Here is a 288,358-nt window from a genome sequence, read left to right on the forward strand (position 1 = left end):
GTCTCATTTGCTTTGTTAGGCAGCAATTTGCACCCAGATTGGCATAATTGTTGCTCGGTACGAGAATGGACTGTAAATTGTTTCGCATAGAATATTCCTTGAAGAAAAATAATTATGAGCTTTTCGAATGCTAAATCATTTGCAGTAACCTTTTGGAAATTGACCATGGCTATTTGTAAGAAGATTTTTTAACTATGTCATGGTATTAAAATAAGTATTTCTCATATGTATATTTGGGAAAGGAGATTGTATTTCTTCTTATTACTTCTGTTAGTCAAGTTCATAGACTGAGTAGATAATTCCTTTGTGTGGCTTTACGGTTTTAAAAAGGTAGACAGAAAAATTCCGACCTTTTTCTATTGCCGCATTGAAAATACAAAGGATCATTTGTATTTAAAAGATTTTATAAAAATAGTGACTAAATAAATTGTAACATACCTTTTTGAATTTAACGTTTGCTTCAGGCTACTATATTCTTTCTTATGTAAGTTTTTAAAATTAATATTAAATTAAAAAAAAAACCCTGAATGTCTTTCGCCGTTTCCCTTATTTGTTTCCTAAATAGTGGTAATTTATACAAGACTGTTAGATAGAAAGTGTAACGTTTCTACATATTGTATTTAACAAGGAATTTATAATCTTATTTTGATATATTTCTTAAATATGCCAAGAAATCTATACGAAAACAAATTAATTCTAATTAAAATTAAAAAAAAAAACACTAATAAAGAACCATTAAATTAAGGTAATTCAAATAAATGTTATTATTACCTATTAAGTGGCAATTCGCCGCTTACTTGAGGCTCTAGCAGACCACTTTTGGTAATGAGATTAGAAACAATGAACAGATGTGGGTGGTTTTATAACATGAAACATGCCTTTTTACGTAATATCGTTGATATAATGCTACGCTTATACCAATTTAGCACAAATAAATATAATAGTTTTAAATGATCTGGCAAACCGCAAAAAGTGATTTAAATATTGTTGAAAGGTATACTTTAGCCCATGTAAATATATTTTACTATGCCTATATATGTACATATTTTATTGTTATTACTAAAAGAAGAACCGTAAGAATTACCTATGACTGACTTTAAAAGATTAATATTTAAAATGTTGTTATTTAAAAGCAATATCCGTTTGCCCGACGGTTATGTAGTTTACTTAATATATATACGTATGTTTGAAATGACTTTATTTGTGAACATTTAATCTTCCTATACTTAATTAGTGAAACAAGTAATGCTTTAAGGAAATAAATGTGCAAAACGGAAACAATTTTATTATATTAATAAAAAAATATATATAATTATTTTATTATATGCGCAATATTTGCAATATAAGATCTTTTAAAATCGATTTCAACGATCATTTTTTTTTAATCAAAAAGGTTATATAAATTATTTATTATGTATTTGTTATTTTTCAACACTACTCATTATTTTTTGACGAGCATATTTGAGTATAATTAATATTGAAATACTTTTAAAATTTATTTTTTGAATAGTTTTGCAATCCAAAATGTTTAAAAATGGTGTAAAAATATGAGAACGTTTATTTTTTAATTTATTGATATTTATTATGAATACAAAAACTGAATATATAATGTCCTTGAAAAGGAAAAGGGAAGTCCTTAAAATAATTATTATGAACACGAGTACCTACAATTTTATCAACTTTTATTTAAACGGGATAGGTTATAATATAATATATTAGAGTTTATCTTTGTTATAGTTTTAATTGCTTTGTTGTAATAAGTACGCATATAATTAATTAAACGTATATTATATGTAATAGAATGTTATGTTACAGATAAAAATGCCTGCAGGAAATGCCTCTATCACTTACTATTGAGCCATTATAAATGTATCTTTAAAACAATTGTAATAAGGTTTACATTTGATTGATGTTGCTGCCAATATGTATCGACAGTAATACGAGGTGATAGTTGAAAAGGTTTAACAGGTGACGCAAAGGCCGTTCGCAAGGTCGTATTATATCCGCCACGTGACACGGGGCGTGAAATAATATTAGAGTTCCGTAAGTTTTTTAAATGTTTATCCTGAATAAATTATTTATTAATTTCCGTTTTATGTAACGTCATTGGAATAAGATTATGATTTTTAATAACTGTGCTTTTAAATATATATTTTTTAATGAATATATATTTTTTATGTTTAAAAGTGGAAGATTGGTGAACAAATGATGATGTGAACATACGGTGACCACTTGAAACCGACATATTCCTTCGACGACCTACCGTGCATATACATTGACGCAATAAATAAGAAATATCAACTATTCCATGGGACCACCAGAGATTAGAACTATCCCGTGATTGGTGTCGGATAGACAATGTATTACGTTAGTAGGTGTTATGACTCCTTCAAATTATAGAAATAAATATAAAGATTTTAAGAAATAGACTTGTTTTCAAGTTTGAATATTGTTTTAAATATTATTTTTTTTACTCGTGTTATTTTCAATTAGACTACATAATTCACATCAAGCTTGGTTACACTGCTTTAAAGAATATAACTTTTATATATATTTATTACATTTAAAGTACAATTGCGAGGAACGTTAACAACATCTAAACCTTAAATAAAATAAAAAAAGAAGTTTTAGACTGATTTTATCTAAGGGGACGTGGCACGAAGCCTTACTATTTCCTACACTCGTCTTCACGATACATGTATCTATGTGCAGAAATTGTAAGAGTTATTCAGCTTTAAAGTGTGATCCAGTGTTCCAATCCAGATAAAATCTCGCGTCACGAGCGTGCGATTCGTGTTTTGTCGTAAATTCTGTTTAGCCTGCGTTTCCGCGTTCCGAGCCGCAGGGTGCCTGAACGAGAATCGCTGCCCAACTTGTTTCAACATACGACTGATGCTTTGCGCATGCGTGACGGATACGATACTATTTAAATGTTATACTTATATTGGTAACTCAAAATATAAATATTATAATGACTTAAGTTTATTATGTTAATATAAAAATAGAGAATAAAATTTTAGATTAGGTACTCATAACTATTTTGTGAAAAAGGTGTATTATTATAGGTATATGCATACCAAACAGCGAGTACAGTCAAGTATTGGAGTATAACCCAGCTAAATTTAAATATAATCCATACCGTACCGTAGCTTAAAATAAGCATTTTGGTAGCTTATTTTAAATGGTCTATTAAATCTCCTAATAAGATTTAATCTTTAATTCTGTAATAGTAATTACGCTTACAGATTATTTTTGTAATATATTTTTTTGTTTTTTTTGCATTGTGTTTCGAAACAAACTGTGCTATGAAGTAAGAAAGATGTAATAATAAAATTAATTTACAGTACGCAAGGTTTAAATAACCTTTACAAGTTTAAAAGTAAGTAACGTTAAACTTTTTTATAAATTTCAATGCTTCATTAATCGTATAATAAAATAAATAAATAAAATATTTTGATGATTATTATAAGAGTTCAGTCATAGCGCTTTTCCGCAGCATCTTCTTACAACAGATTGATTGACCAATTTATTTTCTGAGATTCATTTGGTTGTTTTTGATTTCAAAACTCATGACAAGATATTTATGTCCATTTTAATGGTCAGTAAGTACTTTAAGCCTTTGAAATAAAAATCAGTCGCGGTTCTTTGTTTACGTGCAGGGCGTTAATCTCAAGGCTTATCTTGGATTTTGACCTTCTACTGTTTTTCCCACAGTCCTTCTTATTAATTCTTACTATGGGTTCGACTAATGACAATGCATAATAATTCTAACTGACAACTTACAGTGGTCGTGTATCACTCTAATTACGATATTGTTATTCTAACATAGCTATTTGCGAATTATACTTCATAGGAAAGGAAAACATTATCCCTGTTACGCCTATAATTACACTGACTCACACTTCAAACTGGAACTCAAAAATACTAAGTATTGCTGTTTGGCGGTAGAATATCCGACGAGTAGCTTCCTAATTTACCACCAAGTATTTATGACCTCATTTTTATAATGAAGTTATTTAGTGTCGTATTGTTAGATACGGTGTATTGTAATAAAGAAACAATTCATTAAAAAATCTTTCGTGCTTAAAAAATAATGCTGAACATAGCCTCAAAATAATTCTATCATAATTATCAATTTGTTGAGTTTGTTTGAATTCTAGTGGTTTCCGATGTTCTTTGATGAGAGTAAATAAAAATAAGCAACCAATACCTTTCAAAATGGGATTGAAATATAACGAACCAAAAGATTGCTTGAAAAGCAACAGCCTCTAAATGTTACGCTGCTGGGTTAAGACCTCTTTTCTCATGCTGTTAGTGATTTCCTTCACCGTCATGCACGAAGTGAATTATAAACACCAAATTAAGCACATGAAAATTGAGTGATGCTTGCCTGGGTTTAAACTCGCAATCACTAGATTTACGATTAACCTCTGCGTTCATAACAAAACAAAACTCAAAAAAATGGTGCCTCTGAAATCATTATTGACTTTGTGCAAGCTTATAAGTAGGTAAGTTTTAGCATTATATGTATTTTTTGGACAGGTCCGGCTTATAATACTTTATATTGCTGGGTTTCGGTTTAAAGTATATTCAATTTGTGTATCTAAAAACAAGAGATACGTACTTGTCAGGTCTTATGTTTAATGCTACGAAATATTCAGTGTTTGATGGAATTATACATCTTATAGGTTCAATATCTATTGAGTTTGAGTATTTACCCGCTCTCAGATCTAATCTCATTTATTCTCCTTCTATAAAATTTAATTGCTGATCAATTTATCTTATTAAACATTATTGTAATGTTTAATTTTATCCCAACTAATATTATAAATGTGGAAGTGTGTAAATTTGTTACGCTTTCAGGTCTTAATTATTCAACCGATCATCTTGAAAATTTCCATACACTGAATACAGCGGTACTCCAAAAACTAAAGAGTATTTAAGACCTGGCTCCGTCTCACGTGCGATTGCCGCTGTGATTTGGAACTGTGATATAGATTATATTATAGTCTACAACGAACACTTTTAATGTAGCTCAATATGTTATAGACGGATAAAATGAAACTGTTTGGTGTAGATTAGCCAAGGCAGTATCGATATACGTGTTTATTATAATATATTGTGAGCAGAACGAATTTCGATTAAGTCAATAAATGTAAAGGATCTTTTTTATATTTATATCCGTGTCTTTGTTTAGATATTTGCTTTTATTTGTATTATTAATTTTTACTTTTGATAACCTCGATTGTCTTGTGGCTATTAGGCTGCAGACCCCGGATTTTGGATACAAATCTGGGGCTGGCTAATAAATTTATTGGTTTTGTCAAGATTTGTTTATTGTTTATATGAATTGAATTCAAAATTAATTAAATTCGTCATTAATTCATCAAGTAAATTAAGTGCTTGAAATGTTAGTGGTACTTGTTTAAATTTAAAATTTCAGTCACGTCAATTTACTTGTAGTCATACGTTTTCTTACCATTGAGTAAACTTATCTTTTTTTTAAATATTTATTATTGATATTCATGATTAACATGCGTTTATTGTTTTAAACATATACGTGTTATTATATTGGGGGAAGCATAGTCGCGAGCAATTTACGTGAATACGTTCTCAAACCAAGGTCGTTGCTGCTTGTGGGGATAAGTGAGTGAACAATTTAGTGGAACAGAACAATAAGCTGGTTTAAATTACAGCGAAATCATCGCCAATGTTATACACAATCTCTCGCGTGTAGGGTAAAAAATTATAGGACGTTTTGTAATATTTTCATATGTCAACACTGCTTAAATTCAATAATTTACGTCACTTGATATTAAGATTAATTGGCTATGACACTATGAGATTTTTTAATTCAGGCTACAGAAGAAGACTAAATGAGCAGCCAAATTGTATTAAAGTCAAAGTAAAAGACAGCCCGTAAATTTCCTGCAACGCTTGTCCAATCCGTTCAGTAGTTATATATGTGGCAGAATTTCATCCGATCCATATAGGTTTCTTCACAATGTCTTGTTATGTTATGTTAATATACTTTATTGTACACCACAAACAACAATACAGAAATCTTAGGATTACACACAAAAAAAAAGTATAACCAATTATTTTATGTGTTGTACAATGGGCAGACTTATGGCTAATTAGCCATCTCTTGCAGACAACCCAATCTGAGAGAGATTTTTTTTAAACCATCGGGGTAGGCGGTGCAATCATAAACTTACATACAAATATTTACACACTAATACTTATACTTGATACATATATAAATATATATAATATTTTCCCTCGCCTCGGTTAAAATTTGTTCTAACGAATAGCCAACTCGTCACTATTTAGTATTTAAATAAGTTAAAATGTACTAAGAATTGAATTAAGATACTGTATTACAAAATATTGCAGCAAATGACATTTCATATTGATATCGAGCTATCGATTTGAACGGACAAATCTGATAGTTCAATGTGATTGGTAAAGGATTTATATATATTATAGTTCAAAGAAAATGGTTTCTTTGTAAAAGTGTAAGGTGTTCTGAAGTCCATTCGAAGGCAACGTTTGAATTTATTGACGTCGTAGATCTTGGCTTACAACAGAGCCTATTTATAAAGAGAAAAAAATATATATCGATTGCATTCCTCGCGCTGGGAGATGCAAGTGGGCGTACGTTTACCCTTGTAACTTACTTATCCTTAGAAAGTATACGTGTTTCCTGAACTACTGATTTATATTATAATTAGTTGCAAAATAATTAACAAAATGATTTTAGGTCGCAATTAGATTTCCAAATATCAGCTTTATAATTATTTTATAATACTATGGCTTTAGTTTTAAGGATTGCATATTAAAACAATAGAGCACCATCATCTATTGTTAACACGATATACGTATAATAAAAAAAATATATTGTCATTGAGTAAGTGGCAACTTACTAATTCATTCCTGAATAAATTACGTATTTATCGGCTAGTGTTGTATTGGCAACTTTTAAATGATACAACTATGTGACGTAATTTTTATCGACCGATTAAATAAATAAACGAGTTGATGTATAATATCACTAGAGGTGTAATAGCTGTCTTACTATCTTTTATTGCAATATTGTACCGGCTTTTAGTAGTATTTTTTCGTCACATTGCAATCGTACTAAGACAAAGCACTCGTTACAAAAGCACATACTGGTATGTGTAACGCGAATTGTATTATAAATGATTCTTAAATGACCGCATTTATATTATAACATACCTCATTTTTTAATATTGTCGATGATTATTTTGTTTTAAAACTATCACACAATTTACGTCTTTATTAAGTATTATTAAAGTTTGTTTTTGCATGACGTGAAATTACCGTTTGTATCAACGAGTGTATAAATTAAAATAAAATGCCAGTATAATTTGATCTCTTTTATACATTTAGAATCTAACAAGTTGTTTAAAGATGTGAGATGATGGAGGATCTTAGTTAATGGTAAAGCGCCTAGACGAGATGGGGCCGGTTGATAACAAATTGCTTAATTATTATTTCAACAATAGCTCTCGCTAATGTATTACAGACGTGTAATTTGACCCTGTATTCTTTACGATGGTTGCATTTAGCAAGTACAGAAGGTTGGTTAATTACAATGTTAAACTAAATATTCACTTAATGGCATTTTTTTTACAGAGAAATGTCTATATAGTATAATATAATTTAACTACATATAATATTTATTGCGGCAAAAATGTCGTAATTTATTTATATTATTATTTCAATTTTAAATTTAAATTACGAGAATACGTCAAAATTACCAACTTTTACAAAGCGTTGCGTATTAATAATCGTAAAATGAATTCCTTTATTTACACCAGATTGAAATTTCGTAATGTTACTTAAAAAGTTGTAACCAATAATGTAATTTATCTCCTCTTATACGTTATTTTGAAATATGTGTTGGTCTGATGGATTTCACTTCGAAATCAGAATTTTAAGCCTAACGTCATGATGTAATAGAAATTGGTAAATATGAACAGTCTTCGAAATGTTTATAAGAAATTAATTATAATTTACGTTCTGTAACCATTTAAATATATTAAATCTTTTCATTAATTGCCTTGATCTTTAATTTTTTTTATTACAACATCAGTTGTTTACCTATTGCAACCGTTTTATTAAATACAATTTTAAAATTCAAAACGATCATTCCCATTTGAACTGGCACTTGGACATCTTATTTCTGTAAGAAATATAAGCCATTTCACAAATTAGTTTGGTGGTGGGGCTTTGTGCAAGCACGTCAAGCACAGCAAGTAGGTACCACCAATTCATGACGTATTCTACTGCCAAATAGCAATACTTAGCATTGTTGTGATCTGGTTTTTAAGGATGAGAGAGCCAGTGTAACTACAGGCACAAGGGACGTAACATCTTAGTTTCTAAGGTTGGCAGCGCATTGATGATGTAAGGAACGGTTAATATTTCTTACAGCGCCAATGTTAATGGGTGGCGGTGACCACATAAAATCAGGCGGCTCATATGCCCGTTTGCCTAGGTATATTATATACATATAAGTGTGGTAACGGGGTCTAAGTTGTTTTATGCTTTTTTAAACTAGCTTAAAAAGGCTCACATCTTTATTATTAAATATAATTAGGCAGACTGGTAAATAAGCTCTGTTTATATATTTTATTTATAGAATAATGTTAGACTACGAGAAGTGTATGAGCTATAAATAAGGACTACTTATTAAAATGAAAAAATAAGTAAATACAAAATCAGTGTAAGTATTTATACTTTAGTAATATTATATACTTAATTTAATTTTTAGTTATTAAGGAGCGATTGTTTCCGGTGTGTTTTCATACTTAGAAGCGGTTCTCAAACTTTGTTATTTTTCAAATGTTATTTCTTCTTATTATTATATAAATAAACGCCCGCATTCATGTATACATAAAGAAAACATAGTTGCACATTAAGTGTCATTGTTGATGTCCATGTGGATTTAATGTAATAATAACATTATATAACAATAAGCCAATTATTATCACACAAGTGGGTTGATTATCGAATATAATGTGTCAGTAATGCGGGCAGTCGGTCGTTACCTTCGCGAAATGGAAAGTGTTACACAGATCGCTTTTGGCTTTATATAATATTGCACCGATGCATTGCTCTTATCGGACATCGATTAATAATTTTATCGATTACATTAACAATTAAATTAGTTGTTTATATAGAGTTTTTCAAACTATACCAACTTTATTATTGCAATAATAACGAATACTATACACTGTAGATAGTTTTTGCAGTATTACTCCAAGTCATATTTTAAATGTCAAATATATCAAATTTAATTTGGAATTAGATATGAATATTTGCACCAGTAATTTTTTCACTTTCATTTTGTGATAACTTAAATTATTTTTACCTATATATTTATGTTAATATATACGTACAGTATGAAGATTAAATTCCATCGGATGTATAAAAATAATTAATAACGTAAAAAAATATCCTGATTATGCGATATTTTTAAGTTTTTATTTGATTTTATTTAATAATTGAATAACTGAACTAATAAATAACTAGCGAATTAACTTATCTGGCTGTTAAAAGGACTAATATAATTGTCGCATTTTTCAATGACCATTAATTAAGCTAATACTTATGACTGAATTTTAGTTGAAAACTTCACTGTACTTTTTTATGAGCGAGAAACACGCATATGCAATGTGTGTTAGAAGAGGACAGCAAAAGTTTAGCCTTTTCCTTTATCGTCAAGTCTTTTTTGTGGAGATTTGCAGTTTTGTTTTTCATATTTTTTTAGTGATTCGGACGTTTTGATACTAATAGAATCAAAGAAAAGAATGCTCTGATTATTTCAATACTGCTGAAGTTGCAATAGTAATTTAATTAATTATGTCGACAAGACAATAAATTAAAGACAGATGTGGTCACTAATAAAGACAAAGATGTCGCTTGGAAGAATATTGAGTATTGTTTTAACTCGTGTCGTTTATCGGATAATAAACACATGGATGACATTAGAGTATGAAGGTATCAAAAAATATACCAAAAATAAATCTTCTCTGCAACGGAAGGAGATTATCTGTTCGTCAATAGTGACGTTAGTGTCCATAATTTCTAATATAAACGTTATACCATCGAATAGACTTTTAAATGGCCGTTAAAGAGGCAGATTGATTTATACATACCTCAGATTGATTTGCACATATCGAAAAATGCAATATTTTGTTATCTGTCAAATAAGTACTACGTAAGTTTTACTACGTATCTGACAATTGGAAAGCGGCTTTTAATGTAATACGTTTTTTATACGAGCTGTTAGATTGAACGGCGCCGCTTTATAAAAAGGCTACTGTTAATTGAATGCTAATTAAGCTAGATGCCTGTATCATATATATGTATGAAATATTTTAATAAACATTTATCAAAAGAGTGTAACCACCCGAAACGCGGTCAATATATTAATCAAGTTACAAAACTAATTAATTTTCTTAACTTAATACCAAAAAGTTATTAAAAGTAAATTTTTGTAACTTTCCTGATATCGAGCACAAGGCCGACTAAAAGATACGTTTTTAGTATGGAGGTATTACCAAAATCAAGATATACCCGTCTTGGGATAAAATTATGATGAACTATATGAGATAAGTTATGTTCATATTATGACAATACGCTACGATACGAATAAAGATAATGAACAGGACCTTTTATTTATCACCCTTATGAACTATGTCTTGCTTAAATGTTGAATAGTAAAAAAAATCCTTCATGTCTACCGTTTGTGTCAACATTGTTGATTCGTATATTATTTAAATAAATGTATATGTGCAGTAATAATGATGTGAATACTATATAATACTATTTTGTTTTAATAAAATTTTAAAGGTCATATTTAAATCAATAATCAATTGACATTAATTATAACACAATTACCAAGTAACATACATACCTTTGTGTTTCAAAAAAATAGCTTATTTGCTTAACGCATATCACCAGATTTTCCAGAGAGAAAGAGATTCTGATGCAAAAAAAAGTAACGACACACGAATATAAAATGATCTAGAGCCTCAATTAGCTGGTAGTTATTTTCAATATTTCTCAATGACATGTACAATTAATTAAAGAAATATCGTTGGCGGTGTGAAAGAGAATACAGTGCTATGCAAATCTTCTTGCAATAACGTTTATTATGAGTTTCATCATTCAAGAAAACGTAAACGATTTTTTTTGTTTGATCCTGTACGATGAGACTACGAATACTTCTTTCAAGTGAGATGTAAAAATAAATTTCAAAGATTACTATCAAAAATATCTACTTTCGTAATCATTATATCCGGTATTATATACAGTTATTATTGTATTAAATACAATGCGAAAAATTTCCCGCGATTGGAAATAAAAAAGTAATGTCATTAAAAATCATTATTATAAATATATGTTTAAGTTGATACAAATACATTAAATACATGATTATTTTAAAAGAAAAATTGTAAAAAAAACGGAAGAAATAGCTCTATGCATTTATGCTTTAAGGAAAAGACATCAACGGGATCCTATACATATGATACAGAGTTGTAAAAAGTTAATGCTATTATGTTGAGATTTTGTTAACGTGGTCATTGTTATGTTGACATCTGCATTATAATGTTATGTAATAATGTAAATTAATTTGAGACCATCAACGAATATTTTTAATGTTTTAATTATAACACTATAGTTTTAATTTAATCTTCTTTTTATATTACATTAATGGCCTGTAAATTTTCCACTGCTGGGCTAAGGCCTCCTCTCCCTCTGAGGAGAAGGTTTGGAGCATATTCTACCACGCTGCTCCAATGCGGTTTGGTGGAATACACATGTGGCAGAATTTCGTTGAAATTAGACACATGCAGGTTTCCTCACGATGTTTTCCTTCACCGCCGAGCACGAGATGAATTATAAACACAAATTAAGCACATGAAAATTCAGTGGTGCTTGTTTGGGTTTGAACCCGATATCATCGGTTAAGATGCACGCGTTCTATCCAGTGGGCCATCTCGGATTTTTTTAATTTAATCTTATACAAGTCGTAAATACTTCAAGTAATCATTGAAGTTTAATGGCAGAGTAATTTGATTTCCAGTCTTTTCATTCATCTCTACACAATTGAAGGAAGTTACGATTTAACGGAACCTTGACCAATTAAAAAAACTAAATTTTATAAAATTATAGAATTCTTGTGAAGATTTTCGTACAGATACAGGATTAATTTATCAAGTGTACGTGAATGGAAAAATCCGATACCTCTTTTGATGAAAATAGAAGCTGCACTTAGTTTGTGTTCGGTTTTTGTTCGCGTTAAATTTAAATCTGAGATCTGACTCTCGATGGTGAGTCTGGGTGAATTTGAAAAAAAACATTATCAATACCAAAGAAACAAAAAAAAACTTTGTGGTACATGCTTTTATATAAACATCAATCAAATTATATATACGTTGTAAGTTCTCAGGCAATGGTCACATCCGAACGTAATGTGTTTCTCAAGGAAATGTAATAGACATCCTAAATCCATTGCGAATCAAAACAACTCCTTCCCAAACACATTAAAAGCAATGTAATAATTTAAAATAGATTCTAAAACAATAGCCGCTTAATGTTAATCTACGTTAAAACAGCTAACGAATGATATTCAGATTTTAACCTTATCTAAAATAACTAGATTTCAGATCGAAAATTAAATCGAAATATCTATTGACGGATTGATATAACAATTATTTTATCAAGATATATTTATAATATCGTGTCGAAGATAAGAGATTAGTTTATGTATGAAATATTTAATTTATTTTGTCTTCGAAAAGAGACAGTCGTACAAATTTTGTTTTAAATATATTATTTATTATTATTAATTGCATGAAATTGTCATTATATTATATGCATGTAATTATTTTTAGGAATTTAGGAGTATATTGCTGATGTTAAGTTTTTATAAAAATAAACTTGTTTTCAATATTATATAATCACGGGACATTGAGTGAAAAAGGGATTAAATCGTTTTAGTGATATACCTATATCGAGATCGATTCAAATCTCGCTGTGCAGATATAATGTTAATTTCAGTCGTATCACGTAACATAAATCTAGAACCACAATCTCCCCATCCAGCTTAAATCCCTGACATTTCGCTTCCGAGCCCTAACGTCCCCACTACATACCACGGCACTTGGTATCGCAATCACTAACGCGCTGAACTCCCGCGCGTCGAGTCGCGCTATGCGTCGGTGGTGAATTTGAATTAGTGTAGTGCAGTGTTCGTGTTCAGTGATTTAAGATGAAGTCTCTCAGCGCTACCGCGCTACTCACGCTAGCTGTTATTGCAGGTGAGGATATGCTAAACATTTCAGGACGATTTTATGACTTGACTTGCAATCAATATAAAGATTTTCGAAGGAATATACATCATAATTTTCTTGAATTTTACAATTAAAAAATATTCAAAATAAAAACTCATTATTTAATCAAACGTTGAATAATTTATTATATTTTTACAAAAAGATTAACAGAAGCTAAAATTGTGTTTTTAAACGCAGTAAACGAATGCTTCAAATAACTTACTGATTTATCGAATGATATTTTGCTGCGGTTGGAATTTTCGCGGTGTGTTTGCTTCGAGCAATTAAATAACACAGGAAAATGAAGTGGGCATACGACACGGTGATTTATATACATTTGTTATTATAAACTGCGTGCAATCGTGTGATTTATGAGTACAAGAAATATTATCAATTTTATTTTTAGTTTGACTAAAAACTGCATTCATATCTTATGATCGGATTGTATAAATATTAAAAATTTACAAGTATTCGAGATAATTACCGTAGAATATACACTAAAAACCCGCGAAACGTTATATTCTATAAAAGTTTTAAGGATAGCGACAGTTCAATGTAATTTATTTTTCACAAAATTATCAAAGAAACGAACTTAATAATGTTTTATTATTAAAACGTAATGTACAAGTCGAAAACTTAAAAATGACTTTAATATAATCAAAAGAACTTTCTTCTCGACTCTTGCGTCATTTCGCAATTTAAATAAACTCTCTTCTGAATATTTAAGAGTATATTAAAAAAATACAATCCAAATAATTTACTAGTTGCAAAATACATTATTGAAATTATATAATTGTTACAATTCGGTGGAATATTTTACATATATTATAATAAAATTGAATACAAAATAGATGCATTGTTTTTAAAATGTAAGTGTAATATAAAATAGAATTCACAGAAAAAGTCGATCTCTGAAATTATGTAATAGTTTAGAAATTGCATTTTAGATTGATATAATTCCATACTATATTATGCAGATCACACTCATCGATTGTGAATTGAACTTTCGTTTTCTATTAACGGTAATGTAGTATTTAACTAAAGCCCTGAAGTTTTTTAAAATATTTTCGAAATGAATACGTATTGAATAAAATTTTTGAACTATATATAGATCGGAAAAAATAACGATAATATGTTTTTATTCATTCTAAAATATCTACGAAACAAAATATTAACATCAAGATAGATTTTGAAGGGAATCTCGTCCACACAATTAATTTACGGTTACCAGTTTTATTTAATTTTAAATTAAAGTTTTTTTCTGCAATAAATATTTAATGGAAGAGTTTTTATTTATTTTGTTTAACTTTAAATTGATTGTTATATAATATAAACAGGAATATATGACTTTTTAATTCTTTGTCGGCCTTATTCTATTTAGAAATAAAAATTAATTGTGCTATCGCAAGTTGTTTGTAATTGTCAGTAGTTGCGTAATATCGGTCTACGCGTGTACCGCCACTGCAACCATAAATTGTGCGTGGAGTCGAATATATATCGCTTTTCCTTTTATGGACGTTTCGTTTAATACGTAGTTTGTCATTTGTATTCTGCATTATTTTTTGGATATGTTAGAATATAAATAGCATTATAAATACAAAGATTTTTATCAGTAAGTCACAAGTTATTTAAATAAAATTTACAGATGAAGAAAAGAAACAGATCCCTAATTATGACTATCTTTTCCAACTGGGATAAACTTTAATCAAGATATTTGCTTTTATTTAAATAGAAAAAGTTTATTTAATAACGTTAAGATTAATACGAAAGCCAGTTTAAAATGTAAAACATACTTTAAAATTTCAATATACGTTAAAAAAAACAAACAAGTGTTTGATTGGATACCGTTGAAAAATAAATAATATACTATAGGGTATATTTTATACATAAGGATTATTTTATATTAGTTACTTAATAAGGTACCTATATATACTTTCCTTTTTTAAATATTTGCTAAGCACCTAGTTTTACGTAAGACTCAACTAGAGTAACATTATATATTATAAAATATTTTTCGCAATAATTAAAAAAAAAAAAGTTAATGACCGTTTGTTATTTTTCATGTAATATATTATTATGTAAGCCTAGTTTGACCAATTTGCTTACTGACATATTAAGGCAATGACAAAAAAAATCGCACACTTAGATTCTTGTAATAGATTAAAAATACGACAACAATTCTTTTTTTTAATAATTTTATTAATGATTTATGATTTATTCAATAACTTTTGCTTTAAATTAGTTATTTTCGATTTTGTATAAATTTGGTGACGTTGCGAAAGTCAAAATTGTATTACAATTGTCAATGCCAACCTTCGAAGCACTGATAATTTCATTACATAGTTACATAATAAAACAAATAAACTAAGAAACGTATATATAAATACTTGTAGATATAAGTTAATCAAAGTTTAAATAAATTTTAGAATCGCAGGTTCAATTTGTAACTAAACTTATCGGGTTTTTTCAATTGAATTTCCTGTTTTTCTCGTTCGTGTGCTTATAAATTTCCTTTAAGATTTTAAGTTAATTTTTATTGGAATATAAATTTTATTCTGAATCAATTGATACCTTAACTAAATTACTATTTACTAATTAGGGAATTTCGAATTAACGCAAACTCTGGTAATACGAACTGTTTAATCAATGCAGTGCTTCTATTTTTAAGGCGATTTTTAGATTGTCTGTCTTTTTCAGTGACTAGTAGGCACGGCTTTTCATTTAAAGATGATATAATATTTATGTTTCATAAATACTTCGGTTAAGACTAAGCAGATTCCTTATTCCGCTAGATACTATCAATTACATGTTTATTGACCTTTTAAAATAAAATACATGAGTCATTTTGAATAAATATTGTTTTGCTGGAGGTCGTTAGGTTCAGTATTCTTATCATCATAGTATTAATTAAATTAAGGATCGTATTTCTGATGAACCCAGTCGTTTTTGTTGTGTACCAACACTTGTTTTAAATATTAAAATTAAGTAATTTCTATTTTATATATATAAATTAACTTATTTTTTATATTATAAATCTTTTTCTCTTGTACTCATATTTAAAAAAAGAATACAATATACTCATTCAAGTTTGTTTCATGGCTAATAAAATAGTAAGACATATATTTTTATGCATAAACTAGACCACGAATATTGTAAATGAATATTCTAACTTACATTTTTAATATTGCATACACAATAGTTACTAGAGATATATTTGCTGTCAAATGTCTTTTATACGAAGTTGTTCATCCTTTCTGTAACTGTTCTCATTCTGCAATACTTCATGCCTCTACTTACGTCCGAAACACAATTGATACGCTTGTTTTTCGACGGAAACTACAAAGCATCGACAGTTGCTCCACAACCGAATTATCCACGCTTCGGTATTGTTATGCAAACACTTTTCGAGTTCGATATCAGAATCGAGATTTAGAGTCGTAGTAGTGGTTTTATAACTAATAAAAATTTCTTTGTTATTTTTTTTTTATTTTCCGCTGATAGCTAATACTTGCAAAGACATTTATTTGTATAAATACTTACCTTTTTGGGAAATAAAAAAAAAAAACATTTTTCAGTTTTTTAAAAGAAACATTATTCATTCTATTTTATATGTACAATTTTTTTTGACTGTATTTGAAAGGCAAATACATTATAAAGCGTATTAGTTTAAACGATTGTATGGAACCACAATAGATTATGTCGGCCAAGGCTTGTTTCACAAACGCATTAACGATTCCGTTCGCATCCACAAGTTTTGTTAGGTCTAGTCTAGGAACCAAACATCGAGGTTTTTGTTACACAACTAATCGGGAATGCACTTGACATGAATAAAAAAAAAATGAAGAATTTTAAAACCAGTTTAAAATTAAAAATATTTATATTGTAATAACATGTAAATGAAATAGTTTGTTCGATAAAATGTTTCGATGCCTTAGTGCCCGTTGAATATGACGATAAAAATACAAATAGTATTTTTTTAGGATCTACAATAGAATTTAGAAATAATATTGCAGGAATCGCGGTTAATGCTGGTGTTTATTGAAATCCGTTGTTTGCTTTTGTTTGTTTGAAAGTAAACATCAGATCTTAAGGAAGTCTAAATGGTTTAAACCTTTGACAAACGAAAAAATTTTTTTCTAAAACTAGACGTGAAGGAGTTACGCACGAAGCAATTTAAACATCGAAATTTAGAACCTCCTCATTTTTTGAAGTTGGTTAAAAATTAAAACAGACGCATACAGGAAAGCATAAGAAAAAGCAAATAATGCGATGGTAATTAATTATATTGTATGTGAACAATAGCACTCATTATGTTGACGTAGTCGGGTAGAATATTTATGATTTGAACGCTTTCCACGGTATTGTTACCAAAACTATATTAGAAACAACAGACAGGAATCTCATAAAGAATAAACCTACATACAAAAAACAAATCACATTACATTAACAGCCTGTAAATTTCCTGCTGGGCTAAGGCCTCCTCTGCCTTTGAGGAGAAGGTTTGAAGCATATTCCACCACGCTGCTCCAATGCGGGTTGGTGGAATACACATGTGGCAGAATTTCGTTGAAATTAGACACATGCAGGTTTCCTCACGATGTTTTCCTTCACTGCCGAGCACGAGATGAATTATAAACACAAATTAAGCACATGAAGATTCAAACCCAGGTTCAAATCCAGGCAAGCACCACGCTTGCCTGGGTTTGAACCCGAAATCATCAGTTAAGATGCACGCGTTCTAACCATTAGGCCATCTCGGCTCAAATCACAAATCACAAATAAGAAATAAATATTCATACAGAAAAATATAAAAAATATATTAATTGAAATGTTATACTATATGAAATCAATTTTATGCGATACACAATATCTAATTTAATAATATATGTTTATAAGAACACGCCTTAATGACTAATTTCAGTGTAGGTTAGGACTTAAAAACGATAATTATTGATTTTAATTTATCGAAAACACATTAAAGACGTGCGAGTTTTTGTTAAGCTAATTAAAAAAATATCTTAAGAACGAAGTCACTGGTTTGCGTCGATATTACAATTAATATTTTTACCAGTTACTTTTTTGAATACATCTCAAGTCAAGATCAAGTAATAAAAACTCTTAAATTACCTTTAGTTATACATTCAAATTCTTTATCATTGACAATAATACGTTATAATAATTACATGTTATATATAATTATTCATACATAATTATTGTAAAATGGGTTCTTTCAAAATATTTCCAATATCATGAATATATTATATGAATATGCATGTCATTCAAGTTTTCAAAAACGAATTAATTTAAGTATTTCGTCTGTGCAACATCGGGAGTGACTGTTAGAAATAAACACGTCATTAATACGATCGACAGGTCATCGTCACCGTTTTGTTTAATTTATACCTTATATAATAGGTCAAAGTTTACACAATTGTTCGAATCAGTATCGTATTAGCTAATCCTTCGCAAGGTTATTAATAAAATGTGGGCGAGTCAGTTATTTCTAGTACAGATCAAAATTTATGGTCTTTTGACGACATCATTTGGTAAGGGTTTCTTAACACCGTGACTGAGACGCAATCGTTTTTGAACGCTGTGACAAAATTGTATTTGGAAAATGTTAATCTTGACTATGGAAATAGTAATACATTATCGCCCTTTGCAAAATCACTGTGTTAATTTTAAACCACTTTGTTTTTTTTTTTTTTAAAATAAAATTAAAACAAAATCAAAAACTTGCCTCTCACCAATTAATTCACAATTTTCAGAGTCATCGTTATTAATGACAGGCGAACGTTTTTTTATGAAATGGCTTCCATATTGATTCTTTTATTAAATTTATTTATATTTCTCCTAACGTTAATGAATGCTTAGTAATAATAAATATGTCATTTTTGTCGAAGAATATGTGAATGATACTACAAATGCTTCGCTAACCCTTCAGTCTTAGATATTATGTTCTTTGTGTGTATTATTAAATTGCTTCATTTGCAATTCAAACTATTGCGTGGTACCACCCAGGCGGGCCCGCACAGAGCTCTATCATTATCATTAGAATTATAAGGTATTCATCCATCTTTCGATTATACAGACATAGTAAAATTAGTGTATCAAGAGGTTTTCTGATTTCGTATAACATTCTTTAAGTCTCAAGATAAGTGATGACATCAGGAGCGGGGTATCGATTATCGCACAATTGTTTACCTAATATTAAACAGAACGTATCCAAATGATCGTAACGCACTAATTACTCGCCATGCGTTACGATGTAAAGAAATGGTATTACGCAAGAATGGCGGAATAAGATATTTTTTATTGTTTAGTAACTGCACTTTCACGGTCATGAATGCTTGACTTTCCTTACATTGTACACAAGGTTCGCTCATTAAACAATTACATCATTACTATTTAATCCGATAGAGTAATTTGGTCGCTTTCAAACATGTGTGAAATTTTGATAGACTTTAATGTTTGTTACTTGGATATTTTTTAAGAAGTATTTGGAGTTTTGAAACAATTAGTGTTTAGTCTCAGCGAAATCAATGGTTCACTTCTCTTAACTGCTTTGGTGCAATGAATATGTCCAACATCATATTACGCCTCAAAAGAACACTTTTAAATCGGTCCATTATTAATATAAAGATAAAGCAGTTGTTTTATATGAGAAGCATTGAAATAATATATGTAAACAATTCTTAACTGATAGTGTATGTTCGTTTCTCATTTGCAAAGATTTTAAATAGAAAAAATATTAATCTAACTGATTAACGAACAAATAAAATGAATGCACAAAAAATAAGTATCACAGCAGTGCAGCCAAAATATATTTAAGTATAAAATAGTTTTAAAAATCTTATAGTCATCTTTTAACGTTACATTAAAAAAGTATTTTTGAACGAATTATTAAAACACGGAAGTCAATATAATAAGCAAGATATAATAAAGATAAAAAGGAAAGTGCATTCGTGAATAAAACAAGTCATTTATAAAAAAAAGAATAGGAGTTTCCCTCTCAAGAAATCGTTACTTTTATTGCTAACTCCGTAACGTAAAATAACGCTAACACTTCCAGTTTGTTCGTAAGTGAAAACGCGCAGGCTCATCTACACACACATGCTCGGTCGTAACTAACATGCAATTAGTTCAAATGTGTGGGTGAGCTCTCATTTGTGCATAGCTATACAGGTTGATTGGTGAGGTACAATTACATTGTTTTTTCGTGATATGATGTCGCAAGTAATTATGTTTCGGATTAAGCCAAAAGTTATAATTCTTGTGAGAGATTAATATTTATTTAAATATTAATAGTACTTCTAACTCTTCAGTAAAAGATGTTTCTAAGTCTTCTTGCATTTTCCAAAATAAAAACCTGTATCATGTTTTATTTCATAAACGTTTTCAGTGTAAAATTATGTCGATTGTGATTGAATAGAAAAATCTTCAAACACCCAGAGGATACGAATACAAAGTTCAAGATATACAAATATATCCACCGTAAAGTTAAAATGAATGTATAGTCATTCTATTAGTTGACCGTTAGGACAAAACAACCACAAAGAATTATAAGATTAATAGAAAACACGATTTGAAAGCTAATGGCTGATTTAATAACCTTCAGTTGTTTTTGTATTTTTAAGCAAACAAGAAGAAAAACTAAACGAAAACATTTGGTGACTATTACAATGGTGCGAAGTAACCGAATATATTGTAGATTCTAATTCATACGATAAGTAAATAATATTGTTTGCTATTTGAACAAACTGCCCAGTGATAGGAATTCAAATATGTATTAATTTTATGGTTATCCTTGTAAGTTTGCGCATATTACTGAACATATATGGTTTAATGGTAAACATTGTGGTTTAATAATAAGAAGTCAATTGATCAATTCGAGTAATCGACATTGACGTCACAATTTGACATATTTATCTTGGATTAAATAAATACTGATATTTAATTTGATTTAAATAAAAATTCAATTTTGTAATGTGTTCGAATTGTATTGTAAGTTGCGTAGGTGCTTTTAATAGTCCATTCGTATTATATATTTCATCCAAGTTGACGGTATCACCAACCATCAACATTACCCATACGAATACCCGGAGCGAGATATACATCAGTAGATTTTATTTTGAATTATTTTATTTATATTAACAGATCGATTCTCGCTTGAGATTTGTTTAACGAAACACTGTACGAGTAGTAACAATACATAAAATTCGTCAACGTTTTTAATAGATATCTTGTTACATATTAATTTTAAGTTCTAGTAGATACAGGTAATGGGTAGGTACCACCTATTTACTATACATTCTACCGCCACACGGTACTCATACTTAGTATTGTTGTATTCCAGTTTGAAGGCTGAGTGAGCCAGTGACAGGGTCATCGTAGTTCGGAAACTAGAAAAATGTGTGATATGAGAAATTATGTGGAAAATTCTGACATAGAACTTTTTTTATATAATTAATCTTATATAAATATACGAATAAGTCTTTTAAATCCTCGATTTTGATATTCTCATCAAAATTTTATCAACCGCATCTAATAAAACATAAATTTACATTCGTAAATAAAAGCAGCATTCATTACTAACAGTGTTATGTATAATTATGTTCATCATTTATATTACACACGATTCTATAAATATTATTTAAATGAAAGAAAGTTTTACTCAATTCATTGATAATAAATTGTTTGCGAACTATGGGTGTAAACAACTATTAAAACGAGATCCACCGTTTGTAAGACATCTGGTTTTGCATGAAGGCCATGTTAAACCAGCTGATGTTACGAAGTAATCAGATGACAGCGATTGCATAATTACTGTTCGAAAGTACATTTCTCCAATATCTACGAAATGTTAGCGAAACTCGATTTCTCACTGACTTTGCATATAAGTGGCAAAGTTACTTGGTATGACCGAAGATTCAATTCAAAAATCGAATAGTCATGATTTTTCATAGATTTTTATTAAATTTATTTTAGGAAGGTGACTGAACAAATAGTCTTTTGATTCAGTTGTCATTTTTACTGATTTATTTATGTATTGAGTTAGTTATACCACGAACAATTTTATTTAACAACTAATATAGGTAATCATATACAGTATAAAATACCTTAGACTTTTATAACTATAAATACTAGATACCCTTTCGACGGTAGAGTAATTGGTAAGAGCTTTATATGTAGAGTTACTTAACGTGATAATAAAAGAAGTTATGTTATCGTAAATTTATTTATTCAATTACTCTAGTAATATAATATAATAAACTAGTTTAATCGTATGTAGGGCGGATTAAATTTTCCGGAAAATATCATAAACGCCTCGCGTCAACCTTGCGATAGCTCTACATGTCTCTAAGGCATCAAACTAAAACGTAGAAGATCACCTCCAATTGTCGAAGGCTTTCCATAAATTCTTTAAAACTTGTTCTCCTACAAACTCACTATGGTTTATGCTCATTTAAATAAAAGTTATTTTTTTATGTTTAAAAATTTGTTTTAATATTAGAACCGGTCGGATGGAAACTATTATTGTGGAGTAACGGTAAATATCAAATATCACATATCTATAAATGTATTTGTGTATCTTTAGTCTATGACTAATCTTTTAACAACTAGCCGATTCTTGGCTTTGCTTGTATGAGATCAATGACTTTCTTTTAATCAGCAGTAATTATTATTGACGTTTATTAAACGAAGATTCATAAAATAATATATATACGTATTCAACTATAAAATCGATGTATTTGCGTCAGGTTTCAATAAGCTTATCCTGTTATAGGTTATAATTATTTATGCACAAACTTTTAAGTATTTTGTTTTTTTTTTGTATCAATATATTTATTATGAAATAAAGTACTAAATACGTAAATCACGCTTAAACAAACAAAAATATGTATGTATTCAAAATCACAATAAATAAAACATAAGATTACGTTAAGATAGACAATTGTTTGTGTATTTTATAATTACGTAAGTAACAAATAAGAATGCAGTTCAGATATGCGATAGTTTTCCGAAATAAAGCACGTCTTTAACAGACATTGCATAAAAGTGGGTTACAGAAAGTGAGTAATCAATTAGATGTTGCGATACTAGCTCCTTTGTTTTGTGATCCCACGTTATTGCGAATATAATCAGCTCTCAACGAACATTTAAGAATTGACTGATACATTTAAGATAATTAATTTATTAAATGTTTGTGTTAATAATTGATCAATGATAACGATTTATTTATGTTAAATTCACATTTAGCATTCGAATGCAAATTCTATAAGAATTTATAAAATAAATAAATTCTATTAGTATATAAAATAAAAACAAAATTGATGCTTGTTTTTTTTTTTGCTCAAATCACGAAAAAGTATATGAGATTAAATTAATAAAGAATAAAATAAACGTCTAAAGTAATCCATAAAAAAATCAATGCAACTTTAAATAGAATTTGATTTACAATTTACAATAGGATTAAAATATTAATACTTTCCAACTGTAGTCGTGAATTACATTCTAAAATATATTTCAAAAATATTTTCTACTGTAAAATAAGACACATCCACTTATATAACAACCACTAAGAAATTTCTAGAATTAGCAGTGTTGCTGTTCAGGATGATGACTCAATTAGTAGTAGCGAAATTAAATTGTAACAAAATTTTGTTTGTGGTTAGAAAATTATTATAATTAAATAAAACAAAAAATAATAATTTAAATGTTTGCTGATTTACTCTATACATATGCTTTATTGTATTGAAATATTTATATACCTACTCTCAAGTACATAATCTTGAACGTTTAGAACACAAGTATTACCTAACGTATTCATGGTAATAATACGTGCTTATATTACTCATTGTTCCCAGCCCTTGCTCGAAATACGAACATCGTACGGCAATCATATATAATAAAAAAAAAAAAAAAATCATAATGTTTTATTTCATAGCACATTGTTATTATTTAAATTTTCTCTTTTCAGGTAATACAATACATCCAGGAAGTATTAGTCGGATGTATGTTTTTCTCACGTACGAGTGGAGTATGTATGAAGTTTTATTGTAATAATTGTAGTGAACCGTTTGTTTTGAAACTTCTTCAATGAGTTAAGACATTTTCCCAAGCAAAGGTTAATAGTTAAATTCATCTCGTGATTACTTCGCGACGTTATTAAGTTGCGCTTACGTAAATACATTATCGTCTTTACTATGGGAAATGTGTCAATTTTGTATGTAGATGCGAAAAGTTATGAACGTACTGATTAAAATTACAAGTGGTCATTCTGAATACGTCGTTTTAAATGTATTATGCGTCATTAAAATTTACTTTCTCATTTTTATTATATCAATGAAAGTAATCTTTAAGCGAGTAATAAATCTTTCTTTTTTCGTAAAGCCGCATCCCCACTTTAGGAAAATGGTAACATTTAAATAGTCAACACACATTGGTAACAAAATTATATATCTGTTCCTAAGTTAGATATCGGCTGTTTGCAGAATTGTAAATAGTTGCAAAAACACGGATCAAAGGTTCTATTAACATCCTGTTAACAAAACATTAATACGAGAAATATATGAAAACTTTGTAAAGTAAATTATAAAATAGGTTTTACGTCGTAGTTTGCATAGGAAAATCAATTTCGCAAGTAAATCTAAATCTATGATAACTAAAAGAGGTACCAGTTTTAAATGGAAAGATAATCACTGAGGCTATTAAAGCATATTCGCGAATAAGGAAAAGTTTAATCTTCACTTTTTTTTTAAAATATGTCATACGAAACGTTAAAAGTCCATTTGTAACTGTAAACAAGAGTCAGCGTCCTTTGATGTCCAAAAAATAGTCACAATTTTATTTTATTGCTTAATTTATTGCACAGTTCATTAAACTTTATATATAAATTTATTAACATTTTTTATGAAATATTAATAATTTGTAGTCGTAATAAAATATATTATATTGCGTCAATAGTAATAGTTTAAAAAAATATTGACTAAATAATAATCGCGTCTGTAATTCTCATGCTTTCTGATAAGATTATTTTTAGTTAATTTCTACTACTAAACGCCATAATCGGTTTTAATTTTTAACCACCAAGAATAATTTTGCGTGAGTTGTCGTTCCATCTAATCTGAGGTCATCCTTTTTCGCTGTTTCCTATTAATAATCTTCATCCTTGATTATTTGCCTCCAATTTACGAAACTGCAAGAAATCATGGAGTAATTAGTTGAATATATTATCTGTGGACACTCATTAAATGTATAAGAAATAACCTATTCAGCGATATTTCAAGTATTTAACAATAATTAATTTGCATTTCAATAATTAGCGTTTCACGCATATTACGCTGACTGTTTCTAGTTTTTATACCAGCAAACTAGTCAGGGTTATTGATTCTTGGAACCAGGGGCCAAGGTTGTTCGTAGGTGTTAGCCGTATGTGACATCATTGATGTCTACAATGGTCAGTTTTCACATGTACCGTCAACAGAATAAGTAAATGTAGATTTTTATTATGTTTAATTATATTTGAGTATTGACACTGTTAATCATTTTAGTTTACGTAGAAACCTTTTTTGAAATATTTTTTTTTATTTTACAAATTATTAACATACATGGATTACAGTACATAATCCATGTATTTTAAAATATAAGTATTACTCTTAACTCATTTTTGTTGAGTTCATAGATATAAAGCCATATTAGTATTACGTTAAACAAATGAAAATCGATTACACGAAATTATTCAATATGTGACTGATTGTACATCCAAAATAATATTAAAATTCATTTAACGTAACTAACTGTAACTAGTTGGTATGAATACAAGCGGTGGTTTAGAATAAAAATGCTTAGGAGACTTTAAATGATAAGCTGTTTTTTTAAAAGATAACCATTACACTGCTTGTCATGTTTTAATTTTGATATTTTTAAATAGTTTTGTATATATTTATTAATTTTGTATATCTTGTTAATATAGTGACCATATTGAGAATTCAAGAGTCCAATTGGAAATAGTTTTTAAATAAGAAAAATAAAGTAAAAAAGTAACAGCCGTAAATGTATTGCAACTTAACTTTTGAGGAGAAAGAACGTTTTGTGGTTGGAAATATAATTAAAGTAAAAGTTTATTTACAAAGTCATCGAAAGAGTCTAACAGTATCATAAAAAGAAACCTTCTTATAGTCAAAATTGATATCCTGTTAATCTCTAGCTGACATATTCCATTATAGTTCTTATATGGTTATAATAGGAGTCACAATTTTCATTTGAACTTTCGGTACGAACGTCATGATGTAAAGAGTTAAAACACACTTAGCGGTTTCGTAACGTTTTAGGAAGTTTGAATTGAAGCGTCACTTGTAACGATGATGCTTATTAACATTATTATATTTATATTAAGTGTTTAAATGTTATTTTCAAGCTTGTATTAAATATATTTTAAAGTTGACATGATGTACACACTTTATATAAAGCTAACAACTTCGAGTGTACTAAAACATCGACCCGTAGGTTCGTAGGTTTTAATATTTCGATTATTATCAATGACAAGCACAGCACTCATGATGGCAAAGTGACAAAAAATGGCATTAAAACAAAGAGTTTCGGATTTATATTGCAACGGAAATCATATAATAATATTATTATTTTAATATAAAGTTATGAATCGTAAGTTTAAGTAAATTTTAACAATAGTAATCTTCAAATGGGATTGAGAATCTTTTCCAAATGTATTTACTACAGATATACATAAGCAGTGACTCATACACAGACTATTCTATTTAGTATTTTAGTTTTTATTTTGTTTTTAAAAACAAATTGTATGACTTGTATAGAAATGAAGATTGTAAAATTATTTTTTAATTCTTATTTGTATCTTACCTATATGGTAAGCGTTTTAATTAATACTTAAACGGGATATATCGAAGTTATTCTAAATAGAGCTCAAGGTATTTGTGTGAAGATGGTTTTAAATTGTTAATGCCATAGCATTCGAGGAGTTAGACCTTCAGATTTATCACATTTTTCCATAAGGAATATCTTACATTTTGAACATATACTTAGCCTTAATAGATAGTTTCGTCTTCCATTTAATACGGCATTATGTCCATTCTAATGTAATATATTATAACATAGCCATCAGTGCTTTTAGTTTTTATTCAAACGAGTTGTAGAGATAAATGTAATTATTATCTGTATATAAATATATAATATGTATATTGTATACATTTTGGAAATTATTTTGTATTGTAATATAAGCTGATTAGTTTATAAGGATTACTATAATTGGATACTCTTCTAGTCACAGGTTTAATCCTCACTAATAATATTCTCGAGAACAAATTAAACGGGTGATTTAAGTTCTGAGTTTTTATAGGATGAATGATTGACGAGTATATTACTATACATGCGGATAAATTCCGGACTGGAGTTATGTATTAGAGTAAGTTATTTGTGATAGGATATCATCATCATAATATAATCATTTACGGGTAGTAAAAATATGAGAATATAATATTAAATCACATAATATATATGATGTATATAAGCGGACTAGAGGGAAGTCATAAATAACAATAATAATGAAGATAATGAAGTTTCAGCTTCACACAATCTTTTGTATGCATAAATACCGTAAAATGTTTCCGCGGTAACTTCATTATACGTAACTTAAATTTCACAGGAGGCGAGAAAATATGGCATTGTTTTCCTTCCGTCAGACTCCATTGGCAAAATAGAGCGGAGATTATGCCACTAAATTGTATTTCCTTGGCGCGGGAAAGTGCTTATTACAATGCAAACATAAGCAGTGATCTGAAAGTTATGACATATTGAATGAAATTATGTTAACCTGATTGGTATTTTCATGGTGGTAGGGCTTTGTGCAAGCCCGTCTGGGTAGGTACCACCCACTCATCAGATATTCTACCGCCAAACAGCAGTACTCAGTATTGTTGTGTTCCGGTTTGAAGGGTGAGTGAGTCAGTGTAACTACAGGCACAAGGGACGTAACATCTTAGTTACCAAGGTTGGTGGCGCATTGGTGATGTAAGGAATGGTTAATATTTCTTACAACGCCATTGTCTACGGGCGGTAGTGACCACTTACCATCAGGTGACCCATTTGCTCGTCCGCCTACCGATATCATAAAAAAAATATATCCGTGACTATTGATAGCTCACTGATAATATCCAAATGCCAATATTGTCGAAGCGTGACAATGAACATTGGCATTCATATTAAATAACATCTGCAAAAACTATCACGTTTTATATACACTTGCTTGACGTCTATGTTAATATTTGTCCGTGTCTTCGAAATTATTGTTAAAGTACGTTTCCTAATTTTATGCTCATTAAAGATTGGATGATTGTTAATAACATTCATTTATTATTACTCAGTCAATCTATGCTCCGAGCAATCATTATCATAACGAATGAGTGAATATATTTTTTTGATAATATTCCAACGACTAGGTTCGAAAAAGTTGGAATATTTGCTTACTGGAGATTTTAAATGAAAACCCAATTTTTGCTGTGTATATGATAATATTATATTTTTTATTGTAATATCATATCTGGGCAATATACTCGCGATATTATCTATTTCAATTTCGAACATATTTTGCTCCACATTTCGGTACGTGAAAAACATGATTGCGGCAAAGCTAGAAAAAAAAATTGGGTATAAAGATGAGAAACGAAATTATGACAAAAAAAAATAGCTTTAATAAAATACTTTCATCTGTAGATACTTTCGTTTCGAAATGTTAGTTACATGTATAATGTTAATAGATCATCTAACTTTAGGAGCATAATTTTTATTATCTCTTACTATTAATGTAACTTTATAGGTAATTTATTAATACTATCTTGCAGGTGGGCGATATTTACGGAAGCAATCAGTGTGCGTGCATATCGCATACTTCTATAAGCACGCAACTCTTAAGTGAATGTACTGTACAAAGGCCCAGATTACATTTAATATGCGAATGATAATCTACAAATATAATTGTTATAGTTATAACAATAAGAATGAAATTAGTCTACCAATATTTCTATTAGTATAATTGGTTGTGCCTCACTGCTGATAGTTATTTTGCAATCAAATTTAGCTCTTAATTTTCGTAGACAAATACTAATTTCGCTTGTTAAATTAATCGCAGATATAGATAATAGTAATTGTTTCAGTTCGGAATAGCTGCTATAATCATTATGTTACAAGGCGTTGAAATAAATAATAAGAGTGATTAAAGAGAAACTTAAATAAACGAATTACGTATCGAATTGTGGTTATAATTTAACCTTTTAATGATTTCTTCAAAAGATTCGACAGTCCTTTTATAAAAATATGGGTGGATTTTTAAACAAACAATGGCTTATGTAGTTGATTTTTTAGACGTCGTATATAAGTGACACTTTAACATTTAGTATGAAAAAAATAAATCTTTTAAATTTCGAACATGTTGTCTGAGTACGACTATTTATAACTAAACAATGCTTATATATTTGTCCTATTGCTTAACATCTGTTTTAAAATATTGATTGAGTGTTTTTTTTGCTTAATTCATTTGGAATATATATATGGGAAAGATATTTTTTATACTAAAATACTTTATCGATTGAAAATTACATAAAAAAACATCTATACTTATTTTTAATTTTACTAAATTTTTTTTTGAGCGAATAAGTCAATGTTGTAATTCAGCGATATTTATAGAATCGTTACACTGCAAAATGCTTGCGTTAAAGTTACATGTAATCTTGACCCGATCTCTCGTTACCTCACCTGTCATCCCACTAAATCATAACCTATAGGCTGTCATATAATTATCTTTGGCATAGATATTTTGTATTACTATATAATATATACATACAGAAGGTAATTTCTTACTATTGATTAAGTTACGCGAAAATGAACAATGTATATCATCATAAAAATGTTGTATCATTATCGGTATTAAAAAGGAAGGAAAAAAATTTTTAACATTCGAAAGTTACAATCACCACATGTAAAAAGAAATGGTTGAGTCTCATATAGAAAATTGGCGAACTTCGACCGCAGATACCATATATAATGCGTAATATTTTCGGTTCATTTATACGGTATAAATGGACCGAAAGTATTACGGTCCGTGACAGTAATTTACATTCAGTTGTATAACTCGAGAGGTTTTGACAACAGCCGTCTATAGATATATGTAACAATTAATAAAAAATCCTTACATCGCCAATGCACCACCAATGCGCCACAAACCTTGGGAACAAAGATGTTCTATAGCTTGTGTCTATAGTTACACTGGCTCACTCACCCTTCAAACCGAGTCACAACAGTACTAAGTATTGTTGTTTGGCAGTATAATATCTGATGAGTGGGTGGTACATATCCTGACACGAACACCAAGTAGGTAACATATATTATGCATATAACATTTTCATTTGCCAAGATGAAAGGCAATATCGAGTATTTATCACTTGTATTGCTTCTGATGACGCGGGAAGTTAAAAAAATATATATGTACCTATATAATAGCTTGGTAAAGTATTTTAAAACTGCTCAGCCTAAAGCGCAATTATAGTACCATGTTTTGACTTGTTTAATTTGTAATTATAATTTTTGCAACAAAGTAACACGAACAAAACAAGTATATTATTTGTATACCTATAATAACTATGGACTTTAAGGTGAGTCTTAGCATGAAATATGTGTTAATTTATTTTATTACTATAAAACTCATAAGATGTGTTTGCGTGTTATTTCTTTAAATTTATTTCAAGTTAAATTCATTCGCTTTTGACAGTTATTTAATAATTTGAAAAATATTAACCATTTTAATTTAAGCCTGTGTAAATATCAATAAGATTTTCCATTATTAAACGCATTTGATTAATGGATTCCAATTAACATGTCAAAAAGGGTCATGTTAACTTTTTTATTACTGTATGTCCAGCTTTTGGGTATCTAATTTCGAAAATCATTCAAGTCTCTTCGTAAGGGATAGGGTTAATAACCTTCAGATTAAATCACTACATACCTGCATCTTAAATGATCCCTTTTGAGTTCATAGGACCCTGACATCATGGTCTTATTTAGTTATTTCTTTCTTAAAACATACATATTTATACATGTTATTTTAACGTAATTTTATGACACTATTTTCTTTGCAGGTTCGATTTTTTTAACAACTAACATTATAATTTGTTGGACCTAAGTGGGGATGATTGGGAAGGGAGGGGGGGGGCTTCGGTCGTTTATATATACGTTTAAATATACAATAATATCGTCATTCATGTAGTAATCATGTTTTTATGTGACCGATTTTATGAATGTACGAAAGGAACTGTTGTTCCAAATAAAGCGCAATATCATAGATAATTTTTTATACATACAAATTGTATTCTATTTTTTAAAATTTATTTATAGAAATAAATGATTAAGTGTTTCCTTTTAATGTATTATGTATCTATGCGTGTTACATACATGATTAAATAGATAATATTAAGAAAGTGTGTATATAGTGTTCGTAGTTGTTATACATATTTAACTACAGTTCTCCGTAGTTTCTCCTTATGGATATATGATATATGTACATATATAAGTCTTGATTTATCTTAGGCAAGCCGTAACACCTTTTGTTTTAATTACTAAAAATATAAGGAAATTTCGCCTCTGAAAATTAGAAATTTTCAGAAAATTTAAGAGCGTATATTCCATATTAGCTCTTAACGTGAGTTTTCTAATGGGGTCCATAAGCCTCATATGTTTATTAAAATACATTACAATAAAGACTACGTTTTTGAAATATATATATTTTTAGTTATTTATTCCAATTCGAATTGAATATTCACAGCTAAGACTGGACAAAGTCTGTCGAGTCAGCTAGTACAATTTATAATATTGTTTTACATTTACAGTTCCTGCTTTACCGAAAGTTGTATCACCCATAACCTTCTTCAATAAAAGTCTAACGCAAAAATAATAATTAGTCATAGTCATGTCACTGTTATTTTTAACCGTACGTCTCTTTACTTTAAAATGTCAATGGTATTTAAAGATGATTCGAAACTGTAAGATTTTTTTATTTGATTTCAAACAAAATATTAAATAGGTTCCACATATTATGTACTATATGTATTAAAAATAATTTACAATTTCAGTGACATTTCAGTGACATCAATTATGTATAAATTATGAGAGCTAATGACATTTAAGGGTTGAGAGCAAACTTTTATATATTTAAATAATGTATGTAGGTAATATTTAAAGCTGTCGAACCCACTTCAGATAACACTAATGTTAAGAGATGGTTCATTCACCGTGAAAAATAAAGTGAGGCTAAATTTAGTGTATAATTTAAAATGCCTGTTTTGATGAGTTGTTAAATCCAGTATGATATTCATCTATTGGGCAGGTCAAAGCAAAAACATTTAAAATAGGGTATACTTTTTTCATTCATTTTCAATATCCTTTCACTTCATAAATAATTTATCTTATAATAATAATGGCTATTTAGACGTGTAAACAGCAAGATTGACTGTTATAATCTAAAAAAATATACAGAGCATCTTAGCAAAATTAAATCCATCACAAATGCCGACCAAAGAACTGTAGACTTCTTACCTTTCAGTGTATTTTAGCTACAACAATCTAACACAACATAATTGCATAATTCTATATTATTCGAATCGAATCGAGTAAATATATGAAAGCCTAGTGTTTCATATTCTTGGAATACTTTCTATAAATTTTTAAATGAAATAACTCAAAATCGACTCAATTTACTTTATTTCCAAATATTTATTTAAAAAGTCTTAAGTTAATTGTGCCGATGAACTCAAAAATCAAGTTTTACACCAAACTCGCTTAACAGATTGCTAAGTTTGTTTTGTATGGAATAAATGCGATCCATCGAAAGTGGTTTTAGACGCCGTCATTACTTTCGATTTTATTTGAACCTTGAATATAATGTTGTATTTATGTAGGTTTACCATATTTGGCTCTTAAAGTGCTCTTACAGCTTTTTTTATCAAGATTTTTGTACTGCGATTGACTTTATTTAAGTTGAATGATAATTATGGTTTAATAACCAAAAGTGCAGACTTAGTATTCTATTAAAATGATCATTTATGAACTTAGACAGTTACAAGATATGTAGGATATATATTATATAAGGGCGTTAAAATTAATAAGAGAAATCAATGAACACGTTTTCAGAAAATGAGGATGTAAGCAAGGTTGGAATAATATTTTTCTAATCGGGTCCTTCCTTCCGACCTTCATGGATGTGTACTTCACTATATTAAATAATATTATGCAGTTAATAGCAATTATAACGTAATTTGACGGGTTTGATTTACGTTTGACGGGAGTATTATTATGTCGAAATTATTTATTTTGTAATCGGTATTACATATTATTACATTCGACGCTATATTTTTTGTATATGTTATATATTGGAACAAAGATTATATATAATTCTTTATGAATAGTTTTAGCACTTTTACTCTGATTTCGTAATGTATTTAATACTTCTTGTTACCGAGAAATGTGAAAAGTGTAAACACAATGTTATGCATTGTTACGAACCCCAAAATTTCACATCCGCTCATGTAATCAAACAAGAGCTTGATTAATTATGGTATTAATTTCTCGTTCTTCCCGTCAGCTGCCATTGTTGTCGGCCATCTTGAAATGACTTGACAGATCAGACATGTGGGTGAATATAGATTACATAATTCTAAAGCTTCTCAGGTTAAAAGAAAAAGGTAATTGAATAAGAATTAAATCACTTTACTCAAAAATTTACTATTTATAGGAGAAATACTCAAACTATCTGTTGTTTTGTCTGTTTACCAATAGGTACACAAACTCATCGCTTTATAAAATTGATCCACAAAAGCTACTTTCGCTTATTTGTTATGAACGTGTCATATCTTTTGTTCTCAGACAAAAAGGTGAAAATCAGCGCCATTGTTTTCGTTTGAATTAATACAAGTTTGTTATATTATTATGAATATTTATGTTTAATAGAAGCTTTAAGCGATGTGAGTACAGTTGTTGTGTATTAGTTTTTTTCCTCTGAAATGATAATTCAATGACTAAAATATTTTTAAATTGTGCTATATCAAGTTTTATATTTTGGACATTGTGAAGATTAAGCCTAACAAAACTGGAATTTATATTGTTAAGCCCCAAATGACTTTACAAAGAAATATTTTAAATCAACTTAAGTTAGCCAACGAGTAAAGCGTGAATATATGCATGATGAGATCAACCATGACCCTAACTCCTTTATTGCTTTGTCCACTTTTAAATATCGTAGAAGAAGACATCTTAGCTCTTATTACTTCGATATAAGGTGTATTTTTTATGACAGAAGTACACATGTTATTGGCATTCATTGTTGCCGTTTTAAGAAATGTATCGCCAGATGGGATTAAAGGCTGGGTTAGATATTCGATTCAAAAATTTTCATTCAAAAATTCAAGATTGTCCTTTTGATGTCTAATACAGTTTTAGGTTGGTTACACAACTTCAAAAAAATCAATCAATCAAAAAGGTTAAAATCATTAAAACGTGATGAATATTTTGAATAGAAATAAAAAACACTAAATCTTTGTCTAGTCTAGTGGTCTAGGTTAATATAAATATAAATAATACCTCTAAATATTCTACACGCTCTAAAAAATATATTAAATTTTTAAAAGAAATCGTGAATCCCTTTTAAGCTCCGGCTTTCATAAAATATATATTGTTATCAATACTTGCTCTTTAACAGTACTTCCTCGTTGGCTTCGAATGACCATTCGATTTGTTACAACAGAGTAATTATTTTTAATATCACAATAGATCGCATTCATGAATGAACTTTCACTTGCGTAACTCTGAAATTGGATTAAGTAGAGTACAATGAGCTGTTAATTGTTTATTTAAGACATTTCTTATACTAAAATTGTAAAGAAAGTTTTCGTAATTTTTTAATGTAGATTTAAAAAACTACTAATCTTATTGTCTAAGGAATCTTGATAGTCTATAATTTAATAAAAAAATCGCGATAGAATAAAACCATTACATTTATACATCATATTCGTATTATTGAGAAGTGATGAGTTGCTTGTGAGGTATACCCGAGTTGAACAAACGCTGTTTCTATTTATATGAAATTTTGGTATATTTATATACCGAATACAACATACTTAAATTAACATAATATTAAGAAATTATTTACAATATTTTAAACAATCTTGATCTTCATAAATATTTTGAAGTTTTATCTAACTCGTAATTATGTTGTGCTATTAGAACATCATACTTAGTTTTTATATGAGAATCTACAAATTCGTATCGTAATGATATTAATATCAATTAACACGTTTAAGAAATTGCTAACGAAATACGAATAATAAATAGATAAAATCGATTAACGAAATCGATGTCAAATTGTACTTGGCGCCAATTGGCATGTGGTTCATTTCGCGTTATATAACGCTGGGTCACTTACAGTTACAACACTTATTACATCTTAATCGATAAAATAATAGGGAGGAACGAATTTGCCGCGATCATTTAATCGATTCTTTTAGTTTTGTGTGGCCAAGCTACCTCAGCTTTAATTGCTATAATGGATGGCTGATGAGGACGTTGTTATATCATAAGTGTAATTAAACGTATGATGGGAAATTATGTTTTAAAACGGAGAAGTATAATGAGATATAGATGAAACGACAGTAGCGTGATATTCGTTAGAATATATTATTCGATTACCTACTTGAAAAAGATTTTATTTTTTATTTTGATATATTGTTTGTGGCTTTTGAAGTATATGTTTGTGGCTGTACGAGTAAATGTAATGGAGATTCCATTTTTATTTCAGATTAATGTTATAAATTTACATTTTTTTAATATATACTGCTATAAATGCTTTATGGCAGTTTAATTCGTTAATAGTGCTCTTGACCTAAAATATAGAGTTGAAAGCAAAACTTGTTTTTTTAAGTATTCTAATTCAGTGTTTCTATATACCTACTTTCACTTTGTACTAAGGCTTTATACATTTTATTATTTTTACAGGTAATTATCTGATCGTCGCTACAATACAAGGGACCCTTGGTGAAGTACCTTTTTAATTATTGGCATTATTCCAAGAATGTGTATTATCGTAAATATTTATTTTCAATATTAGAAGCATAAGATTAAGAATTTGTTATTGCTTAATAATACGTAATAAATAAAATATTTTTTTATCACGTATTCGTTTAAATGAAAATAAACAAACACTTGTACTCATTGAATAAGAATATTTTACGTATTTTAAAGATTGCGAATAACGATATAAACTAGTTTTTAATTAAATAAAATAATCCCGATATATTATTAAAAGTTAATCGCGGAACTTTTCGAAATTTTAATTTTGTGTAGAAACCATATCAACATCATTTCATATAATCGGAAATTTTTACGCAAATATAAAAAACTAGCAATTAAAAAGTTTAAAATCAACAACATAATTTTAATGTTGCGACTGCGTCAAACCACAAGACATTAGAGGACAGTAATGTTTTCAGACACCCAATTAACATTAATAAGCTCTCAATTAAGATAATAATTATCTTATATAACTCGATTAGTATGAATAATAATATTAAATCAGCTAATAAAATTTAAAGTCATGCAAACCACGGCGTTTAGTACATTAAAAACATTGTATAGCCGTTGTATACATAAACACTGATTTCTCTCTTTCTGACATTAGTAACACAACAGTAAAGAGCCGAGATGATCTAGTGGTAAGAACGTGTACATCTTTAAAAAATGATTTGGGGGTTCAAACCCAGGCAAGCACCACTGACGTTTCTTGTGCTGAATTAGTGTTTATAATTCATCTCGTGCTCGGCCGTGAAAAAAAACTTCGTGAGGAAACCTGCGTGCCTGCTTGTGTCTAATTTCAACGAAATTGTGCCACATTTGAACCACCAACCCGCATTGGAGCAGTGGTGAAATACTCTCCATACCTTCTCCTGTAAGGGAGAGAAGGCCTTAGCCCAGCAGTGGGAAATTTACACACTGTTACTTTAACATTATTATTAATTTGACGTTAGAAAAAAAGAGACAAGAGTTTGGACTATACAATATATAACCCATCCACCGCGACGTTTATTATTACGGGGGTATAAAACGTGTATTAAATGTACGTTAAATATGAAATTAGTAAATAATTTGTTAGTAATTCATTTTATGACTGAATTAACTATGCGTATATTTTCAAATACGTATTCAATTAAATTCTTGCAATTTTGATATTCATTAGATATGTTACGTTACGTTACAAAGACTACCTATCTATATCCTATATGTTGACATTCATAGAGAGGAAATATCTAATTATTAATAAGGAATTATTACATATTTTTAATATTCGATTAACCTATTATATATAAAGTACATAAGTATTGCATCAGAAGAAAACGTTTCCCTACTTCGATTTTCAGAGTAAAATTAGTTTTAATGTAGATTTTTGAAATTACAGAATACAAATTACCGTGCTATAGCTGCTTAATTTATTACAAGAATTTTATATCAAAGGATGTAGTCATTATAATGGATTAAAAATATTTCATTATAAAACAACCTCTAATTTTGTTCTTTATATATTTTTGTGAAGGCTCGTTTTAAAATTTGTTTTTTTATTTTTTTATTCTATTAATGAGAATTTAAAAAAGTTGCCTATGTCCTTCCCCGGGACTAAAACTATCACCAAACCGAATTTCATCTAAATCGGTAAAGAGGTTTAAGCGTGAAGTGGTAACAGGCAGAGTTAGATAGACCATTTAGTTTTAAATATATGTGAAGGGTCAAAGAAGAAGCACTCTTTGCTTCGAAGAGAGTTTAATAATAATGTTTTTATATGATATAAAAATAAGTAAGGGTTTCTAAACTGAATTGACTGTTCGGGTATTAATTTAAATTATTAGAAGTGTGCGAGACAATTTTCGATATTCTCACATTTAGATCCTAAGTTGACATATCTAAATATAAACTAGATCATTATATCAAACCTATAAACTTAATATTCGTATTAATGTAGAGTTATACAGGATACTCTATTTGAATAAATAATGATATCAAGACTTTTTAATTTTCTAGTCGTTATTTTAAATTTTAATTTGAAATATTTTTTTATTATTCATGTATATACTTTCCTTTTTTTTTATCGAGCGCTGATAAAATTTTATATATTCAGGGTCAATCATCACCCATGACATTTATATATCACTATAGTTGGATTGTTCTAGTAATAAACAAGGGAAACTGGTATGTAATTATTATTAAAAGCCTATAATTTATATTAATGGGGACACATTGCACTGATTCTTTATTTTATAACCTTTGGATGATTCCATAAATGCTTCGAAGTTTATTTCTATAAAATATTATAGATAACCGTTTTTTTAATATTTTTTAAGAGTGTAACCACTAATATTTTAAAACAATAGGTGCTTATTAAATACTTTTTGATAGTTATTTTTCTTTAATTACAAAATACATGTTGTTGGGGTAGTCTCGATACAGATATATTACATCAAATAAGATATATGTATTTTCCTATTAATATTTATATTATAATTTAACTATTTTCGTACCAAAAAATTCTTCGTACGTATACTACCACGTGAAGCACGTTAAGTCGATGGTCCTGCGCCTGAACTCCTTCGGTCGTGTCGGATTTGCCGTCCCTTTGAATTATGAGAGTGAGGGAGGGAGCTTGCACACAAACATGTCCTCTGTGATATGTCCTGCGTAGTTGACTAATCTCCCTTGAAATGAGCCGCCCAGAAAAAAATCGTCAATAGTTTTACTTTATTTTTCGGCTTTACGCTACAACACTAGAACATATTTTTTTGTTTAAAGTATCTATTGTTTTACCACTTAGTAATTGTTTGATTAAAGGATTGGTCTTAGGACGTGGTCTGCCTAAAAACCGCAAAATGAATAGCATAAGGGCAAGTCATTAAAACACACCACCAATTGTGACAAACTAAACCAGACCGAGCGTCAACCAATCTAACCTACATTTTCTTCACCTGTATAATGATACCTCTAAATTAATGTAATGAACCAGTTACTTGTGTTTCAAGTCTCGCAATTGCATTGGTTTGGAACAAGTTATTACACGCTCTTGCCCTGGTTCGGAGTATCGGTGACACTTGTGAAAATACCTGTTCTGCTTGAAAAGGAACGTTTGCGAAATAATGCCGGGCTAATAATCATTTAGCGTGTAATTCGGTTATCGTATTCTTAACGGTGAGATCAGAGATGAAGTAACGAAACGCTTCATAAATAAAAAAAGGATTGTTATATAAATCTTTCGTTGTTAAAATTAGGCTAAAGTTAAGCACAGTGATAAAATAAATATTAATTTAATATGTTTACAACGAATATTATCGATTTTTTTGTATTTGGCATAAATTGAGGACAATGTAATTTATATAATTTAAAAGATATTGTGCCAAATAAATAATTTAATATGAACTTCGAATAAGACGTTACGTATGTCTATTTTTATGTTTACTATTTATTTAGTATCATATATATATAATATAATTTTTATTAAAATTATATATTTTAATAATAAACCAAATATGTAATCTTCTTATTTACGTGTTTATATTTAAATAGATGCAATATAATATTGAAAACTACAACTTGTAATAACTTTCTTTCTATTTTATAACCCAATGAAATCTTAAAACTTTCTATTTTAATATCGTTGACCTTCGAATGCTAGTCGTATTATTTTACTTCTAAGAATAAGACTAAAATACCATCAATATTCAATAACAATGATACAACACAACACAGTTAATATAAATTCATATATTTTGTAGACTGTAAAAAAATAGCTAGCAACGCAGGAAGAAAGACTTCGATATATTTGTTACCATTATTGAATGTTTTTTATAAAAATCAATCCGTCGCGACTTCGCTCGCGGCTAAAAAAAATATATTATGCATTTATAGCACGAAATATTTAGCAACGACTTTTTATATCATTTTCTAAGTCAACCAACCCTCAAGCTACCGCCGGTACCTAACCAGCAGTATTTTTAATTGTAATTGGAGCAAATAGACAACAGTGATCTGGCGAAAACCCTATGTGCCAGTGGCACGCTAACCCCGGGGTCTAAGATGTTACGTCCCTTGTGCATATTATTACATTTGCTTTTATCCTTGAAACAGAAACACTAAGTATGAATTTATTATAAGTATGATCTGTATGTGTGGTCATTATTATGACGAGTATATAGTGACCGTGATGGTCAAGAGTAGTTGTAGATTGGAAACGATCTCATCTCATTATCATTCCAATTTTCAAAAATTCTCAATTTATATTTTTTTATAAATATTAAAATAATTACTGAATCTGCTTATATATTTTTTTTTTCGATAATATAAACTACATCTTGTATATTTACATTTATCGACAATGGAATTATACCTTAATTAAAATTCCTTGCAACTATGAAAACTTAAATTGAGTCAGCGTATCTGAGATTTAAAATTAATATAAAATAATGGAATATCGCTTTGATTTTCGGATTACGTGGTAAGGAAATTTGCTTCGATAAGATTATTTAATTATTTGACTAAAGGCAGTCGATATTATCAATTGTAATTTACAGAAACATACATCATATTTAAAACAAATGAAAAATATTTTTTATTGGTTTCAGAGTTACAAAATAAATCTATAAATATTTACCAAAAACTTATCCAATAAATATCCAACTTATTATAATTGTTGTATCTTTTAATGCTGGGTGAGCATAGCAAATTAATTATTGTTTGATGTGATGAAAATATTTCTTTTTCTTATATTTTGCACAACATTTTGACTGATTTGAGAAAGATGTAATTGATTTGATTGGTTGGTTTATGTTTTATTTTAAATAAGAGTGTGTCTTTAACCCGATTAAAATACGTCACTGAAAAGAAAAAAAAATGTGGAAACATGTCATAATTAGTGTTTCATTTTACGCTTAATAATCGGCGTTCTTTAACAGATATATGTATATATAATCAAACTTTTGTTGTCTTAACTCTCAATATGTTAATCGTCAGTCACTTATCTCATGCACGCCGATAATTTTATTTATTATATTACTTAAAGCGAAATTATCTGAATTATTTTTAAACATAAAATAAATTTAAAATACAAATATACATCAAATAATTCTGAAGTATTTATTATTACATATGTTAGTACATAACTTTATTTAGGTAAAGTATAGGTTTCAAAACTTAAATGTCTTTGACAAAATTGGAGCCACATCGTAAATATATACTGTTTAAAATAGCACGAAATATAATGTATTCGTTAAAAATTTACTGTTTGAAATAGCATGAAATAGAATGTACTCGTTAAAAATTTACTTAACAAATAAATAAGAATTTAGGTCATAAATAATATCGCCATAGTTTCGGCCCAGTTTTAGGCCTTCGGCAGTTGTATCGAATAGCCCTAGCTTATGTAACTTGAAACTGGAGCGATTGCGGAATATTATACTTGTCGTCGGCACTTGAGAAAGGAGAAAAATAATGTAGGCTGTCTGCCTAACTACGTAAGAATTGCTTTAAGAAATTTGTTATGTATGTATATTAAATTTTAAATGTTTTTAATTAGTGTAACACATCACTCACGTCCATAAATAACGCCAAAGACATCGCTCGTTTTTTCAATACATTCGTTAAACAAGATCCTTGTTCTCTGGAAACATAAATCATTATTGAATGATAGTTATCGAAAACGTTTGATTTTTTTTTGTGATCAAGATTACTTGTGCTTTAATTAATTTGATGTCAACTCTAGGAAGCACATTTTTAAATTAAGGCGATTTCATTGTAAATAATATTTTCATAACTGGTATCACCACCTACTAAAGTTCCAATTATAAATATCAATAATTATGGTTACTATCTTTGGCGGCAATATTAAAGTATTCAAGTAAAGTTATTGGGATTAATATACCTATTTAAATGAATTATAAATTATTATTGTTAGAAATAGAACCAAAATAATTAATAAAACTGATATATATTCGCACATATTCAAATCTAAATATTTATTAGCCTATTCATTATTTATGAAAAAAATCATTATAATATAATTGATATTCAATACGTCGTTATAATTTATTGCGCCTGATTAATATCTATTATCAACTTAATGATTGCTAAAATCAAATATCAATAATGAAACAATGATCGATGAACCTGAATTAATGATTAATGATGCATTTTTTGTTGTTATTTATGACTTAATATATTGGGATGTTAAATCATTATTTAATAGCTGCAAACAAATGATTTGTCTAATAATATTTGTTCTTTTGTTTGACATTTTGACATTGTAGTTAACAAAATTAATTGAAGGTCATATGAACATTCTTACGTGGATAATAATAAAATTAAAGTAAAGTCTAGACTATGAGTCATTTCGCCTAATCCTAAGACGACGTTTATGGTGATGACGGAAACATTTCATTTTAAAATCTTCTCTTGAAATTAATTTAAAAATTAACTATTCGATTTTCAAATATTTTCACAATAAATATCACCATCGAAAAAGTTACAGATATTGCGATATTTTCAATACTTTTTTATATAATTGAATAAATTATTGCGTATTTTCTTAATGTTTTAAATTTAATAAGTATTCTTAAGTATACAATCATTACGAAATTAATTAATAGTTCGTAAAATTATACGCCATTCTATTATATTGTAATTATAATGTAAAAGTAATTATAAACGCCAGAATCTAGTTGTTTGTTCAGTATAATAACTATTACATTATTAAAGAAATTACTACGTTTTATATATGTTACTCGAAATAAAAATAAACTCTAAACAAATTAGTTCTTACGAGCAATTTTACATGTAATTAAACCGAGAATAATAAAATATTTTCGTACTAATTATTGTTGTGGTATCAAAAATGTATTATTAAATATTATATCCTGCATAAAAATTATCAGATAATAATTCAGCTCTTTTCAACATAAATAACATCATAACAATTAATGTGACTCAAGTTTGGATAATTTTATAAATATCCTAATAGGATATTTATAAAAGATTTTTTTTAATCTCGTTCTGTTATTCTATTGTTATTATACTATATACTGTTATATACTATATACTACTATATACTGTTATTATATTGTTGTTGTCAAGTTAATCGAAATCAAAAATTATATTAAGCTTTGGAGTAACAGTGCAAACACCTTATTAGATAATAAGAAACTAGCGACCCGCTCTGGTTTTGCATGGGCGAGTTTATTAATAAAGAAAATAATATGACATAAATATATATGTTTATACTTTGTAGCGCTCAGGAATAATGTTGCTTTCTAACAGTGAAAAAACATTTAGAATTGGATCATTATTTCTAGAAACAACTATACTTAATCTCGTCATAATATTAGTATTAATACAAAATAAAATTATAATTATACAAGTTTAATTAATTTAAAATACAATTTACATTTTACCGATATTCTTATTGAATAAAATACACTTGATTGTCACTGAATTCTGCTTAAGACATTAAAAGAAAGTAAAGGAAATAATTATCGATCTATTGTAGCGTCAACAAAAAATGTTTTGTCTTGAAATAGTTATCTGTATTAAAATTCTTTGTTTTTATTACAAATAAGCATGACGTAAAGTTTTCCCTCATTTTCTTTTTCATTCCGGTCGTTCTTCCGCAACGGTAAGTTTGTACATCTCAGTGTTTAATAACAGCTATTTATACGTTACACGGATATAAAGTTATACGAAGTATTAAGCGGACTAACAAATAGACCACTTGATGGTAAGTGGTCACCATCGCTCATAAACATTGACACTGTATGAAATATTAAACATCTCTTACCACCAATCTTAGCATCTAAGATGTTATGTTTCATCGTGTTGTAGTTATACTGGCTCACTCAATACTTTCAACACGTTCAAACCGGAACGCGAAATTAATATTATGAATATTAAGTATTGTTACTCGGTGGTAGATATTGATGAGTCTTCGTAAATACTACCAATTTATGATGTGTATAGGTATGTGTTGGTAATGATGTAAATATTTAGATTAAATGTTATGTATTGAAATGTATAATCAAACTATTTCAACCTTAATTACACCCATACTATAAAGTGCAAATATCTATATATTATAATTACATCGAACAAAAACGCTATCCTTGTACAATGCGACCTGTGTCATTAGGTGTGCTTAATGACTACATATTTTTATGTATGCCAACAACATGGTTCCTTATTTAAAAATTAATTTGATTTTTTTTTTATTAAACATTATTTAATAATTTTCTATGCGCTTCAGTTATTGGCAATATTCTATTTTAGATTTTATTGAACGGAGTAATCAAGTATTAAAATTATATATTTTTATAGTGTCTTTGTATCACTTCCATAGTCTCTATGTCCAGACGGCTACGTTTTGCTCAAGCGAATCGATCCGCTTTCCGCATCCCTCCTTCGGAATGTATTTTCACTCTTGTATCTCGACACCACTCTTCCGTGGTTTGTATGTAACGGATATACTTCCGTTCATTGAAATTAGCGAAATATTATATTTACAAGTCACTGTTCACAGAGTAAGATTATCTCATATTATGTAATTATAGAACAGGCCGTTCCTCACGACACCGTCTGAGGCTATATTGTTTTTCCCGTGGTGTCTGTATTTTCTAGTAGAGCTAATTTTATTTAAATTTTGTCGAAGTGGTGATAAGAGCTTAGAAACGGTCAGACTGATTAATTTTCGCTTTAATTATATCCGTCCGATTATATTTAAAATTTGATAATAATTAAAGATGCATTACAAATGCACGAGTATAAATACTATTTGATAAATTTATCACAAAATCTCTGTATATTAGTATGTTAGCTTAACATTTAGGTTATATAAATGATAGCTATTTTATATTAAATTAAGCATCCTTTAGGAATTATGACTATAATTATTATTATAACTTATCCGGCGAAGGAAGGTGTAGATTAGATATCGTTGCAAAATCATGTTTTTACTAGTTCAATAAATTTTATTATGTAAATGAACACACCTTAATTAGATAATTTGAAAATATACTTTAAATGTAATATCTTAAGAATTAAATTTGTGTGCACTATGTTAAAACTTTTGATTAGCAAAAGAGATCCACCATCATTATGTTCTCATTTAATTTGATTTCTCTTATAACATATTCTCGTAAGAATAGAGTTCTGTTGAAATAATATTTATTTCTCCTAAATAAACTAGTTTATTTAATTAACAGCTTGCTTGCTTGTATTTTATTCTTCCCTTCATTTTTAACGAGCTATTTTGAAGATTTTCCCTTACGCTGCCCCTATGTGGTTTGGTGGATTCACATGTGACAGAATTTTATTTAGATTTCCTCGCGATGTTTTCTTCTACCCCCAAGTACGACATAAAATATGATCAAAATTTGACCCTGATTTGAACCCTGGTTTGGTATCTTATTTTATGATTTACGTATTCTAACCACTGGACCATCTCGGCTCGGTATAACATACATACAGCTTAAAAACTATTTCAATGTATATCTTTATTACTTTTAATCTATATGTTACCAGAAAATCTTGAATATGTTCACCATTGGAATTTATTATGTGCTTAGGTATATTTTAACCGAGAATGGGTTCTAGATCTTCGTGCGAACGCTCCATCTATGCCTCACTCCTTTCTCGTTACATTATAGCTATCAAAATGGCAATAAAGTGTAAGATAAGTCAGAAATGGTCACTGTGCGTTTACTTGGACTTCCTATGTTAGGAGGCTTATAAGTTTACACACGGGCACTTGAATGTGTATTGGGCGTCATATTGTGTGTCATTTTCCACTACAAATCTAGTAATCCCTTATATGGTATTGAATTGACTCTTGCTTACCAGAAGCATAGCACGCCAAGCCAGAACGAATCTGTTTATATACATAAGTGTTCGTTTTACGTTAAAATGTTCAATTCTTCAATAGATGAACGTCATTTTCAATTATTTTTTAATGTTTTATTTTATGATGTACAATATGTTTGTATTTTGGTAGCGCTGTTTGTATTTTGGACGTTCCCTTATGTTTAAGTACTGTAAAATACTATACCTGAAATCCTATTCCATTTTTAAAATGAGGTTAATTATTTGAAGACAAAATATTTTTTGCTAGTGCGTTCCCACGGATATTTATCTACATCGACAGAACCAAGTACGGTTGCGTCGAATTGAATATGAGATCCGCATTTTTAAAACGAAAAACTATATTAATTGCTTCTACTTCTTAACTAGTACTCCACAAGAACAAATTCTTTAAATTATCTTTCTTATGTAGGTGTATGTGCTCATTTTTTAAAGTGCTCTATGGCATTAATATAAAATGGTCAAATTATATGGTTCTGTACCATGAATATTAATAGATGCTTAAATTGGAAATCAATCAATTGATTACCTTATTGCAGTTACTATCTTACCAGTTATGTGTAAACGGAATAAATACATTTTCCCCAGAAAAACTGCTGTTGTTTTTACATTTGAACTATATCTAAATAAATGTAAAACAAACAGTTTTACATTTATTTAGATATATTAATATGCATTATGATGGTCTAATTGATAATATTCATTTGATTTGGTTTATAAGTTCAAGTAATTTTTCTAATCATGCATAACCTAATTGATAAATTTGAAGTCAGCCGTTTGGAAAAATATTATTGATTCGGAATTTAATTCGTATAATATCTACTGAATCCTTTTAAATTATTTTATTTTAATTTTAAAGCGTAAAAGTTGCTGGTTCGGCTGTAACTAAACGAATTTAATTTAATGATGCTACGAACTTTATAAATGTTGCCATATATACTTTTTTGAAGCTTGATCAAAATATTGCCTTCCATGATTATAACTTTGTAATATGTTCCTGTTTCGATTTAATTAAGTATATGTAAAAATTATTACAGATGTACTTTATATTATTTATTGTTTGTCCTAATAAAGGTATTACATGGTATAACTTTTTACGTATACTGTAAACGATCAAGACATACGGAAGCCATACAAAAATGGTATGAAAACCAAAAGTAATAAACTTTAATACGGTATTTATTGTATGAGTTGCCGTTTAAAAAAAATAATTTATACATATAACAGAGCTATTAAAATACAAATCAGTCAATAAATATTAATTGCAATTACGATAAGAATTTTATTAAGTGCGTTATATGAATTCCGCTATTAAGTTTCGTAAAGCTACATTCGAATTAAACTCCTAAGAGTTGCAGTGAATTTTGTATATTGCGCAATATCCGTAGAGACTGGTCTAAACTCTTACAAGGTTAGTAGGTTTTATTACAAAAATGTTATACATATACAATATTATTTAAATAGAAAAAGTTCAATTTCGCCGGAAGCTAGCGGATGTTGTAACCTTGTAATGTTTATGTATCGAAGTTTCGCTTCAGTATCAATAATGCGGATGACAGTCGTTAAAAGATGCAAGGTCGTCAAAAGACCGGCTCGTAAGTGGGTTGTTTACGCATTCTATTATATAAACTTGATTTAATTTTCCGACTATGTTGTAATGGTATTTGACGGTTACAAATTTAAAAATAGATTACCTATTTAATGTACATGCTTAAATATAATGTTTGATATATTTTGTAATTTAAGGTTTTCTTCCGAAAGCGGGATTTATGGCGATTCATATTAAATTAAAATATTGACTTAGGCTTATTTTACTAAAATGATACTTTGATGATTTTTTTAATACATGTTTATTTTATTTGTCAATATAAAGGTATTTTTTAATATTTTTTAGTTTTACCTATGAATTCCAATACAGAACAACGAAGACAAGAGCTAGTGCGTGTTCATTGACTAGTTTGCATAATTTATGAACGCTCCTTTCATTTTATTTAATTTATTATAGACTTGTAAATTATAAATTATATTTTCATACGTTGCTCTGAAATATTCCTTAGTGATTTAGTATGTGAAGGAGACGTCCGACAAAGTCACGTCAGAAGGTCGACTGACGCAAGTAAGTGCATGAGGAATATGTGAACACGGCCTACTTTGTCAAATGTCACACGTGTACTTCAATACAATGTTAATGCTCTTATTTTTGTTACAGGTAAGGGCAACTTCAGGGTGACAAGTTTCGAAAACGATTATAAAATTACATTTTTTTATCGATTACGAAATGTAAGTTTTTTTTGTTTCGCAAAAATTAACTAGCTTCAAGTCGAGTTAATACAAAAATATAAGAAAATCTATGTATAAGCGTGGAATAGCATCTTGATTATGTTGTTATAATAGCTGAAACTATTTAAATGGTGAACAACTTGACAAAGCGAGTGCTTCTTTTTTTTTACGTATTCATTATGATTAATATGGGCGTCGTTTTGTCGTACAAAAAATATATTCGCTTGACATATTTTTTTGCTGCTCTACAACAAGTACAAAGCAGATTACATTAAAAAAATCCAATTAGTACATAATAGTAATTATACCATTGTTTTTAGAAGTTTAAATTGAATCTATTAGATTACAGGTTGAGTAAAAATTCAAGGATTAAAAATATATATACTTAAACTTAAAACAATAGCTCTTATTTGCAATAAAATTAACTTTTGTTTGACCTTTAGAAGCGGATTACATTCCATGGTTTTTTTTTAAAGTTCATTGATACATATTTCTCGTTACCTACACGGAAATGTCATATAAGTGTACCTACATATTACATACATAATATATCACCCGACCTTCGTCGAGTGAAGGTTGACAACCGGTTTCGAGACTACCTTTCATCAAACTACAATAGTTTTTATTCCACTATTGTTTCATATCGTGTATTGTTTCATACGTTATTAGATATATTTACTACTGTTTTTATCATTTTAAAAGTAATTTAATATTTTCAATGTCAGACGTCTTATACAGACAACCGTGTTGTTTCCGTTGGATAGAGCTACTGCATTTCAACCGATGGGTGCTGGAGTTGATTACTTGGGCTGACGAATTGTTTGACATTCAATATAATAACGTTATCCTACTAAAAAAAAATTTAATCAAAATGGGATAACGTCTTTTATAATATTTAAAGAATAAAAATATTAGCAATTAATTAAATATTTCTAATGGTTACATGACTAGAATTACTTATTTGAAAATAAGATTCGTTTTATATAATGTTATTATATATAGTTTTAAAAAGTAATAAAGCCCAATTCTAGTTTATTGCTTTAACATACAAATTCGATTATTGTGCGAGAAAGTATAATTTTCAAAATTTGTATAACTTATACAAACTAAAAAAAAAAAAAACATTTTCGGTAGGTTTTTTAAATAAGGACGATTTGTTTTAATGATATGATCAGTTTTATATAAAAAAAAAAAACAACAAAACTTTCGATTCTATATTGAATGGGATACTCTAAAAATCCTACAAAGCTTAGACTTAGTTCGGTTTAGTCACGCACGAGTTGTGTCATGATAATTCAATTCAGTTTAGTTTTATTTTACACTAATTATTGTAAAAAATCTTTAGTTGTACCAAATAACTTGCAACCATGTCATATTTCTACATAGTTACAGCTCGAAGAAGTACCTACTTTAGAAACATTTCCTTTACAAACAATCTTCATTTTATAAGGTTTTAAAATGCGTCTTAAATAACATGAAACCATAGATTTTTATGCTGTGTGTGTTTAATTTTTGGATATTTATTTTAATTTCTAAACATCATAATATCCTAAGACGACAATACAACCTTAACATACATAATTATGTTTAATTAAATAGGTAAATGAGTCGAGCAATGCGTGGGTAACTGGGCCGGTATTGTAATGTTGTCTAGAGGCTATTAACGTGATAGGTTAAATCCATTTTAAAAGCATAGACAATATTTTGCCACAGAACATTTAGAATTGTGAAATTTCGACTGCCTTCATTTGAAACCGCCTTTAAATTGATGTATAATATTTAATGTTTGCCTCCATTGAATGCAAACAATTCATATATACTATTTAGTTTGTATTTACCATTAATTAATGCGTGAAAGTATTTTCCAGGAATGTATATATCAAATTATAGGAGAAAAATTGTATACGTATTATCATTGCATAAATAAGCATTTAGGTTTAATTTAAATACGATTTATTTTTTTATTGTAATTAAATCAATCGTTTTATCACTTCTAAAGTTTATTTCTTAATATAAATCAATAAAATGTTCGCAATATTTTTATTTTATGACATATTATTGACACCTGTCTCGACAACAGATCCTTAATTTTATTCCAATTATCATTTGAAAAGTGACAAAAAAGGTTGATAACTTTTTTTTGTTTGACCAATGTTTTAATGAGATTGATCTTATTATGCGTGGCTTCTGAACCAGTTTTCTGATATTTCCGCATGGCAACCCTTACAAGGCATACTTTGAAGGCCAACCGTTCACTTGCATCTGAACGACTTATCGGAAAATACCGAGCAATGGGCATGGAAGTTGCGATATATCAGTAAAATAGTTAAAATTGTTTTATATATCTCACGGAAGGCGAAACTTGAGACTTCGTTGAAAATGGTCTTTTTAGTTGCTTTTCCGTTGACATGCGGATGGTTGAACTACTTAAAGTGCGTGATCGTATTGTAGGGGAACGACGGTACTTAAAGAGCTGGGATACTAAAGAAAGAAAACATCGTGAGGAAACTGAATATGCCGGATGAAATGTACTTGTATCGCAGTAACGAAATGGAATAAGCTCTTTTCCAGACATTCACAAAAAAAAACATTACTATTAACTGATGCTTAAAAATTCCATAAGCTGTCACTCTGTTTTAAAAAGGGTTGGTATATTCTACTATGCCGGAACAACGCAGCCCGTTTAATAAAATTAAATATATCTTCTTTGGCTTCCGTAACTTGTCACGAGTCGATTGAAGGCGTCACGTGTAGGAGCTGAATAGCTTGTTATAAGGTCTAACGACGCAAATGAAAAAGGTTTATTTATCTAATATAAGATCCTTAAAGTAAAATTAATAACAAACGCAATATTATAGGTACGCTTGGTAGCATACCTATAATATTTCAATAATGATAGTGTGGTTTTATTATATGGAGAGGGCAGTGGAAAAATTGTATCAACCTTTATATTCCAACCGGTTGTAAATAAAAAAGTCTAAATTGCTCCTCGAATGCCTCAATGAGGAAGTCTTTTAAGAACTGGAATTATCCCTGAGTAATTGAACCAGTATGAAAAAGTGATGTGTATTTTTTTCAATTACAAAAAAAATTATGCTACTACTGTAATTTAAATTCTCATCAATTATAGTGAATTTTAAATAAAATTAAAATAGGTTTGCGATTAATTCCTTTTGTCTCCATAAATCAATATGTAGATTCGCACTATGGCAATATCACAGGTTCAATCCTGTCCTCATTGGTAGCATACATGTCTAAAAATGTATTGATAAAAAAAAGATTTCAACGATTTTTCATATTTCCAATATAGAGTATATTAATATACATAATGTCTAAACTTTGAGTCTGTTGGTTTGATCAGTAAGAATATTTAGTTTTAAATGTTTATTTTTTAAGAAATAATTTAATGAATATTTAAAATTATGATTATATATGATTCATCAAAATCGATTAATTAATATTCAGTAAAAATAACGACTAAAAATTATTATATTACGAAATAAAAGCTATTCAATACCACATTAGTATTTAACCTTGTACATAAATTATATTATTTGTATAAAATATTTAATCGCGTCTAAAATCGTAGTTAAATAGCCAGTAAGTTGAAAATACCGACATTATTTTGAAACACTGCATCAAAAGCCTTCCTTTCAACTCATCTTATAATTAAATTTGTTTTAATATCGACCTTATAAGCTATAAATAAAGGTTATATTTGTGTTAATTAAACAATTAGCGCAATGAGAAACTCATAAATAAACGTTCTGAATAAATCGATAGGAAATCCCTTTTATTATTCTAGTAATAATTACAGCAGCTTAAAATATTTAAACCAGTTCGGATTTTCGCTTAGTATAATATGTATGTAATTCACTTATTATTTAAAAATTACATATACTATTTTCACTATTTATATAATGCATTTAGTGATACGTTATTTTGTTAAAGTATTGGCAAAGTCTTTTTATAAATTCATATATTGAAATCTTCGGACATTTTTACTTATAATGAATATAAGAGATCGATTATATGTGATTCTAAATTTTCGTTCCTTTTAAGGTTATAGGGATGATAAAAAGCATGCTTTGATTTTCATAAAGTATATATAGTTATAATTTTATATGATTTTTTCATGTGATTTTAGAACTAATGACGTCCCTGCCAGTTCTTCTTGGTAAATTATACATTTCAACTGGTGCTTTACATTCAAATCAATCTTACAAATGACAATTCAAAAGAACTTTTACAAGCTTACTCGTAAAGGATAAAATATTTTTCTTTAATTTCGATTGTTGTATTTTTCAAATTCTCAAACACCCTTATTTAGCGACGTATCACTTTACGTGAAACATTCTTTATCATAATACTAATACTAGGCGTAATATTGTTGCGAGGATATCTTTCTTAACATACGTTATTCATACATAGTGTTATAAAATATTGTTCTATTAACTTAATATTTCTAAATCGACGAGTAGAACGAGGACGTATTCAAAATTTCGTAATTATCATTTCAAGTTAATCTTATTTGTATGAGGTCATGGTCAATGTCTCTTCATTCTCGTTTTCCTTTATACACTTTAAACGAATAGATCTAATTATAAATCGTATCGTGTTTGAATTTCAATCACATGTATAGCATATAATATATTTAGTGGAAAAGTGAAGTAAATATATAGAACAGCATGGTTGTTAAGACGGAGGATTGGCGTTGTCGATATTAATATGACGATCTCCGTGGTCGAGTTATAGAAAGTTATAGAGGTCCTGGCTTTGATTCCCGGCCGAGTCGATGTAGAAAATGTTCATTAATTCTCTATGTTGTCTTGGGTCTGGGTGTTTGTGGTACCGCCGTTACTTCTGATTTTCCATAACACAAGTGCTTTAGTTACTTATATTGGGATCAGAGTAATGTATGTGATGTTGTCCAATAGTTATTTATTATTTATTTAAATATTTGTTTACGTTTTACACATTATTATCGCAATAACAATAAAAGACAAGTGAAACTAACATGAAGTTTTACTATTAGTAAAATTAATGATTTTATTTATGAAGGCTGTATAATACGGTAATAAACCGTGGCCCTACAACCGTAGCTATGTCATTCTCATCTTCAATCACGCGTTACGTCATCCGAGGTCGAACTTTCGCTCGAACTTGCCAATGAACTTGACATCAGGTTGTATATGCTACTTTAAATTATTCATATATTGCCAATTAAATAAATCTACAGTCATAAAGAGGTTATAGTTCAAATCCGAAGAAGATCGAGGTCTTTTCGAATCATTTTTTTTTTAATAAAGTTCATTAGAGAAATTGTATGCATATAAATTATAATATCATGAGCTAGTAGGGATCTGTGGACATAAGAACATTGACGTGTAGTTTTATTGTCATTATTTGAAATCAATTGAAATGTATCAGTTTTTTATTTACGATGATGATGGGCTTCTGACCGGTTTCGGCCACGGCAACTATTCTCCGTGAGATTAGCCAGCGGGATGTAGTATAGTGCACAAGTGTGTGCACTGACACAGGTGCCCTCTTTATTCCCTCAACCTCAAATTCAATAGCACGGCAAATCCTAATCGACCGGAAAAGTTCAAGAGATGTACCGCAACAGCTTTATACGTTTGCCGAGTGTCATTGCCATTGTCCAAATTCCGGGCTGATAATTAGGATAGGTATACATATTTTGTGTAAGAATTGAGATAAAATAAATTATATAATCATAATATTAATCCAGTGATATTTGAATGTGTCAGAAATTTCATTTATGGTTATAATTTAATTAATTCTTTGATTTACCTAATATGGTCCAACTCGATAACATTATAGATAACACGCATTTATACGGTGTGTAGGCGCACATCCTTGTGCTAGATTTGCGTGGGTTATAAATCAAAAAATAATATTACAAATCATCTTCTAACAATATTTAAATTTAAATTGAAAATGACATATGTAAACAAATGGTGTTTATTTAAGATGGATATAAAAATAAAATGAAGACTTGAGTTGATATTAACTTGACATAAGTTTGCCCTGTTAACTTTTTTACGTTGAAGTTTATTTAAAAAATATGATCGCCGCTCACTTAAGCGTAAATGTGGATTTCTACCTGATAGTCTTTACGAACTAATCATTTACCAAATGACTTAAACAAATAAAAAAAGTTTTAAAGTATTTATAAGGCCATTTGTTACTTCATAATAGAGAACATAAATATATTATATACAAGTATTACAGTTAATATGAAGATTGCAACAGTGTTATTGATTTTAGTAAAATATAAATTATCGGATTTCTTTCAAATATCGAAATCATTTCACTCACTAATAGCAGACAAACATAAATATCTGTAGCAAAGACTAATAATTTATCAAAGCCAGAATTCTTAATTCGAAGCAGTATGGCTTTATCAGATAAGCATATAAAGTGTGATGTCTCAATTGAAACGAGCTTCATGCTACCATTATAATAAATGGATCTAAATCAAGATAGGAAGTGATAAGATACGTTATACTGTATTTCATGTTCATATAAACAGATTATTCTAAATTAGATTTTCGACAAAGGTTACTCTTTACTAAAAAAATTAAATGATAAATTTAAAAGTGAAGCGTAAATCAGATTATAATTTAAAGTAACATAATATCAAAGATTTTTTATCGATATTTGATACCCATTAAAGCTATTTGCGGTCTAGATATTTGAAAGTCTTAAGGTCAAACAATGAACAGACAGGAAATATCAATATTACTCTACCGATATCGTAGTCAAATGGTTGTTACGCTTAAAAAAATGATATCTCGGTAGTAAAAAACCAGCGCATATCATGTCAAGCGGATATAAAACAGCTTAATTCGTTACCTAATGTTTAGGTGCTGTTGGCGCGTAAAATTACGTTTTTTTGTTCTACTTAACGAAGATTGCCAGCACCTGCCGTTACTCAACAAACATTCTAACGAGGCATTGTCTAAAAATTAATGGCAAGTTCCGTTTCCAGCGTCAATCTAATTCAACTTAATACTTGGCAGTGAATATGCAACTATTGTTTGGTAATACACGAGGACACGAGGTATTCAATCACTGTTCTCTGTCCAAGGTTTAGACAGGGCCGGAGCTTCCTCCAGTATTCTTCAGTCGGACAGCATAATGCGTCGTGGACCATTGTTGGAGCTGGCCAGCTAACAATCGTGGTTATCTCAATGACATCTGTTGCCAATCAATCCTCCGAGTCATGTAACGTAGGGATATATAATCGACAATGAGATGTTTTGAAGCCTACTAAACAAGATTCAATAATAAAGTATTCGTAATTATATGTATAATCGAACAATTAAAATAGATAACCAAAACTATTAAAGATATCCAATTGTAATCTTGATGTTTTTTCTGATAAAAAATAAAAATATTACTATTTATTAAAGAATGTGAAAAAATTATAGCCCATGTCATTATTATTACTGATTTATTTACTAGTAGGTAATAAAGGTAAATTAATAAGTGGTCATGTAGTTACGTAATAGTTTAGATGTTGAAGTTAACTTAGAATATACATAAATGTAGCCAGGCTATAAAAAAACAAATATAAAATTTAAAAACAGAAATCTGAACTTAACGTCCGCGAAAAATTGCTTCTCAATTATAAAATACTATATATAAAAATTATAATTGTTAAATAATAATAATTCTTGTAGAAGTGGATTAAGATAATCTATTAATTCCGAAAATCCCAGTGTTAGTATAAATTAGGTTTTTTAAACATATTTTAATAAAAGCCTTATTTTATGGTTTACGTACGTCGAGTCGGAATAAACGAGTGGTTTAAGATTGTGATATGTATTTTATATATTGCTATTTATTTTCCTTGTAAAATTTTCATTTCATTTCATTAAATTTATTTTAGCAATCTATATTGGTCGCAACGTGATATGTTGCAGTTGCTTTGAATAATTCATTGCATGTAATCTCAAATATTTTTATTTCATTTTGCCGTTTAAGGATACCGTTAAAGGTTGTTCAAATATATCTTACAGTTTTATTTTCGAAGCAATGCATCTCGTCGGATCCCGTTCGTGTGTCAGTTATTCAAAAAATGCATTCAAAATTCTAAAAAGGAAAAAAGAAGTCAAGCATATTAAAATGTTTAATTCCTTGCAGTTTCCTGTTACTCATATATGTATCGTATATGTAACTTGAAAAGGATCTTACACTAACATATAATCTTAATATTATCCTCAATCATATTGTATGTATATTTTTTAGTCTAATCAGATTCTTAATTTACTTTTAATGAATATAATGACGAAGGTATTTACGAAGAGACTTAATACAGTGTCGCGTGTAGGATGTCTGTCTAACACAATTAAAATAAGAAATAATACACAATGTCTTTATTATTACACATTTAAACTTTATTTACCTACTTGGATTTGAAGTCGTTATCTTAAATATAAACGCATGCAGTTCAATTATAACTTAATTGTAGTTAATTAAGATACCTATGTAATTTAATTGCCGGAAAAGAGTTAGTACTGAGTTACCTGCTGATTCTGTTCAGAATATAGAATCTAAAATTTTAAACGGTAGAACTATAAATTCCATTTATTCTTTTAAGTTCACGATTCAAAAGTGCATGTAAGAATTTATTCGCATTAAGTATATTTTGATTGAAAGTTTAAAGACACGTTAGACGAACATATTTTAACTGTATTTTTTAATATAAACCGAAATAAAACTACTAAGAAAAGTTGTAAATGTCATCTTTTGTCAAGCAATCATCCAAAAATAACAATAACACGAAACGGACAAAAAACGAGACATTAATCATTACATCAGGGTACTTCACAACTCTTGTAATCTCGACTTTCACTTAATCTGTGCATCGGTCGGTGCATTCAAAGGACCGATTTTTAACAACGTGAGATAACATCAATGACCTACGCAAGTACGCACGTGCATTCTAACTATTTGTACTACATCGCCCACGTGATGTAATAAGTCCAGTGTTACGAAAATTGTGAATCATCTTCGTGATACATGTTTATTTAATATCGACCTCAATTAATCGGTGCTTATTCACATAAATGACACTAAAATATATACCGTGATGTCCCTTATGCTTGTATTTACTATTTTACTAAAGCTGATTTAACTTTACTATTTACTACACCTACACGCAGTCGATAAATTAAAGAACTATGATAAAGGCTATCTATATATATAGCCAGTGTATGGATACACTGGCTTATCTCATGTTTGAGTATTTTATTTTCGCATTTGGAATGCTTAATTGTGCCCATCAATATGTAACGGCAATATTTCAACATTGAATTAAAAATATATATGAATTTGAAATAGTTTTCTTTTATAGAATATAAAAAATGGTGAATAATTGGTACCAACATTTGCATTTGCAACGTACCGTTGGCCGTGATTTCAAATGTTCGTTAGCGCTCATTCAACGTGTGAAAAGAATGTAATCATTTTTAGATTAAATTAATTTTCATTATGTTTGTTACAAAGCTTCTATCAGCCCCGCAGTTCAGCCTTGGCTGGCCATAAATGGCAAACGAGGTTAGATAATTGCGGTATTGCTTATTGACAGTATAGGGGTCAATTGACAATCACTTATCGAATCTATTTAAGTTGTTCTGTTTGAAGTTTGAAAGGGCGAACATTTTTCTCCTAAAATACTTCTAATGAACAGTTTGTATTTTAACGATACAAAATTGCGATGAGAATATAAATACGAGATGAAAAGTTTTTTATGAAAGTCTACAACGGAATAAAGATGATGGGAAGATTCCAAAATAATAAATTAACGTCGTATGATGCAATGCTTGGACCGCAAAACATTTATCAAAGTGCAATGACCTGAATATTTAACTTGATCGCTTTTTTGAGATTATAAATGCGGTACGAGGCATATCATACTTATAGTAATATTAATGGTGCATTTATGATTTCAGTAATGAATTTAGTTCCATGTTTATAGAAGAGATAATCATTAAGATAGAAAATTAATTCCATAAGGTTTCATTTTCATTATAAATGCAAAAATAGAAATAGTTAAACATCGAGATCGAAATTAATTTTCCACTAGTTCTAGTAGACACACAAAGAACGATATCTACGGGAAAAACTACAAAGTAATTTGTAGTATAATTAACAGAAGAGGATTTTGTCATATAGCAGATGCATAAGTTAATAGAAATATTTGTATAAGCTTAGTAAACAAAAGAAATAAAATAAATACTAAAATAACAAAAGTAAAAATTATAATTTAAAAGTTAAAGTAATTTTAAGAATAATTTAAATCACTTTTTATTTAAGTAAATTATGTTTATATTTTTATTTATATAACGCAGATAGTGTTTTGTTTCATCTTTTTAAACAATCCGTTTGTTTTATATGTATAGATTTACATAAAGATTGCCTTGATATAGCTAATGAGGTCTATGGTTCAAAAATAGGTAATTTTTTTTAAAGTTCTTAGAAGTTGCTTGGAGAATTAATTTACAGTGTTGTGTTTTGGGAAGCAAGTAAATCTCAATAGTCTTAATATTCCTTCATCTACTATCTCATGACTATACGAGTAAATATTGACTCGGTACAATTTTAATCAGCACCACAAAGTTATCAAATCCATAGTCCTCTGTGTTATGTCCAATTACTAAGTGTGAAGTTATTCTAGAAGCTTCTTTCTTGTAATTGCTTATATATCAGTAACGAATTATGCCCTTTACTATTAAATGATTACCTTTTTTTATAGTAAGTAATTGAGGCGCTAACAGATGATTGACAAATGCAACATATACAAGTATATATATATGTAAAGCAGTGAATGTGTGTATCGTCATGATCAAGAACGAATGAGCACTAAATGCAATATGTTAAATTGAATCTTGAAATTTTTAAAATTTTTTAAATAATACTACTTCCTACGAAGCGAAGAAAAATTTTGATTAATTTATTTAACGTAGAATACATTACATTATACATACCTACACCTCACTGTCATCCATGTTTATGAAACACATCAAGTCAAGACGTAGGTCCAAAGGAAACAAAAACAAAAAATTCATATGTTATAATAATATTCATAATATTCGTTTGGATATAAAATTATTATTAATTAAATTATATATACGAATGAAACTGCATATAATTTAATTTATTCATGGATTATAAATCACTAATCAATCAGTTACGGAATATCTTTCCGTAATCGAATAGCCATCATCTATTGGGCAATTGTCCCATCGTTCTATCACCTGTCAGTCAAAACACGCAGGTTGTTGCCCTCAAATGGCGTTGTGGTCGACATTGCATCAAACTCAGGCGCCGGTCTGTAAGCACAGGAAAATGATATTCCGCTTTATGATTAAGGTAACAATATATGAGAAAAGTAAAAATCTCGTATGATAAATGTGATACAAAATGGAACTCCATTTTTAATTCGAAATTTATTATATTTGATTTCATAATATACAAAAAAAAATATACGTTAATTTAACTTACGAAGTCAGAAAAGGTAAGAAGTACGAAAATAAGAAACTTCAATATGTTCGATGTTCACTTGTTAGAAGTTAAGTGAACATCGAACATATTTAAGTTTCTGATGCGGTTAATCCAAGCGTAGAATGTCGATTTTGAAACAAATTTAAATTAGTTCGTTATCGAATACCGTATAAATAAAAAGCGAGTCTCGGTTTGGTTTTCAATTAATACGATTTGTCACATATTGAATCTATAATATGTTTAATTTAACCAAGCTGTTTTAAAATCGACTTACACGATACTTAGAAGCCTCACCTTATTTATTTTATAATATAAACATAAATAAAATCAATACTATTTTTCTAAATTGACATATTTGACAAATGCGAAAAGTTACAATAACTTCTGAATGTTAAGTTAAGTATAGTTTTATTAAAAATGAGATGTTAATCGAAATAAGCGCATCGACAACAGCCCTAAGGATACACCTATCCTTATCTACATTCCTAATCGTTAGTTCATATTCGTTTTGTAATATCCGTCAGTTGCCTTAGGGCCCGATGGCTCGGCTGCTTGTTATGCATTCTGTTTACGACACTGTATATGTCCAGTGCAATCATGTGTAAAGGTTTGGTAACCGTGATACTAGATTATTTTCGATTTGTGAAATTTTTAATCACTATTCCAGATTAGTAATGTCATAACCGATGAAGGCAGTCAACTGAAAAATTAACTTTTCAAAATTGAACCTCTATATTCTAGCGGTAGAAGTTTTGAAATATCTAAAATGAGAATTAAATTATCTTTCTGACTTTAACTGAAATAACTGAACATTAATATTTTCTTAACAATATTTTTATATGGAATAAAAAAATTTGAAAATTTTTGAAGTTCATAATTATTGTAGCCACTTAAAAGTAAATCACGTTGATCAATATTAAATAAATATTATAAAAAAATATAGAATATATAAAGTGTTAAAAAGATAGAATTAAATAATAAAAGAAAAAAATTAATTATTAATTTATTAAAAACCAACAGAAGCGCAGTATATATATTACATATCAAAGGAACATAATCAAAACATTGTAACTGCTTTTGATCCGCGAAAGTGACAGTGGTTATTGCAGCTTTTCCAATGGCCGAGTTTAATTGAAGGTGAAAATACGGCATTGCATAGCGTAATAGTAAGCTCAGTTTCCACTAGATGGCGTTCGTTCAAGGTCACTCGCGTTCACTGTTAACTATCGCGGTATCGCGTGCATAATCGCATGCGAATTTTGTATTACGAAACGGTTACGGAATAAGGTACTCGTGTGTTTTTGTAGCATTATACATTTATAAATATTAAACTAAATAGTATTGGTGCATATTGTATGTAATTATATAAGCAAATAGTGACTTGTTTCAAGGCTCAATTACTATTTGTATGTATAACCGATGATTTCGGGTTCAAACCCAGGCAGGCACCACTGAATTTACATGTGCTTAATTTGTTTATAATTCATCTCGTGCTCGGCGGTGAAGGAAAACATCGTGAGGAAACCTGCATGTGTCTAATTTCAACGAAATTCTACCACATGTGTATTCCACCAACCCGCATTGGAGCAGCGTGGTGGAATATGCTCCATACCTTCTCCTCAACGGGAGAGGAGGCCTTAGCCCAGCAGTGGGAAATTTACAGGCTGATTATATGTTATTATGTTTTTATTATGTATAACTATAATAATATTATTATCGCCCAAAATGTCTTACAGCTAATACTATTGAAAATGTTAATCAGTATGAGTGTAAATAAATGAAAGCTGAATTTTATTAACTTTTTAAATTACAAAAAGAGAAAACATTTTAAGTAAGTATTTCGATTAACATGTCAATTATGGTTTTTACTATGCCTTTTGGTAGACAGATAAGAAATGAGGAATGCGAATTGAGCAATGCATGGCTACTGACTCGAACCGCAATGAAAGTACTGCTCATAAAAGGATTTAGTTACACGGTAGGGTACTCGTTTACTAGCAAAAAAAGATGTACAGTCGCTGTATCGTGTACTGATCGTATCAGATAATTTATTTGGTTTTATTTTTAAACTTCATTACCTTTTAATTGTTATTTCTCTAGGGAATACGGAACACGTAAATTTAGCAGCGCGACGAAATAAATTCTAAACTTTCTCCTTAAAAGGAGAGGAATTTGACCAGCTGTTTGAATTTTACCACCTACGGGCACATCAAGATTTGTATACATTTACATTTTACGTCATTATTAATTAGGTGTTAAATATAATTGTTTATTGTTTTTGTTCTACCTAATATTGATTGCTGTCCATCCGTACGTAATCCTTAAGTGCCCACTGCTGGACATAGGCCTTTCAGTTTGGTGGCAATCCAAATGATCTTAAATCCTCCGTATCCAGCAGTTCGTTTACACTTAATGAACATATCGTTAAGAAATTAATATTAAAATAAAACTTTTATTTAATATATGTATAAATTAAAATGAATTGAAGGTCGCAGATATACTTTTTTCTATTGCCACCAACTACCAAAAGTGTATAATTCGTTAACACACACATACTTAAATATTTGATATAAATACAGAATTATCACGATTTTATAATTATACAAGAATATGGGTATTCTAAATTTAAAAATATTTTTAAATCATAATCACTTTTCACACCTAATTCTATTGATTGGCATTTCTAAAATTGACAACTATTATGTCGTGCTCATGAACACGCGTTTGTGATGAAATTTTTAGCGAATAAATTAAGTTGCCGACAAAGATTGATAAGCATTGTGTAATAGTGTTTAATTTTATAAACAACAATAAAATATTGCGATTCACGGTAATAACAATTTCGAAATAATTATTTTATTTGGAAACATAAAATTGAAATAAAAAGAAATATTGCGTTGCCCGTTTTTTTTTATGATTATGTTTAATAGTTACTAAAGATTTTTTATTGAGAGCAGTTTAAGGAAAATTTCTTATTATTTTAAACGCGAAAATGTTTATTATGTAAGACGTACAGCCTATCACAGGGTCCCATGTTTTAATTCAAAGTCAGAAATAATAGCAGTAAATCCAAATATCATATAGTTAATTTTATATGAAGTTTTTCAAATTTTCTGATGGCAATAACATGATGTAAAATGTATCTCTATGCATGCTAAATTCAACTTTAATTTAAAAATCCCGCAGCCTCCGCTTTCGCTCACGGTCATTGCCATCGGATGAGACCCATTTCACATTGCCTTTAGATATAAAAATGCAATACAACTTGTTTGATTAAGTAACTTGACTATACATGATTGCTGCTGGTTGTAGTAATGGATATCACAGTAGTAACATTACTCGTATATTTTTTTATTATTATTTGCTTATATACATACAAGATAATCATCGACATGCCTCTTTAAATTTGTTTGTAAACAATTAACCGATCAAATTCACGAGTCGTCCATTATATTTTGTTGGATTATATGGAGGATAATTGACACATTATTGTCCGTGAATGAGAGCATATAGTAAAATTAAAATTTTGAACTAGTGTAACTCACATGTAGGTACAAAAATTAAAATCAATAATAATCCACATAAAGTCACAACCGAATAAATTCATATAATATAAATTCGTTTGAAAGTAGTTATTCTTCGGTAAGTGACCTCGTTACGGTCTCACGTAATAATGCTATCACAGCTATCACAATTGTGTAATAAGCCCTAGACCACTAAAAGGACGTAATTCTATCAATATTCGATGTACAATCAACGGCAACTTTCACTAGCTATTAATTCCCGTACAGTACCGATGTCGGCACCGATAAAGACGTCGCGAATTGAATCCGATATCAACTAGAGCGGAAACGTTGCACGGAAAATAATAGAATTATTTGTGGAATTTTTTAAATATCAAAAATTTCATTTAGTGTTATGTATTAGTACGATTGTGACGTAAATGAATGAAATGATCTTTGATGTTATCTTAAAATGTTTTAAGCGCTTTGAACGTGATTGTATCGGTATTATTAATCAAAGTAAAATTTTTAATATTTTTAATACGTTATAATATTCCCGGAACCTTGAAATGCGGTCATTATAATGACCGCAACTGTACGAAATGATAACTTCAAACTGCGAATATACATGAATGAATTTTAAATAATAATTGCCCCTTCGCCACTCACGTCGGAAGTTTCAATATTTTGACACACTTCATTCCGAAATGTGTCTTACATATACGACTGAGTGTTACATAATATAACATATATGACTGATGTTATTTAAAGTAATGAATGATTATTCAGTCGAAATCGCCTATCAAAGACAAAAGCGTCATTTATAATTATATCAATCTTTTTGAATATGGAAGTGTTACAAAATTTGGTTCATAATTACGTCATAGGATTTGGTAAGCAAATTATATCTAATCACGTACACGTTCTGCGATCTGTCTTTTGTCCTTCCGTTTAACCACTTTCTCTATACGTGAGTGCAATAAGTACACGAACAGTCACGCTTGCGTGTATTGTGTAACGGTATAATGTAGCACTGCCCTTCGTGTTAACTCAAGGAGCGATGTCAAAAGTAGAACAACTCAATTTCAATCTGAATATTTTAATGTTTTCTAGCTGGCGAATTTTCAGTATAACATTTCTTTTTTTTTATTTATTTATTTATTTATTGGAACCATAAACAAGTTTACAATTATCATTTCTTATAGCTTAAATCAGTTAAACATATCAGTTATTGTAAACTAAACAACGATGGTCACATTATACATAACAAAATAAAAATGATGAACCTGTTTAAGAATTAAATATTAACAAATTCAAACAATACATTTAATCATTATAGTGAAAAGATATGGCAGATGAAGGCAGTAGAAAAAAGAGAAGAAATTTTTTTTTAAATATAAATATTTTGTTCAATAATCATATCATTCAATTCATATCAATGTTCAATATATAATTCAATATATGAGTACAAATAAACACATATACATTTACATATATACACATACATACAATACACATATTTTTAAATACACATATGTTTACTACTTATTTATGCATGTTTAATATGATTATTATTATAATAGTGGAACAGCAAGCGTCCAAACTAGAATGATGCGTGTATGAGCGTATGTCCGTATTTAAGTTATAACTTGGAATTACTGTTGTTCATTTAATATATCAATAACCTGTCTTGTATAAGCACTACTATAGTTAGTGAAAATGTCTAAATTATAAAACTTCTTGTTATATGCATTAAACATTCGATTTAATGGGGAACGCATAGCGGCATTAGTGTGAGATCGCGCTACAGCAAAAAATTGATAACGGCGCGATAATTGCATATGAGCCCGCAAGGGCACAGAATGTCCAATTTTGTTTATAATGTTCAAGCAATCGTACTTATTATTACAAATATCGTAAAGTAACATAGCTTCCAATTGCAGTCGTCTAGATTTTAGGTCAAGCAGCTTGTAGTTCTTTAAAAGTGATTGACATGATCATTGATCATTCATGATTGAACATGATCACTTAGATTAGCTTAGGGAAAGCTTTGATAATAATAAATGATTATGCTACACTTTAAGCCGATGTATTTTTCCACATATAATGTGTCAAATTAGTGATTGAGTACTTTGGTGGTTGATAATTATACTTGAAATAAATTATAGCCCCTATTTCAAAGAAGTCATTTTCTCGATCGAAGATTCGATTAAATCTAATTGGCAACGAATTTTTGTTAAAAATTTCAAATCGAAACTCCCGTTTTTACTAAAGTCAAAATTCATTGAAAAGTTGGTATCATCCAATAATTTGTTCTACTTCAATCATAATACTTTAAATCGAAGAATCCTTTAAGATAGATGCTTAATCCATAGAATTGGGTAGTTGCTATAATTCAGTTGCAAATGCTGTATACGTTATTTTATTCTAGAAGGCAGACGAACAAATCTTTTACGTGATTGTAAGCGCCTTTGCCCGTAGACACTGGCATTGTAACAAATATAGTCGAAGATATATTTCGTGTTGCTGTAGTTTTACAGACTCAATCAGTAATCAAACTGGAGTGCAGTATTACAAAATATTTCTGTGTTGCGGTAGACCAACTGGTCAATGGGTAGTACCTACTAACACGGTCCTACACCAAGTCCTACCTCTGGTTGTACAGCTTTATGTTACGTCAAAATTTAAAACATTTTAACCTCTTGAGGGCGATTCCATTTAAAACGGTGTCAATGTTTAGTTTAACCGTTTGAATCATTAGTGTGAGTAATTAACCAATGATGCAAGTTAAATGCGTGTATAAAACAGAGTTACAGACATACGTAACAGGTGCTTTGATACTTTATATAATTTATTTAATAATTCTAAGCATTGCTTGCGGCTAGCTTCGTGTTAAATAAAGCTTTATGTATTAGCATTGCTATTTGTTTAAGAACATTGAGAATACATATTTATAATGAAAATATTGTAATCGTTTATAAATAATTTATTAAATATAAATATTTTATTTATAATAAACAAGATACTTATAATAAAGTAGGACAATAAAACATTTATTAATTACAAGAAACAATTCTCTAATCTAATCATAGCTAAGACATCTAGTCATTGTCTTTAACAAATATTGGAGATTTTATTTTGATTCAACAGTCATATTCTAGACACTTATTAAAAAAAAATGATATGAATATATAATATTTGATAACGCTTTCGCTGCTCTGTGCGGTTTCATCTGCGTTATAGCTTCCTACTTCGAAACTTTGGGCTGTAGTGTGATAATAAGTAGCATTTATCACGAATCCAGTATTTCCAGAGACTAGCCTATCAAACACAAAAACCAAACAAACTCTTCAGATTTATTATATTTGTAAAGATTCATATAAACATCAACATTTAGCCATTTGCAGACCACTGTCGGGCTTATGTCCAGCTCATGGTTCCAGTTTCTCGTGTCTAGTCTCCAGTTTCAACAACAGCACGCAATATAAACGAGCCCTTACAACCACAAAGCGGCTTAATAGACAAAGGCCTTACGTAAAGAACTGTAACACGTCAAATTGTTTCCTAGACGTTAAATTGCCATGTAATCTGACTCTTAGACGATTGCCCGCCAATTTGAGCACTGCCTTATATGCAAATATTCACGACTTACCTGAATACTTGCGAAAATTATACATTTTCTCATTAATATTATGTAATTCAGTTTATAGTTTAGTAACGTAGTTTTAACCCAGATCACGTGACGTAATGGACCCAGTTAATATTGACTGACTTTAATATTAAACACTTATTTAAATTATCTTTTGTTTCGGTTTGAGGTCGGAAATGACTTATGTAGAAGATTGCGCAATATGATTTAAATCAGTATTCAGTATATTATTGATTTGTTTTGATTGGAGTACAACGTGTACTTTAAATTAATAAAAAAAAATCTGTCACAAAGGGAATTTCAGCCAATTAACATTATAATGTCAATTGTGTACAATTAAAATGTACATTTGTAATTACAGAATAGTGTTAAAGATACAATACACTTATTGCTCTTATTATGTATATAACATTCGAACATATATTATCATCTATATTATTCGAACATAAATATCGATAACATTGAACAAAAGTTGTTAACAGCGGTCAACCTTACAACAAGTCATTTGCGTAAAACATTATAGTGCACCGGTGTGTGTATAAACGCAGATTAACTCTCTATTATCTTACTTTTATAATGTAGAATAAAAGGAGATCAGTCGCAGGACTAACGTGTTTACCTGCTTTCCCTTAAAGAAAATCCCAATAAGTTTTATAAAAACGAGATTAACGAGAAAGTCAAGTATTTACACAACAAATCTAACAATCATTAATTTAACAATAGTTCTTTAAAAAAAATAAAGACAAGATTACGTAGACTTTGAAAGCGGCACAATTATATTATTCTTTATAAGTAGGCCCTAATTCACGAATTCGTTATGAAACCTTTTTGCTTTTGATGAAAGTTTTTTTTTACACAATGACAGTCGGTATAAACACTATTTGAATAAACTGTGACAAATGTTTCTTTGAAAATGTAGGGCAGATCGTGACCTTAACTTTTATATACAGTTATAACCTTGTATGTGTAAAACGTATATAACGTACGTAGAATTCACGTCAAACATTAAGTGGATTATTGAAAAAGTCCTTAGCCCTGCTCTAATTTTTAGTATAAATATACGGTAACTTTAAACAGATATTGCGGGTTCATACCCAGACAAGCACTACTGAATTTTCATGTGCTTAATTTTTGTTCAGAATAATTCTCGGCTCGGCATTGAAGAAAAAATAAGTGAGGGGTTATGTTTTAGATGTAATTATGCCACATGCCACCACTTTTTTTTTCTTGTCCATTACGATTTTCACCCCGAGCTTGGCGAGCTCTTTGGTTCTTTCAAAACTCATCCCGATACCAGCACAAATGTATCGTCGGCATTGTCGCGACGCTGAAACTTCTCTCGCTCACTGATTCGTATTGCCCCATGTACAAGAAATACCTTTCATATGTATTGCAAGCTCAATAGAGCGTGGTTGTCTGTTTAGTATTTTGAAATTTGTGGCCTGTACTCATTATAAGAAGTATCATATACATTACCCGTGATTGACAAAAGTATAATTTAAAGTTGTTATAAATATTCTATATCATGTCTGGATGTTCGTATATACTCACTCTTATTCAATGAATAATGTGTGATATGAAAATGTGTCTCACAGTTTTTATAACATTTTATAATATATTAATAGCGGAAGCCGATATTTGTCTCAGTTATTAAGGGATTATAGCTGCACATAAAAAATCGGTTATGGTCTTATTTTGAAGAGCTTTAGCCTTAGATGTGCTCAAATGAAAGAAGATTATTGATTGCAATTTACTAAATTGTTACGATTTAACATATAATTAATTTTTGAGAGCCGTAAAAAGTTACTTGCCGGTTATCCAAGCGTCGCTACGGTTGAAAACCACGTAATTTCTCACACATCTCCTGATCAGACTCCACCGTAATTTGAACTATTATAAAGAATGTTGTTATCGACAAACTCCAATTCTAACTGAACTAATGTATACTATTTGACATTAAATATAGCATTTAAAAGAGGTTTCATAATTTTGGCACCAAATGTAGATGAGTGACTTGCAGTTTACAGTGAAATGAAATCAAAATAAAAACTGTCATAGGTTCGAAATTTCTAAAGAATCTGTTGAATCAACGCGGAGTTTCGCGGGCGACCCATTAGTATTAATACTCATACAGTGATAAATGTCAGATATAGATTATATTCTTATTTTATTACACAATCTTTGTCTAAAGCATATTTTCATAAGCACCTTCGTTCGTCTAATTCTAATAAATGTGCATACACATTCATGAGATATAATCTCATTGACACGATTGCAAGTGCGTTTACACAAGAAACGCGCGTTTCTCAATAACTATCTTTGAACTACATCTGGTGATATTTTTATGCTGTGAAATGGTTGTTCGTTTTTTTTTAAATTATCTTTAGATACATCAATAATATCTTTGATATTTTCCCTTGTCATTAATTATTCACTCGCTGTAGGTGCACTTTTTATTTGCATTTCATTACTGATTCGGGATAATAACCGGCTATAAAAAAAATTAGTAGTTATATATCAGGAGACGGCAGCGGTGACCTCACAGAGTTGAGGAATTGATGGATAAATTTGATTATCTGCATTTTTTTAAATTCTATCGATATGCTATAATTCCATTTCCATCACTTTTTTATACGTACCAACCACAAATACCAGACAGATATGTCAAAAAAAAAAATCTAACTGAAACAATATCACGACAGAGATAAAATCAAATGATTATTTCGTCAACATGTGTTCTGTTGTCACTCAATATCAGATAAAAAAATAAACTCTCATTTCCATATGACACATTGTTAAAGTTATCATCGATCTCGATATGAACACAGACGTACATAGACATTATTATAAACAGTTATAAAAACGTATTTTTAATAATGTTTATATTGGTTCCACTCCGTGCCGTGCCATTCCACATGCCATGAGAAACCAGCGAATTCCCGCTGTCCTGAGGTTAGCCCACCAAATGAGAAGTCATACTGTAATCCTTTCGTGAGACTAATTATGAATAGATAAACGTTATCTGAATTTATATCCCATGTTGCTCTGATTGGACAACTTTATCGTTAGTTATTTTAAATTATTATTAATCATATTGCTTCGTACCCGTAATTGCGTAATATTTAAATACGTAACCGGTGCCTGTAAACTGATCTAGTTACCAGGGTACACAGTAGAATGTGATCACCGCAGTAATACAGGCCTATAAACAAAGCGCTTGGTCCGAGTTAGAAGCAACACACTTAAACTAAGAGAGTGTTATTTCAATACGAAGGCATTAGTTTTGACTACAATAGCTTTAATTGTTTTTTATTGTATGAGGTGTTAAGACTAGAAAGTATCTGATTAATTGTTGTATTTAAAAAATAAAAACAATTCCAATCTCTATTTATTCAGACAAGTGAAAATACTGATCGACCCAAACATGAAACAAAATGTCGACGATTTTATTGTGTTCTGTTAAATCTCTAATCAATACAACCGTTAAGTATATAATAGGTTTTTAAGACAATAAACACTTTCATTAATAATTTAACTAAACGAATAACATTTTAAAAGTCAAAATTATTATAACAGAACACGTTTGTAAAAACTATTTACTTAGACCATAAAAGCTAGCTGCCGGCGCGTGCGCAATAATACGTAAGAGCTTATCAATTGATCATATAACAGAGCTTAAGCTCAGTGCCCTACTTGTAATAATCACTGATAGTGGCTCTTATTTTATATATTATTCACTAGAAGTACGATCAAGAAAACGTTGTTACGTAAAATGAGCTATAACGTGTATTATTATGAAATTTCATGTTAAATTAGTTCTATCTTATTTTCTAGATTAATATAAATCGCAGGGTATTCATTCGTCCGTGTAATTTATAAAAATATATTTTAAGCCGGATACTAACTTTAGATTGTATGATGTACCTAATGTCACTGTATCAAGTGAGTACGTTGTCGCGAGTCCGGTGCCAGTTGCTAGTCACATAAAGCGCGGCGTTCGTGGACCCTAATGGGTTCCGGGCTTGTAGTGAATTTGTAGTGTACGTTTTAATTGGACTCATGTCGTTGGTTGCTAGGAGTACAGGCTGATTATTACTTTGAACAGACATTTGCACTTCGGTGCCTGTTTATTTTAAATATTCATAACAAATGTTATTTAGCAATTGGTGTTCAAGGTTGTATATATATTTATTCTTTAAATTAAACATTTGAAATACAATGTTAATAATTTTTAAATAAACTTGACATGACCATTTTTTTATTATTTTGAAGAATTTATATAATTAATTTTCTAAATCGTATACCTTAGGGTCAAAAACATTATCTTTAAAAGACAAGTTACTTTTTAGTTTAAAAATATAAGTATATATAGTTAGATTTTTAATATTAAAATTAATATGATTTTTCATGTTCATTATAAATAGCTGAACATTTATAAATATTACATCAATTGCGTTATACAAAGAAAGCGTTAAATTACGTTACGACATGTTACGGATGCGACGGGAGTCGGAAGGTTTGCTTGTTTCACGCTTGAATGATTTATATCATGTAACGAAAGATTAACTATTAATTTTATTCAAATTAATATTCTAATATCGAATGTATATTACAAAATTATAATTACTGTCTTGCTTAGTGCCTAGCCGATGCGGCAGTAGCTTGAAGATGCCTACTTTGTGTAACTCTAAATTTATTTTTTTCAATATATACAGGTCTCTTGATTTTAAAATATCGAAACATTTTATACTATTCGATAAATATTGATACCTTGAACAACTTAATTTGTCGATATTGAAAATAACTTATGAAATAAACCTGATCAGTTAAACTTTTCTTCCGCCACTACCTATTGTAATCTAATTAATTACAATTACGACAATTGACGGAGATGATGAATACTGGCATATGTTCAATTGACGGGTACGGACTGTATTTTATTTCTTATAAAAATTGTAATTTAAGAATAGTGCACATTAACTGGACCTAAAGACATAAATATTGTAATAACATTGTTTTGCATCTTTGTTTTTACTGTATTTCTATTTCTTATCAAAACAACTCTAAAACCTATAAACAAATGTGTATTGAAATCAAAAGTTAAGTGTAAGGAAATGACCACCTTAATAAATTCGTGACGTTGAAAGCCTCAATCGCTTGGCATTATTTGCGTGTGAAGTGATAAATTGTGTATAATGATTCCCCGGGCTCAGCTGCGCATGCGCAGGGCAATTTACGATCTCGAATCGTGAAGTGGCCATTTGTTCTACGTGTTATTATAAATCTGAGCACATAAGTGATTTCCTTCTATGCACGAGTTGATCTACATTTATTCTGTGATACGATTTGTCAAAGTCAAACAAATTAAGCGGTGTTCTATTATTTTAATTATACCCACGAGTCATTTCCGTTTCGTTGATCAATTGGTTAAATAACTTTGAAAATACTATTTTGTAATATTGAGCACTTTTGGTTATTATCGTCTTAAAAGATTTTCCCTGAGGACAAATTATGTAGGATAGTCTCAAATATTTTTTAATCGTTTTTATTTAATTTATTAATCTATAATGTTAGTGTGTGTAGGGTAAATGTTTCAAACATCGTATTTTCTTTTAAGTTTCGACTAAATAAAAGCTTTTACTAAATAAAATTATAATTAATATTTTATTAAATATATTTTAGTCATAACTTAATGCGATCGCTTACTAATTCTTCTGATTGATTGTCGTCTTTTTATTTTATTTACTAATGATATGTGTTAATTGTTTCAGGTAAAATTGCTGTGGTTAAGCAATTCCCCGATCAAATATGTATGAATACATTTCGATGGCAAGTAAAGCAGAAACCTAACATGAAATATCCGTATGTTACGCACACTTAATGTATCTGTTAGTAACAATATAATAGAATATACGCCGTTACCGCAATGCATTTAGTAATTTACCGTTTTGTTTGTTGTCAGATTGGTCTCAAGGTTTTGTAATTTATTACAATAATAACACATAAATAGTTATTTGAAAGTATTTAAGGCAATTTGTTACTAGCATTAATATCAATGTGACGTGGAGGTCGTTAACCAAAGTTTTAATAACAATATAAATTATTAACAAAATGATTATATCAGATTCTTGTTATGGAAGTATAATTATGATTATTTATTCATTAAATTGTCAGCATTTTTTTTAAGTGATTTAATGGTACCCGTTTTTTCATTTACTGATATTAAACATTAATATTAAAAATAAATTGTTGACATAATTGTTTTGCTATACTTATATCTCAAAAAAAAAAACAAACATATTATTAAAAGGAACAAAAATATTGTCCCTCTGAACCAAATCGGATTGTTATTGAGAATCCGTTAAGAAATTTCCAAATGAAAAGAGACCTTGGAACCTGCTTTATATTCTAGCCACCTACCAAGTAATTAAGAGCCTATCAACAATCATTTTATTTATAATTTAGTTTTTGTTTACTATTACATAAGTTATACAAACTTATCAAGTAATCTATTGTTACGAACATATTTATGTTGTTTGATTGACAGTGACATTTAAAAGTATACTTTTAGGCTATAGGTTAAAGTTACTTCCTTAGTTACTGTTAACATAATATTCACTTAAATAAAATATATTTTTACTTAACCTTTAAACGTTTATATAGAAAATATTTGATGATACGATAGTTGGAACGAATCATTTTTGTCACAGATAATTTTTTTTTAAAACTTCATTTGTCTTTTATTATCTGAGGCTTGGGTCTTACAAAATGTATATTTTTTTTTGTTACTCGATTCGAATATTCTAAAGGTCCTTTTTAATTTTAGGTTAAATAACAATACAAGTTATTCCAATATTCTGTTATATGTAAATACGTCATCTAGGTCTTATAATTGGCAATGGTACTTTATAAGTTACTTTGTAACAAATAAATGGTATTCGAATAAAGCAATTTTAATATCAAATAGTCATAGAATATATATTCATATTGTATACAATACCCCTTAAAATGGAGAGGATATAAGGCCTCCTTATTCCAATCAGAATTCTCCATTGAGTTTAGATGGAAGATTGTAATAGTTTCTAGTTATTGTAATAATAAAACTGAAATGTTTCGAAGTAAAATATTGTAAAGGTCACGGAATAACCGGTGATGAGTGCGACGCATGACCATTCGGTCAATAAGTCGTAGGTCGAGTGACGTAATCGTGACGTAAGATCATCACCTTTTAATACAAGCACGGTAACATCGGAATTAATATGTTATCATTTTTTTTGCACAGATGTTATTTATTTTTAAAATTTATTCAATAGTAAACAATTGATGTCTGGCATACTTCCTTCTTAATTCTTATCTTAGCAAGTACATAAAGTCAGCGTTATTTTAGTGTTAAATATTTATAAGAAGTCTAGAAATTATAAAATAATTTGTTCTAGCTCTATTAACAAATAAAAAATATTAGTAAAATATATATACTTACAAAAATTACAAAAAAGAATTATTTAAGTGTATGATTGAGTGTTAAAAACTAATTCACCGGACGGCGAACACTAAATATAAATTTAAAAAAAGAGAAGGATGCCTTAGCCCAACCGTGGGACATTTTAAGGCTGTTAATTTATTTTTAATTTAAATAAATCAACTCTTTCTTGAACTTATTGTGATTGTTTAACTTAGTGCGGATAAATTTCTTAATACTTTTAATTCTTTATTTAATTTAGGCCTAGCACAAAAAAACTTAAATACTTGTTTGTCTGTCTGTTTATTTACATTCCTCGTCACAAATACCTATTAGTCGAGAATGGTTGACAGCGAGAACTAACGTTAACATTGTTAGTTGGCTGCTTAAATACCACAAATAATTTAAATATCAAGACAGAGTGTCGCACTACAATAGAACTAAACCAAACAGGCCAACGCTATTATCTTAGTGTGCGTGACAACTATGCTTAACACTCACATACGTCATACTACTTTATTAGTGTACGTGTATATAGTCACCAACTGTTGGCTGTTTGACAGTCTATCTAAACATAAATAATCTAAGTTAAATAATAATGTATGCATCTCATGGTTCTATGAAGAAGATGTGAAATTTACATTTTAGTAAGACATTTAAAAATGAATGGTGAATATCTCAAAACATCATTTCAATAAATAAAACTTCTATTTTAACTTTTACAACATTTCGTAAAGATATTGGGTTAGTTTAAATAACTGAAATAGTTATAGTATTATTACATGTAAAAATTCCGTACGAACATTCTTCTTTCAAAAGAATATAAATGAAAGTTTTTCGTCTTTTCATTAATATTTTTAGTACTGCGGTCAAAGCCAGGAATAATTTAACCAACCATAATAGTTATGAAGTAAAATCAATGTGTCATTTTGACATTTGGATTTAGTGGCTGTAAATAATTATACCCGTGCACTTTCATTATCCATTAAAAAAAAAATTAAATGTCATTTAGTAAATACAAATAATTTATTCTAATAGAAGTGTATTAGTCATGTTTTTTAAGATGTCTACTTGTTTGTTACATTATTTCTACTTTAATTATCATTATCGTAATTTCAAAATTTGAAATCGATAATTCTACTATACGTATTCTTTTTTCAAATAAAGAACTAATGTTTTTTATTTTATAAGTTGCTACCATTATTGGAGGACATTGGAACTTTTTTATAACAAATCAATTTAATATTTCAAAACCGACCATGTCTAGTTATTATAATTAATTTATTATATAGTAATGTGAATTCTAATGAACGATATAAGATACTTTATTTGAAATAGTTTTTATATAATTTGAAAGTGATACATTTCTCTTAGTCATTTCAAACTAGTCACGTTTTGACTTCGTGACAGCTAACTACCGACTGTATTCTAATTAGAGCGATTGAAAAAAGATTATCGTCTTATCCGTTGCAGATTCTTTGGCACTCCACCCATTAAATAGTAACTCGTAACAAAGTTACTTAGATCGATAGATCACGATTCGGTTAAGTAACTACTTATTATGGTCGGGTTATAGGTGGTTAGTCCAATTAAATGTCGAATTTCTACAAATTGTAATGCGCTTGGTCGAGTTTGAAACTTTACACTATACGATTAAGTATACGTAACTATACTTAGTTAAAGCAAGCGTGCATCTAAGAATCTTTAATGCGAAATACGTGGTTACAGATGTGGTTATGTATACAGACTATAGCATTTATGTTTGTAAACAGTAAACACATAATTTGCATAATGTAATTTTTTTTGGCTTAGACCTATTCTTGTCATTGGTATAAAACTAATGAGATTTTAGTACGTATATTTTTTTAATATACGCTTTTATAAATTATACTACGTGTTCGAAATTTGTAAAAATATTTTTTATTAGTTATGTATATAGTCTTTATGTTCAGAAGATATTGCTCATTTACTTATATTTATTGTTGTACAAATCGTTTGAAGGCATGTGGTTTGCGATTAAGTAGGGCGGCAGGTTGGTTGCGCCCACTTCGCCTGCACCATTGCGAAACAGAAATACTGACTCCGGTATTTACAGGGATTTTGCAACGTTCGATAAAGATCTATTTAAGTCTTTTCTCTTCTGTTTAAATAAATAATATATTAAGATAAACATTATCTTTAAATCGATATTTTTAACGGTTTAAATTTTTTTGGCTACTTCAGGCTTTGTACCTTAATTGAAGTTATGGAGTTGGGTCAAATCTGGATACTAAAGCAATTAGCGCACTAAATGAGTTCAATAAAGTTTATACGATAATTTGCAGTAAAGTTGCGTGCTGGATTTCCTACTCGTCGAATTATTTACTATGACAAAAGACAATCGCCCATTTTAAACCTTAATTTAATTTGCTGTATAACAATTTGTTTTATCCTCATTCATTGTATATTCATTCATATGTTATTCAGTCTATTTTACTATTGATCGATGTGTGGTGAACGAGCTGCCTCGTTTTTTAAGCAAGCTAGCTCATGAGCTATGAAGTTCCGTGTTACACTACCGTTCATCAGAAAATACATAAAGTCGTTGGTCCTGCGCCTGATCACCGGTTCATGGCGAACTGCTGAGTCATATTATTATATTTATGCACTATATTATACTCTTGGTCAGTTGGCTGGCCCAGCTTAGGCTAGACATTATTTAATATTATAAATGTATGAATATTGCAAACGCATTATCCGTCCAACGCGAGGTCTCCTCGCCTTACGCATCACAATTCTTTCATCAGATACGAATACTATATCAAAAAGTTACAAAACGATATGACTAACCAATTAAACCGGATTTAGTTTAGCACAATATTAAACTCACGCGCATCAACTATTTGGCAATTTATGTAAATTTACGAAGGAAAACCCATTATGTTCATTTGAAGGCCAACATCCGATTATACGCAAGAGGTTGCGCCGTTTTCCCATACTATTTTATTGTTGTGTGATACTAGTATGCAATATATAATGGTAAGTAGATCAAATTAAAAAGTATTTATGTTTAAATAAAAAAAAATATTGCCCTACGCATTAAATTATATAAAAATAATTTAATAAATGAATATAACCGTATAGCCCTTTACTAGACAAGAATAAGGTTTTGGAGTTAATACAAATAAATCATTGGAAACATGCATGTCTCTCTATATTATAAAGATGCCACTAAGTACAAGAAGAACAAACACAAATTAAAAACATAAACACTTAGAGATCCTTCCCTAGATATGAACCCTCGATACCACGCAAACAATAGACCATGACGGCTTTGTACAGGAATCATTAAAACTACGGTGAAAGGAATTTAAATCTATATTTTCAAGGATCGAATCGCCTTCACACTCATAATTCATACCCGGCTATTGTACTCAATACGATTTGAACCGCTTAATACAAAAACGTGACTTTTAACGTGAACTTTAGGTCAATTATAGTTTATGCTATTCATACAGATTGCTTAATCTGTCACGTCAAAGTAAGCGAATTCTTGATTGGATTTCAAAACGTTTATGATATGTATCTAAAACTATATAGTACCTATATGGTGGTAGAGCTAAGAGCCACCCACATATGTATATTACAAATAGCAGATCTTCATATCGATTTGATTTGACTTGAATGGTAAATGAGAATTCATTATTACAAGTAATAAATTTTACTTCTTATCGTTTAGCTATTTAACTATTCGCTATCAATAAATATATATTCTAAATATTTTATTGTGTACTTGTTACCTGTTAAAATTTTGATTTAAACTCTAAATTAACAAATCGGTTCAACCTCCTTATTATGTTGAAAAAGTATGAAATATATACATCCTAAAACTTAATATATATTGCAATATATATAATATGGTTTCCGAACAAATAAACAAAGCTTTATGTATATTATTATTTAAGGTTAAGTCGATGGATGGTAGTAAAAACAGGAACTAATAATTATTATAAATAGTTAAACTCTTGCCTAAACGAAACGGCTTCGTTGGTATTTAGACGGATGAACATCTTCGGGTCCCATACTTGAAACAGGTGTGACGTCGATAAAAGTGATAATTTATTTCTAGCATTAATTAAGAAAATTATAATTTCGGTCGTGTCAGATTATCATTCTATGGGACTTTCCTCACGCACACATAAAATAGCGTGAATTATTAAGGGCCCGAAATTTGGCGGGAATTGTTTTATGGCGATATATTTATTTTTATTTTATATGTTAGCAGACTTAATGTGCTTTAATAATTTAATGATGATGTTATCATCTCCTGCAATAGGGTATTAACAATTCCACCTACTTGACGTCAAGACTCTTGACATTTTCTTAAACAAGTTAAAGTATGTTTAAATTATTAACTTGATATTTTTTAACTCTGACATTTATTATAAATCATAACAATTTTTACAGTACAGAAGAAGAAAATAACATATATTTTACTCAAATCAATTCTCAGAGGCACTTAAGTAAAATGTTACCGAGTGTGGTGTCAAACTTTTTTTCAAATAGTTATTTTGTTGGATAACATTAAAAACGATTACACTTTAATATTGTTTAATATAAAATGTTTTATATAATTTCAAACACATTTAAGCCGTAATTTTGCCTGTTACCATTACATGCGCCATTACCTCAAGTGAACTACACAAAGTCTGTAAATATTTCACAATTATATTTCCTCAATCTAATGTATGGCAATATATTACGCGTTGACTTTGAATCGTAAATTCAACACCTAATGCTTACTATATAATTAATGAAATTCTGTAGGTACATTTTTAAACGTTTTTAGTTATGTAAAAATAGTGCAATTTTTAATGCAACTATAGAATTAGAATTTATTACTGGTAATGCTTTGTGTAAGCCCGTTATTCTGCCGCTAAACATTAATACTTAGTATTGTTGTGGAACACAACTTGCTTGAAGGGTCAGTGAGCCAGGTCAGTAATTACAGGCACAAGAGACATAACTTCTTAGTTTCCAAGTTTGGTATCACTTTGGATTACATCGCCAAATTAATGATTAATATGTCAGTGGCAATATCTATACGCAATAGTAACAACTTAACACCAGTCGGCCCATTGGCCAGTCCGCCTACCTATTCAAAAAATATCTGCAATGACGTAGGAAATCGTTTTTTTTTGTTGCTTGCACGTGAATACAATCTTAATATTATATCAAACAGGCTTTGTGGAAGTGTAGTATTAATTATTTATAGTTCTTAGTAAAAATATCATGTTTACTTGTTGTTTATATTATGTACAACGTTCGTACTAAACTTAATGTCAAGGTTTACGAGTTTCAAGTGATCTATATAGAGGTAAGTGTATTAAATAATCATTTTAACCGCCTGTTATGTTTCTGAAAGGAATAATTATAGTAAGTTATCATTGTTAGGTTTGTGTTAGTATATATTACTTGGTTAATGTTAAGATTACTAACACGTTATTATTTCGCAATTGTTAAATTAATTTTATTTTCACAGTGGATTTATGTTTAGTATATGTTATATCAAAATGTAATTATATATTATTATAAGCACGACGCAGCAATTTGTATCGGAATTATTCATTTAAATAAAATGTGTTTATAAATAGTTTTTATAGTAATAATCTCAGGTACTTTCATAACCTTCGGTGAAACAACATTTACGTATTATTTATTTCATAGTTACAAGTATTTATAAAACAGTAAGCGAAGAGAACAGTAGCAAGGTCGATTTAAGTTTATAAAAATTCTTTGTTGTACTTGGATATAAAAAATGAGGTTACGAGATCAGCAGGAAGGTTTTCACTTAAACTTAACGTTTTTTATTTATGTTATATATATAACGTGGATTTATTAAGTCCGCTTGAGTTGCCCGTATATTTAAGTGTTATTTACGTGATTGAAATAAACTTATTACGACTGCCCAAAAAAAGTGTAATGTTTTCATGTGTATGTATGTAGGTATATATATATGTAACTTTTAAAGGCTTTTTTTTACGCTGGAAAAACGCATAACGCGTTTCCCCCACATGTTGTGGGGGGGTATGTGGAGCGCGCCGGCGCTGAAGGCGCCGGAATAACCACTAAAGAACCAGCGGTACCCACTCCGTCTTTTTGGGAGACGTCACGGGATCGCTTGCGCATACTTCCGTGACGTCCTGACGGTAGGCCCAACTCTGTGGGCCTCCAATTCATAGGGGATTCTCGGGGTACAGAGACCCCCTATGCCCGGCGAGACTTATGACGGGAGGAGAAGGTGTCCATAACGAACGTGTCCATAAACGAACGGTCTTCTTCGGCGAAGCGGGTCGGCAGCACTGTTCTCACGCTCCCGCTCCGCGGCCTCCTTCTGTGTCATCATGTTTTCACAGAACAAGACCATTTCCTTCCAGCATCTTTCGCTGTCGATCATAGCGTTTATCACCCTCGGCAGCGAGAGGTCTCCGCCTACAATGGACGCCAGGGAATGGCGCTGAGGCCCCCATGCAGAATATTCAGTCAGGGTGTGGCGAGCCCTGACTCGCTTTACCTCCATCAGTCCTGGACAATCGCCGCTTGACCTTGCTTCCACCCGGAACCGGTACACTTCCTCATGCACTTCCGCCTGTAGTTCCCAGGGCGGATCGCTCGCAAGAAGTGTCGCCGCCGTCCACGACACCGTACGGTAACTCCGTATCGCTCTTACCGCTATGACCCTCTGCGATCTCCGCAGAAGAGCCTTGTTACGAGCGGTGAGCGAGTCCACCCAAATGGGTGCACCGTATAATGCCATAGAGCGCACCACGCCAGCGTATAAACGCCGGCAAGGTGTTTCCGGCCCTCCTACGTTGGGTAGAAGGCGACCTAAGGCCGCAGCAGAGTTGATGAGCTTCGAGCTGAGTTGGACAAAATGCTGCCCCAAGCTCCATCTTCCGTCAAGGATGAGGCCCAGATACCTCACCTGGGCCTGCACTTTAATCACCGTCCCCTGGACGGTGATAGACGCTCCTCAAGAGGGACCTCGGCGTGGACCGTGGAATAGGAGGGCCTCTGTTTTAGTTACAGAGACCCTCAAGCCCAGCATCCCGATTCGTTCCACTGTGAGCGACACTCCGACCTCAGCTAGGCGAGCCGCCTCCTGAAAGGTCCGCCCCGCCGCCTTGATGAGGGTGTCGTCCGCGTAGCACAGCACCCCCATCCCGGGCAGGGTCGGTGCCCGCAGGAGCCAGTCAAAGCCAACGTTCCACAATATGGGTCCGAGAACCTACCTCTGCGGAACGCCGCAGCCCACTCGACGCCGGACAAGTCGCCCATCGCTCCCCTCCCAAAAAATAACTCGATCCTGGAGGTATGCCCCCAACAGCCTTCTGAGATAGGAAGGCACCTCGTGATATCTATATATCTCACTCACAACAAGGTTTAAGCACAAAGAATGCAAAATAAGTAGAACATTTACGTCCCTTCAAATCTAAACCAGTAACAGAAAATCTAGAACAAGTAACCTTTACGTGTCTATGAGTAAATCGAGTTAAGTTTATTGATGACTAGTGACTCGCCCTACGATAATTATGTAGTGAAAATATAAACAAAATTATTATGAATACTAATTTTATTAGTGGAAGGGGTTTTTGCAAGCCCATCTGGGTAGGTACCACTAACTCATCATATATTTTACCGTCAAACAGTACGCAGTAATAGAGTTGTTTTGTTCCGGTTTGAAGGGTGAGTGAGCCAGTAAAACTAAAGGCACAAGGGACATAATAACTTAGTTTCGAAGGTGGTGCGTTGAAAATGTAATGAATGGGCCAATGTTCATGGGCGGTGGTGATCATCAGGTCGCCCATTTGACAGTTCGCATATCTATTTCATAAAAAAAGTAAAGTTAGTTTATAACTAGCAAAACCGAGCAGACATTGTACTGCCTGAGTATATAATTTAATATACCGATAAAATAATTTTCGTGGCGATATGTTAAACTGTTTAATAGTTGATGTACAGATTGATATTGCGGCGACAGATCACAAACCAAATAGTTTAAAAAGCTGCTCCATTTAAAACTCATAAATGCAAATTTGAATGGGAAATAATACTTAGAGTCGCGGATTTCTATCGTTCTTCTTTCATTCAAACTTTGATCACGTGATATGATAAATATCGTCATAAACATAAGTAATTTCTATCAATTTTAGTGGTACACGTTCTTATAAAAAATATATATATGACAATTCACAAAGCAATATCTCCTTCATGACCCTTAAAATATTGATATTGATTTGATAAATTTTAAGCAACTATTGTTAAATTAAAATAAATTTGTTGCAACCTATAAGTCAAGGTTTCGTATAATTTATTGACGTGTCAAATGTTCGTTGATATGTGGCGAAATCGAGAACATAAATACTGATTGATTTTAATTGGTTTTTGCTCGACCACACGCTTACTGTTTGCAGTGAAATACACGCCCACCCTATTGTTACTCTTAATAACGAATTTACTGTGAAAGAGTTTCAAGGCTCTACATAAAGTTTCAATTGTTAGGGCTAGCGCAAACTCAGTTAGGCTCCTTCTGAATATCAAAGATATCAATATTTTCTGAGTCATAATAAATAATATTAAAGTTCACCTTTATATTCAAAATTGATATAAAAAAGTTTTATATGTATTTTGTACGTGGGCATGTATTTGATTGTGTGTGTTTGCGATTTTATTTCTATAAATAATATTGTTACATAATTGAAACTTTTACTTATTTCGTTTACAAATACGTAGCCAAACTTAAACTTTACAATTTTTTTAGCGATTTATTCTTAACACTAATGGACAGTCTTATAAAATGATAGAAGTGGCAGATATTTGTTAAAGGTTAAGCTGTTTAAATACAAGTACCTGTCTGCACGATTAGTAGTATTATTAATATAATCAGTAATCAGCATTAGGAGTACAATGCTTTTACATGTGCACGTAGAGTATATTAAATTAAAATCATTCAAATATCGAAGTTTATTCGAATTAACCAATAATAAGGCTACGTAATATCATAAAGATATCCAGTATGACAACAAGTTGCAATAAATCTCTTTTTATTTTATCGTATAGCTGTACCAATGCCAAGGAATGCTAATGTGTATAAACTAATTAATTGTAGGTTCTTAAGTATGCGATTTTTCTCCAAGTATTTTTATTTTGATCAATGTGAAATAATTAAATTATCCTAAACATTCTGAATGTTTAAGAATAAAAAACACATGTGATGGCATTTTAGTTTCAATTTCAATATATTTTATCGTAAATGCAATTACCTGATGGTTATTAATGCCCATAGATATTAGCGCTGTTAAAAAAATCAACCATTTCTTATATCGACAATGTACCAGTTAGTTACCTTGCGAACTGAGATGTTATGGTCCTTGTGCCTGAAGTAACACTGACTCATTCACTCTAAAAATTGGAATACAACAGTACTAAGTATAGATGTTTAGTGATAGAATATATGATGAGTGGGTGACCCAGATGGGCTTGCACAAAGCTCTACCACCAAGTAAAAGTCCACCAAGAATTGTCAGTCAAATCATATTCTTTGCAATATTATAAAAAATAAGGTCAAACAGATAATGATTAAAATATTAAAGAACGAATATATTTTGAACTGAATATAGCACAATGTCGCAGTAACAAACCGCAATTGCATAATATTTATGTCATATCAAATGACAAATCTGATACAGAATGCAGAGCTGTATGTGTTATAAACTGAATTGCATAAAAGTTCCACGATTTAAGGCAGTTTATAAGACTTAAATTACAAAATCGGATTTGCGGGATTTATGTCTATTACATGATTTGATACTAGACTTGGATGAAGAATGTTTCAGTTTGTCCTAGTTTCTTTATATATTATTCCAAGTTTTCATCCAATTATCTTTGATAAGCGTTAAGGTTGTCGACTGTGAGAGTATCTTTGTACACATTACGTTCGACACTATACTGTAGTGCTGAAAGAAAATTTGACGAACCATATTTTTGAAGGGTTATTTCGTTCATATGATTTAGAAACAATAAATAATATTGTTTCAAAAATTATAACGAATTATTAATATTTCACAAATTTTATATCTATAAATCTCAGATTAAACAATTTTTTCTAATCTGTTTTAAGAGCTCGTAAAATTTTGACTGCAATGTATTAGTAATTGATTATTTTAACTTAATTTATGAGAGATTTATGAGAATAAGCGAATAAATCGAAATTTGGTTTCTATTTGTGGAATATAAATTAAGATTTGACCTATTCAATCATGGACGTTGTGCTGCCCACTGAATATCCCATACAACCCACTTGAACATTTATTACTTGTTATAGCCTACACATTATCAATCTATATGCAACATATACATATATATAATATTTTATAAAAACTGAATTAATGTTAGTATTTACTTAAACCTAAAACAAAGAGTTTTTATTTAAGATCAAAGTGACACTAATTAATACAAATATATTTAATAAGTTCTCTACCATTTACAAAGCGCTGACTGCGTCTTGTTTCCAATTAAAGGCAACCATTTTATTTGCATTTATTCCTTTTACAGTTTATAGGATTATTTTTAGAGTTCCGTTCTTAAATGACAAAAATGGAACCCTCATGTATAACCCTTATGACTGTCTATCTGTCTAACTTCATAGGCTAGTTGTATCGAGTGATTAAGATTTTTAAATTTAATTTTCTAAGTCCATAAATAAAATAATTTAGTATCATGTGTTATATAGAATAAAATGGGTTGTTTTAAGAAAATTAAATATATTTTTGAGGTCATAGTTCAAGAGATTTAAAAATATATTAAAAATACTCTACTTTATCTCTAAATTTGTCCCAATCGCACTTGACAGGTTTTTTAACATTGCAGTTCCATACGAGTCAGAAATTTAGTGGGTGTTAATGCATTCAAACCCGCAAACGATGCAAATTACTTAGTAACCGGGAGATATCATTCTAGCCGCCTACACCTCGCTCGGCGCCTAATAGCAAACTTGTTCTTTAATCCAAATGGAATTAAATTAAGGAAACGCACAACTAAGGGTCATTGTCCAACGATAAAAACGCTTCAAGATCAGGATTCACAATATATTCTAGTACGGTATTGCTTATGGCGCGAAATTTATAAAGGATTTTGTTGACAACTGAAGTAAGTTACAGAAACCTTTGAAAATAACACGAGTTGACAACTCAAAATTGCCAATTTTCCTGATTTTTTCTAAGGATTTGTCAATATAGATGAGAAAAAGAATCGCCTTTATATTTATGTAAAAAAATATTTTTTTTATATTGTTATGATTTTTTCGCACTAATACAATCAGATGGTGTTGGAATACACAGTAAACGTGTTTCAACACATGCTTGTAAATCATCGGAGCATTTCCCACACAGCTCTATCATTATCTACGTTTTCTATGATCAGTTCAAGGCTAGGTAGCTATGTGAATTTTTGCGCCATAGCAGCGGGATAAGATTAATTGTGATATGAAAATATTAGCCATATGTTAATATACGTTTGTTCTTATTTTAAATAAATAATTGAGACAGCAAATTCTAATCCGGAGTTCAAAATTGTTTTTCAAAAAATACAACATCAGTAGTAGTTATATCAGCCACGGAGACTGTATGCGGATGAGATATTAATTGTAGGGCACATGTTCGTTTGTATTTTTATAATCAAATAGAACTTAAATACGACATCACTGAAAATATTGCAGGCATAGGACAGACGATATGGTACTTTCCGAGGAGGTTTCACTATGTAAACACTATCTCTAACAAATTATGTTACATCTGTGTCGAGAAAATAATATGACACATAATATAAAGAACGGTTTATATTATATTTTGAATATACATAAGGTATATAAAAAAAGATTGATATACATATATACGGTATAATAAATTATAGAATTTATATTGCCGATGGGTCGCCCACTTGCAGCTAATTTTCCTTGAATTTAGCCTTTAATGTTATTTACATAGTAAAGCAAGCATATATCTTGTACACAATTTATCTTCCAATCTCAAGGGCTCTATGTCGACATAACATATATTTTTGTAATTATAGGTCTTATATTAAGCACGGTAAAGACTTTTTTGTTTAATTGAAATAGTGTAAATTGACGCGGTGAATTGTTTTACGTTGTTTCGCTTCATGGGAGAATACCGCTTTGTTAAACTATTACTATTAACTATTGTTTATAGTATGTTGTCTTTGTTAGAAAAATTTTGTACGAGGTTTTGTTGCAACTCGTTGGAACCGTACTTTGTACGTAATGTGTACTTGAGTTTTTTTGTCTTTACAATCGTATATATAGTTATTATAGTCTATTTCTGCAATTATTTATATACATTTGTTCGTTAAATATTTCGTCTTTTCATATTTTTTCTTGATATACAGAATTGTCATTACTAAACATATCTTTATCATTGTCTACCCGACTATCCATTATTGCATAAAAATCCTTTACTCTCATATTCGGTCTTTGGTCGTGTCGAATCTGCCTACACGACCTAAGATCAGAACCAAAGATTGTATGTGCTTTCTGAGGCACGAAATTAAAATATAATAAATACCCAATAACTATTTATGGTTCAACACACGAACCCGGAACTCGGTATTTATTTTAAGCTTGTAAATCAATGAGGTAGTTGAAAGTATGTAAGAGTGAATCTTCCATCATAAAGTTTAATATTGGCGAATTAAATTCAACGTTAAATAATCTTTTATATTGCACATTAATAACCAAAACGTGCGCGAGAGTCGGCTGTCGTCCTAAATCCCACACCGCTCGTGAACGTTAGACGTGACAGGTTATTCGAATTAAGATAAAATTACATATTTAACGAAATAAAAAAAGAGAAGATAAGCTTATATTCAGGAAGCGTTTGCAAGTAGAACTTAACAAATAGCTAAGCCATTTGGTTCGTTAATGTTTAAATTCATTCAATTAAATTTATTTTTAATGAAGGTCATGTATATGTTATAGAAAATTCTTAGCAAATGTTGTTGAAACTATTTACAAAACAATGCTTTAAACTTGCCCATTACCTACTTGTGAAACCGAATATTCTAATATTGTGAAAGCCACAAATGCGTGTCCTATTACAGCAAATAGATTTCAATATTGCAAGTAAATAATGTAAGGTGTGGTTAAATCAGTCCAGTGAATTTAAGAGAATGCAACGTTGTTGTCAAGTACGTTATCTACAAGGCCGGTGGTGCAATTGTTCTGAATACCTAGCTCTTACTGTGTATGGTTATTAGTAGCACGATCATGATTACAAAGTTTTCTATATGCTTAAATATTTCGGTAACATTGCAGTTTATGTTTTGTTATTGTATTTATTACAAACTTTTTATATGTTGTCTTATTTATCATATTTTATCTTGTATCATAGTCAAGTCAGAGCAATATATGATACTGTATTTATATTTTGATAATAGCTATTTTATTTTAATATTTCAGAATGTCTCGGGGCACAGGACCGTTCCCGGCAGCGCTCCGGTTCCTCCCGGAGCGTTCCCAAAACGGCCAACATCAAGAGGGATACTGACTTCGATTGCCCCGAAGAGTTCGGCTACTACCCGCATCCCACCGATTGCACGCTGTATTATGTTTGTGTATTCGGCGGCGCCTTGCTCGAATCTTGTACTGGTGGCCTTATGTACAGGTATAATTATTTCTATATTTACATAAGAGTATTTTTAAAGTATATTGAAAGTAGTTTAATTTTCCACTGTATTGAAGTTCATTAAATCTCTAAAATAAAAATATGCGATATCTACCTTTCAGCCACGAGCTCCAAACTTGTGATTGGCCGCGTAATGTGGGCTGCGATGCCACCGGTGCCGTGGTTGCGGAAGATTTAGAACGCTTGAATGAGAGGGAACCTCCATTATATCCACCGAGACGCAATCCACCGCCGCCGCCGAGAACGCAGCCCAACCCCATAATCACTTCCCGAGGACAACCGAAATTCAATCGACAAGAATACGAACAGGTTAGTAAAATTAAAACAAAAAAATATAGCAGCACTGTAACCAATTTTTTAACTAAAATACGAATATTTTAAATTTCAGCAACAGCAATTGTATGCTGAAGTGGATGACTTACCGCCAGTTGAAGAGATTGAGAATGATAGGCAGCAGAGAGTTTATAGAGGACAACCTTCGACAATAGGACAAGTTCAAAAGGACAGAGATGGCTACGGGTCCCAGGCCATTAGTTCTGGACGAACACTTAATTCGAACATCATTCCTGCTTCGATTAATCAAAATAGTAAAATTGGTTCATTTTCATTTGGTACTCAAGTTGACGAAAGAAGAACGGCTTCTTTAACTCAAGCGCCTCAGACGTATAGGTAAAATATAGTAAATTAATAATTAAAACATTTGCAATGTATTATAGACTTAAAATACTTACTTGACTATATGATTTCAGAGGAGGTAAATATGATGACGCTACTGACTCTTCTGACAGACCTATATACTTTTCGACTGATACACTTAAAGTGAACGACATAATTACAAACACAATATCGAGAAAAAAAAGAGAAATTAGAGATCCTATAGTAAATGTGTCTAAAACACCGGATGAACTATCTAAACGCCATGATAATGATGAAGTCATGGAATATATTGAATTCGACGAACATTCAACTGAAGACGAGTATGATGAAGAAAATTTAGATGAAAGTGAGAGAGGAAAACGGCAAATTAGATTTTATGTTAAAAATGGACATAAGATACCGACGAAAAATTGGCAAAATGCTAAACCCTTGAAAATTTTGAATTTTCAGCAATTTACATATAATCCAAATATACAAAGTCAAAGGTTTCAGCCAATTTACCAAACCAACAATTATGATGGCAGAAATAATGAAAAACCTTACCTTTCAAATAATAATTATTTTACATTAGATAATGCATTTCCAACATATTCAAATGACAATAGTCAAACTGTAAGGCCATTTAAAGCTAGTATGCCAGACCCCTCAAAACAAACGTTTTCACAAAATAATGCACCTACTCAAATAATAACAAAAAGTCCACCAATATCTTCTTTATTAAATAATCAAAATCCGTTCTCTACTTTGGTTGGTGGTTTTTATAATAATATTCTAAAAGGAAATGACAATAGAAATAACAATAATCTTCATTCACAATCTGTATCACCAACTAAACAAGCAAATCTAGTCTCCTTCCCAGATTCGTCACTTCTTTCAAGTTCAATTGTTACTGGTAAACCAATCCAAGCTACTTCTTCAACGCGAGTTCTCAATAATTCACCAAAAACCGTAATCAATAATGAAAAACCATCTCGTAAACCAATTCTTATGAACAACAATAAACCTAAAGAAATTCAGGAACAAGATTATGATGAAGATGATTCAATTGAAGAAGAAGAAAACTCTTCTGAAGAAGAAGATGAAAATAATGAATATAATCAAAACTTCCAACCAGATACATCTCATTTACCTTATGGCTATACGAATCCTAGCAATAAATATGCCAACATACAAAATCCATTTGCCAACCCTAATTTCAATTTTGATTCGTTCTTAGCAAAACTTCAAGAAAACCACTATTCTGTAATTGGTGTAACAACGAAGAAACCTACAAAAGAAAAAAACCCAGAAAGAGTTATTAATAGTAACAACAATAATAATAATAATGTATTTACAACTGTGGCATACTCTGATAGTGGACTACGTTCGTCGACCTTAAAGTATAAAGGAATAAGCACTCCAAAACCTTTTACAATGCCAGCGAGTTTAAGTAACGAGGGATCTGACCAAGGCAATTTAAATTTCGTCCAAAAGCAGACACAGCACTCACATCAAGAAAAAGATATTCAAAGGCCTCAAAACTACCATCAATCTCAACAGGTTACTCAAGATCAAAATTATAATAGACAAACACAAAAAGGCGCGGGTTTTCCTTTGGAATCTTTGAAACCAAGGTTAAAGCCACCTAACTTCAATGATGATCGTCAACTTCCCATAAGTCACAGTTTTAATGCCGCGATAAAAAGTACTATGCAGCCTACGAGGCAAACAGATCTATCTCAGTATTTACAATCGGTTACACAAAAACCTTATACAATAATATCGGGCACTGGATCGCCTATAGCATTTTCCACTCCAAATAATTATAATATTGTAACCCTTCAAACCAATTTGTCGAGTAGAAAACCTTATATAACATCAACTATCTCGCCAATGAATGGGCTAATATTATCATTTTCCCAGTCAACTCCAAATCCTCTGTCTAACATAGCTAATCAACATCTTTCTACTTTACAACAGTTCTGGAACAATCCTTCAACCGATATTTCGGTCCCAAAAATAACGCTTAGTAGACCTAATCCAGTAACGGAAACTCCTAATACCGGTTACAAATCTCTACCAATACAAATTTCAACTCAGATGGTTAATAAAAATGTTTTATCTACGAACACAACGAATGAGCCGCCCAAACGAAAACCTATACCAAAACCTTCACCGGAAATGAATGATTATTATTACGACGAAGAAGATGAACAATACTATTATGAACCAGTTGTTAAACCTAAATATATGCCTAGTTCTGAAATAAAACCCCAGCGACCTCCAATGGCACAAAATTATCAAGAATACGAAGACACATCGTATGATGAGGATACAAATCAACGTTTTAAGCCCGAAAACTCTACAAAACCTAATAAATATTATCCATTTAAACAGGAAGCTGTAACTAAGAATCATAATGATGTATCCGTTGTTACTAAAACGCCATACAAACAATCTTATAAAAATGTAAATGGAAAAATTCCAGTGCCTGTAATGATGGATTTAGTAAATTTCTCTGATTCAATGTCCGAGCATCCCGAGGTTTCTGGTTATCGAGTTGTTCATAATAATCCTCGTAATAGAACTGTTCATTTAAGAAAACCCATTCGAACCGACAATAGACCAAACACAGTGAGACCTCCTAAATATCTGAATCACACAACTTTGCGTCCATATACATTAAGGCATAGATTAGCTAAGCCAACTACCGAAAAAAATCAAAATGACCTAGACGAAGAAAATAAAAAGAATAGGGGGAGAGTGCGACATCATAATATAGTAGCACAGATGCTATTTACCACACCTCGAGACAGCTACAAACAAGAGACTCGTTTTACAAAGACTAATCATGACGATAGAACTAACAGGTAAAAACTTTACAGATGCTAGCAATGACTAAGTAAATTATATTGTACTGCACAGCTATGAAAGTTTATTGCCTTCAGACGAGACGTAATTTTTCTGCACTATACTATATGTCTTTTATACTTAATATATTTATATTATTTTCCGAAATTTTTGGTAATACTGTGGAGGTTGAGTTCTGTTCTTCTTTAACGATATTCAAGGCTGTGGCAGAAATTTGACTCACATACATATTATTGTACAATATTGACTAGACTAGACAAGAATATATGACTTACAATATATTTAACTTCTGACTTTTTGATTTCGCTTATTAATAACGACTCTATTGATCGAGTGAAATAATTTAAATCCAAAGCTAAGGGTGTTGATTTAGTATCACTTACTTTCAACATTGTTTATGTGTTTCTTTTCAAAATATACTTTGCATCTTATTATTTTCTTGTACTTCAGATTGGAACCTACAGAAAGTATTACACCTACTTCGTATACTGCAACCCCGCGGCCTAAAATGTTGTACAATGGTTCTCAAACTTACAGTCCCGATCAGTATGATCCTTATTACGCTGTTTACGATGAAGATGGTGAATTGTACAAGGACACAGGTGAGGAAAATGCACTTAAATCTCTCAATTATTATCGATCGTGTGGACAAACTTGTATCATAATAATTTTGTATTTAAAACCTTTTATTTAAGCTTATCTGGTTTGATTGGTTATTAATAGACACATACATATATGTTATTTTGTGTTATAAATAAGCATGTTATTGTACCTACTTTTATTACCGATTTCTTGAATACTTCATTTGTATTTTTATCTATTCAAGCGATGTTAAATACTGTTTCAGGTTTATGGATAATATTTATCGATATAAAACCTAAAATACTGTTGTAAATATTCTTAATAAATTATTTATATTAAACAATAACGATGTAATTTTCTTCAACGTCCTATATCGCGTCTAAAATTCTAACACAGTTTTAAAAAATTTTTTAGTAATCAAAATAATTAATTGTCCAAATCACCCATTTTCTTTAACATGGTAATTATAATTTCTTCATAATAAAAAAAAAAACAATTAGATGACTTAAAACAACCATATTAATGGTTAATAATATCGAGGACGTTTAACACACTAACGGGAGAACGGTACCGGTGTTGGCAGACTATGTGCAGCACTATAATACGGCTTCGCTTCGACCAGCTGTCCAGCAGACGTATCGTGGCACACCACCGCCAGTTCGCCGACCTGTCGAAACTTACTCGCCAAGACCAGTTTCTCCTGATGACTATGATGACGCTCTTATTCAAGGACAGGTATGAATGAAATACAACAAATCTAATATTTAGGTACAAAAGATAGAATGCACATATAGGATAGAAAATACTTAATTGTGAAATTATTAGTATATACAAAGAGCGGACTTTTGCTAGCAGAGCGATATTTTCTGGACAACCTTTAGGTAATAGACATTAAACCGAAAAAGCGATAAAGACGTGTACAGTTCGAACAAGAATAATTATAATAAATGCAATTCATATATAATATTTTTTCTGACTTAATATATCATGAATACATAATATAATCATCGCTAGCCACCATAGGTTTTTATATTTTATAAAAAATGTTTTCAGATAAGCAACCAGAATCAATACCAGTCCTCCGTTCGACAACCGGCAAGGTAATATTTTTAATATATAAATTATGGATGCAATATAAAAAAATCAATAAGTTTAAAGCGGAGTTATTTAAAACGTTTATAATATAAATAATCCAGGGGCGAAGGTAACGAATTGGGCTATGATCATATTCCAAGCAGCGTGAGGACGACTGTTTATGAAGCAACTTCCCTACGCACTACTCCTTCTACAACTAGCACAAGCACTACTACTACTACTACTACTACCACTACTACCACAACCACACGACGTCCAACAACTGCACCCTACACCGAAGCTATGACCCCGACTCGATATACTCCAAGGTACTACAAAAGAATACGTGATTCTAAATCTTTAATCATCAAGGCTTAAATCATTACACCAGAATTCATTCTCATACACATTCTTCATTACTTCAACGTGATTTTTAATATTTTCATGTTTCATTAATCCTTCAATCTCAATAGCAACCTTAAGACTGATAATAATCAATTACTAATATAGGCTTGGAACTTAATAATTTTCATCGGCTTAAAGGTTGTTGTAATAAATGTGTATTTCTTTTTTCATCTTAGTGTATATAATATAATATTATTTTTTAGTTAATTTATTTTCTGCCTTATGATGTAGTTGTAGATTTATTTGCCTTTTGTAGTATCTTTATTTTATGTGAAGAATTCTATTTGCATACAATTTAAATTATTTAAATAATTTTTATGCGATTATGAATCTATCATATAAGAAATAGATATGGTTTCTAAGTTCAGTTAAAAATATTTACATAATAGGAGTTGGTTTTTCAGAACTGAATTTAGAATCATTTCTTTGCTTTGTATTCGACAGATCATCAAGCGATGAAAATCGTATTCGCGTTCCCGTTTCCACATCAACCGAAAAATCTCTTAACGAGCCCACACCACTAATTCCTTCTACAAATTCACCTATTATAAACTTCTCATCCCTCGCTAAACCTTTTGAAAGGACAGACAACTCATATAGGTTAGACGAACCATCGACAGAAAAATTACCGACTCGTAGACTGACTTCACGTGTGACTAACAGCAATCGTAGGGATAATGTTAAGATAGAACAAGATAATTCAAATGAAAAGACTAAAAAAATGTTTTCGCTATCGACTGGTTTTTCGTTCCGTCGGAATGTTAATAATACTAAAAATCCTTATACATTAACTCTAATTTCAAAACCTTTCGATGAGTATTCAACGTCAAGAACAAAAAATAATCGCATTAATAACAATAAAAAACAACATATACAAAGATTTCATTATGACACAAGTAATGATGGTAACTCTGAAAAACATAAGAAGATAATAGCCACTTATGATGATAGTTCAACATTACGTCGAAAAGACATTAGTTCGGAAGCAAACAATAACGACGACGATATTTCTATTTATTCGACACCTTCCGTACAAAAATTTACATCAAGAACTAGAATTCGTACAAGTACTACTCCAACTACGGTAGATACAAAATATTACTTAAAAACTATTTTAAAACGTCCTGTCAGTAATGACGATTCTACAGAAAATTCTATAAATACAGAAGCTCTTTTAGAAAGAAATTCACACAATGTAACTGACGATCATGATCTTAATTTAAATGCTTATCCCGTCGAGGAATCAGATAATTGGAAACAAATTGATTTCAGTGATAACTATAATGAACCTATTATATCACCATATAAAACTTTAGATAATCTTAGATATACTGAACGTGTTCCATCAGAAAACGTTAGGCAAGATATTGATGCCATGTCAACTATATCCAGTACAACGAAGCGTTATTTTTCAACTACACCTAAATTAGATACTTTCGAACAATCTAAACCAAATTTATCTAGAAAACCCTCTTATTATCTTTACCATGTAGAAGACGAAGTTATGGCCGATCAGACTACTGAAGTACTTAATGGTAAGGTCAAAAGTGTCATTAAAAGCTTTATAAGTAACTTTCCAAGTTCATCTACCTCAAGACATGTAGAGTATACGTCTACAACACCCCAAACCGATGACAAAGTTATTAATATAGAATCTCAAAGGATAAAACATTTTCCTGTCGAACAACCATTCCGTAGCCACTTACAACAATTAAAAGTTATAACAGAATCAAACATGATTCGGTACGTTTCACCTACTGGTGAGACAATTACTTTTACTGGGCCAAACAGAGACACAAACAACGATTATTCCTCATCAACAATGCCTACTATATATTCAACAAGCCAAAGGCCTTTAGTTGACATTGAAACGGAAGCTGGGTTGATAGATACGGTTCCGAGCCCTGATTATGTATCGGAAAAAGGTATTTATCAATCTAAATTCAGTACTTTTGCAAAAGGTAAGTCAGACATAGAAAAGTCGAGAAAATATCAAAGTATCATTAACATTGAGGAATCACCTAATGATAATATTAAAATTAAGAGTCACGAAAACACTGATAATATTGATGTAACACCAATAGTTGTAGTGAGCTCTGAAAACGTTAAAGCACAGACTGAAACTGAACATCCACGACTAGTAAATGACTATATAAGTGACATTGCTTCAACTACTAGTACTACTAAATCGACTACTACTTTGAAAGCTGTAACAGAAACAAAACCGACGACTAAAAGCGTATCCTTTCCAACTCGTGCCTCTCGAATCAACCCTGCCATAAAGTTAGCTGCGGCAAATCTTGGAGGTGGGCGCAGGAGTTACCAATCGTCGTCCAATTGTTCATCAGATAACAGTCTGCAAGTGAATCCAAAATGCAACGAAATCAAATATCAGAGGTACTCGCCGGCCAGTAGTCGTAACATTCTAATGTATTTCATATTAATAAATGGACGGTGGAGGCTCCATACTCCTTACTTTCCGCATCGCGTTGTAACTGGCATGTGAATGAACATCTCTCTAAACATTGATAATGGCACTCATAGCTAAAATCTTTCGCTTAGCATTCTTTCTATTATATTCTCATTGGGGGACTTCCAGTCGGTTGAGTTTAATTTATGAATTGTTAACTCCTGACGCGACCATTTCCGTTTCCTGCACCATACTGTTTTTTTATTGTTTAAACTTATCTAATAATAATTAATTAATGTGTTTAATTAACTTAAGAACATTTTAATGTTTTCAGTAGAAAGTTCCTCAATGTAGTTAGCCCTGTCATACTGTTGCACCACATCGCAATTCATCATTTTTATTTAAAAGCACCAGAAGTAGCAAGTGTATTAAAATTTTAGTTTATTATATAAAAATGCATGAAAAATTATTGAGATAAATTTTCATCTAAATATATTTTTTTTAATCATCATACATATCAAAGCAATTTAATATTGTATTAAAGTTTTTGATTTGCTTATTTCTTAAAACACGCATACTAATTTAATATTTTTAATGAGCTTTTTACTGGAAATCTTTATTTTACAGACCAAACACCAGCACACGAGGTCGAGGTTCTGCTCATTATTCAACTTCGGGTGCATCTGATTCGGCACAACAGACACCTAACAGAGGAACACCCCCAACGTTAGAATTACAATTATAAATGAAATTATTGTGCTTTTATAAATAAACCGTTATTTTTATATATTTGCTGCCCTTATTTGTGTCATTCAAAGCCTTTATAACATTTTAATTTGTGCAGTCGCAGTCGACCAACTTTGAAACCATCAACTGCTATAGTAGCTAAGGTAGCAGAAGTGGATATTTACACTAATCCTCCGAGTCGACCAGCTCCAGTGTATCCTCAACCTACACCTGATAAAACAGCAGCTAAATGCAGAAAAGATGTCTGTCTCTTGCCTGACTGTTTTTGCGGAGGAAAGGATATCCCTGGTATGTGATAAAAAATATTATTATATGATTTAATAAAAGTGGAAGTAGATATTTCACTGTTTGTAGAATAATTTAAAAATAAAATATTGTAATATATTGTAATCTTAGGAAATTTGCCTGTCAGCGAAGTACCACAAATAGTTCTTATAACTTTCGACGATGCTGTAAATGATTTAAATAAAATGTACTACGAAGAGTTCTTTGAAAGGGGACGAGTCAATCCAAATGGTTGTCCCATAACTGGAACTTTTTACGTTTCCCATGAATGGACAGATTATAGTCAGGTGCAAAATTTATATGCTGATGGTCACGAATTTGCCTCACACACTATATCGTAAGTTTATTAGGTATAGATGGACTATTGCTGAAATATGACGTATCTTCTGGAAGCATCTATGGAGTTTTCGAATTGCGGTCGACTATTCAATGCTATAAGATATAATTGTGTTTTACTAAGCACTGAATAATCGACGCATATGTATTTCTGACTAACGGTTTATGGCCATCTATTTATACAGTTTTCTATTTAACGCTGTATATTATATACTGATAAAATGTATATGTTAACTTTATAAAAATATTTTTTATGATAATGTTTTTAATAATGGTTTTTCTTTCTTTTCTTCCATCCTTTCTACCTAACATCTATACCTTCTATTGCCTGCCAATTCTTCCTCTTCCTGGCACATCTGACACAACCAAATCACACGCACAATCACTACCTACATCCCGCGACAAATAGGCGAATTACCGGTGGATAAGATCCCGCAAATTGTTCTGCTGACGTTTGACGACTCTGTTAATGACTTGAATAAGGGACTCTACGCTGACTTATTTGAGAAAGGTCGCGTTAACCCTAACGGGTGTCCTATTTCTGCTACATTTTACGTATCACACGAATGGACGGATTACAGTCAAGTACAAAACTTGTATTCAGCTGGACATGAGATGGCATCACACACAGTTTCGTAAGTGATTGAAGTATACACGCACAGAGTCTAACTTTGCACTATATTGTCATTTTTTATCGATATAATTGAATTTTTATTTTTTATAATATGTATTTGGTTTTGGTTCTAAAAATTAATATCTATTACTTTTACCTATTGAGCTTAATGATATTCTTAAAAAAGCTTTTAAATAAATTACACAATAGTAACATTAATTTTTTTTTTGTCATCTCAATGTTGATTTTAATTTCAGTCATAGTTTTGGAGAGCAATTTTCTCAAAAGAAATGGAATAGAGAAATTGGTGGTCAAAGAGAAATTTTAGCCGCTTACGGTGGTGTAAAGCTTGAAGACGTAAGAGGCATGAGGGCTCCATTCTTGTCTGTCGGAGGCAACAAGATGTTTAAAATGTTGTACGATTCAAACTTTACTTATGATTCATCACTTCCCGTGTATGAGAATAAACCGCCGAGCTGGCCTTACACTTTGGACTATAAACTATTCCACGACTGCATGATACCACCATGCCCGACTAAATCTTATCCAGGTTTTATATTTTTTTCTAATATTATCACCATAATTCATATTAATAAAAACTTTGATTGATTAATGAGACCTAAAGTTGTCATAAGACCAATTAATAATTATAAATTACAATTATAATATATAAAAATATTTTAGGTGTATGGGAAGTCCCCATGGTGATGTGGCAAGACCTTAATGGTGGTCGTTGCTCTATGGGAGATGCCTGTGCCAACCCTCCAGATTCGGACGGCGTATACAAAATGATCTTAAAGAATTTCGACAGGCATTACACAAGTAACAGGTAAATTCAGTGGTGCATTTATTATTTTAACGGTTAGGTTAGGTTTTATGTAGATTGAGCAATGTTTATGCTTTAAAAATATTATTCTGTGCAGGGCTCCGTTTGGTCTATTTTACCATGCAGCTTGGTTTACTCAACCGCACCACAAAGAAGGATTCATTAAATTCTTGGACTTTATAAATCAAATGTCAGATGTATGGATCGTCACCAATTGGCAAGCTTTACAATGGGTCCGCGATCCGACTCCAATATCGAGAATGAACAACTTCCAACCTTTCCAGTGCAACTACCAGGTTAATAAGACATTTAATAAAATACCTTTAAAATTTTAGCTGTAAAATTGATGTTGTAATATTAATGTATAATTTATTTCTCAGGATCGACCTAAAAAATGTAACAATCCGAAAGTGTGTAACCTTTGGCACAAATCCGGAGTAAGGTACATGAGGACGTGTCAACCGTGTCCAGAAATATACCCTTGGACTGGCAAAACTGGAATAAGATCATCACGCATCGACAATGACATCGAAGAATAAATATTCCTACCAATTAAGTAGTTACAAAACTAATAATATCCATCCTGAGTAATGATCCATTAGTATTTGCTTTTTATTTGTAAGCCAACGAGGCAAGGATCGCTCTAGTAAATTATTGTCAATAGAAATTGTTTTGTCACCAACTAGTAAGTGCCATTTAGATTAGATGGTCACAAAGCAAAAATTGTAAATTCTACACGATTTCATCATAGTTGAAATAGAGTTTTGATTATTTTATAATAAATTACATTTCGTTCCGTTTTAGATAAAGTTGTAATGTATTGGAAACTGTGATATTATGTGTTTTCAACCGTTTAGAAAGAAAAATGCATCCAACATTATTAGTAACTTTATTTAATTACTTCGTCGGTGTTACGATATTTTGCTTTATATAGTGTTCTTGTAATAATTTATAAATTAGGTCTTTTCATTTACTTATATTGGAATGGAATATACAGTAGGCGTAAGAATTTTATATGAAATCACAAAGTTACTCAAATAGCAATGAGATTAACTGCGATATTGTTATCAGTTCAACAATTATTGAAATCATCTTCATTTAACATTTTGACAGATTATAATTTTTAATGTGAGCCATATTAAAATTTAGAAATACTTCTCCTATCTTGCCAGCGTTGTGGTTAACACTGCCTTTTTATACAATTGTAAATATAGTTAGTGCTTTGTGTTAAGTGTTAGGTTAAGACTGTGTGAATTGTAAGCGCTTCAAAATAATGGAAATTGACATAAACGTGTGTTTTGTGTTCGGACAAGGCGAATTTTCGGCGTATAAATAAAGCGTCCCGTGAACGTCTGTCTACATCGCATTTGTGATGAAGCACATGTTAATGTGATCGCTATTTTCATTTAGAAAGTATAAAAATCTTACTATTATTGGAACTTTGTGAAAAAATCGTTTGTTTTTTAGGTTTCATTTATTTTAGATATTATTTTTATCGCAGTGTATAATTCAATGCACATTAGGTGCTGCTAAATTAATAGTAGCGCTTACAGAGTATATTTAAAAAATTGCAATATTTATAAGTCCTATTATTGTAAATATAGATATAGTATTTAAAATTGGTAGTTCCATTCTTATGCGAATTGTGTTTGATAAATATTTTGAATTATTTTTTATCGGCTTTTTGATGTATGTCGTTTGTGATGTTTGATACTGGGACCCGTTCTTTTCTACCAGATGTACTTTTTGTATTCATTCAGGTAATTTTATTACTTCGATATGTAATGAACGCAAGATGTGCAGCTTAATAAAATGATATGATTAGTTTGGCGTTTTATTTATTTAGTTAAAAAATAACAAAACTTAACCGTCTTTAACAAAAAAGTATATATGAATAGAAGGAAAGAATGGTAAAGCGTGACACAGAAAGAGAAGACTACATAAATATTTTGAGATATTACATATTGATATTTTATATTATGACAGACATATAACACGTAAAACATCCAAGTAAATTAGTTAGTTTTGTATATGATTTCTCGCAGTGTAAATACGGAACTGACATTTTAAAACTTACTCACCGATTTCACTTCACCTGGTCACTTGATATCAGCGTTTCTAAAGTCACATTTCTATGAGCAATAGTTAGTAGCATACGTAAACATAAATTAAAAAATAATTACATAATTTTATGAAAATATCAATACTAATTTATCTATTACTAGCGACCCGCCTCGGTTTCACACGTGTGCAATGCTGATTCTAAATATACTACAGAATGTCTTTATATACAACCTTCACAGTTTTTTTTTAGTCAATTTAGGACCATATTGATCTATATTAAATGCACAGTGTATTTAAGGTACTTAATTGGATAAGAATTAATGCTGTATTACTTAAAATCGTTTTGGAAATAAGCAATTGTTTCTCATAAAAAGTAAAGGATAAAAAATTGTTATTGTGTGTTATCCCTAAAAGAGACAAATACCATCGCGGATTGTTTTTGTAGACCTTTTTAAGGTGTACATTATTTTGATCCATCTCGTAAGGTTCAGCCAGCGTTTGTAATGTAAGTGCAAAAAAATGCGTTAATTTACGTCATCACATTAGAAATCTCTAAAATTACCATTGTTTCTTTACTATATTATGGATACATATAAACTTTTCTCTTTTTTTTTCTTTAGTTTAGTTTTTTTTTTTTCTTTTTAAAGAAAAAGTTAATTTTATTAAATTATATATTAATATATAACTTTGGAATTAACTATTTGTAATGTTATTATAACTATATAACGTCACATTTATGATTTCTTACCAATCCGAATATGGTTTTTTGTTTATTTTGGAATATACTGCATGTCGATCGAGTCTTTTTAAATAATTTTAAATTTAAATATACTTACAAAAAAAAAATTGTATTTCTAACAACTCTGAAGTTTCTAGGAACGTAATTAATTCTATACAAATACGTCATAGAGTCATAGAGTCATACATAACATAATATCCCTGACCGTGAAAACAGAATTGCTCATAAAAAATAAATTTTCAATCATAACACCTGCCTAAATGTCAATACGTTTTATTTCAAGTCTAGCCAAGGTCCGTGAAAGCCTATAAAAAGAAGTCTTGACAAGTTATATCAACATTTTGCTATCTAAGCTTCAAGCAATAAACAAAGAACATCGTAAAATATGAAGTTGATTATCTCAATTATTTATTTAATATACTTATACCAAGAAATTATCTGTAAACAAAATAATGATTTTACGTCGAAATTTATGCTACAAAACTCTCACAAACCTTTGTTTTTTAAGAATCAATATAATTTATTAGAACCTGATAAAAACAAACTCAACTCTGATGGTCTCGAACAAAATATAGTTCGAATAAAATCTATGAATTCGGTAAAGGTTAAGCGTGGTGCAGATCCAGTTTTCCATGGACACCCGAAAACAAGAGAAGAAATTTGGCATGAGAATTTCTTGAGAAAGGATGATAATTTCGATCAAACATCTTCGCTTACTAAACTAATAAATAACATAACGTTGACATATTTAAACGATTGTACGCCAGTCATACTTTACGATAACCAAATAAAGTCTAGTGAGAACTTTTTATTTCAACACCTCTTCAAAAATTTCCCTGTTTCGTTTATGCATGGATACATAGGTGATAAAGATTACTTAGAAGAGCCAAAGTTGCTACAGCCCAGACAAAATTGCCATCATTTTATAGTTTTTCTGACTGATATTATGAGAAGTGCTAAAGTTTTGGGTAAGCAATCGGAAAGTAAGATTATTGTGGTCGCGAGGTCTTCACAATGGGCTGTTCAAGAATTCCTTGCAGGGCCTGTATCAAAAAATTTAGTTAATTTACTTATCATTGGGCAAAGTTTTAAGGATGACGAAAATATGGTAAGCATTTAAAAACTAAACGTCCGAAATGTATAATTAGTATACTACGAATAAAGTCATAAATGATTTCACAGGAAGCGGCGTACATATTATACACTCATATTTTATATACAGACGGACTGGGTACTAGCAAATCTTTAATATTATCTTCTTGGAGTCATGGTAAATTTTCACGAAAAGTTAATTTATTTCCAACTAAAATGACGCATGGCTATGCTGGGCACAGATTTTTAGTAGCCGCTGCAAATCAACCTCCCTTTGTATTTAGGAGGTACTAATTTATTTATCATATTTTTTTTTTGTTTTTATATGCTGCATGTTAATTTGAAATTCGTATTTATTATTTTAGAATACAAACTGATTCGGATGGTGGAAATCCAAGAGTAGTTTGGAATGGTCTTGAAATAAAAATTCTTAAATTGTTAGCAGAAAGAAACAATTTCTCTATCGAAGTAGTTGAACCTCGGGCACTACACTTAGGGTAATATTATAAAATTATTCATGAATACATTATAATAAAATATTAACACACAAAAATATAAAAGTATCTTAACACTTATATATTTTTTTAAGTTCTGGCGACGCTGTTGCGAAAGAGATAATTTCGGGTCGAGTTGATATCGGCATAGCCGGAATGTATATAACCGAAGAAAGAGCTCGTGATATGGATGTCAGTTTTTCTCACTCTCATGATTGTGCGGCATTTATAACATTAACATCGACTGCTCTTCCTCGGTCAGTAAGCTCAGATATTTTGGTTTAAATATAACTTATTTTTTCTAATTTAATCTAAATATTTCAGATATCGAGCAATACTTGGTCCATTCCACTGGCATGTCTGGGTAGCTCTAACATTTACTTATTTAATTGGTATAATCCCTTTGGCATTCTCAGACAAGCATACGTTAAGTCACTTAATTCATAATAAGGGAGAAATTGAGAACATGTTCTGGTACGTTTTTGGGACGTTCACTAATTGTTTTACATTTGTCGGTGAAAATTCTTGGAGTAAAACAACAAAAATAACTACAAGATTATTAATAGGTATGGTTTTCATACGTACATATAACCACATTAAAAATAATAATGTATTTATTTGACAACTTGCTTTCCTTACCCAATTGACTGACAACGACAGCGTGCAAGTGCTTAATATATTTTTAAAATGATGTATAATAAATAATTATCAAATGGTTTATATGTGTTATAAAATTGTAGGATGGTATTGGTTATTTACAATCATTATAACGAGTTGTTACACAGGATCAATTATAGCATTTGTAACTTTACCAATATTTCCGGAGACGGTAGATACGATATCACAACTTCTGGCCGGGTTTTATCGTGTTGGAACTTTAGGTATGATAGTTTTAAATTTATTAAGCTATTAATATTTAAACTTTAAGCAATTTCTTCGATAGATAAGTAATACGTTTTAAACAATATTTTCTTAGATCATGGTGGTTGGGAAAGGTGGTTCTATAATTCATCGGATCCCTTAACCAATAAGCTTTTGAGGAAATTGGAATTTGTGCCAGATGTCAAAACTGGAATTCGGAACACTACTGAGGCATTTTTCTGGCCTTATGCATTCCTGGGATCACAATCGGAGTTGGAGTATATTGCACAAGCGAATTTTACAAAAACGGAGTAAGATTTGTTTCATTGATCAAATACAACTAAACGCTTATAGTTAAAGAATAATAACATTTTAGGTCGAAACGTTCTCTTCTTCATATATCCAATGAATGTTTCGTACCATTTAGTGTTAGCGTGGGTTTTCCAAATAATTCTTTATATGGGGCAAAATTAAGTAAAGATATCAGCAGAATGGTACAAAGTGGTATTATAAATAAATTTATCGATGAAGTTCGATGGGAAATGCAGAGGACAAAATCAGGAGACTTATTATCAGTAAATATATTTATTTCCCAGTACCTTATTAAAATTTGCATCAGTAGACTTTTATTGCAACATCATATTAATCTTTAGGTAGTACACAGTCCGATAAAGATGAATTCAATTGAGGAAAAAGGCTTAACATTGGAAGACACGCAAGGCATGTTCCTATTACTGGGTGCAGGGTGTCTTATAGCGGCTACTGCTCTTTTATCTGAATGGATGGGAGGATTTACAAAAAGATGCCGTAGTTTAGGAAAAAAAATTACCTCAACGAAGACGTCCAAGAATCTTCCTAATACGCCAAAAGTTTCCGCAAAGACGGAAATAGCGATCAGTGATGGTACCGAAAGTAAATTGGGTTTTAATGAGAGAGCTTCAAGCTTTGAATCTGATTATACTTGTGATGGTCAAATTATAACTGTAACTCAAGAAAGTATAATAATACACAACGATTGTAACGAAGAAAGTTGGGATTCTAGGCGATCTAGTTTAATCGATTTAGATCATGAAATCCAAGAAATTTTTGAAAAGGAAAATCAACTTACCGAAACAACATCAGATAAAATAAATAGAAATGATACTGCATCAAAAGGCGCATTTGGAGATATTGTTAATACAAAATAGTCTTAGTACTTGTCTTGTACAATTGCACTGCTTGTAAACATTTTTGTTATGTACGAAAATCTTGGAAGTATGATATATAATGAAAATAATAAAACCATATTGACATCCAACTCTTTATTATCCTTCGAACAGTCATCAAAATAATTTATAACAATTTTCTAACACTGTCCATTAATATTAATATTCCATTCAACCATTGAGATGTTATTATCGTTACTCATTCACACATAGGGCAGATTGGGCTGCCGCGCAGAAACACAGGCGCTGTAAGACCTAAATTAATGCAATATTTGGCCCGGCCTCATCTTAAAAATAATTATACATTATGACTTAAATTTCCACGAGGCACCTTAGAAAATCTTAGGTATCCTCATTATTATCAGTAAAAATATCGATAAAATACAACAGATTTTGCATTAGCATCTTGTAAATTCAAACAAAAATATACCTAATACCTACCTAAGCGATTTGTTACATTATGTATTGCACAACTGATGTTACAAGAGAAATAAGTGTGAAATCGACTTGAGTATTCAATAAGGATATGTATTCATATACCGATAATCTATCCGGGTTGTCCACGATTGCTGTGAGGCAATAGCAAAAAGGGGAAGTGGACGAGAGAACTATTATGTACTACGTCGAAATCAATTCTGATTTCGGATGCTATATGCTTATGACTACAACATTTAAATGCAATAATGTAAAACTGAAGTGACTCTTTGCTATTGTGACACAGCTAGATAAATACAGGTAAAACATACACAAAGTAGATACGTCTACAAAACAAACAATGCAAACACTTTTTACAATAACACACAACACGGTTGTGCGTGAAATGAATATTATATTTAAATATTAATTATAAAGTGAAATCATTCCCGATAGCAAAGCTCACAACCTCGGAAATAATGCTCCCAATACCAGCTTACTGTTGATATATTTTTATACAAGAAAGTCGATAAATTACGTAAAGTGCAATCGACATATTTATCTCTTATCAGACATTATTATAATAAGTGAACGACTCACATAAACAGACAAACAAAGTATTGTCCCTAAGTCTACTACACGAAAAATATTTAAAACATTTTTACTGAATTTTATACATAAGTGTTGTTTTACAACATGATCAGTGCAATCAATTGTGATAGGTATTTAGGTAACAACGTGTATTGTATCTAATTCACTAAACAATCTATGGGGGAATGGGGCTGCAAGTCTTTGAATGATTTCTCATTTCAACATTGAATTTTTCTGATATCTTGCTCGCTATTTTATTAAATTTTATTCAATTAGTAAAGACGATTGTAAGTTGATTTGAGAAATCAATAAAGAATTAACTACTTTAGTAAGATAAAGAAAACATAATTTAATCCTTGAAATATGGATCAATGGCCAAATGTTAACGGTTGAGCAAATTTCAACAAATAAAGCACTCGAACTTTTCATTGAAAGGAACAATTAGGAACGAACGATCGAAAACGATCACAAATGGATATAACGCAATTTTAGAATTTGAAACACGATATTTGTAACAGTGCAGTGTATTGATATCACATTAACAATTTTAGACTAAACATTATTTTACGGTGTACGAATATACTCCCTCAAACAAGGGCCAACGTTTATTATGTTCCGGTAATAAAATATTAATTCGTATTACAACTAGTTGTGTATAATATTTTACAATGCGAAAATACAATTATTATTCGTTCAGACTTTTGAACTTCAAACTGAGTACTTCCCTGTACAAATTTTAACAAATATACAATAACATTTTGTTACTGTGATTTGAAGAATTAAGCATATTCTTCTATTTATTAATAGTTGTTTTATTTTAACAGTAACATTGAAATTGTTAATTTATTTTTCCTAACGATCGAATACGGTTGACGATTATACATTTCCATCTATTATTCTAACACTAAAAAATTCTTTACATTTTGTACAATGATATAAATCAATTAAACATGTCCAAACACATTGTTATGTATGCAAATGAAACAGTTTTCCAATTGCAAATATTAACATTTATATATATAGATATATATTTATATATTGTAAATACTTATAAATATTAGGATGTGAAAAAATCGATGCACAAAACGTATAGTACGATACAAATTTGGTAAAATATGGTACATTTAGGCACTGTGAGTAAGGCAACTACAGTGAGGAGATATGATGGAGGACCTAATACGTGAATTTAAGAGGTTTTAAACATTTCAAATGAGAAATATATATTCTTCAAATTCAAGTATTAGATTATGATTTTCAAGTATAATTCGAAACATTTGAACAATTACAGTATTACGTGGTCGTTTTGGATATCTAGGTAACAACGATATTATAATGAGGAAATCCGTTATGTTTCAATGTTTATATAACATGATCTAAAAATAGGGTGGCTTGTGACTTAATAGTGCTTTACGAAAATATGTATGATTTAGTGATAAATATATTTCTGTGTTTGAGTAAAGCTAACATCATTAACATGTAGTGTGTGTCGAGGACTATTTAAAATACGATTTTTAATGTAACACTTCAGATCACATTAACAAAATATTTTTTTTTTACTAACAACAAGCTTCATTTTTCAATAGCAACCAATAATAGCCACTAATATATAACACTAACATGGGTACTTTAGAAGTACTGTTTTACAATGATATTCAAAATTGACTTGGTTTTTGGTCTGAAAATTAGACACCCCCGCACATTCTAAATAAAGAAATAAATTTGACTTTATACTTTTTTTTTAATATTTCAGTTTAATTTATAAACAAATTAATATTCAAGTGATGATTTCTAAATTTTAATAGGAGTTCTAAATTTGTATAAATAGAATCGTGTTTACTTACAAGACTGCTTAGAGTGCGAGTGTTATCATAAGAATTTTAAAGCTTCGTGTGGTACCTTTATATAGTCATCTCTACCTAACTTTACCTACTTACATTACATAACATTCGTTCCTAACGGGACGTGTATACATATTATGTAAATATCATTATGATTCTCATGTATAAATATGTCAATAGATAAAGTACATTTTCCAATACATAACTTATTATCTTCTGTGATGACGCTACGCTTACTTAATTTACAAAGATTCAAAGTTCGGATGTCGCACTAATGATATTTTAAAATGGCACAAAAAAACTTTAAAACACTAACACAAAGTCAACAGTCGGTTTAGTCAACGCACTCGCACGTTACTGTGGTCACTTTGTCGCGCACAACACGCCCTCCGGCTGCTCGTAACAGTTCACGCACCGAACTTCAGAATTTGTTTCCACTATAACTAATTGACTATAAGCTAAACAGATAATGGCACGGATTGCACATATAATGTCGCTATTTACAAGGGAAATTGAATTCTATCTAGATACGTTTAAAGTTTAAAATTGATCAGGGTTGCATCTATAACACATAGTTGTACTTAATTTAAACATTAATCCTTACTCTTTAGTGTACTTGCATGTGCATTACATTAATAATTACGTATCATAGAAGGGTTGTGAATATAAACAATTAATCAACATCGACATCTACAGGAAACGAAGGTTTGAAGATAGTACTAATCTGCCCTTTTCCATAGGACTGATGACTCCAAAGATTCCAATAACAAATGTATATTTCAATATAACCGCACCATTTAAACATCTTCCGAATTGTTCTTTGATTGATTGTCTAATCCTTACGAGGAAAAGAGCATTTTGTGTAGACCAGGACGGTATAGTACCGAAAGCTCGATGGAGGATTTGCAGCCACGTTTGTTGGGCTTGGAGGTGCGTGGCCCTGGACCTAGCCTGGGCCGTTTAGCAGTGCGGGTGGAGGGGCCTCGGGTAGGAACCGAAGGCCTCATAGCCTAGCTATGTGGCCCAACCTTCGATCCGCGGCCGTTTTGTATGAGGCTGCTCGTAGTCTAGTGGGACGGTGTTGGCGTGCCTCATGTCTTGCCCGGCCGGCGAGCCCATGTTACTTGACGTGACTGATCCTGTAAGTGAAAAAAATATACTAATTTTATATGTTAGATAAATTTATCAAAGCGCAGTCAGGTAGGAGCGCGTAAAATTCGGCAAATTTCTATTTCTAGAAATGATATCAAATACAATACTCCGACTTCTCCTATTAATTTGTTTTGCATTTATGACGTAAGTGGAAGGAATAAACTATTTAATTACCATCAATGCCTCCAGACAGATGCGCGGGCTGTGGCGCGGGCGCACGATGCATGTGGTCAGGCGCACGTGGGGGTGACACGGGCTCAGCTTTAATTTTCACGTTGCTAGGCGATGCAGCGGGCGGTGGTGTGCCTCCGCCTAGCACTGGCAGGCTGCTTCTGTTGAGAACAAGAAATTATTAATCTCGTCTAATTTGTATAACTAATAACAATAATTTTAGCAAAAACAATGTTTCAAATCTGCCTTTAGAGACAAATAAAACGAGCAATTTTTATAATATTAATGCAATAGATGCTTAATAATTAAAATATAAATTAGGTACTTTAAAATATCGAGAGATATTATGGTTAAAAAATGTATTTAAAAAATATATTTTCACTTCTATTATTCAAGTTTAATTCACTTAATTTAATAACCTATGTTCGAATCCAGGTCACTATAGCGTTACGCTTTCTCGGCGGACCTCTATTTTAAATATTTTTTGTCTAATTAAAGTGAATTTTATTTGTCTATCCTATTAATTTGAAATCGGCAAAAACATGACACACTTTAAACTTTGGCTATTCGCCTGACACAAATCCTCCTTCGAAATAAGCATTTCGAAGCTGAAGGAATGGTCATTACTATACGGACACTTGGACATATAAGGGGTTTTGAGGAGCCAAAGAATTTAATTATTGAATGCGCTTAACAAAAATCTCTTATTCGGATCCAATGACACCTAAGGGTGGAGATCGAGTGGCTCTATTCTAGTCTACAGGAACTTGAAGTAAATTAATTTTTAATTAAATATATAGTTTTAATAAATGGCAGAATGAAAAGAGTTTTAATGCCTTATTTTTTGCTTTTTAACAACTTTAAACAAGAAATAAACAAGACGTAATCGTGCGTAACGAATTTCGTTACGCTGAATGCAGCTTCTGGTTGTGTAAGGCGAATTGTAGTAGCAATTCTGTAGTTATAGCGATGACTAGGAGTAATGTATTTAATTGTTTTATTTAAAATATTTTAAATTTTTATATTCACTTTAATATTTTATATATTCATATAGACATCCGTTCACGAAGGTTTGAACTTTGATTATATTAGGGTAAAGATTTCAATTGATCTCACATAAACAGTTTTGTATATGGTAATGAGACTGCTCAAGGGAGACTTTTCAATCTTAATATTAAGGGTGAATGCATATTTATGTGAATAGTATCCAAGTTTGAAAGAAGTATCAAAAATTGTGACGGAGCATTTAAACCAGCATTGCTAGCTTATATATAGCTCAAAAGATAGTCTACAGTAAACCTGGGTATCGACCCATCTCAAATTGTATTGTTTACACTTCCAGTAATATATTAAACTTTAATTACTTTTTCATAGGGTTGCGTTATTCAACGAAAAAATAATTATTTCAATTAAATAGCGATTGTTATAAGCATATTATAATTTTACGCCAACATTGTTTTGTCCCAAAATGGACAACATCTATATAGTCAACCATTAAATTGAAAGTCAACTGACCGTGAAATTACAAACTAGAGGCTATATGAATTATATACAGACAAATTTCAAAGATCTCAATACCAGCTTCGATAGCCGTGATCGTCTAGTGGTTAGGACCCTACGTTGTGGCCGTAGTAACCCAGGTTCGAATCCTGGTCACGGCAGCGTTACGCTGTCTCGGCGAAGCATATATTTTTTATATACAACATGATGGCCTTATTATTGCCTACGTATTTTGTCGATTTAGTTTATATTAACTGGATTAAACATATACCGAAAGACAACTGTGTCTATTGCATTAATACAAGAGTAATTGAATTAATTTAAGCATTATTTTATTAAGCAAAAAAATGTATCAGAATTGGGCACAGACATGTACCTGTTGTGTTGTAGAGTCTGCAGTTGATGCGCGCCCCACGTCAGTCCAATGCCCATATCCGAACTCAGGCTGAAGTCCTGTGGTCCGCCGAAGTTGCCGAGTCCTGAGTAGCTTAGTGGTGTCTGGAACAGACAATGCTATAATTAGACTAATATCTTCGCCGAAAAGAAATGAAAACACATAGTTCTTTAAAAATATTCCGTAATTATATATTCATATCATATTATACTTGTATAATTATTAAAATCTTTAATATTTTTTTTTGTCAACCATTACCATAACAAAAGAAATATTTCCAAATAATTTAAAGTTTGGAATTGAAATCTACAAATATCAATTTTTTATTGGCTGGTGTGTTTAGGTGCAGTTGCAGGAGTCTCTTACCCTGTCATGAGCTCTATTTCCAAACTGTCTCTAATGTAACTCAAGCAGATATACTAATTGAAGATACATGACTGACCCCGCATATTAAGTATGTGGGGTCAGTCATGTATCTTTAATTTCAACTTCTTTCAACTTCAACCAACCACCCGACAAAACTAAGTAAGTTTGGCGGATGGTTGGTTTAACTACCTTTAATATAATTAGAGATATAATATTAACGTTAAAAAGTTTTTAACTCACCTCTCCAGTGTAAGATATATCGTCTTGCGGTGGTGGCATGGAGCTGGGTATAACGACGCGCAGGTTGTTGTGACGGGGCGAATGGTGCGGCGGTGGTGCGTGTGAGTGTGGCTTGTGCGGATGTCGGTGTGGAGAGGGGGAAGGTCCGGGGGAGGGCGAAGGTGTACAGCCCGCGCCGAGTGGCGAGCCGGCTCCTGGGTAACCGTTTGACATTTCTAGCATTCCGCCGCTTGGGTAAACTGAAATATATAAATAGATTAGTTATAAGATGCTTAGCAATTGCAATATTAAAATTTATTACGTAAAATTAAGAACTGATCAAATCACTTCATTTTCAGAATTTTCAGCTATTTATTTATTTGTATTTGTACATAATTCACATTTACCTGAATCGGTTTCCGAAGACGATGGCCGTGGACTGATAGAGGAGTGCATTTGTGGACTAGCTTGCAAGAGTGACTGTTCATAATTTCCGACTGGTACGCTGACAGGTAAGTTGTAGTTGCTCCCGGTAACGCCGACTCCGACTCTGCTGCCGTTCAATTGGTTTCGTTGCATCATCATTTGGAATTCCTCGTCTATCTTTGAATACTTTGCCTCGGTCCGTGGTGTCAGGTTATATTCCGGTTCTGCTTCTGGGCTGTCAGGCGACATCACTCCGTTCTTATGCTCTTTCTTTGTTAGTGCCTGTAAGTGTCAGCGAAACCAGCTCAGGTGGCTTGACGAGCCCAAATTATAAATCCAATATGTATGACTTTCATGCAATTTAAAACTCAGTTACATATTAGAATCACCCTCTGTACACACTGTTAGTTTCAAACACGATTCGATATTCGATTTGCAAAATAATTGCTTCTGCCAGTATGTAGAAGAGGGTAGAAATGTGCCATCTATCACAAAACTACAAAGCACTACCTACTAAGTTATACGTGAAAACTTTTTAGCGTACATTTGTGTGTTGTGTCGAATGCAATGTTACAACACTGACTATACCCTTATCGAATCTCGGAGTCAGGTAGGCGCGCTTAATTCAAATAAACACAAAAATATTTATAAAACCCATGCTGCAAGGAAAAAATAACATAAATATTTGGGGTGGCCGGTCATAAACTGTTAGTATGAAACTGGGTGTCTGGTGTTTTGTACTTTATCTTTTTTTCTAACAGGAAATAAACATACATGCTGCTCGGTGGTGTTTATCTATTTATAATTCTATAGGTATTTATAAAAGTGAATTTCACAACATCGATTTTATATACTTGGAATATCTACTGCATCGATTAGTTATCTAACTGGAGTTTTATTAATATTTTTGGGTTTGTTTTAGTAACACATGGTTGTATTAGGTTTGTTTGTGAGTATAAGCGCTGTTAATTGGATAAGTCAAGTTTGCATGGACATTGCATTGCGATCACGGGCACACAGATGACGCCGTACTTAATGTACCTCGATTATGTTGCGGTTGGTCAGGGACTCGTGCGGTTCGTTGTATTCCGTGTATTTCAGTAACACCTGGAAATTTATTATCAGAATATTATTCTGGAATTTTTTCTAATACTTATAAACTCGTTGACGCGTATTGAACAAATGTGGAGAATCGATTTCAATCGATATGCAATCGTAATTCTCTTCATTAGCTAGTACGGCTATCCGTTTAACTGCCTATGATTAGTGTAGAGTTTTTTTAATAGTTTCCAGTTTTCTCAAAAATATCTTGTATAATGTTCTTATTGTGTTCAAACATCGTTCATCCGATTGAATTGAAACTTCGCATTGTTGTTTGCAGGAAAGTTCTATGAGATTATTGTTTAAAAAGAAACACATGCCGTAGTTTTTTTATGGATTGAAGTTATATTGTATATTGCATTCGTCTCTGATTTAATCGTAGAAAGAAATATATTCTCCTTTTTTTAATTATCGTATTTATATTAAATTGCAAAGATTCTGTACGTCTGTTTTTATTGGCTATAAAGATAATAAACTCCTTTATAATGTTAAATTTGATGTATCAACGTTTAGTGATAGTGTATTGAAACGATTAAAATTTAATTAAATTGCAATGAGTTTAATAATTTCAAGGTTGTAAAAATCATATCTATACGATTAAATAATTAACACCTTTTTAAGAAATACACATAACACTTTTACTGTTGTACGCTTATTTTAAATGGTTTTAAATTTGTTCTTGTTCATGTACATGATAAATGATAATTAAAATACAATTAAGCGTAAAGAAATACATTATTCATAAAGAAATTAATTTTATTTTTATACTAATTAATTATATCTGGAATTTAAGATTAAATTTAAAATTAAATTGTGTTGTTATTGGTCGTGATAAATATTTTCTGTCAGTTTTTAGTCACAATGTATTATCGTATAATTATATAAGTATTAAAGGACATCGAAATGATTTTAATCGCGTACCATAAAATTTGGTACATACGTGTAATATTTTCAAGGAGGATATTATACTATCCGTTTTGTTTTAACGTGTTGTCACTAGGTGGCGCTGTAACCTAACGTTGATCGCCTATTGGTACATAGACAGGGCAATATCTGCCGGGTTTTGCTAACGGAATAAAATAACACTAGATTTTTCAATATTTACAAAATCTTACCTTATCCATATCCGTGCTAGCATATTGGTAAAGTTTGTTGTTGGAGCTGAAGATGATCAGTGCAATCTCACAATCGCAAAGGACGCTCAGCTCGTACGCCTTCTTCATCACACCGAATTTACGTTTGTTGAAAGTCACCTGAAAATTAAGTGTTGAATTATTTAGCAGAAGATATAAATTGCACTTAAAACAAAGATATATTATTTTGTATGTATTTTATAGTAACATATGGTTGTTTATAGTTCTTCTATATTTATGTTATATTTAACGTAAATCCCTAAATGAATTTAATTCGCTGATACTCCGAATCCAATTTACTAGTTTTATTCAGAAAATGATATGGATTATTGGAATTTCAAGAACATAATATGTCGCTACTGTTATTTTGTACTATATTTAACAGGAAAGGAAAACTGATTATTTTCTTATGTTTGATTATTAATATTTATATTAATTTTAAACTTCTTCTAATTCCACAGTACGGTTTAGTATAGCGCATACTGTAAATCTACAAGCATAAAAATTAAAATAGGAATTTAATTATTGGAAAAAATTGGCTTTATACGGCACATTCGTTTCCGCTCGTGGCTTTGTCGTCGAGTTAGACGTTAGCGTCGTATTAGGTATTTATGCTCCCGACAACATGTCTGCAATATTTTATGATAAGCGTTAAAGACAAACAAACTGTCATATTTTGAATATTAGTTAGGATAATGATGCAAAAAATAGAATTTGACATTTGCGAGCTGTTTAATGTTTTAGCTGCATTTTAAGATATCAATATGTAAGACTTACTTTTGTTGACTTCATTAACTTGTCATTGTATCAACAAGGATAAACATTTTTGTTAAAAAATCTTTGCACGAAACAATGAAAAGTGTTATGTAGTATTAAGCTCATTAATTAATTATGGAGCTAAAGTCACTTAATGAAACACTTATATTTGTCTATTTTAAACATACTCTTCCTATATATACTACCTGTAAATCATTTTACATTGTTGTTTACAATGAAACAATATTAAACAGTTTTCATTATAATTATTAATATCATTTTGATATCTTTCAACACCATGTATAATAAATCAAAATGATTAAATTACAATACAGTTTCACTGAACAATTTAAAGGCCAGAAAATATTATGAGGACAAAAATTATGAATGTGTCGCGCAAGTTCATAAACAGCGCATACTGTATGTATACAAAGAAATTATTGTATTAAAAACGGCGTCGAAAGTTATCGCTCTCAATTTATTAGGTCACGGACACTTAAATGAGTAATTATAAGCTGGACCTGTTATATATGTATGTACGTTTAGTTAAATGAAGTTAAATTTTATTCTAAAGTTGGAGAGTGTATTGATAACATGAAGTTAACTATGAAATTGCCAGTGTGATGTGAAAAATAACCTGCTTTAGAGATATTCGTTTATTGAAAGTGATTGCTATAAATACCGATCAAAATATAACGCGGATGAAAAGGCGAACCAAACATTAAATTTTGCTGGAATTTTATGACTTATTCCAAATTATGACATTAGTATGTTTTTATTATATATTTTCTGTTTCAGCTTTACTTGTTTAATATTTTTTAAGTGTAGGTTTTTTAATTATGATTTCAACGCCCAGGGTAGACTGTCTACAGCCAAAAATTAGGTACATACTTAATATTTTTTAATTTTCAGATGTAATTGTATTTAATTATTAAAAATAAATTATTCATTAAGTTAAGCAATTAAATATTATTGCAAAGTATAACGCAATAAAAACAAACTGTAAATCTTTCGAAATTAAATGAATTATATTTATCTGATAAAATATTTTTTTTATATCCGTGAATAAATATGGTATTATAAAATATTCTTTAAAATTATTATTTTCTAAAATGCAATCAATATCCTGAGTTCGCTCTCAATGATGTTTCCTGTTTTCCATTTTATCATACGAAACATTTTTATCGTCGAATTGATTATATTATGAGCTAACTAGCTCGGTGTGCGTTGCATCTCTTTAAGTATTTTTGTAATATAACATCCGATATGTCACCGATTGTACGATATTGGAAGTCTTTACTAAGGTACCTATAACAAATATACAAAGCTTCGTACAAAAATATCCATGTTTCAGAGGTATAAGATACTGTCTCGTTGTTCCAGTGGCTAGAAATGACGCCGCATATCCCGAGTTCCTGGGGTCAAATCTCAGGTCAAGCCGATAATCAGTTATTTGGTTTTTCTATTGAAAAATTTTCAGTAATAGCTCGGAATTATGTATGAAGTACGCACACACTTGCGCACTAAAATATGCCCTACGTACGTCTCCCTTGAGAACTAGATCAGGAGGACATCATCATCGTCATATAAGGTATTAAATTTAGTATTTAATAAAATAAACTTAGTATATATTAGAGTCAATATAAGTTATGTTTATGTAGAGGATATTTAATAAGCGTTCATTTATTTCACCAGTAGCGTAAGCTACCCATAATTGGTCGGTTGATTATTTTAACACAAAACAGCAATATATTGAGTAGTTTTATAGCATTGTTCTTTTCATTTACGTGACTGTAATCCGATGCAAATATCGATTCGAGAATAAAACAGCTTAAATCACATGCTAAAGACAATGTAAGAAACGTATAATGTCGCTTAAAATGTGTTGAAGCATTTCACAATAACAACTAATTGAATACAAGTTGTTTCACATAGGCGCTATTACCTACATTCTAGTTTAGCACTTGCAAAATGCAAATTGACCTTCGCAACAAACATTTCAGCCGTCTGATGCTCACATTAAACCAATCAGCTTTGACCTCCTCCCACCATGGGTTTTTATAATAATTAAGCGAGGTCGAAGAAGCTTTATGGCTCAGTGGAGACTGGACTGCATATGTAGTTGTATAATTAATAAATTACAAGCAAGAGCGGTCATTGTCCCTAGCGATAATGTTAGCCGCGCGTTCTGCTGATATGTCCATCTGTTAGGTCAGACCAATAAGGTTATTATTTTCACCCTTTAACAACCTTGTATGTAATTTACGTTTTAATTTTTACTATTTGTATCTTTTGCGAACCGTCTTTAGTGGTAATTTGTACGTGTAACATTACCTAAATGAATCTCTGTTTAAGTTTGCGAGGCCCTAGCTAGGACGACTTCGCTTGGATAGAACTAGGGGTTAACCCCTTTTTAGGGAGATATAAACAAGTAAGCTAAGCGATTTCCGCCGGTAGGGTTGTAATGCATCCAACGTTGTTTCATACATTTATAAAAATAGCTTGTAATATCTCAGAAATACTAGTGTTTTGATTTTGATTACGCTCTTTATTTTATTATGTAATAAAAAAAACTGCCTTAACAGATTAAACCAGCAAAAGCTACCGTGTAGGTATCTGTTATACATTTGGTTAATTTCGCATGATAAACGTCCAAGCAATTTTTATCGCCAGCCAAGTTGATATAACTGTACAATAAAGCATACTAGTAAACCTCTTTAAGGACTCAGATACTGAAATTAATATTATAAATGCGAAAGTAACTCTGTCTGTTTGTCTGTTGCTCTTTTACGGCCAAACCACTGAACCGAATTTGATGAAATTTGGTATGAAGCAAGCTTGAATTCCAATGAAGGACATAGGTTACTTTTTTAAGCCGATCACGTAGAGACCAGCCCTAAAACGCGAGCTAATAATTATGATTTTAAAAAAGATTTATTTATTTGACCACCTCCGTGGTCGAGTAGTGTGTACACCGGTTTTCATGGGTACGCCACTCCGAGGTCCCGGGTTCGATTCCCGGCTGAGTTGATGTAGAAAAAGTTAATTAGTTTTCTATGTTGTCTTGGGTCTGGGTGTTTGTGGTACCGTCGTTACTTTTGATTTTTCATAACGCAAGTGCTTTAACTACTTACATTGGGATCAGAGTAATGTATGTGATGTTATCCGATATTTATTACTATTTATATTGTATGCAGGTTTAATAATAGTTTATTTTCTCATTTTATGTTTTTGCAAAGTTGCGATCCGCTTTAAATATTATTTTTAGATATGAAATAATTATAAAAATATATGTATAATCGTGGTTAAATTCCGAACATTAAATTTAAAATGTTATTTTTTTGTTTTAGAGTATCATAGGTTTGGATAAAAATTTAAATACAAACCTCAAAGTTATATAATGTGTTCTATGGCAGATTTCGATGTTCGAATTAAATGTTTTAATTAATAAATTAAGGTTTAAATAAATAATAAATATCTCTCTTCCATATTTTTATTCTACTTGATTTATGCTCCATATTAAACGATTACAATGTTGTGTCGTGCTAACCGAAAAATGTATACTTGTAAAGGCATCAGTGTTATCTTCAATTGCATTACATGGCCTTATTTACCAATGTTACATATTATGCGTAATAAATACATTTTGAAAGACAGCATTTGTGAATAATTTAAAGCTAAAACTGTATTTGATAATATCGTCCCTCTCTCGCTGTTTGTGCGTGCTTAAAAATATGAGTTTAGATGAACTTAGAACCGACATGTTTGAACACGTGTAGCTGAATCGAAGATCGGGGTACAAGGTCTGGTAACTACTGAATTTTCATGTGCTTAATTAGTGTAGTCGATGGTAAAGGAAAACATCGTAAGAAAACCTTAATATTATGTGGTCTCTTATTTAGTTACTCAAGCTTTTGAACAAGATAAATGAAAGTATTTCTTAGGGTTACTTAAAACGATGTCTATATTTCATGCATGTTCGCAATCGAAGGTCTAAGATATATAATATTTTGTTACGAACCTGTCGATTCCGTTCATCCGTGATCCGTGATATTTGTATTTTCTTCCGACCCATGGTGGCAGCAATCTTGGAGAGGGTTTGAGGAGCGGGGGGAGAACGACAGTGGCCGGGCGGCTGGCTGCTTCTACGGACGTCAACAGCTATCTGTTGGCAAACGATACTGCATTTTAGTACTATTAACAATAAAGTAATTTTTTATTAAGCATAATATTAATTCACAAAAAAAAAATATTCGGAAAAATATACAATCTACATGCGTGAGACAAATAAACGAATTTTTTAGTACATTTAAGTCTTTTTGTTTGATTTATATAGTATCTAAATGAAATATATAAAAACTGTACAATAAAAACAAGATTTTCAAGGGCACTTGTGAGAAAGTAACACGATTAGAAGTATTTCCGCAAACAAACTTCACTCGACCACTAACTAAAAGTGTATAAAATTGGTGAGATGATTTAGAAAAAAAAAAGTACTTTTAGTACATTTATTTCGTTTCGAATAAATATTCAGAGCTCATCTATTAGCCCTAATCAAATAAAACATGGCGATACTGTCAACATTCACGAATCCATGAGCGGTAGGTGATAAATTTGCATAATGACCCCCACAGTCAGCCCCTATGACCTAAATTTTTCCTAATCGACAAGCGATTTCTGACAAGAAGTGGGCTATGATGAGAGCGATGAATACAGAATGTTACAATGTCATATAATAGTATTATTAACTATTCAAAAAGTTATAGTACCTTACATCATACTTTACAACAATTATTTTTTATTGGTGGTTGACCGAACCATAGGTAAGAACAATCCACTTATCCCCATATAGTACCCACAAAACATTCATTACATTAACAGCCTGAAAATTTAAAACATTTTGTCAAATTAAAAACTACCACCGATCGTAAGTAGGACAAAAAATAAGGGTGAGAGATAAAATAAATGAAATCTAAGATAACATGTTAACACCAACATCATATAAATGTTATTATCTAAATCTGGATATTTTTTTCACGAAATTTTTGTGTTGAAATCGGGACTAGCTGTATGTTATTAAATACTTAATTTGTGTCTATAATATATGTTTGGAACTGAAGGAAATCGTGAGGCAGCCTACAAAAGTCAGACGAGATCCAGCCACTTGTAGAACAGTATACCAACTGGCAGTGGAACAATGTAGTGGCAACTACAATCCTCTTATAGCGAAACAAAGAGAAGTCACAGACTGTTAATAAACAAAATAATCGATTTAATTCCAATAATTCCATTAATTTAATAAATTGAAATTTCAATTATATTACTTCAACGTGATCTCAGTTAACTGTAATTAAAACTGGTTAACGGTAATGTTTGATAAAACCAGTATCTTATTTTGTATATCGAACGTCTGATAACTTAAAACCGTGGTCATATGGTGGTACAGTTAAAATGATTTAAAATATTTTATCCTTCTCAAAATATATGTCTGTAACTAAGCCAGCCACTCGTATACAACAAGTACAACGTTATGTGTTTTTTATTTGTGTTGCATTTTCCTCTTTTTGTTCAGACTCATATTGCCCAGTTTCCCTCACTCTCGCATGTGTGAGTTGGCGGTCACGCATTACGTTGCATGTTTGCACTTAGCTGAGCACATATAGATGTGGCGGTCAGTGTGTGAGTAAAGGGTGAGTAGGGGAGAGGGTGTCAGGTCACTGTGTTTATAGGTGGCTTGTTACGTGGCATTTGCGTTTAATCAGGCATTATCAAATGCTTTATATGAGTGACGGTAAATCTTACTTAACGTGCCGTGATTTCAGATACGTTTATTTCTTTTTTAATTTATGAGGCAAAAATAGTGTTATTACCAACCGGATTTATAATAAAGGAAGCATACGAATGTAATAAAATATAGTTGAAAGTATTTATAAGGTATTTTATTTTATAAACGGGGACTTTTGTTTTAGAAACATGACACAATGAAAAATATTGCAATAAATTTAAGGTGAAAGTATTCAATTATTACAACTTTAATTATAACGATGAAATTAATAATTTTAAATATTACAAGCGGAAAATTATGAAAAGGTCACACGCCTCATCTTTTTTTTACCTTACCTTACATTTTAAATACAACAATGACCCCGCGTAAAATGTGTTTGCGAAAAGTTTTTTTTTGCAATGATAAAATATTTCCAAGGACGCCTCTATAAATCATTCACTGTATGCGATTTATTTTTAGTAACTAATGTTACCTAATTCTGAAAGCTAATGATGATTTTTTTAATTACAAATGTATAATTTTGCAATGCATTTGCATTGTAATATCTGTACGTCAGATCTGTACGTCATACACAAAAACACGAAACAACGTGCAATTTATGGGTGGTTATTTGAGTCTTAGTTAAATGTTTTTTATCATTCTATATATATATTACTAATTTTAGAACTATAATCAGAGATTTTAATGGATCTTAGATATGTAAAAATCGATAGACCTATCGGTAATATACGTCCATTATTTTAAACAGAATCATAATAATGACATAATAAACAGTCATATTAAGTAAAATATGATATAACTTCTAGAAAGGATTTAGTATGTTTCTATTTATATATTATTTTTATTTCAAAATTTCTTCTTTATTAAACAGATCTTACACACAAAGGTTATCTGGAAGAGATCACTCTCATACCGTATTATTATATATTTTTTATCAATATTTCTGATATAGAATATTTTTTTATTATTTTTTTATAATTGCAAAAAGTGGAAATAAATGTATTATTTAGGTTTTCGACATAATGTTTTTAATGTTCAAAGTGCTATTGAAATGTACGTGGGTGTTACGACGCCTACGCTTTTCAGGGAATTGTGACGTTCACGCGTCGAACGGTATACTATTTAAATATATAAGAATATTTAAATACAATGATTCATATTGATTTATATTCTATTTATAGATTACATTGATAGTTGTTATATGATGAATTTAATTATTATTTTATAGTCTGACATATCGATTTATAACTAAATATGTAGGTTATAAACTTAGTTTTTTATTTACCTCTTTACTAATTGAATAGTAAATAATGTAGGTAACTTCATGATCTACATACCTGTACAAAGTGAGAGGTATTAGTGCTAAAAACGTATTGAAACAAATTGGTCGATGTATTGAAATGAGTGGACATTAAATATGCAACAATTAAAAACCGCATATTCAAATATGTAATCATTAGAATATCGATAATTTCAAATAAATTGTGTTAATGATCTAGTTAGAATGATATTCAACCATAACATAGTACTTATGTCTGTTGACGTTTAATCTAATATTGTAACACTATTATAATATAGGCATTACACAAGACCAAGCCAAGGACTAGGGCATTCGATAACTTACCTAACACATGTATCTCTATAGTCTAGTACATGTTTAAGTGTTTTTATATACGACTTCGCATTCATTGTAGTACGATGTAACCGAACGAAGTATATAACAAAATACGAAGTTATTCTTTGACAATACCCTAAATTATATCATTCACTCTCCATTTGTACTATCAATTGAAATAAGGTTTTATAACATGAAACCTTTTTGATTCGAATATCAATATTTATGAGAAACAAACTTTTACATTTATAATATTAGTTAAGATAAACATTACGAACGTTAGTGTAGAAGCATTCCATAAAGTCGAGTCTTTTGTTTCACACTGATTCGTTCCGCATTGGCGGAAAAACGTTTTTTTGGCGTAAACTCTGGTTGAGACAGGTCAGTTAATGGAATTCGCTTTATGTGTGTTTCACCAAGTAAAATGTGTTGACACATTCTGTAACGTTATAGAAAACAAACCTCGTTTCGATCAATACCTATATATTTTAAATTATTTTAATACTCGCGGCATTAGCATCAAAGGTAACATTATCCTTATACGAAATACTTATTTAGTTTAGGCGCTCTTGATTAGTTATACTCATTGCAATTATTTTATAAATATTTGTTTATTGAAACATATTCGGAACTTAAATCGTAATATTTTTTTTTTTTAAACTATAAGGAGCTGAATTTTCTCCATTTTTGTGTATGTATATGACATGGTATCATGATTTTTTACGAAAGTAGAAATTAATTTTCAGCTATTCAAATATTTATATTTCTTATTAAAACTAAACGACAATCTAGAGTGCGTCGACGAGTAGTTAAATATGATGTGGGAGAAGTTTTAAAACTACAACCTTGTCTTAGAGTACGTGTAGATTTGCGCTGTGACTGTAAGTAGACTGTAAACAACTAAACGCCCGCGTCTGGTTGACACAAGTCATTTGAATAGGTTTCAACTAATTGATAAAGATTATATACAACCATTTCACATTCAAACGTGTATGATATTAATGTGTGCTTGCTTTACATCAAACTGATCCTGCAATAATATGTAAATAATAAATAATAAGATAATTTAATAAGTAACGTTATTCAATACAAGCAACCTGTTTTAATAGAAACAATTAATTCTTGAATGAACATAATTATTAATATACTTTCAAATCTACGCACCTTCACTGGAATATTTACGAGGTTTACGTAATATCAATAATCGTATCATATCTTATTTGCTTCGTTAGTCTTTGTTTGATAACTTTGATACTAGTTCGCAAACAAATTCCGCCACATCATTTCTTCACCTTTCATGAACACCTGTTTTCCCCGCTCTCCTCTAGCCGCGTGACCTTGCGGGGGGAGCTGGGCAAAAAGCGCTCACGCTAACGTAATATGCACTCCATTTTGAACCTTGTTCGCATGAACTAAGATTCATTCGTGGGTGTAGATTTAAATGGTCAGGATACTTGTGCACATAACAGATTGAAATTCGATTATGTTCGTATATCTACAGGAAGATGATATCGCTTGTTTACTGTATCTGGTCGATACAAAGTAATCCATTAGTTTAGTTATATGCGTTCCAGATTGGGCACCTTTGTTCATCGCTTGTTGGTTTTACTATTGAAATGATGAATAAATTTGTGATTTTAATCACATTCTAAAAAATCTAACGTAACAGGTTATTATTTGTATATTTTAATATTATATCAATGAAAACCGCTCTTTGTAGCGAGTATATTTTTCTACAAGGTTATGGAATGCAAAATGATGACAAAGAAAACTAAACATTTTACTTTAAAATGAAATATTTTATTTAAACTTGTGACTAAAACTTTATCAATCCCCTTAGCGGGTAAATAAATGTATTTTGTTTAAAAACTTGTGCAGACCGTTGAAAATTTCAACAAAGAAAGAGATTCATATTCATTCTTGTCCTCATAATTAATATTCAGTTTTTACTTAACAAAGGACGATTTAACGATGTAAGTTGATGTACATTGAAATTTTAGTTTTAATATTACCGAGAGGCAAATATATGTAAGGGAGGTTCTAGTGCATTTGCAAGCCGAGATTGCACGTGTAACTGCCTCCCACTCTCTCCCTCCTCCCACGCATAAATCCCAATGTAAGGGCGAATGAGAGGGAAATCTAATAACGACTAACAGTCCGCGGAAATCCGGAAAATATGATTTGATATTCTTCAATAAGTAATTAAAGTTTAAATAATTAAGTTTAAAAAACTGCAGTGTTTTATAATAGTATCAATTAAATGCTAAATTACGCTAATGCGCTTAGTGAATTCGTTATAAGATATTCCATAAAATTCTTTCAGCTACAGTGATAATATATCAGAGTATTAGTTGAACCTAACAATTTGTACAATTACCGGGAATATGTGACAATAGTGGAAAATTATATTACACTGGTAATAATCGACTCAATGAGGTGAGTAGGGTGTCAAAGAAAAAGTGTAATCATAGGAAATATAGGTTGGAAAATGCGACAGCTCCTACTTATGCCGTAACGACTTTTTATGCATGAATATTGCATAAGAATCGGACAAGCACAAGCACCATTTATGATTTTAAATGCTTAAGTGGTATTTACAATTTCTTTAGTTTCTCTACATACTATAAAACAAAGTCGCTTTCCGCCGTCTGTGCGCTTCCATCTTTTAAACTACTTAATTGATTTTATTGCTGATTTTAAAATTGAATTAATATTTTATTTTATTTACTTTAATTGAATAAAATTGAATTATTTTAAAAAATAGCTGATCACTCGATTCCTTTATTATTACTTATAGTATTTTTTTTTTGTTATTTGTTAACATATAATGCGTTAATGTAATTAAATTGTTGTACTTTTGATAAATGTTTGTTTTTTATATTAAATTTTGTTTTTTTTTTTTTAATTTATCAACGCGCCCTGCATTGCAGGATGTGGTTACGTGGATTCAAATTACATTATTTGTAAGAGTTACGTTATGCTACAAATTATGCTTTTGAAATATATTTGTCACAACCGTATTTAATGAGATTCAGGATTTGATCCTGAAATTTGATCCACTAGGAAGGACATAGGTTACATTTTTATTCCTAACACTTGACGACTAATCCCTAAGAAGCTTTGCGCCCCCACCCCCTACCAGTAGTATCTTAAATTTATGAAGGTATGCTTAAAAAATATAAATTATTTGATATTTTAATTAAACAGTTAATAATCTGATATCCGTTTTTTATAATCATAATAAATATAAATATATTTATTAAAATTATAATTCATTATAATTTTAATAAATATATGATCTCCTTTCCTGTAAACCTTGATATGGAATAAAATATTAAGAACAAATTTTCCGAATCAGTAGTGAAAGTAATATTGACTTTGGACCAACTTAATTTTAAGAATAATATATTCCATAGGTATTGAAGGTAAATTTAATTATTTTCCAAAATATAAGCAAAAAACATTGTGATTATTGACTTCTTATATGGAAGTAGTTTTTTTATTTGGAAATCAAAAATTTACTTGAATTAATGACAAAGTATTTCCCTTTAAGAGTCAAGAACTAAAATACGAATTGCCTAGGACAACTAGACCTTTAAACGTTTAATATAACTTGGATTAAAAACATTTTTCGTATTAAGCCTCAGTGCGTTCCTTTTAAAAAGTATTAACTATCTACATTAAAAGAAATAATGTTTGTGATATTTGTACTAGTACTAGCTATGTACATAGGTCAGTAGTTAAGACTTTGTGCAGTACCCGTCCAGGTGGTTACTACTGACTCATCATTATTTTACAGGATTTGCATGGATTTTTCTGTTGCGTTTCGAGGAGCCCATGTAAGCAGGTCACCATTACCAGCCACACCACACCACATACAGTCAGGCGGTCTATTCGATCGTCAATAATCTTAAATACTTGAAATAATTACAACTCAGTTAATCAGTACTTCAAACGTTTTTATTACTCTTAGATACTATTATGATAACGTCGAATCACATTTAAATAGTAGTTTATTACTATATGATATACTTTATGTAATAAATAGATTAAATATAACTTATAAGAAATTATGTAAATAAGAACGTCTATCACGAGTAACAAAATAAACGTGACCGTTTCATTAACAATGTTTATGTTATTAGCTTAAGATTTTTTATCTCTTTCACACTTTTTAAGAAAAATATTTACACATGCTGTGTGAAAATATTTAGATATATTAACACGTGGTTTCTAATCGTAATAACGTTATATAATAATAGTCTTTGGCGACGAAATTTTTAAATTAAACATTATGTTAAACTAGTTGACAAATGTGGTCTCCTTTATTTTTTATATTTAAAGTATATAATTACGCTTTATTGATTTGTGTCATTTTGTCTCTACGTAGCGCGTGCTGAGTTGCTTGGCAACGCGTCACTGAAGCAAGATGGCGCGGGTGACGTCAGACCAAGGGACGAGGGGCGGAGGTACAAGGTCTTGCGGCCAAGCGTGTCACTTCCCAATGAAAAAGAGGCCTGAGACCCGAAAGAGGGCTGTCCTTGGAACGATCTTGCGGAAGGTAAAAGTGTAAAGCAATTCTTTTTGTTTGATACGTGAAAACAGAAAAAATCACCGCCGTGCCGTCTACTATAAGGTTTACGATCGCGTGACAGGTGGAAATGACATCAGCGGTCCTCTCAGTTTGTTTGGCTTTTGAGTGCCATCGCACAGCCGTTTGACCTATGTCAAGTTCAGTGAAAGCGAAACTTGTTAGGTTCTCAATATTCTTGTGTCAGATTTTGTAATAATGAACAACCTACGCATATCTTTCAAGTATTTGCTTGGAATAATTACAATTGCGTAAAAAAATATCACACGAAGTCCTAATTAAGACATAATCCCCTTAATATCCTTAGTTATGAGTGTATTAGGATTTACAGTTAATGAAACTCAACGAACAATTGTTTTACGCAGAAATGAACCAAGTGACCGAGTGTCGTCCGTTAGCCATTAGAGCGATGAGTCGATGACAATTGTACATGACGTCACCCACGCACACATGCACTTCCCCGCGCGTATTACACTGATAAGGAAACCGCAAATGTGTGTATACAAACACAAGTGTGGGTTTGAAAGATTACATTCGCCGTTTGTTGTTGAGATCCTAATGTTTTTAATTGGTCGTGTAGCATATTCATTATAACATCGAAACTTAATGTTTTATTTTTCATCATGATGTATTTATGCATTGTTCAAACGCTTTATGTATTCGTATAATATGTATATTTCCACGAAACCCTTTGTCCTTGATATTATAATGTTTTGTTAAACAGAATTGAACGGCGACCTAAGGAATAGTTTTGTCCAGTAATGTCACATTAAGTGAATTTTTCATAGAAAAATGATAAGCAGGAAAAAATTTGGTATTTTAATATTTTGATTAAATAGTTAATGATGTAATATACTGCCAAAAAGAAATATTCAATATTACTGCTTGGTGGTATATATTTGATGTGTGGGTAGTAGGTACCCGACGGGCTTGCACAAAGATCTAACACTAACTTTTTTTATATTATAACGTTTATATAAACTAAAAAAGACAGACCGATTATCTAAGTCTAGATATATGTGTATATTTGCAGCAGTATATGATACTACTTAATTACCATTTACTTGTCCTAAGCATATGTATTTGTTATTATAGAACTTATAGTAATTTCTCATTACACAGCAAAAATTAGCCATCACATGAATGACCGAAATAGTTGGTTATCGAACGAATTAATAATTATAAAAAAAAAACGATAAATAAATATGGCAAAAATTAAAATAAAAGATAGAGTTTCATTGAAAAAGCAATATACAGAAAGGAAATATATAGTGCACGCGCCACGCATTCAAAAAGGTGTAGAGATACGGCGGACAGGGTCATGACGGTCTAAGAAAACTTTATGCCGTTTGCTGGCGTGGCATACGAGTCGGTTTTATCCCGAAAAAAATGATTTTCACGGGTAACTAGGCACTATCGAGTCGAGGTGTTTCCTGTCGATGTTATTAGTGCCTCTTAAAACAAAAATTTCCATAGCCGACTCTTCCGTCACCCACGTCACGTCTCGAAATGAAATGTCTTAATGTTGCGCTAATGTTTTCTATTATATATAAACCTACTTCCTGCTACCGATTCCACGTTATGCAAGCTGGTAGATATACTTATGCTAAAAAATACATTAAATTGTATAAATTATGCATAAGTATCTAAAATTAAACAAACCTTGTTCTTGATAAATTTATTAAAACTAGGACACTGTCTAATAACGATCTATCAAAATAGATTATATAAAATATAATATAAAATAATTATAGTAATTATGAAAGTGGTCAGATATACTCACAGCGTTGACCTTGTTTTAGAATCAGAATATTATTAATAATAGAAGTAATTTTAATAAAAGACGACATATATATTCATATGAAGTAATTACCGTACGCATAAAATATAAAAATAATGTTGATTAAATCTTGGGCTTTTAATTTTACGACTTGCAATTAAAAATAAAAAGATTTATTTCGAAATTCAAATACTCATTCAAGAATTGAGTACACATATATTTTTTTAATACTATTATATTTATAAAACTGTTATTTAATCGTGTTTCGCATCGAAAACGTATATTTAAATACATATAGCTATATTATATATGAATATATTATGTTAGTGTTATTGGCTATTAGCTTCATTCGTTGTCTCATGTACTGGTTTGTATCGCACGTAGAATATGTAATCAGGTCTGGATGGCTTTGAACTTGTTAATTGAACCTTTTCAATGTTCTCTAGTGTATTGTGTAAATATATTTGTTAATATCGTGCGGTTTTATTGGATTTGTGAGAAATATCATATTTACTGATTGGATTTTTTAACTTCACTATTATTTTAGTATATTATAATTTATGGAACTCTACTTTTCAGAGTTTAACCAATTTTAGGAGCTACTTTTACAATATAGTACATATCAATTATTACAATTTTGGTGAGTCTTTTCAGGGTACTACAAATGACGTAGTAATTGTTTTTGATGTCGATAGGTCACTAACCTGCCTCGGTAGTTAAAACGTGAAATGAAAAGATTTAACCAAAATATTACTACATTTGTAGGTACGTTTAATTCAACTTAACTCGTTACATAAACATGTACTTACTCATACATCTACTTCTTTAAAAGCAGGATGTATTTGTCAGATCTATAGAGCATCGTAATAGTATTCATAATTTGCCAAACGATTTGATATTTTATCCTCATGGAATAACATTGAGAGTTGTACGGCACAACTGTGTACTCCCATTGTAACTGATAAGGTGTTAGGTCAGACCTTTGTTGAGATTACAATGTCGATTCGAAATTTTCAAAGTCTGGTGTCTCTTATGATGCTAATAACAAAAGATGGAGTCTGATTTGATATTATCAGGCGGCGTGCGGTGGATGTTATTCCTCGGTTATACTTACGTTATTGAGTTGGAGTAATTTATTTTTAAATGCAATCGACCATAATAATGTTTTTTTTTTAACGCCTACAACAGTCTGGAATTGCTTTCTTGTACCTTTTTAAGTGGGTACTTCGAGATGCTGTTTCACCAAAAAATTCGAGACATGTAACTATAAATTAATATAACATCTAAACATGTTATTAAAATAAATAAAACAAATAATGAATGTTATAATTTTAATTTTATATTCGATTAACGAATATTACATTTATGAATAGATATCTCCAACGATGTGTGTATATGGTGACATCCATCTTATTAGAATTCTGGAGACACTACAGCTTATGAGACTTTGAACACTTCTACGAATTTACAATTGAATCCAAACACAATCATAAAATATGTTGTCGTGTAAGAGAGTGCGAAATCAAACATGCCAAGATCGCTGTTTCTTCCAATCCCGTGATGTCGTAACGGGCATTTGTTTACGGGGCACGGGCACCCGTCTGACCCGAAACACGAAACTGTGTCAAGCAGTTTATTCAATCTGCCGCTTGTGAGACTCTCATCTAGATTACAAGCGAAAAAAAGACCTATATTCAAGATGATAAAGTGCCATTTTCTAGAATGTGGCTCATGGGGAACGTTTCTACTTCTTTGGTTAGTTTCTGCCCTTGAATGTGGACCTAACGATGTGTTTAAGTAAAAGTGAAGAAATTTTGTATTTTTGATCCAATTACTTTTTCTCCGTTTGACCGTTTTTGAAGATATATTGTGTTCTAATAGGAGAAAAACAATTAAAAATAAATACAGGGAGAAGTTTCTCATTTTTTCATGAATATATATATATTATTAAAAGTATATTTTAAGGGACTTAATTTTTTTTTATGGGTCGAAGCAGCGTCTTCTTTCTACGCCAGGCCGTGTACTATTGAGTTCTTGAGGCTTCACATGTAATATTTCTGTTACAAAAACAGGTACTTACTAAAAACATCAAGCAACAAATTATTAAAACTTATATTACAAATCCGAAAGTAACTCTGTCTGTATGTTCCACTCAACGGCTATGCCCCGGAATCCATTGTGATGAAATTTAGTAAGGAGCAAGTTGAAGCCCCTAAAAAGGACATAAGCTAACGTTGCTATTTATATAGCACATTTAATTTAACCCTCGAGGAGATAAATATGGAGATGAAGATGGAAGTGCTTGGAGTTTTATAAATCTCACATAAGTAAAGCCGCAGGATCAGCTAGTAAGTAATATGCATAATACAAATAACTATGGAAACGAAGACGTCCATGTTTATATTCCTGATTTTTATAACTTTGTTCGCTTAGAATATTTCATAATACATCCAATTGTATCATTTTAAAATTTGCCACAAAACACTCACAAGAAAATAGAATATTTTTGTAATTAATTAGATGTATGTTACTAATGGTATGTTATATTAGAAATTCGGTTATTTTAACCAGAATTTAATACGTTAGCAGATGTTACCATTAGATAGGTTTGCCCTAATAAGTGGCAAATTCATGGATTAATCTTAACGCTTCGGTAACGAAACTCGTCGCAAATCCAGTGTACGTGGCATCCACGCTTGGAAACGGATTACTGTGTCCCATCAACCGTGATATACGTAGATAACATACGTCACCATCGAACAGCCTGTCAATGTTTATTGAGCGTTTCATTGAAATTAACAGAATATTTACCTGCAAAAACATTTTTCGTGACTAATTATATTATTAGATAGTTATATAACCCCAACTTTTTCCAATACCTATGTACCTATATTGATTTAAGTAAATTTAATTAATTATTACTATTACATGTAGTCTACCATCTTTCAAATAAATTTAATATGTAAATATTAAATATTGCATAGAATATGTATTTACATTCTATTTATTTGAGCCTGCGGACACAGTTAACAAAAAGTTAGTTTAAATACTTACATAATTTGTATTTAGCGATTAGCGATTAACAGCAGCTGTTTACTGTTGTCGATTTAAAATTATATCAGTGTTTTCTAATCTAAGTTAGATAAAAATATAATATTTTGCATAATATAAGTCATTCAAAATGATTGCCTAATTAAAAATATAAATTACATAAAATAAAGAGGAGAAAAGTTGCATAACAAGATGCATTTTAATAAAATAAAATCAAGTAAAAGCGAACGCACCGCACGCCGACATGCTGGCAACATTGAACGCGCGAAAAAAAGCAAATGGCCGCCGCCAAGGTCGTAAGAAGCTGTCCTAGTCACGGAGGGCATTTACATTTTTTTATAATCGCTTCAGGAGTTTTGCAAAACAGGCTTGTTTTTAAATTAATGCCTCATTTCTTAACAGAATCGTTTTGTATCGTTTTGGGTCCATTGCATCTTCTTCGTATAAACGATTATTGGTAGTGCCACAATCGAGTTAACTAGTTAATGGTTTTATGTTATTTTATCATATTCATAGATGATTAAACTGGACTTGTGGGTTTTAATGTGGTCATATGAGTTTGAGCTTCGGTCATACATTGATACGGAATTATATTATTGGCTTTCAAGAAATATAGTATGTGAGCCGATAGAGAAACAGGAGATCTATAAAGTCACACACACACGAACAATGTAAAAATATTAATGAGGAAATAGATTTAAATAAAAAAAATGTTAGTTCACGTATAATATGGAAATTTTATGACTAACGTGCCTGTGCCGCATGTAACGTTTACAATGATCAAAAGTGTAAAATAGTTGTTTGTTTAATAAAACCTTTTTTTTTTTAAATATGATTGGAATATAAATATAACGCGATATATTTGCTACACTAAATAGCTAACAAAGTAAGTACCTATGTCTATAAATTTTGGATGTGGAATTTAATAACTAGTACTTTTTTTGATGTCGTATTGATTTCAAACTTTGTTAGTATATATTATACGAATAATAGGCACTAAAATAATTTGGTACAGTCAAGTGTATCTGCTGATAGAGGTGGATATTACATTTATTCAATAGCGACCGATTAAACCCGCCTTGTTTTGGCTGAAAGTTCATGTTGTTATACTAATTTACACAGATACAAAACTATTTTGATGACTTGTTGTAGTCTTTTATAATAGATCTACACGATGATTTTTGTTTGTCAATAAGTATAATTATTTATTAGCATATCGGTTTAGTGAATATTTTTTTATTAAGAAAGTTTATTGATAAAATTATTTATTTAATACAGATAGTATCTCAAAATAAAAAATATAATATTTATGGGGTAATATAAGATAAAAAGTTCAAAAACGAAATATAACGATAAAATCGAGACGGCACTATCTACTATCGATATTACGAGTTGCCTTGCAAAACCAGAATCATTGTGGACCCGTTTGAGAAAAAAGTTAAAAACCTTCGTGCACTACGCGACGATCGCATGGGAACGGAACGCATCTTCTGAAACAGTTTTGTATAGCAATTTTGGACCCTGCATCGATGCATTACAGAATATTTTACTTGCCAGTATAAAAAAAATGTTGGCCATTCCGTAAACGGTCACCCGCACCTGCCACTAGACACAACTAGATGTTCTAGAACAGGATGGTGGAATTGACATGCTTTTTTAATATAAAGTAGTGTATCGACAATGGATAATGTCTTCGTAGACAGCGAAACTGAATTCTGTGTCGGAAATTCTATGCCTCCTTTAATTATAGTTGTCTATGTGTAATTTAATTTGATCGTACGCGGATGAAATATTTGAAATTGATACTTTATATAACATAGACAACTGTAAGCCTAACAAAATTTTAACAAAAAATAATATTTAAAATTTTTGTTCCGATTACTTTTTTTCTTTAATTCTGTTGTTCATAACTCGTTCAGGTCTTCCTATAGTTTCATGATGTTGAAAAAAACAGACTTACAGGGTTATTTACGAATTTGTAATAGATTAGATCTCGTTCTCAGTGGTGAATGCAGAAATCGTTTGGATGTAAAAATTGTATTACTGGAGAATAAAAACATATAAGATGCTACAGAGCACTGGGACGAGCCCTTTGACCAACAAAGTTACATATTTTACAGACCGCAATATATACCATAATATAATATAAATTCTAGAAGATAATTTTTCTACCATTTACGTTCCTGTTTAATATTAATTCAACATTATTTCACGGTTCGATGTAAATAAATAAAATTGTAAAAAAAATCTTGTTCGATAAGTAAAACTTTTATTTAGTTAAATAAATTCGTTTGTGCAACACATTCATATAATATCACAAAATATTTAAATTTATACTTCTCTTTCGACAAAAACTAATAAATTAAATGTATAACCAATGTTTTTTATTTGAATAATCTGAAATTAGAAAATAAACCGGTAATTAGTTTGAACTATGCAGTTTTATGTATATTTTCTTACGAATCGATTTTAATTTATTTATTTTTATTTATTCCGTATTTGAAATTAAACAATTATAGAATGTTTAACTCTTCAAATAAAACTTTAAAATTCGTACGTATATCATATCTTGCGAATTTATCTGAGAGTTTTGCTCTGTAGAGCTATTCTGTAAGAACAAATTCTCACCGCAGAACACAACCGTGGTATGTCTGAAAGAGATATACAACATTAACAATAATGATTATAACATATAAATAAGATATACAATAGCGTTCACGCTCAAAGTACTTTATAGTAAACATTTATTCGAGAAAAACTAATGTCATTTTTGTAATGAGTTACAATTTACAACATACACGTACTCCTTTTTAAAAAAAATACAAATAGATAATATATATATGTATAATTTATATGGAAAAATTTAATTCATATTGGATCTATAATAATTAATCAGGTTTATTAAAAAAAATATTGTTTTAAATCAATGCAAATTAAGGATTCGTATTTATGGATTTTGATAGATTAACTGATTGATTATTGTTGATTTTTTCAAGAATTGTACTTAATATATTTAAGTTGTGATAACAATTTACTTACAATCCTTACTGTTTTAAAATACATTTATAAATACATACATTTAACTCTACATTCAAAACTACCCGTCAAAACAATATTACAATAATAAATATTAAAATACTGGCTTATGTCTTAACGTACACATATATAATGTTTATAACATAACAAAGTTAAAGTTAGCTAGAAAACAGAAATCTGAATATAAAACATGTGTATATACAGACATTCCGAGATTAATAGATAAAATCCAGATCGTCTATAAAGATTTGCTCTTATATCTTAAGAGACTCTGTCGAGGCGAGTAAAAATATTATACTTAATAGCTGCTTTTACTGTGACACTTAATTGCTTCAGACCGGTCCGAGTTCTCTTGGTAGCAATGACTTGAAATTACTACCCGTGGCGATGCATCTGCACTGTGCCTGATTAACTAAACGCCTAGGATCAAAATGTTGAAAAACTAGCAAGGAAAGCAACGCTCGGAAGATACTGTGTTCTTTATTAGCTAGATCGTTGGCGACATTGAAATAATATGTGAAGAAACATATCGTTAATAAGAGAATGTTGTTAATTTGTTTATGTTTAAGAATTTTTGAAAGGCATAATTAGAAAACAATTAAGTTGTTCGTATCATATTATTTGAAATGACGATGAACTTACAATTATTTAAAAAAGTAAATTTCATTGAAACATCATAACAACTGAGTTAAATATATTTTGTTTTGAGTCGTTTAATAATGTGAAATGAGCCTTATAATTTTTCTGAAACTTATTTAATTTAGTAGTTTATTAATATACGAATATTTGCATGGATTTTAAATAATTGTCTATTGTTTTATGTAAATATCAAAATTATATTTTAAATTATCATGGATAGGTTCTGTACCATAGACATTTTAAAATTGTTACATAGATGTAAGTACTGCCGGTAATTTGCCGGTTCTTCACGGCAGAATCTACTTTCCGAACCGGTGGCAGATTTACATTTAATTTAATACTGTAACATGACGATACAAAAGTGTTTTTATGAGCCTATTTGAATAAAAAATATTTTTATTTTGTCTATTGCGATTTGCGATTCGGGTCTAAAATTTGTTTATCTTCGTTATAACAGTTACTCGTCAATGTATAAATCAAAACGAATATTCGTATATCGTTTGAGATTAATGTACTATAACATCGTTTGACCGATTATTATGAATTATGAAATTTGCTAAAATACTAGTAGTATTTCTCCGTTGTCACTCGCCTCAATATAACAACACAGCACATCAACTTGTATAGACCGTTCAACTGATCGACAAGACAATTGTCGTACAAGAAGATATCTGCCAGGTTTTATTAGTGTCTTAAAAGGACTAATATTTTTCCTAAATTCATTATCAGTTCTTTGTTACATACTTATACACGAGTCAAGCTGAGTTAATATTGTGCGTGTAAATTGTTTTTTAATTAAAAAATTAAATACGAAACTCGTAATTATTAAAGTGTTTATAGTAGTAAGTACATAACTATATACACTTCAAAAGTTAGTTTTGTAAATTATCAAAATATTTTATCTCAAACTTAAGCTAAGCTCGAGGGCAAATCTCGGGCGACATCTATTTACTAATAAATAAGATGTTATTCCATTTGGTTTACAGATATATTTATATTTTGCCCAGTGGTTAAAAAAGTATAATTTTTGCTTGGATTAAAAACACTTACACATTGTGTACTCGAAGAAAATTTTATTTACTGCGTCTGGTAACTATGACATAATCTATCTATATCTATAAAAAGATAGCTTTTTCTTTTGAACGCGTTCATGCAAAATCCTCTGAAAATGTTGACATGAAATTTGTACCATTACATTCATCGTGTTTCAGAGAAGGTTTTTGGCTGAACATTATAACATAATATACAATATAATTCAACATATAACGTGGCCAAGACAACAAGTGGCCGGGTCTGCTGGTTTTATATATAAATAAGCGTACATAAAATTTATATACTGCGTAATGAAATGTCTAACGAAATGCATCATCAAATGTAATAAACACATTATTAACATTTAAATAAACTACAAATATACGAAAAATCTATATAATTTTAAATAATATAAATTTACACATATTAATATGACCATATAGCTTATGTCGTGAAAAACAATAGTATATTTTTTAAATAATCTCTAAATGTTTTGATGTTTAAAGCAACAATATTACTGATTATTAATATGTAATTATCTTTATCCTTGAAAGTACTTTAAACGATTCGCTTTTTTAATCTACTTTTTAAGATACCTTTACATGAACAGATAATTAAGCGTACAAAATATCATAAAGTGAATGGTGTAAGACATTTGTATCGCACAAAGAGTATCGGTTAAAACCTACAACTATTTAATAAAAAATATAAATAATAATAAGTAGAATATTGTATTCGAATAATATATTTTTTTGTATATATATATGTATATATGTAATGTACCTTATAAGGATGCTTCATATATAATAAATATATTATTGCAAGGATACATCATGGAAATATTTTTATAGATACGAGCGATTTTTCCTTCTGTCCGAAGATTCGTCGCAAATATATGCCGCTTAGAGTCCTTCACATATTTTTTTCATATAAAAAACGAATTGATTGTTTTTTATTTATCAAATAGACTAAATTGAACTGTCGAGAAATTTTCTTAAAAAAAACCAAGTACAATTCATTCATAACATACAAAAAAGTGAACTAAATTGAATCAATAAGTGCCTCCTATACAATTCAAGTCCGCGTAGACTGACATCGAGAATGCTAACAGCTTTTCCTTATTAATAAAGATTTTTCTCGGTAATAAAGTCTGTATTCCACAGTGACACACCGATACGCTACGTACTTCGTTTTTTATTAAATTATATTCACATATAGCCGATTAACGATAATTTGAGACTACTGTAGAGTAAGATACTATGTGTCTATGTATTACCGAAGTCCTGTCTTCAAACCCCAGGCCAGGCCAATCAATCGGTTTTTGACAAAAAAGATTCAGTAGCAGACCGGAGTCTTGGAGTTGAATGTAGGCCGTATTTACACTCCAGGAAATAATAGGTTCATATTCGGGCAAGACCAAATGAGCTGTTAGTGTACTCAATTTGTCTATAAAATTATGTTAAATTTCTGTCGACTAAATAATCAGCAGCTTGGTACCATCCATCTATCAACCCGCATTCGAGCAGCATGGTGGAATATGCTCCAAACCTTCTCCTCAAAAGGAGAGGAGGCCTTAGACCAGCAGTGGGAAATTTACAGGCTATTAATGATGTTGTATGTTGTGGTGGTACTATAAGTTTTCAAGCCTCCTTTTATCAGGGGAGAAGCAAACAGAGAAGAACCAGCACCACACCAGAAAGAAGAATAAGCAATAATGTTTTACTTTCCTTTTTTTATGTGTGTAGTGTATTAAGGTTAAAACGTTAATTATTGTCAATGGTATAATTTTGACGTATGACGTGTTATCTTTTCGAGTGGGCCACGGGAACGTATTTAACGTGTTTGCGCCGTGATTTCGAAGTAATTTAGCTATCGCGAGTACAGTGGGGTTTTCACAGCTATGGCAATCAAGAAAACTTTATTATTATAACATTTAAATTTCAACAAAATAATGTACTATATTTTCACGACATTAGATATTGTGCAGTTTATATATATTATAATTGTAGTAACTAACAAAATAAAATAAAGTAAACACATACCTAATGATTATATCATTAAACTATTTACTTTATTGAAGAAATATATAAAGTTATACGTTGGAGTTAATAACGTGACAAATGCAAATTCTACAAAGATTCTTGAACGATTATTTCTTTTATTTACAAAATCCATGGCCGTAGCTAGGCTACCTGCCTTCAAAGGTATTTCCTCGGCTGTGGAATGAGATCATCATAATCTGCGACAGCCTTCAGTCCTACCGGTCTAACATTTTAATGAGGTCTATTGTGAATTAAGTAAACATTACGCATATACGGAACAATATAGTGTTGACATTATAGTTATTCGAAATCCTTATTTTTATACAATTAGCCTTTTTAATATTATCAGAAATAATATATTAATTTAGTTTGTGCATGTTATAAACAGCATTCATTTATAAAATATCTAAATGATGATGTCAGAAACGGGAACGATTTGAGCTTGTATTTTTCTCGTTTTATTGAAGTAAATTTACTTTAACGAGCAAAGAAAACATTATTTTTAAAATAAAATAAAACTGTACTTTCATAAACAAAATATATATTGCACGAAATAAAATCATTCGATTGATTTAACGAAAAATAATTATACATCATTTTTTTTAATAATTTAAAATTATCTTTCAATTTAATGTATAAACAACCTTGTAGTGGATGAGGCATTTGATTCACCAGTTAACAGTAACACATAAGGGCATTGTTCCTACACATAAAAACACAGACGATGTGACGTCAGCCTTACACAAAGTAACACAAGACATCGCCTATGCCTATTACGAAATGGCGCCAAAACTATTCTTACGAGGTTAAAATAATCAACATAATCCAAAGCATTAATAAATAGAAATTGTATCACATTTGTTAATGTACAGTTGTACATAGTTGTTTTACAGATTAAAAATTTGAAAGATTAATATGGAATTTGGATTATTTCATTAAAAAAAATTAACTGCTGTTTTTACTCTACATAAATATTTAAAACAAGAATCTTGTGTATTTTGTTTATTTTAACAACAATATTATTGTTGCTTGAGAGAGAAATTGTGTTATGCCTTAAACATCTTTATTATTTTGACGACTCAATTATATAATGCTTTTATAAAATACCTGTTAATATTCTTGAAAAAAATGTTTGCTCAGCACTCGATGGAGGAGCATTAGGACAACGTACCTGGAATAAAGGAAAAACTATTAAATTATATAGGAAATAAACTAGTTACGGTGTTAGAATAAAAAATGCATTTCAACAGGAAATGTAAAAACGCGGCTAGGAATATTGAATTAAATTAAAAATCATCAACGTATCTATTGAGAGTGATTGAAAAATAAAAGTTTTTTATGTTCGATATTTAAATTGTCATCGTCAACTAATGAACTATGTTTGAAATTAAATAAATACTAAAATTGTGCAATGTCCGGAACGTCGTCTTTACATTGTAAGCTATTTTTTACGTTATTTAGATTATGTTTAACCATTTTAATAAGTGTTGCGTTTATGATCACTGATATTAATGGACATTGCATTAATCATATAAATATAATTTGTCTAAAATTGTATTTCTATTTTAATGATTTTTATAGCAAGTCTAAAAAAATATTTTGGTGATCTATATTTATTTAAATTTAAATCAAAGTAATTATAGATATATAAATCAAATAAAACATAACAATAAAATACTTCATAAACAAAAAAATGTTACTATAAAATCTTTATTTCCTCTTATTGTTTAAAATAAAAGGCCTTGCTATATAAGCAAGGCTTTATTAAAAAAGGAAAAAAATCTTTCCCTCAATAAATATATACTATTTATAGAAAAATTAAACCGGAACTCAATTTATGAAGCCAAAATAATACTTATGTAAATGAAAACAAGAATTGATCGAAAACAGACCTTCAAAAAGAAAAGCACAAAAAAATATTTTAGAGGCCGAATATTAAAAAAGTAACATTGAAGACTATTATTTATAAAATAATTAAATTGTAATGGAAATTCAAAGTGACATTATAAAGGCACCTAACGAAAAGGTCAAAAAAAAAAACTGGCAACAAACAAAAACAAACGATACAATATGGCGTCGCAACGTCAGACTACTATCGGTCTCAGTCGCGTTATCACTAGCGCGTAGACGATCCATTTTTAGAAATATTAATTCAGTAATAACTGTTGTACAGTAAACTATTTTTAGTACGGCCTAGACTAAAAATACTCGGTCGCCGCGACCAGTGACGCTTACTTGATAATACTAATGTTACTCATGTTATGTTAGTGTCGTTGACTTGTTGCAGTTTATTGGGCTTGCTTGCGATTGACATTCACAGAATATCGCCGGGGTTATCGCTACTGTTTACAAAGCGTACGCTCTTTTATACTTGTATTGAACAATTTTTTATCATTTATCACTCAATTAAAATTACGCATAAAATAATAATAAACAGAAAGTTCTAAAAATTATAACGTCTCAAGGCTCTAAATTTGTTTGCGAAATAGAGGATACGAAGGCAAAGATATAATTATTGGAACATTAGTTTCAACATTTGACTACATATTAGTACATTAATTCAAGGGTTATGTAACCATTCGGCTACGAGACGTGCTCGGTCGAGCCACAAGGCCGACCTGTCGACATTGACCGTGAAGTTACGACATAATATAAAAAAAAAAAACTTAATATTTCCGCAATACGAGTCGTTTTTTTATCTATTTTTCCACAGCAAAATAGCGAAGAAGTCGATACAACGAAGATAGATTTAGATTTATCGTAATAATTGTCTCTTAATTAGTTGTTATAATACAAACAATAAACAAGGTATTAATAGTAAAATTAGTTCTTTAAGAGTATTAATAGTTCCTGACCTTTTCGAAAGAGCGATCGAGTTCGAAACATATATAATTTTTTTTTAAAGTATTTACTACAAGTTCAGCTTTATAGCGAGGCTAAATGAATATACATAAGCTGATTTTATTTATTACGTATGAAAAACTATTATTATAATTTATCACAAATTATAGTAACTCGTCGCATTATTTAATTTTTTAAATATATCAAATCGTGTGAAGCGTAGAAGATATAATAAATTATTTGTTTGATTATATATGACATTAAAATACAATCATTATGCAGAAATAATCGTAAGAAAAACAAGTGACGCGAGATAATTCGTTCAGAGAAGTAAATAAGCGGCATTGAAAGTAGAAATGAAAACATTTGTTTTAAATCACTTGTAAATATGTTGTGAAGAATTACTTTAAATATATTAAAATCCTTTTATCAAATGCATATCATTTATTCAACGTAATTATTCAAATTATTTCAACAGTCTCAACTTTATTACAACGGCTTAATGCAAAATGAGTGGCATTAAAAAATTAACAATTTAGTAGGATATTATACAATTATTTATATAAGATTTTGTTATTTTAAATAGTAAAATTATCCAGATAAATTCCATATGAAACTGTGTTTTTACGCAATTTAAACTATTTAAATATATACCGTTATAAAAATTAGTGTCGATTGATTCTGTAATAACCCTTTCTAAATCAAATAGGGAATAATTTGTGTCGCATGTAAGTATTGCCTCGAGCGCGAAGCAACTCGGTCCTTTATTTTCGTTAGAAAACGAATACAGCGATCAATCTCAGTATTACTTCTAACAATTTTATATAGCACTCACTTTTATAATACAACAGCTAGAGGATATTTTATTTAAAAGTTCTGATATAGTTATAATGTACTTTATTTAGACTATTATTAAACAAAACTTGATTAATAATAAAATAATTATTTATTTATTATTATTATTTTTTTATTTATTCTTACTCATGCATAATAGATTTTTAAATATAAAATACAAAATATATAAAATATATTTAAAAATATAAAATACAGAGGCCAACCAGTGGCGGGAACAAGGTCCAAGCCACCGGTGGTTAGGGCCCCAGAGAGAGGAACTTCCTCACAATACGCGCCGTGCCGAGGAGTACTGCCTTCTGCATCAGGCCCTTGACCCAGCCGCCTAACGAGAGCCTCTTGAGGTGTTGGTCGAGGCTCTTGGCCATTAGGCCATTCGCTGAAACGACTATCGGCACAATAATTGCTGTATCCACATCCCACATGTCGACAACCTCGTGAGCTAAGTCAAGATATTTTATTTGCTTATCCTTCTCAGCCTTCACGAGATTCTCGTCATGAGGGATGGTGACGTCAACAATTATCGTGCGGCGCTCTGACCGATCTATCACCACTATATCAGGCTTGTTGGCGACAACAGTCCTGTCAGTGATTATAGATCGGTCCCAGTACAGTGTGATACGACCATTCTCGAGAACTGGGTCGGGCACATACCTGTAGTAGGGTACCTCTGATACCACAAGACCGTATCGAAGTGCAAGTTGTTGATGGATAATCTCGGCCACTTGATTATGTCTGTGCAAATACTCTCCGTTAGCAAGACGAGAACAACCGGAAATAATATGTCTAAGGGATTCGCCCGGAGTGTGACACGCCCGACATATGTCCACCGTGCCATCCCTCACAATATACTTCCGGTAATTGTTCGTCATGATAACTTCATCCATAATTGCACAGACAAAACCTTCGGTTTCACCGAATAGGTTGCCGAACCGTAGCCAAGATACGGACGCCATAAAGTCCACATCAGGTCCATGAAGGGCCCGATAGAAGCGTCCGTGTAACTCCTTGCTCTTCCATACCCCCTTGCGGTTCTCAGTACTTAGTACTACAGGTTTGCGCCAGTTCTCTTTGCCTAAGGAGAGCGGAGTTAGCCCCTTGTCCATTGTAACTACATCTCGGTGCATATCCAGGTCAGTGTGTGTCATTATTATTATTATTAAGTGTGCTCTATATATTTTGATAATCTTCAATAATCGCGATTATTTTAATAATAAATTATATTATTTACCTTAAACCCGAACTTAAAAAAAAATTAAATCGATAATGCGTGTCCTAAATGTTTAATTAAATCTGAAAGGCCGTCAAACGGGTATATCGACACCATTGGCGTTATTCAGTAACAACAAAATCGAAATTCGACAAAGAATTCGGTCGTGAAATGTCTGAAACAGATAAGCGGCATTTATAACATTAATTTGGTAAATGGTTTCTTTTTTACAGAATTTGTAAAAAATAACTCAAGTAATATTTTTAATTCAAAAGAATTAGTTTTTTTATTCTATATAACTATAGAAGTATAGGTAAGTAAGCGTTTAGAAATGTAGAAAAATTATTTTCAAATACAATTAACATTTTAATTTTCTATTTTTGTGGATCTTTTTAATGCTCCACAATAACAATTCTCATAATTATATTTCGCATTGCATTGCTCCTTATCTAATATAATGTCACTAGTGTGGTTGTTTTTTTGAATGATTTGTTCAAGCTGACCTACAGTTCGATTCTTGTTATGCTATTTCGTATTCGCAACAGCCTTGGACAAACCTTATTTCTTAATAGTGTTTGTGTGAAATCAAGAAAACAAAACGCAAGAAATATTTTAATAATATATACGATAAAATGATATTTAGTTAAGAGGATATCCTCTAAAATATATTTATAAAAAAATCACTTACAAATTTGCATATTAATGCTAAAAAAAATAGCATACGTTTGTTTTAAATAATATATTATAACAGATGTAAGTAATTTTTTTAATTACGGACTAATATTTGATATATTGGTAAAAGTTTTTATTTTTAAACGCAATTTTTATTATATGATTGTGATTTCGTTCATTTTGAAAAGTACGTACCAGTTTTAATTCCGTGGTTATGGATTTTTTGATTTTATATTGTGTCACGTTTTTTACTTTCACAGTTACGCAAACGTACCTCGGTTACTAGTTATTTTCTTTCAACATATTATTATTATTATTATATCCAAAATTTTCACTTAATTGCTTTTTTTTTAATAATCATTGGAGATATACTCTATATTTTATGTAAATAATTAAACGATTTTTACTTTATGCAAAGTCGTTAAAAATGTATAGAATTCGTGATTGTTTTTTTGAAATCAAATTACCCTTATTTGAGCAAGATTTTTAAAAACACTTTGGAATTTTCATTTCAAAATATAAATTAAACACAAAGCTACTTTTATTACCAACGAAGAATCTGATGAGATTCTATAAATAGATCCGTTAATCATTTTATTTTTATAGAGTATAAAAATTAGGTTTTGGCAACTTAGGATTATTGAAGTTAAATTCTCCTTCAAATTTGAGGTTTATTAATAAGGACTTTATAGTTTAAAATAGTATTCGCATAAAGTGATAAATGAAAGTTAAAAATAGCTGTTCCAGATATAAAATTGTCAACAATTGTTAGTATGAGATGCTTTATACCAATTAACAAAAATGATTAAGATTATTAACACTAATCTGCAGTGGACGGTAGGCGCCAACGCGTCAAGCGCGGTTCAGTTTTTATACCGTTCTTTGCATTCCGAATTCTTTGCCGGTATAAAATGTGAATGTAATTATATTTTAAAAGCTTTCTTATTTTATCTTGATTTTTATACTTGCATAACGCAAGGAAATGGAGAGGGTATGTATAGTAAGAGTAGATTTTATTTACATTTTGTCCGTTGTAACCAAAATTACAATTACAATGTTACAACACGTTATACTCATTTGTGAAAATTAATACGTTTTATTTTGAATAAAATGTAAGTTAACAAAATTAAATAAACTGAAAGTGTGAACTATTAATATTTTATCAAAATTTTCGTTATCCGAAATTTTCTTATTATTATCGTTTATGGTGTTCAGTACTAACACTTATCAAGGGACTTTGTATATTTTTCAAAATAAATAAGTTGTTTAATCCTTACTCAAATAAATAGCTCATAATTTTGTTTGCCGTTAATCAAAATTCCCGTTTACACGTATCCATCATCCTCCTGCCCTTATCCCAATTTTACTTGGAGTCGGCGCAGCATGTCTTCTTCTTTCATACTTCTCTGTCGGACGTCATCTCACAAGTAATATTCTTTCCAACCATATCGTCTTTGACACAATCCATCCATCGTTTCTTGGGTCGTCCCCTACCTCTATATCCATCCACATCCATTCTCAAAACCTTTCTCACAACATGGTCCTCATTCCTCCGCATAACATGCCCATACCAAGACAGCCGGTTTGCAGATAGCTTCTCGGTTACCGGTGCCACTTTCAAACTTCCTCTTATGTACTCATTTCTTACTCTCATCCATTCGCGTTTACACGTATCCATCCAATTTAATTGCAAATATTTTAGTTTTCAAAAAAGTGTTTATTGTAGAGTAAGCAGTAAAATATCTCAGCACAGTGTGGGCGCAGAGATCGCTTGAATCTTATCGTATTTTTTTGTATATGTTGCTTATTTAAATAAAAGTTGAGATATATTCATATTATATTAATAAAACATTAATATGAACGTACGAAATCTGGGTTAAAAAAGTTATTGGGTTTGTCGATCAATATATGTCGGCATAAAGTTAAGAAATTGGTTATAATGTTGTGTCTCAGGAATTACGTAAAGCCGTACGTCCTGCGCTTGATCACTCTCCGGTTGTATCGGATATCCGTCCCAATAAGAGTGAGGGAATAGAGTGTATCTGTGTTGACGCACACACTTGTAAATTATAACATCTCCTGCGCACACAGAAAGTCATTAAGATTACCCACTGTGGCCGAAATTCGTTTAGGATTTTTTTTAATTTTAGCAGCATACAGTTAGTAACGTTAAAATATAGAATATAAGATTATGTGTGCGAATTTAATTTGAATAATTTGAATTAAAGAAATCTTTTATTTTGTTCGTTTCGCAAAATTAACCTCCATCGTACCGGTTAGTTTTTTATATATTTATTTATAGCTCTTAATTGTTACACATTCACATAATGTATGTAACTGACAGTTAGGACGTAATAATAGCCTTGATCTCAAATAATCTAGTATTTGTCGAAAGCTAATTTCGTCACCTAGACTCGTTTATTTTGAAACTAAGGGTTAAGGTTAACGTGCATTTCGGGATCTTGAATGCATTGTTATATGAAAATATTCATTAGATTTCATCAGGATTTTCAGAATATAACATTATATGAGAACAGTACCATTAAATTCAGTTTAAAATTATTCAAATTTCTTGTCCAAATACGAATTTAGTATTCTTTCAGACGTTCGAATAATTTAGTTAACCCTTCGACAAGCTATTCAACACACATGTTCACACTAATTACGGTATATCATTAAAAATTTAATTCGTAACAAAAAATAAATAATTTTTTGCTCTGTTGAACTAAGATTTTTGAATAAACGTTTAATGGTCATATTAAAACCTCTTTTTAAATTTTATGTCGGTGTGTATACGATTAATTTTAATATACGTCGTTTTTATATAAAGTAAAGTGACTGTATAATTTTTAATTTTTTGTACAGTTACTGTTGATAATAATGATATTATTATTTATTTTGTAGTCAATTAAATAAGTACGATGCTTGGCTCGCAGTAGGCGACTGCGTCACAGTCAAGGTTGAGACGCGAGGAAGTGGGCAGACAATACGAGCGTGCTGATTTCGCAACACGCCTTACTATACCAAATGAGGAAGTCCAGTGTTATCTTGACATTTACTTATCAAACGAAGGTATTGGGTTCTGTCAGATAAAAACAGGTGTCCTATTAAATGCGCCTTAGATATGCAACATTAATAAAATCTTAGCTATCTATACATTGTATTTTAATAAGTTAACATCTATATATAACAAAAGATAATGTATATTAATAAATTGTGAAAATATTTTTTTATTAGATATACACACAAGCATATCGTAAAGAAATGTGGAATTTGAACGTAGACAACATGATTTTTTAGTATATATATATTTACATATAAATAGATATTATATTTTACTATCGTTCATTACGTCTTGGAATAAGAATAGATATATATTAATGTTATTTTTTAGATTTTAAACATTTAAGCAATAAGAACATTATTTATTTGTTTAATTTAATAGTTTCGTATAATCATTTTATTATGAATGTAAAACACAACGGTTACATTCACTCTATCGTGATGACGCAATTTTTTAAGCTGTTTTATTTACTTGGCAATCTTGAATGTATTAATTGGCTGTAGCCAATGCTTTCATGTTATTTTAAAGACATATAAGGTCAGTTTTGCTTTTACTACAACGATTAGTTATCGCAAGAATATTTCCATAACTTTTTAAGACCTTGAAGAATGACAGATAGAATGTTGCCTTTAAAAAAGTTTATAAAATTTAAATATAATATAGCGATTTTTTTAGTAGTCGCCCTTCATATATCACCTCTACTGTTTCTTACCATATAGACCGCTGCTATCGTGAATGGATAGCCTTTCGCGTGTTCTTTTTTTATTTTGTAATTTTTTATTTATCTAACAGATATGTTAAAATAATAAAGACTACAGCTAAAAAATAAAGCCTCGGCAAAAGTTTTAATATAAAAATAACCACAGTATTGTTTCATAGCTCAATAACAAGTCATGTATTACTTTTTTTTTGATAAGATTTACAAGCGAAATTTACCACTATGCTGGCTTTTGAGCAAAAACACTGGCAATTCAAGAATAATACTAATAACCATCCGAAATTACGACGTCAATGGTCCACCAAACATGTTCTAAGTTAAAGTGTCCGTAATTGTGCCATTTACCTCGTTTCTTTCTGTGATTATTCTGTCTCGCTTACTCTTCAAACCAGAAAACAAGTGCATTCTATTGGTGCATTGCCCTTGAATATTAATTATAAAAGAATACTTAATTAATAACATACTAGTTAAGTTTCGATTTTGTTCATATCAAATACATACATAACGTATATAATTGTACGTATCATTGACCATCAATGCAATGCAATTTTTCGCTTTTTTATATCAAGTATTAAATATGTTACTATATTTTATTTGTAATTTAAAAAGTATTGTATCCCTTTTTATCTATAATATATTTTAATAAACCCAAACTTTGCCTGGTAGAGTCGCTTTAGTGATAAGGCATCTTGCACTCTATTCAATTTTAGTAAATCCTCGTGCATATTTTAGTTTAAGGATAAAAACGGGTCTGTCTAAAGCTCTACCACCCGTAAAATTCCATATTTTTTTTAATTTACTATATGACAAACAGCAATTCAATGCATAATATATGAGTAAGCAATAATCATTTAATTACTAAATTGATTATTATTTAATAACGTTAATTATCATGTAAGAATGTGTGCGTTTGTGTATCTTATGCTAATGTTAACATAATTACTTATCAATTTTCTAATGAAATAGAGTTTATCTAAAGATTCAATGTGTGGTATCTCTATATATTATGATGAATAGGATTGTGATTGGGTAAATTATTTTTTATATTGTTATTTTTTAATTTAGTTTTTTTTTTATATATATACAATACATGGAAACGGAATAAATTTATGTTGAAATAATCTTTTGTTACTTGTACTTGTAATTTGTAACTTATTTTTGAGTCAATATATAACTCCCTAATCTTATTACTTTTAGGCATCGCTTTTAAGCAAATAATTACATTAACTTTAAAATTTAAGCAATATCAATTATTTATTGAAAATTCGTTAAGTTCTTTGACAAATATTGTTAGGTGTATTAGATCTCAAAACTCTATTACAAGATCAGATAAGACTTCGAACACAATGTACGCTGATTAATTTATAAAGGTAATCTCAGTTTTGACATTTATCAAAAGTTTTAAACAATTCAATTAGTAAGGCCGAGATCGTCCGATCTCTACATTAAATTGAGGAAACTTAAACTGCCTGATTAAACTTTGATATCGTTTTGAAAAAAACGTCATATCGTATCTGATTAATACGCTGATTATTTTATAAAAAAATGTTTTGCAAAGTGCTTTATTCGGATATGTTTCTATCTTTAAATTGACATTTTTTTATCTTCGAATGGCGTCATGCTGGGCCACCTAATACTGAGGTTCGTATCCGATAATCGAGTGATATGTCACGATATTATGATTATAGTAGGACCATGATAATGTACACAGATAAAAAACCGTCAGATAATATGCTGTCAGGTTCCTATATACTACTTTTTTTAAATTTAAAACAGCCTCTACCTTCGACTTTGCTTGAGTCGACTTTTACATTTAAGAATGTTATCGAAACAACTCTCAATATAAAAAATATAAATAATAATTAAAGATTACAAAATTTTATTTTATTTTTAAACAACTTCTCATTCGTTTTTCATTATACTAAATAAAAAGCCTTTATTGAGCATAAATATTTAGGTATCCAGAATATTTTTCACAAGTAATTGTTACCTTTCCATAGGTATATTATGCTTAAATACCTATTTTTCAAACCCTTCTAGGATAATTTCTTGTTATTATTCCATTAAATATTACTTAGGATTTATTACACACAACTCGTACTCTTCTAATCAGTCGCACATATCAAATAGAAAATTAAAATAACGTATAGTAGGTAGTTTTAAGAGTTTATATAAGTGATTCGTATAAAGTTTTTAATTCTCATATTATGACAGTGTTATTTGAATAATATAGCGTCGCTACAGTCTCTCATTCCAATATAATTCTCTATAAATACACACCGCCGTGGGAGAAGGCGTATTGGTCTTGAATTTTCAAATGTAAGGACACGTATTATTATTATTAACACGTGATATTTTTTAAATAAATTTCACATATATCGATCGAATACTTATGTATGCAAGTTATTACTCAATAACGTTAGAAAACAACATAATACCGAGCGTCCTGTTTTTATTACAAGCTCTTATTTAAATCTCACTTATTAGTATTTGTATTTAAAATATTAAATTTCGAACCAGAACCACGCAAATGAGCGGATATTTTGCAAAAACTTTTGACGTTAGTGTTAATTCAATGCATTGGAATACTAGATTTTGTAATTTATTCAAAATGACGACCAAGATATGCTTTTTTTTAAAAAGGTAAGCTTTTTAAAGTATAATTTATTTGGAATAGCTTTTATTTAACAGTACCTGTCTGAGCCAAATCTTGAAACTTTTCAAACCAGTTTCATGCAGTCAATTGAGCGAGATTTTTGGAAATACGTGGTGTGGCGCTGGGGACAATCTAGTATATTTTATTCAAAAGCTTTCTTTTTTAATAAATTTTAATTTAAATAAAACCGGATATAATGATTAAAAATTTTAGCTCAGATGTTGCGCGTGTAAAAAACTGTATATCCATTTAATTAATTTTCGTCAATTATTCAAATAAATATAATGTATGTAATTAAACGACAATCAGAAATGACTCCGACCTTAGAACCTCTGTTCTTAGAAGAATCCGGGAAACCTTTGCCTAACTATGGGAATTTTGTCGTATTCGATTTTTAAATTCAAAATAAATGGTAACTTTATCATCATCACTGTAACATGAAAATGAAAAGTCTTTTAATGACCCTACTTGAATAAAAAATATTTTGATATCAATTGCATTTTGAATGAGTGTTCGAATTAAAACAAATAGAAAATCTCTTAATTCAGTAATCATTATTATTATGTATTTATATAATTAAGTATTGATATTAAATGAAGGTGCGTTCTCGGATAAGATTATAAAAGATAAACGTAATTGATAATTTGTAATAATATCATTGCCAGGGTTTTCATTAAATTACGTTAAATAAAACTCAAACGCAATAATTTGATCTGATTATATGATTATCTTGGAAATACCTCGCTGCTGCTCAATGGCCATCTGTCATCTTGAGGAAAAGGAATGCAGCATCATGCTTCTTCAATGCGCATTGGTGGTTACACGTGTTTGATTTTTATTCGACCCTAGTTTCCTTCCTATGTTTTCTTCACCGCCAAGCACGATATGATTTAAATACAAAATTAAGCACATTTAAAACACCCACAATGGTGCTCGCATACGCTTGAACCCGATCTTCAGATTAAATGTCTGGGTTTTTGGGGTCTGGCATTTTGGCTATAAAAATATGATTAATGATAAAATAAAAAAAAATCAAGCAGGTTGAGTTCTACGAGACTTATATTAAAAACTACAATACCATGAAACCCTAGGAAGCCTGACACGCCAATGTAAAATGTTGGACAAGAGAAATTACAAATTTATTGTCCAACATATGTAGGTATAACATCGATAATGTTAGTGAGTTAAGGCAACAGGCAACACGGCGTATCAACTGTATAAGACTTGACATTGAAATCGCAAGTACACTGAACAGCTAACTTTCAGGGGTTTTTTGGGGGCGCCCATCGATCCCCGTGGAAAAGGGGTCACCCTCCCTCGACCTTGGAACGGAAACGCACGACGTGAACCGAAAACAACCGAAGTTTCATTCATCGTTCGAAAACCAGACTGACTTGTAAAAACTATTTAAATATTTAATGTCTTGAATCAATAATGTTGTTTATGTTTTATATAATTTTGGAAAAGGAAATTCATGTGTTTCGGACAATGGAATAAGAATAAGTTGATTAGGAAAAATTTAGTTTTCCGAATAGCAAATTATTTGTAAGCCTTATTTAACTATTTTAATACTTTATGGGAAATATTATGTGGTTTTAATTTATGAATCGTCAAACATGCATCTTAGTTATAAGTACATGTAGGTAAATTCCCACAAATGGATATTATGTACAAACATTTCTTAAATTAAACAAAATTTGTTTTTAAATTATTTGTTTAAATTAATACTTTAAGTCATATATATATAAATAAAAATCTATAAAGTTATTTTAAAAATATTTTTAGTGACAAAAATATAGTAAAATATCTATTTTTTAAATAATAATAAAAATAATTAATTTACCTATTATTACTATTAAAAGTTAGAAGTATATTATAATGGACAACTCAAAAAAATACGTTAAATCCTAAAGGTGGAAAATTTAATATATATTTTATATTTAATGATGCGTCTATATTCGATGAATTTATTGTATTATGTCACGTTGATACAGCAAGTGTGTGGACGCGTCGTGTTAGCTACTGGATGACGTAATGCGATAGTAAAACATTCAATATTTGATATATGCAACCATAGCCCATTAGCCGTGGCATGCGTTAAGACAAGTTCACTAATGAATAGATGAAATAAACGCGGTACGTTCGTTAAAGTCGCATTATACTACTGGCGGTCATGGGTCAAGGTGTCTGAGTTTGTAAGTGAAATAATTGTAACGAAGTACAAGTATTTTTTTGAGAGTTTGCATTAAAAAGTATATAAAACAACACCGTCTGTGAAATTTAATGAATACTTTATGAATTATGTTTCAATAGGCGTGTGCTAATTAAAAAAAAAAACCTCAATGGACACTAATGTATTACTTCGAAATTAATGCTTATATTCAATAATTTATTTTATTTGACAATATTATATACGTTTATTGAATATAATAATGTTCATGCGTAGTTTCGTATAAAATCGCTGCAGGTTTTAATAATTCGCAGAGGAGTGCGGACGGAGGTGGGAGGGAAGACAACAGCAGAAGGTTATCAATGTTGATAAGAGCTCATCCATCACTCAGCGTATCTATTACAATGCTTCGAGACATCGTCGTGTAAGGAATATTTTGAATTCTCAGAGCATCTATCAAAGTAATATCTTATAAAAAATGTTACAATAGCAAATTTGATTGATAAATATTATTTACTTTACGTTTAATAAATAATAACTTCTACAAACCATAAACTAAACAATTTTGATGCAATAAAATATAACGATTCTTATATTTGCGATCAAATTTTTTTTAAAATGATTATTTGAGAACCAAAGGTAATAAAAATAAAATAGAATTAGATAATTCATAATTATTTTTACGGTATAAGTAAAAAATAATACAACAGATAACAAATATACCTAACGGAATATCTTATCTATAAAACTATCAACGTAAGAGCGTAATTTATAATCGATTATCATTATAAATAATCAGCAAAAACAACAAAGTTTGAGGCGTGAAGGATAAATTGCTTTTATGATTCAATAACTAAACAGACATTTACATAATAAATATAGATAATATACGAAAGAAATAATAAGTACTTCTTGTTGTAAAGAGCTGATTTTTGACTGCTATTCTGGATTTACACAAACACTGTCATACAAATATCATTTTTTAAATTTATAATAAGTTATACCTAGTTGGAGTATGCGTTTTTGAGACTTAATTGATTATTATGCTCAATTTATTGATCCTCTTCTCTAGACTAATAGTTTTAGATATATTTTAATTAACATATAAAATGACGCATACAATTATACACGTTGTATTAGCATTGTATGGACGGATAAAAACTTTTTTGCGATGTTTTTATCTGTTTGAACACTTTTTTTTAATTATATTATGGTAAAACAGTAGTCATTACACAGCTTATATTTAAAAAAAATTATGAATATGTAAAACATATTCTTAGTATTTAATAATGTTATTGAAATGCCTGCTTCAAGCTCGATTCTTTAGATAAAATAACATATTATAACGTGTCGCGTAAAAAATAAGCTACACAGAGACATTAATTAGTAAGTAATTGTGTTTAATTATAATATCGTACATATTGCATACGTAGTTACTTTGTATTTCTTACAAGAACGTTTGTAAATATAAGTCCATAATATATGTTGTTCTACGCAGACAAATTTGTGAATGAATGTTTTCGTGTACACAAATTGTCAATGAATCTAGACAAATGATAACCGGAAGGCGAAATCAGAAGGTGATAAATATACAGAGTTAATGTGCAAAAATGTTTAAGTATTCCACGTGAACACTATGAGATTGTTCGAGCCTCCCGTACTTACGCAATAACTCGTGACTGCTATAACGACTGCCTCGAATAAAATACGACGCAACTCTTATCACCTTATCAAACAATTTATACCTTTCTCCCTACAAATAAAGTTGCAAATCGAATGTCGCTAAATTTAAACTCTTCCTTATTTGAAATGAATACTAACACGCTTTTTCCTGTACTTTTTGTATGTATTATCAGTCCATTATTCGGTGCAGTCACATAGTTTGAATATTTGGTAAATTTCCATAAGACATGTAGCTACATATTTTAAACAACAGATAACATAATTATGAATTTAATTATCTTATATAATACACTTAGAAATGCTAAATAGGAATAATTTTGAATATATTAATATGAATGTTTTATTGTTTTACACTGAAACACTAAAAAATGATTAAATAATATTAATTTTGAACAAAAAAATAATTAACATAGAAAGGTATATTGTAGGCAGTAATCCGTACAATAATATCGAATGTAAAAAAAAGTAAAACATTTGAACACGCACGTCTTGAAGAACCCACGAAGTCAAACTCGCACTGGCGCAAAAAAGCGTCTACACAATACACACACAGGAGCAAAAACATCACAGATGTGCTCACACGCAGCGGGGAAAAAAGCAACCCGCGACTCTTGATCTTGTCTTTGCTCAACATGTTTTGCTAGCGTGTAATATAAAATTCATTTCTTTCTTTTTGCGTTCATGAAATTGTTCAATGCTAACCGATCGTTGCCATATTTCATACAAGTTTATAAAAATGCATTATTTTTCCGATATTTATTTCTTGAAAAATCATACTACTATCACAATTCCTACGATCTCTGGAACCTGTTTCCTCCCAGCTTTTTCTTTATTATTCAAAATAAATAATCAAGTCGCATTTTCTGCAAGAACCTGCGCAATTAAACCTTTATTGTCTTAAACCTTTGCTTTTAAACTGGTTTAAAAGCTTGTAAGATTTTAAGATTGCGAGATTATACCTAAACTTTTTTATTACAAATGACATTGTTGAATAATAAATTGTAATCAAGCAAATTAAATAGTGTTATTGATATAATAATGTTGGCACTTTTCTGGTTTACCTACGACAACAAAGATCACGTTATGAATAATAAAAAAATGACTATCGTACATTGATTGAGAATATTTCGGTTGAATTATAATTTTAACTATCTAATATATAAGATATTTAATATTCGTTCTTTTATGTAACTCGTTTGACGATTTTTTGTGAATACATAATTATTCTGCGCGAATATTTTGTATTAATAAAATAATAAGTCTGCATTTTTCTGTCAATAAATTGTCAGCGCGTAGATTGGAATAGGTAGTGTCTGCACTCTCGCTGATTCCACGCCTGAACTCACTCATGACACTTCGCGCTTCATAGAAGTGACGGAATAAAGAGTGCAACTGCGTTTGGGCATACACTTACTATATCTCCTGCGCATTTGGTTAAACCCCTTTGAGAATAGCCGCCGAGACCAAAATCAGTCAGGAAGACATCATCGGATCACATAAGGAACAAAATGCCATTGTTGTATTTCATTCTTCAGTCCTTTTAATAAATATATTATTATTTTCAAGCTTGGTTGTGGCTAAGATGTATGTTTAATTTACATCGTTTCATTTATCGAGGTTCGGTTATAATTTGATTAAGAAAATATGCTTCGTAATTTGTTAATAGGTTGGTTACAGAACCATTTGTCATACTAGTTGCCACCGGATTCCACATATAAACCTAATTGAAGCGAATACTTCCCTACAATAAACGCTAACACAAGTACCACATCAATTGCTGAAGACTCCGTAGCACTTCATACATAAATAACTGCATTCATTATGTAACGTAGCTATTAATCTTTTACTAATACTGTATAAATGTTAATAGCTTAAAAAGAAATTCATTATATTACATTGAGTATTTACATTCACAGTTGTAGGGCAGGTCATGGCTGAATGCGTGAGCGCAAACGGATGTGCATATGATAAATAATTTATTATCTAAATTTAATTGTTTGTTTTCAACTAGAGTGACATACAGTTCAATTTATATTGTACGTTGAAACTGAAGTCAAAATAATATCCTACACTAAACGTCTTCCATAAGTGCATGATAAATTTCCCCACATTATGTTATATGAATCTTGGTATTATTTTATTATATTTAATAATTAAATATTTATATTACGACTTTTTATATTACTGATAATTATCACGTTATAGTATAGTATAGTTGTCTGGCTGCTACACGAGTACCAGGCGAGCAACGGATCGCAGTGGTATCACGTTACGCGGTGGCTGTTGACACCAGCGCCTGATTAATATTTATGATACGACTGAGCATCTCGCATGGCCGGTTTGTTCGTTCGATGCGAATTAACTCTATCTCGCTCACACCCACGCCCACATCATTACGACCGACGGAGAAAACATTCGCGACTCATACACCAACCGCTTTTTCAAAGATACGTGTGTGAGTAAGTGCGAATGAGAATCCCAAATCTTCTTAATTTTTGTACAGTTTTGTTTTTGCTTTCAGTTTTGTAAGTTAAAACGAGTCTTGAAGGTCACGATCAACAAACAAATGCCTAGTTTTATAAAAATCATTACAATTATATTATTTCATTATGAATTAATTAAAAGGTTTTATTATTTTTTTTAATGAATAGAAAGGAGATTATATTTCTGAAAAAAAAAAAACATGTAGAGTGTATCGAGAAGGGCAGAATGCCTCGAACCTGACCGTATAGAGGTGACCTAACCGGACAGACTTGACTGACATATTACAAATCTGCAACCTATATTACCAACTGAATGTGGCTAGTAGAGTAGGACGAACGGCGCAATACACTTTTCGCTTTAAGTATTTACGAAACAATTTATTTAAATAATATAATTATTTTCCTGGTAAGTGCAGTGTGGAATAATTAAGTATTAGAATTTCCTCAGAAAATTTGTTATAAACATAACTCTAAAACAACGGGAACACGTATCTTATAAATTACTCATTACATAGTATTAGTCATTTAATTGTATAATTAAAGTTGTTTTTGATTATTTAAATTGCAATGAATATCTGTTTTTGTTTCCAGATCGTTATTTGATTTTAAATCTTTGCCTTTAATACAAATAAAAATATATATCACAATATATATAAATATCTGATAAAGAAAAAAATCGTTACAAATAATCTTATTAGACTCCAATTGAGAAGAAAAAATTGTTATCATTGTATTAAGATATATCTTAACGCTGTTTGTCTGAACATTTTCCGTGAGCTCGTGCCTCCAGCGCCGGCCGGCATTCGGAACATTGCCTCAAGGTCACGTTATCAAGTTGTCGCCAGCCGAACCTAACAACGCTACTGTCAGATACGCGCTCCGAAATAATTACCTACACATGCACTACTACTATCAATTCCTTGCACTCGACTAATTTATCCTTAATTATGCGACACTACCGTTTCACAGGAACTTCGCAATCGGGACCTCCGCAATCTTTATAGCCAATGACTAAGTGGATCTAAGTGTATTGCGTACTCTCGCTCCTGACCACCGATACCGCAATATCGTCTCAAATCAAATTAGCGGCATGTTTACATTTTATAAATAGAGTGCGTTCACGTGGCGCCGCTGCAAGATAAGCGTCCAATGACTTGTTTTGTATCACTTACCGTACGCTGTTAACATCCTCCGTGGCAGAAATCTGATTTCTCCGTCACACTGACACTTGAGCGGGAACTAAAGCACTCACAACAGGCGCACTAAGTTCAGCGGCACACGCGAGGACTGCACGGCGCGACACCCACGACTAGAATGCGGGCAAAACGAATGCGGGGCGCGGGGGCGGAGGACGACAGCGACACACGGCTCATACGAAGGCGCGGCGACTAGGACTGCGGCCGGGCAACAGAGCAATCCCCCCCATTGGTCGGATGAGGAGTGACGTCACGTAAACCGGCCAATGGCCACGAGACGAGAACTTCTCGAAACGGTCACCAGTGGCGCTGCCATTTAAGAACTCGCCCGCCCTACAGAGCTTTCTTCAGCTTGGGCGTATGCTTTACCGGGCGGCAAACGCCGATAAAATGTCATTAAAGAATTAAATATGCGAAACAAATGCCATTATCAATAAATTGTAGACAATTATGAATAGTTATAAGTGAGCACTAACTTTTGAAAGCAACTACCGATGCAATTCTGATCATTAATTTTGACGTTGCTTGTTGGGCAGTTGCCAGATAAGGTGAATATACCTATGCCGTACATAAACATAATAATAAATCACCAATAAAAACAAATTGATGGTATCATCGGAAACAATAATGATGTAGAGGACGCATGTATATTTTTTTTATAATTATTGTTCATTATATAATTCAAATACTTTAACCGAACCCTTTTATACGCCGTTACAGTGATTGAGATTCTTAAATAATGAAAATAGCAAATACATCAATTAAAGAGAAAAAAATCAGTACCAAAAGCTTCGTCATTAGAGTGTGCTGTAAACAAAACCCTCAGCCGTGCCCGAGGGAGCGACAGCTGTCCCCAAGCCTCAGTGTTGCCATTAAACACCCACGATAGATTTCATAACATTGCTCCGAACTAAAAGAGATCTTATCCTATCAACTTTAAAGTCTCTTTTCCAAACATAGTTATTTAAACTTCATAAGGGCATCATGAAATACGTGATTGAAAAAGAACTCTTATCGTTAATACAAATAATTTACTTTTCAAAAATGCTTCCTTTTAATGTTGAAAACGTATTAGAATAGATATTTCAAGTACTTATGAGGAAAGTTTGGTGTTTAGAAGAATATAGTGCATATTTAAACGTTAAAATTTACTTCCATTGCAAAATAATAATAAACACTTTTTATTAGTTCAGAGGATTTTTCAATCTAAGGAGAGATAACTAGCTGCCATTATAAGGTAAATATTTACTAAGCCTATCACATGAATACTTTCTTTTATCGAGTTTCATTTGATGGGCCCTTTTAAGATAATTCTATGTTACAAGTAATTTTCTTTGTCTATCTATATAGATGCATTGAAGTAGGAACAAATTAAAAAAAAAATTCAGATAAAATCCCTTCTTGTTGGTGTCATTCGTTTATCACTATTTTTTTTAATTTTATCCTTTGTTTTTGATTTGTAATGTCTAAATTAAAAACGTTACTTAATGCAATCTTATAGAATAACTGTTTAAGTTCCATCAAACATTAAATATACTAAAAGATACATTTTTTATATATAGTACCTTTACAATTTTTTAAAAGTAGTAGAAAGTGTCCTACTTAAATAAAAAGGTCCAATTTTGCCGTCTCAATAATATCTTGCAGCAACTACTTATTATTAAGACATTATTACTACAAATAATAAGTTATACTGTGATATGTAATTATTTTTAAAATATAAAGCTACTTAAATGCTAATTATTGTTGAGATTCACCTTCGGTTGTCGACGTGTAAGAAAAAGCAATACTTTCGTATTTTTGTAACGCTTTGATGTAACACTCACTTTAAATGACAGTGTAATTGTCTTTATTAATAGGTAGGTATATTCAAATTCGTCGATATTAAAGGTCATTGTCGTAGTTGTTCGCTGCTATGTTTGTTTTTCTCTATTATTATGTAGAGTAATTTTTTATCGATCGATAGAGCAGGGAGTTGGGAAAAGGTATTGTATTTTGTGAATCGCCATCGATGAAAAGGTTTCGAAACTCTTCTCCTTAAGTAAGTTTGAATTTAGAATTTTGCCAAAATGAACGTTTTCTTCCTGTTAATTATTTTGACTGAAGGAATTGAAGGGATGAATAAAAATATATTTTTTTTATATTTTTATGAGCTTAATGTAGCGTAAACTAAGAAGAAATTTTTAATTTTATTTTCTAGTGTCTTATTTTAACCATCCCTTAAAGTTATTGAGTGCTCTTTCTTAGATTATGTGTACATCATCTTCAAATGTATGAAGTGTTATGGAAGAGCGAGGCGTCCCCAGACTCGAGTACTATAAAAACAACTGGTAACTTACCAGGTTAGTCCCAATGCCGCTGCAAAGTTTAGATGTTAAGCTTATTTAAATAATTTTTTATTTCATTTTCATGCTTGTTAGTTTTGCACGATTAATAAGTAAATCCAAATGAAAATAATCTTCCAAATTAAATAAATAATGAAATACGTAGTGAAAGGACTTTGGGTCCTTCTTGGTAAGCACTCATTACTTATTATACTGCCAAACAGCACAAGGGATGTAGGATGTAGTCTTAGTTTCCAAGGCTGGCTACGTATTAGCGATTTAAACAATGATTAATATTTCTTACATTACATTTTTTTTTACATTAGCAGCCTGTAAATTTTCCCACTGCTGGGCTAAGGCCTCCTCTCCCTTTGAGGAGAAGGTTTGGAGCATATCCCATCACGCTGCTCCAATGCGGTTTGGTGGAATACACATGTGGCAGAATTTCGTTCAAATTAGACACGTTTTGTTTTCCTTCACCGCCGAGCACGAGATGAATTATAAATACAAATTAAGCACATGAAAATTCAGTGGTGCCTGCCTGGGTTTGAACCCGAAATCATCGGTTAAGATGCAAGCGTTCTAACTACTGGGCCATCTCGGCTCAATAATAATATATCTTACGGTGCCTAATATCTATGGGCGGTGATGACCACCTTCCATCAGATTTTTCTTAAAATGAATTTTTCTTAAAATTGATTTTTCTTAAAGACCGGCAACGCATCTGCAAGCCCCCTGATGTTGCAGATGTTCATGGGTAGTCACTTTCCCGTTTGCCATCTACACCATAAAAAAGATAGCCCATTTGCAAGTCAGCCGAAATATTTTATAAAAAAAAAACCTAACGGTAGTTACCTTACGACGGTAACCGTAGATTATTTTATCAATAAATACTATATTATTAATGTTATTCCAATATCTTTAATTATTAATTTGACTTTAGACTATATCAATACTGTCTTGTATTACCCTCATAATAAATCTGTCAAACTAAAATGACAGTTAGTCTTTGAAAGCCGAATTAATGGGAAGCTACAATTTGTCCCTTAATAAAGCGTTAACGTATTTATTCGTAACAAGAAAACGTATTATTATATTTATATTTTAAATTAACTTCTAAATGTCTGTTTGTTTATTCGTTTATAATTCAAAACCTTATAGCTTAAATAACTAATTTATTGTCTTTTGAAATAAGAAATTATATACTTATTTATATTCAACAAGCGTTCCGCTCCGACTTCGCACGTATACAATTTAATAATTAAGATAATATTGAGTATGTATGTTTATTTTTTTTTTTCTAAGTATATAATTATAGTATGTATGAAAAATATTAATAATATAAAAATGGTTTAAGTTGTATTTTTATTGTTATGTATAGATCAAATAGCACGGCGTATACATTTAAATTTATATTGACTATTGTGCTCAATTTTTTTTGATACGGCCTGTTATCCGACCTTCTGTTTCGCAGTGAACAATTTTTTTTTGTATTTCGTAACGATTTTTATCAAAAGTATCTTTAAGATAATATTTAAGTTATCTTCTAAAGTATACATTTGAATTCAAATGTAATAGATAATTTTAATCTATATTAAATGCCCAAGATAACTAACATATTATGTATCTGATTAAATATTAGTTATAAATTCGAGAAAATAGCTTTGAAAATTAAGGTTAACTAATTTATATAACATGTATATGTACAAAATAGTTATCATGAGTGTTCTTTTAGACGAAAGATACGTGATTTTTATGGGTATTTTTAATAACTACAATTTTCTACTATATTGTTTTGATGTATCTCCTAAGCTTTATCCAGCATTCGCGATGTAAGGGTACGAAAACAGTTATTTTCATAATCGTCAGCAATTCTATACAAGTTATACAAACAAACTTCCTCGTTTATTGCTCTTTCTATTAGTAAAAACTGTATCGAAGTTCGTTAAGTGGTTAAGAAGAAAATACTGGGATTCAGACAGAAGCAGAAAGCGACTTTGTATTATGTATCGAATATCATAAATTAAATATTTTTAACATTTAAATATTTTTAATTTAATCTTCATTTACCTATGAATATGAAACCGATTTTGTTTCGTTTTAAATAAAAAATAAAAAAACGAAATAATAATAATATATTTAACTAATTAATTATATTATTTATTCCCAAAAATGCGAAAGACGCCATTTATTTGTGTCGGTGTATTAGAGAGTACGACTCTTAACGGATCGATTCTACACTTGAAAATTGAAGACAATGAAATTCTCGCAAAATGCTTTTTCATATTCTACGTTTGAAACGTAGGTCACTGCAACTTTGTATATACTATAGTTTAAACTGTGCGTTGTTATTCAGCCAGTAAGATCACTGCCTTTATTTACATTATTATAATAAAGTAGATCTCTATGAGTACAACATTTTATAGATATTATCCTTTAGAAAGTCTTAATTCCATACAAATCATTAAACAAAACTTCAGACATCTTTCATTACAAAAGAAAACCCATACGTCTAACAGTTAACTCCGTAATCTGAACACAGGAATCCGTGTGTGGGTCTATTTTTGAACTCCCCTCGGCGCGTGCGCACAGCAGGAATTACCGGGAGTTTAATGCACTGAAATCGTTTAAATGGATGCGGCTTAAGCCGTGTAACAATAAAATATGCTGAAGTGGAAAACTGGAGTGTCGGTACCAGTTACATGCCTTTTATTTTATTATTATTGGTGTTTCTAGAAAGTGCTATGAATATGTTTATATTAAAAACTAGGCTAGAATATTTTAAAGTAAACTCATATATCGAGAACATGTTAAAGTAGACAATGATTCAGGAGCCATTAATTGAGTGATGAGCGTTTTTTCTCGAAATTTCATAATAAACAATTTTTATTTTTTCTTACTTTGAATTAAATATACAGAAGGTATAAATTACGGTTTTATTATTAAGTAATATTAGCTCTAAGTAAATAAACCGGTGTAGCTGATTTAATGTATGTTATGAAAACAAATGAATTCTAAAAGTAACATATGTAGCTGTATATGTGATCCTCGTGTAAAGGAGGGGGATGTCCTGACAAAAAAAAATTATGATGATCGATTAAGTAACAAATAACTAAAGAATCTTATTTACGAATTTGTAATATCAGTAAGCATACAATATGCACATTTTAAGTTCCACTTTGCTTGTCTACCTCGCACTTTTAATGTGTTTTATGTATTTTAAATACATTTACATTTAGTATATAGCCCAAACTAAATCCAGGTTTTTTTCTTATACAGTAAAATTGATTGCTTTAATATTTTTTTTATTAAATAACATAATAAACGAAGCCCTGACCGATTCATGTTGTTTAGATTATGAGGAAATAGTGTGAAACTCCAAAAAAACATTTTGGCTTGTAATCTATATAGAAATAAATGTCATTTATTTCTTCCAGAGTATAATTGATTTATGAAATTGTATTATAATTGAAAATTTATATTAGAAACTATGTTACTACTATATCCACTGTTTAAGTGTATAGGTATTCCTACAAATGCAAACAAAATCAATATAAATGTGGGCTGTAATTCGAGTCGGTATTATAGAAATATATTGTAGTTCAAAATATATTAAATAATACTAACATTACAAAATGAATTATTAACATGATATTTGTACTGACATACAAAATTGAATCAATCAAGATATACTTTATTCAAGTAGACTTTTACAATTTTGAATCGTCATTTAACAAACTATATTAAGCGAAGCTGCCACCGAATATCTACTTGAATATATTTAAATTAAATAAAGAATTCATATTAATTTGAAGATCGCTACAGAAACCTAATTCAAATTAATTATCTATAAGATATCGATATAAACACATATTCTCTCGTATTCGATAGTTCGACCCTTATTTGTATAGTTTAGTCAAAATATATATAAAAAATGAAATGAAGTTAAATCAGTATCAGCATCATTAGTTCAGCATCTCATTTGGCATGATTCAAGTAGATATTCAATTTTGTATGTCAGTACAAATATTATGTTAATAATTCATTTTGTATTATTTAATATATTTTGAACTACAATATACTTCTATAATCTTCTGATGTACGAATTTATATGTGCCGACTTGAGTAAAAGCCCACGTCGGAATACTTATATATGTTTATAACCGCCTTTATTACGTACTGGATTAAACTTTTACTCAACAAGAAAACAGGCTTATTCTCGAGAATAAGAGTTTTGTGACTAATTGATTTTACTTATAAAGTTTGCTTCGTAACCTTATTTGAATACAGAATTGTTTAATCTAAATACTAAAATAAATATGTAATTATTTAAGAGAAAACCTATAACTAAACTAAATTTTATTCGTAACGTATGGAAAATAATGATTTAGCAAAACAATTTTAATTAATGTACATAATTACTAATTTAAGTAATTCGCTACCCCTCCACGTACTTCACACGGGTAAAAGGAAGATTTACCTGTTTTTAATATTCTTTTATCAATTTTATTTAAATTAAGGGACGATTTTTTGTAATTTCTCATAAAAAAAACGATTAAATCAATACTCATAAAATTTATATCAGCGCGTTTCGAAGAAGGTTTTAATATATTAAATGATTACATAAGAATCATGGTTTTACTTGCTTCAAATTTACACTATTGTTGAGACACATGTGAAGTTCATGTAAATCCTGAAAACATCCCACTTGTAAATTATATCCAAGACAATGACTTCCACAAACGGCTTCGATAACACTTATTATGGATTTGAGTAATTCTCCTTGCTTAATAGACATTTCGATTTTCTCCATAACATAAACATTTGTTACTTATAAACAAATCGTGTTTTTGAGCTCTTGATGGTAAAATAAAATAATAACAGAATAACAAAATTAAAAAAAAGATATTAACATTTTATTCTGATTGCTATTATGTATCTTGAAGTGAATTATATTTAGAGTACGAATATTTATCTAGTTCCTCGCCTAGATAATGAATTACTCACTGATGTACGGGAACATATTACTCCTCGAAACTAAAATTATACTCTTTAAGTAAGTTATAATAATTTAGACACATGTTTAACTGGCATTAATGTTCTGTAGATAACGAACCTAGATTTAACTCTATATTAGCATTTATTAAAAACCTGAGTGGTTTATTGATGCTAGCTGTAAGTATTTTGTTTTGTAAACTTTTATGTATAAATAAATAAATAAAGTATCTCAATAGTCATTGACGTTGAGTTAGTGCGTTTACCTTAATTTGATTAAAAAAAAATTCGTTTACTATTTATATATTCTCGTCTACTCGGCGTGGTATTAACATAAAAACAAAATATTATAACTCTGTCACAAATAACACATTTTACTCCAAAACAACAATTTCAATATGTTGCGCATAATGCTAACCTTTCGACTGTCACATCGGAGTCTCCCACAAGGTAAGAAAATAATCCCTAAAGGTACTAATAGATTATCGTTAAAATATGTTATTAACCTTATACCTATACAAATAAGGTTTAGTCTGCTTAATAGAATGTGTGGATATAAGTTGAAAGCGTCGAATAGTTTTTTGTCTTAGACCCACGTGGTGCACCACATGTTTAGGAACATCTCATCCCACTACAATCCGGGAGATAACGATATCTTAGATAAGCTTGTAGTTTTCTTATTGACGTATTTTGTTAATCGCAATATTATTATACAAAAAAGTAATTGATGATCTCTGTAGGTGAAAAGATTTTAAGTCAAAAGACGTAACATAAAAGTATTTTCAGTTATAAAATTTTTTTTATTGAATAGTACCATTTTAAAAGTGCAAAGAATTCGTTTGTAATTTATTTATGAATTTTATACTTTAAGACACCTTATATGAGTTATAACGGACACATAAAATGTTATTATATAAATAAATTAGTTTTGTGCTCTACCGTAAAGTAAAAAATATTTACATACGGCTCTTAGTAGATAGTAGCATATGCAATATTTTTTATAATAATAATAAAACTATAGATTTCGAGTAATTAGTTACTTTTCAAGGAAGTGTATAAAAAACATGTTAATTCCAAAATATTTATAAATTTATCTTCGGATACAATGAAGTAAATAAAATATGACAAAATCCAATGAATCAGAAATTCTCATGAAGACGAGTCGGTAGAGCCACATGTGCCGCACATTTGGAACGTCCTCCCTCAGCGCACGTAACCTCACCCCCTCTAAGGGAACCACTGAAAAAATTGGACCAGCGTACAAAAAATTGCACCTTTATTACAACGACATACGGTATATTTAATATTTGTAATTTAGGTATGGCGCATATTAAGATACCATGAGTAAGGGACATAATTTTTTTCTTCGAAATTAATTCTTAAGTTCAGTGACCTATTTCTTAACAATTTTGTTTTTGTCAACCATTTTTTACTGTTAATGACTATTGTGAAACAAAATTTAATATTTCTTAATAAATACATATGTTTATTAATATTATTATATAATTGTCAAATAAAAGTTATAAGTACGTTACAATTATTTAAGAAAATTATGATATTATTAAATTTTCAAATAAATATATATTTAAACCAATAGTTTTTGCAATGATGAGCAAAGAAATATTAACGAATCTGACTAAATATTAAATTCTTATTGGTCGCTTATTGCGTCATCGGCTTCCTTCGACCAATGAACACTTAGATTAAAATCAAATATTTAATGTTGTTTATTCTATGTATCAAACTTTTAATATTTTTAGAGTATTATTGCTTACTTATAGTATGATGTATTATGTAATTTTTAATGTACTAAAAAAGGTTTAATTTTCATAAATTAAATTTTGAAGGTAATGAAACCATGTCAATATTGTAATTTTTGTTTTCAATCAAAATCTATCTGAGACGTTCATCATCATGAAAATAAATCATCTGTCAACGTTCAATAGGTTTACAGATAAGATTAATATTCCAAGAATATACAGACTTACTTATTTTTCTTTTATTCTCTGATAATTTTAGTATATGTGAACACGCGCCATATCCAACATGTGGTTTCTTATAAGCATATGTAGTGCAATTGTTTGTGGTGTTTTAAGTCAATCTAGTAATATTTATTTACCCAAAGTTAATATTTCTCAAGGAACTGTCGTTGGGTCCATATCTGATGACGATACTTATTTTGAATTTTATGGTATCCCATATGCTGATTCGACGGCTGGTAGCAACAGATTTAAGGTTTTTATATATTAAAAAAATATATCATATGAATTATCTTTAATGTATTTTGAAAATAGAATAAAATAAAGTTACAAATATTTATATTTTTTTACATTCCTAATATCTAAGTTATTTTACTTATATCATTAAAAATATTTTTAGGCACCATCAACACCGCCTTTGTTTGAAGACGAGTTCATAGCTAATCGAAAAGATATAAAATGTGTCAAAGCTTCAGGAGTGGGTTACGAAGGTACCGAAGACTGTTTGACGATAAACGTTTTTACTCCGACACTCAATAATTCTAGACAATTATCTGTAATGGTTTGGATAAAAGGCAAAGAATTCGATAATGCTATTGATGCAGAACTATCATTCAAAAAGTTCTTGGAAAAAGAAGTTATAATTGTAAATATAAACTACAGAGAGTCAATCTTAGGATTCTTATGCCTTGGAACTGAAAGTGCTCCCGGAAACGCTGGTCTAAAAGATATAATAGCAGGATTAAAATGGATTCAAAATAATATTGCTGCTTTTGGTGGAAATCCTGATAATGTTAGTTTATTTGGGCATGGTAGTGGTGCAGCTGCAGTAGATTTAATTACTCTAACCCAATCAGCGGAAGGTCTTGTTCATAAGGCAATTTCACAAAGTGGAACAGCTTTGGCTCCATGGGCTGTAACTCGTAACAATTTGCGATATGCTATAATTGTTGCTGAAGCTCTTGGTCACAAAATAGATGATTTAGACACATTATCTGATGTGTTTTCAAGAACTAGTGTAGCTGCATTAATGGCTGTTATAAATGAACTTGATCTTACAGATAATTCACTAGCATTCGCCCCATGTGTCGAAAGAAGTATAGATAATATTGAACCATTACTATTAAAGTCACCTTACCAAACAATTATGGAAGGTGAACAATTGCAAATACCTTTCATGACTGGTTTTGTGGATATCGAAGGATCACTAAGAGCGGAAAAAGTTGTAAAAAGTGATTGGCTAGAGAGAATGAAAACATCTTTCATAGATTTTATTCAACCAGATTTAGATTTCTTATCAGAAGAGCAAGAGCTAGAAATAGCACAAGAAATTCAAGACTTTTACTTCAGTAATGACACAAGCGACGCTGATAGTGTTAGTGATTTCTTAACGTATCAAGGTGATACGATGATACTAATATCTGCTATTAGAGAAGCTCGTATGCGAACAGCTTCTTCAAACTCGTCAGTATATCTTTATCAGTTTTCTTATAAAGGCGATTTAAGTGAAGCACTTGATAGGCCATTGCCAATCGATGCTGCAGGACATGGAGAAGAATTAATTTATTTGTTCAACAAAAAAAATGATACTGGTATTAGTTCTCATGATCAGGCTATCGGCGAAATTTTAATAGAACGCTGGACTAACTTTGCTAAACATAGGTGACTAAAACTTAATTGACATTTAATTTTATCATATAAGATAATTTCCATTTTCATGTATGTGTTTAATTTTACCACTAATGGTCATAAAGTCGAAGATATTTTTCCTGAATATTTTGCGTGGAGTAAGGATATTTATTATTTGACTTATTATTAGCATTACTAATATTCCTTTTCTTCACAGTATCCCGACAAGTGAAACATCTCAAGTGACGTGGAATCCTTATACCTTTACTAGAAGCAATTACTTGCGTGTGCTGGACGAAACAGAAATAAATGAAAATTCTACTTTTGAGGTGGAATTAATAACGCCTCATCCTACCACTTTGGCTTTTTGGGACTCTTTATACGCCCAGCATTTTATTGATGCGAAAAGTATATGGAATCTTAACGATAGAGCTGAAGATGACGATACTGGAGGTGAAGGAGACGATGGAAATGATAACGGCGATGACGACAATAACACAGGAGGTGAAGGAGACGATGGAAATGATAACGGTGATGACGAAAATAACATAGGAGGTGAAGATGATAACAATGTGGACGATGAAAATAAACCTGATGACAGTGTTCCCGACTCAGCATCTACGACTGTAGGATACACGTTTGCGATTCTAATGCTATTTGCAATATTAGAGAAGTTTCACACCATGCAAATACTGTCATAATAACTTACTCGGTAGATTATGTAGCTACTGTATAAGTTATATGTAAGTTAAAATAAACGAGCTTAATTGGATTTTGCTGAGAAATCTAACTTAAGTAAATTATTGTTAAAGTAAATTATTTGAGAAAAAAAAACTAGAAAAATATTAGATTGTGATAATTTATAGCGTTAGAGTAAATGTTGACTTTTAAATTCATCAGATAAATTCATTATCTCGAAGTATTGAATGATTATATCTTATCGAATTTTTCAAGAGGTAGGTTTTTTTCTAGAAAAAATACTTATTGTAATATAATAAAAACATTTTGATATCTGATATATATCTTCTGTAATTCAATAGAAAAACATTCAAGCATGAATCGGAATCGCCAGTAAATAATAAATAAAACCGTATTTTTGTGCATAAAAACAGTAAGATTATAATTATTTAATATTTTTGTGTTGTGAGCTATACTCATGTATACGAATTTTAGTAAAATAGACATAGTATATAAGAAGCTTTTCATTGAATATACAACATTGAAGTTCATGGAACACACTTGCTAAAAATTGCTAAGACAAATAGTAAAAGTCTCTGTAGCCATAGAATTTTTTCTCATTTTGTCCCACCAATCTCTTTATCTGTACAAATTTAACATTGTTTTTTATTGTAATAAATCGTATAACGAAGTAGTATTCACTTTTTTCTTTTCTGTTAAAAACTCATTCTAAAGTCAATTTCCATTAAATATTGCTTAAAATATTAGAATGAACATAGTTCGCTGAGTCTATGTAGAAAACTTCAAACGCCTAGTACCCCGGATGCCATTCTTAGACTGCTAGGAACGAAGGTTGACATGATGCGGTTTCCGCAAGAAACGGTACACGAGCAAACTTCTCGTTCTTGCTTTGCTGGCTCTCAAGGTCTGGGGTCAGATTTTTGATCCTAAGCTATTCGTGTTAAGGACGATCAATTTTAAAATATGATATTTAGTGACAACCCCACAACTATGCCCCAGTAGTCCAGTGGAATAAAATATTCTTTGAATATATTGAATTTAAGATGAACTAGTAGTGCATTCAATACCGATAAGCTCGCTTTTCATGCATTTTTTTTAATAAAGTTAATATTTATTTACAATAAAGGTGTAAATTAGCGTGTTAAATGTCGGTGCATGAAAGTTCAGAGGGCTTGCGAGGCTTGTGTCAGCCGCGGAGCTTGGAAGGTCAGGTACGCGTTATGCTAATAACTATGCACTTGTTAGCTGAATGTCGTGCAAACTTAATTATTCTAACCTTGATCGTGCACGGTCTCTTGTACCTACGATTTGAAATAAAATATGGTGTACATACATACGTACTTAGTGTTGAAAGTTTAGGTTGAGGACTAAGTGTCGCGTTATCAATTATTGGTAGGGTCTTATACAAGTTTGTGTAAGTAGGTACTACTAACTGAAATATTTATTCACTCATATACAGTTATAGTTTGAAGAATGAGTCAGCCAGTGCAATTATATAACATCTTAGTTCCTCTCATTAGCGGTGCATTAGTAGTGAAAGCAATGGTTAACATTTCTCATCAGACCAGAGTTTATGAAAGATAGTAACCACACCCCATCAGGTGACCAATTCGCTTGATTTACTACCTATACTAAATCAATTGGAATAATACATCTGTATAATGTATATATTTTTAAACATATATATAATATTTTTACATAGATAGTCTGACCGTCTGAAAATATACAGCCTTTTTTTCTGTATCTATTTAACACACTGTTTACGAGCAAACCACGCGGTGCCCTGAACGTTTATATCAGACGTCATGATGAAAATACCAGGGGATGAAAATCTTCAGTGTCCGCAATACAAATATTCAGCCATAAGCAGGTATTTATATACCTCTCGTTGCATCACTTTATCGATTGTTTATTACAGAACAATATAAACCAATTTTATTAAGCACTCATTAAGAATGTTTACCGGCGTCGTCGATGTTGGCAGTAAAACCTATAGGGGAAGCCATAAAAACTGCAAAACTGCAAATTTAATATACCGTCGAACTGCAGCTGCGTTTGATCGTTAACATACGACTAAACAAATTAAAGGGTATGTTAAGATTTCTCTTGCTATAGTTATTTAGTAAGTATGTGAGTTATCCGTTGAAAATTCAGTTGACATATGCATATTTTAATGCTAATATTTATATTGTTGACTTTATAATATTGATATTATATGACGCACATGGCGAGTAATTTTTTTTTTCTAAAGAAATAGTGATAGCATTACAGACGTCGATACTGCATTATAACAAATAGCTACTATTTTCTTTATGTTTTGGTTGTATACATATGTATGTACATTGTATGTGGATTTTTTATCCATAGACATTTCTACACGAGGAGAACGGAAAACCGCCTTAAAGTATTTTTTACAGGCTCATCATTGGTAATATTACAAAATGTATTGTGTGCTTATGTTACATCACGTTGTTGTAATAATATATTGACTTATAATTTGCCTTTATTAGAAGGTTTTATAAATAATGTCAATATTACCAAATAGTATAAGAGAGAGGTAAAAATCATTATTACAGAATTCACCTTAACTCCTTCCTGTCCCGTCGGATTATAAGAGTGAGTTCAATATTTAAGGTATTTATGTAATGCACCTTTGAATGTAATGGGCTATACATTAATATTCTTATTAGAAAATTTCTGAAAACAGCATTCAATTAAAAATAATTCAAATAATCGTCCGCGGGTTTCATTTTATTATTACTAAAATAAACTTAATATCTTTATACTGTTCATTAGTCATTTAATATAAGTAGGTAAGTACATATGGACGGTGCATTTGGTTGAAATCGCCTTACACACGTGCTGTTGAGGATTTTTAACGTTACTCTTTCATTAAGAAATATTAGTACGGACGTGACCAATCTCATTTGTAGTTTTTTTTTATTATTTATATTTTGTCCCATGTAATGTTTAAAATTATAATTATGTTTTTTTTATGTAATTAATTAATAATTTACTTTTATTCAATTAAGTTGATGGTCGTAAATGTATGGTAAATGGTGGCTCGAATCCCGGATTAAGTTAAATGTTTTGTTACGTTAAAAGGTTATTTATGGTTTTTTATTTTGCTTAATAAATATGAAATGTCGTGGGTGGTGAGTCTGATATTTATCATTTTCCTTAATCGTATGGCATCCCATCGAATTATAAGAATCAAGGATTAGTGTGGGCGCCTTTGTGTACTTAACACACGCCTGCACTACGATATTTCTTGTACGGTTTGCTTGCTATTTATATATCATGTGGCTGTTATTTAGTAAATATAATTTTATTAATTGTAGACATGATATTAATACAACAATACTATTTCATAAATCAATGCACTGACGTAAGTTGCAGTAACAGCTAACGAATAGGTACAAGTTGATTTGTTTTATACTCGTATTACGAATACAAAGATTCTCTTTTCAAAATAATTTATGCTATATATGAAATATCAATTTAAAAAAGATTTATAGAATTTGTAACTAAATAAAATGATGCTAGAATAGCAGTTATTAAATTAGACCATGTCCACACTTATTCCACGTACGCACCGTACCGTCTATAGACGCCCGTGCCGCAGCCGCCTCTTTCGGGCCATGTGGCACATCCTGCCATGTTCAGGTTACACTGAGTGACGAATGCACCGTGTTTTGAATGTATGTACTCAGCTTAACTATTTAGTGCCTGTGATTTTGTACACTTGTAAATTTAAATAATGCAATATATGCAAAGATATTATATAATCTTTTTGAAAACTCAAATAGCCGTGTGGGACTTTTATATATACCATACTATTCGACATTTCTTCATACTGAGACAAGAAAGGCGTCACATAGCTATTCGGCTCATTGATCTGGTAACTTTATGATATCAATCAAATCAACAGATCTTCTTTATTAACAAGCATAAATGAGATGTGTTAAAGCGGCAGTTAAACCAAAAAAAACAATATAAGAAAAATAAATTTAATTTTAGCAGCTTTAGCTTATTGTGACATTAATTCAATTTAAAATCGAAGACCATCAATGCTGTTTGTTAGTAACATTTAGTTTTTAATAATTTCCGCGTCTTGATTTCTAGGAAATATGTAACAATGATTATTTTATTATATTAGTGGTTAGAACGCGTGCATCTTAACCGATGATTTCGGGTTCAAACCCAGGCAGGCACCACTGAATTTTCATGTGCTTAATTTGTGTTTATAAATCATCTCGTGCTCGGCGGTGAAGGAAAACATCGTGAGGAAACCTGCATGTGTCTAATTTCAACGAAATTCTGCCACATGTGTATTCCACCAACCCGCATTGGAGCAGCGTGGTGGAATATGCTCCATACCTTCTCCTCAACGGGAGAGGAGGCCTTAGCCCAGCAGTGGGAAATTTACAGGCTGATTATGATTATTTTTAAATTTGTAAGAGATTTATAGTTTGTATTGTTCTGTTTTCCATAATTACTAATAATTAATTATAAAATTGTAAATACATTTATTTAGAATAAAATATACTTATATATCTCACATCCGTATATTGATATTTTCTTCCTAACTGACTGACTAGGGTCTACTGCTTATTAAGAAACCACATAATATTATTATTTAATATTATGTGGCGAAAGGGCAAATAGGCTACGTAACGGTAAGTGGTCGACTCGTGGTGGAAGGTGGTGTGTGGGTACACATAGAAATTTACGTTGTAAAATCACCAATGCACCACCAACCTTGGGAGCTAAGATGTTATGTCCTTTGTGCCTGTTTGGCGGGACTCCACGAACCCAAACGACATTCAGATAATTCATGTATTAATTTTGTCAATCAAAAATCAAACATTGACCTTCGAAAAATATAATAAATAATAAATATAATAATTATTTTTTAATAATTTCTCTTATTTAGCTTGAGAATAAAAAAGTATTCATGTAATTAGATTTGTTTTTTTTTTAATTTATATTCGTTAACAATCATCATTCGTTTGTCCTTACAATATGTATATAAAATCGGCGTAGTGTATTTTCTCTTCCATACATCTCTTTATTTCTGTCTAGTCATTACTTATTGAATAATTTCTGCATTTAATTACCTCAAATTCGTCCAATCCACATTCGCTCTGCTTGATGGTCCATCCAATCAATCTGAGAATTTTAACCAATCAAATCATTGAATTTTAAGCTTATCAATCAATACAAACGAATACACACTTTTTTATATTGTAATCAGTGAAAACAAACAAATATTTTACACGATGTCCCCATGACACATAGTACTTTATCGATTTATAAGTTATCGATGTTGTTATATTCTGTTCGAACTTCGAACATAGTTTCAATGACAAAATATATTTACATGACAATGGGAAATTATATCCTTAGAGACCTCATGATTCCAATCCCTATATGGTGCGGTATGTATACTTGTACAAGTAAATAGTAATACCATTTTGAATATTTTGTATAAAGCCTATTTTATTTTATTTTAAGGTATTGCTTAAAAAGATATGTAAAAATATATGCGCATAATACAGGAAAAAGGTAAACAGCTTTATATTTAATACACTCATGTAAAATTATTTAAAGTGCTTGACTTACAACTACTTGTATTTTTAAGCGGAAATGACCTAGTGCTTAAAACCTTGCTGTTGTTGGTTAAGTTTAACGATCTTAACCGATAATAGTACAGTCACACCCAGGAAAGGACCACTGAATTTTCATTTGGTCGGTGGTGATAACAAACGTCGTAAGAAAACGTGCATGTGTTTAATTTCAGTAAAATTCTGCTATACGTATATATAAATTGGAGCAGCGTGTTGAAATTACCTCAAAACCAAAAGGTAGGTACTATATTTACAGGCTATTATTACAATTTAAGCGCATCCATCCATTATTACCCTATAATCAATAGCAAACACTCCCAAAGAAGGTTGACGTTAGGCCGTAATGTTTGTCTCAGTCAAACTAAAATTAAATTACAAATGAAATAGATAAGATAGATATACAGAAGGCAAAGACATATACATTATACATATATGTGGAGTTTCGTTTTTCATAAAATACGCTGTACCGACTCTAAGCAAACGTGATATGGAATGGTGAATTTGGTAAAAGAAAGAAAACAAATGATTATATAACTTGAATATTTATATAACTTGTATCGATAGAAAGTACTTTTGTATATATTATATGTACAATTTATACATCTAAGATGCAAGGCAATATACAAATTTAAATTCGGAGGAGAAAGTTTTATATCTTTGTTTTGCTATCGTATTAAAAGTAGTTGAAGTAGAATCTATACAACGGTTATAGTTCCGTAGACGAATATAGAAATTATCCTTGACCAATTCTCTGAATATCCTGTCGAAAATACACTAATCGAAAATAAACGAAATAAAATTAACTTATTTGATATTCTATGATTTGGTAAAAATATACAGGGACACCATGGAAATATTTAGGAAGGGAAAAAGTTCGAATTCCTTTGAAAAATGTTTTTCAAATTATGTATAAATAGAAAATGGAAGAGGAAATATACGCTACTTTATCAAAGTTTGAAACTGACTTACAAATTATATTTTATATTGAACATTATAGTATATTGGTTCATAAATGGTTCATAACCAAAATGATACCATATAATAAAAAAATTAATATATGATATATACAGACAAATAAAATAAGCTATTCCTTTTTTAATTGTTTAAGATAGTCCATTATTTTTTACTTTTATGTATTAACTTGATAAAGACGAAAACACATCCTTCTTTATCGATTAAACCCAATCGAGACGGTATTTTTCATAGTTTTTCGAACGTTGTCGAACTGTCAAACTGACAAACACTGAAAAATGCTTTGAACAGCCAGACCGCTGAATTATAGAGCGCTCGTGTTCGATATGCTTTTAGAGAAATGAACTGTTTGTCTGAAACAACTTCTGGAGCTTAATACGTCTTAGCTCCTGTGATACGAGGGCTGAGTAATTGCTACTATGTTGAGAACAATTTGAATCAATGATCTGAGGGATTATTGCAACTTTATAGATAAGTGCTCCATAGAGTTATTACTCTATTTTAAGTGTTTCTGGTTATTAATCAGTTATTCGACGTATAGTAAGTACTTCACAGATCTGCGTATGGATCAAATTATTTTATTCGCAGTATGATTTTCACTTAGTTATTGAAAAATGTTTAATTTTGGGTAAATATTAAACTTGCGCAGAAGACACTTTAGTGAGCCCATATATATCATTTTGTGAACGCTTTTTCTCGCACTCTTAGTCTGATGGGATGGGATTTTTGAGGCTTAATAACTATTAATTGTGAATGTTTTGGCAGAATTTGAATGGGGAACGTCATGACCAGCATCCGTACAAACTACCCGCTGTAACGAGGCAATTAATTTTGTTTATTATTTAAGTATAAATAATATACAAACGTTTTTTAAACAAATTGAATTTAATGTGATAACACTAAACGATGACTTTTTTAAAACGGTAAACTAATATATATTTTTGTTTATTCTATATTCAAATCAGTTTAATATAATTCTCGATTGACCATATAATTAAATTCTAAAAAAAAATATATAAATGTATTACGTCACTTGAATATTTAGAAATGTAAATTTCTCAGCATTAACTTAAAAATAAGTCGTGTGCGTGTCTAGAGAGTTTTATAATAGCATGAAGTTTATATGAATTTTAAAAGGAAAAACTTTTTATTATTCAAAACTAGCCATAAATGGTAAAAGTAAATTTATTATTCGTATTTAACTTAGATTTCTCGTACATTGATTTATCTCATTAAAATAAAATATTTAAACAGAAAAAACGAAATTTATAATTATAAAAAGAAATATGAACATATACGTAATTCTCTTAAAAAGTATAGAATCGGATGTAAGGGACATAATATACAATGAGAAGTGTGAACGAAAGAGCAGAACTGGAACCTGTGGCCTTTAACTTTGTTACTTAAGTTAGTTATTTATCTCTCTTTGTTACCTTTAATTTGTCATTCGAAAGACAAAGACAAAAGCATTGTTTAACTAATCGTCTCTCTCTTGTCTAAGGTAAAGTCGTAATTTTTTTATTTTGTGATTCAACTATTAATCAGCCATTTGTTAAGCCAATCGGCTAAGAAGAACAAAATGTATACTTGACATATCTAAATCCTAGGGAGCAACTATGACAAAATCCTGCAACAAGCCAACAGGCAATAAATCAAATAGACCTTATATCGTTTATAAAGTTATTTCCTTAACTAACAATTCCGAACACTTATCGACTTCAGTAATCACAGTAAATTGTTTCGATTCAACAGTAAGTGGTATCCTGTCTTGTTATTAAGTTATAATGCATTCTTTTTCGAGTAGAATAGTAACGATTGAATATTCGACATGTCGCAGAATAAGAAAATGACGTAATAATGTTTGCTTTATTCCTTTGTAGTTATTTATAAATATAATCAATTGTGGCAGTTCAAAATATTTCTTTTAATTGACCTCTTAATGGGATTGCAGTTCACAACATTATTTACATAATCCGATTAAACGACTAAGACAGAACAATCTGATACAGTACAACAGCACGGCCAACATACATTAGCAGCCTGCAAATTTCCCACTGCTGGGCTAAGGCCTCCTCTCCCTTTGAGGAGAAGGTTTGGAGCATATTCCACCGCGCTGCTCCAATGCGGGTTGGTGGAATACAGATGTGGCAGAATTTCGTTGAAATTAGACACATGCACATTTAGGTATTCTTCGAGGCATTACCGTGTAACCACTATCAAATTCCAGAATCGGGGCCACAACTGAGAATTTTTCAACAGAACACCCAAATAATTTTTATCGGTCAATTCCAGGTGAGCTATACTTCTATAAAAAATTGTAAATAGGTTAATATTTTTAAATGCAATCCTTAATACTTTATATTCACTAATAATATGTTACCAATTAATTTCAGTCAGCTATTCACCGACACGAGATTTAAATATGTATTACAGGATTCTCACCTTTCGATTAACTTGTCAAGTGTGTAAAGATTATTATATATATTTTTTGGTTCGTATAAAAACTAACAAAGAACTAAATGAAATTGTAAAGTTTATGTAACTGTACGTTTTATTGCAGGCTTCAGAAAAATATAAGTGTTGCTGACTTCATGATTAACAGCAATTTTTAGCTGAACAAAAGCGTTATTGCTTCAGCAACACATTGCGGGGATTCGTATCTTTACATCATAAATATTTCTGATACTATTTTAACGTCTGAGTTCTTTATATGAAGTGTGGTAAATATAAAAGAATCATGTTATTAAAATGTTAATTAAAAAATAAACATGACATTTTTAATTAAAAAAAAAAAAAATCTTGAATAAGAAACATGTTTTTAAAAATATCAAGCGTTCCTTTCGAATTAATTGAGATCTTTAACTGTTATTTTTTTGATATCGGAGCGTTTATATGACATGAATTTAACAGGGTGAAAAGCGAATAAATCTCAGAATCCTTGGTAATACAAAAATAATGAAGCTGTTGATAATGACATTTTAAAATGAAATATCTATATTTAAATCCAAGCTTTTTTTAAATCCAAGTAGATGCTAAAATTAATGAATCCAGTATCCTAGATTTTAGTGACAAAAGTGTTTTCAAAATTTTATCGAAATCATTTGTAAGAAATCAGTTGCAGGATTTGACCCATAGATGATAAAAGGTTCAAATAGACAATTATATATATTCTAACATCAAGCAACAATACTTACCGTACAATTCTATTCCGGTTTTGGTCAATGGTGGTCAAGGATGAGTGAGCCAATGTAACTACAGGCACAAGGAACATATTTCAATTCCCAAGGTTGTTGGCACATTTCCGATGTAATTTATGGTTAAAATTTCACACGATACCAATGTCTTTTAGCAGTGGTGGTTACGTACAATCAGTTGGCCCATATGCTCGTCCAACCAACGCATGCTAAAAAAGAAAATAATGGTTGGCGATCCAAGGCTTATTGAACAGAGAATATGCCTGATTAAAAATATAACTAAATATATAATAAAGGTATTTTTTCACTTATTTATAATAATTTATATTTCAGATAGTCTTGTTATCTTGTCTGTTTGAGAAACTATTTGAAACGTGATGAGATGTAGGCGGATCACATGTCCTTTCATGAGCACGTGAGCATTGCGAAGTTAATTTAACACAGTAATTTAAAATCTAAAATTTATAGGACTGTATTTTTAAAGCCTGCGATTTCAAAACAGATTATTTCACAATGAAATTACAGAATGTCTATTTTATGATACATATTAATGGAACAAAACAAAATAACAAACACACACGAATACGAACACGGGATCGGTTTCTACTTAGATTCGAGCTAATATAACTATACTGAAAGATAATGCCTTCTTTCTATTTACAATGATGAACTGGTTTGTCTCAACTATATGTTTATTTAAATTATATACTTTTGCCTAGCCAATTTTCATGCTCATCATTATGGCGCGGATCGGAACATTTCTTAGCATACGTTTGAGCTATGCCCCACGTAGAATATGGAAAGGCAGATCTTAATTGGAGTGGGAACGGAAAAGGCCAATATCAGCCGGCGGTACTCAAACAGCGCCGACGTCTGGATTTTAAAAAGTTAGGTGTAAACCTGGGGCGGTGGATGCGTGGCGCCTCGCATGTCTTATTTAAGACGGCCCTGAGAAGCATGGAATTCGGGATGGCCTCGTGCTGCCGTGAAACTACAAAAAAATCAAAATATAATCCTAAGTTTTTTTTTCTGCGAAACCCATTCGACATATTTTTGAATTTATCTATTTTAAATAAAATCATTCAGACGAAATTATTTAAATTTTTTTTCTTTCAATTTTTTTTTTTTAAATCTATCCATTATCAATTATTCCTATTAATTATTATCCATTATTAATCAGATCAAATATTTTAATAAACAAAACTATAATTATAAAAAAAACTAATGTTTCATTGTACGTATTTTTTCTACTGCATATGCAAAACCATTCATCCGATTGTGAAACTGACGGTCGTTTCCGATCCTTGTGTGTAGCCCTAATTTGTAGAGAGTACTGTATAAAAGTAAAGGGAAAGTACAGAAATAAAATTTGAAATTTGATGACGTATTTCGTAATTTTTAATTATTATCATGCTGTATTATACCACTTATACGTAATTATTTATTTAATATAAACACGTAAAAGATTGCGTGTGACATTCTCATAATAGGTTAAATATACTTGCTTTGTAGTAAGATTAAGAGTTTTATTTGTTTTATGAAAACGAAAGAAAATTTTACGAAATTTCACAATTTAATTTAATATATGATTTGACAATAATTAGTAATTAATTTTTAGGAATATTTGAACGTAGTAATAATTCAAAGTGCTTAATTCTGAAAAATAAACATATCTTGAGTCGTGACAAAACATATGTAGACATACATATAGAGAATAAAAACGGGTATATAACAAATAATAGCAACCTGTAAATGCCCCACTGCTGGACTAAGGCCTCTCAATTTTGAGGAGAAGGCTCGGAGCTTATTCCGCAACGCTGCTCCAATGCGGTTTCAATGTGGTAGAATTTCATCGAAATTAGACACATGTAAGTTTCCTCACGATGTTTTCCTTGTTTTCACTGCCAAGCACGAGATGAATTTTGAGCACAGGTAACGTAAACGGTTATATGCTTTTATATGAATATTTATATATAATTATGTCGTTCGTTTGTTTTAAGGTGTCGTTCCTTGATGTCTTTAGCTTATGAGTTATTTTTTCATATTTGTTGTAAAGTTATTTGAGTTCATTATTTTCACGGTAACATGGGAAAACGATCATCGTGACGTAGTAGTAGACAATTGGGTACCGACTTTTAGTGGGGACTTATCTAATTTAATTTGTTAACGTCATTACCAATATGAAAAAAAAAATACCATCGTTATATTATAATCATAATTATAATATAACGAATAATTTATAAAAAAATACCGCAATATATGTTATTATTACAAAAAGGGAAATCTTTATTCAATATCAAGTTTGAACTTAACAAATAATTTATTGTTTATTTGAAGTATAGTAATTCCGTATATAATAAATATGTTTTAAAAAATACTTAACGTGTTAAATATTATCATTTAAAGTACTTCCTTTATCTCTCAGAATTTTTAATGATTGTAACCTCAATTTAATTGTGGTTTTATTACATTAAAATCAGCATAGCTGATATGCTTTAATAAAATAAAAAAAATGTTGATAAAGTTAGTTTATTTCATAATATTATTAAATATGATATAAATATTCAAAAAAATAAATGATTAAATTCTGCAATAGATATCAAATACCAAAATATCTTGTCCTAGATTTTCTTCGTTGCAGGTAGTTATTTAAAGCCCATATCAGACTCAGTTACATTGGATGTCGCTCAATTTCCATTAATACACTACCGGGTTAAGCGGTTTTCTATGTTGCACTGTCCAGAAATAATTCAGCCTTTGCAATTCATATTATTTCGACGACCGTTAAAAGGTTTTAATTTAATTAATTTGGCCGTGCATTCGTTTTAACAATGACGCTCTTTGTGACCAGATTCAATGCGGTTTATTTTTATTAAATTGATTTTATATTATACTAACTGGTAATTAGGAAGATAATGTTATTAATTTTCTTCGAATTAGTTCACATCAATGTTGGTTATTCAGATCATTGTTTTTATTTACGTTCATTGTCTTAATTATGTTTTGGAAAGCTCTGGTTGTGCCGAGATGGCCAAGTGAGACATCTGAATCATGTGCTTATTTTTATTTTTTATATATGTTTGGTGATGAAGTTATACACTATAAGGAAACAAACCTTAAACATTCTTTTCAAGAGATAAAGAGGCCTTAGCCCAAAAGTTACTTTTACTTTAACACTTGTACTTATTGCTTTATATGTTTTAATTTTATAATTAAAATTTTGGAAATTTCGTAATATGTCTATATAGAGACATGATCATTTATTTATATCGATATGTCTTGATACACAGGTTTTTTTTTAAAAGAATAAGAATTAAAAAAAATAAAAATAATTTAAAAAAAGGATACAGATGAATTTTGGTTTTTATATCCATAAGAAAGATATAAGATTGTATAATAATACAAGTAATAAAGTTTAAGGTTATCAATTATAATTGATTTCTGCTTTACAAGGAAGATAAATGAAAATCAAAAACACTCCCGGCGACCTTACTTGTCAACTAGCGCAATCCTAACCTCAATCCACAAAACACTAAAATAAAAGGCCAATAGGTCTAAGGGTCACTCGCTAAGTGGAGGTGACATTTCAGTGTGCATAATTGGGAACGGAACTGACGGCCACCCCGGCAGGGGGACGTCAGGCGTCGACGTGTCAAGTCGGGGGCCTGAATTATATATTGTAGAGTAGGCGGATGGCTCTGCCACTTATCTGGCTCTGAATAATATATGCAACAGCAATGGAGTTGGTTTGTTTAAACAGTTGCATTGTGACTCGCTTTGAACTGGGGTTTGGTAACTTGCATCTGTAACAGTTTGTATATTCATCATGAAGTTTCACTGCATGTTAATTTTAACTGTGAAATGAAAGTGTTTGTTTGTATGTTAGGTAATAATTCCATGGCTAACAAGCATGTTGTATTGTTCAAAAGAGTTATTTTCCTTTTTTGTAAGTTAATATAATTGAAACTAATCAGGTTAATAGATCTATGAATGATTTTAAAATGATTCTTTTTCAATTTTATTCATTTGTTTTCGTAATTAATTTACTTTTTTATAGAGAAAGTAACAGATATTCTTTGAAATGTTTATATTCAATGAAGTCATTACAACCGACTGTAAAAAAAACAGCTATTTCGAATTTCGACACACTGTTAAAAGTTAGTTTATAATAATCAACTTGAACAAACATTTAAATTTTTTTATTGCTGAACCATAAACACGTTGGTTATTATAGCGCCATACATCACCAGTCATATCAACAGTTTATAGAAAAAGGGACATTATAGTGAACTGTTGGAGAAAATTAAAAAGCTATAACTCGTGCGTGTGCGTCGATCTGTTGCAGTGCGCGCGCAGGTGTCCCGCCGGATGCGACTGAAAGAACGGAAACGTGGGGGACTGATGTGTTCTTAAATGAAGGATAGTAATATGAATTTCGTGTTTTTGACTTCCATCTACATTATGATTGTTTTATTTTCCTTAGTTTAGTTAAACACTATTTTTTTACAATTAAAATTCATTATGGTTTAGTATATACCTAATAACCCACTACTGGGATGTATATTTTTATCTAAATAGTATTCTAGTGCAAACGCTAGGTACAGGTTAGCCTAAAAGTTGAGAACTATACCAATTATGAAATGACTTATAACCTTTAACGGTCCGAATGATTCGGCTATCACGGGTTCGCTTCAATATATTTCAAAGGTACTGTGCAAACTTATTAAATATTTGTATGTAAATATTTTTTATAATTTGTATAATGAATTAAAAGTAATTTCATTTACACAAATATTTGAATGAATTTAAGATAAATATTCTCTCTAAGAGTCCTTAATCAATAAAATATATTAAATAAACATTGAACTTGTTTGAACTATATTCGAAATACGAACAAGTAGACGAAAGAGAATTTCATATGACAACAGCTGATGATTTCCTTGAATACTGGTTGTAATAATTCACACAGCGCTAATTACTGCCGTAGAACTGGTATGACGTGTAATTATTAAGCTTTGTTTTTGAATCAATGATAATAACGGCATAGTCCTGAAAGCGCTCTAGACCCGTCATTTGTAATTATTTGTAATTTTGCATTGAGTTTTGCGATAAATATTACGATGAACCAGTAGTTATATGACTCGTAGTTCACAGGGTATTAAATAGATAACTAACAGGTAGAAAAAGGATAGTTTATCAAACAGCAAGTTTTGTTTGTACATAAGATATCATTATTGATTTCTCTGACCATAAGAATTCAATAACAGTGACGATAACTACTCATGTAATATGTATATAAAACTTTTATTTAAGAATGACCATGTATTTTATTGTGTTAATAAGACTATTAAACGAACTACAGCACTGGTGTATTGTTTATTAAGATTTCTTATTTATTTATAATTATGAATATATATGTAAATAATATTATATATATTATATATTATATAATTTATAAATATCTATAATCTGCTTTATATTCTATTTATTAGTATTTTTTTGTATTTATGTATTTGCTATATTTATTGAGTTGTATTCGTTATTATTTCATAATGTAAGTTTTTACTGCACCACCATATTGCCGTCTTCCATACACATTATCCTTCTAACCCAAAGGTTGTCTGGAAGAAATGGCTTATAAGCCATAAGACCGCCTTTTGCTTGGCCAATTTTCTTTTAAACAAAATATATTTTGTATCTTTTTGTATATTTGGTGTGCAATAAAGAGTTAAATAAATAAATAAATAAATAATAAATATGGGATTTAGTAGATATAAACTTAATCTGTAATTAAATAACTATATTTTATCGTGGCTCGTTAATTTTATTACACTTTTATATATTGTGTAAAATTTTACTTCCTGGTTATTGTTGGTTAATGTTTTCTTATTTAATTTATTTATGTTAATGATTTATTACTTTTTAATCTTGTATTGAATATATATAATATTTTATAAGTAGGGCGATGGGCAAATGAGCCACTTGGTAGTAAGTCACCACCGCTCAAGAAATATTAACCAATCCTTACATCCCCAATGCACCACCATCCTTATGTGATCTATCTGATCTATATGTGATTATGGGAGCTAAGTCATGTCCCTTGTGCCTGTAATTACACTGACTCACTCAAATCTAAAACCGAACGACAATAATATTAATTATTGCTCTTTGTTGATAGAATATCTAATGAGTACCCTAAACAGGCATGCTCAGCCCTACTACAAAAACCTATGTACGGTAAAATAAATTGTAGTATGTCAATATAAACATGAAAATATATTAAACAATTTTTCATTAGACACAATGTTCAAGTTTCAAAACATAATAAATCATTGGAAATTTAATTATTGTTTCATTTAGTAGACGTTGAACGTGTTAGGAATAGTAGGATAAATGACAATTATATTTTACCGGATCGTTAACACTAGCATTGGCTGTGTTTTCAATTTGGTTAAAGGAGTAAAATTTGTGGTGACAGAAAATCTTACTAAGAATTTTCACTGAAATAGCTTACAATCGGTTTCAAGTCTTCAGAAACTTATCAAACATGTTGTACGTTGTTATAATTTGAATGTTCAGAAGGGCTCATAATCCATAGTAAATTCGCTGAAAGATCAAGAAATTTTATTTTCTATTTTATTCTATTTTTTGTTTATTTTCTACTTCCAGTCTTTAATTTCTAAAAGATGTCATTCCTAGAAAAAGAATTATCCTTTGTTACCTACTCTTTTTTAATTGTAAGTTGTCATATATTATATACCTATATATTTAAAAATAATATATTAATAAAGTCCTATTAGATATGAGGTGATTAAAAGATAACTGAAGTTACTGACTTAGGTCAGATAAGCAAGCTGAAGTGGGCCGTTCACATCTGCCGCAGATCTGATAACGACTGGGGTAGCTTACTTAAGAGAGGACGTCTTCAGAGTGAATGGATTGAGAATATACTATAATTTTCGCCAACAATTTAACATAATCTCAGGAACACTCCTCATCAACAATTCTTAAAAGGCCAATTTTCCCTACAAAAGAACGATTGCGGTTGTTTAGTCTGTAATCAAATAATTATATTATTTTATTTTATTTAAATTTATTGAAAAAGTTACACCATCAACAAACGATCAGTAAACAAAGTGATACGTCTTTAAAGTTGTAACCTTCAAAAATCTAAACCAATCTAACCTGCATCAAATATAAAATCAAATTATAATAACTGATTTATATAATAATTAAAATGAAGACATGATGATGATGATTCACTTTTGATCGATTTGGCCACAGCGACTATACATAAGGGAGAATATCCAACTGCGGAGAATATATTGTAATGCACTAGAGTGTGCGCAAACATAATTCAATGAGACGACAAATCCGATACAACCGGAACCACACGGCTCTGGGCTTCATGCTCTTTCCGAGGCACGGGTTTGTAAAAGCTGCCAACTGTGATCTGCTAATGAAATCCTAAACAAAAGAATCAAACAACTTTCTATTGGCTCGACCTTGGTTTTACTAGAACCTTGGGATTTGCAGCGGTGACCAAGCTAGCCGTTAGATCAATGAGACATTTACAATTAAACACAATTTAATTTAAAGTGAACTTATTATATAATATTGGGAGTTATAATATTATTTTGATCCCACAATCAGAATATATTATATGCACATTAATTAGAGTCCAATTCTGATAAGCTTATTAAAAAAAATATATAAAAATATTATTTAACAAAGACGGTGTTCCAATAATTTCAGTAAAGTAAAACGAATGCATGAAAAATTTATTAAATCAACGCCCTTTCAAAGTAAGCACGGGCCTTGCGTTAGGGGAAGTGTTGGATGATCAAATAATGCAGTCAACGTGAAAATTAATTTCACGTGGGTTCATTATCGTTCCCCTAAATCGTTCCCTTTGAAAGAAATGTTACTTTTTTCTTTACGATGTCGTAAATTTTAAGAAGCGGGTTATTATTTAAGATGTTCTAAAGTCATTCAATCTTATTTCAATATGTAAATATATATTTAAATAATACTTATCAATGATTATATGTGTCATTTTGAAAAATATATTTATTTTATTTTTCAAGCATTTAACTAAATGCACCTTCTTTTTCATTTTATTTTGTTGCGAAGATAAATTATTTAAAAAAATTGTGGTTGAAAATATTTGATATTAGTTTATGATAATATAAATTAAACTATGATAATTATCAAAAAAACATATCGTAGCACTGAATTTCATTCATTCAGCGGATGCAAAGGTCTTCGTTAGCGGTGGCGCCGTCGTCGGGTCAACGCCCGCTCGTTTTTAAGCCCACCGGCTGGGCCCGCTTCCTGTCACAATTAGTCGATTTTTTCTTTCACCACCGTAACAGGAATAACATTTTTTGTCACGGTTAAGATTGATGCTCGTCGATGAATCTCATTTTACAGTTAATGTAATCATGCTCTAAAAATCATACGTACGAATCTTCAATTACTGATTAAAACATTTTCAAATTCATAAATATATTAATATTCATAAACGTAAATTTTATAGAACATTTCTTTCACGTAGATAATTTTGCTTATAAGGTAAAACTGCATTATTTTATCAAATAATCTATTCGGATCTGTTGCATTGCTAATTAGAATTGACACATCAGGCCAGACGGAAATACCTCTGTCTGGCTCTAGTGGGGTTGGGAGCTACCCCCTTATCTCGTTGTTTTGCCTAAAAGCACTCATTCATTTTAATCTCTATTTCTCTCGTCATAAGGTTTATTTGCGGACACAATGCACTCGCGTGTTGCAATAATGATATTTGACAAGACTACTCTTCATAAGCTCGTTGGTTTTTTAATCAGAATCTCTCTGATTTCATATGACTTTTTAATGGAGAGAACAAATTTCACACTGTTATTGTTGAACTATTTCTATATTATAAGCAAATATAAATAATATAATTGTCTATTACAATAACTGTGTTCGATAATATATTGAATCTCGTCGAAAACAAGTCGGGACAACGTTTTATTCCAAATTAAATATTTACCACAGAAAACACAGTAATGTTTGTATGTAAAACGTAGACGTATGACGTAGACGATGCAAAATATACATTTATAATACTAAGATGCCGATTATTCAGTAAGTAAATAGTATTATGATAATTAGATACGTGATTATTTAATTATAAATATATACAGAAATAACAACATTTATTTTGTAATTTTAATTTTATTGTTTCTTTATATAAGTATTCAAATAAATTAAGCATTAAAGTATGTTTTGTATTTTTTTCTTGTCCAGCGGGTAAATAAGTAATAAAATAGAAATCCAGTATAGTTTAATTTGCCTTTCCCTAAAAAACAACTATCAAGAAAAAAAATATATCAATAGTTCATCGCGATGATATAAGCTTAACTGCGCGTTGATGCTTCGAGGCGCCGTGTCCCATCCACACCGCCGCGACGGCGCATCTTGCGCGCTTACGACTGCAATGAAAATCTTCGCAATCGAAGTATAAATAATCGTTTACCGATACGTCCGAAAACACGCAAACCACCGGCCGTAGTACGATATTTCAGGAAGGTATTCCCCCGTCCGTCAGACGCAACTACAGAACATCCTATTTATAAGCGTCTATGTATAAATTCACTAAAAGTTAACACCACAACACACGTAACGAATATAAACTCGGAAAAGCCTCTATTAATAATCGACCGACTGACTTTGCTACCAAAAATAATAGTCTAATTGTGAAAAGTTTATGCGGGATGGGTCGTGGACCGGGGCTATCTTGGGGCGGCTAAACTTAGTGGTGCGTACGAGCCAGATGGTAAAATTAGTGCTGAGTTTCTCAACGAGACGCCGTCTGCTCTGCTCCTCATGACGACACTGCGTCCATTCACTCAGCACACGCCAGCCACGGTGACGAACGCGTTACCAACTGCCAAACTTATGACATTCCATTTTGAAATTGGACCGCCATACTGCCAGGTAAACTTTGCCATGTAAGCAATGAGTGCTGTCGCGAACGCAGAACGCCACCTTGATCTACTGCTGGCGAGCAATTATTTACTGACAGACGAATACTACCTTGACAATAAGGACATTCAAACGCCGCTGCGTGTAGATTGTTTAAAACAGTATCTTAAATCGATCACACTCATTTTAATGAACAATGATCTGCATTTCTTGTGGCATGTAAAAAAAAAAACTTTAGTTTTTTAATTAATCAAAGGCAAGTAATATAAACACAAAAACAATTAAAAGTAGAAATAAAAAGATAGTGAAATTTCTAGATAACTAAAATTTTTTATTATTAAAAGTATATTTTGTAAACCAAGACATGTATAATTTAAAGAAAATATTACGCATGAAGAATTTTCTGAACGCGTCCTTTGTCAATAAGTAGTTGATAAAAAATCTAACGAAGGCTTTTAAATTTTAAGCTTTATTGGTCACCGCTTGGACCCCGTAAAATGTGGTGGAGCGGCAATTCAAAGGTTTTTAAGGGCCGCTTGGTTCATTTCTGTAATGAGAGGAAAATTACGCTAAAGGACCAGTGAATTTTAAGCACTAACCAAGATAGCTATAGATGGCAAAGAGTATTTCTCCTTTAAAGTCACTCTATATATTTTTTATCTATTTCCTCTCGAGTATTCCTGATTTTAATAATTAAATAATTTCAGAATTACGCAAGTATCTGAATCCCATTATTTTCAAAAATATTAGTAAATAATGCCTTTGACGAGTAAATTGAATGATTTGTCTTTAATCGTCATAAGTTTTTGGCAGCGTCGGAAAATTCATAGTTGTTATGAAAAAAAAAACCTTTCATAAAATATTACGTTCCAACATTTTAGAATTACTGAATACGTTTAACATAATAAAATAAGCTATGTACATATATAAATATTTCGAAAACCTTGTCTAATTCAATAATAAAATGCGTCCGAACATCTAGAAATAATTTTCGTCTCGGAAATGACGCGACGCTTAACGCCGTGGTATGCTTGGACTGACGCCAATACGAACACAATCGTGATTTTCTATACAAGATTTAAATTATCATCTCTATTGATTGTCAACTGAATTTAGGACAAAATGCTGTAAATTACGTGAATATTTTGTTAGAAGTAGCATAATAGGATTAATTTCATTCATGGAATTTTTTTTTTTATACTAGCTACCCGGGCCGGCTTCGGACGGGGCATACAGCATGTATATTTAATACGTTAGGATTATTTTTTTACATACAAAACTTTTATGAATTATATACCTAAACCTTCCTCATGAATAACTCTATTCATTGTGAAAACCGTATGAGAGAAAAGGCGGGGGCACTTTGTTTTATAATATGGTAATTTACAATCTGGTGTAACTTAAGGCTTTTACAAGTCTTTTTTGAGAATACGCGCTTGTTTTTCAAGTTCAAAATAAGTTTAATACGAGTAAATATTTTGTAAAACAAGGTTATCGCGTTGTAAAATTATATATACAAGGGGGCGTTTTATTTATAGACGCACATAAAGAATAATAGAAGCAAGCCTACTGTGTAATAACAAAACATGTAATAACTATAATTATCATTAGTAATATTATCAAAATGTCTACTGACTTTTTTTCATATAATTAATATGAAAATCAATGTCTATTATAATAGACCCCAGCACCTATACGCATTGACCTGTATTACAGACCATCTTGTGATGTCGCGCAACATAACAAAGTTACCTATCATCAATCTAGACATTCGAAGTTACATAAATTTACAACAAGCTGAAAATGTTTTCACTTGTTCAAAACATAATTAAAAATAATTTTCAGAGGTTCCGAATTATTCCGGTATCTGGTTTTTTTTTTTATTTGAAGTCAAAGGTCGAAAATCCGGAAAAAATTGGTTTTTCGCAAATTTAGGAAAACGGTAAGTTTTTTCGCAAAATTACCTCGAAAAACAAGTATAAATACATCTTTTATAGAGAATTTTATAAGCTTCAATTTCTGTCTGAAGTAATTTTGCGGGATTTTCGACCTTTGACCTAATAAATGATATAATTATGATAATTTTTACAAAAAAGATACCTATTTATGTGACAAACATCTTATACTGCTTTTGATTAATATATTATAATAATTAATGTTTGTCAACAGATATTATATATATATATATATATATATATATATATATATATATATATATATATATGTATATGTTTCTTTTTTGTTAGTGTTAAGTGTATGTATGAATTTCACACTTTACTTAGCTAAAAATAGAATTACAAAAAACAACAAACATAATCTAGTCACAAGTGAATAAGACATTAAATAATTGTTATTGTTATCAAAATTCATAGAATTACATCACAGAGTTACATGCCAAGCCACGTGAAATTCGATTACATGAATAATTGTTAAAATATGTATGTATATGTCTTTGAAGTTACGGAACGAATGACGTGTGTGACGTTTCAGTTACCGTAGTCACAACGTTACGAAATAATTTAAACGACAGTATCACCGCCATATTGCCCAGCCTTTAAGTATTTTGCATGTAAGTATTATTTTGATATAACTTTTATGCATGATAAGATGTTTTTTGACTAATCAAATGAAGGCCCGTAATATGTCCGTAGCCGTTTTTTCATCTTGTTACTAATCTGATCATCTATAGGTGGGTGGATATTACGTGTATAGCTGTATTTTATCTGATACATGCAGTTTTCCTAACGATTAATTTAATCGCCGTCTTCCGAACTGGAAACCTTAGTGGTGCTAACAGTTTGAATTCACTATTTTAAGTTAAATTCTAACCACTGGACTAACTGGGCCTAAAACAAATTATAATTTTCTATACCCAATAATTTATCTTCCAATAAAATTAATCTACAATTTTCAATATTAATATCTATGAAAAATAATAAATATTACATAAATATTAATTAATTTCATGAAATCTTATAAAAGCAGCAAGTTATATCATAAAATAAAATATTAAAGTTCAAAGTCGCCGTATAATTAAACTGTTTTCAATGACAGATAGTCGATATTCAGTGTACTTGAGTCGTACCTCCTAGTTTTCTGTAGTAGCATTTATCTCTTATTCATGAATTCAAGAGTTCGCCGTCGTTCCGACTTGAACAAGCGTCAAACACGTTTGTCGGCATTACTTTCTGTTACGAAAGTTTCATTTAACGTGATTGTTAAATACATGGATAGGTTGTGTTTTTAAAATGTTAAATTTTAAATGGGTCACGTGATGATAAGTGGTCACCACCGCCCATAGACATTAGCACTGTAATTAGTTACACTGGCTCACTCAATCTTTTAACAGGAACAGAGTAATACTAAGTATTGCTGTTTGGCGGTAGAATATGTGATGAGTGCGTGGTACATACCCAAGAAGCATGAAGTTACAATATAGATCTATAGGCTTCATTAATTATAATTTAAACTATTTTTTTTTTTGCTGTCTTAGGAACTCTTATGTTATTTGTCTCACGCACACGAAAACAAACCGTTTAGTAAAGCCGATAATTTACGTGTGCATCGAGGGGCGCGCCTGCGTGAGTGTCTAGATCTATATTAGATTTAGGTTTAGGCATGTTTGCTAAGGACCTGGGGCTACAAAGAAATGGTGGGAATTATTTAACTCTAAGAAAAGAAAAACATAGCTTTCTAGCTTTTATGATTGAAATAATTTCGATCGATATTAATTTAATTTAATCTCATTTGATTTTTAATTAATTTTCAATTGTGAAGTGTTTCTTATCAAAGCGTGATTCAGCTTGACGAATACTAAAAATGGTTGAATTATTCGTTTTCCGTTTCTATTATATAATGTGAACGTATTCGACCGTGCTGTTCCTATGCGAGTTAGCGGATACACATTTGGCGGACTTTTATACAACATATAGGTTTACTCGTTTACGTTTTCTTTCGCCGAGCACGAGATACTATAAACATAAATAAAGTATACGTAAATTTAGTGGTGTTTGCCCACGTAAACAACCTTTTGAAACTGTAGTCTTTTCTCGTGATTTAATCACTACTCCGGGCCATCTCAGCTCTACAATATATGCATGTCATAAATCAAAGATATTAGTATAAGGTTACTTTTACCAACTTTTTAGCTCATTGTATAAATAATATCTCTTGGCAAAATAGAGACACTTTCTAAACGTGTTAACCGGGTTAATAAATTATGATTTTCAAAGATTCTAATGTACTTAGTCGGCCAAAACTTGGCATCGGTCAGAGTTGTTTTGTATCTTCATATTGAGGAATACTACGCTTGGCAACAGTCACACAACGGGCCGTGCCAAATGGAGTGTCAATTAGTAATATTTTATTAATCTCAACAAAAATAATTATTATAAATAAAAAATGTTCTTAAAAAGAAGAAATTAAGAAAAAAAAGTAAAAAAAATGAAATAGATGCCTACTAAGATTTTTTCGAAAAGTCAAATGAGTTTAAGAGTTTTTTCAAAATTCAAGAAAAATAATAAGCAAGAAGCTTATTATTTTTCTTGAATTGGATATTAGGAAGGCTACTGGCCGTAAAGGTCTGCCAAATCATTTCCATACAGCTTAAAGACTGCGCCAAACCCAAATAATACCAAATTAGCATGAGGGTAACATTAACGTCGTTTGAAAATATTCTGAAAAACTTGGAATCATATTCTATTGCATACTCGTAAGGTATTACGATATAGTATATCCTAGGCTTGCAACGAATAATATATTCGGCAGTATACCGAATATTTGGCAAAAGTATTTGGCGGGATTTTAGCGCCAAAAATTGTACAGACGTAGAAAAATTCTTAACTTTTCTAATATAGAAGATGATTATGTACCTGTTTTATGTACCAATGACTTCTTAAATGATTATAAAATAAATGAAAAGATCAATACATACGTAATGAATCGATCTTTTTTTCATTTTACCAATTATCTCCTTATAACAAAATATATTACTTCATTCGGTATTCAGCTTAATAAAAAAATAAATTAAAAAAACATATTTTTTTTTATATCGATTCGGAATAATATGTAGATATTCGGTATTCGGCCGAATATAATAAAAGCAGCCGAATAGGCCGAATACCGAACAGCAACCGAATATTCATTGCAAGCCTTGTATATCCTAATAAAGTCCAACCAATCGATCGTTCGTCACAGTGACAGCTCATTAAAAACTACCGCTAACACGAAACGCACCGCATTACTCTGTAGGCGTAAAATGAACGTTGTAAGTTTGTACACAACTAAAGTGATCGAGTTTTATTAATGTGTATCCTGTTCTTATATTTTTTATTAACACAGTATGCCTGTCACAATTAAATAATGTATTGGCATAAATAGTGGTGAGTCCATTTGACAACGCTCGCTCATCAAGATATACTTTTACCCAGTAATATTTGCGCTACTTACCGGAGGAAAATTATATATTATACTAATTTACAATTGTTATAATTCATAGCCTTTAAATTTTTTTTTTTATAAACATCATTGGCATATGTAGCTAGCTATACCTACTTTCAAATTATATGAACTTATGAGATTATTTACCTTCCCGCTGTTTATATTTTATTTATATAAAAGATGAATGTATGTCTGTTAATGTCGCGTCTCGTCTAATCTCTCATCACAGAAACAGCTCATTAAAATCTACCATCAAAATGGAAAACGACAGGACGCTTTACGTTGAAGTAAAATAAACACCTTTGTAGTTCTAAGTTCTAAAAGTTTCTTTTTTTTTCAAGTGTCGTAATATACTTTTATGTTTTATAATGTTATAAATTTTCTTTAACCTTCAAAAGACAAGTGTATGCAGTTTTTTATCTACAATATTATCTACATTATTACCGATCGTGTTCAGTATTTAAAATTTGTACATATTCATGTATTATTGTAAAATCATAATGTATTTGTGTAATAAGTGTTGAGGAGTGAAGTAAAATCAAAACTCCCTGTAAAATTGAGGCGAAATCTTGCCTGCACACTGTAGGGCGGGGGGCATGAGCGTTATACCGCCCAAAATAGCTCGCACGTGCCGCCGCGGCTGCCCACGCGCACCCAAGATGGCCGCTGCCGCCGCATACGTCGCGCATGTGTGCGTGTGATTTATGCAAGCCAACGTACACTTGTACAATTTATCCAACTATCGTGTTAGAAGTTATAAAATTCACACCAATTTAGAATCTAATACATTTAGGTAAGTGTCAAAATTGTTTAATAATATATTTTAGACGCGAATAGCGTGTATAATCGCATAGCCGTGATGAAAATTCGAATGCGCCAAGTCTATGTAAGTATGTCGTAGGGAACGATATTTTACGCCGTAGACTTGTTAAAATGAATGTATAACTATGAGAAAGTTTTGTTATAATAAGCATTTATAAAAGTGACGATATGTATTTAAATACATAGAATATATATTCTTTTTTATAACCCAATAGTTGTATATTATATCGGTGTTAACCGACGGTTCCCGCAGAGTAGATTAGAGCCACCCCATTTTAAGCCATGAATGTCGTAACACCTGACTTAGGATGTTTTCGTAAAGGTCAGCCACCAGCTGAGGACGTTAAAGCCTAAGTCACTTGAAGTCATTAAATCAGCAAAGTCGTTTCACATGAGGTTCCAAATTTTTCCTATGCAGATTCCATGCATGCACTTCTGAAACCCTAAATAATAATTTGGATAAAGGCAGGATAATTAGGTCGAGTTACCTGTTACAGTATTCGAGATAAATAATATATAACTTTGATATTTGCTATATGGTAAGTAAATCCCCACTCTACATTCCCCAAATTTTTGACTTTGATATCTTAATAATGGTATACGATACATGTAAAATGTAAAGGATCATAATTGTAGATCGTAATAAAAGCAACAAAATTTTTTCCACAAAAATTTACGTATCTCAACGGAGATCCGAGTTATTATGAATAATCGGACTTTAACCTTTTTTTCATGATGGCGGAAAATGCTTTTCTAGTCTTACACAATATCCAAAATTGGCTTTCGCGGCTCATTTGCATTTCTCATCCGTTTTTCCCGACGTAATGACTCGACTATTTACAATATAAGACAGTGGGAATAAAAACAAAATAAATGAAGAAAAAAATTCACATATTAACATATAATACATATTTTTTAACAATGGATGTTATTATATGAAATAATTTATCAATGAATCAGCAGATCGCTATATCCTGTAGGTGGAATATTTTTTACCACATGTGATCCTGTCGTGTCTCTGCCGACATTTTTCATTAAAACTCTGAATCATATTACAAACAAAACGATTTGTTTTAGATCAAGAGTGGCACCTGGCGACAATGTGTCTCGGAGGTAAAATAAATTAAAAAAAAAATAATTAAAAAACAAATTAATCGTCAAAATGGAATAGTTATATTTTCAATTCTAGTGAATGAAACTTGTTATATAATCAAAAATGTGTATGTAAACTTGTATGACGATTAATTTTATTAAGTTTTCAGCTCCTGTTCAGGAATAAGAACGCGCCGGCGTCCGTGTAATGCGAACATCTAGACCACGCACATAGACTAGGCTATATAGGTGAGCGTCGAGGTAATACGGTGACTAGAATTGCGATGATTTAGAGACAGAATACTCTTTGGCATTTAAATTATTGCTTTCGGAAACGGATTAAACACGACGTCAATTTTTGATTTCATGTAAAATGTATTAAATTATTTACAGTCTTGCGTATTAAATAAGGATACATATTTATTCATTCATTTTTAATTAAATTTGCAATAAAATTCTTACCGCTTGGAATTGACGCTCGTGGAGAGCTTCCCCACCGCCCAATGACATGAAATAACAGAGAATACCCTTGGAATTTCTAAGTTAAAAGAGTTATTTATATTATATTAAGGGTAATATTGTTATTGTATTGATAAAATTCAGTGTTACCGACAAAAATTGTTTTACTGGTTTAATATAAATAATACAGATAAAAAGTAAAATACATGTTACATTAAGAAAGCATTGCTATTCATATTTCTGAAATTGCATATTTCTGATATTCATTAAAATCGGAATATTTTTGCGTAAACTGAAACTTAATTTTTATAAGAAAACGAGTTTCAAGTTGCACGTTTTTACAATTTCAACCACCCCATTTGTCCTGCTTCGAATAACAAACATGTGGTCACTGCGCGTGCGCCGATCACGCGTCGCGGCGCGAGCGCTTCTATATATAGCCCCGCCTCCCGTCGAGCCGATGTAGACCGACACTGGAGATTTCCAACATTCCTACCCCTGGTTATTGTTTTTCTAGTCAGAAATAATGAAGATTGTTCAGCACCTGTTATTATTCGTCTACTTATAATTATCTAAGGCTGTCTAAGATTTAAATCTATATTTTGACTAATCTTAAAAAAGTGACTCATGTACTTCTTCAGAACTAACATTATATATGGTAAGGAAGCAAGAGACGCCGAACGAAAATATTGCTCTACCCTTATTTATAGCTAGCAACAGTGATGTGATGATCATGCAAATTACTGACAGTTTATGCCAGGGCCAGATTACCGATGTCGGGGCCTCTCACGCCTCGGGCCCCTTCAGCCTTTTCTAGAATTCTAAAATTGTTTTTTTGTACCACAATTTTTATGTATAGTAATGATGTGTTTTTACTATATTCAAAAAATATTTGGCTTCAACAATTTAACTAACAATATATTTATAAATAACCTTTTCTATATTATTAAGCGTTATTTTGTAGAAAGCATATTTTCTACTGCGAGTCAATCTCAGAAAAAAAATTAGGGAATGTAAACTCCACAATTCTCCGTTCTTAATTTGAGAGAATGACTATACCAGTACTGAATTTGAGTCTCCAATTTAATCAATAACAGCTTATTTACTCGTAATAAATATTGTTAGGATTAAGAATTTTTAGTTAAAAACACAGTTTCTCACCTAAATGTCGTTTGATTACTCGTGAGATGACGTAACCTCTTGAATGAAAACTATGTATCAATCAATATATATTCCAATCGCTTAGAAACTGACTATACGCTCAAAATAAAACGTTTTCCTGTATACTAATATTATAAATGCGAAAGTAACTCTGTTTGTCTGTGTCTCTTTCGTCAAACCACTGGACCGAATTTCATGAAGTTTCGTATGAATGTATCAAGCTTGAAACCCAATGAAGGATATAGGTTTAGACTATTCAAAGCATTCATAGACTACTTTTTTGCGCCTAACACCTGACGACCAACCCCTAAAACGCGAGCGAATCCACAAGCGACAACTGGTATCACAAATAATTAAACTCGTTGGAGAAAAAAATATCAATAAGGTCTAAGTGTATCAAAAAGCCATTAACAGACAAAAATGTTATTACTTGCATAAATATATAGATTATTATTATTAAACATCGTGCGTAATTAATACAAAATTAAACTGTGAATAATTAATTTTTTCAAATTTTAAATAATGAATCCTTATAAAATTGTAATAAATATAAAATACAATAAAAACGATCTGGCGGTAACTTTAGGCTTAATTTCACCTTGTAAAATAACGATTTAAAAATGTTCGTCGAAGCGTAAAACTTTGAATAGGTTTATTTTTTATATATCTTTCAAGTTTAATTTAAATATTTAAATTTTATTATATAAAGCGAACATCAGAAAGAAGTATTATATACTAACTGACGCGTTTTAATTTTATTAAATTTATATGGATCGCCTTAAGATTTGGATATCTTTAATATTGTACAAAACAGAAAACTTGGTTTGTTTGCTTGTTAGTTTGAAATCGCTAAGCATAGGATCTACCAGCCCGATGAATGAATGAAAATGAAATAAATTGATGTTTTGTTGCTGTATTTTCTTATTGTCTTCGTAAACAGTACCTTTTAATGCGGGTAAAACCAAGCGGGGCAGTTAGTGTTTTATAAATATTTAATTTTAAGTAATAAAAGTATACGCTTTGTATGCAATTTATCATTGCACCCTTGTTTCATGAAAATATATTGTTATTTCCTCGTGATAAATCTTTCCTCTCGTTTTCCTGCAATCGGTGGAAGAAATTTCGTGAAAAGTTACGGAAATGTGTAATAGGAAGCCTTTTGAAGGGGACACGCAATATTTGATTTGACCAATGAGCGCGCGCGGTGCTAGAGATGGCTGTCGGATAGTACGAACTCATTTTCCGAGTTGATATAGTGTTATCTAAACCTGTTTATGTCATGTAGGTAGATAGACTTTCAAATAGGACACATGATCTTAAGTGTACTCACATACTCACATCGCAAATGCTACCGTGGCTCACTCACACATTACTGTTTAGCGGTAGAGTATATGATGCGAAAGACAAGCCTATCGGGGTAGATATCTTGTACCAACCCAGATCTTGGACTTGTATAAAGCTCTTCTAGTAAATAAAGACATTGAGTCAAATTAAAAAAAGAAATTGTGTTTTAATTTGCATTAAATTATACCCAATAGAAACGTTTCAAATAATCAAAATGCGTGAAACTTATACCTTATAATGCTGTTCTCCTGACCGATAGCGAGACCATCCCTATCTTATATACATACCAATTTAAGAATATTTAAGAGCAACAGTGTGCCCTCACTTAATTAACATATATAATCCAATGGGATGGCAATCCAACACGAGCGGAGAGATCTCATACACAGAATCAATGGCTTTACGTACGATCGTAAGGACGTGCTTCTGAGAGAAACGTTCCATTGGATTCAACCTTGTATCACTCTAATCGCACTCAATGTCACTGCAAACATATTTTACGTTTATATAAAGTAATATATTGTTTTAATACATTGAAGTATCGTTTAAAATACAAAATTCCCTATACCCCACTTCTAATTTACATTTACGTCTAAGGATGTGACACGTGCGCCGTGCGCAAAGTAAGTTGAGATCCTTTGGCAGCTGCGGCTCAATGTGACACCCGGTGACTCAACTTGGAGTGCTTTAAAAAAGCCAATTGAGTAATTCAGAAGTAAGAATGATTTTGAAATTAAACCTTTTTGATTATATAAAGAGAGACTTGACATTAATAATTTACAAAAATCTTTTTGATTAATTATAACTTTAGAGAATTTGTAATTAATTTATGAAAGAGTAGAAGAAAAACAATGGGAAAAATTTAAGCACATTTAGAAAAACTATGATAGGAAATTATATTACAGTTGAAATGATGTTTTAAATAAAAAAAATGATACATTCCAAGATAATTCATACAAGATAAGACATTACAAGACAAATAATACAAAGATATACTTTTTATTCTACCTCGTTGGTCGAATCAGTCGCATAGCTTAAAGATCTTTTGGTTTTGAGTTAAAACTTTTGGTCAGACCAAAAAAAGTTAATGCGTTATTTTTCGAAGAATTTCTTAGTAATTGCCACTGCTACTGCCACAAGGGACATAATTATAAGGGATAACATCTTAGTGCCCAAGATTGGTGGTGCATTGACGATGTAATGAATGGATAATATTTTTTACAGTGCCATTGTCTATGGGCGGTGGTGACCACTTACCATCAGGTGGCCAATAGGCTCGTCCGCCTACTTGTATCATAAAAAGAATTCTAATGCACATAGTGTCAATACTGACTTTGACTTTGGGAATGAAAATACATTGGGAATGAAAAAATCGACTTCAGTTCGTTGGAAATACAACAAATATTTATAAAAGGCAAGTCCTGCTGAATTTCTTTTGCCGGTTTTTTTCAAGTGTTTGGGTTTTCCATCCGAATCGCTAGTACATTTTTGAGAATCAATAAGTAAGACTAATACTACTATGTAACAATGTTAAATATTTTGTATTTTTTTTATATATTTCCATAGATTAAGAAGGTGTATGTGATGCTTTAGAATTCGAATATATTAAATGAATAAAAAGAACAATATCTCATAATTACTTTTTATTAACATTACAAATTCACAGCACGCAGTTTTTTTACTTCTGTAATTAAACCGAACTTTTGTATTCGGTAAATTATAGTAAATCTCATTAATACTTCCCTCGAGGATAATACGGAAGTAGAGGGAGGAATGAACGATTGGCAGATGTTTTCGTGCTTTGAGTTAAATCTCATTGGCTAGTTCGGTAGGCGATGAATAAATATTATATAATAAATAATGGCAGGCAATCTTAACGCACCGCTTAAATAAAATAGTGAAATGCATCAAATGAGATTTGTTAGTTGAATTGTTCATATGTATAAACATAATATATATAGAGACCATTTTGTTTTTTACTTTCATTGGAACTGCTGATCGATGTATGGACGACTTGATAAAGAACCCTTAAAATCGTTGAGGACTGCCGTAAGGATGACATCTTGTTTTTTTAAAGTCGGCTAAAAACTTAACCTTACAAAATGTATGTTTTTTTTTTAATTTAATGTCTTAAGAGAGCGGCGCGTTTCATGTTAGCGGCAGTTTTTAATGAGCTGTAACCATAACGACGTTCAGTTGGGTTTTATTAGAATACATTTTTTAAGTGAAGTTATCTAGTTGATATCGTCTGAAGATCGTGATTTCAAGTCTAGCCAATAATCATTGAGATATCACATGTTTTATAATTCAACTCGTGTTAAGCGATGGAGAATCCCATCATGAACAGGCACACACGTGCAATGCAATGAGCAATAACATTTCAAATAATCCCGCCGTCTTCCCACGTATCGATACTAAACGCCAGAACACGATCTTTGTCTGAAGTGTCGTTTATATGGATCTCACAATGCACTTTGTCTAATCACTTCGTTTTGAGTGCATTGCTATTGCACCTGCGCTTTTATTTTAAAGTCACCCGAATCAGTAGACCAGAACAGATTTCAACATAGATATCTGTTGAGATTTAAAACTATTATAACGTATTCCAATCTTAGTTCATGAAACCTGTATTTTGATAAAATTAAAAATTTCATTCAAGATATTAGTACGTGCTAGCTTTACCGCGGCTTTAAAAAATGGAATAATATTATTTTTTTGTTATTTATGTCTGCCTGTAGATGTCCCACTGGGCTAGTGGGCTAACGCCTCCGCTTAGTTTGAGGAAAAGATTTGGAGCTAATTTCAATTTCATTGAAATAAGACATATGCAGTTTTCCTTCACCGCCGAGCAAGAAATTTATTATGAACACAAATTAAGCACATGGAAATTCAGTGGTGCTTGCCCGGGCTTGAATATCGATCAAGATGCAAGAGTTCTAACGACTCAGCCATTTCGAACCTTATATATGTATATGCACCAGTTTGAGAGCAATATATTTTTTTAAAAAGTTTTAACGGATATTGTAATTTTATGAGCGATTTACCAAAAATTAAAAAAAAATCTCAAAGAGGTCTTATTTAAAAATTTAGTGTAAACTGTAATGGTCGAGCTATACGTATTACGATTGTGATTCTTAAAGGAGGTCGTACTGGCGAAGGAAATTGCGACGTTTCATTGCGACTACGAGATACGTGATATATTTTTATAGGCTTGTTACCAATACGCCGGATATTACACAAATGGTAAACTATGAAATAGGTAAACATAAATGTTTAGCATTTTTATTGATGACGTAAACGATGACGTTGATTGGTGAATGCGAGATACACGCCGATTAACACACACACACACTTATATCCTTTTAAATAAACACACAAACAAAAATGTATACTTTTTGAATTCTGATGATCGCAAAACGTGGACAATTGACAAAAGTAAATGATTATTAAATATTTTTTATAGCAATCATCCTTAATATATATCACAATTTTCACTATGTAGTAGAAATACTTATTTAACTAAACGCTTATTCATACCTTTTCATATATGATACTCCAACTGCGCAACCTTTACTCGTGAAATCACTTGGAATTGAATCATAATTTATATGTCAGTAAAAATGTGCATACACTTTGTATAGCTCGATGATTGAAGCGAAGTAACCCGAAATGTTATGAGTTACAGAATGTAATAGAATCATTGGTGGAGAATAGTAATTACTGAGTGTCTTGCCGGTTCTTCTCGGGACTGCATGCCATACCGATGGTTGCTATATAATAAATATATATGTAATTCGCAAAATATCCAATTCATACGTGGTGTTTTCAAAAGCTTCCTTTAATATAGTATATTTTTATTTTCATTCGAATTAATTATATAAATGATTAGTTAACTATGCTATACGTATCTAAAGAAAATAGTAATAAGTAATTTCAATTCATCAATTAATAATTTACTTCGGAGTTTCATACAACCGGAAACTCTCCGCCGCATTTCGTTTTAAAACATTTCCAATATTACAAGAAAATCAAAATTATCGTGTATGAATAAATAGTTATAATAAAAAAGTTAATAAATCGCGTACAAAAAACTCATACAACATATTGGACTCTCAATAAATTTTCAGTACAACAGCACTCAGCTTCGACTCGTCCGCTTTGTCCATCTTTCAGCTCACTGACGCACCGTTAAGCCGAGAGAGGGGGTGATCGTGTTGGCATGTTGCCATGTCGGCGTCTCTGGCATCAAGCCAAATCGGGAGCGTAATGGAAAAAATGGCCGTCGCGCATCTTTTATATGCGTCAGAGGCGCGCGCGCAACGCTGCCTAGTTTTAGGCGGTTCTCTTGTGGTTTTGAAAACTGTAACAATTTAGGTTTTTTATCTATTTTTCGTGCTTATAATTAAAGCTTAATTTATAACAAATGTCCTTCTAGGTTTCATGTTTGCATACGTTTGAATCCTCGCAGATGTACAAGATAGATAGTGTTAATAACATCAAACATCACCAGAAATTATAACAAATCAATGGTCATTCTCTTACATTTGCGTCAGCTAGGTGTGTTTCATCACTGTAATGTTGACTAAAATACAAGTCAATGTCTTCACATTAACACGAACAACATCCGTAGTATAGAAGGTGGATGACGACTATGCGTGTAAACTACGGTGTATATTATATACACATTAATCTGTAATTAACAAATTCTTGGCGGAGATAATATCCTAAAACTATTCTGAACAAAATAGGAGGTCCTCACCCAGCAGTCAACAAAAAGACAAGGCGGGTTAGTCTAGAATTATATTTGGTTCACCGAAATTTCTTCGATATATTTCATATTGAAGAAATAAATACTTTTGAATATAACATCATTTAAATTACGTTTTAACAAATGATTAATTTAAATCGATTTACGTATCACTAATTAGTTTCATAGTAATAATTTCTATGGCTGCAATTATTGAATCGCTTTTAATATCCAAGGAAAAGAGAAAAATGTCTACAAATAGTAGTCAAATATGATTGATCATTCAATTATTTTGCATAATGCCATTGGATATTGAGCTGTGCGAGTACGGAAATGTCAAACGAATAATTCATGTAAATATGGATAGCTTTTGTCCGTTCAGTGAATGTTTTTCTTTTGTTTTCAAATTGCTTTGTAATATATTTAAATATATTGAAATTCTAAAATATATGAAATATTAGTTTAATAAACAATAATTGCATTGTTTTTTACTTAAAAGTCGAATTAAAAACAACGAAAGGTATTATTTTGTTTACAATAAATCTACTGTAATATGCAACAAAAACTGATACATAAAGAATAAAGGTAAACAAAGTAAACGAAAAGATACATCAAATTTTGATAAAATTCCTTTAACGTCAAAACATCATTTTTTTCGTAGAAATACATAAATTAAATAAATTGAGTTCCTAGCTAGCTTCTCTGTAATCCGAGAAACATAACTGAAACTCGCTTTGAGGAATTAAATCAGTAAATTATTTTTGACAATAGCGACAGACAGACATAAATGTTTAAATGAAACTTAAAATTTCCTTTCTCGTTTAACAAACGATGCTTTCATAGACAGTAAACGAATGAATAAAACATTTATGCAAAAAATTTTACCGCCAACATAGACGGAGCAATTAAAGCTTTTAAGATTCAAAATTGTTTTTGAGCCAAAAATCTTGAGATGTCGGCTTAAATTACTGACAGTCAAACAGAAGTAAATATAAAACATTCAGAAAACCCGTAAACGAGAACAAATGCCATTGAGAGTTCCGTGAATAATGATCGATAAGTAAACAAAACAGTAGTTTCCGAAATGTTTTCGTAAACTTCTACTGGATATCAATCAAATGTACCTAGCAACTTGCTAATTTCTGTAACTTGTGACTTATAACGCCCCGATGGGCCAAACATTATTTGATTAATAATTCGATCAACTTATCCTATCGTGTTATTCCAGCACATCTCCAATCATCATTCCACAATATACTGTAAAGTTTTTTAACCACCTGTTTGGAGAAGGAAAACCAAACCCAAACCAAACCAAACTATTTAAAGTAAAGCAACCAGTGGTAGCTTTACTCTAAATAGTTTGTTAAATGACGATTCAAAAGTACTTGTAAAAGCCTACTTGAATAAAGTATAATTTGATTTGATTGATTTGATTTGAAACCACCAGAGCAGAGAAATCCCAAGTAGAGTTTGAGACTGATTTGATACTATGCATGTGTTATTATAATAAATATATTAAAAAGAGTCAACGATATTTATATTTTTTTAACTCAATATTCGCATTAAAATTGGGAAACGTCAATACCATTACCATTAAGGCTATTCGATATGAACAAACTCAAAATTCTCAGCAGCAGTGCGATTCTGTAAGAACTCACTTCGTATCTCACTCGTGAAATATTGACTTACAGGGATACGCTATTTTGATACGTGTGTCCTATACATTTTATAATTATTGTAGCTAATGTTATATAAAACATTCTGACATTTCACGCTAATTTTCTGTGGGTAGGTTCGAGTTTCTTAATAATTTTAGCATTATAAGGATACACATTGAAGTAGGGTATCTCTGTTAGCCGATTTACAAAAAGATTTCACGAGTGAGATACGAAGATATTAGATCCGGTTGAAGCTCTATGTTTATATATTAGTTTGTTTATGAAGCCGAGGCGTATATTCTTTATAAGTACGTGTACAGTACATAATCTAACGATGACTACAATATAAGTAATTTGTACGTAATTTATTTCAATATTCTGTCATAGTACACTCCGAGCCAAAAATCGTGTGCATCTTACTTTTATATGTATGTACATATGTAACTTAGACAAGGTTCGACGTAAACAAAACAACAAGTACTTTGAATATAAATTATATTGTAATTAATCAATAATATTTAAATTAAACAAACAAATTGATATAAAAATATGATCTCTTTGATCATATATATTAATATACGTAGTATAACAAAGTTCTGTTAAATTTTCATATCATTCGCAAAGAACAAATTAATTCATAGTACTGTAAAATTCAGAATTACTTCTAGAATATTTAATTAATCAAAACAAAGATCAAAATTTAACGATACAAATGTTAAATAACACAATAGTATAAAGAGATGGTTGGACTTTGTGCAAGTCCGTCTGGTAGGGTACCACCCACACAGTAATTAATTATTCTACCACCAAACAGTGATAAATAGTTTCGCTATGGTTTGGTTTGAACGAGCTATTATAATTACAGGCATAAGAAATATAATTAAATAATCTTAGACTCTAATGCAGCGCATCGATGTTGTTATAAGTGGTTAAATACTTCTTGCAGTTTGATCTAAGGATAGTTGAACACGTAATGTCAGTTAGAGGACGGAAATATTAGACATTTACCTTTTAATGAAAAACGTATTGCTTATTATTAGTTAATTTGTGCACTTGACTCTAATAGTCATGTATCTTTTATACCTAATTGCGACTATTGAATAGAATCGTCGACAGTTATTAATAATTGTTATAAATACGTTGTTATTAATAAGGAAAACTAGCTATAAAATAATGATAATCCTCAAGAAAAATAGAGATAACCGAATAATAAAAATCATGAGGCCCTATTAAAATTTTATAGAGGACATTCTAAACACTCGATGTCGTCGTGAAGAGTCGAGTGTTCTGGAACGGTTCCAAGGCGCAACAGGCGAAGCCGCTGTCACATAAAACGTAGAACAATCATTTCTCGGCTCTCAATTTTTTTTTCTTACTCGTTTTACCTGGTTTGTGAGCTTGTTGAGTATTTTTTTTTTATATTCCCTTTATGTCACTTTATTGTATTCATTTATTCTTTTCCATTTATCTATCTCTTTTTATCTATTCTGCACAAATAATTAACGAATTTAGAACGATTCGAAATTATTTCGTTGCTTTAAGTTTATTACTATATTATATACAATAATTAAACCTATATTTTTTTCTATATTTTGATCTTTATATTTGACATTTGAAAATGGAGTTATGTTCTTTTATTTAAAATGAAATGAAATTCATGGCGGCGGGATACGTCTCCAATACTTATCTGAGTCGTTTGGCGGGAAGCCAACTTCGGAAGCTGTAGTGGTGAAAATCTACGTATGCGTGTGCGCTGAAAATGTACGGTCAGCATAATTGATTCCCGCCTTTTTTATTGTGAATTAATGAAATATAATATAATACGTAAAATCTTCTTTATGATTAATGTACAACCCAGATATATTTTATATATTAAGCAATAATTATATATAGATATATTGATTTGCATAAAACATTTTTAAATTAGTGGCATCTAAATAAACATATCTGCAATTTTAATGAAGAAAAACATTAAATACTGAATTTTTCGTCGATTCCTCTCGCTAGAATCTACATTTCGAGCCAAAGTAACATTTATATTACGTTCTTAAATGAGGTTTTCATAGAACAACTAAGAGCGTACTTTTACAAATAATGTGAATTTTGAAAGAAAGCTGATTAGATTTTGTACGTATTCATTTCAGATATATCATTATAAAGAGCTTATAATCTTAATGTTTTCTTCAACCGTACGCGGTAAGAGAGTACGTGGTACGATGACCTCGAATGCACGTCTGGCCAAATGCCGGCGAGCCGGACCGCTGTTACGTCGCTAACACACATTTGATTCTGAGAAATTTTATAAAGAATGAAATAAAATATGGTAACGTACAGTACAGTACAGTCAAAACAATGAAGGCTTTATACGATTTTCTTCATTAAGAGGTGATTAATGCGGATGTTATGAGAAAACCAAATGTTTTCTCTAGTAAGTTGCTAAACTGTTTTTAGTTCCCTGTTGTTTCTATTATACCTACTTGTTGATATAATATTATCTAAAGGAAAAACTCCATGTTAAGTTTACGTGTTGATTTAAAATCCAAAATTCCAATAAAATCTATTGTATAATATAAAAAAAAAACAATAATATATAATATACTATGCCCTAATACTGTATGATATACCGATTAATACATTATTAATATTAAATAGTCTTTGTTTTTCTGATCTTGCTCCATAAACTAAAATATGTATGAATAGTTATTTTATGAGTTGGTATTAATAGGTATTAGTCCTTTGTATTATTTACCTTTACTTAACATTTCAATATGCTGGATATCTTATCTATTACGACTTGAGTTAGGTAAATTGAAGTTAAAATGATAATAATTTTATCCTACATTCTATGGTAGAACAAAAACAATCAAGTTAACAGTGGCCTCTCCTCTTAAGGAGAGAACGCTTTGTATTGTATATAGACTTATTTCAGCACACACACATGTATCTGAATTCTCAGCACACATGCAAGTCCTCATAATTATGGCAATATTCCTTCACGATTTTTTTTACATCGAGCACGACAATGAATGACTCTAAAAACTAGAAGAATCAATTGTACCTGGATTTTCTCTATCACGCAAGTCATCTTCTATACCTACATATAATAAAATTGGAGTGTCTGTTTGTAATATTAAAATAACCGCTTTTTACTAAACGCATATGTATGTATACACGATACATATACCAAAAGAACATTTTTTACAATTTTTGTCTGTCTGTTTATTCCGGCTAATCTCTGGATCGGCTGGACCGATTTTGAAGGGACTTTAACTGGCAGATAGCTGATGTAATAAGTAGTAACTTAAGCTACAACAATAACTTTTTTGTTAAATCCAAACGCGCACGAAGTCGCGGGCACAGCTAGTAAATGATATATTTGAAAAAAAAAAAGTCTGTAAATATCCCAGTGCGGAGTTGAAGCCTTCGGTCCTTTTCTGTCTGACACATGCAGTTTTCCACACGATATTTTCCTTTACCATCGAACAAAAAAAATCAGTGAGTTAAGATTCGGTTAAGATTCACATGTTCTACCTGTGAATATCGTGAACCAAAAATAATAAAAAAATATCTAAGATAGCTTGCGCATGTCTATTTAAAAAGGTTGGTTAATATTTTTTTTAAACAGTTGCAGTGGAAATGGCATTAGTGATAATAATCGGACAGGGATGACTGTTTCAGCAATAATATTTATATTTCGTTTGCCAAAAACGTGCCGTGGGCGTACATGGGTTAATGTGATCATGAAAATTCGGTTGAATCGGACAATCCTGACCCGATAACTTCAATAATCCATCATCAAAAAATTTAATACAAATTGAGAATATATTTTTCAGATTAGGTAGATATAATTCAAATACATTTTGTTTTAATTAGGAATTCTGATCGAAATTTAGCAACGGAATTGGTTTTTCATTCTTACCGAAATATTCAAATTAAATGAAACTATTTTCTTAATCCAAAAGACGTACTTCAGCGAAATTTAAAAAATGCGATTAAATTGTGTCCTGATATAATCGAATACATGGTATTTTATCTCGTTTATATGGTACGTTGTGTGTAATTACATACTACTTATGCGTCCAGACTTTGCAATGGTTATTTTTATTATTATTAACACCAAAATTATAACGGAATATATTATTTTATAATTATTTATTAAAATCTTGACGAAAATAGCACAATTTCTTTCTTATTCTTTATTAAAATGTCTCGTAATATCACTGACACTACTGAGCCAAATTGCAAAATCAGTTAACATCAGGAATCAACAGTTGATGTCGATATACTAAGTTATACCTCATCATATTATTTACCGGAAATTATAAACTATCAAAGTTTGTAGGTGTAAATTTCATATCCATCAGATTAGTACGTTTTAATTGAACTTGATCACAAACAAACATACAATCAATCTCTGTATAATATTAGTATGAGATGTGAAACAAAAAACAGCTATATTATAAAGGATGTCGAGCTGTTTGTTATGGTTTTGTACGTAGTCGTATAAGTAATTTATCAATAAATACAAATATTAATAAGATCTCTGATGACTTGTGATACTTTCGTGATACAATAAAGTTAATAGCTTCTGTGTTATATATAAAACCGATATGGCACACTGGATAAGTATGTCTTAACTGAAGATTGTTAGTTCGAATTCACCCGCATCAATGAGTGAAGTGCTTATATTATAAATTCAATTATACAGTTCACTGCTGGAGGAAATAAATGGTGACTTGAAAGTCTGCTACATAATTATTAATCCACCAATCCACTGTGAAACTGTTTGGTGGAAATGACCTTGATGACGCATATACTCAACAGAAGAACATTTCTGATTTTAGTCTACTAATTATTGTTATATAATTTTGAAATAAAAACAGTTACGTGTGAATATTTTCACCAACAAACTGTTCACGTTTTGATAATATTTAATTAAGGTTTTTTCCGTAATTAGACGGAAATTTAAAAACATACGAATTATTTAAGTAAATGTACATTGTTTACCGGCGTTACGTTCTCAGTACGCTAATACATCGGATTTATAAAAACTGATCAAGAGCGACTTATAAACTTTTATTGGATATACTTAGAGAAATAGTTGATTCCATTTTCAACTCAAATATTTTTTGAACATTTCCGAACAAAAGCAATATAAATATATGTATAGATGAAAGATCATATAATGTTAAATCGCGATAAAATTTAACATATAAAAGTAAAAGTTTCATCCTGTTAATTTCCGACTGCTGGGCAAGTATCTCATCTTCTCTCGAGGAGAAAGCACTATATTTGTCACACATGTGACTCAATTTTAATCAACACATACAGACTTTCTCACGATGTTTTTCTTCATCACCGAATATAGGATGAATTAAATAAACAATAATTAAACATCTAAACTCATACCTTATCCGGTTTCGAAACCGCAATCTTCGGTTAAGCTTAAGATGCAGTGGTCTAATCGCTACGCCGCACTTTAAGGAAGAAAGTAATTAATTTTATTTTATACTATATTTTATTACTATACAAATTTTACAATATGGATGCTGAATGATACATAATTAGGCGATCTTCTAGCTTCTAGTAGTGATCTCTTATAGAAAACTTTACGGGCTTGAGACGAAATCAATATTTTAAGTGGTGATTATATCTTTCTGTTAAACTGTATTTCTTAATTACTTTAATTGTGTCAACGTAATCAAACTATATTTGTATCTAAGATTTTTTTAAAATACCATAAATAACAGTCGTATTTGATAAGATCTTCTTGGCATTTGATAGCTCAATTAACATAACGCTATGTCCCATGAGACCGGAGCAGTAACGTTTAACGCGGATGAGACCACGCGGAGTAGCTAGTAAAGATAGGTATACCTAAGGGCAGAAGGTTCTCCGTAGTACGTAATATTTTTTTCTTGCATACAAAGACTCCTAAAAGTAAGCGAGAGCGGTGGCTCACATGTTAAATATTTACAGACTTATTCGCTGAAACATTTGATCGAATGATGGACGAAGGGCAGAGCGAAGCATGTTCATGACTACGTAGTCATGTTATACATACGTCATAAAAACCCAATAATGAATTTAGTTTGGAGTAAACCCGTAATTGTATACAGGACCTCGGAACTGTAGTTTTATAAGCTAGCCACTAGTCCAGCAAGGCAGACAAAATTTCGCTATTAGATTAAATTTTATATATTCGATTTTCTAACCAGATAATTATAACAAAATTAGTGTAAATAATTAGCGTTGTAAGTTTAAAATTGAAATTACGTAATTCTTAACGTATAAACTGAAAACGAAAACAAATTAAAATCGATTACGAATTTACAGAAAAAAAAACAAACAATTATATCGATAAGTGTTAAACATAAAAACATTATCATCACCGAAGGTTATAAATAAGAGTAAGTGCCCATCAACTAGTTCCATTAAAAATTTCCCGGTATCACACGTAACCTTTAGCAAAGGCGTCACGCGTTGGCTACACACTGTGACTAACACTGGCACAACTGGCAGTGTGCCAAAATCTCGACCTATATACCATGCCATCTCGCCTTCCTAGAGCACCGCTTGACAATTGAATTAGGTTCGTATGTACGTTTTATTGCTTTATATGGTTCCGTGATGTGTTGTGTTCCAGTATTTAGTAGAACCTTGTAATAATACGTCAGTTCAGGTTCCTATTATTTGTATTACTAAATTTGAATCAAGCTAAATATATAAATCACACACAGCTTATAAAAATATTTATCAGTTATTTATTATATGCTAAGTTTTGTTAAAATTACGAATACGGTATACGGTGTATAAGAGGCAAATTAACATTTCCTTTAAGTACTTGATATTGATATTATCAAGACGCGCTAGAGTATGAACCCAGAGGCGTCCTACATTTGAGGAGAAAATTTGCACCTTATTCAACCATTTTGCTCTAATGCAGGTTGATGAATATACATATGGATGAATTTCATTGAAGTTATGCACTTTCATGTTTCCTTCACCGTCAATAAATTATTATAAACGCAAATTAAGCACATGAAAATTCAGCGGAGGTTGCCTGGGTTTGAGCCCGCAATCATTGGATGAGTTGCACGCATTCTAACCTGGGGTTTTACAAACAATAAATTATTAGATAGAGAGAAATAAATTCTCGGAAACTACAGGACTTATGGGAGAATTACTAGACTGTATCAAAATCACAGGATAACGATTCTTTTTTTTTTTTTTCTAGAAATAAAATTATCCGGTAGCAATTTATCGTGATGTTTAAACAATAACATAATAAAGCAAAGGTTTACGCCCACACATTTAGACCGTATTCGTTCAGTAAAGACAAGATTCTTGGCAACTAAAGCGTACAAGTTTATTTCATATACGAGTAAACATCCCGAAGCGATGATGTAACTCGTTTCACACCTAGACTATGGGCATCTATAATCATTCATTATCCTGAGGTTCATAACATAAATCAGAATATTAAGACGTACTTACAATGTTAACGTGTAAAATATGATTTCAGTGTAGTTGTAGTCGTGAATTATATGTTTTCTAGGGTGGTTATTCCCCAAAATAACCTTCTTACTCTAAACAGTTTTATCGCCAATATTTCGAACACTTTACATGACTCTCTTAATAATATAAGTTTTTTATAGCATTTGTACATACTGTTTACGGGAAAATGGGTCACCTGTCTGTAAGTGGTCACCATTTACCAGAGACGTCAGCACTGTAATTAATTTTAATCATAACTTACTTCACCAATGCCTTTAGATATTGGCTCACTAGCCCTTCAAACTGGAAGTCAACAATAAAATGTTTTGCTTTTTAGTGGTAGAATATATGGTGAATGGGTGGTACCTATCAAACGAGCTTGCACAAAGCTCTGCCACCACGAACAATGCAAAATCGTATATTTATCGTTGCTGATATCATTTTAATAAATGTAAGTATTTTAAAGTAAATATTTTCGTTGTTGAAAACGATAAATGGCTGAAATGATTGAAAACTGTCATGGACATGTCTAGCCGCATGCGCGAACGAGTGGGTGGAGCGTCGCACGCGCACATACAGACGGCGCCTTTAGGTACAGACAAAAAAAAAGTGCTTTAACCCAAATTTCGTAAACTAAAGTTATAAAGTGTTATTTGAAAACTTTACACGTAAATTTTGTTTTAGACATATTCATATTACAATTAATTGATACGAGCGTTCGAAAGACAAGCTAGATTTGATTATTATGATTTGTTTTTCAATTATTTATTAAAATAACGAGTATTGCAAAGTCTTATTATAAATGTGCAATAAAAAATTTAATAATATATAATAAAAAAAAACTCTGCATGAAAAAAAAAAAGAATATACATTTTCCATGAGTGTACTCACGCTGCGTCGGCGCATGCCTTATACGGGTTGACGCCTCTCTTCGCCGCCTGCCCATTGGCCTCTTGACTTGTTTATACATAGACTAGATATCAACGACACCTAATTCCATTTGCTACTAACTTAAAGACTTTCCTGCATGAAGTTACGTTGTAACTAAGCTAGAGTCGGTACTCGAGTAAGTTGGTTCATGACATTATTAATCAAACCATTATTTTGTTAAACCGCAAGTATCGGTTGTTAGCAATTACGATTCGTATAAAGTCAGATTGAAGCCAATATTATTTGTACTCAAGTAATGCGAGGTGACCCTTACTGGGCCCCAAATCTACCAACAAATTGACATTTTATCGTAATCGAATAGAAACGTAATCGTTGCCGATCAGCCGTGTACCTATTCTACACATGCAACGATCCAGATTCGGTCCAGTCAAAGTTGGATCGTCGATTCAATTCAAAATCGGGATTGTATCTTAACCGATAAAATCGATAAATAATTTGAACTGGTCATCAGTTACGATTTAGCTGATGTTGATATTAGTGAGCAATAGTCGAAATTGGATTTATTCGATTTCAAATAAATCCAATTTCGACTATTCGGAATTCCTCACATTCAAGGAAATGATTCCTCGCATTACTATTCTATCTTATATTATATTTTATAAAATATATTCCTTTCGATGAAAAAATATTTAAACAGTTTAATACATTAAATTTATTACCTTAAGTTATAATTATCGTTATTACAAAATACATAACAGTCAAACCTAATGGAACATGTACGTATTATATTTTTAGATAAACGTTGTAAAAATACATTTAATTTATATAAATATATAATTATATTTATTTACGTTATTTATTCGTAATTAAATGAATATCGATTACCTACGTGCAAAAAAAAAACAATTAACCAAATTCTTTAATCAAACAATACAAATAATGTCAGTACTATTTGCTAACATTTTTTAATCACCGATAGAGGTCAACGCACACATAGTCATGGGTGGTTAACGCATAAATAACAATCCAGTTCACGCTAACCGAAAACTGTAAACCGACATTAATCGCCCGGTAAAGTAAACTACAGCAGCGGAAGCAACAACGATTATCGGCTAACATAACAATGTATGTGTATACACGGCCTTATGACATGGGTGGCGTTGCCTGACCGCGGGCTATGTTTGATAATTAAAAAAAATATATATATTTATATTTATAATACACCCGAAATAATTTAAGAGGGTATTAAATTACATGAACTTCGTTAAAAATAAAAAAAACCATCATCCTACATTCAGTCTTTTATGACTCGGCGTAGGCGAATTTTCGGTCAAACTTCATAATTCCGTGCTCTATGTATCAACAAAATTTCCGATTTAAATGCAAGAAGTTCTTTATCGTCTGATACTCAAATACGGACGCGTACGTGCTGCGTACTTGTAAGCGTACAAATGAAAAATACTAATAATTTATACTCTAATCAAAGGTCTATCTTTGATATTCAGTAGCAGCCTAAGCTAAGTCTACGCTTACTCTCCTATTTGCCGAAGCAGGAGGCTTGGAACTTATTCCAGCACAGTACTCCAATGCGGGGTTACAGAGAGGCATGTGTCAGAAATTCATCGGACTACATAATTTATGAACAGCAGTTTAACACCAGTTGAGATGGCCCGCAAAACAAGCTACGATCTTCTGTTAAGGTTCATGTAATAACCACAGGGCTATCTCAGATCTCTGTACCTACAAAACGTAATACAATCTTATACATAAGTTTATAGAACTAATGTAAGGAAATATCATTCTAATATTTTATATGTTTGTTTATGTTACATATAAAAAACAATAAACAATAAATATTTACGTAAGCTCTTCAACGTTTCCAAGTAGAACATTGTTTTTTAATTCTCTTCCCTTCCAATCTCTACAATACTTCGTATAAACAACATTTAAAAGAAAATTACATCTCTTTCTTAGTAAGAAATTTTATATAAGAAGAAGTAAAAGTATAATAAAGTAAATAAAACACTTTTTATATAAGACAAAAAAAAATAGGTTCATTTTCATTCTTATTTCGTTAACCACAATTGAAAAAAAAAAATACAAATTCGTTCAGAAACTATAAATTCATCAAATTAAATTAAGTAACAAAATGTACGCAAGCAAAACGAGTTTCCAGCACAACGTATAGATTACATGTTAGAATCGACGCGTGCGCCGCAATAGTGTAACTCGATATGCGCCCGCGCATTCCGTATACGGTTGTGGTGGTTAGCAGCGGCCAATCACAAGCGAGACCTCCCGCCCAACTCATTATTGTATTTATGTACATCTATTATCATTTATCACAGATTTATATACGTGATATAAGATTTATGCAAAACATTACCTTGATAACTCTAGTGGAATGCACATGCACGTGTTGGTGCTGTCATCCAACTGACAACTGACCAAACACTTGGTGGAAATCTTTTTTTTTAAAATACTTTAATTCATGCTATGTGATTTTTAATACTCTGTTACCATCGCCAATCTTGGGGACTAAGGTATTATGCCCCCTAGTCCCTGTAGTGACACTGGCTCACTAGCCATTCCAACCGGAACACGACAATCTGTTTGTACAGAGTATTGCTGTAGCTGTCGCGCTGCAAGACGATATTAAGTTGCAGGTCAATTCAGCAATTATGCTATGCGTTTATTTAGGCTGTTTAACTTAGGCTATACTTTACTGATATACTATGTAGTTAAAATGGTGGAAATTAATAACTAATTACTTTTTTGCCGGTTCTTCACGGTAGAATCTACTTTCAGAAGCGGCGGTAGCTTAACATTTAACTCAACACTATAACATGACAAAAGTGATATTATGAGCTTATTCGAATAAAGAATATTTTAATTTTTTTGATATACGTTATAGGATTCAGCTTAATACGCGCGTATACCTCAATTTTAGAGCGAGATACGCACGATAAGACTTGATTGGCATCGTATTTGGTGGGGCTTGGAACAAGCTCGCCTGGATTAATATAAGAGGCACGATGTATTTATTATTTATTCTACCACCACACATCAAGTTTTTTTTCCAGTGATTGAGTCAGTATAAATACAGACAAATTATAATATCTTCGTTCCCATGGTTGCTGGTGTATTATCGATGTTTGAAATGGTTTATGTTTCTTACAGGTGTCAATGGCTACTGTCCGTAATAAGCCGTTGAACTGTCTAAATTAAATTAAATATCAATTGTATGTTTCAAGCATTACATGAGAAAACATACTATGATATTATGTTGTAGATATTTGAATAGGATTTTTAATCTTTGTTGTCTTAAATTTCAATTAAATCTTTTCTTTGATTTTCATGAAATTCTTAGTGGCTTCACGCACAAAACAATTTCCTGGATAACTATATCTCCACTATTATTCTCAGAAATGTAGAAACTTCATAAGGTAAATTATCTTCTCTTCTGTTATTTCACACTTGTACAAGGAAAATTATATCATATTATTTTAGAAAACTGTTACTTACATAATATCTAACGATGTTTATTTTGTAATTTGCTGTTCATGTAAACTTTTTCTCAGACTTTACAAGTTATTTTCAATCAGATAATTTAATAAATATAAGAAGATTGCGTGTTATTTAATATTATATGTCTAACTGTCTCGATGGTCCATTGGTTATCTAATCCACGTGGGAAGCATATTGGCAGAGCCTACTTCGATACCGATAAAACTTTAAGAACAGTCGTATTGGCGATGCTCATAAAGTAATTACCGTGGACGGCTATAGTTTCCTTCCACGAGACCGTCGTAAAAGACGATCCCGTGCGGTAGAAACGTCATGAAGAAGATGGCGTCATCTTAACCCTCCCACAGCCCCGACGCTCGTGAAAAGATAGGGCATAATTGTATGGCCGTGGATGCGAGAACTTAGAATTCCACAGAAAAGATATTGAGAACTTGATCAAATTGGTGTGCGTGAAAAAATAAGTGTTTGATTTACGATGATGCACATCCCAGGATGAGTCAGTAAAATGTTATTTTGTTTATCTATCAAGGAATTATCAGTAGGTTTCTGAAATTTGGTAGTTGCTAGTGTTCACGTACAACTTGATTAACTGACGATATACATATATTAGAGTTAGAAAACCTGACTGAAATGAATCAGAATTCTCTAAAACTATTATACCGGTATATCTTTTAAAATATGCATATCAAAATGTGTTAATCTCTGCTAAAACAGATGTTGTTGTAGCATAGGTGCTTTTTCGTGATTTTTCGTCACCTATGGCAAACCTTAAATGATAACTCGTCGTCCTAGTCGCATTAATATAGAACTTAAAGTGTTCATTTATTCACAAAGTCAATAGCTGTCCCATTACAAAACCAAATTGCCGTAATTCACTATCATACGTATTCGCCTGACAGTAATAGTTTGATGACTGTCATTTATCACTGATTGCGAGTTTTATTCTTTCTTTAAACAATGTGTCATCGAATAATAGGTGTATTTATATTATATATAAACATGATAAACTGTAACGTAATGTTATTTAAAAATGTATCGATAAAGGTCCTATTTTAATTATTTCCTAATAACAATCTGCAAATATAATGGTCTTTTATCAACGCTTTCTTAAATTTCACGTTTACTAATTATGGCCAAAGTACCTTTCAAATTTGAAAGCAATAAAATATATTTACATGTTTTTTTTAAAGTATACGTTTTGCAATTACTATGTGTTTTGTAAAAGGCGATAGCTGAAGGAAAGTAAATTAGTTTCCTGATAAAATACCACAGACCTACTACCTGGAAAAGTGATCTCGTTGTACGGAGTTATTGTACGTCCGTTCCGTTCACCAGACCACGCTTTATAAGTTTTCATTGGAATATATACTTCGCTGTTCAAATGTGACAGTGTTTTTTGATTATCTTAAGAGTGCTTATTACATTGCCGATTCTCAGTCTGTCATTTTTAAACTTGTGGGCGTGTAACTGCGTATGCGTTATATGCACAACTACTATAGTCAAGCCAATCGATATAAAGCTTCGTGATGCTATTACAAAATTTATTGCGTATATTTCTATGGGTTTTCTTTCAATTGTGTAAAAATAAAATGACATATGAATCATAATACATTGATATAATTATAGTATATTGGATATAGACACAGTTAATATATAAAAATTAATTGCGAAGTATTTATTCGGATAATGGTTATGTAATTTTGTAGAAATAACATGAAGTTTGAAGCATAATTTGTGCTTGGTTTTAATAATTTTTTTCCTTATAAATAATATTGGAATACCTTTTTTTTTATCAATATGTTCTAAAGAAATCAATCTGCTCGTTGATCTCGTGTATAGAAATAACTTACAACTCCTTTTTACCAGCTTTCTATTTATACTGAAGTTAGTTTTATCTATAGATTCTTTTAAAAATATATTAATGCGGAATCACGGAACCCTTTAAATTTCCTTGAATATTCATTATTAGAGTGGTCTCAATGAGTTCCCTCCAATCATACAACGGACATGTGCTCCCCAGTTGGCACCGATTTTAACGCGTCTTTTCCAGCAATCTTATTAGGCGTCGCTCCGAACTCCTAGGAGATTGCTTTGATTCACCCAATCACTAAAAAAGGGAATCGCTCAGAAGGCCCTATAATTGGACGGCCAATTATAGGCCTATAGCTATCAAGTCCTTGTTCATCAATATAACGAAGTCCAGTATAAGCTGCTAGCTCTTGCGGAACTCAGAGGAGCACCAGCTGATTAGCGACCTTCAAAATGGTTTACGTTGGTGTCGCTTAGTCAATCTTCTAGTTTATTTGTCCCATAAATGGGTGAAAGCAGCTGATTCCAAGGGGAAGGCATCAGCATCCAGTTTCGACATAACGAATGCCTTTGATCGCGTTTGGCCCAAAAGGTTTCTTTCGAAGCTTCCTGCCTATGGGTTTCCCTGGAAATTATGCAACTGGATTGCCATATTTTTGGTAGATTGAAGCATCAAGGTCGTTGTCGACGGTGCATGCTCTGACATAAAGTTCGTCAATTCTAATGTTCCACGAGGCTGCACCCACTCTGTTTCTACTGCATATCAATGGCTTGTTGCAAATCAGTCTGAAATTGAGTCTTTGTCAAACAAAAACCGGCTCCAATCTGTCTCAGACTGGAGCTGGTTAAGCCTAATAAAAAAAAATCACTATTTACGACAAATGGGAATTGCTGCTACAGCTAGTATCGGAATACTTCGCATTAATGTTTCAGGTCTCATTCTCTCTCTCTCACTCCTCTGTGCGGGAGCTCGCCAGTACCAGCTTCTTCCATTTGACTATATTCAACGTACAGCGGCTCGAATTATCGACAATCAAGCCCTTTCCGAAATGCTTAAACCTTTGGCTTTGCGCACAGATTTTATTATTTATTTATTTTTCAGGGGGAATGTTCCGAGAAATTGTTCGGATTAATCCCGAGTGCTGAATTTCACCGTCGGACATCGCGTCAAAATTCGAAGTTTCATCCGCACCATCTATATATCCGAAAATTCACAACAGCGGGATATTAAGGCATTTTCTGCCTCGCACATCTACTCTGTAGATTCAGCTATTGCCGGTGGTAAGGTCAGCAACGCACCTGTAAGGCTCCCGGTGTTGCAGATCTCCATGTACGGTGGAGTCACTCTCCATCATGTGAACGTCATGCCCGTTTACCACCTATATCGTAAAAAAAGAGCTACTGATCAGATTATCGAACCTCGATATTATAATATTCAAATTGAAATCATTACATCCATAATTTTAAGTAAACAATATGAGAAAATTCACCGATTATATACAATATCTTCCTTTAAGAGCATAGTTTGTCAGCGTGGGAATTTATTTTAGAACACACACATAGGTACTTTCCAATAATACACTTGCATTGTGCAGTGTATCGTACGCACCCCCCAGACAATTAGTTGCTTGTTTTCGTTGCAACGAATAAATTAAATTTTCATTGCGCGTTCATAACGTAGGATTTATAAAAATACATTTATTTATGAGTAATGTATTAGCTATAAGGTTGTCACTCGCAAACACAATTATAAATTATTTGTTAGCATAGGGTGCGGTCAGAGTGCATTACGATGCCTCATATACATTATGATTTTTATTGATTCTACTGCTCTCCTCTAACTAAATTATTATTTTCTGGATATTTTAAGGTTGGTAGGTATAACGAATTAGGGCGTTAAGACACATTAAATAATCACTTACTTAAATTTTATAAATAAAAATAATGGAGGTAAATATTAATCAGTTTTTTTTTAATTAACTAAAGACATAAATCTTCTTGGTTAAACAAGTCAATTAAAATTATTTTATATTACAAAAAAATCAGGGGGGCGGCCCGCTGACGGTATCTGGTCATGAAAGGTACTAACTAAGTATAGCATCAGTATAAAATGGAATGTATATCAACCGTTTTTGCTTAGCACTATGCACTATTTTAATTAAGCATTTAAATAATTAGGAATTAAGCAGACGAACTAAACGACATGAGTTTGGGTATGAGTTGGCGTTTGTTTTAAATTTCGTATTAAGAGAAAAAAATAAGCAGGATAGTGCAAAAATTACATTACATTCAGGTTCATTCGGGTATTCACTATGTTCATCCTTATAATTTTGTACTTTTAATTCGACATTAGGGGAAAATAGTTACCCTTCGTACACTTTTCAGATTTTATTTTTTTACGATGTGATTAATTGTCGTATTTACCTAGTTTATGTGCTTAAGTATAACAAATATATTATAGTTTGTTACAAAAAAGTCCAAAATTCTTATGACAAAAGGTTAAAGGGTTATAGGCTTTTTTCTACAGAAAATAATTGTACGAATGTACCCCACGTATTGGTATGGTAGGGGTACGTTCGTACAGTAAATGCGGTAAATACGTACGCCATGGGGTAGATTCATACAGGGTAATTAAAAAGCCAATTAAAATCGTTCAATTTTTATTAATTATTACAAAAATATTTATTTATCAAAGAACTAACTTAATAATATGTGACTTGACTAATAGTCGATAAATCTTGAAAAGTAAAAATTAACAATTGCATCCCACGACACTCGCGCCCCACCCTTATGCTAACTTGTCTATGTGTGCGTAGACGATTCGCGAAATTATAAGACTCGGCTCGAAATAAAAACTGACGTGCTCCCACCTTGAGATCTGGGGAGGGACTGAAAATTTATTGACAGCGATGTCGAATAATAAGTCAAAACCGTCAAATGATTTTCTCCATACTAAAAAGTATGGACGACGAATGCCAAAAAGTAAGCAATATTTAAATAAAAAATACTATAATATTATGTGATATAATAGAAATTTAACACGGTGAACTTATTATTTACACTTTTGTGTCCCCATTTAACCAAAAATACATGTATAAACTAGCAGCTAAATAGCTTAAAAAACGTTAATAGAAAAGGTCGATTTCAGTGTTTGGAGTGATGTTGACGATGAATTTACTGAGTTATTTATACAAATTTTATAAATATCATGCGGTGAAACTTGAGATCTATCTATTAAGATACTGAATGTTTTTTTTCATCCATAATCAATGCTCCAGTTTTAAGATATTTCGAAAACAGTAAGCGCTATTTAGGCGTTCCGCAAGGACTGTCCTCTTAATAATAAAAGTTTAAATTAAGAAATGCTTATAAAATTTTCGGTATATTTGCGGTTTTTTTTTATATCGGATAAAAAATATCAAACCAATAGTAGGTTACTTGAACGTTATAAATTACACCAATCAATAGTTTGAAGTCGTCCTCGCCTTTGAATATTTCACGTCTCGAGAATCGTAGTTGATCAAATTCACGCGTTACTTTGTCGACCTACCTGTTTTTTTTTTTCATTTTTACATTTCACAATAAATATATTTTTTGTTCCCTCCCCACTTACATTAAAACCAATATTATATATTATCAATTAGATAGCTTCTTGACAAAATACTAAAACATTGTGTAACCGTTAAGTCATTTGTCAGGTATATTTCAATGGTAAAATTATGTCATTTAATAAAAATACACCTTTAATGTAAAATATTTGATTTATAAATAAATATAAGTATATAACATCAGATTGGGTATCAAACTGTACACAAAATTAAATGTTTGTGTTGTAGTATGTTAAGTAGTATCTATGAGGGTATTTTTTAAGATCTGAAATGGAATTGCCTATCTCGCTGCTATACTATATATAGAAGGGTTGAAATATATAGTTTTATGATGTTTTTTTTCCTCCGCCAAAAGACTAATAGAAAGCCGCTTATTGTTACTCAAACGAAAATATTAAGTCGATTAAGATCCGCATATATTATTCCATTGATAAAAATGTTAATTTCATGTCATATTCGTCGTTGCTATAAAAAACATATATAAAATAATTTAAATATAGAAATATATTTTAAAAGTAAATAAAGTATGAGCAGGAATGTCTGGAATGGAATTAAATATAGAAAGAAAATGCGAGTTCAAAGAAAACTAATTTCACATAATTTTCATATTAAAACAGACAAGAAAATACATCGTACAATGTGTGTGTCATTATTCATCAAACAACACTATATAATAGCTGTATTTAATGTGTCGTCTTTCGTATTCATTTTTAAACTAAGGGGTTAAAATTAATATAAACATGTGTGTTTTACACTTTTTAATTATTAGTTCGACGATGTTAATTGTATGTTTAATATGTACCTGTTAAGTGAAAGGTTCTTTGGTCTTTGACATATTTCATGTTTTCAAAAAAATCCTGAGCGATCGATAAATTACTGAAAAAGATATACACGAACTATACTTATAGACGAATTAAGAACATCTTCGATTTTTAAAGTCGATTATCAATTTTTTTGTTTGTATATATAAAAATAAAGGAGACTTGTTTCTCCAATATTCTCAAATAAAATCGGAAACAACAAAGTTATTAACAATTATATAAATAAGACTAATATAATCAGCATTATGCTCCTCACTTAATATCGGATTGCGGAAAAAGTTATTTCGTACTTTATATGTAAATTTAAGATATTTTTTATCCTTCTCTATATCAATTTGATTATAATATGTGCCATTTTGTAGGCAGTGAATTAATTCCATTGTTGTAGAAAATTTGGGAATAAATAACTGCTACAATTAGTTTTGATAGTCCTCTTTTGATGTTAACCTTACTACGAATAGCATTCTGAAAAGCCCAAGCTATATCTGTGGAGCTTGATTCATTATCTGTCGTAGTCCATTCATTGTTTTGTATGTCGTAGCTAGTTTTCATCACCAGTAATCTTTTTTTAAAAAATGGTTCGGTTTCATTATGTTTCAATAGGTAATCGCAAATGGTTACACGATCCATTAGGTTTCTTTCAGTGACCTCGTGTGTCACCGATATATTGAACCTTTTTGTGTATCCAGACTTTTTCAAGTGGGTCAAAAATATTTTGTGGTCAACCCTAGACTATTCTACTACAGTAAAACCTCGTTAAATCAAACCTCGATAAGTTGAAAACCTCAAAATCTCGAAAAAATCTTCTGTTCCCTTCCCTCCAAACAACAAATTGCTCGAAATCTCAACCCTCTATTAGTCGAAATAATCAGTAAGTCCCTCCAAACCATTTTGGTACATATTTTCCCTCCATAACTCGAAAAATTAAATTTTACCTCTATATCTCGAATATAGAAATGTTTTATTTTAAAACCTTTACAACACCATTATTTGATTTATTACCTCTTTAGTTCGAAAAAAAAAATAAGTTACCGACTTTAAGAATTCGCCGACAGTGTACACAATTGTTTTTAGGAACCAATTTAGAGAAGTATACAATGAACAAAATAACCATGAATTTATGACTAACTTTAAAACGTGTTTGCTTGCTTGGTGTCAGGTGTTGCATTTTATTAGTTTTGAATTTCATTTGAATTTTAGCGAAGCACAAGTCATTTGCAGTGAATATTGTCAGAATTACTTTGAATGAATGAATTATCTAAAGCAAAAAAAAAATTACCGACTTTTATTAATGTCATATTTTTGTATTTTAAGGATGTTTTGAAATATTGTTGATTATATACAAATAATAAATAATAATATGTGGCACCTCTACAACTTTAATTTTTATTTATTTTACCTCTCTAACTCAAAATTTATAAGAATGAATCTCAACCTCTTTATGTCGAATCAAAATCTGCCTAAGGCGAAATTCTCTATAAGTCGAAAACTGTATAAATCGAATTTTTTGGCGTCTCCCTTGATGTTCGACTTATAGAGGTTCTACTGTATGTCGTAACTACTAAAATGATAATTTTGCTCCACTTTATCAAAAATTACATCGACTTTATCTGCAAGAGGTCCGCCAAAGTTAACTTGATCTTTGACATCAAAATTCCCGGACTGAAAACGCTTAAACCAATTTTGACTCTCTAACGAACTAATATATCTCTAACTCTAACGAATACTGCGTTAAGTCCATTAATGTCACAATAATTTTCTTTCGCGCCTGAAATCGCGTTTTTCTTTTTTTGTAATAAAACTTCAAAATGTGTCGAAATTCTTCGTTAGATTCACAAATTTTTGGAGACAGTTACACAATAGAAAAATTGAGGGAAGTTTTTACGTTTTATTTGATTGTTTTTAAAAATGGTATTATATAAAACAGCCAGATACAAACATTGCAACCAATAATGCATATTGATCTACGGAATTTTAATCGTCAATATTTCAACTCCACCTCAACCGTTTCGAAATGAAGTTGTTCTTTTAAAATAAACCAGATCCTCAATGAGGTTAGTACTCACAATTATTCTTTTTAATCAGTCCTGCTTTGGAAATCCAGCGCATTCTTGAAAGATACTCGGTGTTAACCAAGGTTACAGAGGTCTCATATAATATATCAACTAATACATTTATATGAATGATAATCTTCTCAAGTCTTTTGTCCGTAGCTAAATACCTAATACTTCGATAGAATTTAATTATATGTAGTTACGTTTTATTGAGACTGCTGTATAAAGTTGTACTGTTGTTAGCTTTACATGAAATTTAGGAAACGATTAATTATGACTGAAAATATGTACAGGAAGAATCTTTATCGAAAAATTCCGAAAACGAATATAAGCATTTAACCGTGTGACGTGATGGAAATAAAGTAAAAAATACCTATTGATACAAAATGTAGGTTAGGAAAAAAACTGCAAAAAGTTAAAGAGTTTGTACGGTTGAATGCGATCACAGGAAATACCAGTCTGATTTTTATTTTTTTTAAGCACCTCTTCCAATAAGTTATAACTAATAACTACATTATAACATAAGGCTTCGACACAGAGAAACGTCAAGCAATATGACAAAACATCTAATCTAATAAATCTAAATTAAAATGTATTTTATGTTTATATTAATCTCAAATCCTCAATCCATATTGTATTTCTCATAACATCCCAGTAATATATATCCAAATGCATAGTTCTACGATCGTACTTAACTGCTACTAGCGATCAATTCAATATTATCTTAGTTATTACGAAACACTTGACCAGCACGTGGTCGAAACTTAGACTACTATCATATCTGGCACTTGTAATATGTAAGTAGTAAATGAGTACTTGAGGTAACGTCGGTCCATTCAAGTAATAAATACTTGGAAATTATACATGATAGAGAGCGCCTTGGTGCTCATTTTAGCAATAACGGATTTATGTGAAAAGAGATTGTGATCTAAAATATTATTATTTCTGAGAATTGCTGAGTGTTCTGCCAGTATTTCTTTTTCTGCCAGTATTTTCATACAATTTACATTTTGAAACATTAACAAACTGTAAATATCGTACTGTGTTATAAGGTTTCATTTAGAAGAATGTCTAGGGGACTTATTCCAATACGCTGCTCCAACATGAGTTAGTTGACTTAGCATTTTCTCACCTGAAACATGCAGATTTCTTCACAATAATTACCTTTACCGAGCAATCATCGGTTCAGATGTACATGTTTCAACCATAACACTATATCGACTTGTTAAAGTTAAGTTAAAAACTTAGTTAAAGATGTATTTAATAAAGATAACATTACATTAATTCGTGTATTTCCGACAATACAGAGTATCTTCTGGCATTAAGTCCATAATTTGGTGAATAAAGTTTTGCAGTTAATAATAAATAACATTCTTGTTGCCGGAAGCCAAAAGATGGGTACGAATCAAACAGAATTCAGTATCAGATCACAGACACCAGCACAATTACAGCAATAGGTGGATAATTGGCTTAATGTTATGTTCTAATCTCGAGTAAGATCAACCGACAAAGGCATGCGGGTGGCGCCGGCGCACCTCGCTCTTGATTTCACTTAGCATTGGAACAAGTAAAGCTACTGAAATGTAAACGGGATCCATTCAACGCTGGTGGCTAAACACTTAAAAATAAAATAATCCCATCCGAAAAATAAACGAACGTGTGTCATTGATCTTATTTTATATGTAATCCGTTATATCGTCTTTACATATAATTAACGTATTATTTGAAAAAATCATGATTTATCGTTATATAAATATCCGTCAGAAGGCTCTTCTGTCTATCAATATGAACATTGTTGCCTTTGTAAAATAATGTCCATATGTATTTGTAATCTAATTACCTACCTAGTAATAATTATGCACTTTTGTAATAAAATATATAAAACAATATAGAAATCTTTAAGTACAAATTATGTTAAATTTACATTGCATTTGATTTTTTATAAGCCTATTGTTCCAAGGAAAAGTAAGACTGACTGATAAAAAAACTTAAGTACATATAATGATAACGCAAAATGATGCTTCTCGTTTTTGATATAATACGCTTTGGTAAATTTTAATGCTATCCGTATATCTTCGGAACACTAATGGCATCCCTAATAAGACACGCTTTTCATATAAAATGGCACAATTATGACCCTTTGATGAAAGGTATTTCATTTTATTTACAAAGCAAGAGCAATTAAATAGAAGATATTAATTTATTTTACGTTTGTTTTCAGTGAAGTCTAAAAATAATAATCGCAATGTCCCAATAAAAGTAGTTACTAAGTATATATTATAAACAAATAAAATTACTTTTTATTGTTAACACCAATAAACACATACATAAACAACATTCGAGAAAGATGCACAAGACGCGACATTATCGCTAAAACAACGATCTCTCATAAGCAACTTAAAAGATAAGATACAGAGGTAAAAAATATAATAAAACTACAGATTTTTTTCAATAAGTCTAAAATGAGTTATACTAAGCAGGTCAGTAGCGTTTATATGTTATCAATTTTAAAAAAAGATTCTGATCTTCCACTTAATATTAACGCTTAACTAACTTTAACAGTGGATTTTTTCAGAGGGTTAAATAAGAGATTAATGTTTTTAGGGAAGGATGTCAGCAATATAGATTTAATAAGACTAAGTGTAATCTAGCGACCCGTTCGTTAGTTTTACATAGCACGACCACTGCAGGGTTAAGCATTTATTACACATCTATATATGTATATCACACCTTTCATAACGTCAGACTGTGCGCGAACCGTGAAGAGGTTTCATGGGTCAGTGCGTATAGTGTTCAATGCGCGAGAGAGTGCCTCGGCTGATAGGTTGAAACGGCCTTTACGTGCGTCCGCATTTTATACTGTAAAGCTTTTTTCCTGTTATTTTTTATTTGCGTGATTAGATACATATCTACATGTGTACCGAGTATGCTGTTACTTGCTTGTGTATGTAGTGTGATTTCAGGTTGCAACTTTTAATAAAATTATCCTTTTAGAAATATATGGGTCAAAGATGAAATGGCCTAAACAACTAAAATTTTAATAAAGTTGAATTTGATTGAATAGAAAACAGTAAATTACCATCGTTTTTGGTTCGTCATGAACGAATGCTGTGGTTCTTGCTTACATTTTTGTGTTTTGTTTATATTTATTTACTGAATATAATAAGAACTGGTCAGGGACTAAATTTAAATCAAACTAACTGAGATGCTTTTTGAGCATATGTTTTAAATTAATTAATAGCAATTATACCTTGAAACAATGATTAGATTAGTTATAGAGGTGGCCCTCTGCTTAAAACGCTGTCTGAAACAGTATCAATCGTCTTTGAAAGACGTTTAAGCCTATAAGTAGTTATTATTAATTATATTGTTAACTACAAGCAGAAAATCATTTACAAGCGAACATGATAAACGAAACACAAAACAAAAATATGACGTTTTTGAATCACCGCACCCCTGTATTTTTATACGAAGCATATTTCTGTTCATATTTATTTTATGTTAATATATTTTTGTTACTAGTGCTTTCCTTAACTCACGTCCAGCTGTTCGTTTTAATTGACACACAAACTTTAAAATTACATTCAGTTAAAATAAACTAAACCTATATTTGGTTATATTTATAACATAAAAGGCACTAGTTTCGTATGTATTGATAAAGTAAATTGTAAAAACTAAAAAACAAAACAAGTATATTGAGTGCGGTGATGCGTCAGGTCAAGACATCTCTATGCGAGTGGTATGTGACATTATCAATTAATTTTCGTTACGCAAAGAAATGCTTGGAAGGGAGAACATTCGAGTATAATTAGAGTAAATATTTTATTGCTTATGCTAGTAAGTAATTAAATCACCCAAAATATCGTAATGTAACACAGCCTGAAATAGAGCCACAGCTGGGCTAAAGTCTTCTCACCTTTTAAAGTAGAGTTTCGAGTTCATTATACACCGTGCTGCTCCAATTTGAGTTGGTTTATATACCTGTTGCAGATTTTCATCCGACGCGTGCAGATTCTTCACGATGTACTACTACTACTACTACTTACCTTACTTACTACCTTTACTTCGAGTACGAAATGATTTATAAGCACACATTAAGCACATGAAATTTTAGTGATACTTGTCCAGGTTTCAAACCATCAGTTAAGTCAAACGTGGTCTAACCACTGTTCCATCACGAACTAAAAGTACCTTTGGGTTTTGTTATTATCCACGTTCCTTAATTTAACTATTGGAAGTTACAATTTGGTAGTGTTACGAGATGATGGTATGTGCGCGAACTGATTTGACAAGAGTTAGGAAACGCTGCCAACCCTCTGAATATAGTTAATTAAATCATACATGTCCCATAATCCTCATAAAAATATATATATATGGTTTCCTTAATTAATGTTTCATTTAAATATATATTTTCAGATATATATTATTTTGTAATTTTATTATAATTTAACCTTTCGTTTTTGTTGTTTATTAATTTCTACTCTCGTATTTAGTTGTTAATTTTAATTAAATCCTTATTGCATGTGGTGTTCATTTTTAACAAGTTTGAAACTGTCATAGATATATAAGTTGTTGGTTAATCTAATATACGAAAAAAAAAGATATTCAGACCATTTTCCACGGTGATGGTTCGTCCATATCTGGTTGCTCATTTACGGGATATTTACTCGTATTACACTTGATATCCCAGGCTAGAGATACTTCAATTTTTAGATTGCTTGACGCCATTAAATCATTAATTAAATTTTCATAAAATTTTAGTAATCTTACATCAAGCAACCTTTAGACCCTTTTAACGATTAAATAGAGGCGGAGAAAAGCGAAATATGTAGCGTTAACATGTTTTAATTACTTTAAAATTATTATGCAAATTACAATGCTTTGGGGACTAATTTGGTTATAAATCATAGGTGTCAGGTTTAGACCCAAAAAGTTTAGGTATACCTGGGCATAATAAATATTAAAATGTTTTATTAAAGAAAAATATATTTTATACCATTCAATTTTAAATGAGTGTTATTTAAAATGATATGACTTTCGACGGAACAATCATCGCTTAAAAACAATAGCTCGTGTATATAGAATTTTTAAACATAACAGTTATTTGCTATGGAGATCTGAAGGTTATTAAAATCTGAACTCGATCGGATCGGAAATCGATGTAACCTTAAGGCGAATTATCCTAATAAATTAAAAAGGTACCTGCTAATGTGATCGTGGAATGTGAAATTTTGTATCTACATGTTTTTCAAGAGGTGTCCTTTTCTCAGCTTTTGGGAATTTACAGGCTATTGTTTGCCATAAATTGCAAAGGAATGATAATAACACAACATTTGAAAATAGGAACCAATATTTGTCGTACCCTTATGAATCTTTAAATATTTTTTATGAATTATGTCATAATGTATTTGAGAAAACAAATATATTGATTAAATAAACAAAATAACATGTACAAGCGAACCATGATTAAAAATCATAAGAAAATATTAAAGTAAATAGCTCCCTTTTATATAAATGCAGTATTTATTAAATTACATCTCATTACTACAAGAAAAGCTCACCGGTAATTGATTGACTACCTGCTCATCGCGTAGGTGGCGTGGGCCGGTTGCCATGGTGACGCCCACGCGGCACCCTCGCCCCGCTCAGCATTGACCCGGGAGACCTTGACCTCACAGCTGACAGACGCGTGCCGCCGGCCGCGCGCACGGAACGTATGAAACTTATTCCGCGGTATTTTCGATCGCCTAATTCTGGACGCTCTTTCGTTCTTTTTTTAAATTACATTAAACTGTTGCTGTACTAATAAAATACTTTTTAAAGGCTTGACGTTGTTTCATTTTATTTTTGATTATGGTTATCTATGATTTAAGAGACACTTTTCAAAAATTATAGATACGAATAAAGAAAAAAAACAACCTTAATAAAGTACGTAGGTAGTTTCGTAGGCGGTAGCGTGAAAATGTAATAAATTACGATTAAAAGTACTACGGAGGTAGCTGAAAAACATAGCTAATTTTTTTGGGGATTAACTTAGGCATGGTAAAAGTATATAGAACGTACGATATTATACTGCGCAATGTCATAGTCCGATTGTACGGGAAACCGCCACGACCAGAAAGAGTCCAGGTGCCAGCTATTAAAAGTATTTGCTTTAAAGTTGAAGATAATAAGTCTAGAGCTAATGACTACTGTTAAATATTAATGTAACACGATACCCGCAAAGTTATAATATTATGTATTACGGTGCATAGTAACGTGCTCGTTGCGACTGTCAAAGTCAAGTCAAAAATCTTAATTCAATATAGAAGCGTTACTTGCTCAATTATTGTCAAAATATACCACCGGTTCGGAAATAAAGTCCTCGGACCTTAGAAGAACCGGAGAAAAAATCTTTGAGAGAGAGTTCTTGTTAAATGAAATTTTAGTTACAGTTTGAATTTCCCAAATTAAAAGCATAAGTATAAATTCTAAAGGAAAAAGAGGTATTTATTGTTTTAAAATATTTTTAATCACTTTTAATCACGGGGTTTGGTAATATGAAGGGTTAATTAAACGTGACGCATAATTTGCCTCAGCATTCTGTCTATACCCTCTTCGAGGGCAAATTAAGGTAAGTCAATTAGCAGTAATTTTGGTCGTTGTATTCTAGAGGAAATTTGTTAGAATCAGTGTCTAATGGTTTGGTCTGGTTTGTCTAATGATCACAAAATTAATTTAATTGTCACATTTATGATAATGGCTTGCATAACTAATTATTGTTCTATATGGTCGCTTATCTTTTTTTTTTCATACAAAAAAAGCTAATAAAGTCGTTTCTTATAAGGTTGTTAAAGTCAAAAGATTTTACGCCATTAAAAATATTAATTTATTTTTATTTTTAATGTTTTGCATGCAATATTTTATTTTAGAGCCGAGATGGCCCAGTGGTTAGAACGCGTGCATCTTAAACGATGATTTCGAGTTCAAACCCAGGCTAGTACCACTGAATTTCATGTGCTTAATTTGTGTTTATAATTCATCTCGTGCTCGGCGGTGAAGAAAAACATCCTGAGGAAACCTGCATGTACCTGCATAGTGGTGGAATATGCTCCAAACCTTCTCCTCATAGGGAGAGGAACCAGCAGTGGGAAATTTACCGGCTGTTAATGTAAATATAATGTAATGCAATATTTATTGTTTTATTGTTTAGATATCCATTATATAAGAGTTTGTAATTTAGCTTAAAATCTCGAGAAAAATGAGTTAATCTTCACGTGAAAGACATAGGTAAAGTTTTCTACACTTTGCCATGAACGAAACTTCATTATGCGCTGCACTCCATATCAAAGGCATCAAGGACAACGGCGTACAAAGCCTTTCATCGCTATAATATGACTAAAGGAGAAATGAGGGAGCATTTAAAGTTAAAATTGAATATAAAAAACTTAATGTATCTGCATCTTGTAAATATATTATTTTTATTATGAAAACGTAATACAGAGCTATTGAATTCTTTGATCATTTGAAAATGTTATGGAAGGATGCTTAAGATGCTAATATGATGATCTTACTAACTAACTAATTCGAACTTTTTCAATAGATGAAATAAAAGGAATTAAATTTAAATGTCAGATAAACTGCCAATATTTTTAAAAAGTATAAAAACGACAAATTTAAATTTAGAAAAGTTTACCAATATTGATGTTGATTAAAATTACCTAATGTATTTACAATTTCAATCCTTTGATGATAAAGTATGTTTCTTTTAAGTACACTCCTCCGATACATCACAGATAAAAGGCAAGTTTATATTTATTTCACTTCTAATCTACTAGAGGTAATCATTTGCCATCATGGAGCATATTTGTGTGCTGTAATTTAAAAATAAATAAAATATCCTATTTTTTTGCATAAAGCAGGAAAAATAATCCTCGATCCTTTTATTTGTATAATTTATCCTTTTTGATTTTATTTAAGTTTCCTATCGATAATGTATGATTCGATTCGATTTTGGTTACGGTCTAAGTTATCATTTCCCTTATATTGTCAGATGCCGCCTGTTTCACTTCCTGCTACTTTTAATAATCGAAATGTTAAATTTAGTCAAATAAATAAATATACCCGCAGTTAAATGTTATCTTGTATAGTCAGAGCTTCTAGTTAGGGATACGAACTGTACTAGTGTTTATTATATCAGAGAATAATACGTAAGCCCTACAAATGGAAAAATAAAAGAGGAACTAAAATGACCGCAAGCGTGATTTATTAAATTTTATTTTTTTTATATAAAATGTAAGAAGCTTTGTAGTGGCATTTGTTCTGATGGTCGTAAAGAATCGATGTTTAATTATGATATCATGGTAAGGCAGTCACTATTAAATACTTGGTGAGGTTACTAAATTAACTTATGTTGGAAATTCCAGCTTTCTAGACTCAATAGGTTTAGCTGTGCATCGATATTCAGTTAAAGTATATGATTTTATAATTATAACTATATATATAGGTTTTAAAATGTTATCAAAAAAAAGATAGAGGAAAATATTATGCTGACTCGTGAAGGATTTGAACCTCCGTCCTCCGATGGTCAAGAACTTTTATATATCGGCGCTCTAACCTACTGAGCTAACGAGTCTTACCTGTATGAAGCGAAAATGCTGAATAATTCCAATTACCAGACATCATCGACCAATCGTATTTACTCGTGATGGGACATGACATGAATATAAACTTTAAGCCTATATGTTGAAGGATCATTTTTATTTGAGATAAATAAAATCGGTAATCAGTTGAATAGGCTAATGATACCGAATACTGATTATTATCATTACCAGATATATAATAAATCTGACTGATCAAAAATGTGCAATTTTTTTTAGGTAACATAAACGACTCTCGTGAATTAAGATTCACATGCAAATTTAATTATTGCTCTATTCCAGGTATAAGAGATGTATATATATATAGGTTTTAAAATGTTATAATAAAAAAAAGAATAGAGACTAATTTTATGCTGACTCGTGAAGGATTTGAACCTCCGCCCTCCGATGGTCAAGATAATTTATATATCGGCGCTCTAACCTACTGAGCTAACGAGTCTTCGTACGATTGGGCAAAAATATCGACTATGTCTACTACATGACATCATACAAACTTTTCAGTATCAATTATGCAACAACATTTGAAGGAATTTCATACTAAAAATCTTTATAACAAAACAAATACGGTTGATTTTTAGCCGGCAGCAGAAGAACATTCGCGTATCGTAAGAAAAGGATAGCAATGCCACTTGAAGAATATAGAGAATAATTTTATCACTATACTCATCCTTGTGTAACGTAATAAAACTTAATTGATTCAAAATTACGTCGGTATTCAAACTCACAAGCCCAATTGCTCAACCGGACAAAAAACTGAGTTTATCTTGTGCTGAATTTGTGATAATAATTTGTAGAGGCCGTAAAATTTTATGAAAACCGAAGAAATAATAGTACCTACTTACATATGCAAAAATTAAAAAATAATATTGTAATTCTTAAAACGCTCCGTCCAGTCGTGAGACATTTTTGATAGACATTTTTTTTATATTTGTGTTATTTTTTATTTTGATAGAATGGGTGGCAAAATTGGCCACCTAAAGATAAGTGGTCACCACATCGGCACCGTAAGAAATCTTAGCTATTCTTTTAATCGCCAAAGAGTCACCTAAAGAGCCCTAACACAAAATATAACTCAATTTAATGATGTAAAGTAAATTTTATTTTTAATTATATAGATAATAGATAAGTTTTATTATCTACGTCTATCTTATCTTACTTATATTAATTATAAAGAAAAACTATCGGTTTGTTAGTAATCGATAAACTCCAAAACTTTTAAACCGATTTTTATAATTCTTTCAACATCAGAAAGCTATTTAGCAATAAATAACACTACGTTTAATTTCATTAATAAATATAATGAAATAATTGTGTGTGTAAAGTATCCAGCAGTATTCCGCGTGTGGGTATGTATGCAAGTGATAGAGTCACAAACTGAATTCCAGCCTTTTAATATTAAAATAATTGGCAATATCGAAATTGAAGAGTACCCTCTTGCGCCTCGAAAACACGTAAATGTATTCGTCATACGATTGACGTAGCTGCATTGCTCTCTTGGATTGTGAGAGTGAGAGAGAGTCCTGTAAAGTGCTCATTTTTGTGTACAACATATCTTGCTAACAATGACAGTTTCCGTTAAGAATGACCCTTGTGTACAAAATTGGTTAGAAATAAGTTACCATATCTCTCAATTTATACATAATAACTATTATTATAAATTATAATTAAAAGTACTTACCTACGTAAATACGTACTATTTTTTTTTATTTATTAAAGACCACTATTAACAATTGCACTGAAAATATTTATAGCTAAATTAGTAAAAATATTTAAAACTACTTTTTACGGCTATAACAAAAAAAAATGGAAACAGAATGTATTATATTTAAGCTTCCTGTGTACTTAAAGTAAAAAAAATATCAATTCTAGATCTCTCAGTGGTTTTTATGCAGAAACGGATCTACCATATGGATTTTTGGGCTTCAGCCCAGGGCCCCGTGATTTCAAGGGGGCCCCAGCTAAGTCAAGTTAAAGTAAAAAATAGACGATAATGCGAAAGAATCCATAACTTTATTAAATTAAACAGGTCGTATGGTTTTAAGTCTACGTTCAGATATGTCTTAGGTGGGCCCCTAAGTAGTGTTAGCCCAGGGCCCTCTTTTTGTTTTTTTTTCGCAAATTTTTTGGTGTCATTAAAAATATTTAAACATTTTGAATGAATTTTATAAATCAGTATAAATATTTTAGTTTCAATTTGTTAGAGAAATGTACTAATGATGAGCGGCACTTTAAAATCTCTAAATAAATAAAAAGTAAAGTTGTTTAAGAACTTCTTAAGTATGACTCGTGAAGGATTTGAACCTCCGCCCTCCGATGGTCAAGACACATTTAAATATCGGCGCTCTAACCTACTGAGCTAACGAGTCTTACATGTAAGAAGCGAAAATGTTGAATAGTTCCAACCACATGACATCATGGAACAAGCGTATTTACTAGTGACGGGAAATGACATGAATATAAACTTTAAGTCTATATATTGAAGGCTCATTTTTATTTGAGAAAAACAAAAACGATAATCAATTGAATAGACTAATGATATTTAAAGTTTAATTCATGTAATTTCCCATCACGAGTAAATATGCTTGTTCGACGATGTCTGGTAATTGGAACTATTCTGCGTTTCCGCTACAGGTAAGACTCGTTAGCTCAGTTACATGTTTTTTAATAAAAAAAATATATATTCATTGAATTTTTTCAATGTATCTAAATAAAAAAAAAATATTACTAAAAATAAACCAACAATTTTGTTTCGGTTATGTCTTTGTAAATTTATCAGTGGTGATTGAATGTAGTGTAATACTTGGTGAGGTTACTAAATTAACTTATGTTGGAAATTCCAGCTTTCTAGACTCAATAGGATTAGCTGTGCATCTATAGTCAGTTAAAGTATATGATTTTATAATTATAACTATATATATATATGGGTTTTAAAATGTTATAACAAAAAAAAAGGATAGAGGAAAACCTTATACTGACTCGTGAAGGATTTGAACCTCCGTCCTCCGATGGTCAAGATAATTTATATATCGGCGCTCTAACCTACTGAGCTAACGAGTCTTTTTATCATGAAACAAAATCTGAAATGTTTTTTTATCGAAAAACGTGATATTCGATATCATATGACGATAAATAATCTGATTCATCATTTAAATAGCTTATCAATTTAAAGGGTAGTCTGTAATTATAAGACGTATCAATATCAGTTCCACGTGTCTCTATTTTCACATTTCCAAATCGGAGAAGTGTGGTCGCGGAAGTTAATCGTATCGCTTTAAAGCCTTTTGGTGCGGGAGAACTTACGTCAATAAGTACGGAGTTATGTCGTTCTAAAGTCTTCGCAAAGATTCGGCTTTATACATCGCGATACTTAAATAGCCTAGACATACTGGATAAGGATACGCAATGCGATACACATTATGTCCTAAGAATAATTCAAAATGAAAAAACCCAATTAACTATTTTATCAGCCCGATCTGAGGATTGAATTCAGGACCTCGATCTGCCGTTTATACTTAACTACTGGACCAATGAAGCAGTTAAACACTATTACTAATATAATGCGTGTGATCCGATGTTATCGTACTCAATAACTTATAATGATAATCGTTGTATAATCTTGTATACGTCGTTTGTTATGTAACATGGAATCGCCTTTCTGCAACACCTTTTCATAATCCCTAAGTCAATAAAGAACTTCACGAATATAACTGCTATAAAGAGTAACAACTATTATAAAAAATATAAAATAATATTTAATTTTCTCATCAAATCCGTCGTTGATTTTATCCATCAATAAAATTATCTTGATGATAATGTTTTCGATATTGGGCGTATTGATCATACTAGAGGAGCTTATGTGTAGGACATATTATAGGGCACAAGAGTGCACTCATATTTGCAGCATGAGTGCACTGTATATTCCTCTCAGAAAATTCGACATGACGGAAAATTGAGATGCAGGAGTAACGGTTGAACGTGCACAGGAGCGTCAAGACTTTCAACTTCCGAACTTGGGGTTGCTGCTGAGTATGTTTCCACAGAAAAAATCAAGGATAGAAGAATAACACTGAATCTTAACTTATATTACTGACTAAGAATTTTTGCATCAATCACATTCTTTAACGCTCACAGGCAAGGGCAAAGGCAGTCACTGGGGCAAACGTAGAGGTCGAGTAATCTGCAAATTATTATTTATTTTAACATAAATGGTTTGGAATAACGACCGATGAAGTTAGAACCAATATCTACCTTAGATTTCAATGAAACATTACAACTAGAATTTAAAAAAAAATAGCCTTTCATGTAATCATTTCCCCAAATTGCGGGAAAGAGGCAAGATATTAGATATCAAAAATTAATCTGTTCTCTAAATAATATAAAGTCTTAATATTTTAAAATAAAGCAATGTTAAAGACATTTACATTTTATAATCATTATATATTAAAGTAACAGCCTGTAACTAACACATATACCATTATGGAATACAGACTGCACCAATTCGGCTCTGTGGATAGATTTTCTAAAAGACAAATTTATGTTTCCTTGCGATATATTACCTAACCACAGAAAACATATAAAAAAATATTAACAACACGATAACTTAGTGGTGCTTAAACGAATTTGACCGCAAATACAGTCATCTCGACTCTAATATGTTTTATATAAGTTATATAAAATTTCACGACGGGCAAAATGGTCCTGACAGTAAGGGGTGCTTACCGACCGTATATAGATCGTAGATATAAGTATCGTACGTTTCGTCTTGCTTTATCTCAATATAATAAATAAATAAAATAATACCTATATTTTAATACCCGATGTACAAAATAAAATTTTACACACACCGTTGGTGTTGGCGACAATAAAATCTAATATAATTGATGTTATGTACATAGATTAATATATTCTTATCTTGATGAGTATTAAATTTTCTTCAAAATTCCATAAGCATCACAAGACTGAATATAAAGGTGACTAATTTCATTTTATCACCTTTTCGATGATTTTGTATAATTGAAATGCCAAAGGTATCTGTTATCGTAAATAAAAATACAATAAGAAACATACATATTAGGGAAACGAGTAATAAAAAACAATAACAAAATCACAATATACCTATACTATATTCAGGTACTCTTAGACGCAGTCAATTTTTAAAATCAAATTTCATATAACACTCTTCAGTTCGCATTATTAAATGTACCGATAATACTGGCAAGGAATTCAGCAATTGGTCCTTTTTATTAAATAATATATTAATTAACATATTAATCATAATTTAACAATTCTATTTATGTACTACATATGAAAATCAAATTATTTTGATCAGCGTTTCCGCGTGTTTTCCGTCTTTGGGTCGCCCGCCCGAAACTTCACGTTTATTCAAAAGTTTTTTTAGGAATTGTGAAACCTATGACAGGTTTTATTTTTATTATTCAAATGATTTTTTTTATGTCAAATAGTATATATTAGTTAAGTTAGAATTGGAGTTTTTCGATAACAATTTACTTTAATTCTGTTTATAAATTTCATTTTTTTATTATACTCTAACCGGCCAGTAACTTTTTTCGCTCTCTAAAATTAATTCTTTTTTAAATTGTAACAATTTAGTAAATTGTAACCAAGAATCCTCTTTGTTTTTCTGCACATCTACGCCTGGATCACTTCAAAATGAGACTATAAACGATTTTTTATGTGGAGCTATAGTTCCATAATCACCGGGATAAAAATCGGTTTACGCTATTAATATATAAGATTAACGTGAGACACGTTAAACAATTTAAAAATACTTTTAATTTATTTATTGGTAAGAGTAGAACCTGCGAATTCCCTGAATTCATTTCTAATATTCACAGCAATGTTCTTTGTACTTTTGGACATCGACATTATTATTCAATTATATAGAATATGGAACAGTTCTCATTACTGGCACGTCTCACCGTCTGCCACTTTGAGTTGGACACAGGTAATTATGTGTTGTACGTCAATACAGCTGGCTAATACTGATGTGATTATGGAAAAGGCTTTTTTGTCAATGTAAATCTCGGGAATTTTAATATTATAAATCGAAAAATATCATAAAAAAATGTCTAGTTACGAATAATTTTTGACATATCTCGTTAGAGAAAGTGTTGATGATATTATGCTATGATAACCGGCGCACACGGCGCATTCTTCGCGTTTATCAGGTGCTCTGTCTCTCTCTTACTCTTAGGTATAATCCAATCCGTAACGATCGGAGAGATATAAGATACAAGATCGATGTTTTCCATTGCTTTCCGCGACCTGAGAGTGTAATATTGGCAACGAATTAAATAAATTTCACAACTTAAATTCATCCAATCTGATTTTCATCTGCTGCTCAGAATTTATTCACTGATAAATAATATACTTATCAGATATTCTACCACGAAACAGTACTCAGTATTGTTGTGTTCTGGTTTGAAGGGAAAGTGAGCCAGTGTAACTACAGGCACAAGAGAACTTCGTTGCCAAGGTTGGTGGCACATTGGCGAAATAAGGAATGTTTAATATTTCTTACAGCGGCATTAATTATTGGCGGTGGTCACCACTTATCATCAGGTGGTTGTAAACGTGTTGTAAACGTAAACGCCATAATGGCACCACCTTGCGTTTAATTAAAATATTGTAAAAATGCGGCTAAAAAGTTATTTTCAGAACATACAGTTTCGTTTCATTTCGATGATCAATGTTAATAACTGTGGGCGGCCCACTTACAATCTGTCAGTTAAATCCGATTCGCAATAAATGTATGTATATTGTGTAAATAACAATTACTTAATTATAATATTAGTAAGTTATTTTTTAAATTAAAGTAACCGAGATAACATAAAATAACTATATAATATAATAAATGAAATGTAAAATCAATGTTTATAAAATCGTGCGAATAACCAACTATAAAAACAATCTCCACACCTGATAGCCCCACGCACGGCGCGGCGGGGGCTCAGTGGGGGGTAAAACGTGTCTCCCTGGCCCTGCACTTGTGCACCCCCCCTACCCACACCCCATAACTTAGTCTGTTGCTCCACTGAAAAAAATATTATATTTCTACGTAATATACATATTCTGTAAATGTATGTATTTAATTTCGATATTATCATGACCATAATAAACAATTGATAGTTGTTTTGATATTATATGAACTTTTACACAATTGTTAAAAGCACAGAAAATGTCTATTTGAATTTTCCAGATAATAAAAACAATATTTGAAGTCATATCACAATTTGCAATAAAGAATTAGACTTTGAAACCCACCTTCAAGATGCTCTTACAAATTTAGCTTTGTAGTAACCATAATCTTGATATCCTCCCGATCGATTAACTGTGCAGAATCTATTACCCTATTGCACAAGCCTAGCAAGTAAACTCTCACTCAACCAATCAATCGGTCTACACCAAACAACATACACCACAAATAGAAAAATAAAAAATACAAAACATGGACTAAATAAAAGTGGCATACAATTTTGGCCAACTTATCGCTACATACGATCTCTTCCAGTCAACCAACGTTGTAAGTGATAACTCATATTGATTTGAAATAGCTGGTGCTGTAATATTAAATTAAATAAATTGTCAATACATTTAAAATTACAAGTATATAATATAAATATATACATACTATATATAATTAGTACGAACAAAAATGATAAGTCCTCGAACATAACAAGAAAAAAATATATATAAAAAATAAATAAATAATTGGTGTTAGCCATTTGAGACAAAAAAAAAACTTTTATAAGCCTATTAGTCTACTTTTTGAAAAGTAATACAAAACTAAATTACAGTTGGTATAATCAATCTATATATTTCATTTTAAATAAAATAAATACATATTACTTTCTAAGCTTTTAGTGGAGCTCAGCCTATAGTGAGGAGGCGGGTATGGATATGACCGTGAAAATTAAGCGCCTGTCCACGCAACAAATAAGCTTATGGAAATTCACGAGCAGAAAATTGTTTATTTCCCTTTAGTTTATTATTCAATCTTGTTACGAGTTCATTGGGTTATGATCGTGGAAGTGATATTGAAAAATAAAGTGCACTCATTATTATATGTAGTTATAGATTTATATACCTAATACAAAATTTGATACCTAGATTATATATATTTTACAGCTATCATAGTTTTTGTTAATTTGTTTGATTAATATTTTTAGCCAATAATGATAATAGTTACACGCCACACGTCTGTAAATAAGACTGTAAACTTTTTTTTAATTTATACTTAGTATTGAATATTTGTTTTACATAATCATTGTATTTGAATTATTTTCGAAGTAAATTTATATATTTACATTACATTCGTTGTCCTGTAATAGTCGTCAAATAGTATATTTAATAACTGATCACATGTCATTGCTGACTGTACATACCTACTTGTACGGACGATCACGTCAGATGTTCAACGAAAGAACATTTTAGAATTTAACTTGTTTAAACTTTGATTTTCGTCGCTTCGTGGGATCTCTTGGGAGATATTAATTTCCCGCAAAAATATTATCTTACATCCATGACTCAGGTTATACCTAACCAAGATATCAAGCATCAAGCAGGTCCAGATCTTGTCCTTAAAGGGAGAGAAAGTCAACCCAGCGGAGACATTTACAGCCCGTTTTAGTTGTTGTTTATTAGGAAGCAGATCTTATAGGGTTGAATCCTTGGTCGACCAATTAAAGGTTTACTGTCAAAAAAGTCTCCGGAAGTTGGCGATGTCACACTCGAGTGCATCGTTAAGCCTTTAGTCTTGTCTCTGATCGCGGTCGTCGGATCCACGGTCGTGTCGGTTTGCCGTTCAATTGAAAAATAAGAGCGAAGGGATAGATTGCACCTGGATTGTGTGTGGCCAAAATATGGTCAGAACATGTAATCGTTTGTGTATTACATATTATATGCCTCATTCTAGCTTTTCGGCCGCTTCACTACTAAACAACTCAGAAAGTACCTTTTTATCGTTATTTGGATTAAATGGGTAGAATCATGGTAAAAAAACTTTTTCGTATTTACAAAAAGATTCGTGGATTCGCGTACGAGATATTTGCATTTGCTTTTAAATTAGTATCCGTTTTTGTTGCTACACTATAAAGTTCCGCGCACACCAAAACCCTTTCGCCGACACTGCTGCGACAAGGGTGTGAATCTCACTATCGCTGCGAAGGTCGCTGTGCGCTAGCTTTGTAATATTAAATATAAGATACTAGAAGCCAAATGCTGTTGCAAATTTAACTTTAGACTTGCCAACAACAAATCCTTCAGGAACTTTAAACCCTGTTCAGAAATTTCAAAACACAATCATAATTCGCTTGCTCATTTATTTCCATCCAACTATATTTCTTCGATCTTTCTCTTGCCCCATAGCCATCAACATTCTTACCTCTTCTTGTAGTCATGGTCATGAATTCTCCAACATAACAAGGACAGATAAGGATGTAAATTCAAATACGTTTTTATTTTGCACATTTTAATATAATCAGATCTACAATTATTAACATGAGGTTCACACGTTAGGAATGTTACATTACAGGCTAGTAATTGGACAAATGGATATACATTTACAAATATCCAATTAATACTATTATTATATTATTATATTATTATATTAATATTATCAAATATAGCTATTTTCAATTAATTTGTATGAAACGTAACTAAGAATTTAAAGTACTCTTTATGAATATAATTTAAAAAAAGAGTTCATTCAACACTAAATAATATATAATTTATTTTAAAAGTCAGTTTACGTTTTATACAAATCAATTATGTTTAATTCTTTGATATAAACAGATAAATAAACAATGATGGTCACAGATAATACATTTAGGAATTATAGTAAGATATTTTTTTTCTTTGACACATTATTTAAAGCCGTACTGACATACTTTTGTTTGGATTGCAATATTATGTTTATAAATATTAATTATTATACTTATTTATATTTTCTTCAAAAATATATAATTTTGATTTGATAAATCAAAGCCCTTATTATTTTTTATAAACGAAATATTCATAAACTCATCTCATAGAAAGTCTTCAGACGTAAACAGTTTTTGTATGAAACATACGAATCTGTGATGTCGAAAACAAGAGTTAAATTAAAAAATATTAATCATTTGTATTCAAACCTAATAATAAGTCAAATGTAAGCATTGATTGGGAAGTAACTGGCCCCTAAGATACGAGGTTTTCTGTAACGTATAGTTAAGCAATAAAAATATTATTGTTATTATTATTAATTAAAGATAAATAAAAACATTTAACGTAATAAGACTTTCAATAAAATAAAAAAATATAAAATAATATTATTAATTATATATATATTATTAATTAAATAAAAATGTGCAATTTTTAGCACATTTAAATACATTGTTTGGTAAAATAATACTGTAATGACACAACTCGGAAGGTACATTACAAAACGCACATAAATCTCATTCTATAAAGTTAAACATATTAAAATTTTACTAGATAATTTAAATAACAACCAAATTACTTAATCAAACTCATATAAATAGATGATTATATAAATATAATATTTGCTATTAAAATAATTATACATTAAAAATTGTTGCCTGCATAAAAAGCTTGAAAATGAAAAGTTAAAACCGTTTTTCATACAAATAATAAGTAACGTGTATAATTTTACTAAAAAATTATAATATATAATACGTTGTTCAGGAGTAGGGGTGGGAGGAGTCCATTAGTTGCACTAAGCGGCCTCTTTTAGAATATTACATCAGTGATGGCAGAAAGAGAGATATTCAATAAACAACGTTTTATAAGTAAGGTCGCTTGTAGCGATTTACTTTTATTAAATTACTATTGTCAATAAATTGACAAATTATATACAAAGCTACGAAACGAAACAGATAAATGTTATATTAATTAGGAAATAATTGTAGTATTGTTTGTTCTTGTCATCTGATATCACAAGTTTGTATGTGCAATGTATTTATTACATGGAATTCTATAAATTTCACGCATTTGAGCGATTCAAATAATGTGTAATACAATGTATTCCTTACTATGTAATTATATAATTATTCTGAGATATATTTTAATAGTATATATTTATACAAATATCGAAGTCCATAGAGCAAGCCGAGTCATTATGTTAAAATATACATTCATCTATAATTAAGATTACAATATGGCTATGTTAACACAGATAATATATATTTATTAAAAATATGAAATCTTTTTACGAAAAATCCTCTTGATATGCAACTACATTAGGTTCTAATACGATTTAAGTAAAGAGGTTACATAAAATATAACAAACGGAAACATGTTTCTAAATTAAAATTAAACTATCAGAATATGAAAATTTATTGTAGTGTAATATGTCTGTCAGTGTTGCTAGAGTAAAAAATTCAGACAAAAATCAGATCTAATTAATTCGCAGACTTTTCCGTAAAGCTTTATTGTTTAGTAAAATTGATAGAAATATAGATTTTTATATAAATTTTTACTTATTATATGGAATTGTCACAGACTACTAAGTCTTGGATTGACTAGATAATATATTACGATATACGTCATACTACAAGACGGAAAAATCAATTTAAACAGAAGAATGCTTATATATAACACTTAATATTGTTGAAACGTACATATACTTTGAAGAAAAATCTATTAATATTTTATACTCTATGGTGCAAGTGATATTACTATTGTTATATGTAACATTAAATGCTGCTAAGTATTATTGAAATTAAAGATAAATAGACTAAAATAACAAGAATAAGTACTGTATGTAATGACAAAAAGTATTAAAATATAATATTGTTAATAATTTACTCATAATATTTATATTATTATTCTTTAAGAAATAAAATCATTTACTATTTAGATATAAATAAAAACAAGTTATGACGTTAAAAATAGGTCTGTAATTTGTTCAGTTTTGTACAAGGAGTCGGGGACTGTACTAACTACTAACTTATAGTTTTTCCTTGTGTGAAGGGAAGTAGTCACTTTAACAGTTAAATCTAAAAGTGATTTGAATTAAAAATGCGTTGATAGAAGATTTTAAATATAGATTATTTTGTCAGTCATTTGTTTATAAAATTCTTAAAAGCGGAAACAAATTAAAAAATGTTTTTTTAATTATAAATTTAGTTCATTATTCATACAAGTTGTAAATTGGCATACTGGTTTTGTAAGAATCATAGAGTATGCAAAACTTATGTGGCACAACGCCGCAGTCTTACGTGTTACGTGTCTATGGTTAAAGATAATAGAACCAAAGAAAGCAATATTGAAATGTTTTTCGTTTTGTTTTTGTATTAAGATTTTAACTGAAAGGCATCTAACTCAAGAATTGCGATTACGAAAATTAACGATACAATATAATAAATAAATCATGAATCTACAAACATTATGAATGTACGATAAGACAAACGCATTACTGAATACCTTTTTAAAACATATGCAATATGATGCAACTCCTGGTTTAGTAGTACTTTCGCGATGTATATTGTACATTCTTCGAATCTAGACTTATTTTTTCCTATCATTTTACCTGAAGGCTCGTAAGCACATATGAAAATGGCAAAATTACGTGTAATAAAATTAAAAAAGGATGACTAAAATGAAGACTGAATATATAAGTGGGGCACACATGTATGTGTATCCTATGTTTTATATATATGTGTGAGTGTGTAGAGACAGTTAGTATGATTGGTTTCCATTTTGTGTATCCAATAAACACACTATACCATTCACATTTAAAAAATAACTATTTTTTTTCGTGTCGTTATGGTTTTTACTAATATATAATATGTATTATTTTTTCCTACCAATTATGATATATATAATTTTATATGCCATTCTTTTCTTGCAACACTAAGTTAATTTAAATGAACTTATATTTCTACTTGCATGTCTTTAAAAACTATAATATTCTGTCCTAAGGACTTTGTAACTTATTTAATTTCGGAAATATAATTTAATCATAAGTTACCTACTTTAAAACAGGACTTACTACAACTCTAAAAACATTTTATAACAAGATAAAATTTTGTGCCACAAAAATAAAACTATTAGACTATGAGCTGCATAAATATTAGGGATATTATATGTTTCATTTCCATTTTTAAACTTGACACTTATATTTGTTTTTATATATATTTTTTAAATTGAGATCAAAAATATTTTTTTTGGCGTTTCACGCTATATTATTTTTCAATCAGATCGTTTATTTTACAACGAACTCCTAGTCTATATAGTCAAGGAACATATCGGAATTTTAAACTTCTTACAATATATTGACATCCATGTCAGGAATGCGGTCGAAGGCTTCGGGAGCCCTGTTCCAGTAGTAGTAAGGCGGACCGGCGGAGAAGCAATATTTCTGGCTGAGAGGAGTGTCGTTTTCAACCCAATACATAAGGTAGAAGTTGCACATTTCATCATTGTTTGTTGGTCTGGAAATTACACCAATGAAGATGTCAACAATAGGAATTCATTACTTCAAACTAAAGGAACTAAATTTTAGCGAACAGACTTTTCTCTAAGGAGACAACATCCATTTAATTTTAAAGTAACATCAGTAAGTTTCAATACCCATATGGTTTTATAATTCACATTTCATATATTTTTCCAGCTTAAAAAATACAAGACATAAACATAGTAATATAAATATTAGCATAATATTACACATATAGTAAATCTGTGCTGATTAAATCATATTATACAGGGTTATTGGTAATTCGACGTATTCCCGTTAGGAGGTCATAGGGGTAACTATTTACAATAATTTTAACCCCCATATGCATGATACAAAAGTGAACCATTTATGAATTATCACGTTTTTTAGATTTTTTCAAAATAAGTCTTTGGAGAGCTCATAAAACGGATATATTTTTAAAATCATCTGCAGGACAAGTTTCATAACGATTTTTTTTGTTTTTAAGGCATTTTTGTGGAAAAAAAAATATAAAAAAAATATTGAAATAATATCTTTTTCCGTCTCGCATTTTTAAATTTGGACCGATAATTATTATTTTAATACTGACAAATAACCAGTGTTTATTCGTTTTTATAAATCAGAAAAAAAATAGATTTTAATACATTTCTTTAAATAAATTAAAGTTACATTTTTGACTTATTTTGAAAAAATCTAAAAAACGTGATAACTCAAAAATGGTTCAGTATTGCATAATGCATATGGGGGTTAAAATTATCGCAAATAATAACCCCTATTACCTCCTAACGGGAATACGTCGAATTACCAATAACCCTGTATATTGAATTATAATACACATACAACTCCTCTTAGCTGTAGAGTACAAGTTAGAGTAGTCAATACAATAAAAAAAATATATAAATTAACTTATCCAATCCACTTACCCAATCTGAACAGTATGATAGTGGGTATTATTCATAACGCAACGGGCTGCAAGCACGTCGTTTTTCATGATAGGGGAGGTGTTCACGACCGGATAGAACATCTGAGGTAGCTGAGGATTCTTGCTGCCCAACACTTGCCAGGTATCACCTTTCTCAGATCGACGTACAACGTAGCCAGTTACTTGGGTACCTAAAATTAAAAGTAAGTTATAGGATATATTAAAGGATTTTGTAGGTCAAAAGTATTAAAATTAATTAAAACCTTATATCCTTATCCTTTGTAATTTTAGACACTCCGGAAAAAAACACTTTTGTTTTTACAGCAACCTTTTTTTTACTAGTACAGTTGTAGTCGACAAAGCTAATAAACATAAATTACATTTTGTTTGTAACTAAGTATGTATGTATGGCGAGTGCGTAAATCTACCGTTACTTAGTTCTGCAGCTCGACGCTAGGGTAATATTGTCAATAGTTTTTGGGGCGAAGTTCTTTTACGCGGCTTAAATAGAGCTTACAGTAAAAAAAACTATCTGATTACTTGGAGGTATGGCTTTGTTAACACAAAGACGGGCTGACGCCCGTCTAGGTAGGTGCCAGTACTCAATATTGTTGAGTTCCCAAGGCGTTGGTGGCGCTTTGGTAGTATGGAATGGTTGATATTTCTTACAGCGCCATTATCTATGGGCGGTGGTGTACACTTACAATCAGATGTATCTTTTGCTCATCCGCCTACCTATGTCCAAAAATGAGAGTGAGCTGGCAGAAATCGTCACGTAAGGAAAAACCATGCCCAGGCGATCTTCCCCTCTCTTTCTCTCTTTTTATTGTATATCGCGTTTTATTTACTTATTTTTGTTTTTGTTTTAATTCAAACGGAACTTTTATAAGAATTTAGTCATTGTCATATCCTCAAACGTTTTTAATTCATCTTATTGTGTCTGTTATTGAAAACATAGTATTTAGCGAAAGCAACTTCGTTCCCACCTACGACAACTATAGTTTGTTTTTTATTTACTCATTTAATTTAAACATGAACATTTCGGTTCAAACGATACAACCGTCTCACCGAGAGAGTGCGTGTGAGGTCGGAACGCAAAGGGGTGTATAACTTTGTCCTCGTTGATGGTGCAAGCGGTCTCCATGTGCTCGATGCCGTGGGGGGCGATGACCCCGCTCGTGCCCAGCAGGAACACGCCCGCCTGGCGAGGCATTCTGCGAGCGAACATTTCAGTTATAAGCATGACACTATAATCTAAATTGATAAACGATCTAAAATACTTAGTAAATATTGTAATCCATTCAAAATAGCGGCCGAATAAAAGCTCTATCAATTTATTTTATTAACATGAGTAATGTTTTTATACATTTTTAAATAATATTTCTTCTACATCAAACTCTTGTGCTAATTAAATATTTTAAGAGCTTAGTTATGATATCTCATATATTTAAATATAAAATAATACACGAATTATACTTACTTAGTTGTTGTGTACTCCAAAAATACTCCAGAGTTATCCGTCTTACCAGCTGAAAGAAATTAATTTAAATTATAATATATAATTTAAAAATGGAATATGCTCCATACCTTCTTCTCAACGGGAGAGGAGGCCTTAGCCCAGCAGTGGGAAATTTACAGGCTGATTATGTATGTTTATGTTTATTATAATATATAAAATTTTGAATAAGAATACAAACCAGGAACGTTTTTCTTGATACTTTCATATATAACTAGACTAGCAACCCGCCCCGACTACGCACGGTTGCAATTTATTAACAACAAAAAAAAAATTGTGATATAAATATAATTACAGCCCATTGCACTCAGGAATAATGTACCAGTTTAGGGAAAATATTTTCGAATCAGATCATTAGTTCCGAGATCACCTCTTACATACAAACAAATAAATTTTATTTCTTTATAATATTAGTATAGATTTTCACTGTGCACTGTTATTTAGACTTTATGAGAGTACATGGTATTATTTATCTGTCTAAATATTTATCCTTCTTAAATGTTCTGGCAGATATATTTTCAAGGACGCATCCATTTATTATATTTTTTTATTTTGGTAGTGTTTAATAATTAAATAGACTTATCATTTAAAACCGTTAGCAGGTATGTATTTTTATTTATCTGTCATATACTTCTCTGGTTCATGTTTCCAACATGTTAACTTTCTATCTCGTTAAGTCAATAAAATCAGTTAAAACTATAAAGTTAAACATAGATTAGGAATACTAATAATACTATAAGATGTTTATTTACCAGTGATATGAAAAAAACATGGTTCTAACAGCGTGTGTAACATAACAGTAACATACTTCCTTACCCCTTCTTGAGAGACGGTTGTCATAAGAGAAGAATAAGATTATTTTGGTAAGCTCATCTATCAAACGAATATTACAACTAACCTATGATGATGGGTCTATGGAATCTATTCATTGCAAAAGTATTCAATAAGAGTTTTTCTTCGGCTGGTGACCGGCCTAAGAGTCCAAAAGAACTCTTTCATGCAGTTTACACATAGCACCAGCTATATATAAATGGGATAAAATGAAGAGACGGATGAGTAGTAATCTCACCTGGAAACTTCGTCATATAGTGCACTTGGAGTACAAGATATTTGATGGAGGAGTCGTGGCCGATGAGGAAGCCCACATCCTTTGGAAGCTGCAGACGAGGTGCGTCACGAGCCCACGCGTATACTATCTGTTTATACAAATATTTCCTTTAATTATCTTTCATATTGTAGGTACACACAAATCAAAGGATTATTACCACATGAAAAGTGGGATGTCATCTCAAACGCTCGTGTTATAATAGAAACATAGATAGAGAACTTAAGCTGTCAGAAAGAGAAGATGCTATAATATATATATAATAACTAACGTATACAAGATTTTGATTAGCAGAGAGAGAGCGAGAGAGAGTGAGAGAGAAAGAGAGAGAGAGAGAGAAAGAGAGATTTAGATAATCATCGCAGCCGAGAAGTCAAGTGCCTGATTTTATTCGTAAATTATCTTAATTTCAAACAGGACTATTGACGTCATATTTTAAACTTAATACTCTCAATTAACGCAAACTGCGATAAGCTATAAATCGTCAGTAATGCAATCAAATCAAGTATTTCTAGACCAAAATTAGCAGCATACGTTTCAACTACAAAATATTGATAAGCTAAGGTTATTTCAACTAACCTGTGATCCAGAGGCGCAGGGACTTGCTGTGTTGTAATGGCTATCCAATTCGTTGCTCTGCATTTCACCACAGCTCCTGTAAATGTAAATAAATTTCTCCTATAAAAAATTGCATTTAATCTAAAATCAATATTACTTTATTCAAGTAGAATTTTACAACCAATTTTAAGTCTTCTTTTCTTAAAAATATCATTTCTTAAATGGGTGAAAAAACATTTAAGGTACAACTATCATATACCAAAACTAGAAACTAATAAATTAATTTTAATATATATATGAATTGATTTTAAATAAATGTAAAATCGTTCTTGAACTAATATCATCTCAATAAGTGAATTGAATGTTTAAGTATCAGCGTTTAACGGGGTCAGGGAGTCTTGGCCATTCCGAACTAGACTGATGTTTCTAAAATATTTAAAATAAACTATGGATTGGAGTATCCGAAATGATGTTATTTTCATTTAATTATGTTACCTAATTTCAAAAAACATAAAAACAATATTATTATATATAAAAAAAAATACTTTAACAATACGCATGCATGTATGTTAAATTAAAAACTTAAAATTTAAACATCTAATGGAATGAATCAGTCGTATAGCTTATGAAAAGGCAGTCAAGTTGCAAATGGCGTGGGCGCTGTCATAAAGTAGGCTTTTAGATAATAATGTGTCTGAAGGTTGTTACGCCCTAAAGCATAATGTACTTACATTTAGGCTTCAGATATAAAATCAGTGTAAGTAATTGGCGTTGTACCAAAAATAATTTCTGGTACATATAACTACGTAAACTATCAGTACCTATATCCGTTTAAAATTCAGTTAACCTGAGAAGGCAGAAGAAACTTAGGAACAATTTACAGCGAAAAATTTACGTAGTGTGTGTAAGAACGGCAGGAACTTTATGCTAATTTTTCAAAAAACATTTTTTTCTAAAGTATCAAAATCTTTTACATTTTTATACATACGTATTATATTTATAACATAAACGTTGCCACTAAATAATAGAAAGTCGAATTTCATAAATAACCATAAACCAATAAACATAATTTAAATTCTTATTTTTTTTTTAAACGGATGTTTAAAAGACCACTCGAATAAAATACCGGATTTATTATAAACTAGCTGTGCCCGCGAATTGGTGCGACTTTAAATTTAACAAGAAAGTCATTGTTGTAACCTAAGTTACTTCTTATAACATCAGCTATCTGCCAGTGAAAGTCCCGTCAAAATCGGTCTAGTCGTTCCAGAGATTAGCCGGAACAAACAGACAGACAGGCAGACAAAAATTGAAAAATAAGTTATTTTGGTATATATGTACCGTGTATACATAGTACATACATATGCATTTAGTAAAAAGAGGTTTATTATAATATTACAAGCAGACACTCCAATTTTATTATATATATAGAGTATAGACAGTTTTATGACTCATTTCCCGGGCTATTTCGTTACATGAAGGGCAGTCGTTACATTTATGTGTCTCATTATGGTGCTTATTATACATATGTATGTATAGTTGAAATTCGTTACTACTTAACGTTATTTGCTAGTTTAGTCTGTCCCCTGAATAATTATGAAAGTTGCTTTGAGGTCGAAACAACGGGTTTATATTAAAAAAACTAGTAATTTTTTTAATTATCCGACTAATATACGTCGATACACTTGTATATATATAGTAATTCAAACAAATAAATTATTCCCTAAAATAATATTTTTTACATTAGCAGCCTGTAAATTTCCCACTGCTGGGCTAAGGCCTCCTCTCCCTTTGAGGAGAAGGTTTGGAGCATATTCCACCACGCTGCTCCAATGCGGGTTCGTGGAATACACATGTGGCAGAATTTCGTTGAAATTAGACACAATATACAGGTTTCCTCACGATATTTTTCTTCACCGCCGAGCACGAGATGAATCATAAACACAAATTAAACACATGAAAATTCAGTGGTGCCTGCCTGGGTTTGAACCCGAAATCATCGGTTAAGATGCACGTGTTCTAACCACTGGGCCATCTCGGCTCTAAAAATTATTATTATTTTTTTTAAATAATATTGTTACAATGTCCTTTACATTCCAGAAGAAAAATCGATTAAAAAATTCACGTGTATTACTGTACTATATTTATGTATGCGTTATAGATATTACTATTACAGTAAACACCTACCTAACGAACCGGAAAGTATCAGGTCCTTGAAAGTTTCCCTAAATGATATACTAGTCTTAAGATATTTTAGAGTCACTCTACCTACCACCAGTATATTATCCCTGACATGTTTCTGTTGCTCTGTTCTTGTTGTTATTCAACCAAATTTTATTTTATAATCTTATATAAATCTTACATATCTTACTATTCATATCATACATCAAAACACATAATGAATAGCTAACAGAAAAATCTCTGTCTGATAATTCTATAAAAGAAAAACTCAGTTCTGCCACATTGAATCAATCCACATTTAAATATGATGTGATGTGTATATTAAATAGATTATGAATATAGAATATGAAGAAAAAAAAACAAATACAGATTACATTTTTAAGTTATGATTTTAGCTCAGAAATAAATAATTATAACTCTTTGGTTACAATAAAATTTGTTATGGTATTTTTGTATTACAAAACAAATACCGTGGTTCTTTCAATTTGTTATGTAGTTTGTTATTGTTTATGAAAGATAAACAATTTTTACAATCAACATAATTTGTTGACAAACTTCTCTTGTTTTACTTTCGTTAAGTTTTAAATATTTTCATTGTACAATGTGTTTGACAGAATAGAGAAATCTGAAGCCATAAATCAAACCGTATTATTGTTCTATTGACAGTTGTTTTAAAAAAAACTCTTTGATTTTAATAAGACTTTCTGATGCCAAGGGTGGCTTCTACATTTCTAGTATGGTCAAAGACTTCCCTTGTATCAGTTATAAAAGTTGTGTTATTAATATTAAACATACCATACAGAGTCATTTGACCCTGGTTCAGAACAGCCGTATAGAAGCATGTGATGGGCTGTATGCATCGTAGCATTAGGCTTAAATCCCACTGGAAATAAAACAAAAGGTCTATTAAATGTCTCCAAAATGTATACAATTAAATATGGTGTCTGGTTGAATTTTACTCACCCACATAGAAGTTTTTCTGCGGAGCTATTCTTATAGGAGTACATAAGTATACTTCATCCTGTAAAAGTAATGGTGAATTTAAATATATTCTTCTGTAAAAATATAACTATTATAAATAATTATATAATATAGAGATAATAAAAAGAGTTATTCTGATTTTTCTTTAAAAACAACCTCAATAGCAGACTGGAGTCTGGTAGTTGAGTGAATGTACACTCTTGTGCCTTGGAATGCACGATAAAAAGCTTTGGTTCGATTGTATTATATGTGAGGGAATAGAGGGCATGTGTGTTTGTGCATACACCTGTGCAGTCCTGCAAAATTAGGTAGTCTTCTTTGCGAATAGCAATTGTGACCGAAATTGGTCTGAAGGGCATCACCATATTTTAACACACTAATCTCTTCATTAAACAGTCTAATTTTTTGATAGCCTGTTTATTGAAAAAGGTTGTATACCATTTAACTTGAAACTTAAAATATTTTAGCAATTCAATCTATCAATAACCATAAATATTTCTAGTAAAGCTGTTGTACACAGTAAGTTTAAAGTTAAAAGCTCTAAGTATAAGCTTATCTAAAATGGGCTTAATAATTTTGAAATAAACAATTTTACATCAATTATTTATTTACAAACATTGAAGATTAATAACTTAACTCCCAATATGTTGCAATCCACTTAAGACTGGATGTAATGTCTTACATATTTACTTAAAAAAAAAAATAAAGCAATTAAATAAATTCAATTGTATTGTTAATTATTATTCTTATAAAAAAAACTCAGCATAAATGCCACAGTCAAAAAAAGTAAAAGTAACAGACTGTAACAGTCCCACTGGTGGACTAAGTATTAATCTCCATTTGACAAGAATTGGAGCTTATTTATAAAATTATTAAATGTTTACAATGAGTTTTCATTGATATCTTAGGTACTTTAATAATGTTCCTCTATTTGTGTTGGGTCTGATCAAATTTGTAATATTGGTGAAAGATTCCCCTTATTGCCTCCCACACTTCACTGACACAATAAATATTACTTTTATCAGTGGTGAAGATAAAGCTCGAGTGTTTAATTGCAGGCAAATATCATATAACATAATAAAATAAAGGTACAGTTAGTTTATCCATATTTGAAATAAATTTCGAAATTTATAGTATGTGGACCTAAACTCACATAGTTGTTTTTCATTTGGTCTAATTTAATACATATTTCCACTGAAATTTATACAAATTTTAAGGTTTTCTGCTAATTAATATACTTTTATAAAATGGCCGCTAGTTGCGAATTGTGATACAGTATAATATTGTACAAGTATAATACAGTATAATATTGTACAAACAAAACAATAACTGTGGTATGCAAATCAAATGTCTATGTTACATTTCTATAGACTTTATTTAGTTTTATTTTTAATGTTTAAAATGTTATATGAGGTAATGATTACTGCAAAAAGTCATGTTATATTTATGAACTTAATGATTTACAAGATTATTTGTTAGATAAAAAATCATACAAATAAAACAAATAGTTCTCTGCTCTTCCATGAAGTACACAGTTACAGACAACCTATATATTAACGCTTCTATATTAACGCTTCTAACAATTTGAAAATATTTATCATTTTTTTATTTCCAAAAATAATTTATAGAACAAGTACATAGCGTGAGAGCTTGTCTTATTAATATTAATGATTTTTTATCAATACCATTTGTTAATAAAAATAATAAATATTTTTGGATAGCTTGTACTTAATTATTATTTCATAATTAAATCACATTAACCATTTCAAATTGAATTAAAAGCGATACGAAACTAAGCGTTGAAATATTTAAGTATTGATTTTTTATGTATGTTAAGTTGAATTATTTACCTTGTTAGGCCAAACATTTGGCATGAGAAAATCGTAGGTATCAATTTCGTAACAAAAAACACTTCGACTTAAAACTGCAAGAGCAATAAATAGAGGTAGAAAAGAATTACACGACTTCATTTTTATTTTATTTAAACAATTCTAATACACGTCAACGCCGCGGTAATTCCCTATATGAATTACTACGGTACTAAGTTTCGTCAACGATGTGCTAATTGATAAACTCAGTCAGTAGCATAAATATACATTTGTCCGCGTCTGATCTGAACTGAACAAGTGAACACTGAAGCGACCACGACTACTAGTGTTTAATGTTTGTATTATTTTTTAAAATTTTCAGTCGATCAATAACATTTCCTATTGGTTTACTAACGTCATAGCTGTGGGTGGCCAACTCAGAAATCTTTTACGAAATTCCACGTAGAATTTGTTCAAAAATTAATCATGTTAGGTAAACAAAAAATATGAATAAACTTTAAATCGATATTTAAATAATTTCCTAAAATAGTATCGCTGCTTTAATTACTTCATAAAAGTAATTCCTGCTTAAGTTAAGTTTTTATATTAAATGTCGTTATTATAATGCTTGAAAATAATTGTTTTCTAATAAAAAAATATCAATCCTTGTATTACCTCTATACTATTAAATTTAAATTGCATATCATTTTACAACAGTAGGGCAGAATTTTTGTTGAAAGCTGGTACCATTTTGCGTTCAAAAACAAATGTTATCTAAAAACTACATGGCTTAAAGTAATTAAAACATTTATAAATATATAACTTAAAATAATTTCAAAAGTATATTGAAACATAACAATTCATTATGTAATTTATTTAATTTATTAAAAACTTGATCTTATTTTTCGTACTTCCTGTAGTTTCCCATAGATGTCACTGTTTTAACATTTAAGTGTATTTGAGATAGTAACACTAGATGTCACTGCAATGTGGAGGCATGCAAATTTTATTAAAATGAAAACTGATGATATTTGTATTTGTTAGATATTTAGATGTATGTATATATGATATATAGATTACTTTTAAGATCTATTGTTGTCTCGAAAAAACACTAATTGCTTGGTATGATCTAATATTATGATTCGATAATTGTATTTTTATCGTCAAAGTTATTGAATACAAAAAAGACACGGCGTCTTTTAATGTTAATATTTACTACGTTTATTAAAATATTATATTAGCCGAGATGGTCCAGTGGTTAGAAGGTCCTTCTTAACTTCATCTCATGTATGACGGTGAACGAAAGCAGCGTAGTGGGATAAGTTTTAGCCCTTCTCAAAAAGTAAGGAATTACAAAGTTTTACATTATACTATAAAAAACCATTCATGGATCATGTTGCTTGTCAAAATAACGAAGTCCTATTTATTTCAATGTTAAACTGGTTAAAACTTTAGAACAACCATTACAAAAAAATGTTATACCTGCCCATTTAATTGTAATAGGTACATGAACAAAATCTTCATCTAAGTGTATTGTATGTTATTTAATTTCAAATTAGTAATTATTAATTATATTACATTATGCATTGATTACCCAATTTTATGATTTACTGGCAACACGGGTGCAATTTGTTAAAAAAGAAAATAAAAAGTGCACTTAGCAAGAAAATGTTTAACGGGTATTTATTTTACGTTTTTTTTATTAGGCTTAACCTACAATTTTCTAGAATATTGTTTTCGTGTAACTCGAAAACAGATTTTGAAATAAAACCCCTCACTGCACCGCCATACCAACCATCTCGTCATCCGTTATATTATTATTATATCCTTTTTATTTTTATTCTTTATACGTGGTTGGAGTAATATATTGTAATATTTTATCGATTTTTCTTAATCCCTTACAGTGGTATGATTTTTTACATTTATAGTGTATGTAAATTCACAAATTTGATGATAGGTACTGGTGAAGTATCGTCGTCATCAACACCGAAAATGTAAAAAGATGATCGTTGGTTGTTGATTTCTTTGTTGGAGTAGTATTTTTCGGATACCAAGGACCATAAAGAGAGAAAAAACAACTCTTTCCTAGAGAGGTTTCGCATCGACATCAGACTTACTAACTTAAAATATCGATTTTTCATACTTACTATGTGGAGAAATCATAGTAGCAAAATTGAGAGTTATTTTGATCACGTTGTATGGCACCCGCTTAATAACTTTAAACTTGTATATATTTATAGGCATAGGTAAAGTTATCTGTTAAAATGCTGGCCTTTCATCTCAATGAGCAAAGCCGAGCCACGAATAGAAGAATAAAGGATCAAGGATAAAGGATGATTAATATTTCTTACTTAATTAGGTGGATAATATGTTTTGTCTGCCTACCTATTTTTTGTTTTTATGTAATAGGTAGACGGACGGGCAATACTAAGTGTCGTTGTTTGGTGGTAGAATATCTGATGAGAGGGTGGTAACCCAGACGGGCTTCCGCAAAGCCCTGCCATCAAGTCATTTGTATTTTGCCATTTCAAGTAACTGAAAATAAAGAATTTAGTTTTAACATCAAAACAATATTCTACAAAAAAGTATGTATCTATAATTATGCATCATATGATAAGCCGAAGCTGATATGATATAACAATTATAAACAATATGCTATTATTAAAGTTTCCTTAATAAATACTTACAAAGCTGCAAAAGAAACCGTTTAAAAGTTAAAATTCTATTTCGTAAATGCTTTCAAGCTCCCATGCAATCCTTCGGCTACAATGACAACAAAGGAAGTTTGTTTACATTTATCTCGTCACATCACGAACTATACATCAAGCGTGTAATGGAAGTATCTTGTAGTAATAACGTTATCTGTCAAGTCTCAAAACTACTAACGGTGTTGCCCTCTTTGAAAAATTCTATTATGCTTAGCAAAATAAATTGATGCCAGAGACCGCACACGTTTTCTAAGCGACAAAAGTTAGCTAAAAGTAAAAATCTGAAATAGGATTTTTAAATTGGGTTCTTTATAGTGTATCTACGACATAAACATATTAATTTACTCGTGTTGGTAGGTATATACATTTACATATGTTGTATATTATACGACAATTTCATTGATAAAGTTGTTCATGAAGGTAATAAATAGTATCTTGTATGATCATGATAAATATGACAGGCACTAAAAATTGGGTAGAAGGGATATGTGCAAGCGCCTCGGGCAAAGTACCAACCACACATCATAAATTCTACCGCCAATCAACGTTAGTTGCACTAGCTTACACAATCCATAACTACATACGTAAGGGATATCTCAGTAACCAAGGTTTATGGGCGATGGTGACGCCTTACCATACCATACCATATCAGGTGGCCCACTTGCTTGTCTATTTAATTATGCTCTCTCTCTTAAGAATTAAGTTCTTACGAATAATAAAAAGTAATACTAACATTGTGTTCATTTCATTGTACCATAAAAAATAATTTAGTTATACACATTGCGTATGTCTTTTAAAAATGTTGAATAATCATTGTCTGGACTACTGTATGCGCACGGAGGAAATAACTACTCAATATGACATATGTATTGAATTTACATAAAAGTACGGTTATTTTTATAAACAAAATGATGGAATCCTTCCTCTCTCTACATTAACTTCACAAGATACATCAAGAGGAGTAGAAGGGTCTTAGGACGAAATGGAATCCAATCCTTCACTATCCCGAAACTAGGCGCACACGTTTTTATTTCGAACATGTCACAGATGTTATCCAATAAACCGACTTATTGGTTTTCACATTCTATTGTTAAAATATTATAGTAGGTATTTTTTTCTTCACCCAATTATTCTCAAACTATTTGACTGATTAATAATATTGAAAATAATTAATAACGTAAATTAATGCTTTTGTTTATTTTATTTTGAAGAATAACATAATCCTTATGGATCACGCTAACCTCAAACAAACGAAATACGACTGAATTCATTAAATAAATTCACAATATTAATTCAAATATTCTAGACACATTCAAATTTTTTCAAATTATAAAATTTTTTAGATCGATCTGTCACAATGACACAGACCAGCGTTAAGAATGCCGAATTTAATCCAAAAAAGTTCCATCGGGCGAGCGAATTACTACACTCGCATGTGATGCAGATTATGAATGTATATACATATATGTATCTTTTGCCATTGCCTGTGTGATTTTTCACAATGATGAAAATTTAATTTAATGCGTAGAAAGACACCCTGCCCTCGGGATCCACATAGAGGATATACTATAACAGAGACATAAGTAAATTATGTCTTTACCATTGAAGAGAGGTAATCAGACATCAAATCTCGTCCGTACCAGTATCAGATGCTATTTAACCTGGGGTTTCGTAACGTAGATTGTAGGATAGGTCATAAAAACAATTTGTTAAAACTGTCTTCAAATTAGTCATCATCTGCTAGTACGAACAAAATTAATATAGTGTTACAAAGTTGTATTGGAGTTGAAATAATGCTGGTGCGAAGGAAAAAAATTATTGTGGAGATTGTTAATATTTCCGCTATAAAAAGAAAATTCGAATAAAATCGAAAACAAATTGGGAGTCAGCGTATTCACAATTCAATATATTACTTTGCCGTAGAATTGCCGTGGGAAGATTCTATCAATATCAATTTATGGTTATTACGATATGGATATCGCAGCATTGATTTATTTTATTGTTACGTTATATTTTGCTCTTTAGATTTTAGTAGAATCCTCTGGTATTTGAAGGAGTTCATAGAATAACATTTTATTCTTTGAATTTAAAATTACTTGTTATCGGTACAGTCGATATCGGTTCACGGGACCGGTCCCGTCTGTATACACTGCACTGACACCATCCGGGTGCTTGTACACTACAAGCACCCGGATGGAGGGAGAATTCTTGAGATCGCAAAAAATATTTTGAAGAGATATTCTGGGGCTCCTAACTTTTGGTTCAACACTTGACTTGTCGTTGAGGCGCTCCCTACCGCGCGTCGCCCCGGTTTTTCGCACCTTCTGCACCCTGGATTAAGATAGGGCTGGTTGGGATTAGATAAAGAGCATTCGATATTGTAGATCTATCCTGCCAGGGTAAGGGGCATGACATTATAACATTCTAGTTCACAATATTGGTGGCGCATTAGACATGTAAGGGATGGTTAATATTTTTACAGCTCCAATGTTTACGGGCGGTAATGACAAATTACCAACAGGTACAGTACCAACATTTGCCAATCCGTCATCATCATCAAAAGTTTTCCCTTTTGCCAGTTTTAGCCAGACAATATAAGTAATAAAAAAACCGTTGATAAATCGAAAAGGTACCAACGAAATCGACAATCTTAGTAAGCTTTCGGAAATATTAAATATTAATTAATTAATTTAGTTAAATTTCTTAATAATGTGTAGACTGTGTATGCATATGAGAATACTTATAATTGCAGTACTTGAAAGGCAATAAAATAACCAGAATATAATTTTATTTGGTTGTCAGTACTTATCACAATAGGATATTTACTGTTAAAAAAATGAACTTTGCTGTATGAAAATAGAACAGAAGTTTTTTTTATTTAGCTTTATTTAAACAACAAAATTGTAATACTAAATGATCCGTTATCGTTATATTATTAAATGGTCCAGTTTTTATTTATCGAGGAATGCACGACATACTTCGGGAAGTGTATGGTTGCCATTATCATGGAGGGGATACGTCGAAATCACGACAGCGACTATAAGTAATGGGTTATACTTCTAACAATATTAATATCTATGTGCAGATATACACACTTGTCTTCGGTCCATTTGCCTGTCAACCATCCTAATGTATATAAATATTTTACACTTAGCATAGATTTGTGTATAGCACTTCCCCTTGCTTTATTAGTGGAAACTAAAAAATATATAATAATGTTTTTTGCGCGCAACTTTACTCTAAATATATACACATATGTTATGACTACATTCATTAATACTGACGTGTTAAGAGAATGACATTTTATATGGTTTGACTGGTTAAAGTTTCTGATAGATAAAAAAAAATCCTAATGAAATCCTAATTGGACTATAGGATACAGCAAACCTATAATTAATTGATTAATCTTATGCAATGATTTATTTTAATTTTAACAGTTTTGGTGCCACGATAAAATTCTGATTACATTCCGATCTAAGAAATTATTACTCGTGTGTACGCGATGGAATATGTAATCGAATGTTCTTAGTTATTTAGATATTTTGGTAACCTGCGTAGACCATATCTTTATTTTACCTCGGGTTGAATATTTATTCATCCATAATTTCAACTTCTTGGTTGAGTTATTTTCAAAAACGCTATAACTTAATTCAGAACACAGATGCAAATTTCATTCTCCGTGTTTCAAATATTGAAAAATGGCGAACTTGTATACAAACATTACATCCCCCGTTTAGCTACTTTAGGGGATTGGTCCTTATTTTCATTAAGAATTCCTATGCAAATTTACATGCTATAAGACCCACCCGTTAAGGCTTTGCGTTGTATGTCAGTCAGTCATTTTAATATATTATCGTAGTACATGGCCAACAGTCCTATACTATGCAACTATATGTTCTCGAAACTTACAAAAAAGTCAAGGTGTCAGGTTTTAACTTAAATGAAAATTCATGACATACCTATTTTTTTTAACGTTGTTTACATATTTTGACTCAACTAGATAAAGTTTGAGGAAAAAATTTGCAACAACTGCATATCGTTTATTAAAAAAAAACAAAAAAAAAACAAATATAAATCCTCATTTATTTTTCAAGTATTTATAAATATAATTCATCTCGTGCTCCGCGGTGAAGGAAAACATCGAAGAAAACCTGCATGTGTCTAATTTCAACGAAACTCTGTCACATATGTATCCACCAACCTGCATTGGAGCAGCGAGGTAGAATATGGAAACCTTCTCCCGTAAGGGAGAGAAGACTAAGGCTAGGCTAGGCTAGGCTAAGGCCTAGCAGTGGCACTTACAGGATGTTGTTGTTATATTGTAATATAACAAGTAAAATTATGGTAATTTAAAATATTTATTTAAAGTATCATCGGAAATGTTTATTTATTATGATTATTCATACACAATGTCGAAGATATTAGTAATTCTATGCAAAGCAGCTCGTAGTTAATGAACGGCTATTTGCGATATCTAATTAAACCAAATGGGTTAAAGAACACTAATCCATTCAAAGTCCAGCGACAAACTTATAATTAATTGATTCTACAATCTCTATGGTAATACTTTTTGGAGACCTGATACTTCTACAAATGTTTAATCTTTGGAAACACATTACGAAACAGACCACGTAGCGAGGTATATATCGAATGATCCAAGATACACGTCCCGTGACATGTATTTATGCGTGACCTTATTCGGTTTACGGGTGAATGGGGCACTAATGCCGGTGTTATTGGGGTAGGCAGTATAATATCTTGGAATCGTGTTAGTATCTATTTCAATGATTACCTGCTTACGAGATTGGTATTGAAATTAAATTAGTATATGTACTACGAATACATCAACTACGTGTCTTATTGTGTGATGACATTTTCATAAATTGTGTTTTTATTTCCATTTAGATAATTATGATGCCACAATTAAAATTTATCTATTATTACATATAATAAAATTGGAGTGTCTGTTTGTAATATTAAAATAACCGCAATTTTACTAAATGCATATGTATGTTTACACGGTACATATACCAAGATAACATTTCAATTTTTGTCTGTCTGTCTGTTTGTTCCGGCTAATCTGGAACAGCTGGACCCACTTTTGACGGAACTTAAACTGGCAGATAGCTGATGTAATAAGGAGTAACTTAAGTTACAAAAATAACTTTTTTGACGCGCACGAAGTCGCGGGCACAGGTAGTTGAGTATTATATTTAAGACCATCCGTAGTTCCGAAGTGTGTTCTGAAATGTGTCGGATTGTATATTTTAGATTTTATTATAAATAATAAAATAAAAACATTAAGGCCAACAATATTACAACATCGTTGTTTGTGTTTAAGATAGTTTTTTTTTTATATATGCCTCGTATGTAAACAAAAACAAGGTGCTTATGTATTATGACATTCCTTCTATCAGTTAAAAAGTTTTTAAGTAAATTCCAACTAATTAAATAGTTTTTTAATATACTTTTTTATTCGGTAGTGTATTCTTAATTATAATGATTCAGAGTTAAAGAGCTTTATACGAAGAAAGTTCTGATTAATTTCAGACGAAACTAAGTTCATGGTAAGGGGTAATTAAGATCCAACGAACTCTTGCCTAATATATCAGAGTAGTAACGTGATTATGTTACAATTTTGACGTTTACTTAATATACTAATAGTCTAAGAGATTATTGTTTAAAAGGCAATGCTATGTAGTCAATTTATTTATTGACGCCTATCTGGTTCATAGGAGTCATTCATCAGTAAGTTTTTACAATAATTGTCCTTACTTAATATACTAATACTTCACGTATTACAAATTATCCGTGAAAAGAAGTCAAATCAATTGTAAAACTAAAACCCAGCTATAGAAAAATTGCGCTTTGAAAAGTATTACATTTTTATCTGGATATTTATTTATTAATGTCCTAATAACATTTATTATCTAATTAGTAGAAAACTCACATAATAAATTAATTTTAATTTAATGCAAACGTAGCCGTGGTTGGATATCATCTTATACGCGTGTCGATCGAGACATTTTAATGCAAAATATAATGCTTCATTATTTCTACGTCATACATGTGTAATAAAAATAATAAAAAACTGTTTTTACGCATTTCACAATTTTTGATGACAATTAATTTGTAGATCCCAAACTAAATTCAATATAAAAAATCAACAAGTTACCCAATTTCGATACAAATAATTTATGTAATAACAAATATAGATACGTAGAGTACTTATAACTCTCTGCACTACAAATATAAGTAATTATGAAATTTGAAAATGTAAGTGTGGTTAAAATTACTTAATTTATAAATCGATTGCAACAGAACGACTAATTGAAACGAATTATCTAAAATGTTTCAAAATATCAATATCAGTCCCTGTACTATAACATACTAATTGCCTTCGCGCTAATGTTGCTTGAATTTCTTTAATTAGGTTAAAATTACTTTGACGAGCTACGTATTATTTTATCAAGGTAATATTGAATTTAATTTTATACATACCATTGGTTTGATGAATTGCTTATTTAAATATGTTTTCAGTAAAATCTATGTAAATATTCACGTAAAAATGTTCAACAAATTATATCAATTTCATTTAAAATAATATTCCAATCACGATGAGATTTCAATCAGTTTTTTTTTCGTTCAAATATTGAAGTCATCGCTTATCAACATCGACTAGTTCAATAAAAATTCAAGCGGAATAAATCCGAAATATCTTTAAATTGCAATGTTGCACCCGAACCCTTCAAAGATGGGCTGATACCAGAAGCAATTCCTTCTCGACGATAGGGAGTCGAGGGTGTAATAGAGGTTTGGTCGTAGATATATTATTGCTACGCTTGATTTCACTTTGACAAGTGAAATTCAATTTATTTTTAATTTGTTTTCCTAGTTCTTTCTCTGCTTTAGCTGATTCATTCTCATATTCTCCTCAAGTCGAGTGATTATTTTTCAGAGCAGGCGCATTTTTGTTGATCAATTCGCATTAGTCGATTCCGATGAAGATCTACTTCTTACTCGGTCTCTTCTGTTGACGTTAATCAAATTTCTAAAATATACCACGACTTCATATGAGATAACCATTCTATATAATAATACAAGCTTTACATTGATAATATTAAAAAGCTTTTTTAAGCGTTTTCGCGTTTTTTTTTTGTTTCCAGCTTATAAAGTAAAAGATCTTGATTACCTTATAATTTCTTACCTTTCCTCCCTTTGATCTTCAATATAATCATTTTCATGGTTTCATGGTTATGAGAACACATAAATTAATATTTTGTTTATTTTTATCAATAAAAAAAAATTAAAAAAATGTAACAGCCTGGAAATGTCCCACTACTAGTTTAAACTGTCCTCTCCCAATGAAAAGAAGGTTAGAGATGTATTCCTCGACGTTGCTTCAATGCGGTTTGGTGGATACATATGTGACAGAATTTTATTGAAATTAGACACATACTCACAATGGTTTCTTTACCCCGATCACGAGATCAATTTTTTGTTTGGTTTGTACTTTTCATCAACAATACGTTCAAAATGAAAATCGATTAACAAACAGACTCAAAAAAGGTACTAAGTTGTTTTATCTTTGATTATTTATATATAGATAAGTAAACTATAATATAATAGCTTGCCATTCTGACCCCATTCGATGGTTTTTATCCTATCGCAACGCTGCAATGTTTTTTGTCACGCAAGGTCATTCCAGAGATAAAACAAAAAAACACAGAGCAAAATAAAATATAACTGAAATTTAGCGTACTCGGTCTTTTGGTAAAAGTGCTTTGAACATTTCTTACTCTGTGGAAGAGTTGTTTTTTTAAAATGCGTTAGGGACAATTTATGTGTAAATGGCGTGTTTAATGGCAATTTCAGCCGTGAAAACATCTGTCATAGGCTTAAGTAGCAAGGGTCAGTAGGTTAACTGCTTTATATTGTGTTTCACGAATGTTTGGTTAATATTATCTCGAGAATGCGTTGAAATGAATAATTACCCTATTGATAACATTATCGTAAATTATAAAATTTAGGCCATTTTGATACAAGTATACCGCATGTATTTGGGATTAAAACTAAGGTGATTTGAATAGGCGAATAGGCTAACTTATTATTTCTACTGAAATTTTGTATTGTTTTATATTGGTTATCTTTTATTAGATAATTTGCTGTGTTTTTTTTTTTTTTTCAAAATAATATCTCTAAACTATACCGCAATGGTATCTCAAACATCTAATTATATACTCGTACACTGCATGACTCGTAACTACGAACCGAATAAGAGGCTAACCTGTGAACGCGGTTGACGGCGAGTGTCAGGCTCCTTTGAAGCGTGCACGAAAAACCCACAAGCGTTCGTCTCCAGTGGCAAAAAAAGGAAATTGTACTAGTTCAACGTACATCTAACGCATTGGCCGAGCTTGTTGGCCGTTGCATTGAAGGCTTTATAGCTTAAATTAGATTTTTTGTCGGTTATTTTGAACAAATTAAAATGCTATTGGCACTAGTGAAAAAAATTGCGAAAAATAATGGACATTTTTTTACGCGTCACTAGAAAAAGCCATGTGTTATTTTTAGAAGTTTATAAACCAAAGACAATGTAATTATCTTTTACCATTACCTTCCCCCCTAAAGTAAGTAGTTAAATAAGTAATATATAAATAATAATAACATCATCATCAAAGAATAAACATTCATCTGAATCCATCAGACAGTACAAACAAATTCGAAATTGAAGCGTAGTATCAAAAGTGTAGCCATGCGGAAGGGACTCGATTCTAGTCTAAGAAATATATGCTATAACTAGACAAGTTTGTTTCACTATGTTCTGCTAATATAATTTAAAATAATTATGCATTTTTTTTTTTTTTAAATGAATGTGATTGATTTTTTCCTATTTATTCAGTTATTTTTATTGAAGTAATTTAATTTTGAAAATGACTGATGTTTTCAGCTTTTATTATATATTATTCTGTTCACTTTATTATTAAGTAACTAAAATATAATGATTTAATTGTTATAATATTATTAATTTTATTTCTCTGTGTAATGTGACAACTTAAAAGGCGTTCATTAGGTTTTCGTTAAAGCAGATAACTTTTTTGGCTTCAGAAATGTTGCATTCTTAATATGGGCTTAAAAATAGAATCTTATCACTTTCAAAGATGACAGACAGATAGACAGACAGAAAGATAATAGTTTATTTTCAGAATCGAAAGAATCCAGATACTATAATACTCTATTAAATACATTTTAAGAAGATATTGTAACTAAATTATTATTGTATCCTATGATGACGAAATAACGTTTCGACATTGGTGCATGAAGGAATAAATTCTTTTCCAGTTGTTTATTTTTTAACGGTACATTTAACTTTGAATATCCGTCATGGATCGGTCGGTTTGCGAATTGTTGTAGCGAATAATTTTCACGATTTTCGAATGAGCTGCGAGACGAGAATAATTCGAATTAAACGTATTGATAATTTAGTTTTCAGTTTTATTTACTTTTTTCAGTTAAATGTAGGGTTGTTATTTCTTTATTATTTACTTTGTATAAAACTAGCGACCTAGTCAGGCTTCATACGCGTGCAACTTATTAACATGATATAAATAGAATCTGTATCCCGTAGCATTTAGGAAAAATATAGCTTTCTACAATTGAAACAATTTTTGGAATTGGACCATTAGTTCCGGATATTACCGCCTGATATTATTTGTATGTGACAAACGAACCATTTTGCCTTTTATAATATTAGTAAAGATGAACGTGCTGTCAATCTCAGTGCAGCATAGAATACAAATGCCTCCAGTTTGAACAAAAGCAAGTCAAACTGCGAACTACTGGTCTCCATGATTCGTCAAGTTACTAGTATTTACTCGAAGCTTCCTAGAACGCCGTTTGATGTTTTCCTGCTATGGAGAAGGAATATAGGCAACAAATGGTCTCCAATTACTCAGGCATAACTGTGCCGGTTTCCTAATATCTAGCATGCCACCTTTCATGTAGAGGTCCTTTCCATGTCGATACCTATTTTAAACTTTCTCTAAATCAGATATTACTGAGCCTTAGGATTAAAGTACTAACCCACCAACTTAATGCAATTAAAAATAAAGACAAACATTTTCTTTTCATTAATTTTCATTAACTTGTAATGTTAATTTTACGACATTTCCTTTACAAGTTGATGTTTAAATTAGTAAAGTTGCTATGCCCGAACAACTTAGCAGTTCTCATTTATATAATTATATAAATTGAAAATAGCAATTCTTTGTACATAGAATGTTTCCTTTACTTTGTAAATAATGGTGATACAACACTAAGAAACAAAAGTCGGTAGGATTTATCGTTAGCCGTAAAGTTAATGGAGGGAACAGGAAAAAAGTTTTACGGGTCATCCTGTATATTGTCTTGTGTAAAAAGTGACGGTATTGGGTCACATATACAGCGTGAACATGTTCTTGACATATCTCCTAAAGATATTATGATAAACCTCAAATGCTAGCTCGCATTTTTTCTTTAACATTTTATTTCTTCGATCAGGATACATTTTATTTTTCCATCTCCGTTTTTCTTACCATCTGAGCAGAGCCGGATTTAAAGGCGCTAGGGCGAAAAAGGAGTCCCAAATTAGTTTGAATATTTTCATTTCTTTCACTCAGGTTTTTTCAATAATATGTTTACTTTGTATCAGTAACTTTTAAAACAGTCTATATACCTACTTACTGTTTTAAGAAATTGACTATATGTAAATATATATTACGTTACATTAAAATTGTTAACTCCTAGGAATCTCTATTGTGCAGGTCACTCTCTTATGGAGGTCCCAGGGATATTGCCCCGTTTGCAATCACCCAAAAACCGGCACTGCATCGGTATCTGAGTGTTATAAAGTTGAGAGGAGACGCAAGACGTATAAATAAAAAAATATCCTTACTCGTGCAAAAACTATACTCATACTATATTTCCATATATTTTCCTTATACCAAATAATATATATAAACGGTGGAATAAAAATTCTTGGTGGTAGAGCTTCGTGCAAGCCCGTCTGGGTACGTACCACCCACTTATCAGATATTTTACCGCCAAACAGCAATACTCAGTATTGTTGTGTTCCGGTTTGAAGTGTGAGTGAGCCATTGTAACTAAAGGCACAAGGGAGATCTTAGTTCCCAAGGTTGGTGGCCCATTTTCTATAGTGGCCCATTTCGGTGGTGGCTACTTACCACCAGGGGACCCATTTGCTCATCCGCATACCAATATCACAAAAAAAGAGGCGACGTCGCCCAGTACTTAGAATACCTAAATCTTTATGGCAGATGGCAGGTTCGAAAACCACAACCTTATGTCTGTAATTACACATACATATATATATATAACAGATTATTGCTATATGGCGTTAAATCAACCGGCGGTTGGGTGATAAATACCCAGACAGGCCCGTGCAAGCCCCTATTTCAGGCTATATAACAAACGAAATTAAATCTACGCTTTGAAGGGTTTATGTGAATCGACTTAGCAGCATTTAAATAAAACTCTAAATACTCCACCATATCAGAGAATACAACCCGGCAAACGTTATTATTTCAATTAATATGTCACGGTCAAATTTAAATTTAAATACTGTTATATTATAATCTATCCCACGAGATTTTAAACTGTAAAAAGATTCTGAACAGTAACATATTGCTTACAATTGAAATCATTATTTTTCGGTAGGTTATGATCTGACGTGTTCTATAGTGTTTTTATACAAATTATACAAAATTTGTGAATATATAAGTATTATATGTTAACTATACGTTATGCTAGTATTAAAGAACGTAGATGTGTTGATGGTCTGCAATGCCATTTAGAGGAAAGTTATAACAAACGGAATAGTATAAAACCCTTTTTCATTAATTAATACACATTTGGCAATTTCCATTTACTCAAAGCTATAAATAAACATCATTTTTATAGAAGAGATCAATAATATTAAACAAATAAAATATATGTATTATAAGTAAGGTACCTACGTCTAATTGTAACTGTGATATGAAACTGAACACTCAAACAAGCCCTTTGAAACTCGATAGCCTATGTAGTTTCCTATAAGCTAAACGAAACTGTGTAATTGATTTACCCGCGCCCGCTTCGGTGAAAATGAAAGTAATGTTATTATACACGGGCTTTTAGCTCCGGGTTGCTGTCTAATTCTATTATATAGCAAAAGGAGAGATTAACATGGGACTTTGAATATTTTTAAAACATCGTACTGATATTGTTTTCACCGCTTTAAAATAGAGAATTTAATTACAACGGAATTAGTAATGTTTATAGCCCGTCGTAATGCGGGAGATTAATTGCTTTTGTTGATCCACTGGGGATCATAAAGAGAATTTATATTATAAGATACAACAATATACTATAATTTTATATGTACAATATAATTCTTAGTAAACATTCAATGTCTGTGTGCTTTATTAAAGTGGCATTTTAAATAGTCATTTGACAAGATTAATAAAAAGTAAAATACGAATCAATTTAATCCTGTCAATAAAGCATTGCAAAGCAAAACGAGACGATGTACGTGTTATGATGTTTATATATACAAAACTATATTATGTAAAGCTATCAGGGATAGCTTCACTTAATATCGTTTTGTAAAATGACATTTCAAAAGCCTACTTGAATAAAGTATATTTTGATTTTGATAAAACGCAACGATTTAATATATAGAGATATCGGTTGTTTAACACTGAAAGTGGTGGTCAAAAACGATTCATATCATGCAGCTGTATTATTACGGAGGGTTGATGCAAACGAGTAACATAAATATTAATATAGAAAAAGTTTTGGCAATTTGGCGCTTAACTTACTGATTTTGAATTAGCTATCGATGTGAAAGATAAGTAAATCGTATAACGAAATACTTCCACACACAGATCCTAATCCAAAACAATTGATTAATTTGCAACGATAGAAATTATACACATTGATGGAATATATTGAAAAATCAACTGAGCACTTACAATTGCTGAATACTCAGTGCACTATTAACTCAGCTGTGATGTTTTGTAAGAAGTCATATCGCATCTCACTCATGAAATGGTAAATAACCAAATTAAAGTGATACGCTATTCGATATCGAGATCACTTTTCTAAAGTAAGCTAAGATTTAATAAATTATGAATATTCGGGGTTAATTCCTTTTGAAATCGTCTGTCTTTCTTTTTAAGGAAAAAAATTATAATGTATTCTACTTTTTTTTGTATGTCAAGCATTGAAACAAATGATATATTTTATGTTTTCCTAATTTTTAGAAACGTAGAAACCTTATGATGGCATGTCTTTTGACATCAGCATTTTTTTTTTTAATTTTAAACATACTTATGTTCATTTACTTCAGGCTTATAAGAAAAGAAGTCATTTAAAACATTATGACACCGCTTTATAAACTTAAATTGTATTTGTCTCACGTCCCCGTGTCTCTATTATTACACAAAGTAGGCTTTCAATAGGCTGTAGACGCCAGTAGACACCCTAGGCCACGTAATTAGCATCCTGCCCTGTCTGAGAGATATTTGAATAACGCGCAAGGGAGGGAAACGTGTAAGGGTTGGGACATATGTAATTATAAATAATTAAATTGTTTTTCTAAAATTAAATTAAATTATAACATACAGTATTAAACATTAATTAGATTATGTTTGTTCGTAAATATATTTTAGATATTGAGTATACATTTATATATTTTTTTGTAAATAATAAAACACATTTTTTTCACACATAATAATAAAATCAATTAATAATATATACGATTTAATAGTAGCATTAGCCAACACGGAATTCAATCCTTCACTCTGTTTTGTTATAAGGAACACAGTCCGAGAAAATCTGAAGAAAACCAGATGCAGGTTTTATGTGCTCTTTGATGCTCGGCTTTATAGAACTGCCATCTGAAAGGTAATTTCTTAAAATAAAAAAGACTTGGCGGGCCTTATGACATCTCACGTTGGTCATTTGCAACATTAACATTATACATTTCTAGCACCGCATGCGCTCATTGGTCAAATCAGATAACGCGTGCTTCTTGTTACATAATTCCGTCCCTTTTCACGGACTCACTCCCACCGATTGCAGGAGAGTGAGAGGAAAGATGTTACACGTCAAAAAATATTACACACACTACCATGACTTTGACATACATACATATTGTACAACTTGTAGTACTTTTTTTGCAAGATATTATTAATAAGCTGCTTTTATAATATCGATTAAACCGAGTTTAAAAAGATTAACTTATGAGTCTCTTTCCGTCTTGTCTTTATAGAATATATATTATTTCGAATCTTTCATCAGTTACGTCACGTTAAACAGTTCTAAATCTGCAATTTACAGATTTAAACGTAATCAAAAGAGAAAGTACAAATTAAGAGTTATTTAAAGCTCTTGAGCTCAAATGAAATTGCAACAACATAATATATCAGTGCCGATGCGTACCGCCAGTGATGCATTTAGTAAAAGCTTTTTATTTCATAGATATAGAATGAAATTATATTAAGAATGTTAATTTTATTATCAATATCACCGCGATTGTGTCCTCAGCTTTAAGTCGGAGCGGCGTGTATGGCGTTAACGCTCCTCTGGACACGTTAATTGAAAGTGGATTGGAGGTGACAGTGTAGAACGGAGTTTTTGATTTTTTTTAACATTGGATGTTTGTGTTTGAATTTTTTTGTGTAAAGCGTTGTACTCAATTGAATAATTTTGCACGTATCTTAAAAAAAGTGTAAGTACTTATTATGTACGCGCGTAAGAAATTAGAATTTTTTTAATAGGACTTACGGAAAGGCAAAAGTAATTCATTACACACGCCTAAAAAATTTTTTTTTTATATTTTTATTTCACTAGCTGTTTCTAATTATGAAGTCGGTTTAATTTTTTTACAAATTATTTTATTTCTTAATGTCAAATATATCCGTTTATTTACAAAATTAACAAAAAGTATGACATAAGAGTATATTAGATTTTTTTCGATTAGATATTTAAATATAACTAGTTACATTTCTTTGATTTAAATAATTCCAATAAATATGTATAAATAGAATTCGTATTGTGTTGTCTATTTACGTTCATTCACAACGTAGGTGATGTTTTCTCGAGAACGTGTAAGGGAAAAATTCAATGTTCACTGGCTATAAGTCGCAACTACTGAGCAAATTGCGTTTTAAGATACGAGCGTTTTAAGGATGAGTATATATATTAATATGTAGCATAATGGAAATTCAGTTGTTTAACCACAACCACTTCGTGGAACCAGCTCTCCTCGGCGGTTTTCCCGAACCGACAAGATTTGGGCACCTGCATCTTCACTTTAGAAAAGAGCCTACACATTTCTTAAAGGGTAGCAATGCACATGCAAGCCCAGCGGTGTTGCCATTGTCCATGGCCGGACTTTCCAACAGGTGAGCCTCCAACTCGTTTGCAACCTATATCATAAAAAAAAAGTTTAGTTTTACATAACAAGTCTATTATTAAAATAACTAAAAGTTTTGTAAAGCAGCTGATCCATCTCCCAAGGAGATATGATTATTTGCGAAAAAAACCAACCGTAAATAATCGCTTAACCCTTAGACCAGTGTCAGAAATCTCAGAATCGTTATCTATTCTGTTCGGCGCTATTCGCGCGGCAAAATAAGATATCGGTGGATATTGAATGACGCGGGCGATATCTTGAACGCGGTTTTGGCTTCATCCTATCACTTTTAACCCTGTTTTTTAAACAAAGAAGTTTCGATTGATGAATATTCGCATTGTTTGGATTACAGATAACGAAAGAGATGTTGAACTTTATATAGGCTGTATATTTTGTTGAATACTTTCTGTTTTTTTTTTATTTTACTGCATACATATATAAATATAAGCATTGCATTCGTAGAGAGAAATAAAGCCTATATTGGCTTACTGGCCTCCCAGTAGAACATTATTCACGAAAACACATGTCACTCCTGTTTGGCGATATACCGTAGGTTCAATAGGTTTTCTCCCTTTTCAAAATAGCCCTCTTAGTCACGTCGCTTTTTGAACTGGTTAGAGCAGTGGCTACTGTCCGAGCCTGCTTTGCTTATGGTGTTTCCGGCCCCCCGTGACAGGGTTTTACAACGGAGGAATGGTTCCCGTTATGAAGTATGGTATTAAGCGTCTATTTGTCGATTCAGATACGATTAATAAATTGAATATCATACAAGGATATAAAATGCTTGATATTTACATTTCAGTATCAATTTTTTAGAGTAAATAAAAATTGTTTTAAAATGTATTTGTTTGATAATACAAAACATTGTTTTATTGTCCTGTTCAATTTTAAAAATAGAGAAGGATGTGCTTAAAAATTTGTTCTAAATAAATAATTTAGATATAAAAACTGTAACATTAGAGCATATTATGGTCAATTAGTAAGTTTATAATTAATAATATAAAAAGAAAATGAATATTAACATAATGCAAAATTAAATCAATTTATCAAAGGAATCACAGACGCTATTGAAGTATCTTTAAGCCGTTTAAATATTTTTAATCGGTAAACATGTGAGCAAAGATCTAAATACTTCATATCCCTCAAAATAATCACAAGTACGGCTTACGTTCCTGTCAAAAGCATATACCATTGACGAGGGTTGCCGAGCCGGTTAGCAACGATTATTTAGTTGACCTCTCCACGGTTTTGATCCGTGTTAATTTATCATTTCGCAGGGCTGTTTATTTTTTGAATTATAACACTGTCAATTATAGTTTATCTATGATATTTAATTAAGATTGTCTATTAACTTATTCGTATATTAATTGATTATGCTTTCAAATTATTATTTATATATAGTAAGAAGACATTTTGCAAAGGGAGTCATTTTATGTTATATGGCGAACGGAATGAATCCATAAAATGGGATTTATATCGTTAATTCTAACCGACTTTAGAATTTATGATACAATTTATGTACAAGTCTACTTGTGTTATTTTTCTTGTACGTTATATACAATATAATTTATGCTAATTTATAAATAACTATTTTGTCTGTGCTAACTGCTATACATATAGTCATTTAAACGTACCCTAAAGTTAATATTTTCCATACTAATCGTATAAATTTAAAAGTGACTCTGTCTGTCCGTATATTGCTCTTTTATGGCTAAGCCACTGAACCGAATTGATGATATATTTCATATGTGTGAAGCAAGCTTGAACTCCAACGATCAAAGGCTACTATTTTATTCATAACATCTGACGTTTATCCCCTAAAACGCGAACGAAATCGCGGGCAACAACTATACTATATATGAATATAAACAAATGAGTTATATAATTTTTGGAGTTTTGGCTTAACGGTCGTTTAACGCATTTGTGTCATAATTATGGATGCCCTTAATGGCTTATAACTATTAACAGAGACCAGGGGTGTGAGCAGGGACAAGGCGATCGATCGACTGGTTAGTTTCAATAATCCGATAGTTTTACGATCATACGTCTATTCTGAATTTTAATCGTTGGAAAATAATAAAAAAATAAGAAGGTTGTTTTTGTTAGATTGTAAATATATTTTTTGTTTTATTAAACCTCACTTCGGTTGCTACACATTTGATAACACCAAAACCAAATTGAAATTACTTATTATGATCGATGTTAATTTACAAATAAGCATAATTAAATAAAATAAAATAAAATAAGTTATTTTTTTGCCAGTAAATTTTAAGCTTGAGAACATAATGTAAACGTAATACAGGGAAAGAAGAAGGACAACTATATGTGGAAAAAGTCGTTTCATATCTTACGTTGTGTTAAACTTTGTAAGATAATTATAGCATACAGCAACCCTACATAGGGCCTGTCAATTATAGTTGAAGATTATAATCAATTTTCATTGTGTTAATAATAATGATGTGTGTACATTTACATAAAGGGATCCGGCTTAAGTGTAATACTTGATGTAAGTAATAAGTGATTGCAAAATCACATTGTATTGTGATTTAATTTAAAAATATATTACGTGATATGATGTTAAATCAACTACATTTTAAAAGATACTTTAAAAAAAAATTGTTATTTTTATACAGTAAATATATTTACTTAAATTATTCTATTACTTGTACCATTTGAAAGGCATTGTGCCAGAGAGAGAGAAAAAAAATCGCTCGAAAGTCGAACGCTCGAGATACTTTTTTATTAAAATACATTTTAAAGTAAACCATGTATAGTTTATTTTATTTCTTGCACATATTGAAAAAAAACCTCATGTGAGTTAGTAAGAATATATGCGAACTGATGGACCGCTATATATTGTGGTAACTACCTCATTAGTCTAGTGGCTAGCTAAGGTAGAACGCGAAGTCGGAACCCCATGGCCCATTTAAAGGTATTGGTTTTTTTTTGTAAAGAAATTCTTCATAGCATAAAACTTTGAAAATTACCGAACTTATACTCTTTTCTTGTAAAGCTATGCTACTGCCCTACGTATGATATTTATCGAGTCGTAGTGGACTATGACAGTGAATCTATATTCAGGCCAATACTTTAATATCTTATGTACTTCGGGTTGTTAAAAAATGTCATCTGTACATCATAATTATATAACTATTTTCTACTCTAGTCTTTTGTTTGGCAAATGGCCCACCTGATTTGAGGAGTCATCATTGCCCGACGTTGGTACTGCAAGAAATATTAGGTAATTCTCATATCACCAATGCACCGGCAACGTTGTGATTCTTTGTGTTTTGACATTTGGCGGTAAAATATATAATGGGTAGCTACCCAGACTGGCTTGCACAAAGTAGTCTGATGATATTCCATTTTTTAAGTAAATTAATTAAAAAAAAATTAAGTTAACTGTATTTATATATTTATTGTGACGATGTGGCTTTTCTGAACATTTTTTTTTTTATGGAAAACATATTCTTTTCGATATTCCCTGGTTGTCACGGCAATCGCTTGTGAAATAACCGATTAAATATGAGGAAGATATTGTCTAGTATCGTCAATTCAAATCGATTTACAAACGTCTAACTAATCGAATCGAGTCAAAGAATATAAGTTAACATTGAAACTTAACCCCACCTTAAATATTTAACAAATAGTTGTCACTGTACATCCGCAGTGCTTATATTTTTTTCTAAATATACTTCATGCCGTATTTCCATGTAGTAGAAATGATATTTTTCCTATGTAAACTCCATTTTTCCGAGGTGCCGTCCTGTCACGTTGCACCTCCAGACGTGAAGCCAATATGCACGTCTGCAGGAAAATATCAATTTCAAAGGATATTATTTTCTATGACATTGTTATACCACTGACCTCTGCGTTTGATAATATAAAGCTTTCATACTTTGTCGGTATCATCACAAATTGTGAACTTTGAGAAATAATTTTCGAAATTTAAAAAAAGATATTCGTTATCATTAAAATTATTTTAGTCAACAAAGTTTTAATATAATTATTTTTTGTTAAGCGACTTTTTCGTTACTCTAATACTACATGAAAGTGTGTTAACATTCACGTATTTAGTTTTATTTAGAATTAGGTATATATAATAACGACATATCGACATACATTGTTGTAGATGAGGTAATACGTGGAATCGGATATATCTGCATGAATAGCAGCTTGGACCTTGAGCAATTTAGTATTACGATTATTCGTCGAAAGTCTAGAAATAAAGATTTTTGTTTCTTAAATATTTTGTTTGTAAGTATTATAGTTATGTATGACTGATCGATGTTCGTTTGTTATTTAAATTATCTAAAATTAGGGTTTAATTTGTTTTAGGGCTTTATGCAAGGAGTATGTACATATGTTGTGTTGCGGTTTGAAGGCAGAGAGAGCCAGTGTAAAGACATTTTCAAGGAACATAACACCTTGACACCAAGGTCGGTTAATTTATACATTTGTTAATATTTCTTACAGCGTCTATATCTATAGGCAGTTGCCATGAGATGGCCCATTTGTCTGTCTGCATACCAACTGGTTCGATATTATGAATATATTGAGTACAAAACATATTGTAACAGCAACTTTTGCCTCAATCATATATATTAAAATGGACTTTTTTTTAAGAAATATTCCACCTAATATGTGTCTTTCAACATACATCACGTTTTTACAATGTATTTTATTTGCTTATTAAATAAGTTAACAAAAAAAATATTAATTCCAAACTATGGTACTTATGAAACATCCAGATTTAAATGTCACCTGGAACACTAATTATGTCACGGTCTGAGGATCTTGTAAGGTTTTTCAATTGTCTTTCTGAATTTATCCCGAGACCTAATCTGAAAAAGTGATGAAATTATTGTATGTCAATAATAATCATAGGGCATATAATATTTACTCTACATATAATTATATAAAATATTTTTGTATTGAATGTATTGTTTTATTTCAACAAACAAAACTGAAACTGCATTGAACGTATAACTTTCTTGTCTTGGCTAAAATGCTGCACCTTCGTCGAGTATAACGTATAGCAGCGTACAACATTCGTTTCATTAAATAAGCTACGCGCGTATTTATTGAAATTTGACATGAGATTAAAATAATTTATTTCAAAACATTTATTTGTTATACGGCGAACTAAAGTTACTTGTGTTGAAAAATTATGTTACTTGTTTTAATAAAATTAAAATTTTATTAATTTACTAGAGTTCTTTTTCATCACTGTTTCTAAAATTATGGGCCTATGTACACAGATGAGAAAGACCCGATGGTCAACGACAATGGCAGTAGAAGACAGCCTTTGAAGAACTTTAGTCTGTAAATATAAATTAATATTGTTGAAAGAGGGGAAAAGAGTATTGTCTTAGTTAGTTTTTCTTGTTGTGCCTATATGTAAGTCTAAAACACTTCTGAAAGTAAACTTCGTTTATGAAAGTTTTTTTCTTTATAAAAAGTAAGAATTTCAATTTACCTTTCTAAACAGAATCACTAACCGAAAATGCATAGTTTGTGCAATCAAAAAAAAATTGACGTTTCAAAGCACAATGGAAGTCCGGAAGGAAAAACGGATGGTGCAGTCTGGTGGAGGGGCGCTAGAGTCGCGCCGAGATATTTAACTTCCGGTGTGCGAGAGGGATGGTTATAGGAAATGAATACGTCTGACGATTGAATGATTCTATTGGTAAGATATCTTTGGACTTCAATGTAGTTTTTCGAGTAACATGTCTTATTTTAAAAATGACCGTTGCCCGGTACTTTAAAAAGCATTTGAAGTGTACACAAAATAGTTATTTTGTAGAATACGATTACCGTCAGAATTAAAATTAAAATGGAAATCGACATTTTGAAATCGTTTAATTCAAGCTATTTTAAAATTAAATTAATCAACATTAAGTTGCATCAATGATCTAATTAATAATAATAATAAATAAATCATTTTAATCAAGAAAAATACTGGAATGATGTAGTTCTAACGATACATTCAAATGTTCAGGCATTTAAAAGTAATGGAAGAATAACGAAACTCACACCATACATACTTACAGAATCCCTGAAAACATTACACTTCGTTTTTGGTCCTTCGTGTCAAAATGTTTTTCTTTTCTAACTAAAATATAAAGAGCGCAAGTGAGAATCGCCGCCGAAACCAGACCGGTCGGGCGACAACCAACACAAAATTTTAAATAAGTATTTATTGCTAACGAAAATTTGCTTTTAGATGATAATTCCTTGCCATTCTTCGGGATTCAACTGGAACAAAAAAGGATTTTGCTTTAATGTTAATAAAAACAAGTGAAGCAATTAACTTTAGTGCACAAGATCAAAAGAGCTATTATTAAATTACTTTCCATGCCTACGATACATTGCCTTCCGTTAATAATCCGATTTCGCTTCGATTGAAAATACTCCCCTTTATGGAATCAATTGATTATTCGAATGGTTAAAATTTATATATAGCAATAATACGCACAACAGGCCAATATAAGCGGTTTTAAATAAAGCCTCGTACATACGAGGAGCTCAAGATATGAAACGACTCAATAGATAGACGTGGGCTTTAACAGAAGATTGCAAGCTTGAATTGCGACAGGCATTAGTTTTACGGGTATGTCTCCACTGTCTATGGATGTTAACACTATAGACATATATTATTTCTTGAATCGTCAATACGTCACCAACAATGGGATGGTTTTTCATTTCAATTCAATTTTTAGTTTAATGGCTTATAGTTGTGCCAAATTAAACCAGAATACAAGATCTGGCGGTAGAATAACTATTTTTTTTAAATTTCTGATTCAGCACAAAATTTTACATCCAATGAATGTTACTGCATAATTATTATTTTTTTAATTAAATGTTTTCAATTATATGAGTCATATTTTATGTATTTCAAACAATATATGAAATATTTAATGTAACTGACTTGTAGTATATTTTCCACCACCGCTCGTATATAATAGAAAACAGTTAATTAGCCTTTTGTGTGGGCTCAGCTTTATATTTCGTTAAATAAATATAACGCGGTCATTATTCAACGTAATCAAACACGTGCCAAACTTGACAAATATTTTCTATTACAAATTAACGCTACGGCAAACATTAATTATCGAATATTTCGAGTAATTTAGTTAGGTAGTTCGTAGTTGGAACAAATAAACCACCTATATTCGATTGCCAAACGTAATTAGTATACAAATAGTATAAACCTGTTTTATTAGGTACTGTTTTATTTGTAAGTAATTTGTATATATGCATTTCCGGAACGCATGTGAAACGTGACCGTTTGTTCTGAATTTAAAAATGCGTCAGTCACGAGCTGATATGAAACGCCGAAATTTACGATCATTGAAACAATTTATAATTAAAAAAAAAAAACAATTATTAAGTAAATTAAATGAAAATATAGTGTTTTAAAATATATTAGTTATAACAGATACAAGTACTTTTATAAATATTATTGCAAAGGTTATTTTTTTATGTAATGTTGTAATTGATTAAACAAACTAGTACCAAAAGTTTCTTGACAAAAGAAAAAAGAGAGGTTAAGTAAGGTTGTTTTTATTTTATTTGTCTCATTGTATGAATAATATAAATTGATCAGGCTTTCCTTTTCCTCTAAAATTACTTCATTAGACTAGATTTGAAAAGGATTTTCCAAAATCAGTTTCTGATATATAATAACTCCTTTTAAAAATCGACTCCAGACTTCTTTCTCATATTTCGAAATAAAAATCCGAGCGCTTTAAAAAAAACAGCCTCCGTCAATAAACTGCAAAAATACCTGGTTGAGGTGTAATCGATAACAACGTAATATAAGCGAAAATGTTCAATATTACACGGTATTACAGATAAAAGCCTGGTGGAAAACACTCAACTCAGTAATCAAGTTACAATATGATCGAATTACGAGCCGCTCGAGGTTGATCTGGGAAGGGTACGAAGGGGACCTTTAAAGGCAACAGTTTTTTACCTAAACGTAAATAAAGAATATTCCTTTTATTTATATAATATAATTTATTTCACAACAAATTGAAACTACACAGAATGTAGACGGATTATCGATACTGCATTATGTTTTATCAACTTTCAATCAAAACAATATCCTTTATTAAATAAACACAATGGACACAAGTACTCATTGATTGTTAAATTAAAAACTATCATTATTTTCTTTTATATAATAATCGATATATTTTTTTAATCGTTATTATATATTATCGATTTTTTATGACCATCGTATACCATTATATTAAATACCATATCAATATAAAAAGTAAGCTTTACTCAAGTAAGCTGTTAAAAAGTATATTTAACGCTTCCATTGCCGTAGCCGGTTCGGAATGTATACGCTACCGAGAAGTGATAGTCGAAGTAGGAGTAAATTCAGTAATTGTTGTGTTTACATAGTTCATATCTATTTTTTATCATACAATTTAAAAGTGTACACTGCGTATGAAAATCTACGAATACTGACTCAAAGATTTTTTATCTTCTATATAATTTTGTATATTTATTAGTATTGTTTAATTACCAATGACCTGCAACAACTAATTATTTTTTTAACAACAATACTGAAATATATATCGCTATAATTTTTTTATTTGTAGATAGATTAGTACGTTTCAAAAACACATACGGCCCCGTCAGTTAGGTCCAGATAAATATTTCTCCATAAGATGTTGTCATTCGCAGACTCCAAATAACGAGGGTTTGCGTGATCTCTCTCGGCGGACGAACGCCTCACAAGCCCCTTGATTTTAACATTAATGTGAGGAACATGTAGGTATTACATTTTATTTGGTTTGTAATTTTGTATTAAAATAAAGTACCGAATAAGGTGGGACACTTGCGGGCTGATCCTACCGCTCGGTTAAGGATTCATCACGCTGCACCGATGCTGGTTGGTGGATACACATGTGCCAGAATTTCAACAGACGCAAGTATCCTCGTGATATTTTCCTTTAGCGCAGAGCACGAGATGAATTATATGATACATGAAAATTCGGTAGTGCTTGCCGGGTCCTGAACCTGCATTCTTCGGTTAAGATCCACACATCTAGTCTATTAGTCAGGCGATCTTGGTACTTTTAGTAATTGTAATTTTTAATTTAAGTTTTATTTTATTTTATAATGCCCGCTATGTATTTCTTTTTTATTGAACTATAATTTAATATCGTTTTGGATTATCTTTCATTGGCACTATGACATTTAAGCATGACTTTAAGCTTTAGTATTTTTCATGCAAGCTGTGATATTCTATAATTGATAGAATACACGAGTCTGTTTACATTGCAATACTAAATAAATAAATGAAATCAATATTGACAGCTTCTGAATTGCGTTTGAAACGCAGTTTCGACTGTCGCAACTACAGCGTAGAAATATATTCAAATATTATACGATCGTATTTTGTTTGTTTGCTTAAATGCACTGATCTCAAGACCTATCCTAAGATTAATCTGATTTAAAAATAATTGTTACGTTAGATATCATATTAATTGAGAAAGTTTATATATACTAAATTTATTTTATCGTTATTATTAACTAGCTGAACCTGCGGCTAAAGCCGCGCGAAATTTATAAAACACAAACTCCCGTTTTACCCCCTTAGGGGTAGAGTTTCGTAAAATCCGTTCTTAGCGGTTGCCTACACCTTATAAGGAACCTATCTGCCAAATTTCAAGTTTGAAGGTGTTGTAGTTTCTCAGATTTTGTGATTAACCAGTGAGTGGTATTTCGCTTTTATATATATATTATCGTTCCTTATACTTAGTCCCTATCTAAAGTAACACAAAATATATTATTTCTATTAAAATTAATTCTTAATATTCAATGATTTTAAATCTAATCATGTTAATGCTTCAAACATTAACACGGAACAGATATGGAAGATTATTTCCTTATCCTTTACCCCATTAGCCGTATAGAATAATTTCATATTAATTTCGAGAACACAAGTCTGTAGTAATATTATTTTGTTGGCTAACGTAAGGGTGAGATTATCAGAAGCCCATTTCCTCAATACTGAGCACGTCTTGTCGTTGTTTACTGAGCGTTACGCTTCACTGACCTCTTATAGTTTAACTATATTGTATAAATAATATCTATGTGGCCGGTAAAGGATTTTACGATCTGTTGAATTTGAATGTGCTAACTATAATATATGTTTAATAATAATAATATTGTGTTATAAACGTTTATAAACAGTAAGTTTGGTTGTTTTAGTGAAGCTTTTTAAATTTCACGCGAGTAAAGCCACGTGTTCCGCTGGTATTATAAAGGTTTATTAGAAGGTTTCAAACTTATTCCATTTCTTCGGGGTTGGTTTGGAGATATGAAGTTGACTTCCATCCTACATCTATTACAGGCTATTGTAAGGATAAGATTATCACGTTGTTTTCATTAACTGAATAGTACGAGATTCATTATAAAGTTCTAGTTGTTGCCCGCGGCTTTGCTCGCGTTTTAGGGGGTTGGTTGTCATGTGTTAGGCAAAAAAGTAGCCTATGTCATTCTTTTGAGTTCAAGTTTGCTTCATACCAAATTTCGTCAAATTCGGTTCATTGGTTTGGCAGTGAAAGAGCGACAGACAGACAGACAGAGCTACTTTCACATTTATAATATTAGTATAAAAGTATAGATTTGGAATATATTGAAGCCTTAAATATACTAATATCTGACGTCAGATATATGACATTTTTTACACAGATAATATATTATTTACTTGTGTAAAATATATATATATATGTAATATATTATATATAGTTTCAAATAAATTTAATTCTGTATAACGAGTTTTGCCATTGTTTAGTGTTGGCAGCAACAATCAAATTGGTGTAGGTGCGACACGGGAGCGTCACAAACACTGCGGTGTGACACAAGTCGACTACGTTGCGAAGTTTAATTAGGCAGTCTGCAACAGAAACACACACAGTCTGCAAAACGGTGCGTTAAGGCTAAATTATTGAGAAATATATTTTGTATAATCATAAATTATATTTGAAAATAGTAATAGTTTGATAGATGTGGATAGACTTGTGGATACCTTTCTTCAATTTAAGTAATTGTTTAAAAATATTTTATTGAGTGCGTTAAAAAAACATCAATAAAATACGTATAGCTTTTTAAAATGTTTTGATAGAAAATCGTAGAGGATTCGTTGATCATCGCAGCATGTGTTATAATTATTGTATTAAATTTAATTCGAATATCTTTGTAATTTAATGGGTGCGTATCGGTTTTCGCTTGTTTTATGCTACATTACGAATTCGAATCCGTAGGAAATTAGAAAAAAAAAAATTTTTGAATTGACGCTTCAATGGTGCCTGTATGAGTATTCATAAATAAACTTTACCTTTATTATGATTTCGTATTTAAAAAAAATACGAGAAATAAAAGTCAGTTACAATTATTGTCAGTTATGAAAATGATTTTTACCATCGTTTTGTGCCGTAGATAGCACGTATAAACTGATTTTATTTTAGAATTTATCGTTAATATTACTTATTTATAATGAAAAATTTATTCTTTGTTCATTTAATTAAAAAAAGATATAAAAAAATACACAATTTTTGTATAAATATAATGCTTATTCTCTGACTCCAGGGTAAGCCCCTATATACATACTTCATATAGATACGCAGTAATGTATTACTTAAGTACAGTCGTATTATTTTTCATAAGCCCCTTAACAGTAATACGAGTACAGTTACCGCATATTGTTGACGAACTTTCAGTATTTGACGT

At 30.7% G+C, this 288,358-nt stretch overlaps 5 protein-coding genes and 1 non-coding gene across 19 annotated transcripts; 4 read left to right on the forward strand and 2 right to left on the reverse strand.

Annotated features, from left to right (window-relative positions):
* Positions 1-13,142: 13,142 nt before the first annotated feature.
* On the forward strand, positions 13,143-101,144 carry LOC113401365 (mucin-4-like). Of its 7 annotated transcripts, none has more exons than XM_026641254.2 (17): positions 13,143-13,358; positions 88,310-88,514; positions 88,637-88,844; positions 88,924-89,204; positions 89,285-92,041; positions 92,493-92,644; positions 93,208-93,359; positions 93,678-93,724; positions 93,821-94,027; positions 94,548-96,500; positions 97,141-97,239; positions 97,358-97,548; positions 98,291-98,516; positions 98,752-99,044; positions 99,179-99,323; positions 99,418-99,616; positions 99,701-101,144. In XM_026641254.2, the coding sequence occupies exons 1-17, from the start codon at positions 13,310-13,312 to the stop codon at positions 99,857-99,859; spliced, it is 7,323 nt and encodes a 2,440-aa protein (XP_026497039.2). In that variant the 5' UTR covers positions 13,143-13,309; the 3' UTR covers positions 99,860-101,144. The 7 variants fall into 7 exon arrangements, with proteins under 7 accessions (XP_026497039.2, XP_026497040.2, XP_026497042.2 ...); XM_026641255.2 differs by having other exon boundaries at positions 93,247-93,359; XM_026641257.2 differs by lacking the exon at positions 94,548-96,500.
* Positions 101,145-102,490: 1,346 nt separating this feature from the next.
* LOC113401369 (ionotropic receptor 21a) lies at positions 102,491-105,771 on the forward strand. Its single transcript, XM_026641266.2, has 9 exons — positions 102,491-103,231; positions 103,306-103,502; positions 103,581-103,712; positions 103,805-103,966; positions 104,034-104,275; positions 104,450-104,590; positions 104,686-104,881; positions 104,947-105,145; positions 105,224-105,771. Exons 1-9 carry the CDS (start codon positions 102,509-102,511, stop codon positions 105,755-105,757), a joined length of 2,526 nt encoding a protein of 841 aa, XP_026497051.2. The 5' UTR covers positions 102,491-102,508; the 3' UTR covers positions 105,758-105,771.
* An 85-nt stretch (positions 105,772-105,856) lies between these two features.
* On the reverse strand, positions 105,857-232,974 carry LOC113401431 (myocyte-specific enhancer factor 2). Of its 8 annotated transcripts, XM_064220236.1 has the most exons (10): positions 158,929-159,155; positions 140,515-140,578; positions 119,858-120,001; positions 115,063-115,200; positions 113,888-113,953; positions 112,828-113,128; positions 112,442-112,680; positions 111,812-111,954; positions 109,945-110,102; positions 105,857-109,757 (listed from the first exon to the last, which is right to left on the reverse strand). In XM_064220236.1, the coding sequence occupies exons 3-10, from the start codon at positions 119,909-119,911 to the stop codon at positions 109,633-109,635; spliced, it is 1,224 nt and encodes a 407-aa protein (XP_064076306.1). In that variant the 5' UTR covers positions 119,912-120,001; positions 140,515-140,578; positions 158,929-159,155; the 3' UTR covers positions 105,857-109,632. The 8 variants fall into 8 exon arrangements, with proteins under 8 accessions (XP_064076306.1, XP_064076172.1, XP_064076132.1 ...); XM_064220102.1 differs by lacking the exons at positions 140,515-140,578; positions 158,929-159,155 and adding an exon at positions 232,853-232,974 and having other exon boundaries at positions 111,818-111,954; XM_064220062.1 differs by lacking the exons at positions 140,515-140,578; positions 158,929-159,155 and adding an exon at positions 232,853-232,973.
* Positions 111,531-111,602, forward strand: Trnah-gug (transfer RNA histidin (anticodon GUG)). The gene has a single exon. It is a non-coding gene; the product is annotated as a tRNA-His (tRNA).
* Positions 168,292-170,686, forward strand: LOC113401380 (venom carboxylesterase-6-like). Its single transcript, XM_026641278.2, has 3 exons — positions 168,292-168,506; positions 168,651-169,912; positions 170,097-170,686. Exons 1-3 carry the CDS (start codon positions 168,318-168,320, stop codon positions 170,578-170,580), a joined length of 1,935 nt encoding a protein of 644 aa, XP_026497063.2. The 5' UTR covers positions 168,292-168,317; the 3' UTR covers positions 170,581-170,686.
* A 16,083-nt stretch (positions 232,975-249,057) lies between the features above and the next one.
* Phm (Peptidylglycine-alpha-hydroxylating monooxygenase) lies at positions 249,058-258,852 on the reverse strand. The gene is made up of 9 exons (XM_026641304.2): positions 258,482-258,852; positions 256,614-256,671; positions 256,446-256,533; positions 253,491-253,566; positions 252,876-253,002; positions 251,771-251,819; positions 251,359-251,504; positions 250,292-250,481; positions 249,058-249,366 (listed from the first exon to the last, which is right to left on the reverse strand). Exons 1-9 carry the CDS (start codon positions 258,599-258,601, stop codon positions 249,198-249,200), a joined length of 1,023 nt encoding a protein of 340 aa, XP_026497089.1. The 5' UTR covers positions 258,602-258,852; the 3' UTR covers positions 249,058-249,197.
* Positions 258,853-288,358: the final 29,506 nt, after the last annotated feature.

The sequence above is a fragment of the Vanessa tameamea genome, chromosome 2, assembly GCF_037043105.1.
Source record: "Vanessa tameamea isolate UH-Manoa-2023 chromosome 2, ilVanTame1 primary haplotype, whole genome shotgun sequence".
NCBI lineage: Eukaryota > Metazoa > Arthropoda > Insecta > Lepidoptera > Nymphalidae > Vanessa > Vanessa tameamea.

What these genes read in the sequence shown, in the direction of transcription:
- LOC113401365 (XM_026641254.2), top strand. Translation starts at nt 13,310, where the DNA reads ATGAAGTCTCTCAGCGCTACCGCGCTACTCACGCTAGCTGTTATTGCA. An exon ending in ATCGACAAGAATACGAACAG is followed by an intron (nt 88,845 to 88,923) that starts GTTAGTAAAATT and finishes TTTAAATTTCAG; the next exon opens with CAACAGCAATTGTATGCTGA. An exon ending in TCCGTTCGACAACCGGCAAG is followed by an intron (nt 93,725 to 93,820) that starts GTAATATTTTTA and finishes TAAATAATCCAG; the next exon opens with GGGCGAAGGTAACGAATTGG.
- Phm (XM_026641304.2), bottom strand. Translation starts at nt 258,601, where the DNA reads ATGAAGTCGTGTAATTCTTTTCTACCTCTATTTATTGCTCTTGCAGTT. An exon ending in CAAATGTTTGGCCTAACAAG is followed by an intron (nt 256,672 to 258,481) that starts GTAAATAATTCA and finishes TTACTTTTACAG; the next exon opens with GATGAAGTATACTTATGTAC. An exon ending in GGGTCAAATGACTCTGTATG is followed by an intron (nt 253,567 to 256,445) that starts GTATGTTTAATA and finishes TTACATTTACAG; the next exon opens with GAGCTGTGGTGAAATGCAGA.
- LOC113401380 (XM_026641278.2), top strand. Translation starts at nt 168,318, where the DNA reads ATGTGGTTTCTTATAAGCATATGTAGTGCAATTGTTTGTGGTGTTTTA. An exon ending in CTGGTAGCAACAGATTTAAG is followed by an intron (nt 168,507 to 168,650) that starts GTTTTTATATAT and finishes AAATATTTTTAG; the next exon opens with GCACCATCAACACCGCCTTT. An exon ending in ACTAACTTTGCTAAACATAG is followed by an intron (nt 169,913 to 170,096) that starts GTGACTAAAACT and finishes TTTTCTTCACAG; the next exon opens with TATCCCGACAAGTGAAACAT.
- LOC113401369 (XM_026641266.2), top strand. Translation starts at nt 102,509, where the DNA reads ATGAAGTTGATTATCTCAATTATTTATTTAATATACTTATACCAAGAA. An exon ending in CCTCCCTTTGTATTTAGGAG is followed by an intron (nt 103,503 to 103,580) that starts GTACTAATTTAT and finishes TTATTATTTTAG; the next exon opens with AATACAAACTGATTCGGATG. An exon ending in CCTCGGGCACTACACTTAGG is followed by an intron (nt 103,713 to 103,804) that starts GTAATATTATAA and finishes TATTTTTTTAAG; the next exon opens with TTCTGGCGACGCTGTTGCGA.
- LOC113401431 (XM_064220062.1), bottom strand. Translation starts at nt 232,888, where the DNA reads ATGGCAACCGGCCCACGCCACCTACGCGATGAGCAG. An exon ending in CCAACCGCAACATAATCGAG is followed by an intron (nt 113,129 to 113,887) that starts GTACATTAAGTA and finishes TGACACTTACAG; the next exon opens with GCACTAACAAAGAAAGAGCA. An exon ending in ATATATCTTACACTGGAGAG is followed by an intron (nt 111,955 to 112,441) that starts GTGAGTTAAAAA and finishes GTCTAATTATAG; the next exon opens with CATTGTCTGTTCCAGACACC.